Below are 252,757 nucleotides of genomic sequence, written 5' to 3' on the forward strand. Positions count from 1 at the left end.
TAAGCTAGATATGTCATGAATATATGGTGGCAACTGAAAGAAAAAAAGCCAAAGGAGCAGTGTGTAAATGCAACACACAGAACATGAAAATGCTAGCATTTTGAGACTCATAATTGGGTTAAAATTAAAGGAAATGCCCTTCATCCTTTTGGGCTTAAATATAATTGAACTTAGAGGGATTTTATGTTGCTAGATTATGCACAGTCTTCTATAAGCATTTTTGCACCACTCCATCATTTTGATGATGAACATGTGTGCTTGTGACTTCATTCTGTGCCATATTGTTTGCTGGTAGAAAATGTCAGATTGATTAATGGTGCTTTTTAACAAAAAGGAATATTTCAGCTATTCTGACTATCTTCTTTAAATGACTGCATAACATATTTTGCCCCATTATCCAGCTCATTATTATTTTTTTTTATAGGCACAGCATGCCTCTAATACTTAAAGATCTCAAGAGATGGGAAGCAACAGTGCATCCTTGGATAAGAGATCTATAAGTTAACCAATCTCACTGTCCTTCTTTGAAATGGCTTTTCATTTTATTGGCCTTACCTTTGTTAGATCAAATGACAGACGTAGCAGAATTTTGCTGGGTTTTTCAGTTTTAAAACACTTTCAGCAAAAACAATTCAAATTTCAAAAATTTCCAAATGGAAAGTAAGAAAAATAAAAGTTGAAACGTCTTCTTCAGTGGATGCTTGTTTAACTCAATGGAGAATTACTACAATTCCCAACTTTTCCATAATTTGTTTTCATTTCCTGCTTCACTTATATGGCAATATTCACAGTAGCTGTTAGATATCAACTCAGTGAAAATGAGATTTTCATGTTTCTCTGGTGACAATTGATTTGTGCCTGGGACCATAAAAATACCTTTTATGAGGGCATAGATGGATCAGACATATGGCATTGGTAAAAAATCATAACCAGGGTTGCCAGAGATTTTTTTTTGTTTTTTCCTGTGTTCTACAGAAAAAGCTGCTTTCCTCAAACAATGGATGTGAAACCATATGAAATGAGGAAATACATAAATCTCTGTATTTTCTGTTTCTGTTTTGCAGCACTGGTACTGCCTAGAGTCATTCCTAAGAAATCTTAGCTGGCTCCCTTCTGCTGATTTACTAGGTTTGTGCATTGTGTCGAATATCCTGATCCCACTGAAGATTTTTCTATTTATTTAATGAAATTTTCATGGGTAGACCCAAAGAAGTCTGTTGTAATTATTAGTGCAAAGTATATGCATGGCTGGAATCAGGGAATCCAAGTCATGGTAACTGACCAGGAGCAAGCAATCATTCCCTTCTCATTAATACAACTCCTGCGGGTGTATTGTTTGCTCAAGCTCTGAACTGGGGCACTTGTGGGTTTGAACATAACTGTGGGTAAGTTTCCTTGATGGCAAAAGTGATCACCTCTAAAAGCTAGGATCATTTCTGCCATATTTGTATTATCAAACAAGTATTTGGAGAAGGAAAAAAAGCTTTGGTTGCTTTGAAAAGTCACAGAGCAAAAAATGTCAAAACAGTGTGGCTGAAGTGTGCTTTAATGAATGTGAATAATACAAAACTTATTTATGTAGACAGGCTTTTCAGCTGAATAGTCTCTTCGGTCTACTGTGTTTCATTTTGTTAGCTTATCACTGACATTTTAACCAATCCTTCCCAGGGTCCATCTGGTGGTCCATCTGTCTTCAGCATCTACAGTTCACTGTGTGACAAATGACGTATACACTATTAAAGAATAACAATTAGCTACAACATTAAACATAAAGGTTACGCAAATTGCATACTTCTGTTATCAAACAGTGTCATACTAAGGCATGAAGTATTTAGCAAGTCAGACAGTAAAAGTATACTTTATATCACAGAGCAAAACATATTTAGGTCAAATGATTTGCTGTGATTTTTTTTTTCTACCCCTCGGGTCTTCTGAATAACAGATGTTGGCTGTACAGTGTTTTGATTATGCAGAACCTTTTTAATGCAGTAATGTTCACTATAAAGGTCAGATTTACATGCAAAACAAAATAGTCAAATTATTCATCAACCAAACATTTGTCATTCTCCATGCATTACTTCAGGCTAATCACCTTGAAGCAGGGAAATTATAGGGAAAAAAAAAAAAGGCAAAAAGCATAGCAAATTTCCAGTACAGCTGCAGTGTGAGTTGCAGTGTGAGTTTAACCTTTGTTCTTCCTGCTCTGGTTCAAAATAATCTCTCCCCTGATACAGAGAGGTTGTGCATGGACTGTGTCAAATTACCTGAGACCAAAAGAGGAAAGACTTAACTACTGAACAGGGTTCATTTGACTCCTGGATCTTTCTGCAGAGTATGACTGTATACCTATGCACAGAGAGGAAGTCTGCAGCATTCTACGTATCAGCCAAGTGATGGAGAAATTGCCCAGGCTTCCAGCAAAAGGTAGTGCTAGAAGAATGGTGAGAGAAGGTTAAAAAACAAAACTGGTGAAAGTGGCAGGGCAACCTTTTTACACAACAGTGACGCTGCATCGGCATGGTTCACTAATTCAGCAAGTCTCTCCTGTCATTTCATGCCCAAAAAGTGGCATCCATCCAAATTCCTTGCATGCTAATGTTGCATTCTGCTAGGTGCAGCTTTCCCACCTGTTGGGTCCCTTTAAAGAACCTTGAATGTTTAATGAGTACTTCTGACCTGGTAAAATGTGACTGGACCTTGCAAGTATAGCTATGCTGTAGCAGAGTTTGGGGTGTTTTTATCATATTTTTAAGACCTTTTACTTTTTTTTTTTTTTTTTAATTGATTCAGGACCCCACAATGAATTGGAAAAGTGGTCTTGAAATTTGAGAATTTCTTTTCTCTCCTGAGTCATTAATTCTGGCCCTTTCTTTTCTGGAGGCACAAAGGCTCAACTACTGCCCCCTTTATTTCTTTCTTCCCCTCTCCTGTAGCTCACCTTATCACCATCTCCTTTGTTAAACTTCATCTGGGTGCATGAGCTGACGGCAGGTAGAAACAGTGCACGGAGCTACTTATATTTAAGTACTCACTTCTCTGTTCTTAAAATTATTTCTGATGAGAAATCCCACCCTAAATCCTAGGCAGAGAAGAAGAACTCAGAGAACCTCTGAGCTTTCAGAGGTTGAATTGCTGATGTTGTTACTAAGAAGAAATATATTTAAAGCCCCTAGTTTTCTGATTTATCCTATGCTCTGCAAGAGGGACTGTGTGCCCTGCTAAATGCATGAAGAGTTGCAGACACTAACTCATGTTTGTCAGTGGAACAGTGTATTACCAGAGTATCATACAGGGTTTTTGCCCTTTCAGGGCTTGGCAAACTACTTTGGAGTATGTGGCTATTGCTTCACCCAGACTGTTGTGGTGAATTAATATCCTCTAGGGGAGGCACACATATGACCCTACAGAAATATGGAGTAGATACAAGATTTCAGGGGTGTGTTGAGAACACAAGGTCATACATATTAGGGGAAGGACTGTGAAGGGACAGAATTTAGGAAGAATGTGGAGGAGGATTACAATTAATACTTTTAGTCCGGGTCAGAGTGGTACCAGCCCCTGCTGTGTTGGACCCTCAACTTGGTGACTGTTCGCCTGCAGACCAGAACTCTGGGTAGGAGTCAAGCAATGAAGGAAGTCCTTGGCTCTGACAAGGAATAGGTGGTCAGTTTGAAGGACAGAAATTGGCTGTGGGATAAGCTATAATTCTGTGTGTGGAGTGACAAGGTTTTTATTGATAATGGGGGAAAGTGGATGAGCAGAAGGGTGAAAAATTCCTGGTGATGAAAAGTTAATCAAATGTAGGAATTGAGGGAACCTTAAAGAATGCTAATGGCTCTGTCAGGATTATAGTGATTGAAAATCAACACTGATAGACACAAACCTACATGAATGATTGACAAATTTTTCATGGTAGAAGCTTACCAAAACCTCTTTGTATGCTGCAAAATGTCCGACAAGAGCAATACGTGTTGTTCATGGGGTACAAGTGACAAGGGGCATGTGCTCCATAGTAAATGCTGTTATGACTTTTGCCAAATGACAGCTGTCCCAGTAGTGAACTTCATTATGTTCAAATTTTTCCATTCTCTTTCCTGTCCTACAGTATTGGAGGAAAGTAAAATTGACACTCTCCTTCAGAGATGGCCTCACCTGGTGCGTGAAATGATCTTAGATGCTTTCTGCATCTTAAAATGTGTAAGCACTCTTGAATTCTTCAGGAAGAAAGACCTTCTCCAAAGGCAAGATAAAGGAGTAATATAGCCCCCCAGACTCTGGCAAAACATCATAATTATGTTTAATAATTCTTACTAGTAATAATATTATAGTTATAATATAGTTATTTTAAATACCACATTGAAATATTAAAAGAACAGGTGTAGTTTTTAGGATTTACCAAGGCCACATATTTCTATCCAAAAAATGTAAAGTTGATTGCTAGTTCCAAGAGAACTATTAAAAGCTTCATACTTTTAAGCATATATTACATGGCTGTACAAGTACTGGAGAAATTCTTATTTATTTGGTTTTTACAGTCAATAGTTTGCATAGCATTTGTTTTCCCTTTGTTGATTTTTTTCTAACAACCTAATGCAGAGTGCCTAAATGTTGCACTTAATTTATTTTTCTGCTTGAATAGCGAATGCCAATTTGTCTGGGGGCAACAATTGTGCTTAGTATCAGCTAGTATTCCTCTCCCAGCAACAAAGGCAGAATATTTTTGAAAGAAAATACGTAGTAACATTAAGAAAAAATTACCACCCTTAGAAAAGAAGTTTTAGAATATAACTTGAAAGTGTCAAAATTGCTGTAATAGCTTCTGTGTCTATTTGAGAAAATGATGACCGGACCTTAAATTTATGAATGAGATTTTGTTATCCTTTTAGAACAGAGAGGGCATCCTCTAACATTGTTTTCAGTCTTCAATACTGAAAGGAAAACAAATTAATACTTCCTAAGAGTGCTGTGGGTGAGGAATGTAGCTCAAGTGTGCAATGGCCACGTTGGCTGCGCTGGTCAGCCCAACGAGCTTTGTGTGTTTCAGCAAGCGCAGGAAGCGAGCGTCACTGTGACCGCACATCAACCCTCTCCACTGCCACACAAAATCCACATCACGTCTGCTTGCCTGGGTCTGGGCTGGGAATTCAGGTGCTGTGGGGTTGTGAAACTGCACTGCATGGTCTGAAGGCAGGGCTGCAGCAGAGCAGCTCCAGCTGCCCCTCCCCAGCCCCACTGCTTCAGGTAGTGCTGGACTGTAAAAAGATGTTCAGAATTTGCATCAAATTCCCAGAAGTCTAAGTTACCCGAGCCTGCTTCAAAACTAACCATTGCAGAGCTGTCAGGCTTTTGTTCCACTTTATGAATGCCCTTGATAAGAAGGGTAGGCTGTATGATTGGGTTTTGTTTTTTCTTTGTTGCCTGTAAAGGTGCCCAACTGATAATCTTAGAGAATAAAATCCCCTTTTCAGTCACAAAGCAGATAACTGCCTGTGAAGTGACAGTGCAGGTCTCAGTTCTGACCTGTAAGGAGATGAAGGAATATGAAAGACTGTACAATTTTCAGTTCATACTTATTCAGACCTGACTGGCATCCAAGACATTAAGTGCATCTGGCAACGATGTCACGTTAGAGACAACCTGCCCTTCCTGAGATAGACTGAAATTTCTGTGTGTGTTTTTGCTGCTGACAGAAGATCTCTGGGATATCCTGAAAGTTTTAAATTTGCACTTGTTTTGTATTTGATCATAGACTTTTTTTTCCCCCCCATGGAAAGAATAAGATTTATTTCCTAAAAAAGTATGATTTTTGGAGCTATATAATAATTTTAATAGCTTAAAATGCATCTCTGTGAGGTTGAATGCTTCAAATTAATAATGTCAGAATATAAATTTATGGAACTTCCAACAAGATTGTATTTTACAAGAAGGAAAATAGAAGCCCTATTGGGTTGTGGGCTATTTTTGCCAAGACTATTTACTTAGGAAACTCTTCAGCAGTTAGGGGTGTTCACAGGGTCAGTATTCTGGTGCTGAGTAGAGAGGCAAGTCCAGACTCATGTCAAAGAAGTAACTGTTCCTGGCAATTCCTGATCTCCTGGATCTTGAGATAGGCATCCAAACTGACAAAATACAGACAAAATGCTATGAGCTGTGATGTTGCATGGTATTGTCCACTGAATTGCAAGCTGGGCAGGCAACAGAGCACCAATTTTCCTTCCAATTCCTAGTCATTCCTATTTCAATGTTCTGCTCCATCCTGATGACACTTGCTCCTCTAATTTAGGAAGATGTTGATTTCCCTTAAGGGTTTAAACAGGTTCTGTACTGTTGTAGACACAGTGTGGCAAATATTTTATGTGGCTCTATGGTTCAGATTTTCTTACTAAACTCAGATGTTTGATGCAAATTCAACACTTCATTTTCACAGAGCTTGTCACCACAGAAGAGTTTCCATTAGGCAAGTCTTACATGCTGTAATCAGCTAGAAATATTGACTGCCTCTGTGGTTGCAGCAAAGGCCTTGGGTAACAAGCAGCCATGGAACATGAAATATACTTAACAATCCTATTTAAGCAAAAAAAGATGAAGGAAGGTGAAGGACTCTGTATCCTAGAGGTATTTGTACCACTCTAGATACAAGTATAACTGTTTAAAACAGTCCTGAAAACAATTTATTCTATTTCTAAATACTTCCAGACATTTGAAAGCTTTTTCCTTGCTGTCAGTTGATCTTTTCACTTAGCCAATTTTAGGAGTGCTCAAGACAATGTTTTCCTGGATCAGCTTTGATAACATGTTCAAGGAATTTTTCAAAGTAACAATACTAAATAAATAGTGTGGGGATTGGCCATTCTTTCACACTCAGCTCTATCTGAATCTCCTTTCTAATCACATCAAAAGGTTGTCTAGGTGCCTTGCGTTGTGCTATTGCCAGTAGGAAGCTTGGGACTCCAGAAGTGGACATGAAGCTCCCACTAGGGTGTGCGTGGCACTGTGTTTGGCAGAGCTGACTGACTGCAGTGCACAGTGATTCGTGAGCACAGCCGCCAGGTCACGTTACTTGTTTCCTGCAAGTATTCAGCACTAGCCTGACACTTGAGGAAGTGCTCAGAAATCCCTTTCAGTTCATAAGCAGGAAAGCCATCTAACTTCTTTTTCCTTGCTTGCATTCTGTCTTTAACCTTACTACAGCATTGATCTGCTCCTTTTCTTAGTAAAAACAGCTAGAGGACCTGACCTCAATTTCCCAGGATTCTGTGTTTGTCAGCAGGGAGCTACCATCAATATAAGAGGGAAAAGCTGTGTTTCTCTATCTGTTTACTTCAAGCTCAGTATCCAGGCTCCATTGTAACAAGGGCACTGGTCTTTGCTGTGTGTTTGTGTACGGGGTAACGGTGGGGTTCCCATCGAGAGCTGGAGCTCTTAGATGTTACTGTGACAGAAATAATGTGAGGAATAATGGCTGTGCTGGCAGGGAGGCAAATCAGAGCTTGGCAGGGAATCTTCCCTCAGCCCAGGTCCCTTTTTAAATGTGCAGGTAAGCTAGCTGTGCAAATTAGGTTGTCCAGCTTCTGGTACATAGGGAACAAAACTGATTTAGCCAGGTTTTGCCTATGAATGTTACTGTGTGATGGGATGTTTCCTGTGGCCTTCATGAACACTGACTAAAACTGCTATGTGTGTGGTACAGTCACATTTGAAAGTGAATTCAGAACAAAGTTGAGCTGTAATTGTAGGCATACAGTCTGTGGTAATTGGGAGTGGGGCTGTGGGAGCCTCATCCCCAGTGGGCACAGCTGTGAGAAGCAGTGAGCAGCACTGACAGCAATGAGCCATGGAGTGCCCAGGGGCACTGAGCAACCACCAAAGGGAGCAGAGGGCACACAGGTGCAATGCTTGAACATGAGGGGATAAAAGGCTGGGCTAAAGAACAAGAAGAGCAGATGCCTGAACCCTTCTGATGTGGTGTTCCTCTGTATGGGCTGAACCTTTCTGAACTTGCATGATGATACTGTGTATCATGATCATCTCAACTGCAACATGTGCTGTGACAGTAATGGCTTTACAAATCTTTCCTGATGGTATTGAGAATGTTGGGGTATTGAGAATGCCATCCTAGGTGAATTGTATGTAGAACAGAGAATGCTGCACATTTGAGAAAAACAGCTTGAATGGAAAAAATATACTATTGGAAGACTAATATGCTAGCAGCAGTCTCTGTTTAAAGGCAGAGCAAATAGGCACACCAGGCCTCATAGATGCTTTGAGATTTTCTGTCCTGGCAGTAGGGAAGGGTGTTTGAAGACCTCAGACTCTACTTAGAGACTTCTCAAGCAAATGGTCTCCTATTGCCTTGTTTTTGTAGAGTGGGTAGCTGGAAGATCACCTTCTCATGATTTTACATGATTGCTTATATGATGAAAGGTCTTGAAGTGTTGAGATTTCCATGTACAAAGAGAAAACCAAAAATACTTCTGCATCAAAGTGAAACTTAATTTCCTAGAAACAGACATTGTCATCTAGGGGGAGTAGAACAGAAGTGCCTAAAACCAATTGTGCAGCTTCACTTTGCACCTCAGAGCTTTGGCTGTTTGGTGAGCCCACCACAAGCTCAGAGTTTAATGGATTTTGGTGAGACTGATTCAGCCACAGCTTCTAAGGCCCTGGCACTTTTCATCCTGTGAGAAGCTGAATTAGCAAGAAATCAAGGTTTGAAGAGCCAATAAAATTACACTGCTCTTCAAACTTTTCAGTTTTGACAAAGCTCCATTTTTCAAAAGACTAATGTTCCATCAGAAAACTGATGGAACCATAGGTGTGCCTTGGGGAAGGGGAGGAGGGATAAGAAGTTTACTCTTTTCTTTCTGTCTTCCAAAACAACAGGCCAGAAAGATGTTCTCATTATATAAGCAGGGACTGAGTCATGGGGAATTGAATCAAGAAAATTAGTTTAAAAGGGAGTGATGGAGGTTGTCAGTGGGTGGACTCTACAGATGTGATTTCTCTCTTCCATGTTGCTGCCTATTTTGGGGTTGCTGCCTTCCTGACTCTGCCAGCACCCAGCTGAGCCCCTCCAAGAGCCTGGAGGGACCTAGTGGAAGTGGGCTTAGGATGAAAACCACCAGTTACAATCCTGGTTGTGGTTGTAGATGTATTCACTGCATGCAGATTTGTGCAATACATTTGGATATAAAGATTTTTTAAAACTGTGTGGAAGTTGTTTTTTTTTAATTAATTGAGTGATTTAGAGGCCCAGTGGTTTGCAAGTTACAATTATAACCCATGCAATGTAATGCAAAGGGTTCTAACTGAAATTCAGCAGGCTAGTGTTGCTGTTGACAAGTTGATACAAATAGGAGAGTCATATGGCCATCATCTGGTCCAGCTGCTTGGTGAGAGCAGCCAGTGTCACCCGAGTCAGAAAGAACCAGCAACTTCACAAGGTGATTCTCTAAACAAGGTACATATTCAGAATTCTTGACATGTGCTGAAGCTGAAATTGAATGTGAAATGTTATCATACTTTCATTTCTGTGTGATTAAACTTTCTATAATATTAACCACAGAATTTGTACAATAAGTACAAAATTATCAATGGAATTGAAGCCAGCAACAGACAGTATGATTCATAGCAGAATACTGTCACTACTAAATGCTTACTTGAAGTTTTGGCAGGGTTTTATTATACAGGACAAACGCTCTGTCTCTTGTATGATTTTGCAAATCTCACTGTTAGCCTTATTTTTCCATTTTGCTTAAATTTTCAGGAACTTTAGGTTATTATAGCTGCATTGTAACAAAGGAGCTTATAAACTAGGCACAGAACAAACTTAATCTGCAAAAGCATATGGTTAATATGGGGTTCAGGCATAGTGGGTGTGAAAGAGAAATGAATTTCAGCCAGCATGTGTTTATCAAGCATTGTCATTGCCAGCTATTTGAAATTCATTTTTTGCCATTTGGAAATGTTAACATTGTAATTCTCATGTTTTTCCAGACACAAAGAGCAAACAGACACTTTCTATGCGAATTAGGTTTCTTTGATTAAGAGAAAAACAAACCAAACAAAAAAGTCCCCTTGAAAGAATGCCCTGGTGGGGTTTTCTTCTGACAGTCTGCACTGCAGTTTGCTCCGCTCCACAAATAAAGGTCATCTAGAAACGGAAAGAAGTGCACAAGAAAATTATTTTCCCTCTTCGTTTCTGCCTGTCATTGTGCCCTGAAGAACAACAGGCAAAATGCAGAGTGGGTGAGCATTGGTGGTTGTTTTTCCCACTAGTTCAGAGGATTAAGCCCAGGATATGCTGCCTGCAGTCTGTTTGCCTTGAGGGAATTCTTAAAGGACAGCCCTGAGAATGGATTAGCAGGCAGGGAGAGCCACAGAGGGTGCCATGCAGTGACTTTGGGGCAGTGAGGTGGCCGATTGGAAGGACTTGTAAAAGCAGTGGTGCTTGGGGAGGATGGCTCCAAGAGGGACAGGGGCTCACCTGGCAGCAGTCAGAGGTGCCAGGCAAAGAGGTGCCTCTCCCAAAGGCAACTGCATCTTACCTGGGAAAAAATAAAGTGAGTTTTATAGCACGTTGTCTTTGTAACACTGGCACAGGATTCTTTTATAATAAAAATATAATATTTGAATATTCTCTTTCTATCTTATTTGTTAAGATTATTTGTTGCAAAACCCTCACAAGGGTAGTCTAGCAGAAGTGGAATTCTGCATATTTGCATAACAAAACCCATCATTTTCATATTTCAACTGAATACATGTGATACACCTAATTCCTCATCACATATCAAATTAATACTTTATTCCTCTAGATATTGTTTATATTGAAGCTTTTTCTGTAAAGAGCATAATATAATTTTAATTATTATGCAAATTGCTAACAGAAACCGCTGGGCTTTGTGCTTTGTTTTTAAATCACAGTTCCTTAAACTTTAAATTGCAGCCACTAGGGTCCCTTTTGTTTCATGAAGATGAGGGTGTGATTTCCACTGCTGATGGTATTTTTTGGGATGTGGTATGGGTCAAAGCCAAGGGGGAGTTGAGTCAGGTGGGAGAGGACAGAGGTGGGTGGGTGGATAGCAGGGCAGTTGCCATGGGGATTGAAGCCCCTCACAGAGTACTGGAGGGTTAAACAAGTCTCTCCTTTGGTTAGGAAGGCAGACTGGAAGAAGCTGCTCCCCAGACTGAACCAGCTGCACTGTAGTGTTCATCTGTGTCTGAAAAATTAAGATCCACTTACCTTCTTTTCTAATAAAAAGATGAAACTGTTGAGTATCTGGATGGCAACTTAGCCAAAAGCAGAAATGAAAGGTGTATGGGAGTGTCTGACTGCTGCGTGTCCTTTAGTGGCACTTAGAATATTCCTCCTCCCGTTTATCAAATTCCCATGAGTTGCTGGTTACTTCTCCCTGCCCTCCCCAACCCCACCCCCAAAAAAATAGAAAAAATAATGAAAGCAAAAGTAAGAGGTCTGTGGAAAAAGTTCACTGGCTTATGTCTGCTAGGTTTTATTTTTAGATCTTTAAAGTATTTCTCAACTTTCTGCCTTGTGTCACTGTCAATAAGCTTCCCTGATGTGCTCCAGCTCTAGTTCCTGTTACTAGAATTGACATATAAGTATTAGAAAGAATTTGGGTAGCAATGCTGTGTCTGTGATACTGTATTTCAGAAGTCTGAGGGAGTCAGAGATCTTGCAAATACATCTCCTATTAGTCTTACAAAACTATTCTCATGTGCCAGGAAGATTAATGCTAATACTTTTGCAGTGAGAAGAGTAAATCCCTGAGATCACACATTCAGCTCCTGTCTGCAGGTTCTTATTATGTCTTGCCTTATTATGTCAACTCTAAGGCTTTCACCAGGCCTGCTCCGAAGTAATAAGAAAACTGGAATGGATCCTGGAGGTGAGGAAGTTACACTCCCAGTCAGCACAGGCTCCTGTCATTGCTTCCTAGGAGCTCAGCAAGAGACTGGATCTACTGTGCTTGTAGGGAGGTTGTTACTCACAAAAAGTCATTCCTTTGGTTAAAAACCTTCTGTTGACATCCAATTTTCAGTTTATTCAGGGAAAGCTCACGCTGCTTTATTCTTGTGCCAGCATTTTCTATTTTCACAGAAAGAGATCTTTCCCCTTCCTGGCATTTATCCCTGTGATGTATTTATAGACACTAATGGGCTTCTATCCATTCTCTGCTTTCATTTGTTAGCAGAAGTAAGTCAGGCTTCACCAGTCACCTTTATTTGAGCAAAATTATAGCCAATACTGTAGTCAAAGCTGTTTAATGTTGTGTATTCTTTCCTCAAGCATTACCTGCTTTTAATGAAGTGGATGATGTCTCTGTTACTTTCACAGGTGTCATTGTGGCAGCTTGTTGTTATCTTACATTCAGATTGCATCTCCATATATTTCTCAGTTGCTTTTACACTGAAGAACTCCTATTTTATATCAGGAGTTGTGGGGTTTTTTGGGGGTTTTTTTTGGTTGTTTTTGTTTTTTTTTTAATTAGGCCATTAAGACCTGATGTTTTATGTTACTAAATTCATTTTGTTTCTATTACTGTTTTTGTCTAGCCCTCCAATCTTCTTCTGTTGCTGATACAGCCTACATTAACTTCTATTAATCCATTTCCCTTGCTGTCTTACAATTACTTTTGCAGTCCTCACCTTCTTTAGCTCAGCTAATGGACTCCTATGTGCTGCTCTCCTGGACTCCAGCTAGTCTAGATCCTTTTGGGTTAGAAAACCAGTTCTCAAAAAAACCTAGATGAATCCAAACTAATCTGATATAGCCTGTCATTTCTTGTCCAATCCACTCAGAACCTGGGGCTGGAAATAACTAAATTTTGCATGTTTCATTTTCTCAATGCTATGTGTTCATTTGAGGTTTATTTCCATACAATTCCTGGTCATTTCTGTACCCTTTACTTAAGCCTATCTGTTTTGATTCCTATATTCTATTCCATTTAGGCCAGGCCTTATTTTCTTTTCTGTCTATAGTGAGTGGCATCTCAGGTATTTTAATTAGATAATTACCAAACTCTTCTTGTGGCAAAGAGTGCCTACAAAGTTCAGTTGTTTGCAATGACTTCCAGAACTGTTCTAGAACCTGAAACAGCTTTTTTGAGCCTATTTTTCCATTACCTTTTTAGAAGGAAAAAGGAGAGAAGACACTCAGCAGTGCAAAAAGCAAAATTTAAAGAAAGACTGCAATGTTCTCCGTATCAGTCTCTGTCATCATGACCACAGGAAGTTTTACAGAATGACTAAAGTAAGGAAATATCTTAATGAGACCCTCACAAACAGAACTTGGTATGGAATAGCTTTATCATGAGCGATTTGGGAGATTTGTGTTTCACCAGGAATGAATTTGATCCAATGACTTTGAATCTCTAAAATGTTAAATTCAAATGTCAATCTATTAGACCTTATCTAAAATGTTTATTATAGACTGTTTTTGATACTTTACTATTGGCTCAGAAAAGAGTTAAATAGGTGTTACAGAACAACCGTTCATATTCTTACCTTGACAGTCATGGCAGTTCTTGTTTAAAATTCTTATTTTCATGAGTTTGTCATTTGGTCTAAAGTGTTCCAGACTGAAGCTTGGCATAAGAATGTAGCTACAGATTGCATTTATTCAATTAATCTGGGGTCTGGGTAGGGGGTTGGTGGTTTATTTTATTTTTGTTTTGTTGGAGTTTTTTAAATTGCAGAACTGCTGTATAATTTAAAGAAGGGGATTGAGGGTTTTTGTCCCTAATATGAATTAATGCTACTGAGTATTTAAAGTGTCAAAGACATTTCCACAGTCAGCAGGTTTGCTGCATGAAGTGTTATTCCATTTTCAAGATGTATTACATGCATTACTTTCAGAAAATATGGGACCAAAATATTCTGAGTCTGCTTCTGTATGATGTTAATCTAACTTTGCATGTTTTTTGCAACACAAGGTTGTTGTGAAGTTGATAGTCACAGGAAGCTGCTCAAGAGCCTTCAGCTGGCAGGGACAGCAAGGATGCTTGCACACCAACGTCTTAGCTTTAACACTGTGGCTGGGATCAGGGCTTGTATTGCTAAAATTGCATTTCTGTAAACATTTGCAGCCACAAGCCAGTGTCAGCCTCTCAGTCTAGTTGCACCACTGCTGATAAGCAATTTATAATTTGTCAGTGTGCAGAAAAAAATTAAAATTGTTAATAATTTACCTTTTCTCATCTTCCTTTCTTGTCCATATTTCACATCATGTTTTGTAACAGAATAAGATTGGAAAGAATATCTAATGTATGGAATATTTTTTGCAAATACAAAACACTGGCTCATAGATGTTTAAGTTTCAAAACAAAAACAAACAAAATCACCAAAACATTATTCCTGATGAAATTGCCTTTCTTAGCACACACTTTATTCTAGGCATGGTATCAACAAAATATGGTTGTCATGGAGAGCCCCAGCCAGGACCCCCAGCTCAGGGGCTGACAGGGTCTGTTCAGCAGTGTGTGCACAGCTCCTGTGGCATCTGTGATGAGCAGCACTTGAGCTGTTTACAAACCAAGCACAGCACAGGGACAGCTGCCTGTCTCCTTCTCTCTTTTGTCCTTGGGTTAGAGCAGTATTAGAGCAAAGGAGATGTTGTTTTTGTCTGTAACCCAAGAGATAATTACAAATCTAAACTATAAGTGTTAGTGCTTCACATATTCAAGGAATTATTTATGAATATGGATTAGCCCAGCCAGTGAATACTAACAATGATAAATATCTTGTGTTCTTCAGCATTGTTTATCAACAGGTATTCCAAAATTCATTGGAGTTTTAACCTTGATTTATACAAACTCTCCAATATGCAGAAGTCACTCTGTAACAAATCACAGGCAAAACATAGTAAATTAAGTTTAGCAGTTAATGTATTCAAGCAAATTAACAAGGTCATCTGAAAGTAATAGGCTTTAGCAAGAAAAGATGCCCAGGTAAGAATTCTCTGGACTACCAACTTTTTGCAGCAAGTTAACAATGATAAGTATATTCTGAGGTTTTCGTGGCTACAAACTGTCCAGCAATGTCGGTTTCCAATCCCATGGAAGCCCAACTACCTCACTACAGTAACACAAAGTACTCAGGTGGGAACTTGGCCTGCCCCTCAGTCAGACTTTGCTCAGCTTTGTGGGACTGGTGGTCTTTTGAGGACATGCTCTGTCTGCTGACCTGCATGACCAAATCCAACCTACACAACACAACAGAGCCCAGTGCAGCGCCCTAGGAAGAGCCACCCCTTCCTTTAGCAGTGTAACTTTTACTTGTACTGCTCTTAGAGCCCTGCCACTCAAGTACAGACCCTCTTCTCTTATAAGTTCTGACAAGATCACAGCTGGAGACAGTATGGCTTGTGGGCATTATGCATTTTCATGCACTCTGAGTACTCTTTCAGGATGAAAGCGATAAAAAATTTTCACATATTGAAGAAAAAAATGGGGAAGTCACATGGACTGCAACTTTAAAATACAAAATAAAACATGAGGAAGCCATGTGGACTACAATTTAAAAACACAAAATATTAAAAAGTAGTAATCATGAGTGCAGAACATTTTGCACACCCTGGGCCTTTGAAACAGTTTTATTTAGTAATAGGGCTTCTGTTTGAAGTGTCATGATTACTGTATATTTTTGACAAACTTATTCGATTTTAGAGCTATCAAAAGTGTCTTCTCAGATTGATTCATATATTGCAAAACAGGAGATACTGAAAGGTGAGGAGAGAGACTGTTTGTTATAATAATGATTAACTCTATCATTAGTATTTTATTTTAATAGCTTCCAAATATAAACACATGCTAAAATCAAAATAAAGGGCATGTCAGGATAAAGAGACAAGCAAAAAGGTGTAATGCACACACTCAACAACAGAACAAATAAATGGAGCTGCAGAATACATTATATTTTCCAGAGTCACAGCTGACTTGTATGGTTATGTTGGTACGAGAGACCACATGCTCATATTGACCTCAAAAGCAGAAATGAAAGGAAACATAAGGCAAATATATGTGAAGGGGCCAGATACAAGTCAGGTTGGGTTTGCATGCCATTTATCATGCTTGCATAGACCTAGTGAGGCATTCCAAGACATTTTGGACACAAGTGAATAAATCCACTTAGCACTAAACTGCATAGACATACTGACTCTGGTCTGAGGACTTGGCTCTGGGTTTCCTGAAGTACATCCTATTCCTTTAGTGTAGACATGCCTTAAAATTATTTCTTGGCTAGGTCTTCCCTTAGCTGTGAGCAGCAAGGGGTTGGGGGAAAAGAGGTTTAGCAGTGCTACATCACATGGAGCAGGAAGTGGTTACTGTGGTATTATATGAAACACAGAAGTTTGGGAGGGTGAAGGTTACAGCAAGAGAAGACAAATTAGGTTATTTTGTTTTAAAATCAAAGGAAAAAGAAAATTCTTACCATGTTGATATTTCAAGGTTGAGATGTGAATTGTGGTTACTGCACATTAAGCATAATGTTATGTGTAGGGTTAGGACTAGGAGACTCTCTAAATTGGTATATTACAAATTTCTGTGTAAGAACAAATGAGGTCATAAATTAGAGACAACAGACGAAATTCAGCTAATTAGAATTTATGATGGCAGAGAAGATACTTTGTGCTACTAACAAGTATCAGACTACCTTGTGTTAAATACAGGTTGTATATTTAATTGAGGTCCAGCATTTTGACCCAATAGTTTCTCCTCGGTGCAGGGTTACAAGTCTGTGTTCCTGTAACTTCAGCTGATTTGTTCTTTTACTATCTCACACTGCTCAGTAGGTTGATAGCTCAGTAACACTGTTAAAGGGATAGGTGGGCTTGCAAGCGTTTGTTCTCCAGTTCTGGGCACAACCTGTGATGAGAACAGACAGTCCATGCTTCTGGACTTCTCTCTCTGGTAAATTTTCATGTGGAGCTGTTATAAATAAGGAGATTTCCTAAGAGATATTCCAAATGTCTTGACCTCTCTCTTTCTTGCTAGAAGATACTGACAGTAAAACTCATTCCTTCAGAGCAGTGCTTTAAAAGATCCAACTCTGCAGGAAATGGAAGTTTGAGCCAAATTCTGAATGTTCCCAAATGTTTGGGCACTCCTGCCTCAGTCTGTCTCTGGTGCCAGCCCAGTGACTCAGTGCTCTTCTGAGAAAGTCTTGCCTATTTCTTACATTCCTTCCATTCAGATCATTTATGTTTGGGCTCCCTGGTTTTACAGGGAGATACAGCTTTCTTTTCTGTCCTGGGAGGATTGCTGACCAGTATGCAGGGAATACAGTGATGGGGCTGGTGATTTTTTTTCAGAAGTCTCTTTACTACTGTCTCTACATTCCCTCTGCTCTGAGGCTGATAGAAAGAACCAGTGATGAAAGCCTAAATACTGGAAAAACACTTGGAATGCTTTAGAGGAAAGTCAAGGCCTTATCCCTGACATGAAAAATCTAGAAACTCTCTTCCAGTTACTGGCATTAGAGAGCTGATGATAATTTTGTAAGTAGAGGAAAGTCAATAAATCTGGAAAAGTAATCAGCTACAATAATGTATGTGCTCTTTCCAGAAAAACAAATGTATGCTAGCTGCAGCCAAGGACTTTAAAGTACCTTTGTGGAAAACAATTTTCCAAAGGCTTAATTTTTTTCTCCTTTATTATACCCCTGCAGCTCTCTATTGAAATCTTAGAGTGTTTGCTCTAGCAAGTGCTTTTTTCTTGTATGTGTGCAAAGGCAAATGAAAATTATATCAGTGATAGTCAAAATATCTGAATTATAAATAGAAGATACTTGTTCCCTGCAACTCTGATGGCAACAGGATCTTGTACTCTGTGTCTTGAGTAAAGGCTGAATGAAAGATTCACTGATGTGTTTGCAGGTCCAAGTCACTCTTAATGTTTCCCCCACTTAGGTTCCTGATCCATTCGTGTGGGATATGTTGATGCTAATCCTGCCTGGTCTCATGCAAGCTCTGCTCCTCTGCAGTCACAACATGCATCCACTGGCAGCCCCCTGCTTGGGCAGTAACTGACTTGAGTCAGAACTGACAGAAAAAGCAGCTTTGGTTTAACTTTGTCAAATTTTCTTAAATCTCCTCCAGATCCATTTTTAAAACATTCTTTAATAATTTAATTAGTGGAAGCAAACTTTACAAAATAATTTCTCCCAAACTAATTTTCCTCTAAATGACTTCTAGAAATGTTGGTGTTTTATCTGAAACTGCTCTCATTAGCATAAACAATGTATTGTCCATCTATCAAAGGTCACAAAACTCTCAGACTGCACAGGTTGAAGCCTCAGTCCCTTCTAGAAAAATTTCCAGTGTCATTTGTGTGCTGAAGTGGTAGAGACACGGATTTTGATACGAAAATCATGGCATTTCATACCTGCCTCTCATTCAGCACGGCTGGCATAAGCAGAGGAAATTCTGGATTGTCTTTAAAAGTCCACGTGTATTATTTGGGAAAGGTTTTGTTATCAAAACTATTCTGAATGGAAGTTGACTGAATCCTTCTAAATAACTGAAGAAATTATAGTGAACCTTTAAATTTTAACATTAATTTCTTAATTTTACCTATTTTTTCTAACTTTAAAAGGATTGGTGATATACACTGGTACCTGAAGGGAAGGGAAAATGTGAGAAAAGGAAAATTAAGATATGACTGAATTGGTGTCTGACCAGATTAAAACTCATCATAAATTTCAAAATTTACATGGTATTTTTTTAACCTTAAAGTTATTTTTCATTATTAAGTTAAACAATTTAGTATCACCATTACTGTCTTCCTAGAAATAAAGCACTGCAGTCTTTTGCTTTGGTGCTGGAGGCTGCAGCCCAGGGACTATAAAGAAACGGAAATAGTGAAATGTGGTTTTCAAGTTAACTGGCTGCTTTCCAGCTGTATTAAGCTGAAGTGAAGACTGTGTAGGACACCACTGAGTCTCTCAGCAAGAGAATTCTAATGGAGTCTGAGATTGTGAGATTTCTGTTCAGGCAGAGCAGAGCAACTTTTCAAAGCTTGTCAAGGATGAAACTTAATTGAGTGCTGCAAGAGACCAGGAAATAATCATTCAAACTGCCTGACAACTAAATCCTAGAAATATAAGGGTATTAAAGGCCAGATGTCATACATATAATCCTAACGCATTGAGAACATTTCTATGGGGTCTAGACCAATAAGAAAATCTGGATATTGTAACATTTTCTGCCTGCATGGTTCTAGTGATCTTGGATGTGAATGGCTTTGGAGTAAGAGCCAGAAAAGTGAAACCAAAAATCTCAAATCCCCAAATGTCACAAAGGACCTTGGACATACAAAAAACAATGAGAACCGACTGTGAGTTTCCAGAGAGACTTTTACACCATGGCAGTAGCTATCAGGTAAACAAATTAATTATGCTGGTATTGCAAGATTTAATACACAGAAATACAGGACACTGTTACAATTTTTACAGAAGCAGATAAAATTTGTCTCTCGTCATTATAAACATATGCTAGATTTTTCTTACAAAGAAAAAAAGAATTGAATTAAGAAAACAAGAGCACAGACTTGTTTCCCAATATCAGATGGGATTTTCTCATCTGTGAAAAATTCAAGAACCAAATTCTTCTTTCCTCACTTACTGCTCCAGCTGATTTCCTCCCACATGTCATCAAATCTATTTATGGATTTCATTAGCCCTGCGTCTCTTTCTTTAACAATGTCAGACTCTTTTCTGAGCTAAATAAAAACAAATGAATATTAATGCTTTCTTCTTTTGTTTGGCTCTTCTAACATACAGCAACAGCAGATGCAAATTTGTTCACTGTGATTGTATTCCTTTGGGTGGTAAGGGACAACATTTTTTCATAGACTTTAATAATAGTAATTTCAAAACACAGATTAGGTAAGGTAAGGTGTGTTTCTTGGTGTACATGTGGAACAGTTCTATGTATGCAAATATAAGATGATCCTAAACAAAAGCTCTTAACATAATATGCACAAAATTGTGATTCTTCTATACACCAGATGTTAAATCTGCAAGGAATCCTGTTGATAGATAACTGGATGGCATCCTAGTTCTCTTCCTATACAAGAAACAAAAAGAAAATCCTCAGATAACACTGTCATGCTATTCCTTAAGGCTTTCTTTTTTTCAAAGCAATATGCAAAATATTGCAATGCATCACAGACATAATTTTGCCTTAGTTAAGGCAGAAAAAACATCCATCAAACAAGTCAATCACTTCAAGCAGGAAAAGCATCTTGCAGTTTTATTCTGTGTTCAGTAATTTTTAATTGATTTTATTTACAAATGAAAGGACCCCCTCGATAATTTATGTAGCATTTTTGGTATAATATGGTTTCAAATACGAAGATAAGTTTTATCATTTCTCCTTTTGTAACAAGAGAAAAGGAAAAAAGTTGTGCACTGAGATATTATTTTATTCATCCTTCCCAGTAGATCTAAACCTGAGTTAGTAGGTCATTTAAAGCACTGGGAGAAGTGAAAGACAAAGCAGAAAGGATCATGTTGTAACTCAGTCATGGAAAAAAGGGATCTGTTAAACTTTGTGGTTCATTCTTTTTATATTTTGATCAGAAGAGAAAAACATTGCTTGACTGAATTGCCCTCCACCTTTCTCCCCAGCCTCATCCTTGAGGACACACCTGTGTGTTCTATTTTCATCTGATTTATGCCATACTCCTTTGGAGTCCTCTTCTTCTGCCACCTCCCTTTCCATTCTGCCACAGTAATTCCTGTCTGGGGTGACAGGAATTCATTCCCATGTGTCCAGCTTAGTCTGACTGTTCACAGCCTGATTTATTCTTTAATGCTTGTCTACCCCAAAAATTAGAAATTGACTTGATGGTGGGAAAACTCTGCCCACAGGTGTAGAAAACTCGTGGTAGTGTCAGTTGTCAGTTATTAACAGTGGTGTAACTTTGGAAAGGTTATGCTGAGACTTTTCTGTCTAGTGTTGTTTTAAGTATCAGGTAGCATTTGTTGTAAGTTTATGCTTCAAGTCAGTATACACTTCAGTAAAATTTCTATTTCACTTTGGTTGGGCTTAAATTAATTAGGGGCAGCATTAAGCTATAAATATCCATTAACTTGGTAAACAATTAGAGAATTTCAACTTTTTTTTTAATCTAATGCTCAACATTTAGTTCACAGTTCTACCAGCAGATCAGAACATGGGAGCATTTATTAATCTGTTCCAGCATGAAGTGCAGAGGCTTACTTCAAGGTCTGCACAGATCTACTGCAGGTTTTGGTTTTTGTTGTGGGCTTTTTTTGTCTCACATTACATAATTGCTGAATTTAGATTGAATGACAATTTATTCTGTCATCAGTAAGTATATGAAGATAGCTAAAAGAAGAATTTTATTTGATTCTTATATTTGTTCTTGAATTTAGCCTGGAGTTTATACTACTGGCTCAAAATAAGATATTTATTTTTAATAACCACATTTATAGGCTCCACAAAGTGCTTATTGAGTGACATATTTGGCAGGTTTTAGATTAGTTTTGTTCAGGAAAGCTGAACATTATTTTACACTATTAGATTACTTTAAAAGCATCCTTCCAAGAGAATATATAGCAATTTCATTCAGTTAGCCTGATTAAAAACATTTGCAGATGTCATTTAAAACTTGTGCATAAAAGCCGTTTCTTTTCTTACCATTTCTGTAGCTGGAACTTTCCTTCTCTTCTCTGTAATTGTGCACGTCCATGGAGAACTGCAGGCCTGCAGCCTGCGATTTCCCAGTTGGGCTGGAGTCAGAGCTGACCCCTGAGTGCAGGGCAGCAGCCTGCTGAGGTGTGCAGGGCTCAGGGCAGCCTGCTGAGCTGTGCTGGGCTCAGGGCAGCAGCCTGCTGAGGTGTGCTGGGCTCAGGGCAGCCTGCTGAGCTGTGCTGGGCTCAGGGCAGCCTGCTGAGCTGTGCAGGGCTCAGGGCAGCCTGCTGAGCTGTGCTGGGCTCAGGGCAGCAGCCTGCTGAGCTGTGCAGGGCTCAGGGCAGCCTGCTGAGCTGTGCAGGGCTCAGGGCAGCCTGCTGAGCTGTGCAGGGCTCAGGGCAGCCTGCTGAGGTGTGCTGGGCTCAGGGCAGCAGCCTGCTGAGGTGTGCTGGGCTCAGGGCAGCAGCCTGCTGAGCTGTGCTGGGCTCAGGGCAGCCTGCTGAGCTGTGCTGGGCTCAGGGCAGCCTGCTGAGGTGTGCTGGGCTCAGGGCAGCAGCCTGCTGAGGTGTGCTGGGCTCAGGGCAGCCTGCTGAGCTGTGCTGGGCTCAGGGCAGCAGCCTGCTGAGCTGTGCTGGGCTCAGGGCAGCCTGCTGAGCTGTGCAGGGCTCAGGGCGGCAGCCTGCTGAGCTGTGCTGGGCTCAGGGCAGCCTGCTGAGCTGTGCTGGGCTCAGGGCAGCAGCCTGCTGAGGTGTGCAGGGCTCAGGGCAGCCTGCTGAGCTGTGCAGGGCTCAGGGCAGCAGCCCGAGGGTGTCTGGTGCCCCAGGGAGCTCCGTTTCCCAGCCCACAGCCGTGGCTGTGGTTGTTGCTGCCTGATCCCTTCTGCCTGGGGGTCCTCTCCCATGGTGGCTGTCACCATGAGCATTAAGATGTCGTGTCCTGCCGCTCCTGCTGAAGCCAGAGGTGATTTCAAAAATATCTGTGTGTAAAAATTATAGTAGCAGACCATCTGCTATAGCTACTTCACCAAGAAAACGAAAATCAAACAAGCCATAAATACTTTACTTATTTCAAATAAGAAAATAATTCTTTCCACCACGTGAGGAACCAGTACAATTCTTCTTCTTTACTAACATGCATATTAGCAATGGGATCACAGGGAAAATGGGAAACTGGCCCTTACTACAGAATATGCTTTATTAAAAAATAACTTGCCTTTAATCTCAGATACAGCAATGTGCACCCAAATGTGTAATCCCTTCCTCTCCATTTCGAGGGAGTTAAGCCTAGCCTTAGATATGGAACACACATAAATTTTATTTTTTATTGACTTAGGATAACAAATGGTTCCAGCACTCTGTCTCTCGTATTCTTCAATCCTTTCTTTTTCTGCCTGCTCATTTGGAAGTGGCGAGTTCCACCAAAGATATATCACTGTATTCCAGGGACAAATTAACTTTCCTCTCACATAATTTAAGATACAGTAAATAATTCGTTTTCCTCTGAGAATTTATGCTTGTTTCCTTTATATTTGATTAAAGACTCAGATCTGAGAAGAAATTTTAAGAACCTTTGTGTAAATACTAATTAGGAATCCTGGTTATTCAGCTATCAGGGTCTTGCCAGAGCTCTGGCTTGCAGCAGACAGGAATCTCAGTGTTAGAATTCTTCTTCTAAAGATTTAAAAATGGTCGAGGTTTCTCCAGCACACCTAATTTCTGGAAGGGTACAGCACTTCTGCATTTGTGAGTCTAAAATCAGAAACAGTAGATTTCAGGGAGATATGTAAATTACTGATCCTGGGAGCTTTCCATGTTTTCAGATTACCTGAGTGTTCAAATACAGAATAAATAATCAACTTAGTCACCACTTTTGAAAACTTAAGTTGTGCTGTACATAAGTAGTTGTAATAATTTTTAATTTTTTGTACTTTTACTGCTAGGGATTGTTAATTGTACTGTCAGTTTTCAAAAAGAAATAAATCAGCTTAGCATAAAATTGTCATCTTTCTCCCTGAAATATCTCTGAGTGCACTGCTGTCCTGCATTCTAATTCTAAAATGAATTTGTTAAAAAGGGAAAAGAACACTGGGTAGACACATTTCATTAAATGTCCAATTATATTCATAGCTGGAGCTGTAGTGGTTCTTCCCTGATCTTTTAATAGAGACACTGGTCTCCCAATAATTATAATTGCTTGTTAAACTAACCTGATAGTGCAGTGCTAGCCTATAAAGAGTTGTTTAAACTTGACATTCAGGTAGCTCTTTCTAATTCTAGGCACCTATTTTGTTAAGGCTAATTGAATTATAGAGGTTATTCCACAGTCCTCTAAGAGGAAGAATTTATCAGTCACACAAAATCTTGCAGAATAGTAATGCAGCAACATCTCTAGCTCAACTGCCATTTTAGAAATTTGCAACAAATGTCTTTAAGAACTGAAATGATGTGATAAACAACAGAAAACCTTTAACATATGAATTTTAGAATTGGTTTGGAATATTCTCTATTATCTCTGTGAAAGCTTTTCAGACTATGCTGCCATTTTATTTCCTAAATGTTTTTCGTACTCCTCCCCATTAATTTCAAAACAGTTCAACAAATTCAATTTTCCAATCACTTTGCCTGACCTGAATCTGTATCGTTCAGTAAATTCATCATTTTCTTAAAGAACTTCTTCAACCCACAATTCAAGATGAAGCACTGACTCTCCTGTGTAAGCTGACTGAAGACTTATAGCCATACTTGTGCTGAACTATAGTTAAAAGTAAGTTCAAAACTGACTTGTTCAAAAAAGACAAAGAGGCAGTACTGAGTCAAATGAAGGGTAAACTTTGCAACAGCTCAAAGTCATTTATCTGAAAGCTCTACAAAGACCTTCCTTTTGTGTATGAGCACCTCCCATACCTGAAAAATAAGGGAAAACTGGAGTTTGTTCAGAAGCTGGTGTTGCTGCAGGCAGTGGTGAAATGAGCATCCTGTTTGAGGGAGGATGTGGTTTGCAGGTGGCAAAGAGGAACTGGAGATCTGCCAGTGTTAGCACCAGTATGGCATTCAAGTTAACTCCATCAACCTCCCAGCCAACTCAAAGTAACACATGCTGCATGCTAATAAACATCATATGGCTTTTCAGTCTGTGGTGGGAAGGGCCAAACCTGCAATTTTTAAAAGTTTTTTTTTTTTTTTTTTTGTATTGCAATTATTTAATTAATAAGATTCATGTAAAGGCACAGCATGGACAAAATCAAAAATGTCAGAATCCCAGCAGTGTCAGAAGTTACAGTTTGGGTTGGGTGTAGGTGAAGAGGTTCATCAACTTTCATCAAGAGGAGATTCAGGATAATGGAAATGTCAGCAAAGGGCCCTGGAATGTTTAGATGCATCTTCTGCCATGTCTTCTGACAGCTGGCCACAGAGTAGTAGTGAAATGCAGGAAAAGGTTAAAATAGCTTGTCAGTAAGATGCTGTCTGATGAAGGTGTCTTGGTTTGTGCTGTTTCTTATCATTTCTTATTTCAATGCACAGCAGCCAGCAGATTACTATGTGGCAAGCACATTTCTCTCTCTCTCAGGATTTTTTATTGAGGTGCACAGAGAGAAATGTGCTTGCCACATTACATAAAATTCCTAAAATAAGATTAAAAATTATGTGATTTTAGTGCGCTATTATATCTGTCAGCTTCACTTGGTGATGTCAGTAGAGAAGACATAGAAGGAGATCTATGTCTAGAGAGGTTTGATTGTGTTTGTCAGTGAGTCTTTTCCCTTCTTGGATTTTAATTGTCTGATTACAATGTGTTGTCTAGTATAAATATTAACTAGGTACTTGGAAAGGCTTAAATATTTGCCAGGAGTGTTATCAATGGGGTCTAGTGTCACAAATGAGTAGTTTAGGTTGCTTAAAGCATCATAATCAAAGCTATTAGCAAAAGCGGGTTTAATAGAAATTTGTGGAAATGTAACATAATGAAGTTTGACAGCACAGTTCACTCTATTACTGCATGGATGAAGCATGCAAAGGAAATTCAGATTAGAATGTGTTTAGAATTCTTTACAGACAGGGAACACAACAGGGTAAGGCTGCAGAGGGGTAGGGACACAAAGGTTGAGGATGCAATAGGTGAGGGAGACCCTTGCACTGGGTCATGAGGTTCAGAATAGTCCCCCTTGCTTTCTATGCTTCTGGTGAAGCCTAAGCTGAGCCCAAACTTAACCTCTAAGTTGGTCAACAGTTTACATCAAACGCATTTAACAGCCCTTAATCGACAGCTGATCCAATAGGATTTGCTATAAGCACAGCAGTAACTCTAGATCTGGGATGAAAACATTCCTTCCATGCTTGCTGTGGAGTGTTTCAGTCAATTCACACCTGCACACACACAACACAGTGTATTATGTAGTATGTGCAGGGGTACAGAGGCACAGAGGTACCTGCTGAAACTCCCTGAACTCACATTCAGTGGAACACTCGGGATGCCTTTGCATTTCTCAGCAGACAAGGAGTGAGCCTCCATCAATGGGGGTCACAGCTCAGGCCCTTCAGCAGATTTCGGGGTGGCCTTCGAGTACTGCCAAGGTGACAGCTGGTGAGCTGAGCTGTCCCACTCAGGGAGGTGCTGCCACAGCCCCCTGTGACCCCAGAGAGCCCCAAGGGCCTCACTTAGCACCGTGGCTTATGAGGTTGCAGGATGATTGGCATCAGTCATCAGTCATTGTCCAGCCTGGCCACAATCCAATCCAGTAATTATTGGAATTTTTCAAAAGTCCAGTAGCAATAGTATTGTTCTCCTTGGGCTATGATTCAGGCAAGTAATGTTCCAAGGCTGCCCAGGGATAACTGCTTATCTCTTGTCCCCTTCCTTGGTTGGGCAACAGAAGTTCCTGCTGCAGCCACTGTTCCTGATAAGCTGCAGGGCAGTTTAACTGCCATGGGGCCATTAGCCAAGGCCTAAGAAGATTCCTGAGATCTGAGGGAGGAGGATGTGGAGAATTCACCACCAAACCCAGTTACACTAGAAAGGGCACAAAACCAGTATTCAAGATGTAATCACAAGCCTCCTTCACTAATCTCTTTAATTAGATATTTTCTAGCTTTCATAGCTGCAATGTGTAATCCAAGTGTAGCAGGCAATGTACAGGAAATTAAAGTACAATCTTATTGTTGGAAGGAATATGGCAATGTAGATTGTAAATGGCAGATACAAAAAGCAAGGGAACGATAGTAGGAACCTGTCAGTCCTTCTGCAGGACGTCATCTGATAGCTATTAATCAGAGAAGGAAACCTGTTCTGGATTCTTAGGCAGCCTAAATTGAATTGTCTGGACTGGGGTAAACAGAAGGGATTTATATCGACTGAGATCTTGCCCTACAAGTTTGGAAACTCAGATTCAATTTTATAACATGTCAGAAAGCCTTATTTTTTTTTTTTTCTCAAAAATATTCTACTGGCTGGATCTGCAGAAAATTAAGCTTGTCCAAGGCTGTCAGCAGCTTTTAAAAATGTGAAGAGCTTACAGTGACTGTACCTTTAGAGGTACACATTTAAGATGCAGTGTGACTATCTAGCACCTAGACGTGGTCTGTAGATGTGGAAATATATTTTTGTAGAAAATTTTACCAAAATTCAAGAAACAGAAGCATTTTTGCTTTAGTTACGTGGGGGGAATGTGAATCTTCCAGATCAGAAACCATGACTTGTACAGCACAGGAAGAGCACTCAAAATTCAGACAAGCAGGTTATGACAGGGGACTAGAAACCACAGGGTGATGTGATCATAAAGCTCAGAACACAGCCAGGTCATGGTTGAGGCAGTCCAGACTTAAATATCCTTTGGCAAGGTGTTCAGAAATTACCCATTATATACAATTGAATAAGACATTTTTTTTCCAATTAATAGCAATTCTACACGGCTCTCTAGGCTTTTCTCTTCAGGAATTATCCTGGAGGAAGGAGACTATACAGAAGCTAAAGATTTATACTGGCCAACTTTGGAAGGGTTCTGTATTAAATTCTTACAAGCCTTATTTTCTACAGACCCTCCTAATGGCAGTAAAAGGAGTCCAGCAGCTGCAGCAGAATTGGACTGTTCCAGAACACTTGCCTTCTGTTTTTCTAGTAACTTTAATACACTGAGGCATGTCAGTCCAGGTAGAAACCTCTGCTCTCTGAAATAAGCCTATTTAGGTCAATGTGTCAAAGAAATTTAATTATTTTCAGTTGTATTTATTTATATTGAAGACCTGTTACATATGAAAAAAAATTGAATTGTTGAAATTGAGGTGTGTGTTTATTTGAATCTGAGGTTCTATTGGAATGGAATTTTTTTTACTTATCAAAAAATGAAAAATATGAATGCTGAAAACTATTTTAATTCCACTTTTTGGCTGAGGACAAACACAGCTGTATGGAAATTTAGTGTGGTGGTTACCACAGCAGCTGTAGTCCCACCATAGAACACAACAATTCTTAATTTTCTTCTAAAACTTAAAATCCACCATTGTCTGGAATAAAAAATCTTAGTAATTTCACTTGCATAGTGAGTGATATATTTTTGAAGAAACAGCACTATTGAAGTTGGAGCTTCAGTAGCCTTTCATTTCCCATCTTTAATTTCCCATTAAGATAGGATTTTGTACCAATGTATTTCTATAGAACATGACAACAGTTCCTTTTACAGGCACTTATTTTTGTAGTATTTAAAATATGAAGATCAAAGTGATTAATGGATTCCATTTCACTGTAGAAGTACTAAGAGAATACTTCCTTCAATGACTTCTGTAATCAGGTTTAATTAAAATAGTTTTTTGCACTTCAGAAAATGAGATTCAGATATTTATTTGAATGTAACTATAGTCATTTAATTAAATCATTAGCAATCACAGAGATGACATTATTAGTTCAAGCTCACTTAGCGTGTATTTTAGCTTGAGGCAAAGCCATGGGCTGAAATCAAGACAGGCAAGTAATATTTTTTTCCATTTCATTAACATAAAACCTTGTGAATGTAGTGTGCTATTATTGTAGTCTGAGTTAGAGCAAGTTCTATCAGATTTCACCAAGACTGGAATCCAATGTGCTGGGCCTTAGAGCTTCCTGAAAGAGAGCTCCTGGCAGGCACAGTTTGTAGTTTAAGTGGACAATAGAAATAAAGGATAGAAAGGAGAACAGGCAGCTGCAGCTCCCAAACCTGGTCACAGCATAGCTTCAGATGATCAGGTATTACACAGGAGCTGATGTGGCCTCCACCAATTCCACTGGAGTTGGGAACCCTTCCTCTGAATTGCAAATCAACAGTTTTACAGCCGTTCGTTGTTCCTCTGCCTGTATTTTGTTAAACTCGAAGATTTGGCGTTATGACTAACATGAAAAACTTGAGAGCGAGCCATCTGTTAGTATCAAATAGTTGCTTTGTCATCTTCCCTTTATTCTGTGTCCTTATGCCACTGAAATACTCACTGGATTTTTCTGGTATTTCCCTTGGTTTTGGCACAACAAGACATAAAAAACCTGGGGGTGAATTGGATGCAAATGTTACTTCTAATGAGTAGAAACCTTATTTCCATTAAATGATCATAAGAGAAAAGAAGAAGATCTTTTAGTGAAAGATACTCTAGAGAGACAAAACTGTCTCCAGTAGGGCTTTTCAGGACTATTGTACAGAGACTGTTGCCTCACAGTGTCTCAGTTCAGAGCCCCAACTCCAAGCAAGGCCACGCATTCCTGCTGGGCAGTCAAAATCTACTAAACAAATGGTTATTAGGGTATAGAAGAGCTCCTAGAGGAGATGCAATTTTTGTATTGCCACAGTCCAGTCCTAATTAGTGTTACAAAATGTGCTGTCTTTGAGGTGGGCAAGCAGACAAAGACATCTGAGAGACAGGAATGGGAGCCAGAAGCCAAATTGCAAAGTATTAGTGGGCTGGGGGGGGATTATACTAAGAGGGTTTTCCTAAAAGCTGTAAAGACCCATAGGGAGAAGTGGGATACTTCACTGTGGAGGTCTTGGACATGAGTGTATATAGTGACAGTTTCAGTTCTCTCATTTGCAATTTATGAATAGATGAAAAGAGCAACTAAAAACAAAATAAAAGTGCAATTGCCTTTTTCAGTCTTCATTAGCATTCTTTTCTTGAACAGATGGGCCCTCACTAGATATTCTTATGTTAAGTTTTGTTCTGTTCTGGGCAATCTTATGTTATTTGAGTTATTTAATAAACTTAAATTTGTAGAGACAGTATCTGAATTGTCATGAACAAAAGGCTTAGAGCTTGGAGAAAAGCATCTTCTTCCTGTCAGCTTAAAAATCACCTGAAATTTATATTGTTTCTGAAACCAAGGACAACTCTGGAAAAATCTTCACTGTGGTTTACAGACCACAGCTGTTTCAAGACCATCACCCCTCTTTCCTTATCAATTTAAAATTCAGGTCATATTTTCAAGGTGGTTGGTGAGATTTACACACATGAAACCACAAATTTACACCATCTTTACTGTCTTCAGATGCATTACTGCTGCTTTTTATATTTTGCTGTTTGATTGATTTGTAAGAAGGAAGAAAACTCAAGGATTGAAATAAACCAGCAGTAAATTTAAACTCTTTTTTTCCATCCTGTTTTCTTTTGTTTGGTCTGATTATAGCTATTCACATTTATATGACATGATGAAAATTTGCTTATTTTGTCATATTTTTAAATAAATTGGTCTAACTTTTAAATAAATTGTTAGAGATCTGAAAATTTCTGGGAAATCAAACCTACATTTTGGTAAATAGTTTCTTTAAGAAAAGGAAATGAGAATGCTAAGACATTAGCCTTAATTTTTCATTCTGGAGCTGACAAAATATTTGATTTTAATATTTCAGATGTCATTTAAATATGTGATATATGTAATATCAGTAGGTAAATGAGGTTCTACATTTATAAATAAAACATCTCATTTTCAGTCAAATTAACTATTTTAACTTCCTTTTATTGGAATCCAAAATAATATTGATATCTAAAATGTTTAACATTGAATCAAATTTCTTTCTGAGGTTTTTTTCTTTCAGCTGTTAAGGCAAAAAAAAATTTTCTCTCAGAGAGCAGGGAGATGTAATAACCAAAGACTTCCTGCTGTTGGCAAGGCAGGATGAGAAAAAATGTGCCAGTACCTGGGTAAGAAGCTACCTGTGGTTGAAGGCTTCAGCATCTTCTTTTGCTTTGTTTTGCTTAAAGGCATTTCTGATTTATTTCAGTGTTCCAGAGTCCAAACAGTGTAATGTAATATTTAAATCCCTGTTCTACTTCTCTTCAAGCTTGATTTGAAACATGTATTTGTATGGAGGCCTTAGGCTTGCAAGAGGAAAACAACAACAGGGAATCCAAGGTGTCCCTTGGCCATCCAAAGATTGGGTCTTTGGGATCTCTGAACTGTCTGGTTCTTGAGGGAGAACACCTCACTCCAGGGGAGCTCAGTGCAGTGATTTAGATTACATTGATCCTGCCTGGGACAGAGAAGGGATTTGGTGCCAGACAAAGGAGCATCTGTTGATCTTTTTGAACCTGGAGAGAGCCTGCTGCAATAAGTTCTAGTTCAGCATCCTGTAAATGCACACAAAGCTGCGTATACGTGGGAGGAGTGTAGCTTAACTCACTGCCAATGTTTATCTCTTTTCTCTACACACAAAGCAATTCACAGGAATGCAAGCAAAGGGAAGAGAACTCTTGGTTTGGCTCAGCAAACTTGAACTCCAGCTGCAGAAACTTGTCCCATGTGTAAGGAAAAGCTCTTCTGTGTCTCAGGCCGTGCTTTACCAGCTCTGAAAGCAGCTACAGTGATATTACTGTGCTCTGCAGAGCACTTGGCACATTCCAGCAGTGGGCATCCTAATCCTAATTGCTCTTACTGGGAGCCAACTGCCAGGGCAAATGGAGTGAACTGCTGGAACTCCAAATGATTCCGGGAGCTAAGAGTGAAATGTGGTTCACTGGTTTTCACTCCCTTCTTCCTACCTGGTATTTTAATGCCAAATATCTGGCTTATATTTCTGGAGCCTCTCTTCTGACCTACACTGTTGTGAATCTGACTCTCCTCTTCCCTTTGCTGCCTGCCAACATGCAGGATTTCCTCTGGAGCTACTGCCCCGTGTCTCTCTGAGAGGCCTGTGGCCAGCACGGGCCCCCAGGCAAAGCTGTCTTCTTTCTAACATTAATTTCACGTATTTATAAACATCAATGATTGCAAGTTTCCCAAGGATCTGTGTAGGTACTGAGGAGCCTTTGAGGAATTACCATTGCCTCTACTGGCCACAAAATTGTTCTCAGCATGATGCTATGGGAGGGCTGTTTTAATTCTGGATGAAAGGTCTTTTCTGCTGGAAATCTGGTATTGGCTGCCAATAAATAAGACAGAAACCAGGAATTCCCAGACTGTTTCTACCATGTTACAAATCTGGCCTCTTCAGCTGTATTCTTGGCATTGTTCCTTACCATAAAAACTGTGTGAACATCTTGTCATACTCACTATACCAGGACTTTGAGAAACATACTGGAATATTCGTCAAGGGAAACAATGTAATTTGAAAAGATGCACATCTTGAACTAAGCATTTATTTTTGAAAGAGATGGAATAAAGTTATTTCATCTCTTACAGTCAGTCTATTAATATTTTTATTTTTTGCCCTTTGCAATGAAAGGGAGTGTATTTTCTTAGCTTTATATTGTATTCAAATTACCCTGTGGATTGGGGACAATTTTATTCTTAGTTTGAAATGTTGTGTATGGAGCATTCACAATAAAATCATGTTAATAAGTATAGCTTTGTTAAAGACTTATATAGAATAAAAGAGAAGCTAGCTGATCCTTCTCTGTCTACCTTAAGCCCAGAAAAATAATGCAGATACTGCTATGGTAACCAAAACTGAGTATTGTACCAAGACTAAATTTATACTGCTCCTCTAGTTTCTTTACCTTGTTTGTGGCTATTGAGTTTCAAGAATGTAAATCTTTCAGATGAGGACCTCAGAGCCAGGCTAACCCTCTGGTTTAAAAAAAAAAAAAAAATTAAATACTGTAAAATGTTTTGTGGAAGTGAAACTGACTCCTTTAACATGTTCATTTGAAATGAGGTTTTCTGCCTTGGTTTTCCTGCTCACAACTCTCTCTTTCTTTGTAGTCCTCTTTGGCTCAGTGAATATTTAATTATGTACCCAAAATGAAACAGTTCCAGCAGGAAAGAGGCAGACTCTATAAAGTCTACTGTTAATATTATAGCTTCCTTTTACAAAAATGCAATGAATTTATAATTCTGGTAACCAGATGTGCTTTACCATGACTCACAAAGGTCTGATATTTCCCTCTCGAATGCATTTTCTGTCCCTGCAAGCTTTCACCACTAAAAACCTTCCACAGAGGAGAATAGTTTTTGCCCCATTCCTGTTTGGAAATGAACCATTTAATCTGACCTTGAACTTAATTGTGTTCTGCTGCCAAGTACTGCACCATGGACACAAGAGCCTCTATATGGTAAGGGAAACTCCATGAATTCACAGTCAGGGCACTGACACAAACAGGGATATGAACCTTTCTTTCCTGTGTTCCTCCCCACTAGGATATTATTTCAAGGTGAAAATTCTAGTTTTGAAGAGCTTGTATTTTCCAGAGGAAAAATGTTCAATCAGAAACAGAAATTACACATTAGTTCTCATAGCAGTTAACACAGAAGTAATAATGCAAGTATTTTCTGGGTTTAAAAGAGAATGATTAGATATTTCCCTCAAGATATATTTACTTACTAGGTTACTTCTGTGGGTGGAAACTTTTCCTTACTGGTGCTTCCCAGGTAAACACTATTCTAAACCTCTGTGGACAAGAGTATGTACCTTTTGCTATAGAAGTTCATGAAGCTTCCAGAGAAGTATGCTATGTTGGAGGGATTTTATATTCTCTACTCTGGCTGTCCAGGCTCTTTTCCAGCTCTTGTTATGCACAATTGCAATAACTCCAAGTAGAGGACAGTAATGCATCTCCTACTGTCTAAATGTAGCTGCCATATTTAAAGGGTTTGTTCCTCATGTTCCCCATGTTGCCTCAGTATTTAACAAGCACAGAGTGTCTCCTGGCCACTGTTGTCCTCCGCCAAATCTATAACTAGAAAACAGAAGGTATTAACTTCAGATTCTCAACTTCCTTACACAAGGATCCAACTTGAGCAAGTGAGCAAATACACGCAGTCTATGCAAATACACTGCGGTTTTGGGCCTCCTGCTGCTCCACAGAACTGCCCCATTCAGTCCCAGACCATGCAGGAGGGGAATGCACCAGCCCCCTGACCATTTTGGTGGCCCTCCACAGAATTCACTTCATCTCATCAGTGTCTTCAGTTTGCTGTGCTGGCACCCCAAACGGGCAGCCAGCTGCAGGTATCAAGTGTAGCTCACTGTGGTGTGGGTGTCCTCCATGCTACTGCACAAATGTGCATTAATATTGTCATTTGAGCACTGGGAGCTGAGGCCTGGATCTGGCACCTGCTCCCTGGGGTGGTTGGAAGAAGGGCAGCCACCAGATCTGCCTTCACTCCTTTGGTGTGCTCTGGTGCCAGGCTCTGGTCAGGAGAAGACAATACTGGAAGTGGACAGCCATAATTCATCTGCTCCTAAGAGGAACTTGAATCTTTCTGTACTTGCCCTGCTTTCAGGCAAGTGTCAGTGCTGTAACACTGCTGTGTAAATTCTTGAATAACACAGTGTAGGTCCACAGTCTGTGGTGATTGGGAGTGGGGCTGTGGGAGCCTCATCCCCAGTGGGCACAGCTGTGAGAAGCAGTGAGCAGCACTGACAGCAATGAGCCATGGAGTGCCCAGGGGCACTGAGCAACCACCAAAGGGAGCAGAGGGCACACAGGGGCAATGCTTGAACATGAGGGGATAAAAGGCTGGGCTGAAGAACAAGAGGGGCAGCTGCTTGCAGCCTTCTGAAGTGACCTGATGTTCATCTGTATGGGCAGAAGCCTGAGGCCTTCTGGTATGGTAAAGGTGCTACTCTGTATGGTCAAATGCTTAAAGCTTTCTGAAATTGTTTGGTGATACTCTGTGTATTGTGGCCATCTCAACTGCAGCATGTGCTGTGAGAATACAGTATGTGGCTTCTCTGGACACCATTTGTTCATTAGGACAGGGGATACACCAAGGTTGCTATAAATTATGTTAGCCAGAGTGTCCATAGTTTGACAGTACAGAAGCATGAGTCACTAAGTCATATTCCCCTGCAACTGGAATAACTGGCTACTGGCTTCATTGGTAGCACAACAGCATAGAAATGGTGGGTTTAGTGTAGGATACGATGCAGACGAAGAAGAACTTGTGAAAAGGAAGATGTTGTTATCGGTATCAGCACGGTTATGTGATGTTTATTTTTTCAGGTAGTCTGCTGATTAGCTAAAAATAGAAAGAGAAGTGGAAGTTTCATTACCTGAAATTTCTTGGTATAGAGAAGCATCCTTTGACCAGTTGCACAGGGCCATTTCTGGCAATGGCATTGCTTTGAGTTTGCAAGAAATCTCCGTTACTCATTGAAGTGTGATACTTTGGAAAGGGAGCAACTCAATACCTTTAGAGGAAGGGTAACATTCTCTGAGTATTCCTGTTGTGGAATACAAATGAAGGTTTACAGCTGGTCATTCAGTAAAGCTTATTAGAGTGAGCTTCATTAGCTCTTTTGTATGATTTTGCTAAAGGCTAAGCAGCATTCTTCATGTCTTTGTCACTTTTTACGCATGCTTGTATGTAGGCTAAATATAGGAACCTAGAGAGATGGAATTGGTTACAGAAGACACAGCTGTGGAGTTATTATTTACAATCAAATTATAGAAGAAGAACAATTGAAGGGAACAGAGACCCCACTAATAACTGCTGGGAGCCTTGATTGAAGTACTCCTTTTTTTCTTATATCCAAATGCATCATTGAGAGACAAACAATTCTGTATGGTGGTATTATTGTTGCAGTGCTAAATTGTGTTGTTTTTTCTTTGCCAAAATTTACTTTTTGTACAACTACTGTATTATATTAATCTGTTGCTTTGATTTTTCCTATTTTCTTTCTCCCATAAATTGCTGGGTTTCCTTGTAGTGTTCTATGAAGAAAAGCATCTAAAGGCAGCAGAGGTGGTACTACAGAATGAAACTTTCCTTTCCAAAATCAGTCATGTCAATCCATCATGTCACTAGCAGATGACGAGGCTCCAAGACTAACATTAGCATCCTAAGAAAACACAAGTTCTGGCTGTATGGTGATTTCAAGTCCATCTTCTTAAGGTTCAAATCTGTTCAGCAAAATTCTCCCACGTATCTCCCAAGACATCGCTATGTTGGCTTCAGTCACATTTTGTCACATTTTGTGACAGCAGTGTCCTGTGGTGCTCCTGCCTTTTTACCACCCTCGTCCCAGGCTGTACTTAACGCTCTGCTGCAACCTACTGATACTCCGAGGAACTACAGATTGGGCAAGCCCTCCTCAGCCCCACCCAAGCAGAAGGTTTTAAATAATTTAAACAGTCCATTTTCAGCACTCGTGGCATCATTGTTTGGAGGGGAATGCTCTTCTATTTTGGCGTTTCTATATTGGAAAGTTTCCTGAAACGCAAACTTAAAAATGAGTTGCTAGTTCTGAAAATGGCTGTCAAGTTTGATGAGCACAGCAGGCTGAACAGATTGTAGAATCACTAACATGAGGAATTGTTTCCTTCTCACTGTTACATTCTTTCTAGAACCTCAGTAATTTTTCTGAATTTATGCAGAATGATTAATGAAATCAGCTTTGGTAACAGTTAGTAAGCACTTGCTGTGCAGGAGCAACTTGCTCTATTAAGCAACTGAGAATGGTAATATGTACAGAAGGTAGCAGAGTTTTTTCTCTAAGGTAATCAAGGTGCTGTGATTTTTCCTTGTTCTAGCATGGCAATTAATATGTGCCCTATTAGTGTTTTGTCTTCATAAGCTGTGCAGAGACAATCTGGAATTCTCAAAGGCACATAGTAGCTGCCAAGTCTTGTTAATTTTTGTAGAAATGGGGAGCCTAGCACTGAGGTGGGCTCTGGTTGTACAGCTGAAGTGTTGGTTGCTTAAGAATATGCTGGTGTTAGGATAAGACTAACAAGCCAGATGGCCAAGGTCTACCACAGATACCTCTACAAAGATAATAGGTAGGTGAGGAAATATCCAAATTCTACTTTCAAATTGTACTGATAGGTGGTGATGGGAGATAGAGCTTATGATTATAAGAAAAATGAGTTGAAAGAAGGATGACTAAAGTGGAAAAGGCAACTATGGACACCTCAGTAGCTGTACTTTATGGTGTGCTTTGGAAAGACCAGAGCAGCAGTGCCCTGTGTCTTTCTTTGCAAACTGTCTGCACATGGCACCTGACTGGAGTCCCTCCTGTACCAAGCCTCTCCCAAGCAGAGAGAGAAGCAGGTGTGGAGCAGTGGCTGTTAACAGGTTGTGCCATGTGGATTATGGTCATGCTCAGAAAGACCTTGGGAACACACCTGGCTCAGGGGGAGAGGCAGGGTCTGGCAGGAAGCAGTGACTCATGGATGGTGTTTCTGCAAATCTCATGGAATGCCAGTCTGCATCACCAAGCTGGTCACCTCCTTGCTGGTGGAGGGTGATCACATGTTCTGAGGAGCAGCCTATAACACTAGTTACTGTTCAAAATTAAATTAGTATTCATTAAAGAAACCAGGGGAGGCTCACAGTCTTCCAGAAGCTGTCCTAATGTACTTCTTTAGGATTTTTAGCATTTAAAACAGTTCCCAAATTAAACACTATCAAAATTATTTCAGAGCATGTCATGCTTTCTATTCCAGTGTACTTGAAGAGGAGCTGAGGGGAGGGAAAAAAAAAGTTGCATAAAAAAACCTGGAAAGAAAAGTGTTGCTCTCATGTTCTGACTTCAACAGCCTACTGAGCCACCTTCAGGTTCAAGCCCCAGACCTCAAGAGGGAGCTCATAAGTACTTTACTGGCTAACTTTGTCCTTCACATTTGAGCTAAAAATATTCCTCATTTTAGGGTCACACATTACTAATCTTAATTGTGGTTCTTTTCCCCATGTCTAATTTTCACATGTTAACTCCACCACAGTGCTATTGAGTAATGCCTGCCATTGTGTGAAGAGCTTTGGAATAGCAGAGCCTGATCTGGAGCTGATTTATGTTCCAGAATAAGTCAGAGAATGAGAACATACTTCTGTAGTTCTTAGACACCAGAAAGAAACAAGGGAAAAGCATTTTGCAGTTTAGTCTGAAAGGACAGTCCAGCAGACAGGACACGGGCACTCCAGTGATCCTCACCTGCACTACTGTTCCCTGACTCTTGGGTGTGCCAGGGATGAGGGTACCAGCATTTCATAGTCCCACCTCACCGGCTCAAGAGCTAGTGCTGGCACCCTGTGACTTCCCAGTCACCTGGCATGGCTCAGGCCTTGCTGCCAGCCCAGCAGTGATTTCCCAGGAGAGCCTGATGTGACAGATTTGCTATTAATGGGTGTTTGACTCAGCCCACACACTGACCCCTCTCAAGATACATCACACAACCTTATTCCATTTCTGAAGACTGCCTTCAAGGAGCCAAACCAGCAGCCTGTACCTGTCTGAGGGGTTATATTAAGAAGCCTGCCTGGCATTGTGTGAAGTGTAGAAAGCAGGTAAATGGTACAGAAACATAGAGGCAGTGGTTCAGGGAACGTGTGCTCCAAGGGGAGAGCCCATGTAACTATAGCTGCAGAATTGCTGAGGGTCTGGAAGGCACCAAGGGGTGGTAGGACAGCTTGAATTGTCCTGTTCTTCCCATGTTACTTCCATGCCCTGCCACCTGCTTCTGTCTGAGCCTGAGCTGTTCTCTGCTAGTTTCGGTCCCAATAACCAAACCAGAGCAAACGAGTTATTTCCCTATTTGGACCTCCAGGTGTCTGTTCTGCATAGAATGGTCTGGGAGAGGAAAAGCTCCTGAAGGAAAACAATCTGGGAACAGAAGTTCATTAGGCTGTGAATGGCTTGGGTAAGGACACCTAGGAGGGAGTTATGAAATACTGTGTTAGTTCTGGGGAGTGGGAACCTCTCCATGATATTCTCTAAAGGAAAGATGATGCTTTAATTTAACACTGGCAGAAGAAGATGGATTATCTGAATACTTGGAGGAAATTGTGTGAGGAGATGAGTTAAGAGCTATTAATCAACAAGGACTGCTAAATTGAAACAAATGCAATCCAATATGCTTCAGACTGTCCTGGGCAACAGAACACTTACACAGATTGGGATCACAAGAAAATAATTTATGCTGGGGAAGTTTCAACCTAGGAGGAAATTATAAGCATATGTTTTGGGGCAGCTGTAACCTAGAGCATTGTGGAATATGATTCTTAGTAATTAATATTGCAAAAGCAAGGACACCAGCATCTGAAGTGCTACCCATAGTATATTAGCAAATTACTCTTAGTAATAGGAGTACTCCTAGATAACACAGGAGTTTGCCTTATGCTGGCAAATTAGTTATTGGATCAGAGAGAATGTCCTGCTGATTAGACGAAGTGGCTGAATAGAAATAGAATAGACAATGCATTATATGGATGGAAAATACATTAGAAGAATGTTAAACATATGGAAAGCATTTAAGACTCTGAAGGGGGAAAATGGCTGGATCAAATCTGAAGTAAGAAATGTTCTGTGTGAGACATAGGGGTTTTGAAGCTAAAGAGAAACCTTAAAGATTGTGGTTTATGCTTTTGTTCTTCCTTTCTTCACTTCCTTATAAAATGCCTGCTCTTATGGGAACCCACAGGTCCCAGCCAGGCACAGAGCAGTGCCAGCCCACAGTTGCAGTGGGCTCCCTTCCCATTGCAGAAGCAGTAGGAGTTCTCTTTGCCTCCCTGTGCCACCCTGCCCCCAGCTCCACTTTCCCAGTCAGTGTGACTTTACATGTTTTGCTAGCACAATTATACAGTACTTTGACTTCTACTGAAGAGCTGACAGAGGGATAGAATTCAAGTTTGGAAGCATGCAGAACTTTAAGTCTGTGATAGAAAAGAATGCCTACAAATAGTTCATGTGAGGCAAAATGTCCTTGAAATGCAGACCTTGTGGGTAGGCTGCTGGTAATGGCTTACACCTCCATTAAGAACATGCAGAAAATCTGGCACAGAAGATCGTGTAGGCATTTTTATAGGCCACTGACTCTAGATGGGTGTTCTAATGTTTGCCTTTCTGAAAAAGCAGTTGTGATACTGCAGACCATTATTTCTTTCCCATTTTATCTCTTGAAAACAACATGTCAAGTAGTTTAAAATCTCTGTTTGGGAGCTGCTCTGAGCTAGTGGGCTTTCCTGGAGAGTCTCCTAACCATCAGCTGAACACTGCAACAATTTAAAACTGGATTTGCCACTCAGCATGAAGCCAGGCGAAATTTGGGTGATTTAGGTGCAAAGATGTGCTCCTGCAAAGCCCACCAAGCTGCTGCCACAGCATCTGAGCAACACAGTTTGCTAATGGGTCTGGTAGTAAGTTGCTCAGAGCACATGGAGTGCATAGGAGGAGGCTCAGTTGTTTCAATACGCATTTCCTAAGCAAAAGGTGTTCAGGAATTCCTTCCTCTAAATTGTCTTCTTTAAACCATTTTGGTATTTTGAATTGGTAGTGATTGTGTAGAAAATAATGAATTGGGAAAGTTTTTCCCTTTTTTGAGAGATTTCAAACCCATGTTTCCCATTCCTTTGGCTATAGTGTCAGCAGCAGAAACTGCTCTGTGTCTGGCTGAAGCAATGCCTTTGTACAGAACCAATTCAGCTCTTTGGAAATACACAGACAACTGGCATCAAAAAGAATGAACATGACCTTGCATTTTTGCATTATGCAAGAACGTTGAAGTATCGTATGTCAAATAGAACATCTACTTTTTAAACTTGGTTTCTGATCTAGTCTGAAGTAATTCACTATTGTTTTTGCAATAAGAATCCATGCCAGGACTGAAACCCCAAACAAAGTTTCCTGCCTTCAAGTCTTCCCTTAGTACCTGAAAATACTGTATTCTGATATTGACCATTTTGGAAAGTAATTTCCTGCTTCCCTTTTCATGTAAATCTATGTTAAGAGGAGATGCTCCACTGAAGAATGAGAAGCATTTTTTTATCACCTTGTTAATGTTGTTTTCTCACTTAAATACTGGTGTCTCTGTTGCATGAATGTGCATGTGACATTTGTGTTTATTGTCTATGTAGCTTCATAACTTCAGAGAAAGTTTGAAAACATCAGATGAAAAGCTGAGAAGGTAATTTTTTATATCCATAGGTTGGGTAACCTATGGATATAAAACATTAAATTTAAATATGATAATAAAAAATAAGAGGCATAATATAGACTAAATGTAGTCAGTTATAATTGTGAGCAAGCAAAGACTGGGAGGAAGTTGGCTACTGTACTAATATCTGGTATTTCATATAAAACCAGACATGTCACAGTCTGACCAGGAAGATGATATCAACAGGACTAATTTACCCAACAATATGCTGAGTTGAATGAGAAATAAAGACTTGCAGAATATTCCAAATTCTGACTGGTCTTTCTTCTTCTGGTTTTAAACAGAAGAGTTGTAAAATTTTAATTGTATGATACTTCTATTTGAAAAGCTTTCACTGGGAAAAGCTCTTAAGCTTTATTTATATACTGAATTTATTTTATTTGTATACTACTTTAATCTCCAATGTTCTTGATGCCTGCAGGACAGCTCTTGAGTGTTGCTGTCCTATATACACACAAAGACAATGTGTGTGGGAGGGGGTTATATTTTTACACTGACTTAAAATCCCTGATCTCCAGGAGTCACGTACAGGAATAGCTAAATGCTGCATCACTGGAACATTCTAGATAATTGTTTTAGTGGCATAACACATGTATAAGCACTGATCCCTACCTCTGCACACTGGGTGTAGCATTCTGACACAGTATTAGTGCAGGTAAATAGAATCATATGACAGAAAATATTTGGGAAACAGACCCCATTCTCTTGGTGGTGCAGTGCAGGATCTTATACCTGCATTTAAATTTTGTATTTGATATCAATTCATCATAATTCTAATTTTCTGTTAATAGAAGTTGTCTTACTCCGGGCCTTTTAGTGTCCTATTGCACTCATCTCCCAACAGAATCTTTTTTTGTTTTATATATCTTGGAAATAGTCAACCAGCATCTTGTCCCACTGTTTTCCCGACACAGAAATATAAAATCTCTAGCAATCTGAATAACTGTGGACTTAAAGGATTGTTATGATCTATGCTTAGTTTTTGAGTGACTGGGCTGTGCTATTCCCACTCATAGACAATTATCTTGCTAGCTACAAACTGGAAAAAACTGCATGCAGTGCTCTCAGTAGGTGACATGCTTGATATACCTTGTAAAATGGAAAGACTTTGACCTTAACAATATTAAATTTCTGTTGTTTGTCCCTTGATTCTATTCCTTTAAAGAGTTCTGCAGAAATTGTTTTGTATGTTGCTGTATCTCCTTATTTAACTACTTGGGATAAGTACATCACTGATTAGTTGTTTCTGAATGTTTTACTGCTTTGAACCCGTGCCTAACTCTGTTCTCCCCACCAAGCCTCTTCTTCCACTCTGGATCTTTACCCTGCATTTTCACTCAGCAAACAACAAAATGCTGCAGAACATTAAAAATGTCACTGACTGACTATGGCATTTAATACCATTCAAAGTTGAAATACCTGACTGCTACTTCATTAAAAATTCAAAATTCAGAAGATTTTGACTCTGCTAGTCTCCTGCTTCTGTCAAAACTTGTACCAGTGTCCCAAGTCATCACATTTTGGCTTCTTGAAATCCTCCACAGAGTCTCACTTTAGTAAGTATTAAGTACCAGTGCACAAAAGTAATGCTTAGCCCCTTTTAGGATCCAGAGTCTGCATCTTTCTGACTTACTCATCTGCAGAGCACAGTCTAATACTTTCCAGGTCTGCCTGACAGATTGTGGAGGGATCTTGTGGAGAATATCCCACAGCAGTGAAAAGAAATAGCATGCATGCCTTATCCAGCAGCTCCATGGCTAGGGCACACATCTGAAATGCTGGAAATCCCAGATCAGCTTTCTATTTAGGTGAGTTAATCTGAATCCCTCTCTCCCAGGATAAAGCCCTAATAAACATCTATAGGGTTGAGGTATTCAGCCCTCAGACTGGAGTGTCTACAGTGCAGAAGGAGATCACAGACACTCTACAGCACCTTTCCAGTTTTCCTGAGGATTTTGCCATGTCTTATTACTGTGTGACTGCGTGTCTATCTCAAAAGCAGCAGGGTACTGGAGTTCCACAGGCTGGTCAGAGTACATGGGAAAGCTGGAAGTAAAGGGCCTCACATCTCCATTTCCCTGCTGCAATAAAAAGCTGGAATACTGTTGCCTTTTAGGTGCAGGCAACAATCAAATAAGGATTGAGACAGAGAGGGCATGAAAAACTAGAGGTACTGGCAATTAGCCAGAAGAGGAGAGGCATATATATCTGTGGGGGATTTGTGTCTTGTTTATCCTCTGTGCACTCTGTAGCCCAAATTGCCTTAGCAATAGATATGTCAAAACATTTGCATTCAGGCAGTAAAAATTTCTTCTTTGACAGACCAGCTGACCTCCCAGAGCAGGGTGTGCTATATCAGATACGTGGCACACTGAGAACACATTCTCACATGACATTCCCATAAACAGACTAAGGCAGCAGAATCTAGATGAAATCATCATTAGCTGACTACAGGACCAGCTGAAAACTGTCCAAAGGTCAGGTGTCAATTGGTTTGCTAAAAAAGAAGGAAATTTCAAGAGAAAGCTGTCCTCAGCTTAACTCTTGGCTACTGACATAAGAGTAGAACAAAGATGGTCTATTAACATTTGTAGATGATGCTGTGCAGGGAAGGGTTGCAGTACTTTGATGTAGAAAACCAGAATATTCAGACATTTAATAAATGGTCTGAAATTCACCACTTGACATTCAGTCTGGGTCCAAAACATTGCATTTCAGATAAATTGGGTACTCAAATATGAAACAGGAGAGTAACCAGCCAAGCAGCAGAAAGATGCAGGAGTTGGACACCTCAATGGGAGTACCAAGATGGTGACATTACTGTGAGGGCAGATCTCTCAGTGATGAGAAAAACCAGAGAGTTTAGTCCAGGAAGAAAAGAAGGCAAAGGGTATGTGGAGGAAAGAGACATAACACCAAGCCTTGAGGATATCCTTCACCCTGCCTCCAAAAAAAGATGTAAACTGTTATGACTCCTATACCCTTACATGTCTTCTCTACATAAAGGCTTCCTTACCTAATCTGAGGTAAGTTGAGGTAAAAAGAGAGAATGTAAAATGACAAGTGAATTAGGCTTTTAGGATTAATGGATTAATAATATTCTTTCTTGTTTAATCATCTAATTGTAACTTTCACTATGGGTGGGAAACCATTTGCAGGGACAGCGCTTATCTTCCACCTGTGACTAATCAGCTGGCAGAAACTCAAGTGTCACCCCCCCCAGGTGAAATCTGGGTAGGGATAGAGATTTAAAGAGGGACATTAGACAGTGCATCTATGGGGAGGGAATGACTGTAAACATCCCTATTTTTTGTTTATGGCATGTGTTATGTCTGATTTGTATGCATCATTCCACTTCTGTGTAAATGTAAGGTGATAAAAAGGTGGGCCTAGAAATTTTAAATTGTTGGGTTCCACATAAAACAACATTTAAGGACACAGTCAGGGACTCCCTGCATGTTAAACTGGGAATTCAGGGAACTATAATTATTAGTGCCACTAGTCATAAATAAATATTAAATAGTCATAAAAGCAATCCTGATGTTAGCCCCTGATGTTTTGTTATTATCCCTCAAAGGAGCTATTAAGTATTACAGATCTTCTGGCTGAGCAGGGCAGAAATGGCTTATTCCAAAGCTGAAGAGATGGCCTTGAGGAAGATGAAGCAGCTCAGAAAACAGAGCAGTAGTCTAATTGTGATGGGCCCAGAGCTGCAGCCAAAGTCACCTGGACAGTTTATCATGTAGGCAGATGCTGATTCTAGAGACTGATTTCTAGGTCTTGATATCTGCCTACTGAGCCCACTGCTCTAGGAGAAATACACACACAGTAAATGTCTTTGTAAACCTGCAGTGTCAAGTCCCAGGCAGTGCACGAATGCAGCTTGTAATATTTGCACTTTCTGGTGTTTTCACTTATCTTTTATGTGTGACACGTTTCAAGTTACATCTTTTTTCAGCTTTCTGAATGTAGTTTCCTTTTAAGAACCATTGCTTATGAAAATGGCACCTGCTCTGAACTCTACCTGCTGCTTGTAGTGCCAAAGCATTTCCAGTTTTCCTGTCCCACCAACTCTCCAAATGGGTGGGTAGAAGAATTTCTCTTTGCTTGTCTCTGATCCACCCATGAGGCATTCCCAGTAGTTTATTGCCTTATAAACTAATGAGAGACAGTGGTCTATAGTGGAATCTCATTGGGGCCTGGAGGCTACAGAGATGTGTCACATAACAGTAGCAGTAAGTAAGATTAAAAACCCAGGTGGTTTACTATCATGGCACATTGAAGGCAGAAGGTGAGCCAAGAATATCCTACATGACAGTTTCCACTGTAGAGGTAACAGGGAGGGAAGGCTTTCTTTTAAACTTAAGTTTCTGCACCTGGGGAAATGAATGGCTCTGTGTTCCACTGCACAGATGGTAAAGTAAAAGGCATCATATAGAAAAAAGGAGGTGGTAATTGCTGTAAAAATCTTCCCTTACATGTAATAGATGCATCTTTCCCTACTGCCACATTAATTAATCTATGGAAGTTGAATGAGAATATGTGTGTACACTTCAGGAGACAGTTTTTCCCTCATGTTAAAGATGCACTTCAGTAGTAAGTTAGGAGGTCCCTCTTGCTTTTGCAGGGGAGAATGTCAGAGTCCAGTAAAATTAGTGGATTTAGTCCCATGAACTTTAATGAGATTTGGTCAGTCTCAATAACATGATGTATTGTTACTATCAAGTAAAAGACAGAATCTGATAACAGCTCCAGAGTACAGCTGCAGGCCAGTTTTTAACACTCTTCTCTAGTTACATTGAGTATATAGAGTTACCCTAAGCAGAGTAACTTCTTATTCCATCTTGTTGAATGTGTTTATTTATGAGTACAGAAAGAGGAGAGATGTCTTGGCACCTGTCATTGTTACAGACAGAGGAGCAGAATTATTTTACATTGACTGATGCTGGCAGAAGTTCCTGTTCAGATTTTCAGTTGGTCTCCATGGGTAGCTCTCTCCATTGGATGTTATGTAGCTATTGTGCCCATCTGTGCTCTCATTTAATAACAAATCACTTTCTAATAATCTATTAGTATTTTTGTACTCTGTTCTCTAGTAGAACTTCTATTTATATATTTCATGATACACTCCAAAGATTCAAGAAATCCATCAGAAAGAAGACATTTGATTCTCCAGTGTGGAGTACGCTCATACAACCTGCTGCTTTCATTTATATCATATAAGTTACAATCTGAGCTTGACCTCAAATTGGCCTTGTTGCTGGATAGGTGAAAAGGATTTTTGTTTAAAATACAATCATTTTTAATTTAAGTGTCTAAATTGAAGTTAAAAGTAAACCTATTGCCATTCTAGTATTGCTGTTTGTAAATATCAAGTGATTGCTGGAGGGCATACAAACTTTATGTGGTGCAAGCAAATTGGACCCAGAGGCAGCTCTTATAGTCAAAGAAACTAGATTAAACTCTGGATTTTCACTTACGTAAATTGGTTACAATCAGCTGCTAAGCAAAGAGTTTATTCTTCAGGGATGACATTTTCCCCTCTTTCTCCTGCCAATGGATCCACGTGAGTTGTTGACGGTTTTTAGTATTTTACCTGTTTGTCACTGAATAGGACAGAGGGAAAGATAACTTGACTATCTCCTTTTTCTTATTCCACAAGTTCCCTTGTAAGTGAAGAAGAAAGCAAATTTTAGCAAAACTAGACCTCTAGAGAGTAAATTTCAGAATGCCTGTTTACATTTCTTTTCTGACACATGTTTATGGTGTAGCACTTTGTTCAACCCTTCTGACTCAGAAGCGGGAGTGGGCCCAAGAGTCTTCTAACTTGGAAAATTCAAGTCCCTGGATGTTTTAGAAAGAGCCAGATTACATCAATCTGAGTGTTTTCCACAACTAAATCAGCCCTGGCAATAGTATTCTTGCAGGGTCCAGACAAGATTTCAGAGGGATTGTGGGAGACATCAAATCTTTCTGCATTCTGGTGGCAAAGAAGGTGAGAAGAGTAGGTCTCACTGTGAGTGTTTGTTCATGAAGGGAAACCAAAAGTGATTTCAATGACTTTGTGTGAGAGGCAAGAGAGGAAATAGAGAACAAAACTTACCCCAAAGCCACATGATGTGACCACGTTTCCACTTCAAGAAGCAGGCTTTAAGAGCCAGTGAGTGTTTGTGGTAGGGACAGGGCTGCTGCTGTGGCTCCTACTCACTTTTCCAGCACAGCAATAGAACAAGAGTCTAAGAGGGAGCACAGGAAAGGCCTCTGCTTTTCCTGTGACATTTGAGGACAATTCCTCCCCCTGTGCAGGCAGGGTGGTGGGAGGAAGTCAATGATAAGGGCAGAGGCCACTCACTGATGTTCCTGGCTGTATTTAGGGATGTGCAAGCTGGTGGATGCATTTCCTGAACAACCTCTTCCACAATTTGAGTGCTCTGACTATGAACTCCAGCATCTAATCTTCTTTTCTTTCCTTTTTTTTTTTTTTCCTTTTTTTCTCAAATGGAGCAAGAAAGAAAAAGAAAAAAAAAAAGTTCTTTCCTCCCAAAGGAAAGTACTGAATCACATCCAGTACATTTATCCTTTTCACTCCCATCTGGCCATGCAGAATTTCCAGTCTCCAGCAGCTGCTTCCCACCATGGCAGCAGCACATTGCTCTAAGTGTGTTGCTGCATCCCAACAAACCACCAAAAAGAAAAGGGCAGTAATAGGTTCAGCCTTTATTTCCTTCCTGCTTTAAACTGGACCTGTACTGTATTGAAACCTGTGTCTTTATAAAAATGACTGAAATACATAATGGGCTTTCTGCCTTATTTCTGTTACCTTCTTCGTTCTTGGTTATGGCTACGTCTTCCTTTCCAAAGAGTTGACTCTTTGTATATATGTAGTACCCAAGAGTTTTGGCAAAAGTAAAGTCAGATTGGCTGGTTTTGCTGTTTATTGTTTTATACCATAGATCTTATAATCTATGTGCTCTGTATTTTCATGAAGGAAAAAAAAAAAAAAACATTTGTGCAACATCTGCTTTTAAAAAAGGAAAATATGACAAAGTATCCAGCTTTCACCCAGGAGGGTTACCCATTAGACTATGGTTACATCCAATTCTCATGTCAGTTCTTTTCCATTGGAAATTTTTACCTGTGAAGTAGCAGGCCAAACACATTTTAAAATTTAAATTTAGAGGTCACATCCTATTAATCATTTCAAGCAGTAGAAAAATCAAGCAGACTATGTGTTTAGAACAGAAAAAAAGAGGATCCTGGAATGCAATCCTCAATGCCAAGTACACTTTGTATAGAGTATCATGGAAAAACAGCATTTAAAAACGGAAAGGTCAGGATCTTGACCTGAGTGACTTCCACAAATGGTAAAATATGCTTACTGTGAAAGAAGAGTATGTGCTATGGAGGTATGGGACATGAAAGTGAGAATTAAAAGCATGAAGCCAATTAATCTTGACTTTACTATCATCTATAAGTACAGTGAAAAATGTGCAGGTGGAGCACTTACTAGGAGTTTCAAGCTGTCTGAATATTCCTAAATTAAGACTGTGATCACAGAGAATTACCTTAAGTTTCTGCTATTTTATATTTAAATTTTCTGCCAATTTTTTAAACTAAAGTGATGGTTCTAATGATGCACACTTGTCGAGTGCTACATGGAACAGAGAATTTCTACTTTAAAAGGGAAAAGGCTCCTTGAGCTGTGGTTTAATTTGTGTGATTATGTGCACTTTCACCAATGCAAAATATGGCAGAGATCTGTTTTTTGTGACAATGGACCTCAGTCTATTTACAAGAGGGTTGGTGTCACAATTAAATCATGCATGACATTGCATCAGTCATACCAAATGGAGCCTCTCAGCAATGTATGTTTAATGTAATTGATAATGGAGTCATATTTTGAAATTGAGAACATATCAATCATCCAGTGATTAAGATTAAATTGAAATTGATTTGACGTGATTTTCCTTGCAGCTTCCATGTTAGAATTTTATGAGAATTTCCAAAATGTATCTGATGGCTCGACAGAGAGGGGATGTGAAGAATGACTCTTAGAAGGGCTGCAGTGCTCAGTGCTGCCATGCTTGAGAATTCATAACAGCTTTGCAGAGAGAAAGGTTTAAACACCAAACTTGTTATTTTCGGCACACTTAAGAAAAGCACTCTGTATTTAATGATGTCTGTACTCCTGTGAGTGCCTGAGCACTTACAGGATGAGCATCTCATGAATCATGAGTAATGCTTCTGCTCCATAAAGGTGCTTAAATCCATGTGTGAATCTTCTCCTAAGAGCCTAATACAGCTGTCACAAATTCAAGGGTTTGCCTTCGCACAGCTGAAGTGAAAAGAACTTTTTTTTTGTATGTTCCAGCTAGGTATTTACAATGCTGGTCTGAATGCAGTGTTTGGATGCTTTATAAACAGTATTGCTCTTGCACTTTCACCATAGTAAAAGGGAAAGTATTGAAACTGTTTATTAGGAGAATGATTAATGTGAATTATACAGCTGACCAGAAAATGAAATACAATATTTAGATGGAAATTTTTTGTGAAACTCCAGCTCTGAATGAGACTAATAAACAGCTTAAAATTACCACTGTTAAATTAGTATTAATTATTTTTGTTTTTACAAGTATTTACATATAGCCATAAATAGCCTTGGTACTCATTTGGACTTTGTGAACTAAACATTTGAACCCCTTTATACTACACCCATGGTGAGGATATAGTTTTTCCCATCTTCTAGAGAAAAGTCAGATAGAGAAGATAAATCCTGCAGAATAGGAATCAACACAAATGTTCAGATTATTGCCCTAACCATTATGTAGTGCCCTCTCAGGTTTAAAACCATGCCACATAAAAACTGGCAGTAAATTTTATGCCTATTCATCATGCAAAGACACATTACCCTAAAGAAACTGGTTTGGATGAATAAATGCTTCTTGTAGTAGTAAATTTAAGGGTGTTGGGATGGGAGAGGAGCTTATCTCTAGAGTTCAAAGCATGAATGAATTCAGACCCACAAGACATACTGGATTTTCTGGCTGCTTATGTGATTGCATGCCCTGGTCAGAGATAACATTAAATATGTATACATCTTTGTTTTCATTTCATGTGTACTTGAGTACTTTGGATGCCTTTAAATATGGAGGTGGGTTTTTTTAACCCTGCAGTGCTCCAGTCTTCTCAGCTTCTTGTATTTAACTCTCCAGAAGGACTAGAATTCTGTCCTAGCATTGTAACAAAATATGAGGTCAGATATGATATTCTGTAATTAAGGAAAGAAATTCTGATCTTGTTAAACATGTAAAATAATGACATAGCCTGTCTTTTATAAGCAGTGTGTTTTCTAATAAGAATTTATAAAAAGGATAAGAGCACTGTTTGCCCAGTGTTTGAGATTTACACTTAACTACCAACTTGATCCCGATTCATTAAAGACATACATGTGTTAATTGATTAATAAAAACAGTTCCACTGTGATCTGTCAGCTGTAGCTCCTCAGCGATGAGCCTACATCCTCACAAATCTAGCAGAAATAGTTACATTTATATGCATTCACAGAGCAGGTCTTAGCATGAAGCTTGAAATATTTAGAGCCACCCCCTGACCCTCTTACTTGCCTTGCTAAAATAACCCTACTGATGCCAATGTGCTTCTACTGAGGCAGCTACACCCAGCCTGGTGCCTTAGAGAAAGGGTAAATGAAGGGCTGGAAACTTATTTCTCTTAATATCCTTTATGCCGTAAGCCTGTTTTTACAGAGTGTAACCTTTGCAGCAGAGTGGGCCTGTATGTGTAGATATTAAAGGCACGTGCAAGAGTATTACTTTTGCAGTTTTTAATTTGAGTGTTGAAGGAGGTATTTTGTGTTTGCAGGTTTTCATTTCCTTCTGTTGCTATCTTGTATTATGACACATAAAACAGATCTATCACCTTGAATTTGCTGAGTTCATCCACTGTGAGATGAAGCAGTGCAGGTATCAGCTGTGGAGGGAGAGAGATCTCCTCAGTGCTGGGGGTGTGCTGTGCCTGGGCAGGCTGAGCTGTGTTCCAGAGCAACCATGGTCACCCTGTGAAGGGCAGGTGGGATGTCATGTTCTGCAGGTGGCAGAACAATTAAAGATTGTGCAACACTGTATTTTGTAACAAATCAGATGGAGTGGCAATTACCTGGGAAGTGAATAGTGAAGACTAAACAGTTTCCGAGTTACTGGACCAATGTAAAAGGCACTTGCATTTAGAATCATGTTAAAGGAGTCAACCTTCTTGTGCTATTAGTAGTGATGGAGATTCCCAAATTCCATGTAGCAAACATCTGCATCAGCATTTAGTGACAACTGTTCTAGAATCTAAGGAAGGTCTCATGGACAGGAAGATTCTTTACACTGCACAGAGGAAAAAGTTTAAAGCCTATGAGAAAATGAAGTTATACTTTAGGGTATGTTTTGGGGGTTTTGCAGCTCAGATGATAAAAAAACCACAGCAGTTAGTTTCACTTCGCAGTTAGTGTGTGCTGATAATATGACAGAAATGCATTTGTGGTCAGAGGCAGAAGAGGCAGGGGTGGTGGAAGGTGTTATCTCAATGAAAAAAATGTTTCTCTTGAATGTTTGTGTGCACCAGCTTAATGGTATAAGAAATATAATAACTTTTTCACTAATCAAATTAATGAACATTTCAGGGACAAAGAAAACTTAGGTAAAATGTTTAAATACTCACACTCCTGAATAACCTGTTGGCATGAAACTAGAATCCCCAGATAACAAAGCTGGATGTCTGTGTTAGAAAACTAATGCATATTGGGTAAGTTGTGCCAGTACAGACATATAAAATGACAGATTTCTGTGATTTTCTTCAAAGGGAAGTTCTAGAAATGTTAGACTACCAAACAGGTTAAAGAAGCAAACCTAAACAGAGTGTCACTATCTTTTGTTTTGCTGTAAGCCTGGGGGAAATGGCCACTGGGGGAAACGGAGTCAATTCTTTGATGCATTTGTGAGAAAGTGGAACTTTTGTCTATTAAAGCTCATACACAGTTGTGAAAGAAAATAGTTTTCATGGTCTTGCTAAACAGAGACAAGACTCACATGGCCTTGCTATTTAATGCAACTGCAAATTGAAGGTTTTTGCTTCTGATTAGCAGTGGTATTGAAATGAAATTTTCCCAAACATTCTTGAAATTTGAAAAAAAGGTGTTCCAGATCCAAAGCCAACTTTGAGTGTGAAACCCAGTCCAAACAGTTACTGCCAGCCATTTTATGCTGTGCTGAAATGGCTCTCCATCAGTGATGCTATATCACCCATCTTTCAGGGGCAGCCTGAAGTAGTGTAGGAATTGGCTTCAAACTCATGTTTTAAGAATGACTTGTTTCTGTATATCAAAATCTGTAGTCCTAGATCAATTGGCTATCCAAAGTTACAACTCTGCTGTTGCTGCTTTTTTACTAATGCTAAATACGGGTTTATCAAGGCAACCGTTTTTTAAAGGTGCGGAACTAACAGCTTATAGCAGATACACCTTTTTAGCAGAACCACACTATGGGGTACCCAAAATCAAATGGAAAGCCTCCTAGGGAGTGCAGTGGCCTTGTGTAACAACTGATTGAAATCTGAAAACCAAATAACTTCTGAAATACAGAAGAACTGTGAAACACACCCAAAGAGTTACTCTTGCATAAGAGATTTTGGACAACAACCACATGCATGTAAAATCCTGGACACTTGTGCTTTGCACTGTGTGTGACAATTTGAGAGACTCAGCTTGTCTTTGACAGAGGTCCTTTCCTAGACTATCCCTGAATGTTTACTTAGAAGGATGATAATAAAAAAATGTTCTATTTAATCCTACTGCCTTTTTTTTTTTCTCTTTATTTGAGTATTTGTGGATATTTCTTGCTTCCCTGCAGGCTTAAAAATGTTTGTGGTGTAGAAACAGCTGGCTCTTTTACTTCTTGATGTCTACCAATAGATTTCAGCAGCCAAATGCTCACTGACAAGTATCTGCATATTCACTCAACCCCAGCTTGCCCATGTGCAGTTGTGAAGGGAGAAGTATTGTGGAGCACAGGCTGCTATTGCCTGACCACAGGGCTGACCACATCTGAGCAGGAGCAATAGTACTGTGCCCAAAGACAGAGATGGCTGGACAGTTTTGGTCTGCGTTATGGCGATGATTTTCTTAAAACCATTCTTCAGAATGTACATGTACATACTGAATGGAAGAAACCATTAATTTTCTTTGTCCTTTCTCACATATGCAATGTGTGTTTTCTTTGCTGTCTGCAATAAATTGCAGTAAAATTTATTCTAAATTACATCCTTGTGTTGAGGCAGAATGCTTCCCTAGTCTCTGAGGTTACTTACTCTTCTTTTTTTGTTTCTTTGCAACATCAGGCTGCATTCCTAAAATGAGCCTTATATGGATTGTTTGCAAAATGAATGGAGTCTCCTTTTTCATCTCACAGTAGCTTTTTGTGTCAAATTTCTCAAGAAATCTTTTCCAATCCAGTAGTATTTTCTTACTGAGCTTTAGCTTCAAACAAATGTCATCTCCAAGATATTACAATATAGCACCTGTTCCCTGGCTAGACTAGAGAGCTTAATTGTTTTAAGCCCATTCTGGAGCACACTTCAGATAATTCACTTTATGGGGAAACATTTCCATTGAAGAGCAATACTTAAACTCTCTTATCATTGCTGCCTTTGGTATCTTCTGTAAGCTTGGAGGAGAGAACTGGGAGCCACGAGGAGGCTGCAGTGAATTCGTACCACACTGCAACCTGCCCTGTCTTACAGGCAACTACCTCAAAACACACACAGTGCTTCTGGGCAAGGGCCTAATCCAGGAGCTCTTGCAACACTTAATTCCCTAATGCAAAATCTAGCTAAATGTTAACTGACTCTGTTGGGTTTTGTGTTTTAGCACCTTTGCAGCTTCAGCTGTTGGCCTCACATGTGTACTGGCAGTGTTGCCCTCCAGGCATTACACCTGAAGCTGCTCGGGTTCTATTTCAATCTTTTCTTACAGGGACCGCCAAGCACTCAGGTATGTTATCTCTCATGGTTACCTCCTTTCCCATCCCTACTAGTTTAACTGGAGAAAGAAAACTCTGCATTACGGAGGAGAATGTAGGTATTATTGTGCAAAGAAATTAAGATACAGCTCTCACAGCAATCCTTTATTCTCCACATTGCAGCTTTAGTGTTAAGGCATAAAGCTGTATCTCTACGAACAGAAGGTGTGATCGCTGTGCTGGGGGCTGGGAGAACTGTGACTATTGTATAACTTCTGTGGGCTTAAATGGCTAAACTTAATAGTGGATCGGCTGAGTTTTCCACTGTGGAGAGACGGATGCCATTCCAGCTGGCAGAAGGACTGGGAGACATCCAGCCTTCATCTGTGCAGGGTCTCCGTGCTGCTTGGAGGATGCTTTCTAAGAGCTCAGTGGACAGTGGTGATGACCAGAGAGTGGATTTCTCGTGAAACCTGGACACCGCTTCGGTTTCATCTCCTGAACCGCGTTTCCACCTTAGCAAGCTGTTAACACCAAGAGTAGCTTTTCCTGTGCCGAACGCACCCGCAGCCTTGCCGGGAGAGCATCCTTTGGTGAGCGCCGCACGGAAAGCGGTGTGGCTGCGCTGGCCCTGCTCGGGCTCCCCCCGGAGCCCCCCGTGCGCAGCCGTCTCGCAGCAGCCGGGGCCGTGCCCGCGGCGCCTCTCGGGCCGGCGCTGCCCCGGCGCGCACATGGCCAGCGCGGGCGGCGGGGGCGCGACGCTGCCCCGGGGAGGGTCGGCGGGCGGCCCCCGCCCCGCACACCTCCCCCGCGCGGGGGGAGCGGGAGGGAAACCCCCAGTTCCGCTTCCTGACGGCGCCGCGGCCCGGGCGGAGAGCGGCGGCCGGAGCGCGGGGCTGCCGGCGCCCATGGCCGGCGAGCGGACGCGGCGCTTCACGCGGAGCCTCCTGCGGCCGGGGCAGGCGGCGGAGCTGCGGCACAGCGCGGCCGCCGCGGCCGCCAGCGGGCGGCTGCAGCTGCGGGTGAGTGCGGCGGGGCAGCGCCCGGCGGGGCAGCGGGCACCGGCCCAGGTGCGAAGCGCGCTCGGTTCCCGGGGAGGGCGCGGCGGCAGCGCCGGGAGCCCCGGCCCGCCCGAGCCGCTCCGCTCCGCGCCTCCCCGCGCTACGGCCGGCGGCTGACAGCCCTCGCTGACAGCCCCCGGCGGCGGCCCGGCATCCTCCCTTCGCTTTCGCCGGTTTTCTGTCCCTGTGGCTGAGCTTCGCGGTGGCGGGTGAAGTGAGAGCCGGGAGCGCCCAGCCGGAGCGGGACAGGCGCGGGCTCGCCGGTGTGTGACAGTCACATGAGCGTCGGTCCTGCACAGCCCGGGTGTCACCATCGCTACCGAGAAGCGTGTGCGCTCCCGGTGATTTCCACTGGAAACCCCGCGCAAGAAGCCTCAAATGCCACGGAAATACAGACCCTGCTCTTCCTACTTGCGTTTGCTTTTAAAATGTACTGCATGCGGCTTCAGGCCCCGTGTCTCTCCATCACTGGAGTTTTCTCCTCCGTTACATAGTTGTACCTAAGTCCTTAGCTGGTAGGCATAGACGGTAAATTGCTAGGGTTCACGAGCTTTTCAGATCTGTAGGTATTTATGAGTCATTTATTAGCCATTTTGATATTAAGATTCCTTTGGACTTAAAACTATGCGTTATGACACTTATATGACTCTTTAGATGATTAAGCAGAAAATTTCTATGAATCATTTAATTCAGATAAATATTTTCTTTTTTCTAGTTTTTCAGGCAAGACAGCTCATGAAGTAGAGGGAAAGTTTTAAGTGAAAGGTCATCACTCATCAGTTTACCCCACAGCAGTGCCTAGCTGTAATACATCCTCTCTGCATAAAACAGAAAGCAATTCTGCAAGTGTGTTCCCATAAAGTGTGTGGGCATTTTCCATCATCTGAGGGGTCTTGCCCAGTGTGCTTAGAGACAGCAGCCAGTTCACAGTTCCTAGTTACCTCTACAGCAAATGTGAGTTGTTTTCTTTACATCACTAGATTTGAAGTGCTTTTACAGTCAGATTTCAAGGTCTTCATGAAGTATTCCAAAACTCCTGATTTTTGAAAGCTTAGAAGAAGTTACATATCTCTCCTGACTTTCCACAAATGTTGTGTGTGCTATCAGTCCTTGTCAAGTCCCAAAGCATCCCTACAACTGCACCACCAACAGGTTTACATGGTCCCACCTGCTGGGCACGGAGATCAAAATTTGGCTCACTATTAAACAGGATGCACTACACTGATGGACTTTTGGTGGAAACCCTCAAGGAACCATCATGGTTGGTTTGGGCTCTGACCAGACACTGTGCTGAGTAGTTGTCCCCTAAGAGGCAATGTTTCAGTGCAAGTGTCACTAAACTATTGTATTGCCTCATTGCATCTTGGAGTGTTATAAATTAAGTTTTGTTAGCAATGTATTTTACTCTGCTGTGCCTTTGCTGCAAGAATGCAGAAACAGAATGAAATTGATGAAGCAAATCTGAAATTGATGGTCTGTTTCCTTAGAGGACGGTGGTGTTTTTAATGTGTTGCTAACAAATCTTAGACTGCTATCGTAATATAGCATTTAATTACTCCTCGTGTATTCACATTCTATTTTATTCAATCTGTCTTTAAAACATCAAGACTTCAGTTCTAGGGTGACAAAAATCATCTGCCACTTCTGTGAGTCTTCTGTGAGACTTCCCGTTGACTGATGAAACACACTGGTGCTGGATTTCATCAGAGCTTTTGATGCAATATCTGAGGCAAATACAGTCAGATCTGAATAGATGGTCTTTGAAAGATACTGAAGTTAAGATTTGAAGATGCCAGACCAAATTCTGGTTTCAGTTATACCGCTCAGTGGGATCACTTAGGGACTTCCAGATGTGTTTTATTCACCAGCAGGCACAATGGTTCTGAAGTCTGAGTTGCTTGCTGTGTTGAATATGTACAGCTCTGGGGAACTTAATGGAGTTACCATCTTTTTACCATACTTTTTTGGGTTGCCAGTAATGTTGTCTCTGAAAGACAAAGTTTTATACAATGCCTTATGCTGAGGTCTTATGATGGAGTACAAAGCTGCTCCCTTCAGGGTTAAATCTTTTCTACCTACATCAGCTAGATTAGCAGAATTAACCATTGTATCTTGGCTCAGGGATGCTGGGATGGCACAGCCATTGCAGTAAAGCTGTGTTGCTTTTGTAAAAACATTCCACAGAACCTGAAATTTCTGGCTGAATTTCAACTGACATTTTGTATCAGAAGTGAATATTCCCACAGAAAAGAAAAAGTGGGTGTATTCAGTGAGGTCTGTTGGTTCTCAGCACATCTTGCTCTGGATGTATTAGCACCTTATATTCCAGTTATACTAAATCTGGTTTGTGTTGGAGTGTCCTGAAAGTTGGCTCAGCTGCTGTTAAGTCTGCAAATAACTGGCAGCTACAAAGGAGGGAAAGCATAAACATGTAATGTGTAAAGAATTATGTGTAAAGAGCAAAGAACTAAGCCTTCTGGTACTGCTTTTTGTATGTCCTGTATTGAGTTGCAGCTGGACTTCTGCTGGTAACGTTTGGACAGCACCTGCTCTAGGTGCAACCCTTCAGTTCAGTAGGAGCATAGGGATCAAATGTCTAAACTATCTTAGAGAAAAGTGAATTGTTGTGTCTTACAGCTCTTTACTGTTTTTGTATAGATTGCTTCTTCTTTTGTGTCCTTCACCTTTACTTTTGCTCATTTATTCATTTAATATTTGCTAGCGTTCAGCACACAAATCTGTTTGTAAAAAAATAAGGTGCCATTATAATCAGGAAAAAGAGCTGGCAGAAGTAAGGATGTTTGTCACTTGGTGTTGTATAAGAGAGGAACTTCCGCAGTGCCCTGAAAGATAAAAAGTGGAAACAGAGATTGAAGGTGGAATATATGTGTGTGTCTTGCTGGTAGGGGTAGTAACTGCAGTGTTTTGGCAGAAGCAACACTTTCTACATTAATCACCCAACTCTGCAGCAGGTGGGAGGAGTGATGCTATCAGGTGTTAGTGGTGTATGGCTGTACTTCAGCTTGTTTCCATTGCCTCCTTAAGCTTTCAAGTAGTAATGGCAATTCACCAAACTAGCTGGTGAAATAGATCAGGATCATCTAGAAGGTAAATAATTTATTGTACTTTAAAACTTTGATGTGAAATTCTTTGTCTCTTCTAATAGAAAACACTTGTTTGAAAGTTGCTTTATGAACACTCGCTGCCACTGCCCAGGAGAGCTGAATAGCCATGCACAAGAAAGGGAAATTAATATGTCTGTTGCTTCATTTGTGCCTGTCACTGCAGCAGTATTCTACTGGAAGTTTTTAAAATGGGGATGGGCCAGTCAGTTCTCCCAGAAATCGGCTTGCTAACTGCTTAGCTAGTACTGAACTTCATGTTATACTATTATTTTCAGATCTCAATTAATTTGGCTAAGTACTGCTGGCTGCAGTCCTCATCCTTTACATAAAGTGTTGTGACGTTGCTTTTATAAAAGAGCTGTGGCAGGTCTTGCTCCTCATCTCTCTTCCACCGTTAAACAAGTTAATAGCAGTCTGGAATTGGGCTGTTGCTCCACGTGTCTTTTTTTTGGCAGAGGTTTCTTTCCATCCCACTGCAGCCAAGCACAGAGTCGGGATGTCCAATCCCTCAGTACTGGCTCTCTCTCACGTGGAAGGCTGGATTACATGGTTCTCTCTTCTGCACAATATGGGTTTGTCTCCTTTTTACCTTACCTGGGGCCACCCTAATTCCTCCCTGAAAGAACAGATCCCCTTAGTTTCCCATGTGTATTTTATGTAGTATGTACTTTACAAATAATAAATAACATCTCTGTTTATATTGTGGTTGTATATTTCTAGTTTTGTGTGGGTAATGAACTGGTTTGTGACTCCAGTGATGTGTTTTAGTCTCTCAAGAAGAGTGATGTGGGTGGTTTCCAGCCTCTCAGGGAGCACCCACAGCCTTGGTACCTGGATAATGATACCAGAGTTTGGACTCTGCCTACTCTGTATGGCCTCTTCTCGTTATGTGGTTGGGCTTGCATGTTGTGAATGAAATATCACTGAAAACCTCATCTGTTGAGAAGGTACAGTGCTACCTGAGCTACTTCAAAGACAGAAACTGCACTGTAAAATACTCCTTTCTCCTGAGGATGTTCTAATGTCTTCTGTTAGTCCAGGGTGAACCCAAGTAATGCATTTATAAAGGCAGTGAGTCTGTCGTGGTGTTGTACCCAAAACAGACTCTGTATGCTTGTACATAGGTGCACAGGCACTGTCTTCACACACCAGCCACTAGGTTTTTTGTCTATTTCCCTGTCAGAAAACCCCAAACTGGTGCAGTAATCTTAAGAGCATGTGCATACAGAGAAAGCCTCATCCTGGTCTAGCAGCTGAGAGTTTGTTCATGGCACCAGTGTAAGGGAGTATCACCTGCAGGTCTGGAGCTGGAGTTCTGTTATGGCAGGCCTTGGCATTTGAGAGAAGTTAGGGTTTGCTCAGGACAGACAACTTGACAGGCATATTTAGAATGATAACAGCCTTGTGCAATGTTGAAAAATTAAATAACTTGTTTATATTTATAATTCACCTGTGAACCTTGTTCACGGATCTATGCTCTAAAACTTACCTTTCATTTATAGCCTGTGTGACATCCCTTACTTGCTCAAGCACAAGACCCACAAGCAGTCTCCTTTATTAACCTTTTTTTTTGTCGTTTTGAAGTGTCTGACAAGTAATTCTGTAGATGTTTTTCAGCTGGGGTATCCCAAGAGCTCTTGGTCTGGCCCAGGCAAGGCTCTGATTGCTTTCAGCTGGCTGCTGGAGCTCAGATGTAAGGGCAAATCAAGCAAAGGGTACAGACAAGAATGCACTACTTGCACATTCTCCAGCTGCAAGGCTCCCTCCTCTGCAGGCAGACAAAGGGGCAAAGTCTGCTTCTGAGCAATTCTAGGAACTTCATCTGGCACTGGCGATGAAATTGATGCAGAAATGAGGAAAAGGAGATAAGGGAACAGAGCCTCAGAGAGGGCAGAGACAGAGAAGGGAAGAAAAGCATTGGAGAAAATGGGGGAAAAAAGAAAAGACTTTGTGGGGAAGGAGAGGCTGAAGAAGACGATAAAACGAAGGAAAGAAACAAAGAGAGCTGCAAGAAGGTTTCGTCAGGTTGGTGAATAACTTGTGCAGATAAGGCATTAATGTGCACCCCTGGGCAGTCATTTAGGAGGTGGGGAGACCCAGGCACTTGGATTTAAATGCAGGGTTTTTTACTCTTGTCTTGTGTCCGTCACCTGACTGACACTTTCTTTTAAATTCATGGGAAGTGAGTCAGCTTGTGTAACTCAAAATGCTCTCAGTTTATAGAAGCTGCATTAATGTTTTTCCCTTTGCCTGCATGGTTAAATAAGGGGTCTTGAGAGAGAGAGAATGAACATCAATAGCAAAGAGAAACAGGAAAAATTAAGTCTTGTGGTGGCTTTGGAGGAGGATGGATACACAGAGAGATAGTTTAATATTGTTGTGGTTTATAACAGGCAATTCTGCAGTGCATATGTCACTTCCAGAAGTCAAAACATGTTTGTAACTTTTCTAGCATAAAGTCAAAGGCCTATGAAGTAGTGACACAGATGTGATTATTACACAAAGACTTGCTTGTCATGTGTATAATGTTTCTAGTTTAGGATTCACTGCATTTCATGGAACTCAATAATAATTTTCTGGATCTAAATTATACTTGCTGTCTGTTTTATAACATCTGTATATTCTTATTTTAGCAAAAGCCAACTTTATCCTTGTTTTTGTTGACAAGAAAAACAAAACACCAAGAGCTAACTGCCCAAGTTCATGCACTAAATCTATAGTAAAAGCTGTAGAATGATTGTCTCCAAGTTTATCCCCCTCACAGGCTGCCCTGCCCCACATGGTTGAATAATTTGCCTGGCTTCATTATCCTCCCTACTCCTCTCATTCCTGACATGGGAAAATGTTTCCCTCTCTTGAAAAATGTAAGAAAACTGAAGGCTGCCTGTCCTTTGCATGCTTGCTTAGTGTAAGTGACTTCAGCTCACGCTATCCCTTTCTGGGCAGAGCACAGACCGACTCCAGATAGCAGTGTAACAGGAGGGCACTGAGCTGCATTGGTGTTAGATGGTGATGTGTGTCAGTGAAGTGCTGGAGCTGGGAAGGCTTTTTCTACTTTTCTTTTTTTTTTTTTTTTTTTTCTTTAATTTAAATTTCCCAAGTCTCCTTACCTCGCCTCCATTTTTTAGTTTGGGTGCTCAAGGCAGTCTAGTCTATTATTCTTTCTCCTTCATGTCAGTGCTGCATAATCACAACCTAAATCATGGCTTAAATACATTTTTTGTAGATTACTTGTCATTTCTGGTACTAGTTTTTCCTTCATGATACAGACAGGAAGAGGTCAATGTTGCATTTTTGTTCTTAAATTTTACACAGGAAGACAGTTCCCTTGGAGTACTGGGGGTAGGTGGTGCTGCCCAGCCTCTCCTTCCCAGTGTTACACTGGGAGCCAACATCCAGCCTCTTTACTTGGGTACTCTAAAGTTACTTTTCAGCTGGAACCCAAATACTGCATGTTTTGGAACACAGTGTGATGTTTTGAGATGACATAATATAGATGTTCTTTAAGCTTGTATAAACTTGTACATCAGCTGGGGAAATCTGGATATGTTTGTGACGTGTGTGGGTTCATACTGTGCAGACAGCAGTGTGAACTGCAGCTGCTGTCACTGGGATCCCAGGAAGATATGGGGAAAGGGAGATGGGTACCTCCCTCCAAGGAGAGTCTTCTGCTGCCTCTGTGAAACAAAGTTTTATCTGCAGACCCAAAGGAAAAACAAGGAAACCCCAGAAGTTGAAAAATATACTGTATTACATTTTAAATTCCTAATGCAGCCATTAGTAAATAACAATTAACTTTCTGCTAGACTTTCTTCCCCTTATTGGTGTTGAGCAGTTGTATAATATTCCTTTGTACCGAAGCTTAGTATGCTGTCAGCATTGCAGTGTAGTTTTTCCTTCATGGACTGTGGTGGAAGTGGAGGGCAATTCTGTCACTGAGTCTGAAATGGGCTGCTCACGTGGGAGAATAATGTTGGCTGACTTAAAGCAAACATGATCCTAGGTTACTTTGACATGTTGACCTAAATTAAATGATGTAGATATAATGAAATTTAATGAATGCAATTGAATTGGATATGATAGAGGGGAAAAAAGGTTTCATTTTTTTATGTGTTGCTGTTTATCAACAAGAGTAATACAGAAATATTCTCTCTGAAAGTGGAGTGATTAGAATGTTTAGAATAGCAAAAAGAAATCTATTATCTTTGTATTTTAGTTTTTAAATTGTCATTGTCTAAATGTATTGCTTGCCCATGCTAGATGTACCTGCTTTGGTAACCACGTTTAGATTGATGATTTTGAGGAGTGTACTGCTAATTTATAGGCAGGAATGAAATTCTGAACTCTTAAGTGTCTTGTGGCTCTGCTTTTCTAGGGCTAAATTAAAAGCTCCCCACATGGGGAGCACAATGGCTCTGCAGACAAGGCCTAGAAGCATATTTTATCCAAAAGCTGCTTGGAACATTTCAACTAAGGGTTAATGTGTCTATCTTTTGATGCAGATTCCTCAGTGATCTTTGTTCTGGATTGGGTTTTTCTTGTGGTTTCGGGGCAGAGGTTGGCATGGTTTGAAGAAAATGTATTTTTAAAGAGTGAGAATATTCTCCTGTGATCTGAGTGTTTGCCAGGCCCTGGGACAGAGCAAGTGCATGGCAGAGGGACATGAGGAGAGGAGGAGGAAGACTGCTGTGGTATCCTCTGGTCACAGTGGTGTGTAACAAAGCATTAAACTACATTTTCTGCCTCTTTCTTCTGCTGTGAGGTGCTTGTTGCAGCTTCCTCCTTGCCCACTCTCTGCTCCCTGCTTTCTTTCCCTCTTAGTCCTGTGCAAGCTCTGGCAGCCCTGGAGGGAGTCTGAGCCAAAAAGTCAACAGAATAGAGGAAGGAAAGGCTGCCTATACCCAGACACTGTGCAAAATGTATGTTCAGTTTGAGGGAGGGCAGGGTGCCAGTCCTCCACATCCCCCTTCTCTCCTCTTTGGAAGCAGGCACAGCACTCCTTTCCATGCCATGAGTAAGTGCAGGAGAAAGGATTCAGAGCTTGTTGAGTCTTTGAGGAAAGTGGTGGGCTGAAGTCAGCCTGGGGGCTATTGATTGGACTGTGCTTGTTTAGATAATAAGTCATCTTTGGAGCCTGTCCTGTGAAAAAGAGCTTTCTCCAGTGCTGTGCAAGTACCGTGGCACAGGCCAGGCTTGATGTCTTTTGTTAGGAATGCCTCTTGCATTTCACAGGCCATAAATAACTCGTGGTATTTGTAGCAATCTCAGTCTCTCTTTGAAGATACAAGTGCACAGCCTTTTTCCTGGCTTCTCTTTTTTTCTTCTTTTTTTGTTACTTAGCCTCAAGTGGTCTCAAGTCTGAAAAGTGGTTCAGGGGCCTAAATTTGGCCATCCGTGGGATAGAACTGTTTTGTGGCTTTGAACATCAAGCTATATGGAACAAAATAAATAAAAGTTTTTCTACTGAACAATGGTGTGTTGACAGGGAGAGACCTTGGGAAAACAAGTTCTGGGTCATACCTCTGATTCTGTGTGCAGAGAGAAAGGGTGTGATGAGTAAGTATTAAAACCAGTAATGAGCAGACTTTGATATTCTAGAATATCATGTGGTGTGTGAATACCTTTTGTATTCACATATTTGCAATGCATAGTAAAATATGTGCTGAGCCATCATGTTTCTGTTGTCAGTATATAGGCACACAGTTTTCCCCTTCAATTCATGGGTAGCAGGTGGACTTCCAGCAGTGGTTAGAGAGCAATTACAGAAGCAAATGCAGATGTTAAATATCCTACACGTCTCTCCTCTGAAAGCAAGTTACTGAAAAGCATCTGTCTGTTCCAAAGCTGCATCTCACTTTAGGCAACAGTTGCCTTTTACATGAGTAACAGTTGTCCTTTGCTTTGAGCTGTGTGATTGCATAGTGCCTCTGTTCTGCTGACACCCTTTCATTAAATAGCTAAAATCGCAAGCGCTGATGGAAACGAAGTTGTACAACATTAAGTAGGGTTGAATTATACTGGTCTCTTTAGTGCTGCATGAATTTATCCTCATTGCTTCCCCTGAATCAATGAAAACTGTTTTGGAGGTTTTGTAAGAGAACCTACAAAACAGAAATCCATGAACAGAAATTTGGCTGTGATTTAACAGTAATGTTAGGAAATCCCTAATATAAACAAAAATTGTAGTCAAGGTAGATGATGACTTTTCTTCGGGTGTCTTTCAGAAGACACCTGCTTCTTTTTATATTTCAAATGCATATCCAGTTGTTTCCGTGTTTCTGTATACTTTCTAAAAGAAATGCAGCTCATGTAACACACCAACTCCAAGTGGTTTAACTCCAATTTGTTTGGAAATGGAAGAAGATGGCATGGTGGTTTTGGGGGCGTTTTATGTAGCCATGCTAGTTCCAGCTGGCTGGAGATGTTGGCAATGAAATGCTTTTTGCCTTCTATGTATTCTTTTCTCAGAAACAGTGAGGAGAAAACTGCAGGGGGGTTTCAGGTGAATGTTACCAGTTATTTGTGTTGCAATAAGGATAGGCAGCAGTACAGTGGGACACAATATCTTACATACCTTAATGTGAAGTTTATCTCCTTTTTTTCCCCCTAGAGTTTTTCTTACAATGAGAACCCTTCAAAACCACTAGCCATGGCCTGTATGTTGCAGTTAAATATTATCTTTCTCTCATTTCTTCATTCTCACATCTGCCTACTCCCTGCTTTGCTGCCCTCACCCCTTCCAGTCCTGGATCCTTGTTGTGCTTTGTGTCCCTCTCCCACTTGTCTCAGAGCCTCTGTTAATGCCTCTCTGTGCAGGGAACAGTGTGTCAGTTGTGTCAGGCACCCTATCTTTGCCTGCCATCCATGCCACATTAAAACCCACTTCTTCCAGGAATGCTCCTTGCCAGTTCTGTGAGTGGATAATCTCTGTGCTCCTCCCCTCCTGAGCAGCTGCCCCGTGCTGCTCTGCCCAGCCATGCCTGTCTCCCCCAAACTGGCAATGGAAAGCCTTTGCCTTTGGTAATAGGCCTCTCTTCTGCCTTTAGTGTGAAGCTTTGCATTGAACACATGGGTTTGTATTGATAGGTGCTATTTGAATGACTGTTCACCGGATAAAATATAGTTCAAATAGTACTGAGTGACTCTTCTTGAAAGAAGAACTTTTCCTGTGTCTGTTTCCTTAAAGGAAGCAGTGTTTCCCTGTTCCGTGTAGTATGGAAGACAAGTCCACGTTGTGATGTGTGAATATATCAGTGGATTTATATCTATTTTAAAATCAACTCAGGTAAATAGGGCTATAATCAGTTTCCTTGGAATAATGTGGCATGCCTGGTTTGGGGGTTTTTAAGACAAGAACTTAGCATTTAAATTCCATGATGATGGGTACTGAGCTGTGCTAGAATAAGGTATAAGGGCTGCTCTGCTTGGTCTTTGTGCCCCAAGGCTTCTGGGTTTCTGATTTCTACCATTGTTTCCCAGTGTGTGTTTTAGAAGATCTTCATTCCTAATCCTAAAGGATCTGTCAAGGGTTCAGCTAATAAATTTGAGTTTCTTTATTTTGGGGGAAGATTTTGTGTGATCAAGAATGGGAGTCAGCAAATGATTTGTAATTAGAGCTTGAAAACTGAGGTGTGAAAGCTCTATGATGCACAACGAAGGGCTGCTGCTCAGTGTGTAACTGGGTCTGTCATCATCCCAGCAGCAAGTCCTGAACCCACCTGGCATAGTTTGCAATGCAGCTGGTTGTTGTTAACATCTGTGAAGTAAAAAAGATAATGCAAGACTGACTTTTGTTTGCCGGTGTCAGAGCTCCAGACATGCCCCAGAGCCTATATGCCAAACACATCCTGCTATCATTAGCTAACAAGGACAATTTAACAAATACTTTTTTCTGTCATAAGGGTGCAAAAAGAAATGAAAATTGAGCCATGACTAAGGAATAATACATTCTAGTTGCTATTATCATGGGCTCAGCTTAGCAGATTTTTTAGCTTTTGCCTGTCTGTAAGATAACAGGAATAAAAGCCAGCAAAGTGCAGTGCTAACAGTATGACTGCTTTTAGACAGTTTGGCAGGAAATGCTGTTTCCTGTTCTTTTGATGTTCTGTTGACTTTCTCAGAAATATTAACCCATCTGGGGCTTCAACATTTGTTGTTATAGTGGGATAGACAATGTCAGTGACAGCCAAATTTAAATGTAGTTGTTCCTTTAAGTAGATTGAACAGGTTCTGCTTAAAAAATACAGAATTATGCTGTAGTTCTTTTGACTGCAGTGTAACATCTTCAGATTTCTGTCTGCATAGTCAAGTTGGAAAGAAGGATTAGATTTGTCTTGAAAGTATGGGCTCACTGGTGTGGTTTGCTCTTCTGGATCAGATTAGAGCTTCCAGAAATCCTGTGTCATAGGCAGATGCCAGGTTCTGTAGGCACACAGTTTGTGGTAATTGGGAGTGGGGCTGTGGGAGCCTCATCCCCAGTGGGCACAGCTGTGAGAAGCAGTGAGCAGCACTGACAGCAATGAGCCATGGAGTGCCCAGGGGCACTGACCAACCTCCAAAGGGAACAGAGGGCACACAGGGGCACTGCATGAACATGAGGGGATAAAAGGCTGGGCTAAAGAACAAGAAGAGCAGATGCCTGAAGCCTTGTGATGTGGTGTGGTGACACTCTGTGTATTGTGGCCGTCTCAACTATGACATGTACTGTGACAAGGTTCCTCAGCACTCCAGGTAATAATTGTAGTGCCATTTGATGTCCTTTCACCAGATGTGCAGATCACCAGATAAATTTATATTTGGAATAGGATGATAGATCCATCTTCTCCATTACTTTTTTGAGAGGAATTGTGTCCTTGTTTCTTGAGACCCCAAGCAAGTGCTGTCCACAGGGGTGTCAAGGTCCCTTCCAACCCAAACTCTTGTGTGATAGAGGTGAACCTCTCCTAACCTTTCACCCTGCCTGTTCCTCTTGGCTGGCAGTCATGTGAGCACTGGTTCAGCAGGATGTCTTGGTTAGGGCAGTACCTCCTATCAGGGTGCACCAGTCTTTTGGGCTTTTAAACTTGTGGTTTTTTCAAATCAGATGTTGATAGATGAGATTTGAAGCAGAGAGTGCTGCTTCCCAGAGAGCTGAGATCTGCAGACACGTTTGTGCTGGGTGGAGGACATCTCTAGGTGTCTCCCTGGAAATGCAGTAGCTTCCATTGCCAGTGTTTGTGCATGCCAGTGACACTGTGCCCCAGCAGTCTCCTCAGTAAATTGCCAGCCTGATCTTTTGTGAAGAGCAGTCGTGTTGAATTTAGTGTTACTATATCAAGAGTGAAGCGCTGATACCGAGAGTGAGTAATTGTAACCAAGTCTGCCCTTATGCCTGACAGTGTGTGTTTGGTATTTAGCTGTATGTAACTGTTCCTAATTTGCTCAGCTGCTTGACAAAAGCATAAATGACATCGAGGTGAGAGTTCTTCTGTTGGCTGCAACTCTGTGTTACCGTTAAATAATTGTAACATTACACAGAAAGTGATAAATGATTGTTAACTTTAATTAGAGCACTAATTACATATTGGAGTGAATTTCAGCAGAAATGAAAAATTGCTATCTCTGCATTTAAATTTCCATCTGAATTGTAAGAGAAAGTTGAGAATATTTTCCCTTGGTGTGAAAAAGGGGTGTGTTTAAAAGGAATATGCATGTACCACCATATTTTCACTTGGATATCATATGTTCTAATGACAGCTTTGTCAGCACAGACAACCAGACTTCCTTAAAAAACAACTATAAACAATATTTTGGGTTAAAGTTCCCATGTGTACCCTGTAACATCTAAATAATTTACTTATGCATTTTCACTTTTTCTTCTGGAACTACTTAAGAACATAACCCTGTTGAATACCCAGCTGTCAACAGAAGAATGAGGGGGTGGCCTAGGAAGTTGGTCATCTATTTAAAAATCTAATTGCATGTTGCACACAGGGAACTGCTTGATGCCCTGAAGTAAATCAATAGCTTTGTGAGTGCAAATAGTTGTGATTTCTTGAAAAACACTCTCTGGCTGATCTCCATTTCCTGCTTGATTGAGAAGTCCTGAAAGACTAAAAAGAGCGGTCAACATTTGGGTACTACCTAAAACTACTAGGATCCTCTGGGAGTTCATTTGAGATGTGTCATAATAATCTAGAAAATGACATTACTTCTGTTATATACTAGGTAATTTTTTAAAGTAATGTTCTAAAGTGGTTCTGTAAGAACAGGATATTTTCATAAGTATCAGTTATTTTTACGAAAAGTCAATAGCACATGCTATTAGGACTTTAATAAGAAAAAGAAATTACTTGTAACCCGACATTTCAGTCAGTGAGAATGAAAGCTCATTGCACATATGTGCATTTAGCTCATAGTTTCTACTCATATTTTAATCTCCCTTGGAGTTCAGTATTAGTCTTTCAAAACACACATGTTACTAATCAAAATATTATTCTTCTAAGGATTTCTTCCTGAAAAACCAACCAGAAGACATATGTTTATAGAGACTGTGTTAGAACTTAACAAATACAGGCCAAACAACTTATAATTGGCCTGGTTTTGCTTATTTTGCATTTTGTTGATTCAACAACCTTGTGGATGTGAATGTTAATGGATGCCAGAAACCTAAGGTCCGTTAGTTTTAGATTTTGTATGATTTTATTATCTTCTGGAGGTCAAATAAAAGAAAGGGAGTGAAATCCTGACAAGAGACATAAAATGAAAACCACATGTTGTACAGAAAAGCTGTCCAGGGGACAGTGTCACTCATTAGCTGCTACAATAGCTGTTGCTTGGTTTGATATAGTGAGCACATTGTTGTGCTGTGACAAAAGCCCAGCAATATTATTTCTAAAAGGGACAGCATGCTATTTGATTGGGTTGGTGTGTTTTGTTTTGCCTTTTGGGGTGCTTTTTCTTTTTCATGGTGACAAGGGCAAAGCTATGGGTTTCAGGCACTGCCTTGGGTGTGGTGTGAGGAGCTGTGTTTGAGTTGCTCCTTTCTGAAAGGGTGACAATGTCCCCTGTCCCAGACAGTGTGGGTCTGAGGGACCTTGTCTCTTTTCCATGCTGTTGTCTGGGTGGTCTCACTATTCCATTGTGCAGCTTGGGCTTCCTGGCTGGTGTAAAGCAGGAGGAATGTGAGCCTCCCTGAGCTTCTAGATGTGCTAAGAAAGGAAAGGTTTTGGGGCTAATCAGCCCCCACATTGCAATCAAGAGGATAACTTCTCTTACAGTATCTGGCACTATATACACACAGATCCCTTTTCTTGTCTGGTGAGGGCTGATGTTTATGCCAGTAGAATTCTCTGTAGGTGGACTTCTCTGTGGAAATTAGTAATTTGCCCTGCGTGCTTTAGCCCAAGAAGTATCATAGTTAGGTGATATTTGACATGATCAAACAGGGGAAAAGTGCTTGGCTGGCTGCCCCTGGACCCGTCAGATTTGGGTAGGGTTTTTTGAGTAATATGTAAACAAACAAAAAAATCAAGACAGCTCTGTAATATTTATAGCCTTAAAAACTTTCAGAGAGTCCTAACTCTTAGCTTCTTTATTTTGGATTCTTGGCACTGATAATAAAAAAGGAATCTGAAGCCACATTATTATACTGCTAGTGGAAACAATCCATATTCTTCTTGTGGGATCTTTTCTGACAGATACAAGGATGCATCTGCAGCTGCTGTATTTGGGGGAGTGGGGTGATGGGAGAGCAGCACCTGAGACAACAGAGTTTTTGCTGACCCCGTATGCACAGATTTTACTTTGCATTTCTTTTTTTTTACTATGTCCACATTTTGTGCCTAATTTTTCCTTTTGCAGCTGTAGAAGCTTATACTTGGAAATTGAATGAGATTGTTCCTTTTGGTTCCTTGCTTCTGGCTGAACTCTTTGTATATGCCTCAAAGTGAAATTGCCTTGAAATAATAAGCAGGGATTGTACAGCTGACTTAGAGTTGAAAGAAGCCTGATTGGGAGCCTCTTTTGTTCACTTCTGGGTTAGTTTAGAAACAGAGCCTTGTGTCAAGAGAAATTGTACGGCCTGAATGGCCAACTCATGGCCTCTAGCCTTTGGTTTAAGGCTTTGGCTTTCTTCTGCTTTGGTTGTGTTTGGGGCTGTCCCAAAGAGGGCACAAATTCAAGCTCTGGTTTGTTGGGCTGAATAAGCCATGTTCTTACACATTCATGAAATAAGTTTGGAAAGAACTTCTGGAGGTTGTCAAGTCCAGCTCCCTGTTCAAAGCAGTTCCACAGTGATAAGGTTACTTAGGACTTTGTCCACTCTCCAAGGATGCCCTGTTCCTGTGTTTGACCGCCCTTTGTGGTTCCCTGCTGCTATGCTTCTCTCTTCTCTAGACTCTGTGGGAGTGTAGACTGGAAAGGTTTTCCATCAGCCTTCATTTCTTACAGCTGGACAAAGGTATTTTCCTCACAATTTCCTCCAGCCTCAGTCTGTCTTGGTGATCTTGCAAAGAGTTCAATCCTCTGTGTCAGTGCACTTGTGCTGGGTGTCTGAGAGCCTGGCACACCATCCACATTAATTTCCTGAGCATGTTGGCAGGTCTGTTCTGCAGCTGGGTCATTCTTGAAGGTGGCCAGGCCTGTTCATGTACTTTCAGTGATGTCTCAGCAGGGTGTTCATGTCATTACTTTTAAATACAGTAGTGTGAGTACTCCCTTTGCTAGAGTTACCTTGCAGGATATCCCAAACTATACTGAACTCTCCTTGTGCTGGTGTCATATTGGTAGTTGATGATCGTTTTGGTATTGGCCTCTGCTTCCAGCTCTTCCTCCTTTGTTTTCAGCTGCTGATTGCCCAGCTTGCAGTAGAAATTCTTAGCTTCAAGGCATTTGATGTTTTGTATTAAAAATTTATTAAATTAGTCTGGAATGCTTTAGGCAGCTAAACTCCTGGCTCCCTGGGACAGCCCATTATTTTGGTGAGGGACTTTGGAAGGGGCTTTCTTGGCTTGAAAATCCAACAGCCTTCTGTGAAGAGCATGTGCAGAGCCAGGTGGGAATTGCTGCTGACCTCCATCACATGCAGAGTCTTGACTCAGAAACAGAAGGTGCTGGATACTACTGTAATGTCAGTCTGGCATCTGAGAGGGAGGAAGGGTATGAAAAGTGGGAGCCAAGAGATGAGTGACTGTACATCTCTGGCCTGACTTCATCTGCAGGGGAAAAATGGTGGGGTTTGGGTTCTTTTTAATTTTTCATGCAGACAAATAAAAAAACATGCTTAGCTCCCAATCTGAGTGCTGAAGAATGGGAAACTGTGCTGGAAGGCTGTGACTGAGGTGAAGATGCCATCTAGCCTGCCACTGAGTTCCACACTTCATTTCTCAAAATGTTTTTACCATGTGTACATTTGCAATCAATATGATCCTGCCTCCCTAGCTTATCTGTTATGGCCTGAATTTAGACCTGTCCTGTGTAATCTGTGGCATTTGTGTATGAAGCCTGACCTGTTCATTTAATACCTGATTCCACTCTTTCTTGGTTGTAAAACATTAGTTTTTCTTTGTTAAGCAGTATGAAAAACATTAAATAAAAGAATTCACTTATGTTATTTAAATTCCTACCTCAAATGTTGAGGCATGTGCTTTTGTCCTACTCAAGTTGTTTGAAAACAAAAGGAATGTATGAGTAGATTGGAGTGTCCCAAGAGATACCTTCCTTTGCAGGCTCTCTGTGACCTGAAAAAAAGAGTTATCTTTTCAAAGAGTTAGAGGCTGAAAGTGCTCTGGTTATGGAGCAGTTCTGGGTTTTGTTATTGTTCTTAGCTGGGCTGTAAATACAAAGATGTCATTGGCTCGGATTGGAGGCAAATTAAAATAAGAAATGCATTTTCTACCAAGATAATCACTGTCTAAAATTCTGCTCTAGTCCAGATTTGAGTGGTCTTTTTGAAAGTAACTCCAGTCTCTCTTTGTCCCTATTTGTGTTTGCTCTGTGTTTCTAGCCTGTATTTGACCAGAAATACCAGTTTTGGATTATGGCAAGCTGTGGTTGTTACAGAAATAGAGAATAGGTTGCACATCCTGAAGATGAGATGTCAGCAGTAAAGGTTTCTATGGCTTTTGTCCAAAGTTTGTGGATGTGGGTGAGAGGTTTTGCAATGTTTTTTTTTAGGCCTTTGATCATTTGTTAGAGAAGAAGTGTTGGTTTATTAAACCACAGTGTTGGTTTATTAAACGACAGTGCTGTTCAGGCCACTCAGCATAGAGAACATGGGTGTACAAATGACACCTCATCCAAATCCATATCTTGTTCCTACAGCCTCCTTAGTGGCTGCTGACATCTCTGTCTCCGTGTGCCCTGGGAGGGCTGGCTGGGGGACATTCCTGCCTGGTCTCCCCAGTTGCCTTGTTCTCTTTCCAGTGTTCCCATAAGTGGCAGGGCTGGTGCCGGGGCAGCAAATGGAGAATGCATTTGCTCTTCTGTGGAAGAGCATCTTCCCATGGAGCTGGGTGTGTTTTGTTCTTTAAAATTGTTTTGTGAAACATCTAGAGAAAAGGCTTTAGACTTTATGCATGTCATGGAGATCTTGGACTGTGACAGGTAACAGACGAGTGGCACTCTGTTTAGCTGTAAGGAATGCCACAAAGCCATGTTAGAGTGAAAACAGGCACTGTGGTCTTTTTAGGTTTTTTTTCTCTCATGCCAGTTTTGGTTTTCAGACACTCTCCCATTGGGCTAGTGAAATGGAGGTCACCTGGAAACAGGACAAGCTGTTGATAATGCAATTTGAGGGGCTGTGTGGAAGTTAAATGTGTATCTTTCTGAAAGAGGGTAATAATTTGCTCCCAGTTCTTTTTGGGAACCAGTGGGGTGGTGGCTGCTTTTTTTTCTCTTGTGACTTACCTGTAAAATCTTTGCTTTGGAAGTCTGAGCTCAGCCAGGGTTATAACTTCTGGTGAAAACTCTTCACAGAGTTTATTTTAATACAATGTTTTTATTTAACTGTGTGCCAAAGAAAAGAAGAATTTTGGTAGCTCCAACTAATTCCCCACCAGTTTTATGGGATAATAAAAGTTCTTTTTAAAAACAAACAAACATTTGCTTTGTAGGTTAAGTAGTTATTTTTCCTGGTTTGAAGTCAAAGATTTCTTTTCCTGTTACATGTTTAAGGAAACCACAACAATGCTCTTAGCTGCATTTTAGAATGTTCTGTGCTAGATCCAGAAGCCACTGAAGTGCATTGCAATGAGGAGGTTTTCATCACTGCCTATGGGTTGCAGTTCTCCATTTTACTTGATCTAAGAATAATCCCGTTGATCACACAGAGGCTGTAATTGTGGAAAATTACCTGTCAAAGTGAGGAATTTCTTGGAAATCAGCAGGGTGCTTCACCTGAGTTGAAAATAAGAATGTGGAAACTACTCGTATGCAGGTTACAGATTTATTTCCCTTTTTGTGTAAAGAGAATATTCTAAGAAACTTCTTTAGAGGTTGAAGCTCCAGAGATACGAGATTGTAGACGAGCTTCTGTCATCAGCCTGTTGGAAGTCTTTACACCAGTCTTTTATCACTTTTTTTTTATTATTATTTGTCAAGCGGTTGCAATTTGTTGATGCAATCAGCTGAAGATCTAATGGGGGAAACCTGTATTTGGGCCATGTGTGGTAGTGATTAAGAGTCTTCCACACAAGGTCTGTGTAGCACTTTGCACCAGACGTCAACATGAAAGAACAAAAGAATATTGAGAAAAGAAAGGCAGCACTAGCACGGGCAGTCATGGGAACCCTATTTCTGTGCTTATCTGACTTTTTTTTTTTTCTTTCCTGCCATGCCTGTAGCAATTGTTTCCGCTTTGAGCAGGTGAAGTCAGGAAGCAGCAGTTGTGAGCTGGTCTTTCGTGTACTACTCCCTAGAGGGTGCCAGACACTCGCGTTCTGCAGCCCTGTGTGCTCCGCAGCCAGGTGCCATCATCAGCCCTGTGGCACTGCCGCTCTCTCCCGGTGCCATCAGCCCTGTGGCACTGCCGCTCTCTCCCGGTGCCATCATCAGCCCTGTGGCACTGCCGCTGCCTCCCGGTGCCATCATCAGCCCTGTGGCACTGCCGCTCTCTCCCGGTGCCATCATCAGCCCTGTGGCACTGCCGCTCTCTCCCGGTGCCATCATCAGCCCTGTGGCAGTGCCGCTCTCTCCCGGTGCCATCAGCCCTGTGGCACTGCCGCTCTCTCCCGGTGCCATCATCAGCCCTGTGGCACTGCCGCTCTCTCCCGGTGCCATCATCAGCCCTGTGGCACTGCCGCTCTCTCCCGGTGCCATCATCAGCCCTGTGGCACTGCCGCTGCCTCCCGGCCCGCAGCAGTGCGAGCATCGCTTGCTGCTGCAAGGTGCAGTGGGGAGAAATGAACTGGCTGAATGGTTCGGGCAGCTCTCACACAGTCGTAACCGTGTACTCTCATTCGTGGGTTTCTACTTACTTTAACTTGTGTGTTATGAGTCGTCTGTGTTGGTCAAGGATAACTTCGTGAGAAGAAAACAATTTCAAGATGAAAAAGCAGTAAATCGTTCAGGAGTTGTGCTGACCAGTTACTGCAGTAAATACCTGCTTTCCTGGGTCACTAGGGAGCAGCTGGTGGAAACGAAAGTATTACAAAGCCTGTGTTTTCTGACTATTAGTCACCCCCTCTGCTGTTTGAGCCCTCAGTGTTTCTGATATTTAACCATTTTTGCAGCAACACTTCAAGATACAGTGCATGAACATTTTGAAATGAGTGCAAGAGGGATGTTATGAGTGGAAGGCACAGATGCTATTTATGGCTTGTAGCACCTGTGACTGCATAAGCTTTCTTTGAAGTAAATGTGGCATCCCCGTGTGTCCTTTAAAGCACTTTTTTTTTCTCCTCCCTCAAAACATATGGCAGCAGAGGTTCAACCTAGCCCTGCACAGCCTCCTGTTGGCCTCTGGGCTGGGTGTGAAAGATTTGGGACATAACTTTTGAAAAGAGAAGACAGGGCTGCTCCTTGAGGTGTGTTGGAAATGCTGCCTCTGTAGCAGTGAGACATGCAGCTCTAACATGGTATCCTCCACATTGCTTTAAGGCCGTAGTCATAAGAATAAAGTGCATGGAACGACCTGAGCTTATACTCGGGTATATGTACTTATAGCTTTTCCTCGTGTATAAAATGTGCAAGAAAAAGAGGCCCATTAATCAGGGTTTGTCTCGTTAAGCTACCTGCCATGAAGACCATCTCTTGGAGTACTGCATGTGTCTGATCTGGGTCTTGATGCTGATTTCTTGGGGGCCAGTTAGTATTCTCCCTGTTTGTTTTGGAGTAACAGAGCACAAAGAGTCTTTCAAACTTGGGTGTGTTTTTTCCCCCTTTGCTTTCTTTGCAAGTGCCTTCAAGCCTTTATGAAAACAAATACTAGAGACAAAGACCTTTGCTAAGAAAACGTGTATCAGCTCTTTTTGTTTGAAAGGGTAGGTGATAAATATTTATGTGTTGTGAAATGAGACATTAGCTTACCAAAATGTGAGTGACCCTCATTTGCATCAAGGCAGAGACTGTAATTTTGTTGTCATGTCTTGCTTCAAATGTTTATCTGCTACTTGTATAGACTATTTTAAGAGAAGTTTTACTATAAACTGTGGGTCTATGTGTGGAGCTGTGAGTGACAGCCACTGGCCACTTATGTTGTTTATGTGCTGCTGGGCAGCTGCTCATCACCTGTACCAGGATATGATCTATGTGGAATGGTAACAGTGGTAACTTGTAATGATGGCATGAGCCTTATAATTTGTAACAGTGAGTTCTTACTGCTTGTACTGCTATGCTGCCTTTAGTTCCTGCTAATGGCTTGAGGCTTCTGTGGGCCAGACTAAACACACTGCTGTAAGCAGTTCCAGGGGTGTTCCTGTTCATTTTGATGGCTCCTGGGCTCACCTGCCACTGCTGCTTTAGGATTGTCACACTACAGGAGCTTCTCAGCCCGCATACTGGACCTTCTCAGTATGTGTCATGCAAAAATACCATGGAGAGGCAGGCTTGTTTTCCAAATAAAAAAAAACCCAACCAAACAAAATGGTGCATGTCATGCTGGCAGCTGAGAGGTCTTAGGGCAAAGGGGGGGTTCTAACCTGCAGCTATCCTCCTTGCTTGAGAACTCAGCCTCCTTTGGGGGTGGAAGAAGGATCAGTATTGAATTTGATAAGTCATCCTCTCACTAAAGGATCTTCTCCAACATTAGCCTTTCTGCCTGCCTCTTTAAAGCCCTCAGCTGAAGACTAAAATACCAATAGATTGTATCCTCTTTATTATAATCACAGGAATTCAAATGCCACAAAGAGCAAGGAGAATTAATGGAATAAAGTAAGCTGTGGGAAGGAAAACAGCTTTTAATGTGGTGTGCTAATGAGGTATGAAATAGGTGTGTAAGAAAATGTTTTGTAGCAACTTTAGAAAATCTTGCAACCTGCAGAAACAGAAATACAGGAATACTGTGGAAGAGAAATAACCCAGTGCTTGAGGAGAAGGAGTTTACGGTCTGCTATAGACTTTGTGTGAGAGAGTGTTTGCCTCTTCATGCTGTGGCTGCCCTTTTGCAGAGCTGGCATCTCTTTCATGTGGAAGCTGAGGCTGCAATAGCTGTAAGCTCGAGGAGACAGACGCCTTTGAACTCTGCTTTCTTATCACAGACCTTATAAGACATGGCAAGTGTGACCCACTTCTGTTCCTGCACAGCTCAGCTGCTACACAGACCCAGCCCCAGGAGCTGCTGAGGACTGGGTCACTGAAGTCCTCTGGGTTAAAACAATTGCCCTGCCTATAACTTTATTTTTTTTTTCCTTTTCTTCATTGAGTTGCCTTTAGTGGTCTCCTTCTCAGCCTGTCCCCACAAACCATGATGTTGGTGTTACATGTCCGTGTAGCATAGCTAAAATGAGTGGTGGTAAGAATGGAGTGAGAGTGGGCAGTGGAAGGTTTCCAGTGTGCATATTCCTTAGCCCAGCATTGCTGCCAAAGTCTTCCTAATGGGGAATTAAGGAATTGCTTGCACAAAGGAGTATTTTGCTTCCCAGGGGGTTTCACTGAATTTTGTTTCTGGATTAAAGTGCTAATTAACACAAAATAGTGCTGAATGCTTCACTGTAAGAGTAACTAACACTGTTGATAACTGGTGTATAAACATAATGTATGCTAATGAGATCCCTACCTTTGTAAAACAAAGCTGTTGATACTCTGTATGTGTCCAGGCATTTTTAGTGGGCTGGGAGGTTTCTTTTCCAATGATAGCTTATGTTTCTGTGAGATTTCCTTAAAACAGAAGGGAATTTTTCAGCTCCTCAGTGGTTTCTTTTTTCAGTGCATTAGCTGTTTTTCAGTTCTTGAATTTTGATCAAGAGCTGGAGGCTACTTTTAGCTGGCTTTGGCTTGTTACTTTACTTGCTTTCAGACTAAGTGTCATTTTTCTGTCCAAAGAGCCAAAATGCCAAGATTGTGTCATTTCTGCTTGTATCTAATAATAGCTTAATCCACAAATGATTTTATAATGAAGTTACTAAGGCCACTGGCAGAGAATAGTGTGATCCAAAGACCCCTGGAATGAATGGGATTCTTCCCTGAGAACGAAGTGAAGCTTTGGGTCGAGCCCTAGGGTTCCATACGCACGTGCCTGCACATGTGCGACTGTGTTGGGCTGCGCTGTGGAAACCAAATTTCAAAAATACGCTGCCAACTCTCCCAGCTGAGCGCTGGTGAGTGAAGGAGGATGCTGTGCAGACAGACAGAAGTGTTAGCAGCCCCCAAGGCAGCAGAGCAGTTGCCATAACAGCCAGCAGCAGATGTTACCCAGGACTGTGGTGCTACTGCTGGCATTAGAGGAGGAATGGAGGTGTCCCAGCTGCCAAGTGCATGGTTGGTGTGGCCACGGTGTCAGTTGCAGCTCTGGAGCAGGCAGGGGGCCGATGAAAACACAGACAATAGCGGCAGCAGCAGGATTGCAGGTTTGGTGCAGGAATTACTCAGCTGTGCCACTGTGCCCTTGTAATCCCATTAGGAAAGTCAGACTAACAAGCATGATAGGAGGCCCCCTCTGCAGGGTTTGCTGCTGGGGGGGGGGGGGGGGGGGGGCAAGGACATCTCACCAGCCTGTGAAGGGTGTGCCCAGGAGGATCCAAGGGGGAAGAGCCAGGTGGGTGCATTGGCAGGGCTGGGTCTCAGGTTGTGCAGTGCCTGCCAGTGCTGCTCACTGTTTTCCACATGCACTTAAAGCTGTTTGCTCTAAAGAAAAAAAGGTAAGAAATAATGGTGATGAGTTTGTTGCTATTAAAGGACAGATCTAAAGGATTTACCTTTTCTGGGAAATGCTTTAATTAGAATTATGATGTCTTTTGCCATATAGCTGAGCAATTAAACTCTACTTAAGCCCAGAAAAAGTACTTCCATAAAAAGTTTTCAGTGTAGTTCCTGGCTCAGATTGTGAAGAGGATATTGTTTACAAATATCTCATTAACAGACATTATAAAGTTGATTATGTCCCCATGGGAATTGATGACAAAACTTTTCATGGCCTTCATTAGAAATGAAAACCTTTTGATGCAAGGTAAATACGGTTTTGGGTGCACATATAATAAAGTTACACATATTAGCTTAAAAGCAGCTGCTCTGGAAACCCTATTGGAAATTTTTACTTTTCCTAATGTGTAGGAGAAATCCATTTTCTGTAGGTATTTTTAGTGCTAACTTCCTCTCCTGTGCTATTATCTTACACACTCTCCCATTAGTGCTTGCTGTGTTTCCAGGTCAGCCATGTGATTGCCGAGCATCCCTGCCTGCTTTTGAATGACTTGCAAGGCAGGAGCCGGAGAGGCAAGTTGTTAGTGCTGGCTACCAGCAGCAGCTTCTGCCAGCCTGGACCCACTGATAACACACAGAAACCCTCTCTTCTCACCCTTCTGGGAAGGTCATCACAGTGTGGTTCAGAGTGAGACCCTGCCCCTGTGTAGGTGCAAAGATGTTTCTCTGTGTTGTGTGTAGGAGCACAGAGCAGCCCCACTGCTGAGAGGCATTTCAGAGCTACTGCTCCACCTTGAGCCACGGTTGTTTCAGCAGGAGCTGGATGAAGCACTCACATTTCTGCCTTTTTGCCACTTGTTACATTTACAACTCAAATGAACTTGCTGTGCTTCAGAAAATTGCAAGAAGTGTCCAAATCCCTCTGTGAGTTTTTTGTGTGTGTGGTAAGAAAACCCTTAGGCAAAGTGTTTTAAACTCAGCAGTGCTGATAATGAGAGTTAATAACTTTGCAGATATTGGCTTTTTTGCTACGTACGACTTTTTTAAAAAGGTATTTAAACTGATCCAGCCAGTTGCTGTGGATGCCTCTGTGTGTGAACAGCTGGCTCTTTTGAACTGGGAATTTTAATACTTTCAGTTCCATGAAACTCGAATCGGAGGAGGCGGATGATTGTACAAGAGAGGGAGCGCGTTTTCTCATGCGAATTCGGGAGCAGAGAGGGAGGGAGGGAGAGGAAAGCATTGTAATATTGCGTGTGTTTCTGTTTCAGTGGATCAAATCTTTCCTCTGTCTGCATCCAAGCTATTTGGTTGTGATCAGATGATCAGAGCTCAAGGAAGCGATTGGAGAGCGAGCTGGCTGCAGCTGCACTGTAGGCTGTTTTCAGGGACAAGGAGCCACTGTTTTTCAAACATAGCATAAACATAGAAGTTATTTTGTAGGCTTCAGGATGCAGATATGGGTTGTGCTGCCAGCATTGTTCTGCTCCAAGCCTTTCGTTCTGTGGTACAGAGGAACTGTCCACATATCTGCAGGCGCCGACGACGAGAGGAGTTGTCACATGAAATTCTGCCGCTGGATAGTGATGATGAAATGAGCAGACCCAGGACTCTCATCATAATGGTATGGTACACTTTAATCAAGAGAGGGGTGATAGAATTATTATTACAGATGTTACGTGATTATTTTTTTCCTTTGACTATATATACTTGTACAGAGAGAGCATTGACAGGCAGTTTGTCAGTTCGGTTCGTTTGCTGGTAGATTTGCTGTAGCTGTGTTTCTTTATAGGTGAAGCTGTAAGCTGCACATAAGCTCTGTGTAAAGTAAATGTTCTTTTATTTAATTGTTGGTGGGTTTTGTCTGAGAGATAGGCAGCACTGGAGCCGGTAGCATGGTTATGTTTTATTTCAGACTTGGAATTCCAAACAGCAGACAGCTTAGGAAGTGTTTGCTAAGTCTGTTCATCATAAAAACAAAAACAAACCCAAAAGCCAAGTCAAACAAAACGATAAAACCAATCTTTACTTGCACCCAGGATGCAGTTGGAATTCATATTAAGTTGTATGCAAATAAACTCCCATATATCTTTGCTTCAAACAGTTTGCAGCAGTACAATGTTTGCTGGATCACTGCTTTCCGGGTTACTGAGTTGCCTCTGTTCTTTAATGAAGGAGGGCTTGAAAGGCTGTCTGTCTCTGAGCGTCATTTGCTTCCTGAATTAAATTTTTGTTTTGTGATGGCAATATAATAAGCACTATAGGTTTATTAGAAATAAGTGACAGGGTTGTTCCTGATTATAAATCACTGTTTCAGAATGAGGAATACACTTACTGCCTAGTTACTGCTCTTCCTTGCCAAATACACATATGGTGAGCATTTCCAGAACCCTGGAGTGGTCTGCATCTGAGGTGGCAATGATTTGTTACTCTGTGGCTATCACTTGATAAAAATATTACCAAGACACTGAAAATAATATTTTTGTCAGTTTGTCAGGACATTCGTTTATATCATTTAAGTGGTAGAAATTTGAAGAAGTTCAAAGTGCACTCCCATGATACTCTGATCCCACCCAGGGCTGTAACTTAGTGGTAAAGGGTAACATTAGAGAATTTAATAGCTCTCCTGAGCAGCTGTTTTGAGTAGAGTAATGCTGCCCATGGAGAGGTGTGTGGTGCAGTCATGGCAACGATAGTAGCAAGGACCCAATCTCAGCAGTGCTTATGTATCAACTGAGGGTATTATCCAGTGCAGGGGGAAGTTGCATGGTCATAAGGAGGAAGGAAATTGATTTCATCATTGTCAATCTGACGTTAAAGCTTCTTTTGCTCTAAAAGTATCTGTCTGTACAACAAACTTTTTTTTTTTTTCCCACTTAATGGTTAAATATATGACCTCAACAGTATTTAAATGAATAAATGGCTCCTTCCTGGTAGTAATTTCCAGCATGATGAAGTGAGAAATGTCTGGAAGCACATCCGAGTATGGATCATCTGTGTAACTTGCTTCAGTCCTTGGAAGAAAAGGGTAGTCTTGTGTGTTGTGCCAGCCTTGCCAAACCCAGAAATACTCATCAGCAGCTTGAGTTGTGTTTCTTTCTGTGGTAAGTCCTGTGAGATCAGGGCTCCAAGAGCAAAGGTCCCTGGGCTCTCAGGGAGGTGGGGCTTTACCCTGCAGTGTGGAGGGAGCCGTGGAAGGAGAGACATTCTGGTCAAGATGATGTGTTACCTGGTGCTGGATGTGGGCTCTGAGATCCCCTCAAACACATCCCCCAGCTGTACTAACAGGGGCTTAGGTTTTCTATGTCAGTGGTTCATACACTGGTGTTTGTCCTGCCAAAAGGCTGCCCTTCCCTAGGAGCTTTGTGGAATCATTTTCTCCCTCTCAGTCCCTTTGAGAAGAGGAGGAGGGTTGGTCCAGCCCTGTCCTGAGGCTGGGGTAGGTGCAGGCAGGTGCTTTGGAAGAAAGCTGCTGGGCAGAGGTTGACTTTAGACACATCTTTCTCTTCAGGATGTGTATTATTACCATGCTTTTGTTTTGAACCAGTTAATTATGTAAATATCTAAAGGAATGATGTGGAGATCTGGCAAGCTGAGAAAAAAGGTCCTGTTTCCACCTGAATTCATGTAACTTGAAAGAACATCATGATAAAGACAGCTGGAGGCTACTGGGCCTTAATACAACACATTATGGTCCTAACAAATTAGTTTTTCCCCGGGTCTGTTGTAGATCATTGAGGATTATGTCTGGATAGTGGAGGCAACTATGTAGATGAGCAAAAGAGTGTTTGGTTCCCAGTGTCATTATGCACATTGTGCAGATGCCAGGAGCTGAACTGATCCAAATGAGATTCCCAAGTGCTCGTTTCTGAGGGCAGTGAGTAACTGGGGTGCCCAAGAAGAGAGGCGAGGAAATCTCAAATGTCGAATACCAGAAATAGACTGATGGGCCTGGGTGTGATCATTTGGCTCCTGCCAGCTGAAGGTCTGGCATTCTGCCTCTTCAGATGAAATGGTCTTCCTCCGTCGCTTGTGTGCCACTGCTTATATGCGTCCTGCTGGAAGTGTGAGCATTTGGTATTGATTTCAGGAGATAAACTATGCCTTCTGATTGAACAGCTTTTTGCAGTCACCAGGCTCTGCTGTCTGTTCTTGCAAGTTTGCTTGTCCTGTGTATAGCAAATGTAACATCCTGGTGTTGTCTTGATACGGAAAGCAGCCCTGAATCAGAGAGAACAGCAGTCTACTTTAGGGTAGTGCTTCAAGCAAGCAAACAGCTCTAGGGATGTGCCCCATTTTGCTTTGATATTCACTGAAGAGGAACATCCTGGTAGGGTATTCTTCTAGGAATTGTTTTTGCCAGTGGCACTCCAAACAGGAGATTCTGTGGGTGCACTCTATGAGAAAAGAAAGGAACAAGTCCCAAGCACAGCTTCCAGCTATTGCTGCATGGCTACCTACTAATCACTGTATGAAGCCTTTAGGCATCACAGCAGGTATTTCTAACATTCTGGTCCTTGCAGAACGTGAGGATTGATGTCTTTATTCTGAGAATTTTTTTCCTTTCATTTGTTAGTTTAGAAAACTGGTTTTACCCTTAGGCAAGACAGATAAATCATTAGTTTTAGATCTTGACTGGATCCACAGAGCTGGCAGAGATGTCAGAAAGAGAAAACTGTAAATTCTCTGTCAATTACTATGGTGTGTCATCTTCTCTTGGATGAAATCCTGGAATTTGCCAGAGACATGTGAAGTGTCCAAAGCTCTAATATGGTATACAAGTTCAATCAATTTGTTCAGTGACAGTAATTTAATTGACCCTTGTTTTCTGTACCTTTAAGAGCATGTCTGCAAGAACTGGCTTTCAAAACAAGACTGAGGTTTGAGGTACTAAAAACCTTTCTCGAGTGAATGCAAATGGCTGTACGTGCTGTTTCCACAACAAAAAGGAGAAGAGGAAGATGCCTGAAGGAAGAAAATGAAGTACATGGGTTATGTAGAGCTGTTTTGTGTTTTAAGGGGGGCACAAACATTCAAGATGATGGTTTGCATTTGGAACTTGTGACTTGAAGTTGAGCTTTATCTAGTAGGTCATTCTTTGGGTTTATTCATGCAATTTATTACAAACTGTGCCAGCTGGGATTTGTGTGACAAGAGCAAAGCATATTTGAGAATATGATCCTGCTTTCCCCCACCCCCAGTCTTCCTGCCCTTGGTAATAAACTACATAAAACTGTAAAAATTATTTTGCATTTTGAATAAAATAGTGTAACTTGAGCTGATTTATTAGCTTGAACACCGCAATATTCGCTTCATTAATGCTGCCCAATTTGCTTCTCAGGTCACTTAGTGTGTAAATGAATTTTTACTCTTCTAAAAGCATTAGAAGCATGGCTTTCAGAATTTTCCATCATCTAGTGTTGAAGTTTGCCTCCAGAACTGTGTTCCTTAAGTTTTGTTGTATAGTCTGTGTTAATTTTCTACTTATAGTTGAAATAATTTTGTGCACTCATCTCATTTGTATTTCTCTCCTGAAGGCCTATTCAATGTAAGTGCTATCAATGGGTGGCAACTCTAGGAATTGCAGGATCTCTGACTCAAAACTTACTGGTTTTGAATGTGGGAATGTGTCTGTGTATACTCACCTGGTGTGGAATTGCAGTGCCTTTTGGAGGCTCAACCCTGGGAGCAGAATGGTGTTCCCTTCTTGCAGTGTTTTGGAGGAGGGATTGTCTTTGCAAATCAAGATTATCCAGAGCTGCAAAATGAAAAAAAAAAAAAAAATACTCAAAATTTTCATGACTTCTTAGCTCAAGTCAGAAGCTTCAATGTGTAATACACTTTTAAGCAACAATAAGCATATGGAGCTTTATTTGACCTTAACTTTCACTTCAGCACTTGACCTCAGCAGGAACAGAAACAGGCCCATGTTTGAATAAATGAATAACATTAGAGTGTAAAGAGGAGAAGTAGTAAGTGATGCACAAAATCAGTTCTGCTTCAGAGTCATTTTGGCCACTGTTCTTGTTACCATTGCAGCTGCTTTGTGTGCTGTGCCACTCAGAGCTGTGAGTGACTGCAGTGACTGCCAGCCCTTCCCCTGGGCACCAGGGACAGTGTCCCTTGCAGCTCCTCAGAAGGATGTTGGGTTTGTTTTGGTGTTTATCCACTCAGACAGCAGCTGTGGCTCTGGGTAGAGTTTCTTATATACAGAGGGGAGGAAATGTAGGTCAGTTTTCATTCTTCAGTGTTGCAGTACCATGTAGTGTATGCACATGGTTCAAGAAAAGCTGATGTTAAAAGTAGCCTTTTAGCACTGAGCAAATCTTCTCCATTTGACGTTGGTACTCTGAGCAATGTTTTATACTGCTTTCACTTCTTATTAGTGTTGCAGCAATGTGTATAGTATGACAGTGTGTGAAATGTAATTATTATGAATGTGTTAACCAAACTTTTTATGACAGCTTATGACGAGTGTGGGCTTAAAGCAATAAAGTGATGAAAACATTCTCTTATATATGAGGAATTTATTCTCTTTTTTCTAGGGAAAAAAGAGAGAAGTAAACTATTTATTTGTAAGCAATGCCTACCTGAAGGAATAGGCTATGAATTAAAGAGGCACAGAAAGTCTGTAAGTCTCAGTCCTTGGGAGTGCTTTGGGAAGGTGATCTATGCATTTGACAAAAATCCCAATTTAGAATGTGTGCTCAAAATACTACTTGAGAGAGAAGAAAATTGAACTATAGAAAGGCAGAGGAACTTGATTAAAGCCAATAATACAAAGAGAGAAACAAACCTGTACAAGAAAAGCAGGAAAAAAACAAGTCAGGTTTTTCAGGCTTTGGCCATCTGCAGGCACAGTGCTGTGGCACAGGCACATATACAGACAGAGCTATGCATTCACATGCTTGATTTGTCACAGTTTTATCAGTGATACTCTGCAGTTCAGCTTGGCTCCAGCTCTCATGGGCTTTAACAAATGCAAGCTTTCTGTATTTCTCTTCATCATTTTGCTCTTTGGATTGTCACACAGAGGAAGGTAGGGGAGTTAAGAGGAAGATCCCAGTGATCTGTGCAGTCTGGGATTTTGGAACTAGGTGAGCAGTGGTTCTAGTAACCTGAAGCTCTGTACGTGGTGTGGTGCACTCATACTCCAAGTCAGCCATGAGCAGAGATTTTGCATTTGTTTGTGTCTCTCCCGTGTTTATCACAATATTAAATACTTGACTGAATTATAATAAAAAGATAAACTGAATAATAATTAAGATACTAACATAGATTTAAATGCCAAGTGCTAGACACAGGATGAATCACCTAAAGTAACCACAGTAATATCTTAGAAGTTCTGGAGATTTGATTTGAAATGCATTTCACACAGAATTTAGTAGAGGTATTTTCTTTCATGCTGTCAGACAGTGTAGTGTTGGATAGAAATATAAAACATGTATATGTGTATTTGGAACCAGCAGCCTTTAGGTATAATTTCAGAGTAGTTCTCTGGGTTTTTTATGCATGTCTTGGGCTGCACAAGGAGTTTCAGACTCATGACTTTGTTCAAATAATTTGGTCTTCTGCTTCCCCCAGTGAGGTTTTGGTGCTGGGATGTGTGGCTGCTGCTGGCACTGTACTGACCAGGCTGTGGGAGTGGGTTAGGTTGATAGTTCATATCTACAGAAATTAAGTGATAAACCTGCTGCAGTGTCTTGGCTGAGAAGCAGGCGCTCCCATGCTCCCTTACAAGGAGCCTGTCTCCATTAGGCAGGATTCACAGAATCACAGCACACTCTGAGTTTAGCAGCACTGTCACTGCCCATAGCTCACAGGAGGCAGGCTGGGGCAGCACAGGCAGTCTGATGTGCCAGAGGAGTGCAGAAATCCCCCTGTGATGCTCCATTCACAGTCCCAGCACATCACAGGTGTTTGCACTGCATTGCCAGTGAGAGCATTCCTGCAGGGATCTGCTGCTGGAGCACCGACCTGCAATAGGCAGGGCAGCTGGACAGCCTCTGGCTGCAGTGTGGTGGCAGCAGGGGCAGTGGCAGCCTGGTGACAGCAGGGACAGTGGCAGCATGGTGGCAGCAGCACTTGCCTCTGAACGTGCGCTCGCTGTCCTTGGCCCAGGCTCTGGCAGACTGGGTCTCTCTGGCTGAATTAGGGGCAGTTGCAGCTGGTTCCAGAAGAGCACAAAGGAACAGTATATTAGGCTCATGCTTTCAGAAAACGTTATTAGTGCCAGCCCTCAGCCCTTGCCTCTCACTGGCCTTAACTCACTGCTGGCTGCAGCCCTGAGAGCCGGGCTGGGCTTTCTTTTTCCTGCTGTTGTCAATACAGAATCCTCTGAGTAGCACTGAACTGGATTTAAATGCATATGGCTGAGTCCAGAGTCCATTTCAGGCCTTTGGCCACAAATATGGGATATTGATTTAGCTTGGAAACAGTTCTGCCCTGTAAGAGGTATGCTGAGTGCTGAAGGGAGCCATAAAGCCACCTGGGCCCTCAGAGAGCACTGGCCAGCCAAAAGTACGGCCAAAGTAAAAGCTGCTGGGAGGGAGGTTTGTTGAGGCAAAGACAGTGTGTAAGAGAGGAAGAGTTAAGTGATGAGAGAGAAGCCAAGAGGGAAATTTCTTCTCATCTGAAATTAAACAGGCACACTGCTGTTAAACTCTGGTCAGATACTTCAATTTAGAGGGCTACCCACCATTGCTCTCTTGATATATCATATTCTGCTTTTTGCCTCCCACCTTGTTTTTTTCAAAAGCTTTGGTTTACTTCAGAGTATGTATCTTTCTCACTGATATGAAATTCTTCTCCCTTGCCCTTCTTCCATCTCCCCCTTCTCAAAGTGTAAAATAATCGTCTGCTTTGACTTCAGCATAAATATGCTCCATTCCCCTCCCCTGCCTGGATTGGAAATCTGAATGGAGTGCAACAGAACTGTTCCTAATATTTCTCACTTCCATGAAATTTCTTCTTTACAGCATACACTTGTTCTAAACCTAGTTCAAATAAACCAGAATGCCAGTTTAGCGCATTTCAGACAAAAGCATTATGCAAAGTTTCATTGCTCTTGAGCGACAGAGATCTATCTCTGAACCTTTATGTCCATGCTTCATACTCTTCCATCCAACAGAACTATTTGCTTTTTGTGTATGTGGAAGGTCTCTGCTGCTCTTTAACCTCTCTGGTAACCTCGGGGCAGCAAAGCAAGGTCATGTAGTAACAGGAGTCACTTCTCTTCAGAGCAGCTGCTCAACCATTCCACCATCAGCTGTGGCAGAAAGTTGAATGGATGAGTAGATACTGTGAATGCACCTGCAGCCTAAAATTAAGTGTGGTCAACTGTGTGCTGCAAAGCCTGGTGTGGGCAGCTTTGTTCTTGGTTTTTTCTGTGCATCTCAAGGGGATTCCCACCTGATTTCAAAAAACCTCTCAAGAGATTCTGACTTCTAGATTACATTTCCTGAGCCATACAGGGTTGTGATGAAAGGCAGCAGTGCTTCATGACTATCAGATGCCTGCTGTCATTGTGGGGGTGAATACAGACCAGCTTCTGCTTGCACCATCTCCTGTAGTGGAAGGGGAACTGGACAAACACAGACAAATGGTTTTGATGTTCCCTTGTCCAAAGAGAGGTTTGTAAAGGCAAAACACAGGATTTAATTTCTAGGTCTACGCAGCATTTCGGCCCGTTTGAGGATGACAGCTAGTAGTGGCAGCTCTACTTTTATGAGTAAAACAAAAATTAAATTACCTGCTGAAGTACTCAATTGAACTCTTGTTCCCTGCAGTAATGTTGTTCAGGAATATAGGAACAGGTTTGTTATCTTCAGAGTGTTTGGAGCTAAGGAAGATGAAGGAAAATGGACTGTTGAGGAAATATGGGAACCATTCCTGGTCTTTCAGCTTTCAAATCACTTCCTTGAATAATTAAGGCTTCCAGCTTGAATTAGTGATTGGAGTGAGGAATACCACAATATTGAAAGGATTAGGATTCAGCATCAAAAAGCAAGTCACATGAATACTTCAGGATGTTTTGGGTGGCAAGGGTTTGACATCATCTCAAGGGACTATTCCGAGTCCCGTCCAGCTGAAGCTGGCTCAGACCATGGGCCATGATCTCCTATGCCAAGGTGTGGTGGCTGTACATGTGTGCACACATGTACAGTCAGAAACTGATTACTTCATTGTTCTGGGGCTCAATTATTTCTCTTATTTTAAACTGTGTAAGTAAATATATTCTGTAAAAATGTACTTTCATTATCCTGTTAATGTGGTGCCTCTTCAGAACAAAATGTTATTTTCTGTCCAAACGGAAAAAACTATGTGCAATATCTTACTTTACAATTGCTGTCTGTTAATAATTATTGCCAATGTGTGGTTAGCTTAAAAAATAATAGATTCTCTGTGTGTGGTTTTCAATGAAAAATAGCCATTGTGATGTTTGTTGGACTTTCTGCCTCAGGGATCACTCTGAGTACAGTGTATGGAGCCAGTTGAATTGAATACTTCGTGTCTTTGGTGTTTGTTTTTCCTCACTTCTCATCTGTCAACTGCTGTGCTCATTTTCTTTTCATTAGTATTGATACTTGCAGGAAGATGAGTCAGCCAGATTCAGTTCTGTTAAATGTGTGCAAGTCCAGCAGAATAAGGTTTTGACTTAAAGCAATAAAACAGATCAGAAGTTTAATTCTGTGCTGCCTGCATGTTTCTCTCTCCAAAAAAAGAAATTATAAAGTTAGAGTGGAAAATGTGTGTGGCCTGGCTGGATCAGTCAGTGGTTGGCTCTGAAATGGGGATGCTGGGAGTTGAACATTATGCCACCAATCACTCAGGACTTTCTTTGGCGTTTCAAGTGAGGGTTTGGTGTTATTACCTTGATGTATTCCACAGGTTGTGAAACCTGTGCTAAAATTAGCTTGTGCAGAGTATAAGCCTTAGCAGTAAAGAGATTAATTACTGAAATGGAGATTCCTGGATCCAGATGCTCCCCCATAATTTGAGATGTTTCTGCCATTAGTAAATTATGTGCAAACATTCATTGCAGCCATCACTGTAGGAGATCTGATCTTAATGAGATTACAGGGAAGTTCTTGAGAGAAACTGCTCTTGGAATTGGGCCTAGATTTTTATTTTCATTTTTGGATCCTTCTCTTTTATGGCTTGAAGTTAAAGAATAAAAAGTGCTCACACAGCTGATCTTCCTTTTCATTGCCTTAGCCCTTTCCCTGTCTTTATTCTCCCATGAGTTTGAGGAGATTCTTCTCACCTCCCTAGAGCTCCCCAGAAGATGCATCCAGCTGCCTGTTTGGTCTCTCCACCTGCCAGGTGGTGCTTGAGCCTGACTTTACTCATTCCAGCTGTGACTCTGGTTGGCTTTTGCAGTGCTCGAGTTCCTCCAGCTATTGTCCCCTGTCGGCTCTTTGGTTTTAAGCAAGGGCACAGCCCTTAAGGAGGTGCAGTGATCTAAGCAGTTACCTAATGTTTTGTTTGTTGCCAAGAATGTCCAGTTCCTTTGGCCTTTCAGCCTTGCAGTTGGCTCTCCTTTTATCTTTAACTGGGCTGTTAGGAAAGAAAGCAAGTCCCTTGTTTGCTGTCTGCTCCCAGGTGTCGGACATGTGCTCCCTAAGACATACTCCAGATGAATGTGAGCATCACATGTGTCAAAGGTAAAGGGAGAGTAATCCTAACCTTGAATCTGGTGCATCCAGCAGGAAACATTCACTGTTGCTTTGCACTTTCCAGTATTTCAATATATTTTGTTGTTCATGGTGCAGCTGATTCTTCGTGATGACCATTTGCCCCTTGTAGCGCCTGATTTTATTTGTGGTGACAGTGCAAAGGCGTCACTTGGGGAGTGACTCTGACTGGAGTGTTTGTGCATCTGTCACCTGCTTTTGTTCAGAAACCCTCTGACCAAGCAGCTCTGACAGACCGCATGCTCATTCCTCAAACTCATCTGTAAATGCAATATATTTTAGCAGAATGTATGGAAGTATACAAAATACTCATAAACACAGTTTGAACTGAAGAACTATTTGGAAATAATAGTAATGTTTACTAACACGTGCTTAATTCTGCTTTTTTTATAAAAGATAAAAGTGAGTCCAAGCCTGGAATTATACCAATATGTTTTAGCCTGTCCTCTCTGAATCTAAATGAAACTGTAAGTATCAGTTAATAAAATGTAATTCTGAAACATTTTACCGTATTAAAAAAGCCAGTTCTTGAAGAATGCACCAAAGCAGACCTGCCCAGATGAAATGTTTGAGATGAGTTGACATAAAAGTTTGTACCAGCTCCCACTGAGAAGTTTCTTTACACAGTATTTTTAAGCTGCCAAAAGCTTTTGTACGTGCTAAGTGCTTGCCAAATTTTCCTTTTTAAAAGAACTCAAAGGCAATTTTAAGTTACATGAGCCTGCAGAAAGAATCTGAATTGGTGGCTAAACATTGTGTTTTGTAAAATGCATTCAAAAGACAACTGTATTTCTTGGAAATATTTTCAAAAAAGGTTTTGTTCCTACAGTCAGGACGTGTCTGCAATTTTTCAGGCAGAACAAGGAGCTGAGTGAGGAGGAACTGCAGCAAACTCTGCTTTATTTCCCATCCACATCCTTTTCTGGCACTTGTTTATGCCTGGCTGTAGTGTGTGTTTGTAGGAAATCAGAAGTTAACCTTTTAGTTTCTGATTTCCTGACCAATTCTTTTGTTTCCAGCTGAAGTGGCACTTAATAGAAACAAGAATCATGATGTTCCAGCAATTTCCCAGTAAAAGGGAATTTTTTGGACTTTCCAGAATTTCTATATTAAAAAAAAACCCAGAATTTCCAAATTAAGAAAAGACTTCTTGGTACAGAGTCAGTTGTCAGTGACCAGTTCAGGATTGAGATAAGGCCAGAATAAAGGTGCAAACAATTGTGCTTGTGTGTTGGATACAAAGAGCATGCTATGGGAGTGGGGAGAAACACAAGGCAAGGAATACTGGCTTATCCTGCTGGAGAAAATCATCCAGAAAGGGTGAAGGAAGAGCAATCACTATGATTTAACTCCCTGCCTTGCCAGGGCTGGGATCTGGAAGCTTAGAGCAGCTTTATTGTATTAAGAATGACATTGTTTTGGACCCGTTTTCCAGTTCACTGAGAAATCAGGGTTAAAAAATCAGGATAAATAAATTTTGTTTTTTGATCTATCCTTGGATAGAAGAGTTCTATAGCAACTTCTTGGGAGGCCTTTAATACCTCACAGAATTCAGACAGACTTACTGGAATTGGAAAATTACAGGGAAGGGTGAGGAGAATCAGCAAAATTTGTCCATGACTACATTTGTACATAAAGACTGGGCCTGGACTGGCCTGAGAAAGAACTATCAGGGGATATGATGGAAGTCACAAATCAAGAATGGTCAGAGGCATGTAGACTTTGCTTGCAGTTTTTTCTCAGAAAAGTGAGAGAAGGTGGACTAAGGATCATCCAATTAAACCTACAGGGGACATGTTTTGGGGAAAAAAAATGTACAGAATTAACATTAAAACTGAATTTCCTTGCCACAAAATATGTAGGTTTGAAGAATGACTGCAGAAATTTGTGAGAGAAAAGTCTTGGAGGACTAGTAAATATGCTGATGCTGTCTCAGGCTGGGAACCTGCATGAGTGCAGATTGAAAGAGTATTCAGGAGAAATTCTGTTACAGTGACCGTGTTCTGTACTTCTACTGAAGCACCTGCAGACACAGGTGCAGAAATGTGGTTTAAATCCTACATGTTATGACCATGCTTCCAAAACTGAAATTTGGTGTGGGATAACTGAAGGAGTAGAATTTGATGGATTACATGATATCTCTTTTTCTGGTCAAGGTTGGGTTACATGTGGTTTTAATGACTTCACTTGGGCACACTCAGAGACCCTAAGCACTGCCACTTACCTTATAGCTTTTGCCTTCTTATTTTGGCAATACTGAAGATTGCATATTTTTTTATGTCTCAATTAGGATAAGCAGTTTTTAATTAAGAAATTAATCACAAAGGCCTGGAAAGGTGAAACAATTCTCTGGGTTTACAGAAAGTTGTGTCAGAGTAAGAAATACCATATCAGATGTTGGCACAATTTGATGATGCTGTTTTATTTTCTGTGTTCCAGGAGAACAAAAAGAGAAGAGCAATGTCAAAAGGATGCAAATTGTCTTTCTTTTCCACACACCAAATTTAATTAATGTAAATCTTCCTTGCAGAGTTTTATACGTCACACTTTTTTTTTTTTTTCTAAAATGAGAAAATAATCTTGCTTATTTGCTTTTGGAATTTGTGTGCTTTTTGTCTCTTCCAAAATGCCATTATTAACTTTCAATTATAGCATCCAGATGATTAATTATTACATGCAGTTGTTTTCTTAATTGCTTAAGTTACCCACAGACACTAGAAGAGAGTATACAGAATTTGTGACATTGATTTTAAGTTATAAATATATGATATCAAACACAATAATGATTGTAGAGTCATCTTGCAGATGTATGGAGGAGAGAGTGTTTTAGTGTTTAGAAAAAAAGAAGAGGATTCTAGGATATTTTATATCAATATTATAGCATTGAAGATATTGATTGTGACCTTGAGTAAATGAGTGAGTTGCCCAGCCTCCTTTTGCTTCAGTTATTCCAGCTGGGAAATTGGATGAAAACGTGGATTCTCTTTATAAACCAGATGTCTGATCTGAGGTTTTTCTCAGTAAAGAAAAAATATCTTTTGCAGCATAGCATAGACCTGAATAAAAAGGATTAAAGTTAATTCAGAAAAGCAAGCAACAGGAGCCAAAGTCACAGCTGCATTTTCATGTCTGGAGATACTGTAAAGTCAGATGATTAAATAACTTAATCACCTTTCATGTCCCTTCATCACTCTGTGTGTTGCTATCAAGGGCTGATTCCAGTCCAAGTAGACGAAAACAAAAGGGGATAATATTTGTTTGAAATTTCCCAATGGATCAAGCTAAAGAAGAAATTAAAGTAATTGCGTATTTTGCTTTTGTACACATCAGCAGGACAACATTTCTAATGGGAAGTTTATTCTTCCAACCTGATTGCTGGTGCAAGAAGCAGCATTTTGTTTGCTCAAAGAGAGCAAGTGCAGCCCAGTTTCTCCCCAGCCTGTGATGGCTGCGCTCAGCTGTGCTCTCGTGGGGCTGCAGTGCCCTGGGGAGCCTGGCACTGGCACAGGGCACCAGCTGGCAGCACCATGGCACAGAACCAGTGCCCTGCTCCCTGTGCTCCCCCTGGGGCTCTGTGCCCAGAGGGCTGACAAGGGTAGGAGAGGAACGGCAGCAAACGTGAGAGCCGAGGTGATGGTGTCTGTAAATGAGACCATCATTAGGTTCTCCAAGGCCCCTTTCATTTTCATTCAGCCCTGTGGCAGAGGAGTGTATTATATTTGTGCCAGCTGCAGGTGGGTTTCCAGCTTGGGAAGCTGCTGAAATGATGCTGCTGTTCATCAGTGTTCTTGTGGGGTGAGCTGACAGAAATGTTGTAGTGGCAGACTGGGAGCAGGATGGTGTGTGCAGGGGTAGCAGCATTCTCAGGCTGTGGGGCAGAGAGAGATTCTCTGGCTCAGCCAAGCCTGCTTCCCTAACAGGAGGACAGCAGGATGTTCTTTAGGAGCTGTAAATTCAGCTAAGGGGGTAGCAAGTGGTTCTTGGGGTGTGGGTGTTACCAGCCAGCCCTTGTGTTCACATGGGCACATTGAGGTGGTGAAAGGCCATCAGGTGCTGTGTGGGTGGTCAGGCTGGGAGCTGCCAAATTGCTTTCCCAAGGCCTTCTCCTCAACCCCAGGGGTCCCCTTTGGCCCTGGGTGAATTCTCTGGCAAGGCACAGACTGGCACAGACAACCTGGGCATGGCTCCTGTCACCACCAGTTGATCTGGAGGGGCTGTTTCAGCCTTGCATGCAGGGCAAAGAGACACAGCAGCCTCTGCCAGAGGAGTTCTGTGTGAATGCCCTGATAGCTGGGGCACAAAGAGAAGGTGAAGACACAGAGGGAGGAATCGCTGAGATCAGCACACAATCTGCCTGGGAAGAACAGAGATGGATTGACACAGGCAGAGTCTCTGACATCAGGGAGTGCTCTCTGGAAAGGTCTGTTAGCAGAGCTCTGACAGACAGAAGGGCTGCTTTTCATGGATATTTATGCAGGGGCACTGTCCCCCTGCCTTGGAGAGCTCACCTTGTGTGCTGATGTCGTTTTAACTGTGATGGATTCCCAGCCCTTTGCCTGGTCAGAGTGAGCTTTATGGATGTTTGGGCAAAATGCAAGCACCAGCTGCTCTAAAGGCTTTGTGGAGTGTTTGTATGCAAGACTTGATGTATCAGCTTAAGCTGTTAGACCATAGGTGGAGTCATATTTCTCAAAAAAAAAAAAGTCATTCAATTTCAGTTGATTCAATACCAGAATGGCTTTGCAAAAGGTTGCTTTAGATGTACTTTTTCCTAACTCATTTTTTACCTTTCTGTTTACATTGCTTTGGTTTCAAAATTTTCCTCTTTTTTTTTTTTTTTTAATGACTTGTTCAAATGTTTATGGATCAATAGTGAGCATTTAATTCCAAAATACAACCTTTGGTTTGATTTGGGAGTTTTTTGACAGGGGAGGAGGAGAGGAGAGAATGTACAGTCTTTGACAAAGGGATTGGGATGGAGGTCACTAGTGCTTTCTGTGGTCTTTGTTTGGTGCTAGTGAAAAGCACCTATCTGTCCCTGGCCCCAGTGTAGGGATCTGCTTTACCTGTCCAACATGAAGCTTTTGGGAAGTGCAGTTTTTGGGGGCAGTCACACATCACTCCAGAGCACGCGCTCTTCCCGAAGCCCGGACGATGCAGGTAAGGTGAACGTGGTGTCCAGCCCCTGTCGCCTCAGCTTTAGTCCCACAGTCCCATTTGGAGATTTTTGACTGTCATATCTGAAAAAAACACATCCAGTGTGTGGCCACTCAGTGCAATCAGTGTCCTAGAGAGCATTGTGACCACAGAAAGGACAGTGTGTAATATCTGATCCTGCTGGCTTTGTCCAAACACAAAACTGGCTTCTGGCAGCATTGCCTTGTTCAGGGGGATTTGCTGGGGATTAACACTGAAGACATGAAAAGCAGCATCAGCCTGTATATCTGCACTGCCTGGATGCTGTGGGATATTAACTGTGTAAATCTCCTCATTATTGGCCTCAGAAGATGAATACACCAGCTACATCTCCAAGTTTTGGAGAAAATTATGTGAAAATTAAAAATTATTAAAATTTTAAAAGAAAAATATAAAGAGCTCTTTGTGACCCTCTCCAAGAACATGATTTTTTTTCTTCTCCCCAGTACCTGAGCTAATAGCTGCCTGTTTCCCATGTGCCAACCTGTAACCATGGGCACAGAGTGCAGGATTGTTTCTGCTTCTACCCCAGGGGCTGAGTGTTGGCAGGGCTGGCATCCTCTGGTTTTTCTTCTATGACTTTATTGTAGTGGTTCTACCAGGAACTCTGATGTGCTAGAAGTGCCACAAGCCATTCAAGGGAGGTAGGGAGGTTCTTATCTGCACTCTGCCAAGCTGGGAAATGTTAAGTGTGTCAGAAGATCTCTCAGTACTGGTCTAGGCTGCACAGACTTTCTGAATGGCAGTGTCACTGTCATCACAGGGGTCTTAGTTTATAAATGAAGCAAGGCTTTTTATGAAAAGCTTCTGTTTCATGTCAGAATTTAACCTCAGCATAGGCAGAAAATAACAGTTGATGCAGCTTGTTCTAGCAAAAGGAGCTTTCTTACTTGTTAATTAAACTTTTTCTCAAATCTGTTAAACAAAAGGCCTGAGTCAGGATTATACAATTATTCATCTATACACTAGCATAAGTCAAGATTGTGTTTTTGACTTGCACTCTGTTCAGGTCAGCATTGCTCCCAGACAGAAGTCCTGAGCTGAAGGGAAGCATTCATTCCCTGAAATTTGCTATGAATTTGATGTTTGCATGAGATTTCTTTTTTTTTTTCTTTTTTTTTTTTTTTGTTCTCTAATCTGTGTGGAAAAAATGCCAGTGTGGCAGACAAAATATCAGTCCTTGATCCTTCTTCGTTGGAGTTGGTAGATTGTATTATTTCAGAAGGACAGTATGGTGAATTGATTATTTGCAACACAGCAAATATTCAGCCTGTTTTGGGGTGTCTTTTATGTTAGTTGAAGATACACACTTTAGGAACTGCATTTTTGTATCTTTCTATGGCTCCTAGCAAAGCACTATCAAATGCATTTTCTAGTGATCACATGATGTGCTGTAGCAGTGAATTTGTTTTGTTCAATGCTGTTTTTTTACATATTGCTGTATATCAGAATTCAAACTGAAGTAAATGAAGCATGACAATTAATAGATCTACAAGGGAAATAAGGAACTCTAGAAGAAATGGAGGAAAAGGAAATTAAAGTTACTAAAGAACTTGTGACCCCCGTTGGAAAATTAAATGCTAGTGGTTCTGCAGCAAAAGGAATGCACAGTTTTTCCTTAACTGGAGCAGAGGTATCAAATATCATTATTCTTCCCTTCTGGATATTTATGCATTTCTGAAAACTGCTGGGAGCAGATGAACATGTCCCACAAAGCAGAGCAGAATGCAATTAAACACTTAATTGACTACTTTACATAACAAAATGTTTTTTGAAGGGCTGCAGCATCCTTATTTTGACTCTATGTATTGGGTACAACAGTTCACAAATGTAAACCAAGGCTTGTAGTTTTCGTGGAGCCAAATCCCTCTCTTCATGGAATAGCTTGAGGTGTGGATAATACTTCTCACCTTATACATTATAGTTTTGAATTTAAAAGTAGTACAGGAGCTTTATTCATATTAACATAACCAATTTTATAATAATCTTAAATTATCTGGCATCTTTAACTGAAGAGACAGAGAAGTCTTGAGGAAAAGTTAGGAAATCTTTTACAGTCACACTGATGCTGATGAAGTTTGCTTTGTACTTTACTACAGGACAAAGCATTATTAGACATTTGAATGGTTTTGTTATTCCTCATTACAGGAGGGATTTGCATCCAAAACAGATCTAAAAAAAGTAGATTCTTTATTTGCAATTGTTTGCTATTATTTTAGGTCATATCTCTGTGTGAATGCTGCAGCTTATTTGTTATTTCAGTACTTCAACTTTTTAATGCCCTGGTGTTGAGAAAATACAGTGATCTTAGTATTGTTCCTGAAAACCTATCTGGCAGAGATATGGCAGTAAATGAGGATTAATAATAATATTAGGAATGAAAATCTTCTGGACAAAAGACACTCAGTGGAGTAAACTGGATGAGGACCAGCTGGAAGCTTGAACCTAAGTTCATCTTTTGTATTACTTTGGAGTAATTCAAGTTCATTAAAGTTTCAGGAAGTGCTAGTGACCCTTATCTCAGTGGAAAGGGCACCCTGGACAGGCTCCTCTGTGCTGTGGGAGGCAGGAAGCTGAGGAGAGCCTTGCCAGGGAGGGGAAGGATGGAACTCTGCTTGTTCTGTGTGACAGTTGAGTTAAGGAGTGGATAAGCAAAGGAGCCTCAGAGGAACTGATACCTGCCCAAAGTTCAGCCAGCAGAGCTGATGATTCCAGCATTAAATTTAACTTCTGGCAAGGAGCTCTGGTCTTGGCAGCCACATTCTGTGTTACATGAGAGGCACCAGGGACTCCAGTAGAGATAGCGCGGTAGTTTGAGAGAAAACAAGGGAGATTCCAGCTTGGTTAATGCTGTGCTTCTATATTGGTAGCTACTTGAAATGTCTGCATACCTTGGCAAAGGGTTTCTGTTGTCTTTTTTGTTTCCTATGGCCAGACAGATGCCTTTCACCACTAAGTAGGAGTACAGTGAAATCTGTTTTAGGGCATCACACAGCAGGCACAGCACTCAGTTTAAAAGAGTTGATCTTCTCAAAGGCAAAGCTGAATGACAAAGAAAATGCTGAGATGGGGGGTTAATTCAAGAGTAGCACCATGTTTTAACTTTGGAAGAGGAAAGCAACTGGTCAGACGGATGTGGTTTTATAGTGTTCAGGGTAGGATGTGCTGGGCTCAGTGTCTCTGCTCTCCCAGAATGGAAACCTAGCATATGGAACAATCCTTGGAACTCCTGCAGAGGTTTGGTACTTTGGATCAAATGTTACTAATCTTGAGAAATGTGTGAAAGAGTTCCTAGATTTTGTAGAACTCAGAATTATTTGTTAGAAAGGAAAAAAAAAAATGGCACTCAGGATGAAGTTGCAGATCTCAAACAGAGTAATTAATTAATTCAAAAAAGTTGTGAGAATGATGCTTATTGTCCAATTGGCAAAAAATACAGAATGAGAAAGCAGAAAAACTATTCCTTTGTCCTAGCTATGCACACAGATACTCAATAAAAATAAAAACCTAATGCATGCCTCAAAGGGCTGTGTGCATAGGGGAGTGCAGCGTTGCTGCTGCAGCAGGATGAATCCTCAGCTGGAGCAAAGAAGAAAAGGGTCTGTGTGTGTGCCTGCACATGTGTGGGCAACTGAGAGAGTTTGTTCAGTTTTAAAAGACCTTTGTGCCCTGCCAGCCTTCAGACAGCTGAGCACTGGGTGAGTCTCCTACCTTAATTAAGAATAATTTCACTGGCCATGTCACTGCTCCTGTTGCCACTGCAGTTCTGAGGCACTGAGTGAGGGCTTCTACATTGCCAAGGTGCTACAAGGATTGCCCCTGTATGGGGTAGTGGGCAAGGGGAGCTGCTGGCATTTCCCATGTGTGGAGCATTTGGGGAGCAGCTCAGTCTGGCAGCTTTGCTTCTCCTGAGGTGGGAGCAGGGTGTGAAGCAAGAAAGTTCTTAGCTGGCAGGTTACAAGCACTTCTAAAACCTGCCTTTTACAAGCCAAAAATGTATTTTGGACATTAGCATATTCATTTCTCTGTTTTCCCCTTTTTTTAACTGTCTGCAAATTTAGGAATTTGCAGGGTTCTTCCTCTTATTGGTGTTTCACACTCCTTTGAAAGAGGAACTGTTACCTTGGTCCAAAAGCAGAGGTGGCCCTGGCAGCACAAATCTGTCACTGCATGCTCTGTCGTCCAAGTCAGCTGCCAAGGGGCTCTGTAGGAGATGGCTGTGCTGTGAATGACTTTTTTTATCTTGCAGAGACACACACATGAAGTAAAAGTGCAGCTGTTTTGGCTTTCGAATCGGGGAGGGTGGTGAGGAGAAAGGATGTAATGGTGTTTGAGACAAAGATAGATGCTCGCTTGCAGCGTTTTTTCTACAACTTCCTATTTCGATTTGCATTAGAGGTGGGGACTGGGTGTATTTATGGTTTAATGAGACGCTCTTACCTTAATAGCAGAATGTTGTTCACAGGAAGAAATGAGTTATTGCTGGTTTTCTTCTTCTTTCTGTTCAGTTACTGTGGATACAGCATGTAACTTTTAGACCTACTTCTGCCTTGAACAGCATATGCAGCTTCCAGTTGTTGTGCTGAAGCTGCTGAAGGAAGGAGGTTATAGGAGCACAGTTTTTAAACAGATATTTGTTGGCTGCTTAATTCCTACGGATACAATGAGCTTTCGTGGGAGATTCAGAAGGGAGGCCAGTGAACTGCGGAGGAAGAGAAAGACCACTAGGAGAGTGAATCAAGGAGAAATTCAAAGATTAAGCTGTGTGAGTATGCACCCTTCTTGCACCTCTTCTGAGCAATGGCTAAGAAATTGCAGGTCACTCTTAGGACTACACTTTGGAAAGAGTGGGATTTATTGCTTGTTGTTTATGTAGGAGTCACCAAGCCTCATTCAGTCTGCGATTAGGGACTGAGCACTGGAGAATGAGACTGAAGCACAGGGAGTTCAGGAGTTTACAGAACTCAGGCACATTTGGGAGACTTTTGTAGCCTCACATTGCTGATCAGAAACCTTCCGAGAGTAGCAGTGTTTGACAGTCTCTCTGGCACCTATAGCAAGTGCCTGGAAATTCCATGAAAATTCAAAATGCTGCTTCTGGAGTGGAAAGTTCCTCTGTGGTATTTCAGAGCTTGTGATCTGTGATGGGCGCCTCTCAAGGCTGGGAAGAGGAGGAGGACAGTGCAGGGAGCCACTGGAGAAAGCTCCAGAACCTTTGGTGGAAAGCTAGGGCGAGGTTCTTCCCCGTGGGCTACACAGCAGCTTTGCCACTGACAGTTTTGGGACAGGACTGAGCCTCCTGAAACTGCCCTGTGGGGCACTGGGAGGCTCACGTTAACTGCGTTGTGCCTAAACTTTCCTGGCTGAAACTGAAACTGCAGACAGCAAGAGGTAAAACGCTTAGAGCCTGCTGTTGAGGAGTCTTGGGCAAGTACTGGCTTTCAATGTATTCTCTTCACTTGAAAGTCTGCTTTAGCTCATAAAACAGCTTCCCCAAGAAGAGACAATGAATCCTTTTCCTCAAGGCAAGAGGTGTTTGGTTTTCTTCCATAGTTTTGTTCATCCAATTACTCTGTTTGCATGTGCATGCAGAGGGCACTTTTGAGGCTTTTCAGCATTTTCAGTGTAACAGAATCAGTGATAATACTACCGAGAAGAGTATTCTCATTCTCTTTTTTAAATAGGAAGGAAAAGAACTTTGCAGTTGTAACACTTGGTCACCAGTTGTTTGTGGTTCATCTAGTAGTGTTTGGGTTTTGCTTGTGACTTTTTGGAAGGTACTAGCTGCCTTTTTGGATAGGTACTTTACATGGAAGTGCTCTTTTTGGCAAGGCTACTTCATGGTGTAGTTTCTGCTGCCCTGAGCTATTGGCAGGAGTCAAAGATGACCTGTTTGAGCTTCATGGTCAAGGCTCCCAGGAATCAGCTGCTTTCAGCTGCTGGTGCTGCTGAAGGCATCTAACCCTGGCAGTTCACAGGGCTTTGGTAGGTGGCAGGCACTGCTTACTTGACTTATCCTCTTAAATCCTGGTGAGGAGGGATTTTTGTCATTATTGTACAAATCTTGACTGGACTTCATTAGTGCTCACCAGAGGTGGTTGCAGCCTTACAGGAAAGGATGGCTGGAAATAAAGTCCAAATGGTAACAACAAGCCAGCAGCCTGCCTGGAGATAAAGAGGAATCTATTTGTTCCCTTTTGCGTGTATCCTCAGATAACAGAAACTGAGCATTCAATTTAGTGGTGCTAAATAGTGCAATATTAGTGCAATAGGTAGTGCAAATATTAACACTGCATTGTAGTTTGCAGTGTAGAGCACTTGTAACCCTGGGCCTGTTGCCTGTAATTGGAAATAGGAAACAAGCCTGTTTCATCAGAAGCTTGTGGGTCACACTGCACTTTCCCTGACGTGGATGGCTCCTCTGTGTCAGCTACATAGCTCAGCAGGGGAATCTGTGCTGATTTCTGTTCTTTTCAAACATAAGATAGACTAAGATGGGTCACTGTGTCATATTACTCTGTAGATGTATTTCACAGTAGTTTGTTTAGCCCTTAGGAAATGCAGGCACACTTGGCTTTACTTTTGTGCCTTGCAATCTGTGTCTTTCTGCCCAATATTTCATAATTGGAGCATGTTAAATCTTTGGCCTACAGGCACTTTTGCTATCAACCAGCAGCCAATCTCTCCTTCATGCATCAGCCCTCTGCACCTCCACACAGATTTCAAAGTGATGTCAGCTCCCACTGCAGCTGTAAAGGATTTTGTGTATGGGGACCTTACTCAAAGAGTGCATTTCTTCAGATATTATTCTTAGACCCGTATTTTCTGTCAATTGACTCGCATTATTTGCTGGAAGCTCCTTTTTTTCTAAGACTAATTATTATCTGATTAGCTTTAATTGTTAGTAGGTTGATGATTGAGTTCAGTGTGATTGACCAGATTTTGCTCTCATTTACATCCTGTGAGTGTAAATGCATTGATAGCCAGATAATTGACTGGGAGGGGAGTTGATGTCAAGGAAACAGTTACAAATCTAACGTCATTGTGAGAGCTGAGTTTATAGTGGTCATGTACAGATGATGTTAATTTTACAGATAAAGCCTCTGTGGAAATACTTAAAATCATTTACTCAGATATGTAGCATGAGAAATACCTATCACTTGTGAAGAAATAGTAGCCATAGTGCGAGTAGAGAAAGAGGTATATTCACGGAGTAAAATGAAGCAGAACGCCATACATGAGATTTGCCCCATGGGACAGTGACTTATTACTAAGTACTCTAGAAGTTAAATGATATCTTTGAAAAGTTTATTTAGAGCTAATGCAAACATTTTTCTTAGTTGTCTTGCTTCAGGGGCTTCTGAAGTGGTTGAGCCCATTTCAAAACAGTTGTTTGCTTAGTCGACATGTCTAGGTCTTCATAAATCTAAACTTTAGGTTTTAATGGAAAATGAACAATGGATGTTTGCCTTTGCACTGCGTTGCAACTTCATCAGACATACAATAGTGATCAAAGTTTTTAACATCAGAGTGTGATCTAATGAACAGACAGAGCTTTCCCTTCAGTCCTTGAAAAATAAACTCTTCTATGTATTCTAAAACCAAAGACTGCTAAAAAGAAATCTTAAGTTTCAAAGTAAATAAAACCATTTTAAAGACAATCCCGTGCTGTGCATGGTGTTACCTAAAATCTACCCATTTTTAGCAGCAGATTTGTGCTGGATGAACCTTGAGGAGGGTGGATGAGGCAGGAATGCCTGGCACATCCTTCTTTTTGTACTTCCCCTGAACCTGTACACTGATATCCATGGGTCTCCCTAATTCATCCAGTTTGCACAAAAGGAGGGGACCAGTTTGCCTGTTGCTCTGTTCACTTCTGTTATTGCTGTGTAGATGCTATAGGTGTCAAAGCTGGGCTTCTGCCTCTGCTAGGAGTGCTGCTTAACGGCAAAAAATGGGAGTATCTTTTCTTTAAATCTAGATTTTCCTGAGCCTACAAAGACTGTCTATGTGAAGTTTTACATAGATATGTGTATGTGTGTGCATGCATGCTCCAACAGACACAGAAGTGCTGTTTACATAAACTTTATACTGGAAGCTGACAAGTTTTGGTCAAATCCACTGCATGCAGTTTTCAGGCTGGTGTTGTTAACATTTCTTCCTGGGGGTCTGCCCACCTGCAACTGTGCTGGAAGAAGCAGATGTGAAGCAAAGCATATCCCCAGAAGAGCTGAACTAGACACACTTCAGCATCCCCTTTGTGGTGCACAGGGCAGGAAATGCCCTTTTCCTTCCCTGGACTGAAGTAATCACTAACGAGGCAAGTGCCAGATCAGAACACTCCAGCTCTGTTGGCAGCTCCTCTCTGCTCCCCCACAGTTCCCATCCCTTCTGCCCACTCCCCTTCCACCATATCCTCCCTGTCTCTTCAGATGCCTGCGTGAAGAGCAGTGAATTGTGTCTTTGGCTTTTGCTTGCTTTCTTTATGAATAGATTCTGTGTGATAGATCAAAGAAAGCCTTTTGTTGCTAAAACTGCACTTTTTTTTTTCCAGGTTAAGTCAGGTAAGGGGAGAGAAAGTGGCTGAGTGTTGCTAGGTTAGAGGTCTATGTAAATTATATATTAAAAAAAACCCTTACGATGCTTTACAAAACTTTCTTGTTTTTCCCCTGAGGTGACCTATGGGCAAATATTTAGTCTAGGCTTCAGAAGTCCTCACTATTTAGAAGCTGTTATTCTTGACATTTTGAAAAGCCAACCAGTTAAATCCAAATTTAAAACTTAGCATTTTCTTGTCAGTGGCTGATTTTGGTAGTTTTATGATTAAATGAAATTTTTTAATCTTCCTAAGGAGAGTTTCAAGATAGTGCATAAGCAGAGAGAATGAGTAAGTTGTTGCCGTGTTACCCTGAATGTTTTTTGCAGATTGTACTGATAATTTTATTAACTGTCCAAAAGGACGAGTGCTAGTCCATGAAGATGGACATTCCAGAGTCACAAGGCTGCAATGCCAGGTGCACAATCAGGGTTGGGAAGCAGAATTCAGGAAATGCATATGACTAAGTCGAACATAGCACAAAGCATCTCCTCTCGCCCCCCAGCTGGATGCTTTGCTGAACCAACAATCCTGTGTGGCTTCCACAGTTTAACCATGAGGGCGGTAGCTTTATGAGGGCTGGAGCTTTCAAAATTCATAATGAAAGGTACAATAAGTTCTGTCTTGAGAAACAAGAGGTATTAGAAGGAGTGGGTCACGCCCAGTTGCCTGAGAGCAGATCTCTGTGGTTTGAGCAGCCTTAGCCCTGGCCACTCGCCGTGCTGGAGCAGCTCCGTGTGCCACTGAAGGCTCCGAGGGCTCCAGCTGGGCCATCAGTTGACATGAAAGTTTTGAGTTAGCTCGTCCACATGAGAGGTGTTTCTGTTTTTCAAGACATGCTGAATTCTCTTACAGTAATTTTTAAAGCTGGAACATAATACAAATTAGACTTACATAGGTTGGGATCCACAAAACAATGGTAATGTAAGCAATTAGAATTCATTCTATCCCAGCTGTATTTGTACAAAGTCTCATTTAGTCAAGCAGGTCACTCACTGGTATCAGAATTTTCTTTGAATAAAGAGGCTTTAAAGATTGAAAATTACTTTTCACTTTTGTCATTCCCAGAATGGTCTTCAACAGGTTTCCTTTCTTCTGCTGTTTGAGATGATGGGTACTATAGCATATTGCCAAGTAATTTCAGAAGCACTAGGAATTGGGGGTTAGATTCTTCATAATTCTTTGTGATTTTCTCTCTAGCAAAATCTTGTGGGAACTGGAAATCCCCTTAATGAAATTTATTGGAACGTTGGCTTCAGTGCTGACACTGTAAAGTATATTAGTTGTGCTGTACCACCCTGCCTGGATTCTTTCCAAGTGCAATTCTCCAAGGTTTACTGAAAGTCATGACAAATTAAACATTTTGGACCTGACAAGTGAATGTATTTTAAAGTGGGAGGGGGTGTGTCAAAGAAAATTTTCTTTGTACCACTAATTTTAATAAATTTGTTGACTGTGAATCACATACTGAGCCAAAGGAAGCCTTTGTAATGTGACCAGAGAGTTTGTTGACTGTAAATAGATGCAGAACAGGCCAGCAGTCATAAAGAAGAGGAGATCTGAATCAAAAGGAGAGACCGTCTGCCTGCTGGTTCAGGCTGTGCCTCCTGATCCATACTCCAGATACCTTTTGCAGACCTTGAATTGCCTGCCCTGTGCTTGAAATGCAAATCTTACTTTCCTGAAAGGAAATCTGTTACATGATGCAGAGTGTGTTGGGAGCAGAGGGAGGGCAGGCCTGTGGGGTGAAGCATTTTGAGTGGGTGATTCCTGTCACCCCCAGCTCAGCTGCTTGAGGCTCTTGGGAACCCCTTAATCCCAGAGTGGCTGTGCTGCTTCCCCTGGAAAAGTGCTGCCATGGGATTCCCTGACAGCAGTACACAGGGTCTTGGGCTGCTCACCCATGATCTAGTGGGGAAAAGGTGCACCCAATGGAGATATCCTTCCCGTGGAATTATCCCCGGGCACCAAACTGCTCTGCTGCCCTGTGAATAGAGACATACATTGCTCCTACAGAAATGCAAAAGTTTTGGTGACTCTGTGAAACCCAAGTTGTTTTATAGCTTCAGCTCCTCAAGTGTCCAGGCAGCTGCAGGTAGCACATCTCAGAACTGCTGGATCTCTGGCATATCTGAGGCAGGGTTAAATTCAGCCTTTATGCCGCATTTTCTCCAAAAGTCATGGAGTTCTGGCTTCAGCTTGGACAGGCTTCAGTTTGGACAGGCTTGGCAAAGAAATACTCCATTGAAGTTGTTCTGCCCTGGTGGAATATAATTAGCTACATATATTAACCATATGAAAACATAGAAAGACGTGTGTTATATCAGAGACACAGTGTTTAACAGGGGAAAGAAAAAGAAGGACAAAGGAGTGTGAGAAACACTTCATGTTGGTGTCATCCTAGAAAGCAGTTTAATTTGCTGTTGTGAGTTTTGGTGGGATTGGGCCTGGTTCATAACATCATTAAGTCTAAAAAAGTGAAGGAAGGTGATGGTGTTATTTTAGTAAGTGGCCTTTTCTTTTTAAGTGCCCATTTCAGTATTTCAAATGTATATTAGAATGAATTGTCATTTTTGACAAGCCATAGCTTGGATGAAATATAAAATCTGAGTCTTGCTTGATCTTGGTCAATCTGGCAATCACAGTAGTTTTGAATCTCTTTATGAGCATGGGTCCTCCTGTCACAGAGACAGGGTTAGGGTATCTGAAGTCCATCAAATAACTTCATTCTGTTTATCTGTTTTCTTAATTTTTTTCTTCCTTTTGTGTGGAAGAGAAGGAATTAATGTAAACACCTCTATTAAAATCAATAAATTCTAGATATTCATGATTTGGTGTCAGAATAATATGACATTAAAGCATAGAAATCATAGCAGTTAGTCTAGCTTATTTTTAGAATGGAGAAGTTCTTGGGATGACTGTTCATAAACTATTGGTCTCTGTTACATCGTTTCCTCCTTCAGAGAGTGTTCACAGAAATGCAGCTTTAGGAGGATGAGATATAATTATGAAGAAAAGATGGGTACTAGCATCAGTGTAAAATGTCTGTGCATCTGGAGGCAAGTCAAGTACCATATTTAATTCTATAATATCATTTATGGGGATATTTTGGGTAGTTACTACTGGGAAATATAATCCTTTTTTACCTAGACCAGAAGATGCTGGCAATGAAGCCATATATCACTGGTGGAATCTGGCTGGTTTCACCCCTGTGAAACTATATTGTCCTCTTATGGTATTGGCTCTGATTTAACATCTCTCCAGTGTTCCAAAAGACTGTGGAAAAGCTGGCTCAACAACATACAAAGCTACACTACACTGTCAGGGTGTGAAGTAAATGGTACTGCTGAGAATGTTGTAGCAGGTGAGGAGTTGGAGAGTGACTTTTTACTAGATGTATTCACAGCCATTTCAGCACAACTAAATTCATTACTCACTTGAGATGGGGAATATAAAAAGCATTACAGAACTCCAAGCCAGCATAATTCGATTTTGGCACGGATTGCCAGGTTGGCCTGTTTCCAAAAAGAACAGACAAGTTAAATTGAGAAGAGGCAGTGCTGTGGTTATTAAATTAGCTTTAAATCACCCCCACTCATTTACAGATCTCTGCTAGTGCTTGCAGGGAGGAATTTGCTAATCCCAACATCACTGCTTCTGTCTGCTTGGGAGGAAAAAACCGAGCAGGCACCCCACAGCAGCAGAGATAAGCTGCTAACTAACCAGCTGCCGCTTCCCATGACAACTGCAGCACGAGCATTGCACTGCTGAGCCTTGCCAAGTCCAAAGTACTGGCTCTGCAAAGGATGGAGTCAGTGTCCACAGAGCAGTATTATGGTCTGTAAGAACATGCAGAATTGATGAAGAGAGGCATCATGTTTATTACACTATCGTGCTGGATGCTGGCAAGGAATGGACTAAATTATCTCTGCAGCCAGTGTATTGACAAGGATGGGCTATTACTTGCATGTATGATTTATGGGAGCTGGCATAATACAGTATTGCATTATACACAGGATTTTGCTGTACTGACATGGAAGGAAGAATGTAATTTTTATTGCATCAATAGAAAAACATCAGCATTAATATTGAAGTGCTTCAGTGAAAAGTTTTGCAGTAGGTTTAATAATGTCATATCTACTTATATTTAGTTCAGATGTGTAATGTTTCTCCAAAGACTTCTCTGTTAACATCTGTTAAAATGCTTCCATCAGATCATGCCCTTTGCAGCACTGAGAGTAGGAGAATTACTGCTGTGGGAACAGTGATGTTCATGCTTGCTGTGTTCCTCTGCTTCGGGGTTTTCTCGAGCTGTATTTTTGTCTCATGTAAATGACCTTGCAGCTGCCAAGGAGAAGTTTCCCCCTGGAGTGTTAGAGCAGCTTTCAGCAATGGCTTTGTGAGCATTGCTGGTTTCTGAAGAGCAAAGAGAGGGCAATGTGGTATAGCTTACCCTGCCTCCACTTGCACCCCAACATCTACAGAGTATTAATTTTGGAGGGGATGTAGCTGCGTTCACCCCAACCTTACTGGGATTTCCAGGGGGAAGAAGGAATACCTCTTCCTTCTGCCAGCCCCAGCAAAAAGGGTGGTTTCCACAGGCATAGAAAACCTGCAAATGCTACACATTTTTATGGGATTTCCCCATATTTCAAGAGAAGTTCCAAGATTTCTGGGGTTTCCCAGCTCTTCCCTGGTCTACAACTTCAATAAGGTGACTACTTATGCCATTTGTTTGCTAATGTTTTTTAGGAGATTTTGAAAATTGACATTCATGATGTTTCCAAGGAGCATCTGACCAAGACTGAGATTGTGTTGACACATGTTTTTTTTTTTGGGAGAGCAGACATTTTATGATTTCAGTGGCATATCTGTCTTACCAAGAGTTGAGATGTTGCAGAACCATTAGCCTGACAGTATCAGCTCTGGGAAGGGAGAGTTATCAGTGTAGTCAATGTCACAAATTTTCTGCAGATGATGTTCATGTTTTAGTGAAACCACTACATAGGAAAAATGCCTGTGTGAAGCACTGGTGCCTCATAAATGTCAGTGCATATATTTCTTTTACTTGGAGTTTTCTGGTAAATGGTTGCTATAACGTTTCCTACTGAAGTTGCACTACTACAAGTTTGCTTTCTGCTGAACTTGAACTGAATGAACTTTGTTCAGGCCTAGGTATCATTACCAAAATCAGTGGTACAGCATAGATGGTACTCTCATTGTGCACTGGTGTCTTCTCTTCATGTTTCTAACTCCTTGAAATGTATGTTTATAAAGTAATATTTAATAAATAGATGCAATGACAGTTTAATGACAAAAAGTCTGAAACTCCTGTCAAAAAGATACTGCAGTGACTTAGCACAGTTTGGATGGGAATGAGAGCAATCTGTGCATGTTGACATGGCCAAGTGACCCCATTAAGATCCTGTGGGGAGCCACTGTCAGCAAAAGACAGAGAGAGAGCTCCCTAAGGGATATGGCTGATTCTGAGCCCAAGAGCTCCTTGAGCAGGGCTGGATCATTGTGTGTCAGCTGGGGCAGGCCAGGGCTAAGTACTGGCTTGGGACAGCTTAAGGTGACGTGGCTGGGTTCATATGAAGTCTTATGTCCTAGTAGGGCTCCTTTTTAACTGGACATCACAAAAACAGAATCTAGTCCTGTCACAGAATCTAAATCAAAGATTAAAGTAGTTTGATTTGTTACTGTTATGTGTTGATCTTGCATGTCTTTTATAATCCTTTAATGTCTCAGCATCAGTAGATAGTGCTTGTGGCCTGTGAATGCTAAATAGTAATGATTTTTAAAAGTTTATTACTCTTAAGTGTGCAAATGGAAGTCTGAGAGTTAATAGATCAAGAAGAGAGGTCATAGATTGAACTGCTGACGGAGCAGTTGTAACTTTTTTAATTGCCTTGCCAGACTTTGGTGGAGCTTTGATGCTTTAAGCATCAAAGTTGGAGTAGATGACCTGCAGAGGTCCTGAGTTATTTTGTGATTCTTGCAGCAGCTGTTCAGCAATTGAATAATTTTCTAAGAACATGTGTATTCCTGTGTTTTAATCTAATTTGTGTGGCTGTGTTACTGATACTTAATTAAGTTATTCATAGATGCATTTGATGCCAAGGGGAGTCTTGGACTAAATATTGAAGGGAAACAATGCTCATAAAGGATCTTGAGATGACTGTGATTACAGAATAAACAACAACTTTCTAGGACAAAGTCAAAAGAGAGAGGGACTATTGCATTTGAGTCATTATATGTATGAGGGACCATACATGGATCAGATAGGTAAAATCATATATGATGGACAATCTCATTGGAGAAATTTGTTTTATGGAGATGTCAAAGCTTTCTTTTTCAATACACCTTGGTTTTGATTTAGGGAAGACAGGAAAATTTTATATAATTTTGAATAGCCCAATGAAAGAACAGTGAATAAAATACTACTTATCTAATGTCATCTTTTGAATCAGAGTAAGAGAGTAAATATTTCTGCATTTGCTTTCCACTAGTGCCCTTCTCTCTCATCACTTTTATTTCCATCCCTTCTGGCAGTTCTCTTGCCCTTTCTCATTCACTCTTCCTGATGCTTGCATCTTTGAATTGAGCAAATGTTCTCACTCTAGTACATGACTCTTCATTTGTTTAATGTATTCTAGCATGTCAGGCAGGCTTCTCTTTTTCTATTTTTGGGTTGTATTTCAAGACACTGTGACTTTCCTTTTTCCTCTGGTGGTTTCTTACTTTACTGCTGTTTCAGGCAATAGTCGTTCTGCTATGATGATACTAGTCCTGCTTTCTGACAAGAGAAGCTGTGGAGGTGGATGCCAGATAGTTTATCCCAGGAGAATAACCTTGGATTATTACCAAGTAAAACAATATGGTGCCTTTCACAAGCTGCCAGCAGTTCAAAAGGTGAATTGTGTAAGACAGTGAAGAAATAAGTAGGTTTCTTATTCTGAAACATATTAGCTCCAAGTCCTGTCTATGTTCAGTTCAAACTGTGTCCATCAGTTTTCTTGATGTATTTATGAAGAAAGAGAGAGAGAATCCCTGAGACTTGCAGGTTAATTAATATGGTGGTTTCAGTCTCCGTAATGAGCTGACAGATTGCTCTGGAGTTTTGAGATGGAGAGTGGCTCTTACAATGGCCCAACTTCCTCACTTCACTCTCATGGCATGAGCTCAGATGCGACAAGCTGAGCAGAATGAAAGGAGAAGTTATTCATGCTTTGGTGTACAAAAGCAAAAATGCCACAGACCTCAGTTTATGAAGGGGGAGGAAAGCAAATTTATGTATAGAGAGATCACCTGGTCTTTTCTTTTTTTCCACAGCAGGAAAAACCCAAACTCTTGGAGCCTTTGGATTATGAAGCTGTTATCACAGAGATCGAAAAAAATATTGGGGACAGCCAGTTTAAGGATCTGATATTATTCCCTGATGATGACTTTTCAGTAAGTACAAGGCAAATATGTGTTGTTCCTTTGCTTAGGTTTGTTTTGTTCATTGATTTAATCTCCACTGCTGGAGGGAGAGCCTGAAATTGTCCAAGGGCTCTCTAAGATTTTCTTAACTCATGCATAATGCCATACTTCCCTCCCACCAAATTCACTTGGCTTTTGTTTTTTTTTTTCCTCTGACATTTATATATGCATGACTTTACTGCTCAGGATTAGATAAAGTTTGAAGGCCTGGTTGTTCCCAGATACAGATGTTCAGGAACCTACAAAACACGTTATTCTATAATGTATACTTGTGTGTTTGCTCAGCACAGTATTAGTTTGGCCAGTCCTAGAATATCTCCAAACTATTATAGTCTAATTTAGTCTAATTTAATCTGTAACTTCTGATCCTGTTCTGTTTGATGTATTTGGCCACTAGATAGAGTCTCTGGTGCTGAGGAAAGCTCTCATGGTGGAACACTGAGGAGCAGTGGATCCCCAGCCCACAGCCATGGAGTTGCCTGATCTCATCCTGGGCTTCCCCTTGTTTGTCCTGGCAAACTGCAGACACTGAGAGTCTGGGGGCCCAGGCAGCTCTCCAGGGGCAGTGCTGGGGTGCTCAGAAGGGTTCCTGGGGAGCTGTGTTGCCAGGCAAGTGCACGGGCACATTGCCTGCATTGAGCAGCAACTTCTGCAAAATCACCCCATCTTTGTATAACATTTAGGTTTTGATGAATAGGCATTCTCTAATGGAAAGACATTTCAATTTGTGACCAATTGTAACTGCTCTGTGAGGGCCCTTCCCATCAGCTCATGGCACTGCTACTGTCCTAGGAGGGCAGCTTAATCTAATTGACTGCTTTGTTTTACTAAATGGCTCTATTTCCTTGGTGGCATTAACTGAGTTAATGTGCTCATGGGATTGAGAGAAGCTAAACAGAATAGATTTCCTCTTTATTGTTAATTCCTTTATCCATTTTGCACATTTGTCAATTTATGAAATTGAAACTTAGCATTACAAAGCTGACTAGGCATACTGTATGCTGTGACAAGGCCCCTGAGCTCTTTGATTTAGAGTAACTGAGCTCAAGTCCATGGAGCAAATCTTCTCAGTGAAAGAAGAATCTTGTCCTACTGCTGAAGACCTCTGTCTTTCAAGCATATTTTCATATCCTTATTTTAATTTTACTTTGAGCAGTTGTTGCCTGGATTTTTAGAAGCTAGTTCTATTTTGTTTCCTCTGTGTTATGCTTTGCAACTATTTGGCATAATCTATTTGAATTCAAAAAATAATAATAAAAAATAGACTAAGACAGATGAGAGAGGTAGTTGCATGGTAGAGGTGGTCTGTACTTACAGAAGATCAAAAGCCATGGTAGGTAGGGTCCATATCCTTGCAATGAACCTCTCTCATGTGTATTATCTCCTCTTGAAGTCAGTGTCAGGGGCAAGAGCCTGTATCACCAGACAGGACTGCAGGGCTTTTGTCCCAGGCAGGTTTTCCAGTTGCAAAGTATCTATTTACAGTCCTGATCCCTCCTGCTGAAATATTACCTGAGCACAAAAGTCTGGGTCAGCCATTTGAGTAGAAAGAGATCCATGTCTGACTGAATTAGGAGGTGCCCAGGCTGGCTCTGAGTGGGATTTAATGTGATAATGCCCGAGGAAATGGTGGCCAGCTCTGTTTAACTGCTAATGATTACACTTGCTGCAGACTTTGTGTCTCAGTGTTGATACAGCCCCAATTTGGGCCTGTGGGTGAGCACATCCTATGGGCAAAAGTCTCTTCAGAGTAAAACCCTAACCAAAAGGGTTGGCTGAAGTAGTGAATATGGGAGAAAATTCTGCTTTTAATAATGATTTTCTATTTTTGGATCTGTCATGTTCACCACATACGTCAGCTATGGGTGAATTATTGTAGCTGTTGTTGCATCTCAGATTTGTTTCTCTTTTTGACTTGCATTCAAAGAGAATGCTGTTATTCTCACAAGACTTCTGTTGGTCATTTCCAACATCTTATGTGAAGTCTGTGGAACAGCAGAGAATTCTTTACATCAATCTGAGCCTGATAGACTGTATTCCTCCATTCCCAGCATCTCCACAGAAGGGTGCAAGATGTATACATCACAGATGCCTCCTCTGGTTTTATTCCACTTGGGGAAAAGATATTTCACTTCTTTTGTAACCATGCTTAATAATCCCTTTAAAAAAATTAAAAATACTTGATTCACACCAGTTCCACTTCTTGTTTTCCTAGCAATTTCTTCCTTATAACTCATTTGCCTGCCTAAAGTCCATTTTCCATTTCAGAAAAAGCATGTCAGCTCAGCTTCATTTTTCACCTGTTCCTGGATCCCGTGAACAAATTTCCCTTCTCTTGCTCTGCTGTGAAATAATGGCCAGTGGAAATTTCTGCAGCACTACATCAGTACAGAGCTTACACTGTACTTGGTGGTAGTGAGAGGGAGTTAATGGGCTTCCTGTTGCACCTATAAAAAGCTTGGTGATGATCCTGGTAGTTTTGCATCCTCACCATTGGGTTGTTGTGCTTCCTTCACCTTCTACTCCCCAAACCTGGCCATGCTCTCCTTGACAGCTGGAGCTGCTGCTGTCTGGGATTCCTGTTTCTCACTTCTCCACTGTGTTTGCCAGAAAGGAAGCCATGCAGGAAGTAGTACACCTTCCTTCATGTTGGTCTCACTCCCACCTTTAACTTTTAACATCTTAGTGTTACCTGGATTTGTTGTCATACATCTGTGCTTCTGCTCCTAAGCACTGCCATACATCCAAACATGTATCCTTGTTGTATCCTTTCATAGGTATTTTTTTATCTTTTCTTCCATCCTTTGGAAATTTACTGAACACCCAGCAGGCTCTTTTCAAATCTGCAAGATCTGAAGTCTTGCTTAAAATCACTGTTGCTCTTCCTTAGTGGCAAGGAGTGCTGGCAGGACCAGCACTCCTTTGCTAATAGCATTTCTTGTGTGGAGGTTTAGTAGCTAAATATGTTAATACTATGTTGATAAATATAAATTAATTGTATTAAAAAGGTAGATTAAAGTATTTCATAGTAACTTAAATTTGTATGGTGTAAAAGCATGTTAAACTCTCGGGGTCATGAAAATTTGTTCCTCCTTTTCACATATGACTTTCTTAAATCTGTTTGAAAAGCAGAACTCAGATTTTTTTTTTTTTTAACTATTTGTATAAATATGGCTGAATGCCTGGTTTTCAACCTGCAATAGAAACAATAATTCGTTGCCTAAATTTAGGACAGGTGTAAGATGGCAAAACTTGCCTGCATAATGCAAAACCTATTGAAGTTCAGCCTGATATGCTCCTGACTCTTTGGGCTTCTGAAAGCCCACCTGGGAGCCCTGCTCCCTCCAAGCATCACGGAGGCCTTAAAAGAAGAGGGGCTGAGTTGTGAAATTGCTGTACTTGCCATCACTGCAGGCATGATTGTTTCCAAGCTTCTTATTTTTAGCTTTGAACAAAAGCCAAAATCTCCCTGTTTTTCAGGTTGTGAAACCTCTGCTTTCTAGATGCTGTGCAGGGACAAAAGTTGTTCATTTGGACACAGAAGTTCATAACAGAACCAGATGCATCTGTAAGGGGAGGGAGCAAGACAAGGATGCTGTCTCTTAACATGAAATGTGTATGCCATAGGGGCAGCTGGAAGTGCAGGTCTTGGAGCCTCCTTGGAAAAAACCCTAGAAACCTGACTGTTATTTCTAAGATCAGAAGAGCTACAGTGGTGAAATCATGAGTTATTTCAAATAGCACATGATTTAACTCCCACTTTGCATGTGAGTATCTGCTCATTCTTAGAGGAGCAGAAATTGAGTCCATTTCTCTCATGATTAATGGGGTTATGGGTATCCTTGACATGCAGGTTTGCATGGGCTGGAGGAGCAGGACAGTGAGAGGTATCTGGACTCCTAGGGAGGCACTCCAACTGCTTAAGTAGAGAGAGCTAATAGAGTCAGCAAAGCAAGCTGTGGGCAAAGCATAGCTGCTCACACTGAATGTGATTCAGCGAGTGATGGGGCAAAATCTGTCCTTGAAAGGTGCTCTGTTCCTGCTTTCCTTTCTCCTTGGCCCCACACAGGTGGTGAGGTCTGTGCTGGGACTGCAGCCTGTCAGCAAGCCCTGTACCACAGCAGCCTCTGCACCGTGGTATCTGCACAGCATAGTTGCATCCTAGCCTTCTTTTTTATTTTGATGGACTATGTCATTGCATATTTTGGTAATGTTTAGTAAATCTGTTTACTTGGATGAAAGTGGGGCTGAGCAGCTTTTCTTTAGAGAGCCTGAACTTCAGCATTATGAGGGAGGAACATGTCAGCCCATGTGTGGTTAGGTCTCTCTGAAGGGCAGCCTTTGCAGGAAGTAAATGTCATTGTTGTTGCTGCATCCCTCTGAAGATTTAACCACTGCTAACGTTCTTTCAGACTAAAAGCTGTTCAGAATAGATTGAGACTGAAAATGTTTGAAATGGCTAATGGAGTTTGAACTCCATTTTCAAATGCTAAATTCACCATGCCACTGGGAAGTAGTCACTGCCTGAAAACATTATCCCTAATTAGTGTTTGAGAAGGAGCAGTATTAACTTTTGTGCTTCACTGTAGAAGTTGAATGTGGCAAGAGAAGATGCTTAGTGAAATTGCACCTTATAGCTCCAACACCTGGGGCCAACAGCTTATGCAGATGAGACAGCCTGGCAGTGCCAGAAATCATGGTTAGATATAGGATATTTATATAAAATAAAATAATTCAGAAGAATTATAGACTTGAATATTTTAGGCTGATACCTGCATTATTTGATTACCACAGTTTGCATGCGCAAATGAGAGGGTAATTGGTCTCTGGGTTGAACAAACAATTGCCATGATTGCCTAAACATTAGAAAATTAGGTTAAATTCACAGCAGATTCATAAATACTGAATTCTCTAAATAAAATCTCTGATTTTTTGGATGAATGTTTCAGAAGCATATATTCTGTTGTTGAAATTTAGTTCTTTTCTGAATAAAGCAGTTTTGGTGAATAATGCCATGCCTAAACAGCCTTTAAGTGCATTTAACTTTGAAAATAATCAACTATGAACAGGAAGAGCCTTTGTGGCCAAGCTTGTGCAGCTAAGTGGTTAAACATAACCAGTTCTCAGAAGGGAAGTGCTTTGTAGTTTTTAACACAAGTTTAAATATAAAAATATGCAACATTTTCCATGTCCCAGTTCTTTGTAAATAAACCTGTGGTATTCATTGTCAGAGTCTACAAAGACAACAAGCCCAGTGTTACCTAATTTCTCAGGTTTGTAGGGCTGTTGTTCTTTCTTTCAAGTGCAGTCTTTTTGGGAAGAACAGTGGGGGACCCAGTGAGCTTGGGTTACCTGTCTTGTTCAGATACAGTATTTTTAACAGGCTGTGTAAGGAGAAGGAGGCACAATGGCCCCACAAAGACAAATATTAGCTCAGTCAGTGTGTTCATATCAGTTGACAAGAAATGTTGCATTAGGTAAAGAAAATTGACTTGCTCTATGTCTTAACTATAAAAAAAAGCTACTTGAAACTACTTTCTGTACAATACATGGAGCAGGCAGGTTTTGCTGTGGGCAAGCAGAACAGGTCTCTCTGAAGCTTATTCACCATCATGACAGGGTCAGTGTGAGGTGCAGGATGCATTACATCTCTTCTGTGGCCTCCCACTCTGCCTCAGTCTGGGGAGAGCAGTGGCTCCTCAGCAGTGCTGTGTGTGCTGGGAGGATGGTGCCTTGTGGCTACAGGGCCCAGCTCTGGGAAAAGCTCCATATCGTGGACCACAGGGGCACCCCTGCCTTTCCAGCTGTGCTCAGGGGTTGTGTCTTGTTGTGACTGCTTAAAAAACTTTACTGCTTAAAATGTCATGTATGTGTGAAGTAAGAGGAATAAGGTGCATTTCAGAGACTGTGAGTACTGCTGGGAAGTCCCTAAGCAACCGAGAATTACGACATCTATTACTAAGCATGGCCTGAAAATTCATACTTCTCTATCTTCTGTCTCTTTTACTCCTAGGCTCAATGATTGTGTAAATCACTTCATGCAGGCATTGGTAACACAGCTGGGTAGAGCCCAGGAACCCACATGCAGGAAACTGTGCTCAGTCAGAACAATGGGATTTTTTTTTTCACTTTCTGGTGTCTATGAGGCCCCCATAATTTTTTGTGAGAGCCATGGTTTAGTCATATTGTATCCTGAGCTCTCCAGATGAAGCAGAAGTTTGGGGAATCCCATGATGTTTCTGCCTGAGTGATACATGCTTTTTTTTTCATAACTACACATGTGGAAAGTGATGGGGGGAAATCAGAGTGGTTCATGTAAGCTCTAAGAAAAAATGCAGTCAATAATATCCAGGCACTTGTTGTGTAGAGTTTGGGTGCTTCAGTTTATGGAGAGAAAACATCACCTTTTAGTCTGAGGGTGAGGATATGGAGGAGAGTCTCCAGGGATGCAGTAGGTACTGCAAGCTGCTTCATGAAATTAGTATGTGGTAATTCTTCATACTAGGCAAGTTGCATGCCACAGGCCTTCCTCTGGAAATCTTGGGTCTTTCTGTAATGGAAGAGAAAATGTGTTTGGGTGGCCAGATTTGTCTGGATTTCAGTCCTTGGCTATCTTGAATGACAGAGTTACTCCACTGTAACTGAGAGCATAATCTGGGCTGCTGGGCATTGATTTTGGTTGTTTTCTCCTCTTATGGCGCAGAAAAATGAGTGGGACAGATCTGTAGGTTGATTGAAAATACCCCAAAGCTTCCTCTTGTGAACCTTCTGTGAAGTGGCTGCCTTGGCTGACCCCAGCAGTGTCCTGGTCACACAGGCATTGCTGGTGGCCCTGGCCTCTTGCTGGCCTGCTGGGAGCCAAGAGAAGCTTGGCTCCTTGTGGAGAACTTCAGGAGATCCACTTCTCTCTGTGGTTTCCTGTTCTGGAGCTTGGCAAGACAGCTCATCCAGCAGCTGCTTTCAGAAAAAGGGCTTAATTTGTGGAGGCTGGAAGAGGCTGCAGGCAGTGCCAGGAGTCCCTTGTCAGCCCTGTCCTGCTGCCCGTGCCCATGGGAGGGAATGTCCCTCCAAGAAAATGCTGCCTGGTTCTCCTTGCTTTCCAGCCCTTGAGCTGTCCTGTGGCACTCCTTTTGCAGCTTCCTGGAGCAACTCTGCTCCTCTTCTCCTTTCAAAAGAGTCAAAGCTTTTAGTTCTGTCTCCACGTTCCTTGCCAAAAAGGCATGAGGTGGAGAAGGGAAGTGGAGGAAGCAAGTATCACTGTTGGATTTGGCATGTATGTCTGGGAGAGGATGTAAGGAAGACGTGACTTTTCTTTTATCAGAAACCTCAGAGACTGAAGGAACTTTGCTTGGAACAGTTTTATTCCCAGAAATCTACTTGAACACTGTTCTTGCTCATAATTAATGCCTTAGCTGATAGTTTTGAATAGTGTGTGTGGGCAGGAGCTGGGTTGCAATTGTTGGTATGCATGTGTGTTGGCTGCACGACAAACTGAAAAATGCAAGCCATGATAACAAGGTTCTTAACCTCTTCCTAAGACAAAACTGCTCTTCTGTTTGGCTTTGACTAAATTGCTTTTTTTTTTTTATTGTCAGATAGACACAATTTCACTGGAAATCAGGACGCTGTATCCTTCTGTACCTGAAGATGCAGAACAAAAGGCAGAAAATTTATTTGTTAGAGAGGTGAGTATCTAATTTTAAATGAAACCAAGAGTTTGGGGGAGGTTTGCTATGTTTATAATGAACATCTTTTTTCTTTTAATATGCTTTAGGTGATTTGAATCAGGTTCAAATTTTGAAGGCTCTGTAGGAGGGGGGAAGGTTATCAGCATGTCTGCAGTTGCCTATTGTGAGGTGTTTGTATCTAGAAAAAATGTAAATGCACTGAATTAGCCTGTCACTGTACTGCTTTCCAGCTGCATTCCCTGCCACCACTAGTCCACTGATATTGATGTTGGTATTTTTACATCACTGCTAATGATCAGTGATATGCATGTGCCTTGTACTTTGAAAATATTGATACCTTTCCAAAAATAGATAGCCAGCTGGCACTGGTTTAGACTCTTAGGTGTTATTACAAGGTATGTATCTCACTTGGAGGTGTACATATGAGGAGTAGGTGCACTGTGAAGGGTGCATAGGGATTTATATTTATTGTCAGTATTTAGAGTCTGTTTCACTTTACCATAATAGAAAGTTCAACAAGTTCTTCCTTTAAAGTTAGAGGCCCACCAGGAGTCAAAAATTGCTCTATCTTTAAAAACCTCCTATGGTTGTATTGCTTCCATACCTGATCTCAGATTGTAGGAGAAGATTTCTCATCCTGCTGCCTCAGGAATATTTCGTGTTGTCACTAGTTTTATCATTTTGAAGGACTTTAGAGGAGCTGGTTGCACTGTTCAAAGGAATTTACTTTAGATGGTCCCCAGAACATTCCCATCTTTCATTATAGACGTGCAATATAGCTCACTATTTGCATTCACAAAACAGGTTTATGAAACCAAATTTTTGGCCAGCTTTGAGAAGGAGTTAAATTCCAAACACTTATGATTAGCCCGTAATGTGATGGTTCTCAGCCTTATTTCACATATTGGGATTTTTCACACCTCACTTCTGGTCTGAAAAATTACTTCATATGCACTATAATTGCAAGAAGAAACTGTGGAGGGAAACTCAGTCACAGACAAGCACAGGGGTTAGAAATCATTAAGTCCAAAATTAGGCAGAAATGTAGCTGTTGACTTGTGTGCAATGTGACATTTTACAGGCTGGCCCTATTTCTTTTCAGCAGGTCTAAAAAGAGCAATAATCATTTACTGCCGGCTCAGATTGCCTACTTTGCCATCTTTGTTAATCTGGCAGCAGTGTTAAAAGATAACATAGCTTGTGGAGTTATCTACCTTCCCAGAAGCCTCACTGCCCTTTCAGCACTTTGGGGTCTGCTTTTTATCTTAAGGTTCCACAAGTTGCAAGGCCAGCACTGCGCTCATGGCTTTGCAGAGAAAGTGCTGGGTCTAAAAATGGAACACGGTGCACAGTGCCTGGGAATTGTTACAGCGGAGTACGCCAAGGGGATGCTAATGCAACCTGGTGAAGCACATATTGAGTGCATCTATAGCTTTCTCTGCAGTACCAGTGAGCCAAGGGGAGGGGGAGAGGGGAGCAAAGCAGTGGAAAAAAACAGTGCTACAGGAGTAAGCCTGTGCATGGAAGAGTGGCAGGGTGAAGACTCTGTTTAAAGTAGTAACGCGTATGTTCCAATTTGCCACAAAGCCAAAAACGATACATATATTCACAATAAGTTAAAGTCTATGAAGAGGATGGTTTCCTGTCCAAAATTAGGACAAAACTGAGCATGGGGTTCTGTGAAGATCTGTGATGGTAGTCCCCTGCAGCAATTGCAGAGATGTTACTGCCCTAGCAGCAGCCCGTTGTGTTCACAGCAGATGTTCAGCACTTCAGGATAGATGTACAGGAGTGGAGTTGGTGGCTTTTGTTTCTGTCTTGGAACTGTGGAAAAGCCAACTCTTCACTCACTGAAGGAGGCTTTCTTCAAATATAGCACAGTATGAACAGTGAAGGTATCCACCTTGTGCACACTTGAGTGACTTGTGGCAACCCAGGCTCAAATGCCTAATTCCTGATGAGACTCTGGGGAATGTCCAGCTCCATATGCTGAAGCCATTTGGGTATCAGATGTCTCTGACTGCTCACTGTCTCAGTACTTCAGCAAGTTGAGACAAAGACCTGGAGCAAGTTGGTGAGCTGTAAAAGAAGGATCTCCTCTTGGAGGGGAAGCTAATTGCCTCCATGTGGTGCAGTGTGAGGACATGGTACTGAAACGGTTTAAGACCTCAGATCCATGACCTCGTGTCTCATTCTTCTGGGTGCTTGGTGGTGTTCAGATGGCCTTGCCTACAAGACAAGGTCATTTGTAAAGGGTTTTCAGAAGTCTGTGGTAATGCCTTAACATCCTATCTGTTTCTTTCCAGCTGTGTGTTTCCCACTGGTGACATAGGAAAGCTTTTCCTCCACCTCTAGCCCTTTCATTGCTGTAGCTCTTCAAGGATGAGGGTTTTTCCCCCAGCCCTTACCAAAATCCATCCAAAGACACCATCAGCATTGATCAGATTTCTCTTCCTCAAGCAACCATAAAGAGTACTCAGAGGCACACCAGGAGGACTCAATTGCCTGGGCAGTATCAGTTTATGGATCCAAAAGAGCTGACAAGACAGATGGAGACAGATGAGGCTGATATTGCTGAGGAAAGCTTTCAGTATCGATGGCATTTGATGCTGTCCACCTGTAGCAGAATGTTTCTGCCTCTGGTTGTCTATTCAGTTCTCTTAATACCGCTTTTGGATTCCTCAGGAACTCTAAACTTTCCCTATTGATGATATTGAAATGTTATTGCAATGGCTGAGGCAGAAGAATTGACTTTAAATAAGATGTCTTACAGCATCAGACATTCCTATACCTGTAGTTGTATTAGGATCTTTTCCTTGTGGATTTTTTCCACCTTAGCTTTTCTTAGGGAGGACTAGCCTGAGAAACTAAATCAGGTTCCAAGAAAGGCGAAATTTCCAGAAACTTCGAAAGCCAGAATGAAATTGTCTTCAGTGGTTTGTTGTTTTAAGTATTCCTAACTTCCTTTATCATGCTGCTTCCTTCCAAATTCTGAATTTTTTCATTCCTCGCAGAATCTGCTGCACATCTACTGCATTAATGCCAGTCAACATTGTCCTCATGGTCCATAATTTTGGCAAAAAGAAAAAAAGGTATATGTAAAAAAAATGCAGAAAGTAAATAAATATTAGTTTTCAACTCTCCTTTAAGAAATGAGTTTAGCCAGATGATCCAAAAAAAAAAAATGTGCTATGTGGATAAGTTTTTGGGAAACATGTTTGCAGAGGGGCTGTCCCCATAAATGAGAGGTGTAGGAGCTTTGCAGGGGCAGAAGGGGTGATCTTTCTGGGTGAAAAACAAAAATGAAATAACAGTGTCGGAATATTTCAATTTTGTTCAGTGAATGATGTAGTTAATTTTGTCTGTGGTAGTACAGTGTTCATGTGGGTGTCTCTGAACTTTCCTGTTGAGGTTTCCTAAATACAGAAGAGGGAGTTGTCACTTGTAGAAAGCTTGCAAAGCCCTTGCTACTCATCTGAGGGAGTTTTTATTTGAGATTTTGCAGGTTGGGTTTTACAGGATCTGTAAGTAATTACGAAACATGAGTTTTATTAATCACAATGCAAAAAAGCCACAGCCTCCTGTATAAGTTCTGAAAGTGATGCTGTGCCATAGTGTTGATTTCTGAGGCTTTTTGATTTGCAGGCTAATCTGCATTGTTCTTAGCTCTTTCCAAATCAGACTAAAATGGGAACTCCTGTTGACAATGACACCCAGAAAGTTTTGTTGTCATTCATCACATCATGACATTCAAAATCTAAGTTTTTTCAGTGCTTGAAAAAGCTGTAGCGTCAGGGCTGGACATAGATCATTAAAGGATAGTGTGTCTTTTGATAGCACAGAAGATAAATACTTGTTAAAATGTTTTATACTTTAAAATAATAGTGTGTTTCAATGTTTTGGCTTGTTACTGGTCTGTGTCACTGGACTTTACGTGTGAAGTGTTATTTTGGGAACAGTTTTGAAAGCCCCAAAGCAAAGGCCCAGGTTGGCAGCAGCCGCTGGTGGTGCTCACTGGGCTGGATTTCGACCTGGTGATCTCAGCACCTTCCATGTTCCCAAATCCCCACACACTTCCTTCCTTTGGTGTTGCAGCTGAGGTCAGAGGAGAGAGGGAAGGCTCTGTGAGCAGAGCTGTGCACGTCATGGGCAGAGCATGGAGCCACCTCTGCAGCGCTGCGGCCGCTTCCAGCTCCGGAACGCCTTGGCTTTCTGTTCCAGACTCCTGCCTGCGCTTGCCCTGCCCTGTGCCACCTCAGGAACAGCCACTCTGCCATGATGAGGGGACAGAGATTCTCTGTGCATGCAGTTCTTCTGCAAGGAGCCCACTTGTTCCACTAATGACTTTTGTTGTACGTGCATCTCTGTTTCTGAAGGCTACATACTAGTGCTGTCTTAGAGAGGATATAAGCAGGGAAGTTGTTTCCTTTTTGTTTCCCTCACTTCCCCCTTTTTTTGTTTTTTCTTTTTGTTTGTTTGGGATTTTTTGTGGGTTGGTTAGTTGGTTGTTTGGGGTTTTTTTCCCTCCAAAACGTTCCTTTCCATTGCTGGGTAAATCTTTCTTAAACGTCTTTTTCACAGTGGTAGCCATCATGCTGTCATCACCACCAGAACCAGAGATAAGTTACACGTGGAAAAAGTCTGCAGGATTGTCTGTCCCTGCAAGGAAAAATTAGGCCATCTGGACCAAAAAAAAAAAAAAAAAAAAAAAAAAAAAAAAGACCTAAGTTTGATAGGGCCCCTGGGAATGGGCTGTGCTGCCTGCCTGGTTAACAGAGCAGTAGAAAGTTCGTGCAAACATGTGCCAAGCCTCCCACATCCCAAAACTTCCATTTCTCCGTCTATATTTTTCCTCCCCCACAGTTCACTTGAGCTCAACAGCCCCTGCATTGGTGCCTCTGTTCTTTGCCAGGAAGTATCCAGCTGTAGCCTCTTCATGAAATCTCTGCCTCTAGAAAGGTTTTACTTGCTCCTCAAATCAGGTTTGCAGGTATTGTTCCTCATTGCTAAAACTTAATTTCCAGTAATAATTTCCAATTTAAAAAAAGCATTCTAAGTCAATATGGTTAGCAGAAGTATTTAATTTTCAGTTGGGATATTCTGAAAAGAAAATCTCTTTTTGGTATTACTATTTAAGTTAGCTCTAGTTTCCTCACAGAAGCTAGTTCAGGAGCAGTGGTAGCTGTTGCACGGGGTTGGCTTGTCTTTTGTGAATTTATTGAGTGATACTTGAATGTGCTCCTTTGTCCCCTTGGCTTTTTATTTTGATTAGCTTTTTCTTGGAGGAGCACAATAAACCTTTATAGTTACAAGCTAAAATACTGTGGCATGCTTTATATGTTATTCACAACTGCTTTTTTGAGCACACCAGCCTATAATGTTTGCAATAAAAGCCGACATTGAGAGTTCTCTGTGGGCTTTAATTGCATCTATTAAATAAAATACTTAGTAATGAAAGTACCACAGGAGAAAAGTGGTCCTTTCTGTCGAAGGTTCACTTGGTTTACATTTGCCAAGGAAAAGGGGAGTGATGTGTGAATTGGAGATTCTGGGCTCACGCTCACAATGCTCTGTGAGCTTTTCCTTGGCTTATGTAGAATAGAGTATATGTTACTCTTGTAAGAGTATTCTTATAGCCTAGGTAACTGTCATACACATTTAATACAAATACAAGAGTGACAAGAAAGTTTGGTGTGAAGTGTTTTCTTTTTATTATCTCTGCAGTCAGAGGCCAAGTGCAAACAATGCTGGAGTGGTTTTCAGGGGTAGCTTTGAACCTGACCCTGGCAAGTGCAGAGAGAGTCAGTTATAATGCTGTAATATTATCTTCATTCTTGGAGAATATGTGATTATATTGTCTAATGGTCACACTTTGTTCTGCATCCTGTAAAATAATGAGTCTTGTATCAGATGAGAAGGTAAATACTGGATCCACATGGAAGGTGTTTATTGCCTTTGGTTGTGCTGAACTGCTAGGGACAGAAGTGCCTGTAAATGTGCACCCACTTCCTTGCCACCTTTTCCACACTCTAAACCAAATAAAGCTGTCACAGAAGACTCTGAATACAAAGAAAATTACTTCCCAAAATAATTTATGGCTATGTACTCTGCCTATTTTGCACAAGATTTAGAAAAAGAGATGTGTTAAGCCAGTGCTGAGTAATCTAGACAGCCCATCTCAGGTTTGCTCCAGCAGCCTGCTAATCCCCGCTCTGTCCCTCCTTCTACCTTCCCTGCACAGTTTTTGGTATTTAGACACCTTTGATCCATCTGTTATTCCATTCTGTTTGACTCCTGGAGTCTCATGCCTTTCTGTGAGACTGTCTTTACTGTTCCCACCTCAGATTTCTTTCAGTCCTGCTGCTTCTTTCTCTACTGTAGATCCCCATCATTTTCCTTCCTGATGTGCCTCCTTTTCCCTGTGGTCTTGGGCAGCAACTTCTACTGTTGGATTGTAGGCTTGAGCCCTCTCTTTCTTGCTTTCCATCTCAGGTGGGCTGGCACAAATTTTCAGGTGGAGTGCAGGGAGAAAATAACACAATACTGTGGTGAAATCTTCAGCACACTGTACAAATACCAGTTTGCAATTTATACTCTCTATGAGGAATCACTGGAAATTCTGACATAGTGTCATTTTTCTTGTAGATGTGCACCTTAGCCATAACTGTACATATTTCATGCATCTTGTTGCCTTTCAAAATGTCATGTTGTGTTTAACTGCATTGATAAAAGCTCTGCATCAAATAAATTGCACAAATATTCTGGTCTATTTGACAGCACAGACAAGCCCTTCTGTATAGTTCATGTTTGGCTTCCTTATTTAAGGGTGATTGATGTACTAAGAACAATTTTCAAAGGTGAATACAAAACCAGCAAGAAAATTTCTAGGCAGTGAAAACTACATGATGACATGACTGAGCAAATTCAGTGTGGAAGGGAAAATTATGGAGTGGTGAAAAATTATAGTCCTATTAATATATTCCTGAATGTTATTAAGAGGTTAAAGATCAATCCTGAAGGGCAGAATAAGATGTAGAGCACTTGTGCTGCAACAAGGGAGAGTAAAAAGAGTAAGGCAAATGTATTTACAGTGGAAGGCTTCGGTAATGAAACAGGATGCAAACAAAAAATGTAATCAATGTCTGTGGAGGAAGTCAGGCCTAAACTAGATCATGTCTTTTGAGGCAGTAACTATATAATTTAATGATGCTTCCTAGAAAGCAGATGAGAATCAGTAAAGCATGTTAAATTGCTGTCAGCTCCCTCCTCCATCTTGTGTGATTCAGTGCATTTGATTTTAAAGGGAAATTGTGCTTCAAAATATGGAAACATATGACTCTGGCTTTCCTTTAAGAACTGAGCACCCAGTTCTAAAAGAGAAGAATATGTTCTCTAGCATGTGGGCTGCCCAGAACTTTATTGGTCTCTAGCCTTCTTGAGTCAAAACCCTTGTAGTAATTCTATTGTTGTTGTTTGTGTTTCTTCTATTTAGGCTTGTAAATACTACAGTTCCCACTGGCATGTTGTGAACTACAAATATGAATCCTATTCAGAAGACTTTCGACACTTACCACAGTAAGAACTCACATAAGTTCCCTTTTCTTATTATTTTTTTCCTCATTAGGCTTGTGTTATTTGCTAAGCTTTGTCCGTATTTGCACTTTCCTTTGTCTTCTAAGCTGTGCTTAGTTTACCATATTTTTAGTGCCTTGCATTTTTAAAAAGGGGAAGCAAAGGTCTTTCAGAAAAGTTCAAGACTCTGCAGAATTCCCTGGTATCAACAAACTCCATTAGTGCTGATTCAAATCCTTACAAGTGTATTTGCCTTTTTAAAGCACAGTTGATACAGGAGAGGTGGCTTTTCGTTTTCCTTAATAATGCATAAATGTCACTCTCCTTTCACTGGGGTTCATTCTCCTTTTACTTACTCTGGAACAGAGAGTAGGATTGCAGTGCTTTGTGGCCTCATTGTACAGGAGAGCTGGGTGCACTGATGGTACAAGGCTCTGGAGGTGTGCCAGTGTCAGGGTAAGGGGCATCTTGCCTGTGCTTGGAGGCACGTGCACATGAAAATCACTGGAAAAGTGCTGGGAGGAGCAGGAACAAGTTCCTTGACTTGAGTGAAAAGAAATGAAGAATCTGGTGTTCCTACATGCATGAGTTTCTACCCATACTCTTGTTTCTGGAAGGTTTGTGTCCTGCCCCTGAGGAAGGTTTTAGAGAGTAGTTACCAAAATCACCAAGTGCCAGAATGAGCTGTTTTACTGCCTCCTTTCATGGAGTTGAAGTCATTAAAATTACAATACTGGATGAAAAAGGTTTTTACCTGCACAGAAGACAGGAATGAATAAGGGCTCCAAGCTTGGATTGGATGGAAACCAGTACTATCTTCATTGCTTCAGGAACTGAAAAAACTCATAAAATTGAGTCTTATGGCCCAGTTAGATGCTGTGTTCAGAGGGTTTTGTACTGCAAACCTTCCTTTAGACCTGCATTTGCTCTTGTAAGTTGGTATTTTTATAAGCAGCATACATGGTAGTACAAAAAGCCATTAAGAGCAATTTTGCTAATCAGAGATTATAAACACACCCTTTCTTAAGTACCCTGCCTGCTGATTGGTTTAGAAAATTAATGCATTTAGTGCTCAAGAAAAATGGTTGTAGCACAGCAGTTTTCCATTTAACCTTAAATGTCTTCGCTCTTATGAAATATGCATGGGGCAGATGTGGGTACATTACTATGCACATAAGTACATTTTAGCTGATTACATACATCCCCTTCTACAAAGGATGTTTTAGTGTGGTGCTTAATGGGATCTGCTTTCCATGGGTTCATGCTCCAGGGGTACCAGGGTGTCTTACATCTTACTTTTTCCCCCTCCTAGCACATTGTACTGAGGATGATACTGACACAAGATCTTGTGTCCCGTAGGGAAGGTCTGGGTGCCACACTTGATATTTCAGATGCAAAGTTATAGCAGGGGTAGTCTACATTTCGTTTGCTGGAAACTGCCATGGCTTTTGAGCTTAACATACCATTAACAGATCTGGTTTGAGATCCACATCATTTCATATGGTTTCCAGCCTCCTCTACCTTGATTTGCACATGCATGTTACAAAGTTTGGTGTTTTAGACTAAACCTTTTCAAGAAAAATAGAGATGTGATATGTCCTGGTCATTATACTGTATCTCACTGTTGATAGTTCTGGATCTTTTTACCACTTTTTACTGGTTTTTGTTCGATTTGAAGAAACCTGCTGTCATACTTTCAGAAATGTGAACATATTCTTGTATCAATCCCTTTATAGGAAGTCATTGTGTGGGCAAACACTGGATGAGTGTTAAGTGTTTAGCTTTACATTGTGGGAAAGGAATATCATTCACAATACCAGTTATAACTGTGGCTAAAGTAATTCCCTTCACTGAGGGTGTGCTGAACTTCCCTGTGGGCTCTTCCGTGCAGAAACAAGCATATTGGCAGTCAGCAGCTTTCAGCAGTGCTGAAGGACTTCACGCTTGGGTGTGCTTGAGGCCGTGCTGTGCTGGGTCACACAGTTGTGCAACACCTCCAGTAATGGCTGCATGGTGTAGCAGATTTTTGTCAGAGTTGCTCCTTCTGAATGCTGACCCTTTCTGATTGGAAAGCAGCTGCTGTGGGGTGCTGAGCACCCAGAGCAGGCAGTGAGTGCTCACCATGCCCACTGCAGCACTGCTGTGGCACCAGGACAGAGCTCAGCGCCTTGTGCATGACAGGATCAAAATATTTAGCAATTGGCTTTGGTTTTTCTCTGAGCGTGTTCCTCCTTGGAGGTTTTTCTCAGCTTTTTCTAAGCCCTTAAATTCATCTCTGTGAGCTCTCACTACCTCTTTTACACCATGTTTTATGCTTCGTGCTGGTGTGTTCTTGCTTCTTGAGCAAGTGGACAGGCGGGAAAAGATTAGGGATTGTTTAGTGTGTGCTGTGCTGACTGCCTGGGAACAGAAGGAGTCATTAGCAAATTTTTGCTGCTGTTTATAGGAAACCTGGAACAGTTGATAGATATTTCAGGTCTGGTGCCTCTTTTTTGTAAAAGGTGGGATTTGGCTTGAGATTTTTGGTTTGGAGTCCTTTCAGATGGGAGTGTTTGTGTAAGAATTTTTATCAGCTGCCCTGCCCTTGGTTGCATTGGAAAACCTGCAATGGTTTTCCATCACAAGTATTCTGACTATTAAAGCTTTACAGGTGTCAAAAATGCTAGTAGATTGTAAATGTTGTTTTATTCAAAACATTGATCAGTTTTTTGCAGTAAATAAACTGCAAAACCAGAACGAACCAAAGAGGAAATGAAACACTCTTGTGTTCTCTGTGTGCACTTGTGGTGGCATGGGCACATCATGGGAACACTGGTTTTGAAATGGGGAAAATGAAGAGGAGATAGGTGTTGCCCATTACTCTGATCTTCCTTATCTGTAATTTATGTATGACTGAATAAAAAATGAAAAGGGTCAAAGTTATCTTTTTCTTTTTTTTTTTTTTAATTCTGGAAAAATCAGTCTTCCTAATAAATAATAGCTTTTAGCATGAAAACTTTTTTAGGTTTTCATATCACAACTGAAGGTTTTCAATATGAGATTTGTAATCTTTAGGAATTTGAAAACAGTACTGGAATTTTTCAGGGCACTAAAAAATCTGTGTTTTTCCATTTAAAAATACCCTTGAATTTTTATTGTGTGTATTTGGCTGTAACTTACTGTTTAATTCTGCAATATGAGAAGTACTCTGGGCCTAAATACCATTATTTATGTGCTTGAAATTAAGCAAATGCTTAAGTGCTTTGCTTTTTCATATTCATTTGTGGGTTTGAGTATGCAGTATAATGAAATTAAATGGCATCACATCAAAAAGACACCTGTGTATTTTGAAAAATTGCTTGAAGGCTGTGCTCATCATATTGAATAGAAAAATAAATCTTGAAATCATGAAGTGATGTAGAAGCTTTAGGATGAAAGTTCTAATGTTCTTGGATAAGAAATCTATTGAAGAACTCAGTCTCCTTCCTTTGCCAACCTTGAATGGGATGTCTCTTTGGAAATTTTTTTGGGTTTGTTGCCCGTTGTGGTGGAAGAGCTGCAGAGAAAACAAGAATTGCTATTTTATTATCTGTATAGAATTGCTACATCTTCAGAGTCTTGGAGGGGGGGAAAGATATATGTGGCTTAGGAAAAAAGTATTTTAAAAGTGTCGTAATTTTAACGGAGAAAATAGGATCACAGCAAAAGGTGTACTGACATTGCAGTGGGGGCTCAGTATGGCTACCTCCCTGAAATAGTAGGTACTTTATTTAGTTTTAAGAAATAAATAAATACATTTTTCCCTCTCCCAGAAGTGAATGTAGACCAGAGAAACTGCCATCACATTCCTTTGAAATCGATCATGAAGATGTGGATAAGGATGAAGTATGTATTCTGGTTTTGGCATGGGTTGTTTTTTTTTCTACTGGGAAAGTTATTTATTGCTTTAATATCAAATAAAGGATGATAATGGAGCATCATTATCGTCTATAAAATATTTCATATTTTATATAGCTCTGAAATTAGTGGAACAGCTTTGTCTCATGTCCTCCAATGTATGGGAGGGCTATTAATAATGTCTTATTTTAAAAGGAATGAAAGGATGAGTATTTGTTATCAAGCAGATATTCACACATTACAGTTTTTGTCTTGGAATTCAGAAAACAAGTCTGTGCAATTTTAACCTTGTCTTCCATATAGGACACAACATCCCACTCATCTTCTAAAGGTGGTGGTGGTGGAGGAGGAGGAGGATTAGCAGCAGGAGTTTACAAGTCTGGATGGCTTTATAAAGGGAATTTCAACAGCACTGTCAACAATAGCATTACTGTTCGGGTAAGGAAACAACAAAATTCTTTCCTTATTCCCTTTGGATTTATTTTCCCCACAGAGGCACACTTTTTTGCCATTGTCACTTAGCTGTTTATATCTCAGGTTTGATTACATTGCTTTAAATGATAATAAAGTAATATTTCATTTGTCTGCAGAATAATGATTGAAGTGCAGTCAGGAGTTACCTGTTATCTAAACCCTGTGAATAAAGTATCAGTGAAAATAATTTACATTACAACAATTTTCATGCTTCTTCTTCCCCACCACTGCAGTCATTCAAAAAGCGCTACTTCCAGCTGACACAGTTGTCGGATAACTCATATATTATGAATTTTTATAAAGATGAAAAAATATCAAAGGAGCCAAAGGGATGTATTTTTTTGGATTCTTGTACAGGAGTCGTACAGGTAAGTTCCAGTTTATTTCATTTTGGGTGTAGGAGGCATTTAAAAAGGCAAGTGGAAGAACACGTTCATTAGCAGAATAATGGTCTCATTAGTAGTTTCAGGAAGTGAAAGCACCAATGGTTTTGCTCTTTAATTTGGTGCAGATGCTCAGACTAACAAGTTACAAAAAAGCACAGCTGAATTATGGTAGCACACACTCTTTGTCCATGGTGAACATGAGAAAAAAATATCGTGAAATGTTTGGGAGGGGTTTCACTGAAATTATTTTCTGAAATGTTAGATTTTACCTCATGCTTACTAAAAGCATGCTTGCTTGTTGTGTGGTAAGGAGATTCAGGTTACAAAGCATTGCCTGTTGGGCAAGTGTGAAATTTATCTTGTACCCTGAGCCTCCTTGAAGGTCATCACTTTTGGAGATGATAGAGAGTCTTAATGGCATCAGATAGGACAGAACCTTATTGTTTGTTATGCAGAAATATCTAAATCAATCCTTTTTTCCTATTGTTACCCTTAGACTTTGTTCTTAGCTTTTTTCTCCCATCTTGTTCTTCCTTTCCTCTCATTCTAATAATATATTTCTCTTTTTCTTTTGTTTCATTCTAAACAAGATGTTACCTTGAATGGTATGTGACTATTGACTGTTCTAGCCCAATGTGTCAGTGAATAAGGAAATGCCTTTTATTTAATCCATACTTCACAATTTAACCAGTAAAGATTGGTAACAGTGCTAGGCAGGCTGATTTGAGGGTTGCTTTGAAAGAAACCTTTCAGGTAACACAAGGGAAGACCCCTGATAAACAAGAAGTTTTCTTGGTTATGATGTCCCTCCTTTACCTCTAAACCCCTTGGAGCAAGAAAAGTGATCAGTTCCCAGTGATTCACCCTGGGAACAAGTATTTGCTGACAGTCCCCAGCTCTGTGGGCAGTGGCCATTATCCCAGTGCTGCTCAGAAGAGTGTTTCTTTTTCCAAACAGGGGTAGGAGAGGATGGAGATAAGCATGTAGGACATTGATGTTTGCCAGTGTCAGTCCAATGGCTTGAGAGACACTCACAGGTAGCCTGGAAGTGTAGCAGAAGCCATGGAGGTGATTCTTACAGAGAAATCCTGGTTTGAAATTGCTGCTTCCTTCTGCCTGCAGCAGGGGCTTTCTTGTAAGCTGGGTCTCAGCAGAGCTCCAGTTCAGCCCATTAGGCTGTTGTTATGCACATAATTTAATGCTACCCCAGAGGGTGCCCTTTCTGCTGTATTGTTTCTCATGACATTCCAGGGTAGCAGAAATGGCTTGACTGCAAGATTTCTGCCCTTTTTGACTAACTTCTGACAAAAAAAAAAACCTCAAGAAACCTTTGAAAACCTCCTCCCCCAGAACCTTTGACAGCTGCTTTCTAAATCTACAGTGTTCCTCCAGATTGTCCCACACTGGTTGAACGTGGGTTCTCCTCTTGCCTGCCTCCAGATACAAGTTTCTGTGATAGTTTTTGATTGAAATTTAGTATGGGACTCACAAATGTGAGCTGTCTTCACTAGCAAGAAGTTAGAGTCTTAGCCAAGGGTGTACTAAGGCTGTCAAAGTCTGTGATGGACTTGGAATCATAGGGCTGAAAAACAAAACCTGGCTTAGAGTTGCCATAAACAGGGAGACCAGAGAATGTGGAGAAAGAGTTGGGTAAAACTGAATTTTTAGTGAAAAATTGTGATATGTACTTTGTGATTTAATGAGTTTTAATACTACTATAAATTATTTTAAGTCTCTATGAATGACTTTGAGCTCCTGTTTGATTGAAATAGAATATCAAAATTGTAGTAAATATCCCAGAGAAATCATCTCCAGATAAAATACACATTGCTTCCAAAACAATTCGTTAGTTTGGAAGAATGGCCCTGCAGGCATTAGACTTAGCCCAATGTTTCATTTATAGCTTATTCATAGTCTCTTTTTTGAATCTTGTATTATTTCCTTCTGGAAGAAATTTTTGAACTTGAAATTAATTGTTGAAGATTAGAAGTCAAGGTACATATACCATGTGGAAGAAGTTTTATAGAGGAGCAAACTGAGAAATGGTACCTTGGGTTCTTTTTTTCCTGTTAACTGATCAGGAAGGTAAGATAGTTGGCCTTAGATTTGAAACAAAGACTTTGCTGTAGATCTCATCTGCTTGCCAGAAGTCTGAAGTGCAGATGGAAAAGTGGATATTGAAGTTTTCCTGCCCTGCCTGATGTTTTTAAGGTTCAGCATGCAAGATATATTGCTGTGTTAGATAATGTCTGATAGTCTTTCAGTACCTGATTTAAAGATCTTGGCCATGTCATAAGGGAAAATATATAAAATAGAAAAAAAAAATCCATTAATTTTAAATGCTTTTGTCTTATCTGAAGTAAAATTGAAACAGAGTATTCTTCTTCATAAATTGTGCATAAACTGGTGTACATAATTAACTTCACAAGTAATCTGGCTTTAAAAGTTTTAAATGGCCATTACCTAACATTCTTGACATAGTTTTGTTTAACTTCTAGCTCTTGGTCAAGCCCTTATATAATTTTATATATGTGTAACAGGTTTTAGTGAAGTTTTAGTCCTTGTTTTACATTAGCTTGAAAGAATGTTTGGAGGAAATGGGTAATTTCAGGTTCAGGATAAATACTGAACACCCAAGAACCAATTGCTGCAAAACCCAAGCCTATTCTTACTCTGCATTGATGAATTAAAATTTATAACCCTGAAAGAATATTCACCTCCATAAAGTACTTGAGAGGAAATTTCCTATCAAGAGAATTTCCAGTAGCAGAACTAAAAGCTCGCACATGTGCACACACATACACATAGACAATCCCAAGTCAGTTTGAAAAGCCAAGATTTGTCTGACCCCATTGACCCAAGTAGCTCCAGAAGAAGTAGTTCAGTCTTAAGTGATTCCTGATCTGGGTCATGACATGTAATATAAGAACTGGAGCAAGTGATTAGCAACAGATTGGGTAGGAATCTTCTAAATCATCTCAGCTGCTGGAAAAAAATGTTCATGGAACTTGCTTCTAAGTGTCCTGGGTTGTCATCCTCCTCTGCTAATCAGTATCAGATTTTGCCTCTGTTCCTCTTAAATCAGAGTATCACTATCATCTCACCATCTGGCTTAGAAACCTCTTAATAATTTGTTCATATAGAAGTGTGCAGAAAAATACTTACAGTATGCAGAACTACGGGAGACCACTGTGATGTTATTTGAGACTGTTAAGGAAGAAAAAATTGAGTGAAATGACCAGTTATGGGGTGGATGATTTTTTTTTCATTTGTCAGCATCACTCCAAGGTTAAATCTGTCAACAAAGTGATGGCAATCTTCTGGAATATTGGAATCAAAATAGTGGCACTGATGTCCATCATCAATCAGCTTTAAAAGTTCAGTGAAACAATGGGGGGTGGAATGCATTACTGTTCTCTCAGATATAAGCAAGGAGGAGAGAAAATTGATGCAACTGCTTCCTTAAGACTAAGAGATATGTACCTCAATAATTGGGTAAATGTGAGAAATGAAGCACATTATGTTAGATCCCATCACTTTATTTAATTTTATTGAGCTGTTTCAGTAGCTAAGTACCTGTTAATTCTTATGACAGAAATGTATAGACTTATCATCTCCTGGAAGTAAAATCTGGTGACAGAGGACAGCTCTCAGGACTCAATCTATTCCTAGTATACTGAGCATTTGTTCTTATTTTGTGCTTGAAAAGGATAGCATTGCAATGACTGCCCAGCACTATACCTCACCTTTGCCTTTTGTAAAAAATACTTGAAATCCCCTAAGTTGTTTTTTAAAATCCCTCTAAGGCAAAAGTAGATGTGGGAAGTACCCATTGTAATAGTTACTGTGCAAGGATTTGTCCTGTTGCAATCTTCTGGAAAGTCCTGTTCCCACTCTGCCCCAAATATTTATATGTCTTAGCAATACTTTGATTTATCTTTTTGGGTGTCTGATGTGCTGGTCAAGTGTAAGAGGCTTGTTTTTTTTTTAAAGCTGTTCTCTCCAGACCACTCCAACTCGTGTAGCAGTGCTGCATTTTGTGACCAGAGGTTTTTTATTGTTCCACATGGGAGGTATTCCCTTCTGAGCTATTGTCCATCTTAGATTTCTGTGGCTAAATATAGGACATAGGTTTGGCCCCAGAAGCTCTTAAATGCACAAATTGACAGAAATGTGTGTTAATATTGCACTATTTAAATTTTCTTTAAAGCCACTGAAGTTTGCTTATATGTCATTTTTAAGGAGCGGCCATATACAAGTCCATCTTATGGATGCCTTTTTCAGTACCTTTTTGTATTAGTTCTAGTGGGTTTTTTTATTTTCCTTTTGTTCCAACAGAATAACAGACTTAGGAAACATGCCTTTGAGTTGAAAATGAATGACCTCACATACTTTGTGCTGGCAGCTGAAAATGAGCAGGATATGGATGACTGGATTTTTACTCTCAACAAAATCCTGCAAATAAATCCAGAGGGAACCATTCAGGAGAGGAAGAGTGCAGATCTCACTGATCTGAGACTTGGTAAGAGTGAAAAATCTCTTGTATTGTTGGGCTTTTTTTAAACAAGTGAAAAAAGTGGAACCTTCATATGAGTATTTAATCATTTTAACTGTCTGAGTCTGTAATGGATTCTGTACCTATTGATTCCTGACGAAGCAGCACCAGTCTTGGCAATCCCTGAACAATTTCAGCTAACTCCCCTCAGATCATGTTCAAACGGCTGGAGGGGAGGTAATGCTGTTCCCACAAAGTCAGCAGGAGCAGTGTGGCTCCCCTTTGCATATGCAGCTCTTTTTTAAATTTAGTCTTCTCTGTCAGTGATCTTGCTGGTACTTTGTGTTTTACTGTCCTGGAATTCTGAAGACTTAAATTTTTTTAAGTTTTGTGCCAGAGTGTGGTTTGATCAATTCTTTTTCCAACATTATGATTTCTTTAAAAATCTGGAGCTAATAATTAAAAAAAAAAAAACCAAAAAAAAAAACCAGAAAAACAGCTGTGGTATATGGCTCTTTCTCTGAAAGCTTATTGACTTTTGCTTCTTGCTTTTTTGAGCTTGCATATTATGCACTGTGGAGGAAAGAACTGGATGCTCTGTTATACTGCAGTCTTCATGTGGCAGTAACTCATTCCTCCACATAATAAATCCACATACAGTTTGGATGAACTCCAGCTGAAATTCTAAGGCTGAAAATACTTGAAACCTTAATACAGATGTAAAATGCATGTGCTCTGAGCTGAGTCAAAGCTTTGCATCCATATGCATCTGAATCTTAGAGATGTTCAGAGCTAATTGAACTCTTTAGCCTGATGTTTATAGTAAGTTCTAATTTTGGAAGGACAGGATACTCATATAGACAAAGATGTTTTTAGAACTTGGAGGCACAAGAGACTTGCACTTCAGAATCAGAGGAGTACTTTTGAGAATCTGATTCATAAGGAATATTAATAAAACAGGAAGAAATATGTGCATAAGGGGTCAATAACACAGGCTAACAGAAAACAGAAGTCTCTACTGATAAAAAAGCTGATAACAAACAACAGGAATGTGCTATAGAGTTAACTTGTCAAAAGACATGAGGCTTTCTTGGCAAGAAGAGCCCTAAGTGACTGTAGTGACTTCTTTCACATGGGGCTGAATCACCACGTGAGAGCAGAGCACTCCCTGGTGAGCTGGGTAAAGCACAGGGCTTGTGTTCAGTGCTGTTCTCTGCATCCCTAGGTTTGCAGCTCATGGAGTCCCAACTGCACCCCTCCCTTTCCCAGAGAGAGGGTAAGGTCCTGCCTGCCTCACTGAACACTCCCTTGACTGGGAATCCAAAATCTTTGGTTGCCGTAAACCCTTGGTATTACATCAGAAGGGACTGAGAGGAAAAGGTGTCTTTGTCATGGGTGTGAATATTTGTCATGGGTGATTGTGTTGGATGTTTCACTGAGTAGTCAGGCCTGTTGTTTGGGAGCTTAAACATAGACTAAGATACAGTGAGCAGCAGTGAGAGATGAGGTTAAGGAGGACAGAGCATCACTTCCATTTGGAGAGATGATGAGTCTGAAGGGAATAAAAATAAATTACATGTGTAATATGTAATATGTGTTTTTATCTTTTAAGCCCTTTGGTAATAGCAAGAATAATAAAACCATTTTGTGTTTATTTTTCCTTCTCTTCAAGACCCTGCAGAAGTTCCAGTGAATTATGATTGCTCTCAAGAAGAGGCAGATTCTTCAGAGAGCACCTTGCACCCAGACTTCGCAAAAGTAATGGCTGTTACACTTTTCTTTACAAGTCTAGTGGAAAGAACTTCCTAGGTGAAAGATGCCTGCCAATACCTGATCATTAATATTCTAAAAGGTTGAAAATATAGCACAGTCTATTACAATGGTTAGAGACACAACAAGTGACAGGAATAATCTTCTTTCTGAGCACCTCATCCTTTTGTTTAAGTGAGAAAATCTCCACCAGATGCAAAGAGTAGGTGCTCCACAGTGTGCTTTGATTTAGACCTGTGAAGTCAGTAAGGATCTGGTCCCCTCAGTTATGTGTGAAATATTTGCTCATCTGAGCTGCATTTCAGTAGAAGCTGGCCCTTGGAGAGCCAAAATTTCCTGTGTGACTGGCAGGGAAGTGAGCTCTGAACTGCTCATGGCCTTCTGTAATTTCATTGAAAGATGCATGTTCTACCAGGGGAGGCATTTTGTCCTCTAGAGCTCATAAACTGCTTCATGTGGATGAGATAATTGTGTGTGGTGCTAAGAAGCTTTTTAATGAAAAGCTAGATTGGAAATGCTTCACTGCTTTCTCTTGAACAAATGTACAATCTGTTTGTAGCCTTCTGCCAGTGAGCTGCTGTAGATGCTGCCTACAGAGCCAAACACTGTCTGAGGATGTTACACAGATTTGAACTGAAAGCTGTCTATGTAACTGAGGACAGAATTTTACTGTAGGTCATATTCATATTTGTGAAGTGGTCACCTAGAATGTGAAAAAGAAAAAAAAAATCAAATCACCAAACAAAATAAAAACAAAACAACCAACCAAATTAAATGTATCTGAGTTTATGTATTAAGGGCAACAGAAGTGTCTGTCATCCTGTCTGTGGGTAGATTCTTTCTAATGGTTTAGTTGATGCAGATATCTCAGAGGTATCTTGCAGATATCTCAAAGACCACTGATGCCTGCAAGGCTATAGGAGATGGTCAGCTTGTTTTCTGATGCTCTTTTTGCCCTTTATATGGATAACTCCTGTTCCCCCACCCTGGCTCTACAGGCCTGGCTGCAGCAGTGTTCTGGGGCCTTTCCCTAGTCCATGCAGATAAACATCCTGATCCCACCTCTAACTAAACCAGGCCACCAGAGCCATCCAGTGCTGCTTCTGCAGGTCAGGCCATGGGCAGTGCCTGTTAGGAAGTGAACACAGAGCTCTTGGTCCTGCTGGGCTGCTGCTGCTTGCTACTTAATGTGTACTGGCATTATCATGATGTTGTGGGAGACATGGAACACTGAACAAGAGAATATCCTGTGCCATGTCAGCTAAGGGTTGTACTCAGTCCTAGGCAACCAGAAAAGATGAACACTCTTTTAATATTTCAGAGATAATTAAAAAAAAAAAAAAGTTAGAGAAAATCAAAGTGCAAAGAAAGACTGAAGGAACTGAACAATTGAAATATCCCAAGGGATCCTTAAGGGGAAAGGAATGGGTAGGGCTTACTTTACATGTTGGATAAATGAGCTTAACTAGCAAGGAAAAAGGTTTTTGCAGTTTGACATAAGAATAAACTTTTAGAATGTAGGGCAGGAAAGCACCAGGTGGCTTCAGAAGGTGAAGTTGGTTTTGGCAGAGAGCTTGCTACTAACTTAAGCATGTGTCTGTCAGAAAGGAAATGGGTATGTCTGATCCTGCCCGTGGGGGAGGACTGCCAGCCTTCCCTTTGGGTGACACTGCAGTCTGTGTGCCTGCTCAGCCTGTGAGGCATTTGCTGCTCCCCTTTCTGCCCTCCCCTGGCACAGGTGCTTTTCTGTGGGGCTGGGTTGTTGGAGCTTCATTCCCTTCAGCTTGGGAATCTCTACACTGATTTTGGTGCAGAGATCTGACATCTTCCTCAATGGACAGCATATGTGAACATACAGAAAATTGAATTACTTAGTTGGTCTATTTTGGGATTCCTTAGAGTGTGTCATGGCCTGGAAATCCCTGCTTCACAAACAAGGAGTGCTTGCAGGTGCTTGGGGATAACTGCTGCAGAAGTGGGAAATGTTATTATGAATGAAATATGGATCACTCATTTAGAAGTTTAACAGCTCTATGGATTTCTGTTCTTGTGCAGAAAACTAATTTATTATCTGTCACCACAGTACATCACAGAAACAGAAGAAACAGTGAAAGCCTCTCGAAATACAGAGCGACTAAACCTGTTCTCTTTGGATCCTGATATAGCAGTAAGCAATATTTAATTGTTCTTTTTTTTTAATTCTTAGATGTTTTAAAATACAGGTGACATGAGCTAACTGGGTTTGCTCAGCCAGCAGAGTGGGTTGCATTTCAGCAAGCAGCTGGGTATACCCGAGGCTTCAGCAGTGAAGAGGGAGAGGAGCTGTCTGTAGTCCACAGAGATTTCTGTGCAGACTCTACCCTTGGACTGCAGAATGGTTGAGCATGGCAGTGACCTCTGGAGGTCATCCAGTCCAGCTGAGCTAAGCTCTGAATTAGTTTAAAACAAGCATTAAAGCTAAGTTTAACATTTAATGTCAGGATTCAAAGAAAGTAATTTCTTGCACTGAATGTGATTTAAATGGAAATTTTACTGTAGTTAAAAAGAAGGCCCAAGTAACATAGGGATCAGTGTATATTTAAACTTGAGCCTGATGTCAATCAACTGTAAGACCTTTATTCAAAATATTAAGCAAATTGAAATTGTGATGTGGTATGTAAGTAATGGGAAACGAGGGAAATGCCTGGAATTTCATTCTAAAATGTGCTGTTAATAATCTGAAAATGTGAGGGTTTTTAATCTATATGAGGAAATTAAAAGCTAAAGTTTTAGAAACAGTTAGTAAACAAGAAGAAAAGTCTGTTCTAAAATTATAGGAAACTAATTTAAATCCCTAATTCTGCCTCTGACATTATATATGTCCTCAGGCAATCTTTTGGTTTGCTCCCTAATCTAAAAATTAGGAATAGTACTCATTTACTATAGTAATGTGAAGAGACCAACAGTGACATTTGATATTTTCAGGTGTTTCAGTGGTTGCAAAGACCTTTAATAAGCTTAGTTAGTTTTGGAATATGATACTTTTTCCTATGTATAACAAATTGCCCTGCTGATTTCAGGCATTGAATCCTCAGAAAAAGGAGTTTCCAGGGACACACTCAGTGATAAAGCCATTTGAAGAAAAGCCTGCAAAGAGGATCCTGATTACCTGCAAATCCCTCAGTTTGAATCTCCAGGCCTGTGTTACTGAAAATGAAAACGATCCCTCAACCAATGTAAACTTTTCTTATTTCTCTGTGATTTTTTTTTTCTTTCTTTTTTTGGTTAGTTTGTTGGTTGGGGATTTTCTTCTTTTCATGCATGTGTTAGTTTGGAGAGAGAAGTGAAAGGAAAGCTGTATCACACGTGCATACTGCTCCCTTTGGACTGAATAATAAAACTGATTAACTTTTCAATAGATATTTTGAAGCTGATTTACGTTGCAGACTTTTAGCTACAGTTCAGTGAAAGATTAAAAATGTTTCAAACCTTGAGGATTCTTAACAATTGCTATAAGAAGAACAAGTTTAAACTGCCAAGACCTATGTAGGGAGGCAATGGAATATCAGTTGCTGGTGACCTGAGGGTTTTTTGTTGTTTTTCAGGGAGAGACAAGGAACCAAGCAGATAAAGTTACAGGAGAGAAGACAAAATAGAAAGGACAAGATGTTTCATCTAGTGGAAAAATCTAGCTAAAACCATGACAACACAGAAAATTTTGCTTATTTTTACTGTAAAAAAAAAAAAAAAAAGGGCTGGGAAAATTGAGATGTAGATGTCAGTCTATAGCTTTTAGTTAGTTCTCCTCTGAAGCAGTAAAGGTGTGAGACATCAGTGTCCCAGAACTCCACTTTCATATATTACATATGAGGCATTGATTTTGTTTGCTGATTTGTTTGCTTTTCATCTGAAGATGACCTCTACAGTGAGTGCAAATTCAGCATGATGTAATCAATATCTTTTTTTGGCAGACTGGAATAACTGTTTAAATAAAGCCATGATAACTGCACCAAGGGCGTGCAAAATTCACTGCAGAGGCTGAAAAAGCAAAGGACATTGTACCTGCTATGCCCTGCTCTTTATCTCCACAGTTTTAAGGTTCTGGTTTCTGGACAGCTCAGGTGGTGTTATTCTGAGGCTGATTTATTCTGTCAGAGCTGTGGATGCTCTTAGGAGGTTACTTTCAGTCACAGGACTGAATTCCCTGGTACTCTGCCATAGGATAAGTGGGCACTGTCAGAGTGGTTTGAATGCTCTTGGTTTCCCAGCAAAATGGAACATGTGTTTCCCACAGAATAATACACCCACGCTTTTGTGTGTGTACCAGTAAACATTTTCCATCCCCTTACATTTGTCATCTTTGTGTTGCATTTCTGACGATCCCTGGAAAGCCCACACTCGCTCTTCCCTCTTTTATAATGACTCTCAATCTACATTTTAAAAATCCTGCAGTGTGTTTTCTGGGGCTCTATTCAATTAGTTATCTATTTGGTTTTGATTCTTTGAGTTTCTAAGCTGACAGTTCCTCTTCTAGCACCCTGTTAAGAAGCTTTCTTTAAAAGCCCATAAAATTGAATGGTTGGAAACTAATTTGGGATCTCTGCGAACATTGTTTTTAATGTATCTCACAATTTGTAAATAATATTTGTTTACTTTCTTTTTTTCTACTTGCAGAAACCCATCAAAAGATAGCCTTTACCCCCATTCTCTCAGTTATCACTGTATTATGTTTCTGGTATTTTCTGCAGGTCGAGCCTTTCTTTGTGAGCGTGGCACTGTATGATGTCAGGGATGGCAGGAAGATCTCTGCTGATTTTCATGTGGATTTGAACCACACTCTGGTTAGACAGATGATTTCAGGTTCCTCAAGTCCATTAGAAAATGGTGCAGTTGAAAATATTGACTCAAATGAAATGGAAGAACCACAGGTCAAAGGGTTCCCAGAAGAGTGGCTGAAATACCCCAAACAGGTATTCCAAATGTGATTGCATGGCTTAGTGACTCGTGAGACTTATTTTAGTTTGGTAGTATTCTTTTTCATTGGAGAAGCTTTGCATGCCGTGTTCTTGTTTCCAAGAAAATTCTCTTTTGTGTGTCAGTTGTGTAGACCCACTTGCTTTCTAAGCTTCCTGTATAGACCATTTACAATCAGAACTGATAAAAGTTAGTGTCTCTTATTTAGAGAAAGCACACATATTTCCTGTGCTCTTTGGGTCCATTTGCTGACCTCTCCCAACCAGCCAAACAAAATCACAACTCAAAGCAGCACCTAGATGCTGCAATAATCTCAAAGTGCCTCCACAGTCTTGCTGTTGCCATAAGCTGTGGGCTGAAACAGCATGTGTTACCTTTTCTCCTTTCATTGCCCTGCAGAATGATGGACACAGGCCAGCTCTTAGGTGCTGCCCAAGAGGAACAGTTCTGTTAGGTCATACTAACATGGTCACACTGCTTTTTGACTTGAGTCAGTCTGTTTGCCAAGGTGCTGCATGTGCACAAGCTGACTTCAGCACTAGCACAAAGATTTTCTTTTCCATCTGGCTGTGTTGAAATATGTAGAGATACTAATCCTTAATAATCCTTTCTGGATTTGGTTTGTTACTGTTTCCATCAGCAGAGAGCACTGGCAGTATTTCCTTTCTCCTGTATCACTGTATACTTTTGAACTGTTCTCCCTTTTATCCACAGGCTCTTTTCTCCATAAGTAATCCTCACTCTGAGATTGTGCTGGTGGCAAAAATAGAAAAGGTGCTTACAGGAAACATTGCCAGCAGTGCCGAACCTTACATTAAGAATCCTGATTCTTTTAAGGTAATGTAACAGGAACATCCTTTCCTGCTCTGTAGGCTTCAGCCTGCTGAAGGCATTGCAAATCATGCTGACAAATCTCAGGTTGCTGAACAGGACAGGCTCCTGGGAGCCCCATGCTTCAGAAAGCAAATGTCCAAGTTCCACTGGCTGGATGAACAAAGCTCCATTTTGTCTGCAGCTTACAAATCCATCTGTGGTGCACTGTTGTGCTGGTTCTGCCTTAGTACAGGGATGTTCTGTTTCAGCAATGTTTTTAGAAATTATGAGCTATGGAACTTTGTACAGGAGCAAAGCTGGGCTAAGCATCTCTCTGTCTCTGAGAGCAGGCACTGCACCTGCATTGGGTAGTTACAGAAAACTGGAGTAACAACTTTAATGCAGCTCTGAATAAAGGAGTGGTGACAGGGTTTAATTTGTCAGCAGCATCATATTCATCTTGTGATATCTCTGCTGTCCACCCCAGAACCTTTTGTTATGAACAATATCAGGCCAAATTATTGTAGGGACACTGTAGCCTCTTCAGCTTGGATGTACTTTCTGCAGCATTTAAGATGTTAGAATGATACTGATGAAATAATTCACATTTCCTTTTTTGCAGTGTGCACAGAAAGTGTTAAAATCCAATAAACAGTTCTGCAGCAAGCTGGGGAAATACCGTATGCCATTTGCTTGGTCAGTGAGGTATGTATTCATTCCTTTCATTATTTTATAAGCATCTTATAGCTTATTTCCTTGGACTTCTATCCTTTTATTCTTTTCCAGTTTTTCTGCCTGAAGCTAAGCAAAGCTTTCTCTCTGGTCCAGGACCCCAGAATATCCTGCAGGCTTTTTGTTTCATTGCCCTATTTTTCTCACAGCTAAACGTCAGTTCCTTGCTCATTAAATGTTGCTGTGGTGGAATCTTTTCTTCAGGTATGTAGTGAAATTGCTAGGGAGCAGCAAAGGTAGCTGACAGAATATCAATTTATTGTGAGCTCCACCATTCATTGGGTGCTAAAAATGACCAAAGAGATTTCAAAGTCACTGTTCTCATAAGAATTTCCTGCAAAGATAATTGTGGACTGAAATAGAGTTGCAGTGGCCAACTAGAAAATAGCTGCACAGGCACCTGTTCTTGAGGCTGTGTTCTTGTTTTGATGCCTGTCAAGTTTTAAGAAAGATCTAACCAAGGACTTGAAATGCTTTGGGGATCGTATGGAGGGATTATGGTTCAGGTACTCCTGCATTTTTCATGGTTAGTAGGTGATGGAGAACTTCTGTTTTCTCATTTGGCAGGTCAGTTGGGTTTTATTGCAGGTCAGTGCAGTGGCAGTAATGGATTTTTATTCTTTCTCTCTCTCTCCTCCTGTATAATTTTTGCTTGTCTCACCTCAAGACTGAGGCACCCCTGTGCTTTTTGATCTCCTTTTACCAAATTTGGCTTTTTTTCCCATTTGTTCTCCCTTCAAGTTTTGATGTAATTGCTTTCTCTGTGCTCTCCCTTTTTTCTTTCTCAATCTTGTGTAATTTCTCCAACTTACTGCTGCCCTGGGATGAGAGCTCCCTGATGGGGACCCTCCTGTGGCAGCTCTCCCTTCTTTCTGCCATGAGTAGAGAAGGGAATATAAATTTCCATATTCCCTATAGAAAGGAAAGTTGTCAATTGCCAAGTGAAAACATTCCCCCTCCTCTGTGGCTTCTGTTCTCACAGTAGCAGGCCAGGTGGAGAGCTGCCTGAAGCTCTCAGAAGGGAGAAAGGAACAGCAAGTGCTGGGTGGAAAAGTTGTGTTGTGTCACTGCCGTGGTTAATGAGGAACAGCTCCATGTGTGTGCTTCTGGTGTGGAGCATGGGGCACCAGGAGGGCACAGTTCCCAGGACACCTGCAGGGGAAAAACTCCTGATTTTAGAATATGGTGCTTAGATGGCAAAGAAAACATGGAGCGAGGTATGGCCATTTGAAGGGTTCATTTATATTTTATTTACATACTTTTTTGTCAATATCCAGTAAGAACAGGAGAGGTAAGTGAGTGCTCAGGAGGACAGATAATGTGGTTTGAACTGTCATCGCAAGCTCAAGGATACTCATAAATATTTGCTACTTCTGTGTAGCCAGAGGACCATTCATCAAAATCATATTGAAGGGTTAATAGAGACACTTATACCATGTAACTGTGCAGTGGCAGGAGGTGCAGGCTTGGCACCAGACTGACCTGAAGCTTCCTATTAACCCTGCCTGCCTGCCTGTGCTCTGTGGCAATACCATCAGGGATGTGTTCTGCAACTCAGCCCTTGCTGTAGTAGCTCTCTTTAAGTGGCATGGTGATTTTAACTAGTTCAGGGTCTGGCCAGGCACTCATGGGTATAAAGAAGGCTTAGAACATTCTTCCACAGCTTCAGCAAATCCTGACAGAAATAAAACACAGAAAGGTTTTCTTCTCATTTTGAAAGAATTTCAATTTTCTTGGATTCTCCAAGTGTCAATCTCTTGCCTTGTGGTGAGTAGGCAGGAGCAGGATTTGGGCTGTGCCTCTCTCCTCTGGTTCTCAGCTGCTGGGCTGTGTGTGCCACAGCTGTGCTGGGCTGTGTGTGCCACAGCTGTGCTGCCCAAGTGCATCCCACAGTGTGTGCCCCAGCCCAGAGCTGTGGCTGCAGCTCTGCCTAAGGGAAATCTCAACAGACATGAGTGAAGTTTTACTGCTGCTGTCCCTGTGAGGCAGAGAGCCCCCTAAATACCTGCCAATCTAGGGTGCACTGAGAAAATTCAAATTCCACACTCATTTACATCTGCTTGTATGTTAACATTTCTCAGGTCTGACTTTGGTAAAAGCAAAGTATAAAATCTATTTCTGTTTTCACAGCTTGAAAATAGAAGTTTCCACATGAGGCTATCACACTACAGGGGGAAAGAAATGGTTTGGCTACGATAAATAGCAAAACCCTGGATTTGGAAATGTGTTTTCCAGTTAGTTCATTCTGGCATTAACCACACTCCTGTTTTTGTGTGGAAATTTCCCTCCTTAAAGCAGTTACAGATGGCCACAGTGTGATTTTTACGTATGCATTCAGCAAGCCAAACTCTTGACAGCTGAGTATTGCACATGTGACTGAAACTCTTAATTAGCTTCTGTGGCACCAGTTTGTTAGCATTGCTCAAAAGCATGACTCAGGGTTCTTCCCTGAGTTCCTGCTGGGAAATCTGGTGTCTGTGTGCTCTTGCAGGTATAATTACAGTAAGTGTTAGAATTACAGTGTGTCAGAGTCTCATTTTCCTGCCAGAACTGCCAAAGTTTGCAAATATCTGCCTCAGCTACATATTGTAGATGTGGGGGGAAACTTCATTCACAGAGATTAGTTTTTACACTCTTACTCCTTCAAACCTTCTCCACCCTCATAAACTTCATGTTTTAGTGCCTAATATATGAATCCTTCAGCAGCTTGTGCAGCTGCTGATTTCTTTAGTTCATCTGCTGTAGGTTGAGGTAGCCGAAGGCAATGAGACTGCACTGATTTCCTGTAGCTGCAGGTCTAACCCTAGAGGTGAGCAATTTTCCCTTAAATCATAAACCACTACTTCAAAAGTAACATTTTTCAAAGTTAAATTATGAACAATGTGCAGGTTTTTGTGCTTCTCAAGTTTTTGGGATTGTGGACAATCAGCTAACAATGTCAGAAGAGCAGAATCATATAAACACTTAAGTACTGAGATGATGTTTCAGTTTTTTTGGTATAATCTATTAACTTGCTTTCCCCTAAATTACCACTTTTAGAATCTCTTCAGGAGTTTAGTTCAATGAAATTTTTCTGATTAAAATAACTCAGTAAATAGGTACCCAGAACTAAGGTACATTGTTAATGTGTTAGACAAATATTGGACTCCTGGAGTGTAGAAGTTTTTAAAGCATTTCCTTGTTTAGATGTGACAGTTGTCATTCTCAGGTGCCTTTCAGTATGATCCCTGTGATAAAGGAGCACCCTTGTTCCACCTGCAAGGATGTAGCAAAACGTGGGATTGCAGTTACTTGACTGTAGCTGTAACGTTTTCAATTGTTGCTCCTCTGGCAATTCTTCAGCTTTAATGAACCTGGGGAATGGAGACACCAGTACATTTGACCTGTGCATAAAGCATACCTTTTTAAGAAGGGTTATCTCGTTTTCCATGGACATCTAAACTACTCATGTGGTTGTAAGAACTTTATATAAATGGAGTACTGTGTTTAAACTGGAGAGATAAAAATATTTCCCTGTTTGTAGTGGTTTCATGCCTTTAATTTTGTCCTTATTTAGATGGGTGCATTATTTAGGCAGGGACATACTGCTGAACCAGTCCTAGAGGCAGAGCATGTGATAGCCAGGGAGCACTGATGCTCTGCAGCAGTGGTTGTAGGCAGGATGACTTTGTAAAGCCCTACTGACTCCAAACCAGAGGGGAGGAGTGGGCAGTCGTGGAATCTTTTGGGTTTGAAGATACCTTGAGGATCATGGTGCTGTGTCCCTGAGCCTCCTGGAAGGCAGTGCTCACTACCACTGACCCAGAGTGAGCTGCTTCCAGCTTCATTTCCTTTTTCACTTGCATCTGCAGCCCTCTTTGGTGAGTGCCCCTACACCCTGCTGCACTGAGCAGGGGTTTGCTCAGTGTCAGAGCCTGCTCTGGAATCAATTAATAGTTTCCAGCAGAGCTGGGTTTGCTCAGCATCACACTGCAGAGCCCAGTGGCACAGTGGAAATCACTCACCCAATGTTTTGGTCCTCTCTGTTAGTCTGGAGGAGGAAGCAGGGCCGAGTCGAAGAAATATCATAATGTCACCTATACTGTAATAATTATTAAATCTTTTCTCTTTCCTTTTTCTTTTTTCTGACAGCAGTTTAATAGGATTTGTAGAGTAAGTGGTGGCTGCCAGAATTGAGGTCTGGTTTCTCCCTAGCAAGCTTTTTGACATGGTGTGTTGGTGTGGACCTTATTCCCTCCAACAGCTGGAGGTAAAAATCTGATAGAAGAGAGTTGATCATTCTTGACAGTTGCAAAGAAATGAGATAGGGATGCTTCTCTCAGTTAATTAAGTGAAGATACAGTGCATTTATACTTATTCTTGGAATCCTCTTCCAAAGGTTTGCTCCATTATTTTGCATCTGGCAACAATTTGTCCTGGCATCAATTCTTCTTCTCACTGGCAGTGGAACAGAGAAGTAAATTAAGGAAGCAAGATTGGCCAAATGATTCACAGAACAGTACTTAGTGTCAAGAACATTTTACTTTTGTTAAGCAATGTTTTTTCATACTACAGTTGAATCCAAGGTTCATTAATTTGGAGAGCTGTTACATTATCCGGTCCAGCCAGCGTGTGTGACCCTTGAGGATATACAAAGGGCACTGCAATGTCTTAATTTAATCCTGCAAGTGTCAATGAGCAGGAATGGAAATGTCTGGACATGTTTTCCTGTGCACGCAACAGCTGATATTTATTGTTCTCAGTTATAGATGGCTATCCTTCTTTTCCAGTTCATTGGGCACTTTGTAACTGGTTCATCAAAAATTTAGTTGGTGTTCCACAAACTTGTTTTGTGAGGGAATGCTAAGCCACAGTGAGTTGGTGTCTTGCTTCTGGAGGGCACAGGACAGATTTAATGCACAGGCACATTTCATTGAGGTCTCTAACCTGGTTCTGTAAAAGCATGTGCTTCATTGTGGTAAGAGGTGGTGGTTGAGGTTTGACAGCTAGCTGTGATTTCCATTCTTTAGAATTATAATGATTTTCCTTGGATAATAACTTCTTGGATGAAATTATCTATGGATGAAATTACCTACTGATACATTGAATTCTTCGAGTTGATTTCTTGAAATAAGGACTCAATCTCTTTGTTGAAGGGAGGAGCCATGCCCATGATGGGTGAGAGGCTCTTACCCAAACCAGGTCTGAGGTTTTTGCAGGACTGGAATGCACATGGAATAAACTGAAATTGCCTTTGTCCCACAAGCATAAAGTTTGGCAGGGCTCTCTTGGGTGAAAATCTGCAGAGGCCATGAATTTGCGTAAGAATCATATCACAACCTTGTTAAAAGATTGTATGACAATTTCATATGCTCAAATATATACATACATACATGTATATGGATGAGTGTTTATAAATATGTCATTTTTCTTTCTTTATAGGCCAGTGTTCAAAGATAATCAGGGAAATGTTGACAGAGACTCCCGATTCTCACCCTTATTCAGGCAAGAAAGTAATAAGATTTCCATGGAAGATTTGATTAAACTAATAGCAGAATACAGAAGGTAAGGAAAAGTTTCTAATTTGCTTTGAAGCTTTATAAAGTTGAGCAGAATAATTGTAGCTGGGTTTTTTTCTTCATTTAACACAGTGTGCCAAAGTGGCCCTGTTAAATTATATTACATTAGTGTTTTTCACATTAGCTTATTACCTGCCAAAGAGTGCTTGAGGTTGGACTTTCCAGGAAAATTGAAACGTCATTTGGCACATTAAAATAAATGTTATAACCTAAAAATATTGATTGCTTAAATCAGCTTTTATCGGGGGAGATGCAGGTGAAGTACCCAACATTATCTCAGGGAAAAAAAAAATAAAACAGAGTGACAGAGACAAAATCATTCTTTTGTGGGTTTCCCAACTCCTTGCTTTTGTTTGTTTGAGTCTCCGTGGCAAACTCAAGAATGGACATTGAAAGTAAAAACCTTCCCCAAGTGTTTTGCAGGCTGCAAATTTCTGAGGAGGTTTGGCTGGGTAGTTTCCATACAGGTATAAATCAGGTTAATCCTAGAGCAGGGGCTGTGTTTATACTGGATAAGTGACATGAGAATTGAACCATGTATTTCTCCTTGTTTCTTCTACTCTAAATGGGCCTAAAAATGAATTAATTTAAATAACTTCTGTTCCATTTATATAAAAAGGGATCATAGAAAGATTGAATGTCAGCTATGGGGCTTGGATTAGACCTTTAACTTCTTGTGCTCCTTGCTGTTACTGGTCAGGACACTCTAGTGACTATTCATTAGTGTCACCCCTGCTGTGTTTGTGTCCCTAAAGCATCTCCTAGACAAAAGAGATTTAGCATCGTGGTTTTGGCACTGCTCAAATTGCTCAGGCACAAGGAATGTGTCTTGGTCCCTTTTCAGCATGGCACTTGCAGAAGCCACAGTGCTGTGAACTCCTTCATCCCAGAGCTCACCGAATTCCTGTTAGGGAATATTTCATTCAGATTTTAGAAAGTAAAAGTAGATAAGCTAATTCTCATAAATTTTGCTTCATCACTTCCTTCCTTTTCTGCAAAATAATACTGTTTGCAAAGAGGAGTGAGACTAAGAAAAAAAAAGAAACCACAAACCAAATCATATTTTATTTCTGCTGTTACATTTGATTAGAGTTTAATAGCTAATAGGTATATGTTAAATGTGTTTAATGTATCTTAAATATCTTAAATAAGGGTCTGTTTTTAATTTTAGATTAATTCCTCTGATGTTATGATCTCTGTTGTTTTAATTTTCTAAAATGTTTTCATTTATCTTATTGCAGAGCAGAGAAGATTAGCAAAATACAGACTATACCTGGCTGTTTGGACATTGCAGTTGATTGTGTTCCTTTGGAACATCCAAGTATGATTCCACTTTAAAACTATTTATTCTAATTAAATAGTAGGCTTTCTATCCATAATTGCATCTCGAGACAGTTCTGACAGAAGTGTCCATTGTGTAGGAAAATGTATGCAGGGGAATGGTTTTGATTTGCTGTCATTTAATTACACCACTCTTTGTTTCATCCTGTACCTGGCCAGATACAGCCCAGTTTTCAGTGTCTGTGAAAGAGAAGAAAGAAACCACACTGCTGCAGCTGGCCTAGAGCCACTTCTCCCTGGGCTGAGAGCACCTGCATTGCTCTGAAACTGGCAATTTCCTCTTGTACTAGCTTAGAAGAAAGTAAAATTTGGCATGGTGTATGTGAGGGATCACAAGCTTCTTTCAGTTTTCTCACAACACATTGGTAGACTTTTCCTGGAGATTATCCTATGATTTGAGGAAGGAATTTGTAGGCAGGGTCTGTCCAATGGCTTTTCCCAGAAATAGTTCTGGTTGCTCTGGACATCTCTAGCGTGGTGGCCCCTCTCAGCTTGAGTTCCCCATGAAGTTAAATGCCTCACTGCTTTAAAGGTATGGGAAGAGAAAGTATTCTCTGTTCAGTTTTAATGTCTCAGTGACAGAGGGCTTATTTTCATCTTCTGTTTCCTTATCTGATTTCAGTTATCCCAATTGCATCATATATTTGATCTAGTGCTGCACTGCTCATTTCTTCATTTTATTTAGAATGTTATTAGATAATAGAAAAACTGAAATGAACTGTTGAGCTGTAAAATTGATTAGAAGCAGCATCACTCAGCACATTCTGTAGAAGTTGTCCATATACCAATGGGGCTGTTGCACCATCAAATGTCACCAAATACTGTGGGTGTCAAAAGAGCTTACCAGTGCTGTCCAGTTTAATTCAAGTGAGAAATCATTTAAGGATGAAATATTACCACTGTTCTGAGGTAATGTGTAAATTTAAGGCATCTCAGCATTAGTCATTTTTCATAAATTAAGGCAGGATTAGTATGTTCCATCTCAATATTACTTAGTAGTAAGACAGTGAAAACAAACACAGTATGTGATGGGTCTCTTTTCTTTTCTTTTGAAGACTGTGTAACTTCATCCTTTATTCCAATCAAGCCATTCTATAATGTAAAGGAACATCAACCTACAGTGGAAGTTGAGGAGTTTGTGCAGGAATCAACAAAATATTCTCGACCTTACAGGGTGTACAAGAACCAAATATACATCTATCCAAAACACCTCAAGTATGACAGCCAAAAACACTTCAACAAGGTACAGAATGTGACTGATCAGGCCAACATGGGGTAGCAGTGGCCTTCATGAGCTCTTTTAGGATTCAAGGAGAACTTATAAAGGAGAGGAAAATGGTGATGTCACTGAGTTGGCTCTTCATCTTTTTCAGCTTTTGCAATCATAAAACACTGGTACAATTTTAATGAATCTATGGGTTGATTTTAAGTTGTAACAGTGATTGAAAGAGATAATGTGGTAATACCTTCTTCACCGTTTTCAGAAGGGCTTTATATTAATGACATAATGTGTGCAGATAAAATTAATCTAGATAATGTTTGTAGTTCTTAACCAAACCTGGTACCACTTGTGTTTCCATGGTGGTTGAAAACTAATTAAGGCCAAGATATAGGTAGGTCCTGGTCACGTAATAGTCTGCTTCTACTTAGTCATTTTGAGGCCTGGCTTGCATTTTGCATTTTTCTTGGAAATTTTATTTCTAGTGATATCACTGAGACTTACAGGCATTTATAAATATTGATACACCACCTGCATGTTTCTCTTGGATTCTGAAGAGGCCTTATTCCAGCTCTGTAGTTTACCTGAGTTTTTCTGGGTACCCCACTTCTGATCTCAGCTTTAATGCTCCTTTCTCTCCAGGCACGGAATATAACAGTGTGCATTGAGTTCAAAAGCTCTGATGAAGAAGGAGCCAAGCCACTCAAGGTGAGCTGCAAGAGCACTATGTTCAGAGGGTGCTGTTTCTGGGGACATTACTTATAAAACCCAGGAATAAGGTGATACTGAACCAGAACAATTCAGGAGTGGATGTTGTCATACGTCCCTCTAATTTTGCACTGTGGTTCTGTTAGATCCCAGCTGGTCACAGTGATTCCATTTTGCAGTGCCAGCATTCTGACTGGTGGAGGGGAAAGGAGATGACATTAGAAAATGGAACCATTTCTTATAGTGCAGCTTGCTTTTTCTAGAATTTATCACTTATCCTACATTTCTCATTGGGCTCTGGAGACATGATTGAAAAGAGTGGGGCACAAAATTAGAAGGACTTGAGACTTTATTCTTAACTTTGTTAAGAATTAATCTTAACTCTTAACTTTGGTATTGCCCAAGGGCTGTTGCATAGTCCAGTTATGGTCTTGTTTTCCCAGCAAAAAATAAAACTACCATTACTCAGTAATCAAGAGCTCCTAGACAAGACCCTGCCAGAAAAGAGATTCTTAACAGGGATAGCTTTTGTAACATTTGAAAGTCAGTAAAAGCACTGTATTATGTATTGAACTGCATAAAAGTGAAATAGATTTTGTAAAGCTTTTTGCATAAAACTCTGGAATTGATAACAGCAAAGAAGAAGTCTAAGGAGTCTGCATTGCTTAATTAAGCATAGGGTAATTTTCACAGAATCAATTGACTTTTACTGGCAGTGTGTATAAAAAAATCCAGGTTTGAGCACTTAAAACGTTTCTTTTAATATTTGATAAAGTAATGATCAATCTTTCATGATAATTGTTTTAAATGTACATACATATTAGATATACCAATACTAGTATCTTCAGCAAAATTTCCCAATGTAATGAAAACATGTTACTTTAACAGTGTATTTATGGGAAGCCAGGTGGACCCTTATTTACAACCTCAGCCTACACTGCTGTGCTACATCATTCCCAGAATCCTGATTTCTATGATGAGGTCAGTGTGCTTTTTCTTTCATTAAATGTCTGCCAATCCCACGTGTTTGCCAATGAGACAGAAAAATATCTGTACAGAATGCTTCTGTTGCCATTGGTTGTGTATCTGGAAGGGCTGTGCTGTGTAGATTGACATGCAGTCTCACGTTTTGTTTTCTCTTCTTAAATCAACTCAGTGGATTGTTCCTTTTGTAAGATGTTCTGAGTACAGTTAAGATGCTGTGGAATAAATTAGGAACAGTCCAGCTCTCTAAAATGCATGTCTGGATTACATTAAGGATCCAGCTGCATCTCTGAATTTAATGGAAATAGTAAACATTATGATGAAGTGTGGAGCCAAGTGTCAGAACAAATCCCTCTCTGACATCCAAGATCTGCATTGGGGCATTTTTGTTGATGCAGTGGTCTGAACAGTATGTACAGTGACATGTGGTGGCTGCAGCAAGTCCTGTAGCTGCTGCTTCTGAGGATGCAGCTTTAGAGCAGTTCATGTGGTGGCCTTTGCCAAATGTTACTCACACATGCATCTTTTTGTTTCACCAACACAAGAGTTGATTCCCCAGGCTTCCTGCAGGTGAAATTAATTTCACTCTATCAGTGACTGGTGTGTTTGATGGCTTGTGAATGTCAACTGTCTGTTCTGGATTTTCCACTACTGCTTTATGTGTAGTGATCAGACTGACAAACAGCACAGAGTTTAGAGCCAGCATTTTCCAAACTGTTCTCCTAGTGAGTAAAATTTCCTTTTTCAGTAAAAATTTACTTTGATAAAATTGCTGAGGCAAGATCAGCAGATAATGTACAACTACATGTGAAGTATCAATTTTAAGATTCCTGTGGTGGAACTTAAAGCATTACATTTTCAGAAATTTTGAACTCCTTGCTAATCCTTTACAAGGTATGTTTTGGAGTTTAACACATCTGAAAGTGTGTTAATCCTTCATGTGATGGTAGTGAGCCACTTGATTTGGGAAATTAGTTTGAACCTGAATGAGGAGCTGAATTCAGATGTGAATGGCCAATTTGGCTGGAAGAGGCGTGCACCTGTTCCAAATGTCCCTAGAAAAGCAGGTGCAGAATTTAAAAGAATGTAGGATGTTAAGAAGAAAGTTGTCTTCAGCTCTATCTCTGGGTGCCCATTTTAAATCTGTTTATGGTATTAGGTTCTTACCCATAAGCTGATTTTACACTGGGAGCACTTATCAACGATTTCTAACCCTTACTTTAGCACAGGATTAGCTTGTATAAATTTCATCACAGCTCACAAGAGCAAAGGGTCATTTTTATTAGTTCTTATGTTAACATATTCTGATTAGTTTGTATTTTTTTTCCAATAGGTTAATAATACCTGAAAACCAGTATGTAAGATTTCATGGGTGGCATGATACAGGATTCAAGACTGGGCAGAAATTATAAATAAAAGTTTATTTGCATGTCAGCCTTTATTACATGGTCTTTGCCATGAAATGATGATGAAGCAGTAGCAGAGATTTCATTTTAGTTTTAGTTTGGTCGTCCTGAAAATATGAGCACGGGGCTGGCTGTTAAAGTGCAGGTGATCACTTCTAAGCAGAGTCCACCACTCTTTAGTTCTGTCTTCTTTCATCTTATGTTTTTCCATCATTAATGAAAATATTCCTCCACAAGACAAAGTTGAAAAAAAGCTGTTTTAAGTAAAAGTGATAGATGATCCTCATAAACAATTTCCTTAAGAGAGCATTTCTTAACATGGGGCAAACATTACCCAGTAAAGGCAGGCTATACTTAGACCTCTGTGCAGAGATATGTCACTCATTTAGCCCATCTCTGATGCCTGGTTTAATTGGTTTTTAAACTAAAGTGAGGTGTAACATTTTACATTTCAGGTGAAAATTGAACTTCCCACTCAACTCCATAAGAAACACCACATTCTGTTTTCATTTTATCATGTCACCTGTGACATAAATGCAAAAGCTAATGCCAAAAAGAAAGAGGCTCTGGAAACACCAGGTACCTGTAGTAGAATTCTTTTCAATTATAAATATACATTATTTACATTCAAATAAGGATTTCAAAATTTTTGGCTGGATGTTATTGTCTTCCTTTAAACTTTGTTTTTCCAAAGAGTCCCATTTATTTGTTCTTGTGCACAGTGGGCTTTGCCTGGCTCCCTTTGTTGAAAGATGCCCAGCTGGCTTCCCAGGAGCACCAGGTGCCAGTGGCCAGCAGCCTGCCCCCCAACTACCTGAGCCTTCAGGAGCCAGCAAGCACAAAGGTATTCATTCACCCCTCCTTGTTACTCACATGGCACAGAGCTGTCATTTCCAGGTGTTTTTCATGAGATCAGATTTCCATTTGCATTTTCTGGGCAGTGTAAATGGTAAATAGGGTTTCTGGTTTAGAATATTTATTTGCATATCACTGGATATAGGAACTAATATATGCAGCACTGAGCTGAGTGTCCTATGTTGCTGGTTCACAGGTGTATTGGAAAAAGTGGATTTTATGTATTCTACAGTGTTATAACTCCTCAATGTGAATCAGAGTGGTCAAAAAGAACTCCTTTCACAAACTCAGGCCATATGACATTCATTCTCCAGCTGATGTGATCCACAGCCATGATTCATTCTCCAGTTTTGTGGTGTGATATCATATTTTCCTGCTGATCCAGTCCAGCTTGGATTATTTCTGCCTCCTTGTGTTTGTTTTGCCATTGTCATGAGGACAGGGTGGGGCAGGATCTGGTCCCTTGAATGGTAGCATTGGTCTTGTGCTGAAAAATGGGTTTGTACTGCAGTGATGGTGTTTGTGAAAGCACAGCAGCCACTGCAGTCCATACACTCTCATGTGAGCTGTGCCCTAAAAATTTGATGCAAACTTGAATAAATAGGAAACAGGTGGAAAAATATTTTTTATTGTTTTTGCTTTAACAGCAGATTGGCAGTGATATAAAATGGGTAGACAGTGGGAAACCACTTTTCAAAGTCTCTACTTTCGTTGTATCAACAGTAAATACTCAGGTAAGCCAACATTCCTCTTAGTTCTGTGACCTGCTTACACACAAAAAGTGCCAGGGAATGTCTGAAAGGGGTTTTAAAATCATGCATGCATTTGTTTCTAGAACATTTAAAGATTATTTCAGTGCAGAAGGGCAAGATGCCAATGATGGAACACATACTTTTAATGATACACAATTCAAGGAAAAATAAAAATTGTTTAGCATTATACCAATAGAAAAATTGTGGAATATCAGTTTAAACAGCAAGGAAATAAAATATAAGGAAGGAAAAAAAAGTCTGGCCTTTGAAATCCCCTAGGTTGTGAGGAAAAAATTAATCACAACAGTGAAAAAGGATTTGTCAAAGCACCTGGAATTTAGCAAGCTGTGCTGGCCATTGAGTTGGATTCAATAAATTGATTTTCTTTCTGTGACTCCCATATAAGATGGTGGGGACCGGGTGTGTTCATGGGTGTCACAGGTGATTGCTGTAACCAGTTTCTGGCACTAAATTCTAATTGTGTATAATATACATTAATGTGAATGTTTCCTATTTTAGGATCCATACCTGAATAATTTTTTCCATCAGTGCCAGGAAAGGGAAAAGGATCTGTCTCAGCCTCCTACCTCAAACTTTATCAATTCTTGTAAGGTAAAGTGACCCGTATAGTACAACCTACAAATTGTACTATACAGCTGTATTTAGGGCTTTCTCTCAACTCATCCCCCACTGCAAAGGTCCAACCATGGCACGGGTTTACCAGGAGGCAGAGGGTCTGTGAGAGCTCCAGTCAGATGCACTTGATGTGGCAGATGCTCTGCTGGGCACCAGCTGCCTCCCATCCCTTCTCATCCAGAGCAGGGCTGCATCTGCCCCAGCAGCAGCTAATCCAGCCTGTGCCAAGCTCTGACCCCATCAGGGGATAAGGGAATGCTGCTCCAGTGATGTCTGGGGAAGGGAGCTGTAGCCTGTAGAGCTGCAGTATTCCAGATAATCCTCTCTTGCCTTAAATAACTTCTATCCTTACCTCCTCTAATATCCTGGATGCTATTCCAAGGGCTGCTCAGGGTATTTGGTGGGTATAAATCAAGGGTTGCTTGTTGCCTCTCAAGTTCTGAAACCAGAAAGAACATCTGCCAAGATGAAGCAAGAGCTGTATTAAATGTGCCTGTATTCAGTAGAGGGGAAAACCTATGAGAAGGGAGAAGTGTGACAAGCAAATTAGAAGCACTGCAGATAAATGTAAGGTCCAATTCATCACCTGTTCATGAGTACTGAAATCCAGAGTTCTTGCTGTGCACCATGCTTGTGGAACATTAAAGACAGATAAGCAAGAAAAATGAAGGCAGATGTGACTTTGTTCCATCTCAGAACTGACTGGAACATCATGCATATGGCATTTATTGTATTTCCTTTTAGCACTCCTTTTAGTAAAATCCTGCAGGTGTTTGGGGGTTTAGATGTTTGCACCATGTAGGTGCTTTCCCCCTTCTCCCCCTTTCCCCCCTTTCCTTCGCTGTAGGAGTGTACCTTCATCAGATACAAGCTGCCTGGGGAGAGATTTTTTCTTTAATAAGCAAAAAATAGTTCCAATAAATCATGGTAGTTCCCTGGACAAATCCATGAGGATGGCCACAACTTTTGTTTGTAGATGCAGCTCTACCTGCAGTCCTGAAAAGAGTGGCTGTGTTTTCAAATACTGTCTTGATTTAAAGAAATTATTAAGTTGTGTGTTCACAAGTCAAAGCATCAGTGTTATTTAGAGGTTATACCTCCACAGAATGAAGCCCTTAATTAATTTTGGGAAAGCTATTGAGCATAATAGGCAAAGTTTAGGAATCCATAAAAGCTTTACAACTTGCTAGTCAGTAAGCTGGTTGTCTAAACCACCAGAATTGCACCATTCTTTATCTGCTGTTTGTAGTTTACCTTCTAAAAATATTCCAGTGAATTTATTAAAAAACAGAGACAATTTTGTGTGCAACAAGGAATTAACTATGCAATATAACCATAATAAATAATCTTCCCCAGGGTATTTTGCTTTTATTTATAAATTGCTAGTACCTTTGTTAGAAGTTCTGGAATGATTTGGAAATACCTGAAATAAAAACCTAGGAGAAATTCAAAGGAGTTTGTTTGTTTTTTATTAAAAGCTCAATACATTCCTTGATTAAAGAAGATCATAAAATGTCAAGTTAGTGTGTTAATACTAATTTTTACCACTTTGCCTTTAAAAAAATGAGTTTTCCTAAAAATATTAGAAAATCTTATTTTGAAAATAGTTCACTTCTTTTATTGCCCTTACATAGTATCCTTAGTGAAATATAAACTTTTTTTTTTTTTTTTTTTTGCCCTTAAGTCAGTATAGCACAAAATCCTGGCATTCTGGACAATATCTCCAGTTGTGTTGATGGTCATATTTGAAACAAGTTTCATGGGGAACCAGTTCTCTACTTGGCTGACCTGTTTTCCTGCTGCTGGTACACAGTGGCTGCTGCATTTTACCTGCTGAAGCAGCAGAGCTGCCTGGCACCTGCCAGCTCTCATTGCTTACATTGAAAGTCTCTCACTTGCCTTCTTACCTCCCTTACAGAATTTGTTGAGGATTGAGAAGATCCATGTGATTATGAATTTTCTTCCTGTAGTCCTAAACCAGCTCTTCTGGGTTTTGGTGCAAAACAGTGATGATGAAGTTGCAACAGCTGTGACCAGGTATCTGGATAACTCCTGTGGGACGTACAGAATTCACTCAGGAGCACAAATGCAGATGTTAGTCCAGTTATAGCTGCTCATTTAGACTTCAGTAGGTGAGAATGATGCTTCCCCCTAGCACTGAGCTCTGCAAATAACACGTGGAACTGTTGGTATCATGTGGCTGGAAATTATTGACCATGGTGGACATGTCTGATTGTCCTGAGGCAATCCTAGGGAAAGGTCTCATTCCTGAGCAGCTAAGAGCTTCCTGACAAAGCTGGGTTTCAACTTGGGTTTCTGTTTGGTTCTGAGGATGTGGAGTTCAGCACAGGAAGAGCTCAGCATCTTGCTGCACCTAGTGCAGAGTCAAACAACCAGGCCACACCGTTCAGGGGCATTTTCTCATTAGAATATATCAGCAATAACTGAAAAGCAATAGAAGCATTTTTCAAAGAGCAGGCAAACAACTGCAATGATTTGCTGACTCTCTCACCCCTCACATAATGAAATTGTCTTTATTGATGCTGTTAATCAGGGCAGCAGGAAAAAAATACTGGCAAGATTATTATTATTGGTCTCTGCAGGAGGGCAGAAAGTTGTGTTGCATTTACTTGTGTCCATAGTGATGTTTTTGTTGTACTTCCTCCAGCAGCTAAACATGGGAACTACAATACTCCTAGTAGGAAAAAATTGCAACTGTCCTCTGCAACCCTGTTAGACTGATCTGCTGTCAGTATTCTTTCTTTCCTTCCAGAGATTGTGCTTCAGAATTTGTTCCTGAAGAATAATTATTTAGGGAAACTTAAAGGAACAGGGAAGCAGAGCTCCCCATCTTAGCCTTGGAAAGCTAGAGTTTCAATATGGTTTAACAAAGGATCATGGCTTTTTTCAGGGCAAAGTCCAGTTTTACCACAGCTAGGTACTAGGATTAAAAGATCCTTTCCTCATAAGTGTGTGTGATTTCATCACTGCACATTGTTTTTAAAGGGGGAGAGGCCAGCAGACCTTTGGGGACACCTTTGTGTCCAGCAAATCAACTGATTTTAAGTCTGGAGAAAATGATGAATTGTGTCCCAGGGTAGAATTTCAGCATTAGTTAACTGACTGGAAAAATGCTGTAGAAAAAGCAGCTGTTAAAAATACAGTTTTAATGATTAAATAGAAAAATTGAAGGATATTATTTTTTAGCATGCTTTGAATTTTGACACTACACACACCTGGCTCCCCCAAAAAAATTACGAAAAAAAAAAAGGAAAATAAGAAGGATTCTCAGTGTTTTTCTTGCGTGTATGGTGTCTTGTCTTTTGTGCTGGCAGAGCTGATGCCAGTGGGAATATGCATGTCTGCTGTGTGTCATTCATTGACGTGTCCTATATATACACACTGTGTTTTGTTCTGAATAGCTTGAAGCAGCCTGTGTTGAACTTACTAAAAGGAACAACAACAGAATGAGAGCATGGATTGGCTTATGTGTTGTGGAGAAAACATTATTCCTTTCATACTCATGGTTATTTGCTTGTCTGGGGGCCCAGTCATGTCATCATTTCTCTGTCACATTTTTGCCAGAACTCATTTCAGTTTCAAATCAGAATGAAGGTTAAAAGATCAGAATGCCCACAACTAATTCTGCCATAGCTTTTGTGTTTTTCTACAAGTTTTGCTTCTCCTACAAAAGGCAAGAAATGAGATAAATTAAAGATACTTAGGGGACTTAGAAAGCTTTTGGATCCAATAATAAGAATTGCCAGAAGTCACTCCAATAACCAAGCTAGTCAAAAGGAGTACTTCTATGTGGGCCACAGTCAGGCATATTATTAATCTATTTTAGTCATACTGTTACTATGCCTATTCCTGAATTCATTAACATAAAAATAAGATTATAAATTGCAGAGTCTTTTCTATATTAAGTATCCTTTAAAAATGAGCTCCCAATAATCAAAAGGAAAGGATATGGTCAAGTTGAAGATTTCTTGCCTAGATTTGTGTTTTCTGGGACAAGATGATCTCAAACAAAGATGGTCCACATACAAACTGAAGAGAAAAATTTGCTGCTGTTCTCAGTTTCACATAGTTAAATTCTCAGTTTCCTGCTGTTTGTAGGAGCTCAGGTTTTGAGAGTGAGTGCTGGTGTGATCCAGGCAATTTTCTTCCCTGTGGCTGATCCCCAAGCTTGTCTGTGGTCTCTCCAAGTGCCCAGCCTCTCCCTGCTGTGCAGTGCTGAGGGTGCAAGGACACGAGCAGACAGTGCTGCAGAGGGACCTGCTGGGGCTGCAGCCCAGCCTTGTGCTTGTCTTTGAGGAGCTGTGCCAGCATAAGCAGAGTATCAGGGGATTTGCAGAATTACAAAGACCTGAGAGAACTTAGCAAGTAGCATTCCTGGAGAAAGGTGCTCTTGCCTCTCTGTTTCATTAAAGTATTCTAATTTTTGTTATCCCTAAGTATCCAAGGCTTGCATAAGGTTCAGTTAGTTAATGTTCTCTCTTGTTGTGGTGACAGTGCAGTTGTTATCCTTAACACTGGGTGCAATGTTAAGCAAATGCATATATAACAGCACAATCCAAGCAGTGGAAAGCCCAAGAAATGACTGGCTTTTCCCAGTGGACAGATTTTGCACGTTATTCATCATTTGGATCACATCCCTCATGCACTATTTTAGATGAGCTTACAAGAACAGTACAGTGTGAGTATCAAGAAGACTTTCTCTGCCTTATGACAAAAAATAGCTCAATTTTTGTTCTTCTTTTGTCTTGCAGAGTTCTTACCAACATTGTTGCCAAGTGCCATGAAGAACAACTAGACAACTGCATCAATTCTTACGTGACGGTACGGCCAGTGTTGAAATGTTCATATTTTTGTGGAGAGATGGGTTGAGTTTGGTGGTTTTGTGGGTTTTTTTCCTGTTTACTCTTATTTATTCTTGTTTGTAGCTTTTTCTGCATTTGCATCATAACTTTCTGCCACTGACAGACTCCGGTTAAGAAACTTTAAAACTCTTCTGTTGAAGACAAGCAGCTGCTCAGGACTCTGCTACTGCTGCAGCTTTTTTTTCCATAGAACACCAAGTTGAGCAAGCACAGGAGGGAGAAGCTGCAGTGCATCCAGCTGATAACCAGAACTTACATTTTAGAACTGAAACCTGGTGTAAATGTACTAGCACTGAGCTTTCAGGAGTGTAGGGTGTCAGTCTTTGAAATGATGCTAAAGCAGGAATTTCCCACTGTGCAGGGTTTGAGAGAAGGGAAAGGGGAGATAACATGAAAGACCATGAAACTTCAACTATATAGGTACCAGTTTGATGCTGCTTGCAGTCTGCAGCACTCCTCTTGACTGTGATGAGATTTATCACTATAAAATATCTGGCCATTGTGGATATTCTCAGTTCAGTCAGAGAGAAAAAAGAGAGAATTCTTCCAGGCCTAGCCTGGGAAAGTTAGGAGAAAGAATTCAAACAGTTGTTGTCTCTCTTTCTGTTCATATTGTTTATAGATAAGTTCTACCACAGTGTACTATTCATAGTGCACCAATGGTGTGAAGGGTTTTCACTTTGAGACCGACAATATTTCACCTTAGCGATCCTGGTTATAAAAGAGGAATGCTACTTGTTAATAAAGATCATTCTTTGCCTTCTGAAGATGGAGTCTCTTCATTCCCATCCCTGCCTCAACAGCAACAGGCCACCTGTTTTGTACAGGGTTGCCCTTGTAGGGTGATCCCTTTGAATCCCTTTCCTTTCAGTCCCTTGGAAAGGATCCACAAGTAGCAATTTTTATGAACAAGGTGCTTCTGGGTGTTCTTTGTGGTTGCCAGATGGCTACATGTCTCTTAGGAAGCTATAGCTTTGTAACTAAACTTTTCATTATAAAATCATTATTTTAGTCTCATGATCCCTTGTTTTTGCATGTGCTGTTGTACATAAATTCTTTTCTCATCTGTGGAATTCAGATTCTGTGACTTTTTCCCTATTTTTTCAGCCTTTTTTAATCCTTTATTGTTTTGAAGACTAGACTATATATGGGTAGGTACTGTGTATGGGGTTTTCTTCTGGACAATCTGTAGTATTAAAAAAACAAAGAAGTGGCCTCTTTAAAGATGATCTTCTTTTCATCTGTATCAGTTGGACATCCATTAAATGAGTATGAATAATGCTGTTGGCCAGCAACTATCTCATCATCAATACACTTGGGTAACAGCTTTATAAGCTGAGAGTTTTATGAAGCAGTGTTTTTAAGCAGAAGCACAAATTAACTGCAGCTACTGGCATGGACAGAAGGATCCATAGACAAGTGAACTCCATTAAGGGTGTTACACTTATTATTCCCTTCCCTTGCCTTTGTTGTTTTCCCTCTCTTTTAATTGCAGAGGAGAGGGAAGGTAAATTTTGTTCTAGTCATGCTTGATGAATCAGTAGCAAGAAAGTTGTAGTATCTTTGAGTGTTATGTTTGCTGACTCATCTGTGTATTTCAAAGAGCAGACTAGAGGAGAATTGAAGGGTATTCAAAGAGTTGAAGGAGATATTGCCATTGCTTTGTCTCTTGTCTTGCTCTGGTCAGTGGTGACAGAACTAATGGAGATCATGACAGCAATGAGAGATCCTCCACAGTCATGGAAGAAAGCTATGAGAGACAAACAGTTGTGTGGAGTGCTGTCTGTAATGGCATCCTGCTTCACTGTGCAACAAGGAGCTCTTACAAAGTACATTTCATTTGTAGATAATGAGTAGTATTTGTGGCATAAGCTTGGAGGGAGGTGTTTCACTTTAGGAATAAAGTGAAAACAAATACATTGCTGATAAACTGGAGACTTTACCATGTTCTTGGGTAGAAATATGAAAACATTATAGGAGTTAGGCTGCTAAGTGGGAAAACAGTTTAATATCAGTGTTGACAACTGTTGATTGATATTTGCATGGCATGGATTTACTTTCCTACCTTATGAATGTATGTGTTTACAGGTCAGTATGTGTTAAATTCTGAGTAGTTCAATTTTAGTCTCAAGTACCCCAGATTAAGCACAGAAGAATTCTGTTGAGGTCCCGCAGAGTTTTTCAGGCTCCAAAATAAACAAACATTGTAACACATAAATGTAGTTAATCAAATGGGTGTTAAAACCTCTTCCACTCAATAATTTTTCAAAATTGCACTAGATATCTACTACATGACCAGCTAATAATATTTGAAATTACAGGTGATCATTAAGTTACACCATAAGTCCTCTTGGTCTGTTTTCTCATTTCCAGCAGCAGTCAAAACCCAATCTCTTTGTTTTCCATCTGTAAGGAAACAAACACCTACTTTACAAATGCTGTTTTGGGAATAAGTAAGTCGAGAATTGTGACTCACAATGCAGCAATAATGTGAAATTACACTGACTTAAATAACTGGACCCAGAAGTGCCAAACTGCACAGGGAGAAGCTTATGGCATCTGCTGTGGAAACAAAGCTGAATGCTAATAACGTGTTTTCAAGAAATATTTGTTTCTTTTACCAACCTGGTTGTATTGAAAATATTTTTTATCCCAACTGAGCCCTGTCAGAGCTCTTGCTTTGGGGAAGGTGCAGTGGTACCAAATTATTAGCTTAAATTGTTGAATAGTCATGGTAGGTTTATGATTCCTAGCAACTTGGTAGGTAAATTCCTCCCTTGAGGGCTCAGTTCCTATAAGGGGTATAGTTTTACCTGTCAGTCAGCTGCCGTGGGTGCTCTACACCTTTCAGGATGAGGAGTTGTTACCAGCTGTGAGTAGCTGTTGCCACTGGAAGGAAGGAGCAGGTGAAAGGTGACCTGGATTAGGTGGGTGGAAAACCCTCCACACTTCCTCTGCTTGCTTTTTCTTTTCTTCCCAGGTGGAATGGCTTGAAAGGGAGTTTGGAGGTGTCAGGATCCTATAATCTATTGAAAAGTAAATCATAGCACTGGTTTTAAGCAGAATTTCCTCTTGATTCACATTAACTTGAAATCAACAGGAAGCTGTGTTTAAAACTGAGGTTTTGTAGGGGAGTAGTGTTGTGCCATTACTGCCAGGGAAATTAAACTTTATGTGAATAGATAGTTGAGTCAGGATCTTTTGGCAGCAAAGATTGTCAGCTGTTAGTGATACATAAATGATTTATCATCTCCTACTGAGGCTTTTTTGTATTTATTTTAATGCACATTCTGAAATTTTTCATTTTTTCTTTCTTCTTCAGTACGTCTTCAGGACCAAATCATTTGATGAAAGAACTGTCCATGAGGAGCTATCCAAGAATGTGACTGCTCTGCTGAAGTCAAATGAACAAGTAACTGTGAAACAGGTTTTAAAGGTGAATGATAGCTTGAATTAGCACATTTGTAGTTTTACTACTGGTTTTCTGCCTGAAACTCATTTATCTCTTTCTCCTTTTCCTTTTCCCTGTATGACCTGTGTGCAAATCACATTCTGCAGTGATCCAACAGTCAGACTTAGCAGAGCTGCTGCAGGTTCTCAGCATAACACGTATCTCAGGATGCTGTGGTTTGCATAATAAAATACCTCCTGTCTATTACACCTCAGTCAGAACCTGAGACCTAATTCTTACACAGTATGATGTGGGCAATTGCTTTTAGGATACTCTGTTTTAATTTTTAACTTGGAAGATGCAAGGAAAATATTGATCTGTATGAAATTCATACATCTGTAAGGTCTGTCCCTGAGCCTCTGGGTTATGGTACAAGAGCTACCCAGTCCAGCCCAGGGCCTCTCAGAGGCAAAAATGTGTTCACCTGTTTAAAAGGAACCAATTCTGATTTTCTTTATTGAGCCATTAGCAAAAAATAGTCTGAAAAAAGCAGAAAACCTGCAGAAATGCTGGGCCACAAAAAAAGTGCTTGTGGTTGGGTTTATTGTGGGGAGGTTTCGGGTTTTTTTCAGTGTATAAACTTTGGAGTGTATTTGTTTCACATATATCCTGAGATATTAATCTGTATTATTCACCATTTCAAGTGGTATTTGAAGAACCACTCTGTTCAAGTACCATCTTATTCTGTGCCCAATTACCTGTCTGATGGAACTGACAAGGCAGGTTATTCTCTGATGTTCTCTGCATCATTCCTTTCTGCCAGTTCTGTACAAGCAAACCATGAAGACAGCGCTCAGTAGGACTGGGAAGTTGTAGGTGGGAGTGGTGTTTGGAGGCTCCTTATTGCAAAAAGCCACAGTGACAAAATGCCTGAGATGGCTTCACCTCTCTTAAGGACGTGATCCAGTGTTACTCAAATACATGGCACTTAGATTTTGAAATTTATTTGTCACATAGTGTTTAACACTGTGCATTACCAAGACATGCAATCCATCTGTAAGGAATGGTAATGCATCATAAGGTGTTTATCAGGTAATCATTATTCATTCACTCTTTTACTTCTTTTGAACAGCATTCCTGGTTCTTCTTTGCAGTCATCTTAAAATCAATGGCACAGCACTTGGTTGATACAAACAAAACAAAGGTAAGTTTATATATAAAATCTCTTAGGGAAAATATAAAATGCAGAATCCTGGCAAATACACTTGAATGTACTTGAACTTTACTGCTTGACTGGCCAATAAAATAAATCCTGTGATACTTGGTAAAATACTTGGTTGACCTACATTATATTAACTGCTAAAAGCTCAAACCTGTTCTTGATTGTACAAAGATAGATTGAGGATAGGTTGAGGACATATTTCCCACTTTCCTATGGACCAGATTCTTCTCTTTGGGGTTTGTGCTCAGAATAGATCCATGGAACTCTAGGAATATTATTCTTCTATGTTGAATGGCCTGTGGTTTATTGTCTTTATTCTTGCCCTGAGTGTTTGATGTGTGACATCATGCACTCTTAAGTTGATGATCTATTCCCTGCTTAGGTTTCTCGAACTCGGAGGTTTCCAGAATCATTTCAAACTGAGCTGGACACACTTGTGATGGTTTTAGCAGACCATGTTGTTTGGAAGTACAAAGATGCTCTTGAGGAAACCAGGCATGCAAACTACAGCACTGCCAAATTTCTCAAGGTGAGGTGATCTGTCATTACAGCACATGCACTTCCCCATATTTAGTACAGACTCCAGACCAGTCTAGTCAAAGGGAGTAAAACCAGTTCTGAGTGGAGATGGCTCAATTCCCAAATTCAGTGGTGACTGTTCAGTTTTCTATGGTCTTTGGTCTTTGAGGATGCAAAAGCTTCATGTAAATCTGCTCTAAAGCAATTTTAATTCATTTCTGTTTATGCTCTTAAAGGGTCAAAGTTTTCAAGTTTTGCAGATTCTTACCTTATATTCAAATGGGTCAAACATTTGGTAAGGAATGCGACTTTAGTTAGACTTGAGCTGATTCTTTTTTTAAATGCTGTAATTCTGAATGACTGTGGGTGGTTTAACTGTTCCTAATCAAGCAACCATGTTTGAATGTGTGTAGCAGAAGGCTTCGCTAGTTTTGCAGAGTTCAGAACTGCAGAGAAGGAGGGAATTCAAGATTTCATTCTCTACCCTGTAGGCTGACTCTGCAAGGAAAACATGTCAGTAACTGCAGAACCATGGCCCTTAAAACCCTTACACCTTCTGTCAATATTTAGCCCCAGCGGTCAGGAAGAGCTGTGTTCTCACCATAAAGCAATGTAGTGTCCCACTTTGTCCCAGGGAGAGAACACAGCTCAGGCAGTGAGCATTGTGGCTGGGTTGGTTCCTCACCAGTGCCTGCCCTGTCGCTGAAGGGATGCTCAGGTCAGCTCCCATCACCTGCCTCCTCCAGTGATGGATGCAGTGGCTGCCACTAGAGAAGCTTTCTCAAGTGCACTGTACACTATGGTGGTTACTTTAGGCTGCAGACACAGTGAAAATGAAAAGTTTGATTAACTCATTGTTACTGAAAATAAATACAAAAATCAAGGGAGGTTGACCAGGTCCCTGATATTCCTTGACCTGCCTAATGCTCACCTTGTCTGTGCACATGATTCCAGTGTACAGGGGACACAAAGTGATCAGCCAGGTAACTGAGGCCATGTATTGGGGTTTTTTCTATAAAATAGTAATTCTTTTTTTCCCATTTCTTAGCGCTGTTTTACATTTATGGATCGTGGATTTGTGTTCAGGATGGTCAACAACTATATAAGTATGTTTGGAGGTGGAGATAGCAAGGTATGGCTCTGCTTTATTTGTGTCTGTTTTTCTAAAGTGACTGACTAGCAGAATATTTTTTATATTGAAACTATTTATGATTCACTGTGCTCAGAACTCAAGTCAGTGCAAACATTTAGAGTAAATATGGATTAAAACCTCCTGGTTTTAATATCCATGTGTCCCCTTCTCTGGGAGTGAGTAGCCATGTTCAAACAACAACTCAGTGAGACCTGCAAGAGCAGACTCTGAACAGACTGCTCAGAGCAAAGAATCCAAAAGACTGAATATAAGCTTTAATTCTTTGAAAGTACACTTGTCTATTAATATCATCAGCAATTGGCAGTGATTTTCTTTGAGGAGAATAAAGTAAGAGCATATGAAAAACTTACCATTGTGTAAACTCAAGTGAGACTGTAACATCTTTACTTTGTGTGAGTGCCATGCTCTTACCTCATTGATGATGCAAGAAGGTAAATCTGCTCCAAATTAGTTTGTGTTAGCTATGAGAAAAATTCCCTGCAGCCTGAATTTCTTCTATAACACCTGCACTAGTCACTGATATAGTTTGAACAATCAATTTCAAACAGCAAAAGGTCCCCAAATTATTCAGCGTGACTCCTTTGCTCTTCATCCATCAGGATGAGTCACAGGCTTTTTCTCTTCCATGCCAGAGTTTATGAGCATATATTTAGTAACACAGTGTAGTCAAGATATACACTTTGAATGATTCATCTTTCCCCAGAAAGCTCACAAGGTTTTTAGTTCTTTACTGATACTGTGTGCATTTGTAGCTAAAGAATGAGATTACTCCAGGTCTGCTTTGCTTTTTGCTAAAACCAACTTCATTCTGAAGTCAGGTCTTTCCCTTAATCTCTGGAACAGCTGTAGAATGGAGTCTGTCAGTTATTAATGCCATAGCCTGAAGTCTGTAATTCTGTAAATAATATTATGCAATCTGAAAACTGTTTCCACATTTCAAACTTCCCTAAATACATTCAACCACAGAAACAGATGTTTAATTAAAAAAAGCCCATTAATGGTCAGTGGGAAAGCCTAAGATTAATCAGTGTGCAGAGCAGTACTTAGCACCTTCTTGGCAGTAAGTGTGTGAACATTGCCAGCATCCCTCCAGATCCATCTGCCAGCCTGTGGGAGTAGATTCACTGTGGAGTTGTGACAGATGTGCAGCTGGAGCAGGCTTTGTGGCACTTGGAAACAGTAGTCACAAAATAAAATCAGAGATTTCTGACCTCAAGGAGAGAGAGGCCTTGCATCATTTTCATTTCAGTCCAATGCCTAAGCAAGAGTCAGTCTTCTAAATGTGCTCAAAGATTTCTTTTTGTGTATCAAAAAAAAAAAATAATACAATCTGACCTGTCTTTTCAGAAAATTTAACAGGGTATATTGTTGCCTGAATATTTTGTGGATGTATCAATCTGTAGCAGTGCAGTTTGAATTTATTGTAATTCTGGATGAAGCAACATAACTTTGGTTCCACAGAAATATCCCTTATGGTATTCCATATTTTGACATTTAAATATTATTTTGAGAACCATGTATTCAAAAGTTGAAATACCTCATTAGAAATCAGTTCATTGCTGTGCTCCCTCAAAATGTCACAGTTACTCTTGGGGAACACATTTCAGATGCTTCAGTTCTTCATTTGCCATTAGCATGTCCTGCTAACATGCTGTATTCCTGAAGAGATGCTACAGTGCAATAAAATATTTTAGGGGAAAATTCCCTACCATCCCCTACTTGGTAGACTCAGAAAAGTCCATTTCCTAGGTATCCCAGGCTGTCGGTGGCAGCAGAAATGCTACAATTCAATTTTAGTGCAAATGAAAGGAGTTTTACAAGCGCTTTCTAGTGTTAGGGCATTCAGAGTAACCCTGCTGCTGGCTGGCTGAGAATGACTGCTTGGCCACTGAGAACAGGGAGATGTGACAATGGAAATAAAAATGTGTTGCTGGGAATGGTGTATTGTCTTTATATCTCAATGTCACATCATTACAGAAGGAATTATAAATTCTTGAGGTAGATGCAAGTCTCCAAAAATTATCTGGATGGCTTCTCTGAAGGGAGATGTTAAATAAGTAATACCAAAACTATTTTTTATCCAAATGCCTTGGAGGTGGAACTTATTGGCATCAACAGAGGAAGTTTTTACTACTGTCAGTAAGCTCTGGGTGTGACCTGTGTGGCTGAAACTTTAAAAAAAAAAGTCATAATAACTATGATGGTTCAAAATGTCTGTGGACTGGAGAAGATACTTCACTATGATTCAATGCTATAGTATGTGTCATCAAAAGTCCCAGGGTAGCTTTAAGGATACTTTAAATACTTGTTTGGATCAAGCTTAGGTTTATCACTACATCTTCAATGAAAAATCATATTTCAGAGATCCAAAACACTTGTTTGTCTGTGACAAATTCTTCTGATAACAGAGATGAAAACCACATGTTTATTGTTTGTGCAGCTTGGCATAACCAGCTCTAAGGTTTTGTTGTTGGGTGTGAGTGAGAAGTTTGAGGTAGAGATAAGTAGTAGTGGAGCTCTGTCTCACCATTTTCCCTGTTTTAATGTGAACTGAACCATTGCCTGTTGTGGTTTTCAGACTTTACACCAGTTCAAATTTGACTTTCTCCAAGAAGTCTGTCACCATGAGCACTTCATCCCTCTGTGCCTGCCCATACGGTCTTCAAACATTCCTGGTAAGGCCCCCTCAGGAGGATTTCTGTGCAGCAGTGAGTTATTGGGAGGTTCAAAGGGCAGGTAATAAATAACTCTCTCCAGAGCTGTGTCTCTACATCAGGCTCAGAAGCCCCCAACAGCTTTTCAGGTGTGGTACTTAAGCAGTGTGATAAAAATAATATTAGAGTTAAAAATAAAAATAATAAACTTTCAGTTGAAAAATAAAATTTCAGTATTCCTAAATAAATAAATAAATGCAATGTCTGGCAGCTCACTTAGGGGGTGGGAGGGGGAAGCTTCTCAATGGAAGTTTTAACTGGAATTTTTGTGATGACTGATTTACTAAATCAGTAGGGCTACTGCCATAGCCTTGGGAGGTGGTAAAGGATTTCAACAGGTGCAGCAGGAAGGGGGAGAAGCTCAAAAAATGGGCTCTTGTCTCCTTTTTACCTCAGTTTTCAGCATCCAAAAATGAGTTCAGTTTTGACACTCGGGGATTTTTTTAAGCAGAAGCTGTTTAGTTCAAATTGGAGTAAATTTTTTTTAAAAGCCAGCAAATATTTTTTGACAAATAATTAAAAAGTGCAATTTTTTTTTGCCCATTTTCTTATGTTTATGGAAAATGAAGACACTCTGACGCCTTCAGAATCAGCACAGGAATATCGAACATCAGGTATGAGCAATATGACTGAATCAGTGAGCAGAATTTTATTTCCACCACTGCTACTGCATTGTGGCAAATCTTAGACAGAAGTTATTTATCATTTTCAGAAGTGGAATTGCTCTCAGCCTCTGTGTTTTAGAACTCTTCTAGCTTAGGATATGGGAACAACAATTTGGACTTTGTGCCTCCAAGAAGTCAGTAGTCCAATGAGCAAACAGTTGAGATTCTCATGTGGGAACATGTGTATAAATCATATTTATTATTAAATAGTAAAAACTGCATGATTTTGAGAGATAATAATACTAGATTTGTTCATTCTGAGAAGTGAAGGAGCAAAATGAGGCAATCAGACCAGGAAATCAAGGTTTAACAATGGAACATTTGGAAAATGGAGCGGGGAAGGATGTATGTAACCTATATATTAATTTAAACGCTCTTGTCCATTCTACTCCAAGACATTCCAGAGTACACACTGACCAATGAATTTTGCCGTAAGCATTTCCTGATTGGAGTCCTGCTGCGGGAGGTTGGCTTTGCCTTGCAAGAGGACCAGGACATCAGGCACTTGGCTCTGGCTGTGCTTAAAAACTTGATGGCCAAGCACTCGTTTGATGATCGATACGCAGAGCCGGTAAAGAAACTGTTGGTCTTTTTTCATTTGCTTGTTCATGCAGCACCTAAACATACATTAAACTTCCTTAGCTACTGGTATATATTTATTAGTTTCTTGAGGATTATGTTGTGTCTTCTATTTTCAGGCAAAACAAGCACAAATAGCAAACCTGTATATGCCACTCTATGGAATGCTTTTGGACAATATGCCAAGGATTTACATGAAAGATATGTTCCTCTTCAATATCAATACTTCCAATCAGGTAATTCATATTGGGGTTTTTTTTGAGCACTGAAATGATCAAAGTGAGCTAGTCTTGACCCAGTGGGAAGAAGTCCAAGTTTATGCTGGTCACCAGTTAGGTAGCAGAATACAGTTCTGAAATTGCTGATATATTTGCATCTGCAAAGTTAAATTTGGAAGGTCTCAATTTGCAGGGCACTTGCAGAGCCCTGTGAATCTGTACTGTCAAGGAACAGAACAGGGGTCTGGAACAGCCACTGCTGTCCCAGGGCTGGAAATTCAGGGTTAGAGATTTGGAGCCCCAGAAAATGTGTCCAGTACCTCTGCCACAGGCTGGGCTCTGAGGACGTGTCCTCAGGCAGGAGGCTGGGACACACTGGTGTAAAGAAAGCCTCCCACTGCCCACAGAGTCTTTGCAGAACTACTTTGTGTACCCAAAGATGGTACAACTGAGTGGCCATAAGCTATACCAGGAGGCAGAGGGAATGCATACAAGTAACTGAAGGAGGAAAGGGGTACAGAAACATCATAAAACAGCTTTACTGCCACAGAAAATGTCTGTATAAACTGCACATCTGGAGGAATATGTTTGTTTCATAGTAGAAATATTACAACCATACTGCTTCAAAAACTAGAAGCAGATTTCTGCAGGGGTATTGTGTCTTTCAGTCCTCCCAGCAAATGAGCCCATTTCATTTGAGCATTGCTAATGACAATTAATGTTCCTTTCCCAGTGCTGTGTTGATGTTTCAGGAACAAACACTAGTTAGACCAGTCCTTTACTGCTTCCACTGTGAGAGAGTCTCATATGGCAGGCAACTTTTCAGCACATTATGGCAAGCCTTGATCCTTTATGGCTGTCATGTCAAAACAACTGGAAGTAGGTTCTCAAACTCAGAGTCTTAGAAAAGCCTCCTGGGTGTGCTGTCATTATCCCAGTTATGGATAATGACATGGAGTACTGGAGCTGGTTCTGTTTCTTTCCAATACAGGGATCCAGGGATGACCTGAGCACAACTGGTGGGTTTCAGAGCCAGACAGCAATGAAACATGCAAACTCTGTGGACACCTCCTTTTCCAAAGATGTTCTGAACTCTATTGCAGGTACACATGGCAGACTGAACAGACACATAGGCAGATTTGTGTGTATCTCAATCCATTGTGCTTTCTGCTTAGAATTCATGGAGGGTATCATTAACTTCTTTTATACCATATCCAGGGAAACATGGTATGCAATGTTTCTCTTCCCTTTGGGTGTCTTTGGATTGACTTTCTCTTGTGAAGCTGTTCTACTTCCACTGCTTCATTTACTGTCCTGCTTTGGAATGATGCCAGTATTCAGGCTCTAAGAAATCCCTTTGCCTGAGTTCATTCTTGTGGTCTCTGCCTGACTTAAAAATAGTTCCAAGGTTTCTCCTGAAAACTCCTGATGTCTCATATTGCATTTGCCTCATATGAAGCAAATATTCATAGTTTTTCCAGGCTTAACAGAAGAGTAGAAATACAACTTATTTTGTTCACTACCTCCAAACCCCATTTCAGACTTCAGGGAAATGAATTCAGGCATCTTTCCACTGATTTTTATGTCTTTAGGTCAGTTCTTACTGAATGCAACAGGCCATTTTAATGCCATAAAAAATGGCAAACTGAATCATTGTACTTCAACTTGTTGCATGTTTTCAGTACTAAACATACCCATCAATAGCTTTGCTGTTGGAAGTTCAAAGCACTTGTCTCAATCCAGCATGTGACACATTTTAAGTTCTCCATTTTTTTTGTTGGTTTTTTGTATCCATAAATGTTTTAGTTTAGCATGTTTGCTGTGACTTTCATTTACAGCCTTTTCATCAATAGCTATCTCTGCAGCAAACCATGCTGACTCCAGAGCTTCCTTAGCAAGTCTTGAATCTAACCCAAGTACCAATGAAAAAAACAGTGACAGAACTGACACGTGTGAAAAGGTACATGTGCAAATGTTGAAAACGCTTGCTAGAGGTGGGAGTCCATCACTGTGCTTAATGAGGCCCTTTGCTGTCACCTCAACAGATCATGAGACCTTTGTCTTTGATTGGGTCAACTCTTCGTTTTGACAAGCTGGATCAAGCTGAAACTAGAAGCCTTCTTATGTGCTTCCTTCACATTATGAAAACCATTTCGGAAGGTAAAAACTGCACTCACTACATAATTTATGTTGCTGTAAAATACTGTGAATACTGAATCCAAGTGAACATTAAATTAGAATAATTATCAGTGTCTTTTACAGGCTTTGGGCTAAGTTTAATTCCCTATAATGGATACATAATATATTTTAATATCTCCCCTTAGATGCACTGATTTCCTACTGGTTGCGAGCACCCTTCTCAGAAATAACAGACTTTTTCAGCATTTTAGAGTAAGTTTACTTTGTGGTTGTTTGATTTTTGTGTTGAATATTCTAAAGTGCTGGCTGCAAACAATTCCTCTTTGGGTTTGTCCACCTATTGGAATAGTCTGAGATAGCTCTTGTATCTTAAATTATTTTGCTATAGTCTTCCAAAGTCATAATGAGACATTATTAATAAGATGCATATCCTCCAGTATGTTGTAATTTCAATGAAAAAGGGTTATAATGCTTTGGGTCTTCCTCTTAAAAGAGATTTTCATATTAGTTTCCCATTTGGTGTTGAGATTCTGTTCTTCCCTTGAGAAATGTATTAGCTCCTCAAAACTTCCCTGCCATAATAAAAGTCACATAATTTAGGATGACCTGCTTTTCACATCCCCGGGGTGGTTTGCTCGATCCAATCTATGTATGACTGCAGAATCCAGCAGGTAGCTGGTTTTGGAATTTCCTCACCATCTTGTAGCTGAAATGTGATTTATTTACCTTCAGCTGTGATGCAGCAATGCTTTTGCAGCCAGGTTTTTGCCTTTGCCATCTCACCAGGCAGGAATTTTCAACTGTAGAGAAAGACATGGGCGTGCAAAGTGTACCACACCTCGTGTATCCCTAGGCTGGGAACTGCTGCATTCTATTCCTTTTGCGTACTAGCCGGTGCATATGCCATAGGTCTCATTGAGGCACTAAGATTCAGCATTTTTTTCATAGGCACAAAGCCATTGATAGGTGTAAAATGTGTTGTTTTATCTTTCAGGGTTTGCCTGCAAAACTTCAGATATCTAGGGAAACGCAATATTGTCAGGTAATTCTGTAGTTACAGACTCTGTGTTGCAGTATTTAGATATTACAGCATTTGTTAGACTTAAATGAGATTAACAGTGTATCCATCAATTTTCTCTTGAAAGAATCTCTTTGTGGAACGGAAACCAATGTATGCTTCAATTTTTCTTTTATGCAAATGATAATATTGTGATGTTCTGCATATCCGAGTACATATCTGCTATAAAGGATGAATTGCATGATGTGATAACCATTATTGCATTTATAACCCAAAATACTGGGGCCATTCTTGACTACCTTTCTGTGCATACGCCAAACAAGGGAACTTTGAACACTGTATTTCCATCCATGTCATGGAAAGATTTGTTTTAATAGGCATAGATAATTGTTTCACAGCAATAAAAAAAAAAAATCTTCTGCCTCCCTGAATGTGACATCATGTTCAGCTGTGAAATGTGGAATGCACGCTTTGTCTCAGCTGATGTTTCATTTTTAATTTTATATTACTGCTGTGAACTTGTCTATATGTCATGCAGTGTCAAAATTAAAGGTCACCAGATGAACCAGTTCTTGCTTCGCACCAGGTTTAGTCCGGCCTGCATTTACTCTTTAGCGACATGGCAAAATCAATGTCACATTTCATAACAGATCAACACTTATTTTCTCTTTCTCTTAACAGGAAAATTGCAGCTGCTTTTAAGTTTGTCCAGGCCACCCAGAATAATGGAACTCTGAAAGGTTCGAACTCCTCTGGCCAGGCATCAGGGCTGCTCTCACAATGGTACATTGAATTCCTAACTCTATATATATTCCATCATGGTACATTGAATTCCTAACTCTATAAACCCCCAGCCTGGGCTCTCATCCTCCAGAACTTGTACTCTGTCACAGCTTTAACTGAAAAGAGGCTGACAAAATATGTAACAAATTTCAGAGGCCCCAGAGCTTTGAACTGTAAAAAAGTTGAGTCTCTCTGGCTTGACTTACAAGCTGTTGGTTAGAGTGATGTGTTCAGGGAGTAATTCTGTCCTAGAATAATTTTAATCATGTAAATTTATGAAATTACATTTTTTAAATAAATAAACAGGAAGTGCGTTTTAAAAAGTTACCTGAATTTTGAGATGTTAAATGTTCCTGAATTCTACACTAGTTACAAATATAAAATACATTCAAAAATTATAATAATCATTGGTATTTTAGTTCTAAGCTTCTCATTATAAATTAATGATGTGTTTGTCAGCATCAAAGAGGATTAAAAGAACGCATGAATATGCACATATGTATTTTTACTGTCATTGTCAGTTTATCATCATTTCTTTCACCTCATAGAAACTGTATTATTTCTTTCTTAAACAGGACATATTTTTCTTATATTCTGAGTTAACAGAACTTACCTCAGTTTTTCTTCACCCAAAGACAGTTTTCTAAACATCAGCCTGAAAAAGCTGATGCTTTTTTTTCAGTGCTTAATGGAAGTTTTGTCCCCTGTGATTTCAAGAAATCACAGCACGTGTTTGTTTTGTCCACCTCCCTGACTTCATTTTTGTTTCTCTGAAGAATTTTGCTTAATTTTGTTTAATTCAGCCATTGAGAAGCACTGTATGGAACTGACATGGAAAATTCTGAATAGGCACAGTAGTTTATTCTGTTTTTAATGGTATCTTTCAATTGCAGGATGCATTCTACTTCAAGTCACGATGGCCACAAGCACCACAGATCTCAAACATTACCATTAATCCGGGGCAAAAATGCACTTTCTAACCCCAAACTCTTGCAGATGATAGACAGTAGCACTGCAAGTAAGTACAGAAATTATTTACTTCCGTCTGGAATTCTCTGGGATTTAGATCAGGCTCTATACAGACCTTTTCTTGACCAGAGGCTCTTAAAATTATGAGATTGGAGTCATCTATCCCACTTCCCAATTAGGTTTCTTCCCTCCTTTGAGGACGAGCACAAACAGTGAGAGGATGTACTCACATTACTGGTGCAGCTAGTGAGATTTGACTCAAATTTCCTCCCCTTTCATCTCCTATGAGCAGTTTTCTTCAAAATACCACTTTGGTTAAAAGTAGTTAGGATACCATCTCTGCTGTGATGAGACTTAAGGACCAGATTGCAGAATTAAATCATCTTTAATGACACTCAGAAGATTGGTTTTAATCTTTCTTGCTGCAGGCACTTCCAATGAAACAGACATCATACAGTATGTAGACACAGAGGCAAACATTGCTACAGAAGTTTCCCTCACAATTCTTGACCTGTTGTGTCTTTACACTCTGAATCACCAGGTATGTTTTGCTGGTTTTCTTTTCTGCCTTAACTGGTGGGATATGGGGTGAAGGGAAGGCCTGGGGGAGCAGGCACACAGAAAACCTGAAATGTCCGACAGCAGAATAGGGAAATAAGGCATGCCCATCCTCAGTGAAGGTCTTTTAGGAGGGCATTGGTTCATAGTACCCAAACTGAATAGAAAGAGGTGGAAGAATATCATCCTACATATCCAGAGCTGTGAACAACCCTGCTCTGCTTGGAAGTGTTTTGCATCTAGTATTACATCACCTTTTCTGAATCATGCTTATCCCACTAGATGTCAGTGATTTTCAACAACAGATTTCCAAACTGCTTATTATCTCTATGTCTGCAAGTCAGCAGGTGAATCTTCTGCCTCCTTAAAAATTGCTCCGATTGCTTCAGCAAGCCCAGACAACTTGCTGAAATCTCACAGCCACAATACAGCAAACAGCTCCTTTCACATTTAGTGCTCCCTCTCTGTCACCTTAACCCTTAAATACATTGTATACAATCCATGAGTAGTACAGGCATGGCAAAGTGCTTTTCTTGAAAAACTGCAAGAGTCTGCAGCAGGCTGGGAAAGCGTCATCTGCAGAAATTTTACATTGAAAAAAGCATCTCTCTAGGAGCACTCTGAGGGAATGCCCAGCAGATCCTTCTCCTGTTGATTCACTTCAATAACCACAATGTCCTCTCTTGTCTGTGAACTTTCCAGAGGCAGCTCCAACAATCTGATTGCCAGAATGTGTTGATGAAGAAAGTCTTTGACACGCACATGCTCTTTTTGCAAATCAACCAGTCAGCAGCAGCTCTCAAACACGTCTTTGCTGCTTTACGGCTGTTTGTAGGCAAGGTAACTCTGGGTTTATTCTGTTAGTCATGCCTAGCAATATGTTACAGCAAGTACAGTTTGGGGACAATTGGACACTTGGCAAGAGTTCTGAACTTACTCTGTTAATACTTATTCCTGACAAAGATGGTCTGATTTATTGCTGATTAAAAGTAAGAAGTTCACAATGTCTGAAAAACAGTTCTGTTTGAAATTGAAAAATTTCCTAAGAAGGGGAAAGCTTTAATGTAAGTAGATGCGTGATGTCCAGCTCTGTGATGTATCCATTGACTTTCCTGCTTTTACCACCTATGGAAGAAAGCTTGAAAGTCTAGAGGTCCATGGTCTTCGTGGCAGATACCTGGTTTGCAGAATCCACCAGGGAATGGTTACTACTGTCCCCAGAGGAACCAGCAGGAGAGTATTACATACACTTCACCAGAAGTTCATCCACACTAATACAGTTTTACAAAAACCTAATTTTAAACACAGGAAACAGTATGGTTATGTGCCAAACTGTTTCTTTGCTTGCATTGCACTTGTGTAAATTGTCGCGGTCAATTAGGCACTTAGTGCCAGCTGCAAAGGCTGCACAATTTCCAAGTCACAGAGCTAGATGAGATCCTCTGAAAACCAGCCAGAATGTAGAACTCACATAGCAATTGCTCTGGGGAAGTGACAATAAGCAAGGCTGGCCTTGGTTCCTAAGTGTTTCTATGAAACACAAGAATGTAGCTGAGTTTACAGCACGTGGCTTCCCTCTGGTTGTTATCTCAGGGGAAAGAAGGAGGAAATCATGCTTCCCCCAGTAGTGTAGCTGGAGGAGGTGGGGTAAATAGGAGGTAAACCGTCCACAGACAGCTTTAAATGACATCCCAGACAGCTGGAAATGGAAGGACTCCATGCAGTGGGGAGAATGAATAAATATCCAGAATTGCCCTTCTCATTTATGCTGTAGCTTTTGGGATTGAATTCTCCCTTCATGGTTCTGTGGCAGCAGGGATTTGTTGTGGTTCCTGCAGCAGAACCCCTCAGACAGTAATTGAGATCTATAGCCCATTTATACATTTCCACCTCCCCTCCCTCAGTCTTCTGTTACATTCACCCTGCTGATAACAGTGGGTATGGTTTGGGGAGCCCTTCTCTGTTGTCTCCTGCTCTTCAAACCCTTGACCTCTGGAAGTTCACTGACCTTGCTACTCAAAGTATTTTCCTTCTGCTGAACAGCTTTTGTAACCGTGCAGAGCTCCCCCTGCTTTTCCTGCTTAGCTGTCGTGCATTCCTGGCAGATTCCTTGCTGCTGGGCTTGCTGTGTGCCACCTGCTGTCTGGGCTTCCTAGAGGCCAGTTTGATGGCATACAGTGTTTGTAGGAAAATCTGAGTACAGTTCTTAATTAATCTTAATTTGCATGTGGAATTATGTTTAGTTTAAACCCTGGTATGAATAACTGTGGGAGAGTTACTGAAAGGTTAAAAAAACCTGTTAACTCAGAATAACTGCACCGAGACCTGAGAGTAGTACTGAACATGTTCATACATTTTTTTCAATAGTTCCCATCAGCATTCTTCCAAGGACAAGCAGATCTCTGTGGTTCCCTCTGCTATGAAATCCTGAAGTGCTGTAACCATAGGTCACGTTCAACTCAGACAGAAGCATCTGCTCTTCTTTATTTTTTCATGAGGAAGAACTTTGAATTTAACAAGCAGAAATCAATAGTCAGGTCCCATCTACAGGTAAGTGAAGTGTGAGATCAATATTTAACTGATATGCATTCGTTTTTTATAATTTTTTTTAATGCATTGAAGCAAGGCAATCCTTTTGCAGTCCTCAGACAGGCAGTTCTCTGTGGCAGCTCGATTTTCCTGCCAAGTCTGAAGCTGGATTGGATTCTCTGCTGTTCTTGGGCTGCTCAGCTCTGTTCCAGGGAGAGACAACAGCTGTGAACGTATCTGCATTGCCAGATTAATGGCTATTCTTGACTCACATGTTGCTTACAGCAGTTAGAACACAGCTGATGAAGGAACTAAACAGAATCTGACAGTACAGGAACAGACATGTAAAGTCCATTAATAACATATTTATACTGCAAAGCGTAAGCAGCTACAAACTTTTGAAAGATTACTCACAGTCCTTGCCTTTGTACATATTACCTTCATAGGACAGGTATGAAATTTCACTGTATGAAATTACAAGTACATCAAGTCATACTAAAATAGGGGTTAAAAACTCTTCTGAAACTGATTTCTTTGCTAATTGCATCCTGTGTTTGCTCCCTGTGCAGCTCATCAAGGCAGTGAGCCAGCTGATAGCGGATGCGGGGATTGGTGGACCTCGATTTCAACATTCACTCGCAATTATAAATAATTTTGCTAATGGAGACAAGCAGATGAAAGTAAGAAACATTTTTTGTCAATCACTACCTCTTGTGAAAGGTCAACAATTTCACAGGAGCAAGTGTTTCAGTAAATAAAATTGCTGGCTCTATTAGCCAGTGATTTATGCATTCACAGTGTGCCTTTCTCAGGCAATCTGAAGTTCATGAAGGTGTTTGTGACTCAGAAGCTTAATAACTGAAAATAATATTTAAACAAAAATATTTTTATTTGAAAATTGTATTATTTGTTATTTATTGCTTATTTTGTTCATTTCCCTCGTGTCATAGGTCATACGTTGGGACTAATGGAACACAATTGCAGTTAGCAAGCAATTTCTACTCTACAAGTGCTGCCTTTCCTCTGTTCAGTAAATGTGTAGCAGGAACAGGCACAATAGTTGTGTTTTGTAAGACCTTGCTAAATCACTGAAGGTATACTTGGCTCTTAGACAAGTTACCACTGCTATTATAGTTATTGTCTATATAAAAATTGTTGAAAAAATATTCTGGTTTTCAATTTTTACAATTCTTGTCCAAACATGTGTCTATGTGCATTTTCAGTTTTATACTTTGGAGGTGTTGTTCTTCTCTGAAGGTGACTTTAGGGTATCTCCACTGAGATTAATAATAAAGTTAGCTTAAGCAATTTGGTGGTAGATAGTTAGCAGAAGTAATAATATGTCATTACAATCCTATTTGTTTTTGAAGTCCAGCTTTAATTTCATAGCACTGCAGACAGTCACACTGCTTCTGTGACTTGCTTATCTCTGTATGACATAGAGGAGGGAGTATTTAATTTCATTTACTTTTTCTGAATGTTTTACTTTTAAAGAAAACAAAGGATGGAAATAAGTCTGGAAACAAATATATTTCACTGCTTATCTGAAAAAGAAAAATTGAAGAGCTGAGCTAAGTATCTTGAGAACAGCTGGTGTGAGTAATATAAGGACTCTGTTTTAATCTAGCACAGTATGAGAAGGTCAAGAGCCAGACTTGTGCTTTATTCCCATGGTGAAACATGCTGGGAGTGTAGTTAAGCAGGGCTATCTATAGCACACGGTGCTGTTGCTCAGAGGAAAGTGTGCAAGGATCCAGTTCTGGACCCAGTAAGCAATTGAGGACCACCTGTTCCAGTTCCCTGACTTCAGCAGGGCTGTTGCACATGGGCAGTGGAACTGACTTGGGCCATCTTGTAGTGCTGTGAGCCATCAGGAAAAAACACCCAGGGTTTGTGTGCAATGTGTGCATGCTCTGGAACTGTGACTGCTCCGAAGCCTGCCCAGCTAGGGAAGGGGTGGAGGTTCTCTCTGAGCAGAACATTAGCTTGTTTGGGGGTGCAGCATGGGGCTCCCTGGATGGTTTCAGTGATGCATTGCTTATCTTTCCCAAAGAACGTTAATTTCCCAGCAGAGGTGAAGGATCTGACCAAGCGCATCAGGACGGTTTTGATGGCCACAGCTCAGATGAAGGAGCATGAGAAGGACCCTGAGATGCTGGTGGATCTGCAGTACAGCCTAGCAAATTCCTATGCCAGCACACCTGAGCTACGCAGGACGTGGCTCGAAAGCATGGCCAAGATTCATGCAAGAAATGGAGATTTATCAGAGGTAAGGTAATGAAATGAACAGGAAATCAGTTTGTCTTTAGGCTGAGCTGTTCTGATGAAAAAGGCTTTGGAACACTGACAGCAGCAGTGAGTTAAGAGAATCGTACAGGCTCTCTCATATATGTGAAATCAGAGGAGTAGATGTTTGAAAACACCTGGAGATGTGATATGCTCATCCCAGCTTGCCTGATCTTGAGTACCTGATACGTGCTGGAGCAAGACGTGAAACTGTCTGACAGGGAAGCTGAGGGCAGTGTCACTTTGGCACCTCTACTGCCTACCCCTAACAGGAACAGTAGCTGTGGCGTAGAGGAGGTTATGAGCAGCGAGTAACTCACAGAAAGGATTTTCTTCTCCCCCACTATGGCCTAGGAGAGGAGTTCTGTTTATAACGTGTTGTCATGTTCATGAAAGACTAAATGGGTGATGCAAAATTCCACTGCATAACTCAGGGATACCTTATTTACGAAGTCATCTTAATTGGTTTTCTTGAGAAAATCTATGCATTTACATAAGACACCTCGGGAAATTTACACTTGAGGAGAATTCCATAATTTAATCCTTCATTTTCTTAGATTATTTTTGTCTTCCCTTTTCTGCCTCATGATTTGGCAGTGCTGAAAGTGTATGCTGTAATTCAGGGTACTTTAACATATCCATGTGTGTTGGTCTCTTGTTACAGGCTGCTATGTGCTATATTCATATTGCTGCTCTCATTGCAGAGTACCTGAAGAGAAAAGGTAAGATCAACATATCCAAAACCAACTGTATATCTGTAAATATTATTGTTCAAAATCATTTTTGGCTATCCCTATTTCCTTCCTTATATGTAAAGTATTCTTAAAGCAGCTTGAATCCTTCCCAAATGTTTTATTTTTAAAATATATCATAAATGCTAGTCTTAGACTGGAACGGTGAAAGTGTGTTTTGTGTAAAGAGGTTTAATTAAATGTTTAGCAAGCTAGTGCTAATAGAGAATGCTTCACTTGTCAGTCTGTTGTTATTAAATATGCATGTATTAACACATACCAGTAGCAGTATACTAATACCATCTTACAATATCATAGGTTACTGGAAAATGGAAAAGATTTGTACCTCACGTATGCTCCTGGAAGATGCTCAAGTCTCTGATAGTAATGTGTTACTAACAACTCACAATGGAGGAAGTGAGTGCTCTAACCGTGCCTGTTTGTGGGTCAAATAACATGATTAGGAGATCAAACTGCTGTTTTCCAACTGATCTGGAAAAATATCAAACAAATCAAAACTGTTTCTAGTGCATGTTGAAGGCTGTTACAGAAAGCAATGTCGGAAACGTCATGAGTTCCTTTCCTGATGCTCTTTGGATGGTTTGGTGGATTGCTCAGAATGTCTCTGGTTATGGGCTTTTGCAGCAGGAAAATCCCTCCTGGGTCAATTGGTGTTTAGCATGCAAATCCATGTCCAATTCCTTGGCTATCCAAAGCTGGGAGGGCAGGGGATGGAATTAGTATCTGGTTAGCCACATGTAACTTAGTATAGATAAAGGGGTTTTTTTTAATCTATGATACTTACCTAAAAATAAAGTGCAGGCTTATATTTTTTAATGCTTCTATGCCAATGGTTATTTAGTTTATGAAATCTGTATTTCATAGTAATTTTCAGCATGAGATATGTTAGCAATTTCCACAAAGAGCAATTTCCAGGGTCAAGGGCAAATATCTGGTAAAGAGAAAACATGGAAAGACTATAGTCCTTCAATACATTTGGAAGTTTCTGTGGGCAAGATGAAAAAATGCATGCTTTTAGAAGGAAGCTTTCTGTGAAGAGCCGTAGTTGTGAGACAGTTCAGTAGTGGTAAAAGATTTTGCCTGAATAAAGATTATAGTAGCTGGAGTGAAGAACTTGGTTGATTTAAACCTGTGTTTAGACAGTTTTCAAAACTTGAGAGAATGGAGGCTCCCATCACAGTGTCCATGGGTTAGCTTTTCTAATTGACCCATAGTAGCATTTTCCTACTGTCAAATTAAACAGGGACCTTGCCAGGAGTTTGTCACCTCCCCTGGCAGCTTTACCTTCTCCACTCCAGGGCAGTAGGAAAATCCTTGCAGGGCAAACCTTTCCTGATGTGTAAAGTGTGATGCCTGTGCAAGTTGTTTCTGCTGCAACCATGGCACTAAGGCCTCAGCTTAGCAAATACTCAATTTAAGTTCAGTTTTATTCCTTATGAGCCTTTCCATCCACGGCTGCTGCCACCAGCCAGAGCTTTCTGCAAGGGAGTCCCTTGGCTGGGGCCCTGGCAGCACTGCTGACCCAGGGCAGGACAGGAAAGCCACAGCATGGCCTCAAGCCCAGCATGGGCACAGCGTGCCCTGGGGCCACCTCCCCTGGGCTGTGCAGTCCTGGGGACTGTGCCCCCAGGACACCTGACAGGGGGGGGAAACCTGCAGGTTCCCCAGGTGTGAATTGTGTCACCTCAGCCTGCCAGGGTCATTCCTGTGCACAGAGGAGTGTTGCATGTGAAGCTTTGCAAGGGCTGCCAGCACTCAGAGCTCAGGAACCAAAAGGCCAAAGAGAGGAATAACACTCCATCAGGAAAATGCTGGCATTCCCTTTTGCCTAGAGAAGTGAATGTATATAATTGAGGAAAATGTGGAATAGTCTTATAAATTCCATCAGCTCCATTTGTGTTTCTCATTACTTGGGCTGTGAAAGAAATGAACTCATCAGCTCTGTTTTAATGGCATCTAGTAACTTCTTGAAGTATCTGGTTGTTCAGTCATTAATTATGACTTGCATTTCAAGGCTTATTTTCCATGGGATGGCCTGCTTTTCTGAGCATTACCCCCAACATTAAAGAAGAAGGTGCTATGAAGGAAGACTCTGGGATGCAAGATACTCCCTATAATGAGGTCAGCAATGTTAACATTTGTATACCTGTTCTGTATTAACAGAATGTCATTTCTAGTAGAATCCTGTGCATGTTACAGCAGATTAGAGTGAGTGTACTCAGGCAATGTTAAAAGGCACTCAGCTTTTGAGTGAAATGTCACAGCTGTTGCAGTGGTGTTTAGCTAAGGAGAACATAAAATACCAGAGCTGAAAGTCAGGGCAGGGAGAAGCCCATGAAGCAAACCCATTCTTCTGCATGAGATGTCAACTATTCAAGTATTTTCATGTTACTATTATTTCAGGGTTTTTTGTCTAAAGAAGAGTTAGGTCACCAATATGTGATTAAACATTGTGCAATTGCAATAAACCTTAATATGGAAGTTCCAGAATAAAAATGAAATAGTGGGTATGTGCTTTTGCTGCATTGTTATTAATTAAATGCCACCAGCTGTCAAGTCACTGAACTATTTGCATTTGTGAAATTGCAGAATATTCTCGTGGAACAGCTGGAGTTGTGTGTTGAGTACCTCTGGAAGTCTGAGAGATACGAGCTTATTGCTGAGGTTAACAAGCCTATCATTGCTGTTTTTGAAAAGCAGAGGGACTTTAAAGTAAGTGGGTGTTTGGTTTGTGTCTTTTTAATTATCCTAAGATAACAGCGAAGATCAAAATTTATAGGGGAAAAAATGTGCTTTCTTTAAAAGGAGTGTTTTCTTTCTTCCTGTCTCTAATTTCTCCTTTTAATATTTTGTGCTATGAAAAAATAAAAAACATTGGTGTCTTCTCTGCCTCTTTTCAGCATCTGTAAAAAGATTTCAAACAAACCTCTTGTCTTAGCCAGTGGATATGATTTTTTACGTGGGTTTTAAACCAAGAGCACATTTGCATTGTATTTAAGTTCATAAAATGCTCATAAATGGTGTGATTTCTTCACAATTTCAGGGTTTCCTAGTTTCTTATTTATATAAATCATCTGGTTGTGGATAGCCAGATGATAATCACATTTACTGATTTTTCTTGGTTTAAATTGAAAGAGACACAAAGTGGTAGGTAGCAATAAGCTGTATGCTAAGGAAGCAGATCCTCAGATGTTAACTTACCTGAAATTTTGGTTCACTATCCTGAGAAAGTGCTGTTTAGTGGTAACTGTGGGAAGCACATCTTTGAGTGGGGTTGGGAGCTGATTGGAGGTGTTGGCACCTTGTTCTCACCTGCACAAACAGCACTTGGGTTCTCTGACCCCTTACTAGGTCAGCAGCACTGTCTGATGGGGGATGATTCTCTGTGACCCTGTACACAAAGGCTCCACTGCCACAAAACTCCTCAGAAGATGACAGACACCTTGCAATGAATCTTTAGTGACTGCTAACAGGTTAAACTATTCCAGCCATCTTTGCAAAGGTTTGGGAACCCAGTTAAGGCAAGCTGTGGCTGTGCAGAGCTGTGGTGGCATTTCCCAAGGGGCTGGCATGCCCTCACCTGCCCTCACCCCCCTCCCTCTGTCTGTTTGTCCATGCAGAAACTGTCTGACCTGTACTACGACATCCACCGCTCCTACCTGAAGGTTGCAGAAGTGGTGAACTCTGAGAAACGTCTCTTTGGGAGATATTACAGGGTGGCATTTTATGGGCAGGTAAGTGAGCTTGGGCTCTTTTGTCTCCAGTCAGAGATTTCAGACCTGTTTGTGATACAGTTCAGGGAAGCACTTGGCAGTGAATCACAGGGTAAAAGCTGCCTCATGGGTCAGACTCCCAGCAGGATTTTAGTCAGGAGGGAGCACTCAGTTGCCTCTGTGTAAACCACTGCTGTGGATTTAGTGGTGTATTAGAGACCAGACTTCTGTGTCAGCTTTAGTACTTGACTTCATAAAGCAAAGCTGAGACTGAGGCAGGGCAGGTTTTTTCAAACTACAGCATAAATAGAACCAGATAAGGCATCTTTGATATATGGAACTCTCCTCTAATAGGTCTTAAAGCAGAGCAGTATGCAGTAGATGCTTTGTTGTGTTTTTCACTGACTCTGCCTTCTGCTTCCAGGCTACCTCTGGTTCTGTGCAATGTACTGTAGAATAGCATTATTCCCTCTGCTGTGCTTCAGCACCCTTGAAGCATTATTTTGTGCTTTCTTCCACCACAAACCAGTGTAGCAATCCAGCATGTTCCTTTTAGTCCTGGTTTTGGCAAGCATAATTTTTCCTGTGCTCTAAAATATAAAGTGTGTAAACAACAGATTGATATGAATCATTCTGTTTGCTAATTAGATTTTAATGCAGAAATTTGCTCTTTTCTCCTTTTGATCTTATTCAAGGCTGTGGTAAGTCTAGTTCTGTTGCATGTTTTGTTTAATTCTCCTCACACATCCTTCATCCTTCCCTCTACTGTTACTTAACATTAATTTTCCTGTGCTCTTGATTCTTCGGTTCATGGCAGACGAAATAATGTTGCTGCATTCATTGTTGCATCCTGCAAACTAACTTTTGTTTGTTCAGTTACCTGAATTACCGAGCTGTACCTGTCATCATGTTGTGTGTGCACTGTGGGCCCCGATGCTGCTCCATCTCATCTCAGTGGAAGTTCCTCCCAACTTCACTGGGAGTGGGATTGGAGCCCCTCTTCCTCTGTTGCAAGTCTTGGGGTAGCATTAATGCTGTTTGAATGCAAGCCTGCTTTCCTGGCCTGCACAGCAGCTCCCAAGTGAAGGGCTGCTGTGTCAGTCTGAGGTCCATGGCAATGGCCACTGGAGCACTCTGGGCAGGCTGTGGCCATGGCCAAGGTCCTGTCAGTCCCTTGTAGGAGCAAGCAAATGGGAATTCAGAGGGGAATGGCAGGTCCTGGCTCTCTGGACGGATTAGCAAAGCTGAACTTGCCAAATGCAAGGAGGAAGGGCAGAATTTTCCTTATGCCTAGCCTTCCTCAAAATGGGAGCAGCACAGGGCAAAACAGGGCTCTCCTACTTGCAGCCTCTGGCCAGCACTCTCCCAGAGCCAGTGGCTCTCCTGCTGGGTAATTTAGCTGCAGCACTTCTGCTGAACTGGGTTAGCATCTCTGTGACAGTGCAGTGACTTTCCAGGTGCCAGTGCCACAAGGGCAACTTCATTTAAACAGCTTTTTGCTCTAAAGGGTGTGACTTTGTCACAGCTGTGTCCTCCTCTGTTTGTTCCCCCCAGTCACTGGGTTCTAAAGGCTCTAAAGGCAACAGGCACTGCTTTCTCCTTGCCCTTTGCAGGAGAGATGTGATGTGGCTGCTGTTCCTTAACTGAAAGAAAAGCTGCAGGGAAAGCAGATTAAAGAACAAAAGAATAATGTTAATACTGGGAGGGAGAATTTTGGGGGTTCTTAGTGGAGAAAGATGATCTGCTGCTGCACCTGAAAACTGTTCTTCATGCAAAGGCAGAGGCAAAATTTGGTTGCTGCATTGCTGCAGGGACCCTGTGCAAGGATGGTTTGAATTAATGTGATCCTCAGGGAGGACAGAGTCATTTGTTTTCACCAGCAAGATTTATTTGCCAGCTCAGGGAGCCGGATCTCATGGCAGCTGCTGATTTGGACTGCACATTCTGTTAAAGGTCTTTGGTGACAGTGGCTCATTGCACCCCCAAGTGACCACACTAGCCAGTGCATGAGTTTACTCATAGATGAGTGTTTGAGAAGTCAGTATCTTCCTTGAATTAGGAGCCAAAACACATCCTGTTAAACATACTGAATAGCTGAGAACTCATATTGTGCTGATAAGCAAAGACATTCAAGACCTGTTTTTCAGAGCAGTGTCGGGTGAAGGTAGAGCTGAGGGTTTGTTCTCCTGTGTGTACAAGGAGCTGGAGAAGCTGGAGGGCAGACTTTCATAGTGATCACAACACTTACTGTGGGATGAGACAGGGAAAGAACCATTAGATGCCAGTTCCTGGCAGGTCAAGCAGAAGGCTTTACCTCAGCCCCTTTCAACAAAGGGCAGAGAAGGGTCTGATGTACTGTGAGCTCCAGGGCTGTGTCTGGAAGTGTGTTAGGATGAGGAAGGGCCTTATCAAAACTCCCACAGTGATAAGCCTGGGTCAAAACTTGTGTCTCAGAGCATCAGAGCTCAGTGGAAACCAATAACCTGCTGTTCAGGAGGTCATCTGCCTTCCATCACCATCAGCTGCTCCCTGTCATAATTTTCATCTGTGAGGCTGCATTGTCCTTGCAGGACCAAACCAGCCAGGATGAAAATAATCCAGGGATATGCATCGATAATGTAACCTTGGCTGCTTAATATTTTAAAATCCTGAAATTGGAGGATATTTGGCTTCTGAAAAGTATTTAATCTTACTTTTAATAGTCTTTGCCAGACATATAGCATATGGCAGACATGATTATTTATAGCTCACAGTTAACTTCTGCTTGTAACTTGTCAGCTGAAATACTGTAGGGAAGATGTACTTAAATGATGTCTCTTGTATTAGAGATAAGACTAAATCTGTTAGTTTTTTGTTTTCGGGTATTTTTTTTTAAGTCAAATGATTAACAGAGATATCATCTCAGTGTGCCATGCAGCATCAGCAGAGATTTGGCACTTACATGTAAACACTGTGTTCCAGCATGCAAACACACGCAGAATCAGGGTTTAAGAGCATAAACTGTATTCTAGCTTGCTATGTGATCATTTTGGAAAACATGAGGGGTTTTGTTGAAAACACTGAATAGTAACAGAAAGCAGATGTCTTTTGTCAGAAACAGTCCAGAGTAGTATGTTTAAGTATGATTGCATCAAACTAAAGAGGTTTTCCCACATTAAGCATTTTTGCTTCAGTGGAAACAAGATCAGAAACCAGATTATGATCCTGTAGATATCTTCTCAGTGTAATCAATAGGAAGTCAATTGCCTGCCCAGCTCAACAGATGTTTGTAGGATGTCAACTTTGGAGCTCTAGATTTTTTTTCTCTAATTACCTGTGAAGGTCTTCATATGCCTATGGAATTTAATTGATAATGTTGTTAAAAATCATGCAATGTTAGAAGGTCCCTGTGAGATCGAAGAAGATGCTGTCAGATGAGCTGCTGTTGCAGCTGTTAGTTATTGGTTTCCAGCAATGCCCACAGTACTCCTGATACTTGCCAAATTAAAAGACAATTTTATTGCCCCTTGTCCTCACTGAAGGAGAAGCCAGAGATGCATATATTTGTTAATCTCCATTGAAATAAAGTTTGGGAGGGGATTACTAAAGAAGCAATGAAATTCATTGCTTATTTTATTTTAATTCTGTTCGGGATTTTTTGTGAAGATTTGTCTAATCAAAAATTTTAGAGGGCAAAGTTGAAACACACTTCCAGATAAAAAAGCTGGATTTTGCATGAGTACCTTCTGAATAGATTTGAGATATCTCTTGCCTTCATTAATTTCTGCTTCTCTGTTTTTCTACAGATGGCAGTTTGCTTAGGCATAATGTAGAATTAGCCATCCAAGCCACATCATGTGAAGTTCAAAGGGCCTTGGGTCTGACATCATTAATTCTGTCTGCCTTTCCCCCTATCCCTGCAGCTTCAGGTGTTTTCCTCTGGCTCACTTTGCATTAAGGTGAAAGGAAAGGCTTTGAGTGTAGCTGCAGTGGTGCCCATCACCAAACTGCATATGAAATCCTAGGAGGGGGCTGGTGCTTCTCATGGCATTGGGGTGAGTGCAGTCCTTGTTAATGGGGCACCTGCTGCTTTCTGCCCAGCTGGGAGAGCTTCTCCTGGAGCACTGGTGTACATGTTCATCTTGTGGCAGTTGAGTGTCTCACCTGCAGGTGATGCAATGCTCTGTTAATTTTCAGAGGTTAGCATTTCTTCTGAAGCCTGACACAGATTCATGTTCAGCTCTTTAGTTGGATCCTTTTATTAAAGCTCTGCCAAGTCCATCCAGTGTATTAAATAATGACCTTAACAAGACTTTACCTTTGTTGCAAAGGAGCACAGTCTGTGTGTCTTTTTTTTGTTTGTTTGTTTTTTTTTTGTTTTGTTTTTTTTTTGTTTTTTGTTTTGTTTTGTTTTTATTTTTCTTTTCAAATGTGAATAATTTGCTAATTGTCTTAGGAAGTGCTGCAATTCTATGTGGCCTTTCAAGGTGCCCACCAAAGTTTCTCTTCAGCTGCCCTGAGGAGATGCAGACTGGTTCCCAGGTGCTCCTATACCATGGCCATGGGCAGCAGTGCCCAGCCTGTGCCTGCACATGTGGCTCCCAGAGGATGCACTGGAGACGTGCTGCACACAACCCAGCTGGGCTCAGTGTCCAGCAAACCGCTGTTAATTGAACCAAATTATTAAGATTTAAAGAACTTTTCATTCTAGTTTTTAATCCATGAGGGTTTTTTCACACATCACACACATCAGCATCTTCAAGAAAGCACTTTAACTCTTTAAGCTGCTCAGTCTCTTAAGTGAATAAATGTCTCTGGATCTTTTCCTGGGTAACTTTGGAGATTGCAGACCAGTATAAGCACTGACCTCTAGGCACATGTCTGCTAGGAGTGGAGAGAGGTAAGCTTTTAACTTAGGTGCTGGAAGTGGCCTACTGGATGCTCTGGTGGGTATACAGGCAACTTTGATTCCTGATGTAAGCACCTTGTTTAGGTTTTGCCATGCCTGTTAGGTTCACTGTATCCTTTTGTTTCTTTCTAAACAGGGCTTTTTTGAAGAAGAGGAAGGTAAAGAGTATATCTATAAAGAGCCAAAATTAACTGGCTTGTCTGAGATCTCTCAAAGGCTGATGAAACTTTATGCAGACAAGTTTGGAATAGATAACGTGAAGATCATCCAGGATTCCAACAAGGTATGAAAGACGTGATTTTGCACAAGGGAGAGAACTGAGTGCATGGTGCAAGATGACCAGGCAGATGTTTGCTGCAGTGCAGAAGAAGGTTGTTTTCTGTTTCATTTAGCTTTCATCCATTTTTGCCAATGGCTATAGTCAAAGGTCTCACTCTTCTTAGGGAACTCTTGGTAAAATACCCTTGTATCTATCCATGATCTGAGTATTGCATTTGGAAGTCTCAGTTTTCATCGGTATGGCTATAAATAAATAAATACATCAAAAATATTATGGATGCCTTGGAAGCTCATAGCACTTAGCATAATTTTATTATGTTTGCCCCTGTCCCACAGGTGAACCCCAAAGACCTGGATCCCAAATACGCCTACATCCAGGTGACCTATGTGACACCTTTCTTCGAGGAGAAGGAGGCGGAGGATCGCAAGACTGACTTTGAAATGCACCACAACATCAACCGCTTCGTGTTCGAGACGCCGTTCACGCTCTCGGGGAAGAAGCACGGCGGGGTGGAGGAGCAGTGCAAGCGGCGCACCATCCTCACCAGTACGTCTGCTGGCCTGCTCCCACCTCGCCCAGCCCAGCCCAGAAGGGCAGCTCAAGTGCCAGATGTCCATCAGTCATTTGTGCAGGATGATAGCTCATCTTTTCACTGTGGGTGTTGGCCACATCTTCCTCACAGACGTGCTGACCATCGTAGCAATAGTTATTTTCATTCAGCTGCTTTATTTTCTCTTATAATTGACATCTTAACTGTTCTTGCAGTGATGTAACTTGGGAGTGGTTCTGCTGGAGGCAGCTTAGTACTCAGAACCATTTTCTTTTAATAATAAACAATTCAAAGGAAAATCCAAGTAGGATGTCTGTTCTGCTAAGAGTAAAACTTGCAGATAGAAATTTTTGTTCAAAATGGGAGTAAGATACATTATATAGAATTTTTTTTAAGCTAGACGTAAGATTTCAATCAGTGTTTTAAGGCAGGAATGTCAGGAGCACTAGATATTTCTTCTCTTAATGAGTCATATTAAACTGAAGTTCTTAGCTCCTTATCATGATTGAAATCTCTCTTTTAAAAAGCCTCCTTTGTGAGACTAGTGCTGAAACTTGACATGTCTGAATTTCTATATATGAGGAACTGTCTGAGATGGAGGCGTTGTTCTCATGGGCAGCCATGGGCAGAGAGGCTGATGTTCACAGCGAAGGCTCCCAAGTGACAGAAAATCCAGTTCCCTACCAACTTCAGTGCATCTGCTTCCCCCAAAGGACAAAGTGAAAAAAAATGCTTACCGTGCAAGCATAGTCACCTAAAAGTTTTGTTCTGGCAAGCCCAGAAAGAGGCACTGATGTCTGAGGGTGTCTTGTTACATGACACAGCTTTGCTTTTAAGAAGAAAAAAGGAGGAATAGCTTGTGTGTGTTTTTTTTAAGTGCTTGGGCAGCAGTAGGTGTTTTGAGATCTGTAGTGAAGCAGGTAGTTTCACTGACTTGAAAGTGCAGCTGTTATGGTCTGCCTGGCACAAACAGAGAGGGCTGTTCTTCTGGCAGAATATTTTCCCTGGGTTATTACATGCTGTCATCAGCTCCCACTGCTCTCAGCCCTGCTCCATCTTTGGCATTAGGTGGGAATTTCATGACCTCCTCTTCTCCACTGCTTTTCCCTTTGGCACCTACCTCACCTCAGAGGTTTTCACTAAAGGAAACATTCTTTTCTTCTCTTTTTTTCTCCCCCACTCCTGTTTGATAAAGTCACATGTTTTCATTTGTTCCCTGGGTAAACTTAAGCACTTTCAGTTTGAGAAGAAAGCAAGGCTTTTTCTATGGCTGGAGGAGTGGTGAAGTCAATTGTGCCTGGGTCGCTGGAGTGGCACCTGCACTGCATCTCTGCTCCAGAGCCTGCTGGTCCAAGGGCAAGTGCAGTGTGGCTGCAGTCCTTGGTTCACTGGCTCTCTGCTGTGCCTGGCTCATGCTTCCAGCTCTGGAAGTCCTGGGTTTCCTGCTCTCCAGTGAGACAGACATGCTGTAAACTGGAGTTTATTTAGGTCTGAGCTGACTGGAAGCAGATGCTTAGTGGAGAAGGACATGCATGGCGTTTGGGAGACCTTCCAAAGCATGTAGGGCAATCAGAAAAGTGTTAGCTCAGATCAGACTTAATGCACCATAACAGTACCTTTGCCAAACTCCCTGAGATCCATGAAAGGCATTGAGTGGAAGAGTTTTAGAGGTGAATAATTCCTCTGTCAGCTCCCATAGCAGTATTTAGGTTGAATGTTAAAAGTACCTCTTCACTGCTTTAAGGATGATGTTTTAATAGTAGGTTCATCTGCAGGTGAGTGTCCTGGTTTAACCTCAGCTGGCAGCTAAGCCCCCTGCAGCAGCTCACTCACTGAGTGTCCTCTGGTGGGATGGGGAAAATCAGAAGTGTAAATGTGAAAAAACTCACAGGTTGAGACAAAGACAGTTTAATAGGTAAAGCAAAAGTTGCACAAACAGGCAAAGCAAAACCAGGGGTTCACTTGCTGCTTCTCTGAGAAGGCAGGTAAAGGTAGCTCCAATAAAGCAGGGCTCCATCACATGTAACATTGCCTTGGGAAGACAAACACCACTGAATGTTCCCTCCCCTTTTCTCCTCCTTCCCCCAGCTCTATATGCTGGGTGTGACACCATATGGTGTGGAAAATCCCTTGGGTCAGTTGGGGTCAGCTGTCCTGGCTGTGTCCCCTCCCAAATCCTTGTGCACCCCCAGCCTCCTCTCTGCTGTGTGGGGTGAGGAGCAGAAAAGGCCTTGATGCTGTGTAAGCATCACAGCATCAATAACCAAAACATCCCTGTGCTATCAGTGCTGTTTCCAGCATAAATGCAGAGCATAGCCCTGTACCAGCTACTGTGAGGAAAACTAACTCTATCCCTGCCAACACCAGCACAGTGAATGATTCCCAATTCAGCTAGGCTAGGGCCTCCTGGCTCTAATGTGAAATATGTTTGATGTGAGGGTTTGAGCTGTCTGAAGTTCAGTGCAGACTTACAATTTGGTGCCTTAACTCAGCAGAAGAAATTTGTGGATTCTTAAATCTGAGCACTGAGAGCATTTTGCCACCTGCATGGGGCAGAGCTTGGTATCAAACACTGATGAGTTCAAAAGGAAATGCTCTTCCAGTGCCAGGTACATCAGAATTCAATTCAGACCTGCTGTGTCACTTCTACTCGTTCAATGATTATAACTTAATTTTTATGGATTAATAAAGACATTGACAAAGTCAAAAGTTAATACTTTGATTTAATTGTTCTGCTTTCCTAAATACTCTCTTGCTGGACGAGTTCTCTGAGCCGTTTCTCTCTCTCTCTCGTAGCCAGTCACTTGTTTCCCTATGTGAAGAAGAGGATTCAGGTCATAAGCCAAACCAGCACAGAGCTGAACCCCATCGAAGTGGCCATTGATGAGATGTCCAAAAAGGTCTCAGAGCTCAATCAGCTTTGCACAATGGAAGAAGTGGACATGATCCGACTGCAGCTCAAGCTCCAAGGAAGTGTCAGTGTCAAGGTAATGACAATTTGCTGCCTTTTTTCTCTTTTTTTTCAATGCATCTACATAAATTTTTATTCTGATTTTCATCATTCCAGACATTTTTTTTGTCTTTGGCTTATCCTTTATTATAGAGCTGTTAGATCTCACTCTAAACACACTAAGGAATGTAAAGTTTTCCACTGGCATGGATGACTGCTGGTTTTATATGCTAATTATTTAATTCAAACCTACTCTAAATAACAATTAAGACCTTTCCAACAAGACTGTCACGTATCACATTAAAATATGGCCCATCACAAGCAGGTGGAACCTTTAAAGGGAGTTTTGCTAGGATTGGCTTTGTCGTTTCCTATTTAGGAAAGTTGGGATTGTGACAGGCACGTGTACTCCTGGTGCTCTCATGGAAAAGTCTTCAGATAAACATGTAACTGTCTGGGTGGTCAGCTGGCTGGGGACTTGGAAAGGCCAGCACAGATCTGCAGCTTGTACGAGGTTGAGCAGCTCCTGTTTCCTCAATAAAACTCCTCAGCTTCCATCCTGTGACAAAAGGAGTGAGGGGATGTTCTTCTCACAGCCTAGCTTGCCTGAGGCCAATCTCCAAGCCCTGGAGCACAAGAGAAACAACAATGCAAGGCTTGTTCTCTGCACCTAAGCTGTGTATTTTTCACCCAGGTAAATGCTGGACCAATGGCCTATGCTCGAGCTTTTCTTGAAGAGACAAATGCTAAGAGATACCCTGATAATCAAGTTAAACTTCTGAAGGAAATCTTCAGGTAAACATTAATTTTAGGCTTTTCACCCCCCACATAGCACATAGGGCACTCTGCATGGCACAGGTAGGCGAGACATGAAATCAGCTTTATTTACATCTGCATTTACCCTATCTTGCAAGTCATTCCTGAGAAACACTTACTGGAGTTCTGGGCTACCCTAGTAGAATACATCCCTTTTGATCTGAGAATGAGTTCTGAAATTCACTTCCAACAAGGTGCAGTTTGCAAGGGGGAGAAGAGATGCAGCACTGTGTGTGTATGCGTACATAGAGAGGTTTTTTTCATTACTACAAACCCTGTGTCGTTGTTTTTGTGTTCTGGTGCTTGCAGGCAATTTGCAGAAGCCTGTGGACATGCCCTGGATGTCAACGAGCGCCTCATTAAGGAGGACCAGATTGAGTATCAGGGAGAGATGAAGTCTCATTACAAGGATATGCTCAGCGAGCTCTCTGTAGTTATGAATGAACAGGTCAGAACATCTATCTTGGTGCTGGTTGGGCTCCATGAGGGTGGCTAATTGTGTCTTCTAGTGACAAATGAAGCTGTAGAGACAAATATTTAGTAGTAAAACCTTGCAATGCAATAGTGACTGAGAAAACAGTTTATTTTTTTGTGGTTTGGGGTTTTGTTTCTTCCCCTCTTTTTTTTTTTTTTTTTTTTTTTTTTAATAGAAGTATATTCTATATCTGATCAACAAAGGTCTGTTTTCTGGCTGCCTTGCTACGTATTGAAAAGCTGAATGTTTTTGAGGCTAAATGCTGACTGGGGTTTAGAGGCATAAAAAGGTAGTCTAAACTAGTGCTTTATGCTTTGCTTGCTTTGTCCTGTAGCTGTGATGTATTTAATTAAAACAGTAAATTGCTATTAAGATGTAGCTTATAACCACAAGAGGTATCTTTATTGTGTCTATTTATATTCAGCTTTCAGAGAAAGTTATTTTTCAAATTTATTTTATACTTGAGTACACTGTCAGGGTAGATGCCATGCATTTTAGCAGCTTCAGAAGGATGAGCCATGCATTTATACATTATATGAACTGCATCCCAAAATTCTAAATTGGACTCCAGTGCACACTTGCAGCTATTCTACTGCTGTGTCCAGGCAGATTTTTTTTTTTTATATTTTCAGTTTCAATTAAATATTGAACTATTTGCATACTGAGTGCTAATTAAACCATGTTTAATTATATTTCTGCATGTTTATGGGCAGGCTACCTTAGATTGCATGTGATAAATAGTTCCTCTCTAGCAGCTGTGCTGCATTTCCAGGTGCCTGTAGCATCTGAAAGCGCTGTTGGTGTAGAGTAACTTAGTTTAACCACCAGTATCAGTGGTGGCATCTCACAGAAGTGCCTAATTGGCTCTCCATTACCCCATGCTGTATTAATCTTCACATATGAGAAGAATAAGGATTGACCTGAATTTTTTGCCCATTTTTGTACTTACTGTGGAATTGAGTGAGTTTTTCCTTGGATGCACAGCTCCTTATTGCTTGGAGGTCTGGTGCCTGCCAGGTGAAGGTCAAGCTCAGGGGTGGCTGCAGGTCTGGGAGTTGTGCTCCTCTCCTCTTCGGGTGTATAAAGATTTGTGAACCTCAAGCATTCCAGTGATTTTATCCTAACTAGTATTTATGACTGTTTTGTTAAGTATGTAAGTGTTAAGGGTATTATTTGTTAATCAATATTCATGCATCTCAAATGGAAGTTATTTTGGCCATCAGTCAGTGTGCACAGGCAGCATCATATGTCTTGTGTGAACCACAAGAATGGAAAATGGATGGTCAGCTCAAATGAGGCATGAGCAACCCATGAGCTTCAGCATTCATAAAACATTTGGAGAGTTCTGTTAAGTGCTCATACCTGTATTTATATCAGTGAGCTCTGAGTTTTCTTCATACTAAAGAATACAAAATTACGTGTACAAAGCAATGCTAATGTGTAAAGAGTTCATCCAACAAAAGTCAAAATTGTCATCTCTTATCAAAATCTCTTTTATCAAAAAGTCCACCCTGAAAGCAGTCTCCCACTTGCAATCCTCTGGGGAAGCCTAAAAAGTGACAGCCCCATTTTCTGGGCAGTGTGGAGTTTTGAGAAAACTCTACTCCTCTTGCAGTGAACTCTTGAACTCCCTGCTTCTGAGCAGAGTATTTCCTCAGAGAAATCACATGCCATAAACTGTGGCTGAAATATTTATCTCACAGTTGGAAAGCTTGAGGCTCTCTTGCATCTGTGCTGTGTGCTTTACATCAGTACAATTTGCCATCTTTCCCATTGTTGTATTCAAGAGAGTTTTATTTCTCACCTACTGACAGTGACTTTTTCATCAACATATGTTTTTCTCTTTTTTGTTTTTCTCTTTTTTGTTTTTCTTTTCTGACAGCTCTGTCATGGTCCTTGCTTATACAGCTTCTCTTCTTCCCTGTCTAACATTTCCCTCAATACTATAGCCAAAAGTGGTATGTTCATTTTTCTTACATCTATTTTTTCTTTTAATGTCATATACTTCCCTCACTTGCTGGTTTTTCTGCTGGGTATGTTTGTTTCATTCCATCTCTAATGACTCCCTTCTCGGGGAGATTAAGAAAAAGATCTAAGCTGTATGTGTGATGTGTTGTCCATGAGCGGTCTTGAGAGGCCTGTTCTTTAGGATCCCAGTTGTGAACTTTGGGGAGGCCAGTGAGGCAGCTTGACAAGAGCCCCCTAATGCAAAAGCAAGTGCCAATAGCAGCAAAAGTGGCTGCCAGGGCGTGCCCACGTCCCAGTGCTCTTCCTGCAGCCCACGATGTGAGAGCAGCTCCTGCCAGGGCTGCCAGGGCTGCTGGCTCAGGCGCTGGAGCTGTCTGTGCTCGTGTCTGCCCGGGTGACAACTGAGGCGTGGCTGGCCTGCAGCCCTGGCCACGGACACCTGGGGGTTCATGGTGTAGGGTTCCACCTGGAGCTTTGTCAAGGGGAGAGGGTTCTCTTCCAGTGCTGGTGCTGTGTGGTCAGTGGGGATCGCCCTGTCTCTGCTCTGAACGCTTCAACAAAGCACCCATGGAGAAAGACAGGTTTTCAGTCTGCTTTTACACAAGTAGGAAAAAAGAGCTATTACCAAGGCCAGAAGAGCTTCTCCAGGAAAAAGATCTTCCTTCTTGCTAAAGCCTACCCATAGGACAGGGCAGAGGTTTGGCCACTGCTGCTCAACTGCAGCTCTGCCCACAGGCTCAGCCTGGCTTGGTCCAGCCCTGCTGCCCGGTGTGGGCAGCTCTGTGGGGCTGACGTGGGTGTCTGTGAGTTTGCAAAGTGTAAGGGACTTGTGTGAGAGTGGTGCAGTTCAGGGAACCCCATGGAGCTTGGCAGAAGCCAGCCCAGCCCCATTTTACCCCCAATTCAGGGGATGTCATCCCTGTCCCTGCAGCCTCCATTTACCAGGGAAAGGTCCTTTTCCTCTGTCAGATCCTTGACATCATTGTGTAACAATTAAAGAGTGGGAAATCCTTGGTTAGACAACGGACACTTCAGACACCAGATTATTCAGATCTCTCTCACTGTTGCTTTTTTTTTTTTTTTTTCTGAAAAGATTGCATACAAGGAGGACTCAGCAAAGCATCCAGGGATGGAGCGCACGTATTCACGAGTCATGCATAGAGCCAGCTCCTCTGTGCCAGCAGCAGCCACGCCAGCAAACCCTGATGCCTGACTGCAGCGTGGGGAACACACGGCCTCAGGAAGATCTGGTGTCTGGGGTGGGGTTTGTTCTTTGTTGCTGAGGGCATTTTTTCCTTTTAGATTAATAGTACTGAAAATTAAGTTGATGGACAATACCAGGAAAAGGATTTGAGGGTTAAGATTTTAATTTATTGGAAGTCTTCACGGTGTTATTTTAAAAAAATGCCTACCCCAATATTTGCACATTCCCTCTCTTTTTTCTTTTTCTTTTTTGTTGTCAATTTTTGGTTTTGAGCAGCCTTTATTAAGCCAGGCTGATTACAAAATTCCCATTGAATAGATAGGTACACAGCAAACCCTAAGTTTGCTATAAATTATAATGTATCTAATACTAAGTCCTAGTATACATATATTTTAAAGGTAAAAGTGGATGTTTTATAACATTTAAGCATATTGCAATTGTAAATAGAAGATGTGTAAAATATGTCATTTTTACAAAATTTTAAAAAATATCTTTTTAGTTAATTATGACAGTACTAAGAATATGGATAACATTTCAGTTACCATTATATTAAAATATTTGTGTATGTGTATAAAATTTTCTCTTTGAAGCTCTGTGCATTGGTTCATTCCTATGACAGCACTCTCTGGAGTGCTGGAGATCAGGATGCCTCCTGCATCCCGGATGCCTGTTGTGTTGTGGGTGCTGATAGAGACACTTCTGACATCTGCAGAACGGGGCTTTGGGTTCTCTCCACGGCCCCAGACTGAAGTCACCCTGGGAAGCAGGCTTGGTGTACTCTCCTGCTTGAGGCCAAGAAAACTCAGATTTTCCTTTGAAGTTCATAGTCCCAGATTTTGCCCAGGGCACATTGGGAAGCCACATGCCTTTATGAGATGTTTGTTTCAGTTTCTGGATCATGTGGGGATAAGGTGGAGTGATTGTGCAAGTTCTTAGGAGTTCCCACACTCCTTCATGTTCATTCACAGAAAATCCCTGCTTGCAGCAGTCCCTGCTCGTAGTACCTGTGTGTTAGAATTCTTCTTTCCTGTGCACACAGTCCCATTCTTCTAACTGCTTTTTTTTTCTGTTGAGCTCATTTTCCCTGGAGAAGCACTGGTGATTGCCCTGAGGCCTCCACAGGTTTGTTCAGGGCAGAGGCCAGTGCTATGTCTTTCTACCTGGGGGAACCAGGAGGAATTTTCCAGTGTTTTGCTTCATTCTGCTCTCCTGTCTCTTCTCATAACACCCCAAATTCACAACTGGTGCATCTCAGCTGGAGTTGTAGCCTGGCCCTGCAGCCCAGAGTCAAGGGTGGGCTCTGAATTCACCCCATCTCTGTGTGCAAGGTAGAGGTGCCATGACCCAGTCTCTACCTGCTTGCAGGTGCTGCCATCTCACTCAGCAGATCAGGAGTTTTCCAGAATTCTTGGCTAAGGTTTGGAAACCCCCCCAATTTCTTTGGCTGGTGGGGGAAGGAGGGCAATGGTTGGGACAGGCACACCGTGGTTTGGGATGGCCCTCCTCCAGCATCAGTGCAGCAACAGCGTGACCCTCACCTGGGGCTTGGAAAGAGCCCAAATTCTCAGCTGGACACTGCACAGCAGCATCAACCACACAGCTGGGCAGGAGCTGAGCCCTCCTCATCCTCACCCCGACAGGCACAGCTCTGCTTTTCAGACACTGCACTCTGCAAAAACAGTGGTCTGCTGAAAGGAGTGATGTCTGGCCCAAATTTTAACTTGCTTTATGCTGTGTATATATATATATATATATATATAAAAACCTGCTGTTTATACAGATATATGGGAGGAACCCATATATAATGTATGTGTGTATGTGTATGTCATCAGTGGTGGCAGCAGGACTGCGCCGTACGGAGAGGTAAGTGAGCACCGAGGTTTGTTGGCCTCACTGGACTCATTTTGTATTCATGATGATTTGTGGGTGGGTACTTCAGAAGCCCTCAAGGTGATTTGGAGACAGACTGTTTCTAGGCAATGTTCCCAAGAAATGAGCAGCTACATCTGTTGGTGGCCATCTCTGGGAATAACAGGATTGCAGAAGCATGGTTTGCACTGAGCAAATGTTCCAGGCTGGGCTGAAGCTGTGGTTTGTAAAGCAGAGGTAAAGAAACCCCTGGATTGTTTCCTCAATAGCTTACACACAAAATGAGTTTCATGAGTAAGTCCAAGGGCTGAGGGATTTGGTTTATTTTAAGCAGCCAGCTCTGCAGCCCACTCTGGGACTTGAGAAGCAGCCCGTATTCTGGGCTTGCCTTGTTGCTGGTGTTGGAGATGCTCAGGCTTGAGCGTAGCTGGGTCCTTGCTCCAGATGGCTCTTCCCCTCCTGCTGTGTTCACACACTTTAAACATAGTCGGGTGCAAGCAATTAGCACAAACATTAGCTTTGAACCAAGGCTGCATCAGGGAGAGAAAACAAGACATTAAACCATGGATGGTCCCAGTGTTTGAGGAGAGAAAATGAAAGAAATGCAGGAGGCATGTGATGTAGGATGATTACAAGGATGGGGTTTGGCCCTTTCCCATGATGAAATTCAGCAACCCAAACTGCAGAAGTCAGATGTGTAGCACTGAATCCCACACCCACCCTGTCCGTGATGCTGTAGGGAAAGGCTCTTCACACAATTGCTGCTTTTTAAACTCATAGAATTACATGAGGTCTGCACCATTTTTTTTTTCCTACCAAAAGCTCCCCTTTGAGACTCCTTTTGTCTAGGGCAGCCATAAGATCATGGTTGGCTGTACTTGGAGCTGAGGGTTTCTCCAGTAAATTATTTCACAATCTATTCTTACACCTTTTCCTTCAGCTGGAGGAGGCTCATCCCCCATGTGCTGTAGGCGAAGCTGGTGACAGATTCCCTTTCATCCAAGGAAGGAGATCTGTGCGAGCCAGACTCAAACTGAGCTTCTTTAAAAACTTTACAGAGTGCAAAAGAAATTATTCATGTTTGTTACTTAATGGAAGCTATCTCAACATCCCAAAAGGAGTTAAGTGTTATACATATTTTATGTTTAATCACATCTTTAGTGACACCCAACCACAACCAAAGGCTTAAATTTCAATTAGAGGGAGGTGTATTAAATGTTTAATAGGAATCATTCCTTACAGGGTAATTATATCTTAACATTCACTGGAGGGATGTTATCTTGGCAATGTAATATTGATCTGAAGAGGAATATTGTTTTTTAATTTTATTTTTGGATAATATCCAAATGAGAAATGGAAGGGGATGATCTATACTATTCATACTCCAGACACACCACCCCTGTGCTGGCCATCCATGGACCTGGATCTGGGAAGAAGTGAAATTGCATCCATACATAGCTTTAAATCTGGCTTTTTTTCATCTTGGCATGAAAACTGCTGTCCCACATGTGCTAAGAAGCTCCAGGCTGCAGGTACATTTTACATCAGTTTAAACATTTATTAAACTGGTAACTAACTGTCTACTCAATATTTTGACTGTAAGCAACGTGGGGCAATGAATCTTCAAGACAGATGATCCAGCAAGGATATCTTCTATGGACTTGAACGTGTTTACCAATTTTTAACAAGTTTAGTATGCACACAGAAGATTTTTCTCTTAATATTTAGATTATCACAAAAATAATCAGTGTTCACAGTCACTACATATTAAAACCATGAAGTGAGCTCTGACCCTAGGCAGTTAAAAACAAAGGATGTTTAAACCAAATGTCAAATGAGAACAAAGAAATGGGATTTGGAAGAAAGCATTCAAATCTGCAGAAAAAGAAAGAAAATTTCAAAACCCAAACAAACTAGAATGAAATTCTCATTTAAGAGAATTGCTTTCAGATAAAAACTAATCTGAAAGGCAAAGAACAGCCAAGTCCATGTAGAACTATAACCACAACCAGGAAGGACCTTCAGCTTCACCACTGCTGCATCCCCTCTGCTTTCACATGAGCTGCTTGGACAGGAACCACTTGGCACAAGCCACCCAGCCCCACACCATTTCCTGCTCCTTCTGCCATCATTTTGCTGTCCAGAAGCCACAGCATGGAGTGGGAGGGGTTTTTTTGTTATTTTGTTTGAAGTTCTTGTGCTTTTGCAGTGACCCCAGGTACAAACATCCTAACAAGGAAGGGCAGGGTCTCCTTTTGGTGAGCACACACTGTGCAACAGTGGAGAGAAAACCTCCCAGGGGTCTTTTGGGCTGCCAAGGTGCCATGGGCCAGCTGCCCGCAGGAGAGCCCCTGCTTGGCTTCAGCTCCCAGGTGAGCCTGGGATGGGAACAGCCACTGCCTCCCAGGTGAGCCTGGGATGGGAACAGCCACTGCCTGCTCAGGTGAGCCTGGGATGGGAACAGCCACTGCCTGCTCAGGTGAGCCTGGGATGGGAACAGCCACTGCCTCTCAGGTGAGCCTGGGATGGGAACAGCCACTGCCTCTCAGGTGAGCCTGGGATGGGAACAGCCACTGCCTCTCAGGTGAGCCTGGGATGGGAACAGCCACTCTGCAGCACAGCAGAACACGGCTTCTGGGAGATCAAAGTGTGAACACACAGCTGGGGACAGTGGGTCAGGACTTCCCCAGGATCAGAGGTGCTGGAGCAGTGCAGAGTCCAAGCTGCCAAGGCTGGGACACGGGACCCCAGGCCCTCAGGACTGTAATCCCCTGCCTCACTACAGCCCTGTGCCCTGGCCATTCACACAGCTCTGCCTCCCTCGGGGCTGACCTCTCCTGTACTTCAAACACAGAATCCTTCCTACTGGGAAACACAACTGAAATTATTTGCTAATTGAAACTGAACAGGATAACCAATTTTAGTTGGGAAAAGCAGAAGAAATTTTGGGAAATTCCAAATTTATTCTTTTGTTTCAAAACTACTTAAATCAGGGACGTGCAGAGTTTGTTCCAAACAAGGCTGGTGCCTCTGGCTGTGCCCTCCACACCAGCTCCCCCTGGAGCTGAGCCAGCCCCTGGCAGCCCAGGTGGGCTCATGGCCAGTGGCAGAGCATGCAGACCCCAGCCTGGCTGCCCACAGCCCTCCCTGCACGGGCCCTTCCAGCCTGTTTTTGTTTGCAGACCACAGAGGGCAGCTCTGGGCAGCCATCAGCTCGCTGGGCAGCTGGGGAGGAAATGAGAACATTATTATTCTTTTCAAGAAAAATCCAGCACAGTTCCTTGGTGAAATATTAGCTATGGAAAATACCAAGTAACTTTCCTACCTTCCAGGCATGTGTTGGAGCATTTGGAGATGGGAAAAAGCAAAAGTATAGTGAAACCAGCAGTGTTAGGGGAAAGCTGCCACAGCATGTAGATTATGAGGCCAAGACAGTATTGAGTGGTTTTAAGGCAGGATGGTAAAGAGCTCATCTGGGAGAACCTCCTCGTCAGTAAGTGGTGTGTGTATTTCTCACTACAGCCTCAAGGTGCAAAAACACTGACACCCAAACAGTTCTGGCTCATGGTACTGCGGGAGGGGGTGCTGCTGCCCCTCAGGGAAGATGTACCCAACAGAGGTTTGGGATCAGCCCTGGACATGTCCCATGCCTCTGAGGCACAGTCAGGTGGGAGTCAGAGTAATGAGTCCCCTTTAACCTGGGAGTCATAGCCTACACAAGACATGTGCATGGTTTGTAATGTTTCATTCAGTTGACAATGTACAGGTATTTTTAGAAAATTCTCAGTAATGGAAAAGTGCAATTGTAATTACTGAAATCTCTGTCCAGGTTGAGGATTTTCATAACTCACTAGAGCATCCTGAAGTCCTCAGTACAAACATCTCACCGTGAACAGCAGCATGCTTCCTTTTTTCCAATGAACTATACCTCATCTTACAGAAGCTGCATTTTTCTTGTGCTTTTTAAGCTGTGTTCCCCATGTGCTGCTTCAGTTAGCTGTAGTCACTCACTTTTTGTTAGGGACAGCTGTGAGGGTGTTATGCTGTGATACATTTTTGTGACCTGCAAATGCCATGTGATGCTCCCTGTAGTTTTGATTTAGATGTCATTGCACAGATTGCCTGTAGTGAGATAGCTTATAGCTACAGGGTTTCAAATGTACTCAGGTTTTATATGGGGTGTTTTGCTTGAGAAAAAAAAAGCAGAGTAAGAAATTATTATTAATAATCATAATAATTTTAGGTCATATTTTGTGCTTGGGCCTGCTCTGTAATCGTGATGCTCTCTCCCATGAGTGAGGGCTTGTTTTAATTTGAAAACTATTGCAAGCTCTGTGCAGGTAACTTTGGGCCAGTTGCAAGCTCCTCATTATGAAAATCTCCAGCTGAGCATAAAGATTCTCTTGCATGAGGCATGGGTTTGTACTCTGTAGCATATGTTGTGCTGGCAGGGTGCTGGCATAAAGGAGACTAATTCTGATTATTCCACACTAACTTGAGGATCCATTTAAAGGGACAGAGCCTTGGAAATTCAACACGGCACCTGAAGTGCCTTCTTAGGAGTTTGAAATGTTTCTGTAGCCAAATTTCTTGCCAGTCCAGTCCAAAACCACAGCCAAGGTTTTCAGATGTGACTCATGTATCTTGGTGTTTCTATTTTGCATTTTCAGGTTAAGCCTGGTTTTTCAAAAGTATTGAGCATCCCCTGCTGGAATTCAGACCCCTTTCAGAAACCCTGAATGCTCAAAATCAAAGCTTCTTTTAATATGGGACACGTGGGATTTTCTGCATACATGTGGGAGTTAGGGCACAGTCAGGCAAATGGTCCTTGCAAAAGGAAAAGGATGCTTTAATAAGGATGCATTAATAAGTTAAACAATTACCTTTTAACAGACCAATCAGATAACTTTGTGCCATCATTACCTAATGAGCTGTTGAAACCTGAGAATGCTTTACACATGTAATTGATTTTTGCCATCTTGCTTTGTTTCTAGGAGGTTGTGGAGCTCACTCCCCACAAGTGCCTCGCTGCCCCCGCTGCGAGCGAGTCCCCACTCCGCCGTGGCTGAGAGGCAGCGTTTCATTAGTCATGAGGAAGGCACGGTCTCGTTCAAGCAGAGCGAGCAGCCAGGTTTGCCCGCTCACGCCCGGCTACACCTGAGGCTGGGGGAGATTCCACGGGCTCTGCCCTCCCCTCTGCCGCTTCCCCTCCGAGTGCTGCTGCTCGTGTCCGTGCCCGAAGGCAGCCCCTGTCCCTGTGTCCCCCTGTCCCCATGTCCCCCTGTCCCGTGTCCTCCTCCCACTCAGCTGGAGCACTTTCTCTTCCCACTTCCATGTACAGAGCATCCCTGCAGTATTTCCTTCCCGGGCTCATCCTGCCGAGCCGCTGGGTAGTTGTCACTCTGCCGAGAGCGCTCAGGAAAGCGCTCTGCACGCAGGTGACGTGTGCCGGACCTGCTCACGGTGTGTGACACACGGGTGGCGCTCCAGGCGGGACAGCGGGGCTGGCTCGGCCCGGGCAGGGATGCGCTGCTGGGGCAGGAGCGCTGTGCCCGCCTCGGGCAGCTCCGTCAGTGCCGCTCTGCGCTCCCACGGGCTCCGCCTGCACAGGCACTGCCTCAGCCTTTTACACACTGAAAACCCGCCCTAGCTGGGCTGCGGCTCTGGGGGACACCTGCCTGCTGGCATGGTAGCACTGGCACCCTCCTGCATGGGTATCCCAACACCAGCTCACCCTTGTCCTTCAGAAGTGGCTTAGGAATAGCAGGTTTTAGCTGTGCAATGGGTAAGACCCAAAAGCCACACTTTTCAGAATAAGAATGGGTACTTTTTGGCATTTGGATCTGTGGGAATGGACTTAAACGGGCCTCCAGGTTCCTCTGTTTGGCTACAGTGTGGTGCCATCTCAGAGGATGAGGAGACAGTCCCACAGCTAAAACTGGGGGTACTCCAAACAGCCCTGTAATGAATCCAGTCAGTGAATAATTAACTGATTGCCCTGGTGAAAGCCTGAGGCACTGCTGCAGACGTTGGTACAAGCTCCTGTACCTGCCTTTGCTGTGGCAGCTCAGCTCTGGCAAGGAGGCCAGACTGGCCCAAGGAAGGAGCAGTGGCCCTGCAGGAATGGACCTTTTGGTGGGTGAACACAGGCTAGGGACTGCGGCTGAGAGCAGCACCCTCCCCAGGGAGTGCTCGGCCAGGAAACTGCATTGAGCACAGAGGGGACCAGTAAACTTGAAAGACTGGGCCATTTGTCCAATTATCAGAACATTTCCAATTTCTGCTGCAAAATCTACCTTGTCAAATCCTTTTCTCACAAGGATGCATTCTTTACATGGATGCGCATTTGCAGGTGAAATGTATCCAAAGCAAAATGTGACCTGGCCTGGCAGAGCAGCACCTGTGGGACACTGATGTGGCTGCCAGCATGCTGGGCTCAGGTGAGGAAGGACCTTGCAGACTTGCATGTCCCACTGCATTCAAGCTGTTATTTGAGTGCTCAAAAGAAAATGCATTCAAGTTGAGCATCAATCTTAAACCTGCTGCTGAGCTTCAGTCAATGGGTTAGGCCAAGTAAAGTATAGGGATAATTTAAAGGCATAAAGGTCTAAATGTCTCAACTTTGAGAAGAATGAAAGGGGAGAAATGAAAATTGGGAAAAAATATAAGTTTTCTTCTTAAATTTACTGTTTACCTCTTACTTTACCATTTACATGGAGAAGCCATTGAGAGAAAGAAAATATGGGATCAAATTTGGACATTAAACCTATTCAGTCTTTTCAGATGTACAGAAGGAAAATAATCAGAAGTGCATCAGCAAAACAGAATCAGCACACACACAAAAAAATTGTTAATTTTTAAATCCACTGAAACATTATTTTTTACCTCCTTAAGTTGTACAGCCAGTTTCAGAAGAGAATCAGACTCTTTTGCACCACAAAGAAGCATAAAACATGTCAAAGTCAGAAATCAAGCAAGGAGGGACTCAGGGCACAGCGAGGTTCTTGCACAGTGAGAATTGGAAGGGTTGGCATTGACCCCAACCAGAGTTGCTGTTCCGCTTTTGTCTGGTAATTTTTTATAGGATGCTGTGATAGTTTTTTATCCAGTGCTGCTGATGTTCAAGGCTATTTAGCAGCAAACCTTCCCAGAGACTCCAGCCCTGACAGAGATCTGAGCTTCAGGTTTGCTGCTGGGATGATGGACCTGTGAGCTGTTCTATTCCCCAAGATTTCCTCTTGGGGCAGGTGGGCTGCTGTGCTTCTCTCCCATCCTCTCCCAGCGAGGCTGGAGATGCAGTGCCGGTACTTGTGCTCTGTTGGTCGGGTTTAGCCCCAGAAAAGGGAGGCTCTGTCTTTTTGCACAGGGACTCCCGTGCCACTGGGAGGCAGGACACACCTCCAGCTGCAGCATGTCACAGAAAACATCCACACACCCGCTGCTGATGGATTTTCCAGGACAAAACCTTGTGGTAAGCTAAAAAAAAAAATCATTGCACTAGAGTAGCAATGAGTCCTTTCTGATTTTTTTTTTATCTCACTAACCTCAGGGGAGCAAGAGGGATTTGGCAAGTGAGACAGCTACAAAAACTGTTCAGCAGTGGTGGTGGCTGTGCAGGTGCTGTTTCCTGCTGGTGGCAGTTTTCACACTGTCCCTTCCCAGCTCTCAGTGCAGCCCTTCCCCAGGGAGCCCCTGGAGCAGCCGTGCACACACAGCTGCTGCACGTCACCGTGCTGGGCAGGGGCAGAACAAAGAGCTGGGCTCCCCACACTTTGGATGAAGATGCTCCACAAGGTTTCTGGGTTTTGTTTGCAGGTTTTCTGCTGCGGTACTATTTGGTATGCAGTTTGTACAGTCCACTGAGATGGAGCACATCCACCAGCAGCCACACAGAGATATTGCTATGGGGCTCCTAGCAGAGAGCTTCGGATATGTCTGAGGCTGAAAACAATTTCACCTGGGTCCATATCCTACCAAGGACAACTTGCTAAAGCATCTCAGGTGTGAGAAACTGCCCCTTCTGTTAAAGCTGAGGTGTTTTAAAGCAAAACCCACACAGTTATAGGTGTCTGCAGTAGGTTCAGGCAGGCACACTGAAGGCATGCTCACCAAAATGTGCAGCCTGCAAGCATGCCATGGCTAAGAGACACCCAGTATGCTTCCCTCTGTGGCACACAGAGCAGCAGCATCCAGGAGCTGGCAGGGTAAGCACACGTCTTGGACCTCACTGAATTTACAGAAAACAAGTTTGGGTGCATGGAGCTCTTTCTGTTTTCAGGAACACACTGGTCAGCCCAGTGGCAAAGGCAGCTTTGCCAGGTTGTGATTGTCTGAAACTCCTGAGTCACCTGGCCCTTTCAGCAGGGGCAGCTGTACAAGGTTACAAGGCAAAAGTAATTTCCTCAGATGTTTCTGATGCATCAAAAGGTCTATGCCTGCTCCAGTCTGGTTCCAGAGGAGCAGATGTCTGCATCTACAGCTGGGGTAAGTTAATTGCTGAGCTGGTAAGTGTCCCCTGCCCAGCTAAACCTGCAGGGTCAGCAGCAATATTATAATTACATATGGGTGCTGTCACTGCTCCAGTGTCTGATCTGCTTGCTGGAGAAACAGACCCATAATGCTCCCTACACGTTATCCCCAGCACAGAGGCACCTACTCTATTATTTCAGCCTGGGTGCAAGCCCAAGAAAAATGCATGGGTGCTGTGGGCTTCATCTGCAGCCTGAGAACCCACATTCATTTCACCTCTCTGCCTGCAGCCTGAGCCATGCAGAGCCCTCTGGAGAGATTCCCAGGAGGTGACAGCGGGGCTGATGCTGGGCAGCAGCACCTCCCCATACACCCACAGCCCTTCTGACACCTCTGGAAAAACACAGACTGAGTCATCTCATGTTTGAAGCATCTCACAACAGTTTTTCTTTCTTCTCCCAGCCTCCAGCAGCAGAGTGGGAAAATGCACACAGATGAAATGTTGGGTTTTTTTTTTTTTTCCTCTCTGTTATTCCTGAGTCACTGTTGAGCTATTGGGAAGTGAAGGGCCTCAAAGCAAAAAGTGTGTTAAATTATTTCCCTGGTGACTTTCTGGCATTCTCAGTTCTGTATTTTAAAGTAGGTTTTGGGGAGTGAGAAGACTGCTCCACAGGTTTTTGCATCTTACTGCCAGAAGAAAGATGGCTTTAGGGACTAGGTGATGAGAGAAATACGGGGATTGTGTTTCTCTTGCTAATGCAAGAATCATGCCTGGTCTGTCTCTCGTTACACTCCTGGGTGCTGGTGCCAGAGCTGCACTCCAGTGAGCCTCCCTGGGTGCCCAGAGAGGGCCCAGGCTCTGCTGCAGCCTTCCAGGAGAGCTTTGGTGTTCCTGCTTGTCTATCACAGCTGCTGGCATGTGTTGTTAATAGCAAGTTCTTGCACTCTATCAGCTTTCATTTAAAAATTTAATTTTCCTGAGAGAAATTACTAATTCTGGAATTGAAATTCCAGATACACAGAGCAAAAAAGTGTAAATCACACCGTGTTAGGGAAGAGATGAAGTGCTGCCCAGCAAAGGGTGACTCTCTCTGTGTGCCACGGAGGTGATCACTGGCCATTTTGGGCAAACCAAAGGAAATGGGCTCTGTCCTCCTCAGCGTGCGGAGAAAACCAAGAGGCAGGCGAGGGGCGGGCGGGTTTCTCCCGGGGCAGCGATGCCGTGTTGACAGTGATTTGTGCGGCGGGGAGAGCCAGCTCTGCTCTGAAACGCGAGCCCCGGATGAATAAATCATGGCCCTCTCTTGGCAACTCGACAGCTCGGTCCAGCCCCCCCCCAGGGCCGGGATCCGGCCCGTGCTGGGCGTGCCGGGAGCGGCTCCCATTGCCCAGGGGCTCTTAAGGGCAGGGTCTGCCCGCGGCCGGCTGAGGAGCGGCTCCGCAGGGCAGGACACCATGGAGGGGAACACGCACCTCCTGCAGGTCATCCGCAAGATGCGTTCCCAAATCAACAAGCTGGAGCGGGAAAACAGGGCCCTGAAGGGAGAGCTGCGGGGCTGCGGGCAGACGGCGGTGCCGGCACGGGGAGATGGGAGCGGCGCTGCGAGCCGATGGGAGCTCGCCCTTGGTGCCGCGGGACCGGCGGCATCCCCAGCATCGCTGCCGGGCGGCGCCGCGGCCGCTCCAGCGCCGAGGGAGCACGCAGGTACCGGCGAGGGGGGCTGTCCTGGCACTGCCCGTGCAGGGTGTGCCAGCCCGCAGGGAAGGGGAAGGAGCTGCCAGCTGCCTTCTGGTTAACTCCATGAAATGCCCTGGCCTCATTCTGTGCTCACACCAAACCCACAGCACTGCGTGTCTTGCTCTGTGGGCTTTTCAGGGTGCATCCCCCACAGCTGAGCTCAGTGGAGTATTTTGCTGCTGCTCAAACAAAGGATTCAACTCAAAGAGTTCAGTTTGCTTCAGCAGAATTTGACTTTCTGCTTTGGATTTTCGCAGTGTGGATTCTCCTCCACGTGCCTGTCCCCTCTCTGTTCCAGGCAGAAAAGGGCCAACACTCATAACCATGCCATAACCCATCCTGCCTTAGTCAAAGATGAGAAAAATGCTACAAAAAATAACGGGTTGGCTGCATACATCACGCCAGATGTACAGTTTATTTTTGCAGACAACACAGTTTGTTCTTGTTGAGGCAGAGAGGGGTCAATATAAAGGAATACATTCTCTTCACAACTTTATCAGAGAAGAAAAATGGAAATATTCCTCAGTTGTAGAAGTCTGGTTGGGACTTCTGGAGGAATTAATGAAGCAGGAATCAGAGCAAAATGTAGCTTGGTGAGAAGTATTGGAGAAATGGCCCCACAAGTTTTCATGGAGACAAGTCTATGAGAAGGAATAAGATGAGAGGCTGACCAGCAGGAGTGGATTTTCATGCAGCCAGAGGAGTGCTGTGATGGAATAGTGGTTGTTGCCAATCCCACTGACCCAGTGGCCAGATTACCTGCCTGAAGGCCTCAGGCAGGGGCTGCTGGTGGCTAGGGATGTCATCACTTTGGGAACAGCTCCATGGTCTTTCAGCAAGGGGGAAAGCTGTGGAAAGTGCTTTCTAACCCTGTGTGGCTCTTCCTCTCCGGCTGCTTTCTAGGGCAAAGGGTAGGGCCTAAAGGGGCTGTCTGGCCTCCTCTGCCTCTCAGCTTCACTATATACAAAATGTTTTTGAGCCTCAAAAAAGTGATTAAAAATAGAATGGTAGATTTGGAGTTGGAAGGGACCTTAAATATCATCTAGTGCAAACACCCCTGCTATTAGCAGGGACAGCTTCCACTAGACCAGGTTGCTCAAAGACTCATCCATCCTGGCCTTGAACACTTCCAGGAATGAGGCATCCACAACTTCTCTGGACAACCTGTGCCAGTGCCTCACCTCCTAAAATCTCACATCCCCTCTTTTAGCTGAAAACTGTCCCCCCTTGTTCTGGCACTATCTGCCCATGTAAAAAGTCGCTCTCCAAAAATACATTGAGGGTATCTGAATTGTCTTTATTATTATTAATAGTAGTGTTAGTATTAGTATTGTTTTTATCTCTGCTTTTTTCTCTGCTCCCCAGACACTGCCATGACTGTGAGACGCTACCCCACCGTCTCCCCAGCTCCTGCTCCTTCCAGCACAAGGTCCCACTGGGCTGGCAGGAAGCCTCCAAGCACTGGGCTCCTGGAGGTGCCAGGCAGTGCCCAGCCACCAGCCCCTCCTGCTGCAGCACAGCTCACCAGGGAAGAGGAGAAAGGGCTTGAAAAATCACCAGCCAGTTGTCTCTGCTACAGCCACTCCAGCAACACGAAGCTGTTTCAGGAGCATGTCTATAAGTGCCAGTAGGTTTGTTTGCCTTCACAGCACCGCCTGCCTGGGCTGGTCACAGGTTTCGCCTAATAAGATATATGGACTTTGCTCTGGGTTTTAGTATGTTATCAGCAAAACAGTTGTTTGAATGTATATGGGCAGACTGGAGACCTCTTCTGAGGAAGCTGTGCTCCTCCCTGCACTGCGTGAGGGTTGGCAGTGGTAGCTGGTTAAATTTGTTATAGAAAGGAGAGGCTGAGGGAGAGAGAAGGGGGCTGAAATCTTTGCTCTGTTAAAGCCAGGCAGAGTTTTGCAGATTGATGTGATGTTCTGACAAGCTAAGCTTGAAAGGGATTTTTAAACTTTGAACAAAAAACACGGAAATACCAAGGAACTCTGCACTATGCCTTTAGAAGTGTGATTACTGTGGCTCATGGATTTAGATGTATTGTATCATATTTCCCCTGTAACTGAAGCATTACAAGCTAATGCTTTCAGCCTTGAAAAAGTAGTCTGAGGACAGCTTCTAAATTAAGTGAAATGGCTGCTGGACCAGCCCTCAGTGTCTCTGCTCATTGATGAGAAGCTTTCCAGCACAGGACAACAACCACAGGTAGAACCAGCAGAAATGAGACTGTGATATATGATAGCCCAGCCACATCCTGTTGCTGATATATCCATCTTGAGAATTCATGCTGATTCCTGGGTTCAGCCCAATCATGCTGTGCTCAAAAGGACAATCACCCAAATGCCCTCAAAGCATGTGTTTGAGCAGGGAGAAGCCTGCCTGTGTGTGTTGTGGGACGGGACTCCAGTGGCCATCCTGGGGGCCGACACCTGCTGTGCGTTGTGTCACCTGTGTGGAGGTACCTGTGCTTGGCACATCACAACAGCTTTTATTCTGTCCCCCTAAATCCTCAGAGCAGAGCAGTGCCCAGCCCCTTGCACTCCCTGTGCAAAGCCGATTTGGGGCCCAGCTCCTCTCTGAGAGGCTGCAGGGGACAACAAGGTCAAGCTTTAGAGGCACCTGGGTTTCCTTGTAAGGGCATTTCAGGGTCAGACGTTTTACAGCAGTTAGACACCTAAATTTAGTCCGTGGCAGGGAACTCGGATCGTTTTGCAAAGCACCCTGGCCCGTAACTCTGGATCTCGGCGCACGCCCCGCTGGCTCCAGGGACCCTGGGGGCTCTCGGTGCACAGGGACACTGCGGGGTTTGCCTGGAGCCAGCTCGCGTGGAACGTGTGCGAGGGAGCAAACCTCGTGCAGGCGTGGGATGGCAATGGCAAATACTGCTGCTTGCTCACGGGGGGAAAGAGCTTTGAAAGCAATCAAAATAGCAGCGCAGATCTGTTACATCGAATGCCTGGGGACCTGCCGGGTGCCCCGTGGCCAAACCACAGCAATGATGATTTTATCGCTGCCATTAGAGCTGCCTTGTCAAGCTGAACCGTGACTCATGTGCACTCACTGCTGGCTGCTTTAGGAGGAGAAGCGGCTGTGGAAAGAGCTTTGCACCTCACCCCCTCGGTAGGCTGGTTGATATCCTGAAGCACAAAGCTTTGTGTTTCTTACACCAAAAAAAAAAAAAAAAAAAAAAAAAAAAAAAAAAAAAAAAAAAAAAAATTTAGTATCTTTTATGGTCTTAATGGTGGATGCTTCCATTATATACTCAAATGTCTGATACAGACACCAATCTCAGCTTTTCACCAGTAAGGTAATTTGTAGCAATTAGTTCAGCAAGCTTATTAAGCTTAATTTTTTACAAGGATGACATTTTTGCTTTCCAGCATGCTGCTTCATGTCAGGTTTCCCTATTCTTAGTTTATTGTAGCTTCCTCACATTTTGCTCCAAAGCTATAATCCTGTATGTGATATGAATATTTTTTGCTTTAAAATTAACTCTATAGAAGTATCACCTTGAATTTATATAGAGTGCCATTGTACCCAAGTAATAAAAAAACCAGCACTGCTAACAAATCATCTCTAATTTGCATGTCTAAAATATTTTAATTCATATATGCTAAAGTATTATTTCTACCAAGGGATTCCCACTGTGTTTGGTAAATGAAAAAAATGAAATATTTAAATACAGGATAAGAGAGGCTGAGGACTCTTTTCAGGACTATTATACTAAAATTACTGAAGGGTCTCTGTAGGTGCACATGCACCCCAGGGTTCTGTGCACACACAGCTTTGTACACACGTCAGGCACCGATAGGGAGATGTGAGACTCGATGGAAAAAGGCAGATGCTTCCAGCAGAGAGCACCGTGCTTGGTCCTTTGGGATGGCCATGTGAATGGCATGAAATCCTGCCTCCAGTATCATGCAAGAGTTGAAAGCATTTACTTTTTCATTGCTGGGTCGGGTTGGTGGTTTTGTTTTGGTTTGGTTTGTTTTTTGGGGTTTTTTGTTTTGTTTTGTTTTGGGGTTTTTTTTGTTTTGGTTTTTTTTTTTTACTTTCTCTGCATGTTTTATACATTTGTAATCCTCATAATGATTTCTCATTTTTTCTCCAGGGGTAAAGTGAAGGCTGTGAGTTTCCTCTTACCAACAGATATGTCATCATTTGCTGAAAAGCAAGGTTCTCTCAAAAGCCCACAAAATCAGAGCACAAAACATCTGATGACCGTCACTGAAAAGGATATGTGAGCTGGTGAATTTTTAAAGGCCCATTGACTCCCGAGATAAATTGGCCTTAAATGATAGCTGTGTGTCAGGTTCCTCTCCTGCAAAACGTTTTGGCAGGATGCCCACAGAGCATCACCCAGCCATGTTTTGGGTCACTGGCCTGATGTTCAGCATGGAAATGAAGCCACAGCAAAGCCAGCTGGAAGCCCAGGCACTGTGATGAAACCACACAAAGCAAAGGTGCCTCCACCAAGCGCTTCTGTGCAATGTGTTCAAGGACCCCTTCCCTCAGGACTGTGAGCAGGGTGCTGAAGCTGAGTTTGGTGTGTTTGTCACAAAAAGCAGAAACTGTGTCACCGCTTGTGTTTGCTGATTCCCCTGACAGAAAGGTGTCTGATGCAAATGACAAAATAAGAGCTATCTAAGAGCCTGTGAGGTTTTCTCTGTAGGTAAAACTTTCAAGCTTCACTAATACAGCAAAGTTAAGGAGTTATTACAGAGTCAGTTAATGTTGCCCTGAATTTCTGCAAAGCTTGGCAATGAGTTTATGTCCTTTTGGGGTTCACTTCTAACAGAGCACAGGGGAGAGTAAGTACTTATTGGTATGAAAATGTGGCTGCAAATCTGCTTCTCACATGGTGTGCTCATCCAGCTGGAGACTAAAGGCTGGACACCAAGTCAAAATAGGAAGAACTGTGAATATCAGAATTTTTTAGGAATGGCTTCTCAGCACAGCTCAGATCAAAAATCATTAGCAGAAATTCAGCAAGCAATTACAACATAACTATGAGATAGAACTACAGACAGCTTGTAAAAAATGAGCAGTGCTTGTTAGTCTAATCATATAAGTGAAGATAACATTCCATATGTTTATTTTGATTACTGCTATTTATGGAATCAAAATACTGCACACTGCTATTTCTTTCTGTACAGGAAGCACTGATGATTAAATATTGTATAAAGAATACATGAATAGATGTTTGTACAGATAACTTTAAGGAAGATTTTAATCTCATTGTCTACTCTTAAAGTCTTGCGTTTTCTAAGGTGGAAGCAGAGACTTAGTAGAAAAAAAACCCTCTGGATTTTCCATGATGTTGTATACTTCTGTGAAATAGTGTGTTTCTTTTTTCATTTTGAATTTCACCATAGTTTTTTTAGATTCAAGTGTGATTTTAATATATTCTCACCACTGAAGTAATAATTTCAATTTCACTGCTATTTTATTTGTGTATTTCTATGTTCAGCTTGGATCCATACATAATTGCATTGTAATGTCAGAAGTAATGAATTAATGCAAACGAGGTTCCAGTTTGGAAAGTTTACTAAACAGCCCATTTTAGAAGGCTTTACAGAGAAGGTTTTATTAATGTTTTAAGGAAAGCATCATTTGTGGGAATTAAACACTGCATATATGTTCAATTAAGCACCTAAATCCAGTTGTTTTCCCTCAGAAAAGTAACAAAAGTCTTTGAAAAATCTGGCCCTGGGACCTTTAAGGTACCCAAACTTTTACAGTTAAGGTTTTAACACCAGATTTAATGGGATTTGGGAATCCATATGTTTTAGAAAGCTTTCAAAAGTCTCAACTTTTAATTTTTCTAAGCTTCCATGAAGCAGCGGTGGGAATTCTCTTCTCCCACCCTTTTTGTGTCAAATTTACTGTAGATATGTGACTGACACAAAGACTGGGCACTTCTGTAGGCCCAGAGGAAAAGGAGAATAGAAAAGGTGGAAGGGAAAAGAGGGACAGGAATCAAAGTAATCACTGACAAATGGCAGTCGGTATATTAATGAAAAGATTTATTTTTGAATTATATTTTTGTAGTCCTTAGAAGTGTCTACAGATTTAAGAACACATGATGATGCACAGGCACATTAATTTTTAGAAGCAGTTGTGCAGATTTGAGCCAGCTCTGCACCTCCAGGAGAACCAGGTTGTAGCAGATGCCACAGAGAAACCACTGAGCACACCATTTTTACCACAGTACAGCATGAAGTAACTTACCATGGGGCACTTACTGGCAATTAAAACATTCCAATATTAAATACACATTGATTGTTCAGAGCAAGAAGGGCAGGTTTAAGCAAAGCAAGTGTTAAATTGATCTCTTCTGGAGGAAGCTAAGCCAGAGCATGTGCTTATGAGGTGCTCCAAAAGCTAACAGGTGCTCATTGCATGGGACCCCACCTGGCAAACCCCCTGGAACACCTCTTTAGTGGAGAACAGCACCAATGGCTTCACTCTGTGCATTCTCCTCTGCTGCTCTAATTGCACTAATTGTTCCTGTAGACTGAGCTGCTGAGCTCCTGTCTCAGAGATTTGAAAAAAAAAAAAAAATCTAACCAGGTGAAATTTCATCTGGCTATACTATAAAGAGGAGGAGATGCCTTTCATCAGTCTTAGCTCTCTGTCTGGTGTTTAAAGAGCCTCGCTCTTGCTGCAGAGACAGAGGTGGAAATATGATGCTCCAGACTGTCAGAGAGGAGTAACATTATCACCTTCTCCAGTGAGTTCTTGCCCAGAGTTCACATTGGTCTCATGCCTGCATCCTTAGTTGATGAATATACAGCCAAAGGTAATAAATCAGTGTGCAGGGCACATCTTCTGTCAAAGTCATCCACTTTGTCAAGCTCCATTTATAGGAGTGAGAGCACAATTTATGATGCACCAAGTTGTCTATAACTTTTATATCCATTGTAATTTTGCTCCTCTCTCTGAAATCCCTGACAAATGAGCTTCAATTTTTCTCTCCCATTTTTGATCAGGAATCTAAGAATATATCAGCACAGAAGTATTTCAGTTAAGCAGCCTCTGATCCCAGGTAATGTTGATCTCTAATGCTGTTTTCAATGATACTAGCAACATTAATTCCAGCACTGACAGTCTCTTTGTGCAGTCCTGAATGTTTTGGGTTTTTTGTCTAGCTGGGGTGAAAAAATGAGAAACTTGAAACTCATTTGAAGGTCTCAAATAGGTTGTAGGCCTTGAACAGTCCTTCAGTGTTGTGACAAATCTGATGCTTTGTAACTCTACCATTTCCATGTCCTTCTATGCACAATATGTATGGCTGGTTCAGAGATCACAGGTGCTCTTTTTTACTGTTGGCTGCTATCAAGTACACATTATTCTCTCTTCAGGATGCAAAAGTAGAGGTTATTTTAGATCCATCCTGCACTTGTACTTCATAATGCCTTTACCCAACCAAAGATTAGTTAAGAAATTAAGCTGTTATTGCAGTTAAAACATAGGTGGAATGCTGCTAACCTTACATGGGGAAGTTGTTGGCTGTGCTGGAGTCAAGACAGATGGTCACTTCAGGGAATGTTTCTTTTATGGCAAGTGCTCATTTGAGTAGGAATATTTCTAGCTGGATGAGTCACCTCTTTCTCGATTGCTGCATCAGATACCAACACATGATTTTTACACAAGGATATTCAAAGATGTGGCACAGGCTGAAAATCTTCATCTATATTATGCAAAAATGCATCTTCAAAGCATCCTGCAAGGGTTTCTTTCTCTACTGGGAGTACTATATGGCCCATGTAGATGGATTAAAAAAATTTCCTCCACTGTTTTATTCTTACTGAAAACTGTGATGAAATGTCTTTTTTTCTTTTTTTTTTTTTTTTACAAAATCATGTGCTACTCATGTACAAAATCAGTCCCATAACAGCAAAATGCACAAAATCATAATAAAATTTCTCTGTTTAATGTAAAAGTAAGAAACTTAGAGTAAAGTGCAAAAATTAGAGCGAACATTTCTATTCTGTGGCTCTTCAGCAGCAGGTTTGACTCTTCCCTGGTTTGGAGGACGAGGACCATCATCTGCATGCTGGTTGCCATGGAGACTCCCATCACTTTTGGAATCACAAGTTTTGCCTGAAAGGAAACACTCCTGCACTGTGAGTTTTTAAGACCAGAGAGGTTTCTGTTTGTCAGCACACCACATACTAGATTAACCACCACATCTAAGCAGGTGGGAGGGAAGGCAGTAAAATATTTTCTAGTAATTAGCGACAACATATTTAGTCTGTTTAAAATCTACAAAACACATAAATAGAACTACAAGACTTGCTGCATTAGATTAGGTTGTTATGGCATCAGATCTGCTATCTCAGTATCAGCTACTTCAAAGGAGAATGAACTTTGGTCACAGAACATGAGCATGGCAATAAATCCTTCTGACTCCTGCAGCAGGCAGGACTGAGGTCTCTCTTGAGTTGGTAAGGCTCCCCCATAACTACGTCTTTCCTAGGAAAAAAGGTGTACATGAACAGTTCATGGGTCTGTCCCTGTGAAGAGCTGTCTAATGTTTATCTATTCTATTTGCACTCCCAAAAGGGCTCTGGGGTTTGACAGCTCTGTCAGCTTCTTTCTCACAAGTGCAAACCAACACCTGGGATTGCTCCAAAGGTAAAATTTGTATGGCCCTAAAGATTGTGCAGAAGGGCAATGTGTATATGTTGGCATGAATTTCTGGCTTGACAAAACTATGGTTATTTAGAAGATGAATATAAAGAACTTGCAAGATTAAGCCTCAGTTACTTCCTAGTTCTGTGGTCTTTGTGAGATGGTAACTAAATAGCTACCTGTTAAATCTCCAACTTTCATCTGATTTCTTCTTTTGAGGCTGTTTTGTGCATCGGTGGGGCCATCAACATACTTCATTGCAATAGCTGGGGTTTGGTCCTTCTTTTGCTCAGTCTGAGTAGCTGAAAGAAGAACACAAAAGGACATTTAATTGGATTCTATTAATGTTCATTTGTTCAAGGAAGAAAATATGTGTTGAGTTGACTCTACCTGGCTGATGAGAACTTGGTATAGTTTCAGTCTTGCCTTCTGGAAAGGACTGAACAGATTCATGGCCAGAATCTAAATCTTTCATTGGCCTTCCCATAATCTCATTCTCAGTTGCAGATTTATTTCTAATGAGGAAGTATGTGTGCATTTTCCCTTTGCCTTTTACTTCTATTTCTCCTCTTTCAGTAATCTCAAAATTCTTGTATTTTAGGCACCTAAAGTATCAGAAGCAAAATGACACATGAAAATTCAATACAAGTAAAAATGACACTGATGTTTTAAAAGAGCTGAATGACCAAATCACAACAGTCAGCGAAAAAGTCTCAATTTGTGAACAACCGAGGATTTGTTTCAACTGTTGATTCAAGCCTGCTGTGCTTTCATAGCATTACACATACAGCCTGATCAAAAAATACTGAATCACATAGTCAAATATTTCAGTAGGGTGGAGGGTTCTTATTTACCAGTAAACAGAAATTAAGAACTGAGGCAGCCAATATCAGCTAGACAGAATTATCCCCAGTCATTTCATCAGAGAAGTCAATCAGGTCTGTCAAGCATGATTGACTAATTTATTTTACATCCAGACTTGCTATTCCCAATTGCCTTTTTCATGTGTCCAAAAATGGCCATTTGATTTTCTCTGGGACCAACATGAGGCTGATCAGCCTGCAGTTTCACCACGTCACCCTTGCCATTTTTCCATACAGCTGTAGCTTTCTTCAGCTGCTACGGTGCTGACAACCATGGCCTGTCAGAGCTGACAGCCAGCAGCTCTGCAGTGCCATCACCCAGCTCTCATTACCTCAGATCCCTTCTGCTCCCATGTATTTCTGTAGACGGAGATGTCTCTAAAGACCTCTGATCCTCTTCCAGTACTCATAGTTCACCTACTCCTTGTACCCTGACTCTTGGTGCAGGGACCTTGAAGATCTTGTCAGCGAAGACCAAAGCAAGAGAGGCCTTGAGTAACTCAGCCTTTCTTCAGAGCACTGTCACTAAATCACCTGTCACAGCAGGTCCATGTTTCTATTTATATTCTAACACTGAAGAGCTCCTCTGACTGCCTTTGAACTTTGTTTCCCATTTCAATGCCAGCTCATTTTCCCAACATCATTCCTATGTGCCCAGACAATGTTGTTGTACTCCTTCCTTTGTAGCTTGTCTTTGCTTCCACTCTTTCATACATGTTTTATGCATACATAAAGTTCTTGGAAATGTAGTATTAATTTTTTACTAACATGAGTTTCTGGAAAGTAAATTACATCATGAAGAGGATAGTTGTTTATGCAGTTAATCCTTAGTAAGTGTAAATGAAACAGTTTTGCTACAAATTATGGTGCTCAATCAGAGATTTTAAGCCTTTTGTTATTAAATGTTCTAAATGTTCTATCATTTTAGCACCTACATTAATTTATCAGTATTTCCAAATAGGTTATCACCATTTTTTTAAATATTTTGCTCTCTAGGATGGAGACTCTCAAACCTATGCTTCTATATATAAGTACATTTGGAATAATTAGGAAAAAATAAGACTTTTACAAGCAGTGACTTCCCTTTACAAGCTGCTTAAATGAGTGACTAAGCACCATTTACACTGAAAGGTGCAGCTGCCAAGGCAGTGGATTTTAGCATGGGCTTGAGCAGGTAAGGTTTCCCTCAGAGTTACTCACTGATAGGCACTGGAGCTCAGGTGGATTTTGCTGGGGACGCCGTGGCTCTCCATCCGCGAGGCGATATTCACCGTGTCTCCAAACAGGCAGTAACGAGGCATCTTTTCTCCAACAACCCCCGCCAAGACAGGACCTGTATGGATCCCAACTCGAATCTTTACAAAGATAAAACACCCCCCAAAAATGTCACTTGTTATTTAGCATCTTTCTTAATGCTATCCAGCTACCGAAAAGTTCATCTCAACACAACACTGCACACCAGTATGATATCAAATACCCACAGGGAGAGGCTCCTCATGGAAATGTGCCCGCGTGGGCCTTGCCCAAAGCCAAAGAGGAGTCAGAAGCAGCTCTTTGAGGTGCTGCTGCAATACATTAACCAGAAGCTCAGCACAAGAAGCAGACAGACACACATGCACCTTTGTGTTAACTTACTTGGATAGGATTTCCAGAAACTGGGTTCTGTACTCCTTTGGCTGCCATTATCATGCCCAAGGCAAAATTAGCAACTCGCTCTGCGTGGGTGGGTACAGGCACAGGGACCCCCCCTACCACCATGTAGGCATCTCCAATCGTCTCCACCTTTAATTGAGAGGGACAAGCACATGAGCATCTCACTCAGGGTAGTGTTTTGCTCTTCAGGGCTCTTCTCATCTGCACCAACTGCCCCTTTCTCTTAAAAGATGCTTCCAGTCACTGAAAAGGTTTAGCACACATGAGTTTCCTTGAGATGGAGAGCCTTTCCTTCACTCCACGCTACAAATTTCATCGCATTCTGTCCCTGCTCACTTGACCCACTTTAGATATCAGTGTGAGAGACCCTAAGGAGAAAGGGCTGCTGTGCAAGTGTCAGACTGTTTGCCTTCCTCTTACCCACGGCAGACCTGGGTATATGCAAAGAGCTAGCCCGAGGCACAGCCTCCTGAGCCAGGAGGTTACCTGAGAGATGAGTGCTGCTAATTAGCTCTAATTCACAATCAGAGCTAAATGCGTATTTCTTCTTTGAGAGAGATTTATTTTTTAAAAGTCACAATAAAGCAAGGGATCCCATTCACTGTTGATTATGATTAAGGAGTTCACACAAAATTAAGGAACCTCCAGTTTCAAGGATCTCACAGAACAGAGTGTGAGCTAAACAATTTGGGAGCATCCTTCCCTACAACCAGCTGTTTTCCCACAACAGCTGCAGCCTGCGAGACAAATGCTGAAGGGTTTGTGCTCCTTCAGGCATCCAGTCTCCTTGAAATACATGCTAAAGTACCTGAGAAATACTTTGCATTTTGTTCTCATACCAGAAATTTTGCTGGGAATAGAACAGACCTGTTTGAAACAGAGAAACCTTAAATGTTCAAAATCCACTGTAAAAGCATGTTACACGATAATGAATTTTTTTAAACTGCTCTTATGAGGTTTCACCAGCCCATTTATCATCAGTAAAAAAGAGACCTTTTAGATTAGACTAATTGGCTTTCTTAAAAATTAACACCAATAGGAGAGTGGAAACATAATTTAATATTTGGGTTTATTCATTAACACAATGACTTAAAACAGTTCTGCACTTCAATCTCAAAGAATGTGTTCCTGTCCATGCTTTCTATCAGACAGCCAAACCCACAGTGATGCCAGAAATTTTCTGTAACAAATTAAAAACAATTGTAAAAAGCTACTAATGCAAATAAATACCCTAATTATTTTTCAGCCATAGTAGAAGATTTAATTTTACAAGATTTATTCATAACTTCAGATGTTTATAAGCTTGGGCCAAGTTTCTTTGATCAATGTCACTATTCCATTGCTTTCCCAATTCCCTGCAATAGTAATCTCATCCTTGCTCTCTGTACCCCAGTAACTTCCTTCAATATTAATAGGAGTTATATACAGGCTTCAAAAGAAGATTATTATAGTGACAGATCATTTACTTATGATGGATGATTTAGATAGAATATGATGCTAATTCATCCTGAAATCTGTGGGCCACATCCTGCATTCTTCAATTATTGAATACAGATTCCTTGCCAAGGAAGAAATGCTTCTGATTTCCCAGTACAATTTATTGTGGGATGAACTGCAAGCCTTGCCTGAGCAAAGAATAAATGAGATTTGGATTTCACCCTTTACTATTTCTGCCTTCCTAAATACTGAATGAGATGAGGACAGACAGAAACTTAGGAAGTGTTCTTCAGCACATCAAATCTGGTACCTCTGGAAGTGTTAATAACACACTTATTATAGGCCAGCCAGGGCTCTGATCTTTCCAGCACAGTTTGGAGACCACATGTACAGTCCAGGTCTAATTGATGCTCTGTGGGGGTTAGCAGGAGATAATACCATTGCTGAAGATCTCCATGAAACAGAAGTCTAGCTATTGTCTGGGTATTGTCTATAATGCTATTTCCCACCCAAAGAGACAATGACAAAGTGACCTGTTTACAAGAGGTTCAAATAAAAGAACGAGGCAAATTATTCATATTGGATAGGCATTTGAGAAAGGAGGGAGAGAGAGATATATGAAAGAAGAGCCATTCTGGCATTAGCATTGTGGAAAGAGACTTTAGCCTATGATAGAAGTTGTGTTCCTGTCCAATAATGTCCACTTCTCCCTGTTTTTCAGTTTGTGTGGCCACTACAAATAGGTAATACTTTATGGTTTAACCAACAATCATGCTGTGGTGAAGAGGATTTAAGTACACTTAAAACCAACACAAACAAAAACCCAAACAAACAACAACAACAACAACAAAAAAACAGCAAAATTTCTGCAGCCTTTTTTGATCAGTACCTACCTTGTACACATCATGCACTGTGGTCAGTCTGTCAAATCTCAGGTACATTGAATTTAACATGAGTACTATCTGAATAGGCTCACACTGGGCACAAATGTTGGTAAAGGTCACCACATCACTGAACAATATAGTGCACTCCTTGAACTCTCCTGTGGGCAGAAAGAGCAGTGGTATTTCTAATGGCTGGACAATCACAGTATCTGTTTGGGACTTTTTTGGAAAGATCATTCTATGGCCTCTCAGTTGTAATAAGCACACACAGCTGCTGAGATGAAGGAGAGGTGTCAGTGTAAGAGTGTATCAATACAGGAATAATTGCACATCTCAAACAACCCAAACATCTGAATGCACCATATACAGGAAAGACTTAACTCATTATCCCTAATTTCATGTATGAGCTTACTAAAGGGAATTTAAGCATATTATTGCTACCCTTAATAACAGTGGAGATCATCATGATCCTATATTTATAACTAGCATAGAGGTACTAGGAGAATTTTCTAGCAAAGACCACTAGCTTTATTCCCTTCACTTCTGAGGCCTCATTTTCCTGTATACCCATGTTAAAACAAAAATCTCAGATTAATGCTGAAACACTGAATTTTGTTCACTGAATGGGCAGCTACTACCACCTTTCACCACCTAAGGAACAATTTTGGCAAAGAGCTTCCAAAGCTTTCTTTGAAAGAATAGCCTAATTTTTATTATCAGTGAAATTAAGCGTCTGTGATCATCCTCCTATGCATGGAGGTCACCAAGCAGAGAATGGACTCCAGGGCAGTGGCAAAGGGGCTGTGCCAGCACCCCAATCTCTCTATCACCACCCCCTGTTGCACAGATCACACATCCCAAATGCATCCTGTTCATTCACCTGCCTCAACTCGCTTCCCCTCTTTCAGCTGGTTGGCCACGTGCTGGGGAAGCATGGCATAGAGCAGAGCTTCAGTCTTCTTCTTCTCCTCCTCCAGGTGCTTCGACAGGATCCGCAGCTCTTCCTTCTTCCTCTCCAGCTGGCTGGAGAGCTCCATCTCTGCCAGTCGCTGCTGATTGAGGAGAATCAAATCCCTGGTGACGTCGTGAGGGGCGATGTCTGCAATGTGCATCTGCCGCTCCTCCAGCTCGTGCAGAGTGCGAAGCAGAGGTGAGCAGAGGTACAGCATGCACTGCAGGGACTCCATCCACATCATCTGGCCTGTGTGGAACAAGTGGTGGCAAGGCTTTTCAGCAGTGTGGCCTTTCACAGGGTGCTCAGCATTACTGGTGTTAATTTTAGGGGACGAGTTCTAAGGTCAGTGGGTTTCTGTAGGGTCTGGATGATCACAGGAATTTATTTCCTAGGAATTCAAGGTGAACTTGTTCAGAGGAGCCAATAACAAAATTTTGGAACCCAGGAAGCAGTCACTCCTCATTGCAGGTGCTGGGCAGAGCCCAACTAGAATTGAAGTCCCTCCTCCTCATGAGGAACTCCAGTGCTCGCAACATCTCTCCTCTCCTTTCTGCTCCTCTCTGCATTTTCCCCTCCTCTTCTCCTAGTTCTTGGGCTGTTCCCAAAGCCAGCCAGTCAGAATCATGCACAGGGGAACTGAGACTCACGGTGATTAAGCAAAACATTTGAAGTTAAATTTCACAGTGCATAGTTTGTGTCCCAGTAAAGTCAATGGCACTTTCTTCCCTGGAAATTGGAGCATTTAGTTACTATCATAATCTAAATAAGCAGTAACAAAAATAAAGGTAAAAGGGATTTTTGGTGGGGAATCTAGTTTTTTTTTTTGTTTGTTTGTTTTGGTTGAGGTATTATTATTATTATTATTATTTATTTATTTATTTATTTATTTATTATTATAGTATTACTTATTAGACTTCATTGTTTTCTAAACAGCAATCTAGGAATTCCTATTTTTTTTCTTTCTCCCTCACTTCATCCCCAGGAGTACTGGATGAACAGCTTTAAAACTAAGAGGATTGAAACATCAGAAATACATGTGAACTAACCCCTAGAGCATAAGAGAAAGTACAACTGTACCCATGACTGGTCAAAGTTCCATGTTTTGGTAGCATACTTTTTTCAAGGTTGTCCCTAAATGCTTAATTTTTTTTTCTGAATCTCAGGAAAACAAGATTTGACACTCATTACATAAAGGTGAAAGGAGACAAGAGAAAATTAGGTGACATTACATAGTTCAGAAAAGAAAAACTGAAGTCACATAACAATTAAACTAAATGCCATTACAGTTAATTACACCAAGCAGAGGATCATCCCATATTCACTCCTCTCAGTAAAAATAAAGCAAATACAGTATCTTTTTTGCTGAGATAATTTTAACTGGTAAACTCTCTTACGTGTCTTTGGGGGGGTGTGTGAAGACAGAAATTAGAACCTGAAAATGTGCTACAAAAAATAAAAGCACAGAGAACGAATCTATTTTTAATCACATAGGAAACCCAGCCAGTAGCAAATCACTCCCCTCAAAGGCATAAATTAAAAACAAACCATGTATTCACATGTGGGTTTTGCAGCATCAGAAAATCACCATATTTCTAAGCCTTTCAAATAGGAACAGAGTGGTTGCTTCTGCCTGAAAGCCTTCAAAATCTGGTGAGGTGATAGCAGAATTTGTGTACAAGCATCTACTGCTTCTCTAAACAGAACCATCTAATCTCCTCACTGCCCAAAGGCTATTTATAGGACTTGAGTGAGGTCAGGAGTGCACCTCAGTGTAATTCCTGATTTAATATGAGCACTTATGCTATTGAAAATGCTGAAGTACCTCTTAGCTCTAGCATTGGCCGCTCTTTCCATGACTCAGGCATCATCTCTCTCCTAGTCTGGAAAACAAATTGGCTGTTGATGAATTTCTGAATGCTGGAGATGGTGAAGGGTACTTCTGGGTGAATGATCCTGAAATACTGATCCAAGCAGATGCCCATGGTCTGAAGGCCAGGTACAATCTTTTGAATGCTCACCCCAGCTTGCTTCACTTTGAGCTTAAAAAGAAAATATGGACCAATGTTACAATTTGTGTCCCTTTGGGTTCAGACCAAGCAACTGTTCATACATTTCCACATGCTTAGCCTTTCTAGAGCACGTGGCTTATTTCTGAGCAAAGTTTCTACCTTGTCAGAGTAGTACTACACAGCCCTGAATGCATGCTCTTCATAGCAACACAGAGCCCCAAGAAAGGAATGTTGTTATTAAAATGTTCCTTCCTGTCAATTGTGAAAAACCCCCAAAACTACCTGCTATTATCCCTGCTTGTTTTTGTGTAGGCCTCACAAACAGCCTTACAGGAAAATATTTGAGAATTTTGCAGGAGAAATTTTGAAATACCAGAGTGTTTTATATTCCAAAATGAAAATAACTGTGGCATAAAATGCCTTGGCAAATATTAATTTTCTAATAGAGGCCATGGGTTACTTTCTCTTAATGAAGTGTGATGGTTTAGTCATTTTCCTTTACTCTGCTGACCATACCTGAGCTCTTAAATTCTACAGAAACATTTTTCTCTGCTTGTCATTGAAGATCTGACCTGGCTGCCAGTAATGGGTGTAGGAGTTTTCTTCTTTGCACACTAGTAATTTTATTAAATTAAGCCTACTGGTCTTCTTGAAAGGTTTATTTTGGCTGATGTGGGCAGTGGCACGAAGCAGATTATATGCTCTGGAATCTCGATCAGCACGATACCAAAACATGTTCCCTGAGGGGAATGTATTCAGTGTTCTTCTGCTGTCCCATCCTCAGCTTCTCCTTTCTTTGCTTCTGTCTTAAGCCAATATTCTCTCCACAGGGTTCAGAGCAGGAGCACCTGCAGCTTGGTGGGAACCCAGGCGAGCTGGGAACAGCCAGAGGGCAGCCCTGCCAAGGGGCTGCAGAGGTGTGTGCACAGGAGAGACAATTCTGCCCCAGAAGGTAAAGAGATTTTTGGGTCCCACTGGGGCTGCATGCTGCCTGATGCAGTAGGCAGCTGGGCTTTCCCAGCAGAAGCATGTAGGAGTAGACTCAGGAAGCACATGGAGCCTCAGCTGCCAGCAAAGCCCTCAAAGCCTTGGGACAGATTAGTAACTGGGAGGAGAGCAGGAAACTGAAATGCAAAGCCAGTTTAAAGGGTGGGACATGTCTCTGGTATATCCAGGGACAGGAAGGTGACCAGAAACCTTGAAAAATTCTGCTCACTATTTGGTAACAGATAGACTGGTGCAATAAACCTTGCTGGCATATCTGCAGATGTTTCAGACATGGGGCCCTCAATGAATTCCAAGGAGATTCCTATCTGCAGTGATAGAGAGCATGCCTCTGTACAGAGTATTTGTGCAAATCCTGTAAGTGAGTGTACTCTGCACACTCTGTACCTACACACAGAGCACCTGCAGCAGAGAACTGTAGGACAGTCAAAACAAAGAGAAATTACTCTGAGGTTTATGGAAACTAAGGGCCCTGACCACATGCTTGTCCTACCTCTTTGTCAAAAACCATATGAAAAGGAAGTCCATTGCAAAATGTTTTTGTGTCAATCCAGAGGCTCTTGGGATAAACAGGATCAAATCCTCTCAGGAGCTTACCTGTGGTGAGATAAATGTGTAGTTTTTAAATCAGGCTGCACTTCATAAAACCAATCAGCATGACTTTTTATCACTCAGTGAGACAGGACCCTGTATCATAGTGGGTGAAGATAAAGCAAACAGTGTGTGGGCCCAGAAATGTGCACACATCTGTGCTAAATGCTCTGCAGTGTAATCCACAGCTGATCAGCAACTAATCTGAGTTGGCTGAGTGTTTAAAACTTAAGCACACGAAAAACACAGAGCACTAGATGCCTGAAATTATGCTGACAAAATAAGAATAGATGAACAACTGTAGATGTTATTTCTCTGTGAATCTGCAGATGCCATAGCAATACACCACAGGCACATCCCACAAAAACGTGCACAGAACTGGATTTAATACACTTTGCCAGCTACTAAAGAACACTAAGAGAAAAGAAAAAAAAAACAGTGTGACCTGGGTTTTAGTCTCCTATACAATAAACCATATGTATAATGTCTACAGCACAGAGACAGAATTACTGTTTGGTTTCAATTTTACTTACCCTGAGATTTTTTATAAAATGGTCACAAATCTACAGAGTAGTTTGTGCTTACTAGCAGATATTTTTGTAAAAGGAATACAATGGGTAAAATATCAAAAAAGCTCATCTTTTGAATGAAGCACCCAAAACCTTTGATCTTCATGGCATAAACTTGGATTCCCATAACCCACCAGAATCAAAAAGATGATAACTTCCAGTGATCTCTTTCCCCCTGAAGCTGGCTATGATAGTTATTCCAGTAAGTTCTGCTGAGAACAAATGTCCAAGTCACTCAGGAGAGTGGTGCAAAATATTGCAAACTTAGAACCTAGCTTTTAGACCTCTTACTTCTTCAGGGGAAGTCAGTGTGGGTTTGTAATTTATCAAAGTCTGGCTCTTGATAACTCACACCTATCGCTAAAGATTTTTTTTTTTTTAGTAATAATGCTAGTCTAAAATTTTATTTTGACAATATATTAATTTCTTACTTAGCATACCTGCCCTTGTAATGCATGTGACACTGCAGCAGGTAATACCAGGTTCAATTTTTCTCTCATCCCGGAATGCTGTCATCTTGGCAATACTGACCTAGATTCTCATTCCTTTTGGGGAATCAAAAGATCCTAACTGAAAAATTCCTTCCATTTTATAAACATATATAAGCATCTAATACATAAAGGCAAGAACAGAGATTACAAGATTAGCAGTACACTATTGGTAGAGGAGGATGTAATTTGGCTTTCAGAATTTACTACAGTAGATAATTTTGGAAAGGAGTAGTATCTACCAAGTTAAAAAAAACACTTTTAAATTCAGCATCTTAAACCAAGTGACATGAGAATGAAGAATCAAATTCGCCACACAGTGGCATTTTATAGAACACTTTTCAGATGAAAGCCCTGTTTAAGAGACAAAAGTGACAGGTCATATTCCACTTAAGTATCTGTCATTACTAAGCATGCTTATTATCTGCAATTTTTCTGTGATCATCAATGTCAAACTGAAAGAAACTTAACCAGAAACATTTTGAAAAGTTGCAGAGGAAATATAAATGGTAACTTCAAAATGGATGGGTGGGTGGGGATAGGGAGGCTTAATGACTTTCCAGCTGAAGAGATTCAGAAATGATGACAAGCTCTCTCTGAATGATCTCTCACCTTTTCCTAATGTGATTATTCCTCTTAATGTTTTCCAATGACTTTTCTTAGCAGGACAAACAGAGTTTCCTCTGTCACCATTTGCATTCTTGGCTTTTTCAAGGTCCTGTTGAAATAAATCCAAAGGGAAATTCAAGGGTGGTTTTATTTTAAATATATTTTAGTAATGTGGTGATAATGAATATTAAAATACCTCTTTATTCAGTTGGTTCTCAATTTGTTTTTCAGAGTCAACAAGACATTGAGATGAGGAAGAAAATTCATTTCTTTCCTTGCACGGAAATAGAGGGTTCTGAGTGACAAGAAAAACAATATGTTCTTTTTTCCCAGTTCTTTCCTCTTCTTCTGTTTGATTGACTATTTTCATTGAAATCTCAATGTTAAAAAAATCCAGGGCTGCTGCACCGATGATTCCTGAAGGGGAAACAAAAGACAAGGTATTGCCAAGAACAAAACCTTTTCAATTTCCATTTTAGAGGGCCCACAGTGGAATTTCACTGTTTCAGAAATCACTTTCCCAAAGAGCTCTGGAAGGAGAAAGCAACACAAGTCGTCCTTGCTACAGTTGCCATGATGAGAAAATGCTCATAGGAGGTCAGCTTCAAAGTTACTGCTGCTTTTGCCTTGGCTGAGGAAAATGCTGATTTTCATCCAGGAGCAGCTCAGCAGGATAGCTGAAGAATGTGTTCAAGTAGCCATAGAGCAATAATTTGAATTCCCATCAACCCAAAGAGTGCAGGGAGTCTAAAGAGATTCTGCTCTACAATCTATTTCAGTCATTGAAGAATATTGTATTTTGAAAGGAAGGAAATATCTTTCATGCAGATGCACAGTCAGTTCTCTCATTTCTGGTCAGGTGTTAGGCAAAATACTGGACATCTAAATGACATCAAAAGCTCTGTTCAAAATTCCAAATAATTCTGTGCTTCCAATATGAAATAAGTTTTGACAAAGGGGGAAGTTTTGATGAACTCCTAAGTTCAGCATCATTTATGAAAGAAAGGAATATGATCATCTCTTACAGACCTATAGCTCTCTAATGCTTGCACAAGCACAGCTCTGGAGATGCTGCTAAATGCTGGTAAAAGATTCAGATTAGAGCAGGGTTCAGTAGGAGTTCCACAGATTGGATCTACTACAGGGTGGATGGATGTCTTCAACTCAACTAGACTTTCTACTGCACGGTAATTTAAAAAGCACAAGTCACTGAGAATTAACAAACGGTTAGACACAATACACACCATGAACTTGAATTCTTCTTCCAGGGAGGGAATTCTATAGCAAGAATGGACATTTATGGCCTGGGTTGTCATATCCAAAATTTAATCAAATTTTGATGAAATTTACTGGGAGCTAGGAGGGATCAGGCAGTAGGGAAATATTGAGTTCAGAGTCTAGACACTGAACTCTACCAGACTTCAATTCCATGGCCAGGCCTTATCTGAAAAAAGATACCTGAGTGCACCTGCAAATATATGATTACTCTGTATATATATTGCACAGAACTGTACTCTGCATTAAGTCTCATTACCTGGCACAATATGGCACAGACCTCTTCTGTCTGAATAGTAATGTAAATGCATTGATCCATCTTCATTCTTTTCTACTCTAAAAGATGGTGCATTCATCTCCTGAAGAAAACACAAACAAATCCAAAACCAAAACCTCAATATCTTTTTTTCTGGAAAAGTCTACTTTTTCAAAAAGTAGACTGATAAATTCCACTTGTACAAAAGCATCTCATGCCTTAATAACATAAACTGTAATATAAATAAGCTGAAAAACAGAAAATTAAATATTCTCACCTGTGAATAAAAATCTGCTATGCATTAGAGCCAATGTAGTAAATAATTCCTAATGTTGAGGACTAGTCAAAACCAATAATTTTTAGAAATTCTCCTAACATTTGAAGTAATCTGTTTCAGAACACAGCAGAAGAGAACATGCTTTCGTGACTTCTTCCATTATTTATTCACACCTATGAGATGCTGTTCATTGTGTTATGAACTCTGGCAGAGTCCATCCATACCTGCTCAGCAGTTACTACTTGGACTTGCCTGGTAAGAAAGGGACAGGTAGCTGTGCAATGCATCCAGGTTCTCTATGAACTCATAGAGATTTCCACCCAGTGTCCTCAGCATGTGGTCATAGCCTGAGCGCTTACAGAATTCAAAGAAATACTTTCCAAACTCCCTCAGAACAGTGTCAGCAGGAACACCTGGCAAAATAAAGATACCTTAAGGAATAAGAAAGGTTTGGAAGTTCTTGCAATGCTGTCAGGTGGATTAAGATTGAAGGCAGAAAATTTGCAACATAGGGAAGACATTCTCAAGGGCGCAGGAGACAAAACCTGGGCTGCAGTCTCAGGCTTGACCCAGGATGATCCATTTTTGAGGCATGTTAACACATACCTAATACTTTGCAGGCTTTGTCGACAAGCTGCATTGTGATCTCATCTTTGTAAACCTCAAAAGTCAAGAAAGAATCCTGGACTCCAGCCTGCAGCCTACAACAGAGAAGACAATATTCTTGTCTCAGCAGTGTTGTAAATACAACATGCTTGGGTGACCCATCTGGCATTTCTTAAGTACTATTTACTGTGAATGCACTCCTCAACCTCCCTCAAGTGCTATATTGGAACACACTACTTCACCTAATGATGTAAGTTTAATATTAAATTGCTTTAAATTCATTAAATTGCTTTAACATGGCTGAATGGTGGCGTCCACCTCACCATTTCTGCTACTTCACATTGTGGTATTACAGTAAACTCTTTCAAGGATTAGGACATAATACTGTGGGGTGCTAGAGCAAGTGGAATCTTAGTTTGTCTACTGGTTTGTTGTTCAATGTGGCCACAGTATCAAGATCTTGGGGCTTCCCAAACCTGCTGATTTTTTTTATATTGGCGGTGGAGGGATTATATGGCACCTAAGTATCATTTATGTATCTTGGAAATACCATACAGGTCATAAAAACAAGACAAAAGCAGAGATGATGATAAGGCCAGATTGAATGGGACTTTGAGCAATCTGGTCTAGTGGAAGGTTCCCTGCTCATAGCAGGGGGATTGGAACCTATGAGTTCCAATGAGATCTAGGAGTCTATGATTTAGCTGCTTTTCTGAGTACTAGAATTAAACTGACTTTATATTAAGGATGACATCTTTTCAGTGTAATTACTTCTCGATATTGTCACAGTAAGCCAGCAAGTCTATTGCAAAATTGTCTATAAGACTAAATGTCATCTTTAATTATCTATGTGACAAATTAATTGGGACAAATTAGTATCAGAGGATGAAGTGTTACAAGGCAAGAAACTCTTGCTTTTGCCCTTTTAGTTACTCCTAATAATTACTTGAGATACACATCAGCTACCATTTACCAATAAGAAATTATATCCCCTGCTGCTGAATTGCTGAGCACTTTCTTTCAATGCACTACATTTATGGCGAGCACATTACCTTAATTTTTCCCATGTTTCTTCACCATACTTTTCAACCACCAAAGACTTCAGGCACGTGTTTATAAATCCATACTGCAAAAGCAAATATATGAACATGGAGAAGATGTACTGGTTTTTCAAACGCTGCCCCAACACACCACCTTTTTGTATTTCAGATTCCTCTGCTAATTTTATATTGCAAGAGAAAAAGTAATAATGCTTGACGGCCTAGAAAGAAAGTGATAGTGTTGGACAGCCATTATATATAGTAAACAGCGCAGCAATGCACAAGCATTCAGCACGGGAGAGCAAGCAGTCAGTGGTGTTTGGCAGAGAAGGACCGAGGCAGGGCAGGCCAGGGGTGCCCTGTGCCGCGGCTGCGGCCGGAGCCGGGCGCTGCGGCGCGGACACAGCATCCCCGCCCGGCTGCCGCAGCCGCGGGGACCCGGCCCCGCCGCGCTGCTGCGCTCGCACCGCCGGGACCGGGGCAACGCCGAGAGAGCGGCCGAGCAGCGCTGGCACAGCGCGACGGCCCCAGCGCGGGGCGGTCCGAGTGCCCCACAGCCTGCGGCTCAGCGCCCTGTCCCGGCACGGCGGCAGCAGGGCTCAGCCCCTGCTCTCGGGCTGGGGGCCGGCTGCAGGGGCTGCCCGTCTGTCTGTCTGTCTGTCTGTCCCCGGCAGGGGCTGCCCGTCTGTCTGTCTGTCCGTCCCCGGCAGGGGCTGCCCGTCTGTCCCCGGCCGCAGCTGTTTGTGCATGACAGGGGCTACCTGTCTGCATATCTGTCCCCAGCAGGAGCTACCTGTCTATCTGTCGGTCCCCGGCAGGAGCTGTCTGTCTGTCTATCTGTCTGTCTGTCTGTCTGTCCCGGCCCGCCCCGCCGCCCCGCTCACCATCCTGCCGCTGCCGCCGGTCCCGCCGCGCCGCTCGCTGCCGGCCCGGGGGGCGGCGGCCCGGCCAGGCCCGGCCCCGCCGCGCTCGCCCGCGGCGGTGGCACCCGGTGGCAGCCGGTGGCACCCGGTGGCCGCGGGCAGGGACGCGCCGCCGGCGCTCGGAGCGGCCCCGAGCGGTGCGGTGCCGGCTCCCCTCCGCGCCCCCCCGGGCTCGGCTGTTTTCCGCAGAAGAGGCGCGCTCCCCGCAGCTGCGGCTGTGTCGGGAATTCCGAGTGATGCCGAGGAGCATCCCGGGCCCACGGCACCGCCGGCACGACGGCAGCTCACGGCAGTCCCCCGTCCCGCTTCCCGCTGCTGGAGCCCCGGCGGGACACTGCCTGGCACGGCCGGGATCATCGGGTCCCAGGCTCCGGAGAGCAAAGAGCCGGGAGAGCGACAAGAGCAGAGGAGGTTTCTTGCAAAGGGTTTCTTAGAACTGCCCTTAGCAAAGCAGGAGTAGAAATGGTGGAGTCGACAGCCAGCCTTATCCAAGGACAGAAGGTTTGTAGGGAGAAGCAGCACTTTCCATTCCACTGTTACTGAGCTGGGAGTTGCTGCCAGAGGCCTGACAGTAAGCAGGAGGTGAAGCTGCCTGCATGTGGCTGCCATCATCCAGCATCTGTCTGCAGCCACCCAGCCTGTCTGAGAGGGAAGGACAGCAGCAGGAATGTTAGCAGGAACGCAGTGATTGGTGTTAGGTGCCATGAATTCATGAGGTTTGGTGCTTGGCAGAGTTATCTCATTTCCTAGATTTATTTTTTAAATAATTATTCATAGAGTGAGAGATTTGAGTGGCTTCAGAGTCCTGAGGGAACTCAATGAAGAACTATTTGGGGAAAACCCCTCTCCCCTGATAAAGATGAGCTTCTGTCCTCCATCAGCCAAACTGGCAGAGGCAGCCCTGTGGATGCTGAAAGCCCTGCGCCACCACCTCATTGCTGCTGTTCGGTGCAGGGCTTGTGGGATGCTGCAGGGGACTGTGTATTGAGCCAGGGCTCTGTGCCTGTCTGGCAGGGAGGGTTTTGCTCTTGGTGTGGTGCTCTAAGGCACTGTTCTCACGGCTTTGTCTCTGATCTTCAGCCCTCCACTGCTCAGTGTGTTCAGCAGGCACATCAAAATTTGGGCCAAAGCCCTACACCAGGCTACAGAACTGCTGATTTTTTGGCAATCACAGCCCTGTGCTGTCTCTGCCCTCCCACAGCCTTTCCGTCCCCACAGCCTTTCTGTCCCACATCACCAGTGACTCCCCTGTGACTTCATGGATAATAAACCAGGTCTCTTCTTAAAAGCTGCCTCATGAGCCAAAGCCTGGTCAAAACCAGGCCCAGGGCCCATCTGTGCCCTGCTGTATTCCCAGTGCTGTGTGTAGAGGACTAGTTTAGCACAGAAACATGTACACAAACCCCTCTGTATTTCCTGGGCAATATCAAATATTTGTTCAAGCATGCACCTGCTGGAGCTAGCATTGGCAGCACAACAGATGGCCTATCCCCTGGTTTTCTCTCCATGCTGTGATTCCAAGGAGCCTGCTGCAGGGCAAGAGGTGGTCCTGGACCCACAGACTCAGCCCCACAGCTCAGCCAGCCAGCTGGAGGATGTTGCCCTTAGCCACCTGAGGTTAATAAACACCATATCATCTAAGAATTGTATAGGTGTGCTTACTGCCTTCCATGTATAAATTAATTTTTATTATACAGAAATGAAACTCATTTTAAGGTTTATAAAACTTGAATCAATGGTGGGACTTGCAATTACAGTAAGAACTTTAGTATCCTCTCTTCTAGTACTTTAGTATATTTTCTTTTTCTCACTCTCATTCTCATTTCTCTAAATAAGTAATACAGTGATTTTAGTAGCAAATATCAGCAACTTTCAAAAAGATTTGGAGATGCAATGCAGGTAAGTTATCCAAAACTCACATTAGTACCTATATACTACAGCTATATTGTACATGGTAAATCATACTGGAATTGAATTTATTATTGCTTTAGCCCTTCTTTGGTTAGTTAATTGATTCTATTGTTTTTTTCTGGTCCATTTGTGATTATGAGAGAAATCTGGATAAAGAACATTCAAGTCAGGATTGGTTTCTGTGGGTCATTAGGCTGCTCATCCTTCACAGCCCCTGGCCCATTAATGCATCCTCAGTCATCTCAAGTCACTTCTGTCATCTCAAGTTAGATAACAGAAACCTTCCAAGTAAAAGAGCAGAAATCAAGAGGTAAAAAAATATAATACACTTCTGGTGTCACTAGGGATTCTTTATTCTTTTGGCACAATGTAATCAATACTTCCTAGAATTTTGAACTCAGCAGCTATTTCTGTGTATAACCGCCAGTCTTTAATCTAAGACAACATCCAACATGTTTCTGTATCTCAGCCCACTCTGTGCAAAATGGGGGAAACAATACTCCCCTTTCCAATCCCTTGCTGTGCTCTGGTGATGGTGGTTCTGGTCTCTCTTGGCACAGCACAGTCAGGTCTACATTGGACCTCAGTGCAAAGATCTGGCATTGGCCCAACCTGCCACTTCCTGCAGCAGAGCAGGTATATTTGGGGATGTAGAGGGGAGGCTGGAGCAGGATGGCTTTGCTTTCAGAGGGTTTCTTGCTTCCCAGAACACACAGGGTGACTAGGCATAGGCTCAGACAGAACTGCACACTGGAATTCTCCTGAGAGGCTGAGCCTCTTGTGAAGGGCACATGATACCTTCAGGTGAAACGTATCTGAAAAGCCCTCCACAGGCTGCACCTGCACATAGCCATTCCTTCCTCCTGAAGCCCACTCAGCATCCAGTGCTGATATCCAAACAGCAGCCTGAGGACTGTGCTGCTGCAAAATTCTGTAAACTTCTGCAACATTTCTGGCAGTTTGTGAGTAAGTGTTATATCTTTTCTGCCTTTGTGGCAAAAGGTTCATTAATTCAGAAGGGAGGTGCTGTGGCCTTGCAAAAAAGATATGCATCCATACCTGACAATTGATTTTATCAAGAGCCAATTTCCCCTGGCCTTTGTTCTGCTTGTACCCAGTTAGATCTAAACAGCATCCTTGAGCTCTAGGTAGTTCAGCAAAATGAATGGGCCATCTGCAAAGCTGTATACACTGCTTCTTCAATTAGATGAGAGGTGAAAATATGCAGTATAGCAATTTATAACTCCTGGTTACAGCCTTGGAGAATGCAGTCATAGACCGTCATGGTCTGTGTATGCAAGGCCATCCCTTTTCTTTTTCTCTCTGTTGTGCAATCATTACCAACAATGCAAAGTCATATGTGAGTTGCCATGGTGGAGGGGCTCCTCCCATGACTGTCTGAGCAGAGCACATTCTAAACGTTGCACCCTGGAGCCCAAAATACCACAGCAGTAACAGAATCCTTTCTCCAAGTGATTGCCAGCACTGTCTCCTACCAAAGACCCCTAAGGATGCAGGGCTTTTCAGCATACTTCCTTCAAACACAGCCTCACATCCGTTGTTCAGATATCATGTGTTCACATTTGTCTTAAATTAGCCTGCACAGTGACTTTTTAGTGACTCAAAGTGAAAACGAATCTGTCCTTCTACTGATGCAAACCAAAAAGGAAGTTTATATATATATATTCATTGGTAGGCTTCCAGTACTTCACACTACCAAACCATGAAGACAGCTGATGCAGAGTCTAGATCAGGAATAAAAATAAACACAGGAGATGTGCTGTCCTGCATAGTTTGGATGGCTCCAGTTTTCAAAACACATATTTTAAACCCCCAGCAGTTATATTTGAATTCTTATTAAAGACCCTGGGCAAAATTTAAATAATATTAACGTAGACTAACTCAACAGCAGTGAAACTGCACGAGTGCAGGCTTTGTCCTCAAGACAGCTTTCAAAACCCCAGATCCTCTGGTTATCTGTTAAGCTGAGCTGGAGATAGGAGGCCATCAATAATATTTTAGAGGGGAATTAAGTTGGAAAAAGTCACCAGCTCAGGTCCAAAACCTATCCACAGGTGCCCTTGAGCACACAGTTGGGGAGGAAACTGAGGAAATTAATGATTCCTCCAAGAGCTGGATAGTGGCATAGCTCTCTTTCCCCTGGCTTTCCATGTCTGCTGCCATGGAGCTCTGCTCTCCCTGTGCATGATCCCACGATGCTTCCCTTCCTTAGCACTCCTCTGATCCTTGGGAGTCAGGCCTGCATCCCTGGAAATGTCTCATGCCAAGGAAAAAGAGGCCCTGGAGGTACATTTGCATGAAACTTTCTGGTGAAAGGCTTTGTGCACATTCCTCTGGGTATTTTCTTTCTCTCTTCTTGTATAGCTACTCACATTCAAGAGCTAAGATCCAATATCTTTGTTTTCTACAAAGAAAATGGCTCATTGCTTGTATTTTTCCCCTCTGATTGCTAGTTAATGAAATTGGTTCCAGCTGTAACATCACTGTAGCAATGAGCTACAAAGAATCACTTGTCTCAACTGCCTAGGCCAGGCTCATTTCAGCTACAGCTCACAGATGGCACAGTTATCCAGGAGACTGGAAGAATGCAGTCAAGAATAATGCAAAAATGGGTAAAAGCCGAGGCTCATCAATCTTTGGTGCTTTGCTATTGTATCTGTATTGTACTCCAGCCTCCAACATATGAGCCTGTGGAGCTGTTTGGTCACTTTCTGGCATCTTGCTCCTTTGGAAATGGAACTCCAAATGACAAGGTGCCTGTGCCAAATGAAGAAATAGGTAGTACCAGCCTGTGCAGGAGGTGCTGCTAAACAAGGAGTGTCTGAGGGACCTATGGTGTATTTCCCTTCGATCTCACCAGTGTCCCTCCCTTATGATTTGAAGAGAGGGCCTTTCCTGGAATATTCATGTCACCAATCATCTGCCATGGAACTCAAAATCTCCAAAGGCCCAGTTCAAGAACCCAAAGAAGTTAGCAGCACATCCCTGATAAAGTCAAACCAACAAATGGTAAATGTTTGCTGTAGCTTTATTTGTCTTTCATATTGTGAGAGATTGCTCCTTTACTTTTGGAAATGATAATCTAGATATCCTCCATTGTGGCATAATAAATATCTGGGGTTTGTGCTTAAGAGGTGGGCTCAGGTTTCCTGTGCCTGTGGGTATTAGGACCTCTAACTGTTAAATTGCAAATCTTATTGGGTATGTTGATGACCCAGTGAGCTTGCTCCTTGGCTACCCTTTCCCACTGAACCACCTACCACTGATGCTCTTTTGATGCTTCAGACGTAACAATCAGCTTCCTTGTCGCTTGTACTCCTCCAAATAGCATTTTGCAATAATATTAATTATACAGCATGTTTAGATGTCTCATACCATTATTAGCAAATACATGTTTACTCTAGCTTTCCTTGTTTGAACTGAATCTATGAATTATATCCTATGGGGTATCTTTGAAAAATACTTGGATCCGTTCTATACAAAGGTGAAGCTTAATATCCCTTTTTGTCACTAGGAACAAGCTGCTCTACAGCTTTAGGTCTGAGTTTCCAGAGGATGACAGCTCCCATGATCCCCAAGAAGAATTGGACCTGAGCTTTGACAGCAAAGCACTTTATGAAAAGGAGGAAGTACACAAAAAACAATTCCCTTGTTTAAACAAGAGAAGCAAAATTTGTAATTTAGTAGGGAATGCTAAATAGAGAGTAGTAAAGTCTGCTGGAAAATCCAAGTGGAGATCTGTGATGGTAAAACAAGAGAGGTCCAAAGGCTGAAGCTCTGAGGAAACCCTGTTGATTTGTCAAGTAGCAGGGCTCTTAGCCAGGAGTTTATAAATGTTAAAGCCAGAATGGTTAATGACTTTAAAAAATTCAAGTTCTAAGGGAGAAATGTAATTTCTATTGAAGTGAAAGGAAAAGGAAGACTGAAAGCATGAAGTGCTTGCCTCTGTGACCAGTGTGTGTCAACTTGGTTTTTAAAGGCACAAAGGGATTATGGTTCCTCTTCCTCAGGAGTGAGGACGATGGGAGATGCTTGCTGGATGTTAGAGCAGCTTTATTTTTTGCAACGGGCTCTACAAGGGGAAAGGGCTTAGCTGGACAAGTAAAGTGACACACCTGTCTCTGGTAGGGTGAGCTGAGGGGATGAGAAACTCACAGACTAACTGAGAGCAACTAGTAAGAAGGAGCTGGAGGTAGCCCTGTGTTTTCTCTGTCTCTGTCTAGAACTGGAATCTCCTTTTTGATCTCTGCTTTCGAAACTGGAGGTGTTGGTGATGATCTAACCAGCACCTGACTAGCCAGACATTTGTACTTGGAGGGCAGCTGGATCATGTGATGGGGGAGTGGCTGTCACTCTGGCAAATCCCTTCAGAGGATTACCCCAAAATCTCTGTAATTTTCCTTTCAGCCTTAAACCACCCACTTCCATCCAACCAACAGTGAACAAACTTGGAAAGCCCAATGTGTTGAGCTGTTGTGCAGAGAGGACAAGAGTTAAAATCTATACTATCAAGAAAACCTGAGAAATTATCCCTTTGGTGCTTGCTAATGATTATTCTGGCTTCTGACTTCCCTGTGTATTTGTACAGACTGGATTTATGTTGTAATGCACAAAGGTCCTTCCCTCCCTCTCCAATCAAAGCAATAGAGCCAAAACAGCCAGCATTAGATGTTTAAAAAGATTCACCACACATTTTCAATTATTGCTCTGACTTCTGCTGTGGCTGGTTACACTCATCCTCAGGAACAGAAAATACCTTTCTGTAAACTAGCAATACTAAATCTTTCTAGCTTAGGTTAGCAACCAAAAATGCACTGCACCTTTCTGCTGTAGCCATTTAATAGCTCTTGTGGATTAATTTGGGGACAATAGTGGTCTTTATTCTGGTTTTGGTTTTGTGCTTGGCTTTGCACTGATATGAACACTAGATATACTAAAATTGAGATTTTGAGAGTTTTAATGTAAATGTGGAGCTACCACTATTTGAGATCTCCAGCATTTCCCTTGAGATTGATTTTTCCTCTGATAATTTGTTTTGCCAAAACCAGTGTTTTCCTTTCCTGACTTGAACCATCTTGGTTTCATGAAAACTGGTTTTATATAGTGTGTCTCTGAGGCTAGGGAGTAGCTGTATTGAAAGGCTATTTTTATTTAGAATAAGGACCTATATCTGCACCCCTGTCTAGTCTGCTTGAACTAGTTCTGCCCCAGACAGATAAAGCAGTTTAGTTGTAGCTGCAAAGAACTTGTGTAAGATCTGTCCAAGAAGCAAGACGAATTGCTCATGCTCATCTCTGGGCCACCAGCAGGGTCAGAAGCAGACAATTAATGTATGTGTGTGCCATGCTCCAGTGTAGATGTGTCACACACTGGGAAACTGGCACTGATCTCATAATGGGTGTAGCAGAGAACTAACTGCCCAAATCTGGACATCACTGGCCTTTACAAACATGGTTTGCAAGTACAGCTAACTTCTTATAGCTGTGTGAATGCCAGCTTTGCTCCATTTTTTGTCGTGACCAGGACCGATGCTGGATTTCCCTGCTGAAAGAAGGGGAATCCAAATCCTGGTCTTTCATGGAGGTGGAGGGACACGAGTTAGTATGTGAGCTGGCTGTGGAATCAGTGCAGTGGGATGATGTGTACACACACATGGAAAACAGGAGCTCCACTGCAGCATGAGCTACAGCTCGGAGGTGCAATGCTATCTTTGGCTGCATGGGATTACACGGTTAAGCAAAGCCTCTGCATTTGTCTGTGTGGCCAGAGAGCACGCTGCAGTGTGTTTGTGTGCATGGAACCATCTCAAAGCATGCAGGATCACATTGCTGCTGGAGCAACTTGTCTTCCCTGCTGCAGGCACAGCAGCACCTGTAGCTCCTCAAGGAACATGCTGGGGCTTTGCTCCCCTCCTTTCAGGCTGCTTCGCTAGTTTCTCTTTCTTTTCTCCCTTCTTTTCCTTACTCTGACAGAGTAGCCTTGTGGGGAAGGCAAAGCAGGGTGTTTCTGAAGCACAACAATGCAAACAGACCAGCTCCAATTGAACCTTGACTGGGAAAATCTGTGCTGCACAGTGTGGCTATCACAGTATGTGTGAGCTGCAAGGAAAGACTGCGGGGCAGGTGAACAGCCTGAAGGACCTGAAGGACCTCAGTTCTTCAACAGTGACAGTGTTTGTGAGAAATAGATTAAAACTAATTCGTGAATTAGCTCTAAAATGTTAATTTTATCCATGCTTGATGGGCATGAGTACTGTATAAAGTCAACACCAGACACCAGAGTATGCTGTGTCTCTCTTCAAAGCCTTGCACAAGTGGTGCTTGTAATGCAGGTGAATGGTGATGTCCACATTTTCCCTGGGGGGAACAGAGGAACAGTGCAATGTGCAGTGGGACACGGGTGATGATCCAGCATGTAACTCCAGAGCTGCTGGCCATCAGACCCGTACTCTGGACCTGTTTTATTAGCTGAAATAAGCAAGTACAAATGCATAGGTGGTGAGATGTGAGCTTCTAACTGAGAAGCAGAACCACCAAGCAGTTAATTGGGAGGAGGCTAGCTCCAACTTGTACAGCTGTTCTGTCCCAACAGCTTGCCTGATGGTGTAATACATTAAAAACAACAAAAATCCTGCTGTCCAGTAACATGTACAGGCTAGTTACTAGAATCTTAACTGCAGCTGGATGCAGAGATGCAGGAATGAATATCACAGGTAAATCCAACCCAAATCTATAGTGACAAGTCTTTTCAAGGATTGGTCATTAGGATGACAGTCTAAGTTATGTGGGCTTCCACTGCTTCCCAGACTTCCATTTGCTGCCCATAAGCCAACAGTTTAATTGCCCTATGGCAACATCCAGCTACCAAAATTTCTAATGCTGTTTTATTTATGAAACCTGCTGGGGTTCTAGGCAACACCTCTTTTCTCACATGGAAGACTGGTCTCTTTAATGGAATTAAAGAATCGTCTCTTTAATGGAATTAAAGAGAAGATACCATTTCCTGCTTCCATGCTGAAAGTGAGAGAATTGTTAATTGGGTAAAAAATATTAGAATAGCTTTTGAGGCTATTTTTCTAACATAGGCTAACATCCTCAACTATATGCCTTGGTTTCCATGCTTTGGGGAAAAGAGATGGGAATAGCAATGGAATATTCTGATGCCGAAACAGAGACTGGCCACAACCAGCAAGGTCACTGCTGTCATGCAAACTGCCCAAGGCTTTGGTCTCTTCTGACAAGTAATGCCTATGACATGATGTCTGAACATCCATCCTATGTTCAGGATTGCTTCTGTGTCTTCTATGTATTGCAAATATTTCCTTGCACAGTTTTTAAAAGAAGGGAAGACAAGGCAGAGCTGTTCAACAGCCATCCAGTATGAGAGCACTTGGTACATAAAGTAATCCTGAAGAATCTTGTGAATCCATGCATGTCATCAAAATGCATGCAGGATTACCTAACAGAGTTTCACAGGACTTGGACTAATGAACACCAGGAAAATAATAGATTGTATTGGGTAATCTGTGTGTTTGGACACCCAATCCTTCAAGCCAAGTCATTCTTGTAGGCCTGGAAAATCACTGAATGAAAAATTCTGCCATGGCTACAGGTCTTCATTAAAACACAGAGTAAAGTCCTCTGCATTCCACCCACTGTGTAATACTGTGAAGAAAACACTGTGAGTAAAAACCTTGCTTTCATCACAAAATCCCTGCCAACTAAACGTAGATACTTTTTTTCCTTATGGCTGCAGAAACTGAACCTTGGATGAATTTCCTGTCAGCAGTGAGTCTGACCAAGCACTATGCATCTGACAGCCAGCCTGGCACTGCCTCGCCACACACAGCAACTGGGCTTCAATGGATCTCACGTGCAAGGAGGCCTGAAAGGCATATTAATTTTTAATTAAATGTTTGACTTCTAGGCTTAGAAGGCCTCCTCAGTATATGTGTCAGTAATATGTATAATGCTATGAATGAGTAGGTAGGTCCTTCCCCACTGAGAAAAAATATACATATATGTGTGTATTATATATATATATATATATATATAAAAATGTTTGTAAAGCAAGACATCTGGCCCAGTAACACCTCTGCAGCAATGAATGCAAGCCTCCTGCCTTGCTCTGGTTGCATTCAGTGCTGCAGCAGTTTCACAATGGTGGCTCTGGAAGCTTGCTCTGGAGGAGGAGTCCCAGACACTGGTGCAGCGTTTCAATCAGAAAGAAAAACCCTAAAAATAATGTCATAAGCTAGTGTTGACATGTGTGGAAAAAGCTTGGCAAAGTTATGTAAAGTGACTGGTGTGGTATAGATTTCTATGTAGGGAAGGCTGGCTTAGTTGGGTTTTTTTGGTGAGGAATATCTAGGAAAGAGACAAGAAGTGGAAAAGGACATGAAGAGAGAGACAGAGAATGCTAATGGTTTGTGCTCTGGAAACTAGAAAGTTTATGTTCCCTGTGGAAAGAATTGCACCTGTTTCACTACATGTTTTTTCAACTATTTAGCCCTCTTCAGATCATACGAGTATTTTTGAAGTCTGTCAGAAGGTACACGGAGTCAGACTTTGAAGGTACTCTCTTCTTTCTGGATGCTTTCCAACATCTGGGAAGTTGTAGGGAAAAAAGCTACTCTAAAATATCTAAGCATTTCTTCTCATAGGCAACTGACCATGTTTTCTTGTTAGTAAGCACTGTATGCCACTCATTCCACAGCCAAGCACTGCATTTACTGGAATCCACGTTTGTGTGCTAAATAACAGCACTCCTGATGTACCAGCTATACCTTACACAAAACTCCAGTAAATAAGTCACTTTTAATCATTTCTTCCCATTTTGGAAATGCATATGCTTTCTCTTACCCATGGTGAAGAAGTGTTTGGAATACTTTATTAAGGGTAACATTTGTATTTGAATAAGGGATGTCCATTCATTGGGATAAATCCTTTAAGTCAGGGTAGTTCTGAAATGTGAAAGCAGCATAAAATTTTTTAAAAATTAAATGAATAAAATAAATAAAAAAAATAAACACATGCCACTCTTCCTGGGTAAAAATCTACAATTAAATGAATTGCCTTTTTAACTAATCAAAAATTCTTTAAACATGTTTCTGCTATGGCAACTGGCCCAGCATTAGGCTGATTGATGGGACTTGTGAAATGACCTTTAGGACTTTCCAATCTGGTCAAAAATCTTCTCAACTCCTAATAGTCCAGCTGGCCCAGAGATGGACTGGGGGATGTCTTCCTGGATCCTGCATTCAAAAATCCTGCAGTCTTCCTTTTGGCAATGTAAGCATATAAAAGTCTTTGGTACTTTTCCAGCCACTCACTTAAATAAGACCATATACTGAGCACTAAGTGTGAAAGAAATATACATGCCTTTAAAAGTCAATAAGAAAAGTATTTTTGTTTGTTTAATTTAAAAGCTGGCATTATGCCTCATGCTCTTTACAGCTGCTAATAGCTGACAGCTTCGACCTCTGCCAGGCCCTGAAGGGGGCTAGAGATGCTGGGTGCACAAGAGGACAGGATTTACACCTTTCCATTTGGCTGACTTTGTCTATTTTGGAAGAAGAAAACTCTTTGACGTTCCTGTTTTTAAGAAATCTGCAAACCTAGGTTTGCTGAGCTGTTGCCTGATGTCTAGGAGTTGCTAAACAGTGATAACATTTCAACAACAAAATGGCTAAAATAGCACAAGTGTGGCTCCTGTTATTTCTCAGTCTCCTCAGGACTACCCTAGAATTTACTTACTTCTATTTTCCTGAACAATCTGGTACCAGAGACAAGGGTTACAGTTAACATTCATCCCACGTTCACTTCATTAATACACACATTTGCTAAATTCATGTTCTGCTAAGATGCCTGCATTGCTTAAAAAATAAAATAAAATTGGAAATCTTTAAGGAAGAGAATTTCTGAGGTCCTTTAGCTAATGTGAACCCAAAGCCTTGCAAGTTAATTAAGAGCCTTTTGAAAGACAGGTGGATTGATGGGGCTTCCAATAAATCTGCGTACAGTTGTCCTGCATACTGCAAACGTCAGAAATATCCCTTACAATGGCCTTTAAAGTAAAATAGAAGGAAATTTGTTGTAATGTTGATAAAAAATGAAATTGTAGCATTTTTAAAATGCCAGAATATTGGGGTTTTTTTGTGTTTTCACATCCTTTTTGGTTTTTTTTATACTACACTCATGAAACCAATAGAAAGTAATGAAGCATATAACTGGATCCATGTTAGCAGTTGCAAAAGGTTTCTGATAATAACACATGTCTATCCCTAGCTGTTATCATTTCTCAATTAGAAGAACCAGAGAAGTTGAGGAGGGAGATTATGGTTAAGCAATTTGTCAATTTTTTTTTTTATTCCTCCACTCCCAGTTAGATATTGGAAGGATCCCGTTAAACAGAGAAGAAAATTATCTCCCAGAAATAATTCTTATTGTCTGTCTTAATATTACTAGTAGTATTCTCTCTGCATACTAAACCAGAAGTGTTTTACAGAGTCACATTTTTTTTTACAGTGGTATCCAACTTGCTGTTTGCTCAAATTAAGAAATACCAATGCTATATGCAATAAAAATTGATTTTCAAGACTGCTATGTGCAATACAGCTCATTTGAGGAATATTGCTTGGCTTATCCTCTATGGGCAGAATCTGCAGACTGTCTGACAGCATTTTAAATTGAAGTAGTGATTTTAGTAATGACATGAATAAAACATCCCCTAGCCATGAAGCTGGAGCCAAATAAGCCTTGTGATCTGGCCACAGCTGATTTCAATCCCTAGAAAGAATTTGGGTCAGAGAGAGACACTAAGAAATGTGATTGCCAACCTGAGTATCACCTTGAAAGGTGATCCTCTTTGATCAAATACTTATTTTCTTTTTATCAGCACAGGAGGCTTGTGTAAAGTACATCAGTAACGATGAACTTTTCTTGATACATTGTATTTATATTAGGAAAATTTTGCTATGCATCTGATACATCCATCCTAGGAAGATGGTCTTGCATATAGATTTTCATTCCGGTGTATGTAGCTCTTGTTTTTTCTGCACTTTGTCTTTTAATGTCTTGAGAAATTGTAGCAATTTCATGGGAATGGGTCTGTACTCCCAACACACCATGCTTTCTCATGAGGACATTATTTATTTAGGTACTTCTCTAAGATCAAACAAACAACTCATTGGAATCCAGAGTTGGTTTTTTGCCTTGCATCCATGTCATGACTGTTCCAAAAGCCAGGCTCAGCACACATGGGCCTGCTTTGCCAAACCCACTGGACTCTGCACAAGAGACAGATGCATACCAAGGTGATCTCATGCATGTTCACACCAGGTTCAATGTATCTACTATGTGATCTTTTTCTTTTGCTTACTTGCTTTAGGCCTTCTCTCAGACTGTAAGGCCAAGAACCATAATCCCATTCTTGAAAACACATCTTCCTTCCCATCACACCTTTCCCATAACCTGCCTTATCTGCATAATTTGCAAACTTTTTTGCAGAATATTGTCTATATTTTGTGCTTATCTAGTGCCAGATAAAAATACTGTTTGTTGGCTCTCAGATGACAGTGTAGTAAAGATAGTAGCAACAATCTTGTGGTTTGAAAAGGCATCTTGTCTGAATTTATTGTCATGGAATAAAAGCTGTTAAAAGATCATTTCTTGTATTGAACTCAACCTTGTGCTTTGAGAGCTGTTTAAGGGCTGAAAGACAGTTGTGTTTTTCATGGATGTTTTGTATTTTTTAATCAGAACTAGGGAAAAAAATGGGCAGTTGTGTTATGCTATTTGCTTGACTACTTGATGGTCATGTGCCATTGTCATTTTGCAAACTCCTTTGACTGCTGAAATCTTGCTCTCTCTGCCTCCAGTTTTGCATTTTCATCACAACCAGGAGTTACCAACAGCACAACTCTGCAAAAAAGGTGTAGCCAGGGCAATTAATGCTCACTACTCTGTTTCAGACAAGTTCTGCTGGGTTAGATCAAACAGCTGCCAAAGGCAGGCTTGACTAACCAGCATGCTTTGTCTCAGGCAGATGAGGAAAACTGTAGCACAATTCCAGTTCATTCCAAGGAGAGCCCTGGTTTCTGGGAATGCCCATTCCAGATGCCTGGCATCTTTAGCCTGCAGAATCAGGTCTGGAAGAGGATGTTTACCAGCTGTCTGTAAAATAATGATTGTTTTCTGAGGCTTCAGTCACATGGTCATTGTAGAAATGGCTTTGTGGCACTTGAAGACGTCCATCCACAGCCATAAGCTGAAAATTGCTTTCTTCCTGGTACAGCTTAGATGTCAGAATAAATCATCTAGGCTCTCATCATGGGTTTTAGTACAAAGACAGCAGGTTAGTAAGTGCTGGTAGGAGTGATGTGAGTTCACCCACCCGACTTTTCTGCTGGAATTTAAACACTGATTTTTTTATATAGCTTTTTATACTCTGGGTTGACTGTACAGCTGCTGCAGAGTGATGACAAACAGCTGAATGTTGGTCACGTCTTAAACTGGCACAGCTGCTTGGCCACTAAATACCTGATGTGAGACTGAACATTAGTCACTTTACAGCACAAGGCTTGTTGTGGCAGTGTAAAGGACCTGCAAAGGATGCAAACTGCACCTGGGTAGAGCCTTCTGCCATGCAGAAGTAACTTTTGGAACAATGTGTACATTTTAGAAGAAATGTACATGTGGGAAACCTAGAGTTTTACCTGGGTTTAGAGAATGTGAAAAGGCCATAAATGTACAGGCATTTTAAGTATGCATGGCAAGCAATTCTCTGTCACTTAGCAAACAGGAAACGTCAGAATAGCTGAAGCGTGAAAGTCAGTAACAGCCACAAATAAAGTAATCTCTGGTGAGTGTAACCATGAAAAATGTGAAATGTGTTTTTCCCTCAAGCTTCAAAGTAACTTCCTCCAGTCCCACAGAAACTGAATTGGTACTAAGACACTAGATCTCATTAGAAGAAAGATTTGTCAGCTATCTCAGACATTCTCCATCAGCCCTGTCTGTGCCACACAAAGCAGCAGGTAAATGCTCCCAAAAGTCTACATTACACACCTGCATCTGCAGATGATGCCAAGAGCTGCTGCTGCTATTACTACTAAAGTGAATAAATCCAGAGGTTCTGGAAGAACATGGCATTAGTGGCTACTCCTGACAGAACTCACCCCATTTGGACTCTGACTTGGTTTTTAGCAGGTTACTAAGCTTCATTTGACAGGTTGAATAGTGAGGCATCTGTCACATATGTAAGTAAATAGTTGTAAGGAATAATTATCTTTGGTGTTGCATTGTTTTTGATCTTGCTTCAGTTTCCAACCAATTTGTTGGGCTCTCTTTTCCTACTAGATTTAAATGGCAGTACTCTCAGAAACCAGTTTCCCAGGTGGGTGCTTTATACACCAAGAACAAGTTGCCCCTAATCTTCTGGTAGCGTTTGTGTAGCATGGTGGTACTGATGCAGCTTTTTAAATTTTACTTGGGTTGGTGCACAGTATTTTCTTCCATGATTTGTCACAGAAAACAGTTTTTTTTTTCTTGAAAGGTTGCCTTGAGTGTTTTGAAGCATCTGGCTCTTTGAGGCTGTCTTCTGACACAATATATTCACATCCTTTCACCTCTTAAGAGCAGATTGTTGTGATAGGGAAGATATCTGAACCTGAACCATTTGTCTGACCACACCACTGCAGCTTTCACCCTTGGTTGGAACTCCGTAGCATGATTTTTTTTTCTAATGTGAGCCTCGCACAAACAATGTGCTCCAACTACATCTCCT

At 41.4% G+C, this 252,757-nt stretch overlaps 3 protein-coding genes and 1 long non-coding RNA gene across 7 annotated transcripts; 3 read left to right on the forward strand and 1 right to left on the reverse strand.

Annotated features, from left to right (window-relative positions):
- Positions 1-1,053: 1,053 nt before the first annotated feature.
- LOC128812209 (uncharacterized) lies at positions 1,054-10,579 on the forward strand. The gene is made up of 4 exons (XR_008438650.1): positions 1,054-1,128; positions 2,332-2,424; positions 4,106-4,254; positions 10,005-10,579. It is a non-coding gene; the product is annotated as an uncharacterized LOC128812209 (long non-coding RNA).
- Positions 10,580-54,919: 44,340 nt separating this feature from the next.
- On the forward strand, positions 54,920-201,473 carry DOCK10 (dedicator of cytokinesis 10). Of its 3 annotated transcripts, XM_053986205.1 has the most exons (56): positions 54,920-55,033; positions 111,295-111,414; positions 119,040-119,129; positions 126,625-126,707; positions 130,496-130,568; positions 130,884-131,018; positions 131,288-131,422; positions 135,779-135,962; positions 137,608-137,693; positions 139,789-139,872; positions 140,765-140,920; positions 142,433-142,654; positions 143,373-143,495; positions 144,094-144,176; positions 149,625-149,747; positions 151,003-151,082; positions 152,158-152,345; positions 152,964-153,029; positions 153,918-154,010; positions 155,875-155,998; positions 156,142-156,263; positions 156,922-157,008; positions 157,546-157,638; positions 159,581-159,699; positions 162,435-162,504; positions 165,868-165,981; positions 167,069-167,140; positions 167,541-167,687; positions 168,726-168,809; positions 171,409-171,505; positions 172,114-172,158; positions 172,605-172,780; positions 172,908-173,024; positions 173,998-174,109; positions 174,845-174,966; positions 175,052-175,166; positions 175,331-175,397; positions 176,140-176,187; positions 176,845-176,946; positions 177,840-177,964; positions 178,344-178,456; positions 179,176-179,313; positions 180,841-181,023; positions 181,572-181,682; positions 183,056-183,271; positions 183,953-184,010; positions 184,338-184,436; positions 186,055-186,161; positions 186,630-186,752; positions 187,661-187,774; positions 192,778-192,924; positions 193,257-193,467; positions 196,268-196,458; positions 197,116-197,216; positions 197,547-197,685; positions 200,774-201,473. In XM_053986205.1, exons 1-56 carry the CDS (start codon positions 54,920-54,922, stop codon positions 200,891-200,893), a joined length of 6,567 nt encoding a protein of 2,188 aa, XP_053842180.1. In that variant the 3' UTR covers positions 200,894-201,473. The 3 variants fall into 3 exon arrangements, with proteins under 3 accessions (XP_053842180.1, XP_053842178.1, XP_053842179.1); XM_053986203.1 differs by lacking the exons at positions 54,920-55,033; positions 111,295-111,414; positions 119,040-119,129; positions 126,625-126,707; positions 130,496-130,568 and having other exon boundaries at positions 130,940-131,018; positions 174,860-174,966; XM_053986204.1 differs by lacking the exons at positions 54,920-55,033; positions 111,295-111,414; positions 119,040-119,129; positions 126,625-126,707; positions 130,496-130,568 and having other exon boundaries at positions 130,940-131,018; positions 174,872-174,966.
- An 11,204-nt stretch (positions 201,474-212,677) lies between these two features.
- On the forward strand, positions 212,678-217,207 carry CCDC195 (coiled-coil domain containing 195). The gene is made up of 3 exons (XM_053985874.1): positions 212,678-212,927; positions 214,326-214,587; positions 217,075-217,207. Exons 1-3 carry the CDS (start codon positions 212,678-212,680, stop codon positions 217,205-217,207), a joined length of 645 nt encoding a protein of 214 aa, XP_053841849.1.
- A 1,767-nt stretch (positions 217,208-218,974) lies between these two features.
- LOC128812065 (guanylate cyclase soluble subunit beta-2-like) lies at positions 218,975-235,298 on the reverse strand. Of its 2 annotated transcripts, XM_053986217.1 has the most exons (14): positions 235,078-235,298; positions 234,724-234,884; positions 234,198-234,297; positions 232,860-233,080; positions 232,667-232,772; positions 230,900-231,003; positions 229,215-229,431; positions 227,318-227,638; positions 226,447-226,595; positions 224,099-224,245; positions 223,664-223,818; positions 221,991-222,205; positions 221,780-221,902; positions 218,975-221,069 (listed from the first exon to the last, which is right to left on the reverse strand). In XM_053986217.1, exons 1-14 carry the CDS (start codon positions 235,244-235,246, stop codon positions 220,918-220,920), a joined length of 2,340 nt encoding a protein of 779 aa, XP_053842192.1. In that variant the 5' UTR covers positions 235,247-235,298; the 3' UTR covers positions 218,975-220,917. The 2 variants fall into 2 exon arrangements, with proteins under 2 accessions (XP_053842192.1, XP_053842191.1); XM_053986216.1 differs by lacking the exons at positions 234,724-234,884; positions 235,078-235,298 and adding an exon at positions 234,472-234,525.
- Positions 235,299-252,757: the final 17,459 nt, after the last annotated feature.

The sequence above is a fragment of the Vidua macroura genome, chromosome 10 (genome assembly GCF_024509145.1).
Source record: "Vidua macroura isolate BioBank_ID:100142 chromosome 10, ASM2450914v1, whole genome shotgun sequence".
Lineage (NCBI taxonomy): Eukaryota > Metazoa > Chordata > Aves > Passeriformes > Viduidae > Vidua > Vidua macroura.

Coding starts and splice junctions, on each gene's coding strand:
- LOC128812065 (XM_053986217.1), bottom strand. CDS start 235,246: ATGCCAGATGGGTCACCCAAGCATGTTGTATTTACAACACTGCTGAGA. Junction 226,596..227,317: donor GGGGAAGCGAGTTGAGGCAG/GTGAATGAACAG, acceptor TTCTGCCCACAG/GAGAGTTCAAGGAGTGCACT. Junction 224,246..226,446: donor CAGTGCATGATGTGTACAAG/GTAGGTACTGAT, acceptor TCTCAATTAAAG/GTGGAGACGATTGGAGATGC.
- CCDC195 (XM_053985874.1), top strand. CDS start 212,678: ATGGAGGGGAACACGCACCTCCTGCAGGTCATCCGCAAGATGCGTTCC. Junction 212,928..214,325: donor AGCGCCGAGGGAGCACGCAG/GTACCGGCGAGG, acceptor TCTGCTCCCCAG/ACACTGCCATGACTGTGAGA. Junction 214,588..217,074: donor GAGCATGTCTATAAGTGCCA/GTAGGTTTGTTT, acceptor TTTTTTCTCCAG/GGGTAAAGTGAAGGCTGTGA.
- DOCK10 (XM_053986205.1), top strand. CDS start 54,920: ATGGCCGGCGAGCGGACGCGGCGCTTCACGCGGAGCCTCCTGCGGCCG. Junction 119,130..126,624: donor AAAATTTATTTGTTAGAGAG/GTGAGTATCTAA, acceptor TCTTCTATTTAG/GCTTGTAAATACTACAGTTC. Junction 171,506..172,113: donor ACGGTCTTCAAACATTCCTG/GTAAGGCCCCCT, acceptor TGGAAAATGAAG/ACACTCTGACGCCTTCAGAA.